Here is a 259,285-nt window from a genome sequence, read left to right as displayed (position 1 = left end):
ACACTTCTTTGTCGGCGTGACAGCCCCTTGCAGACCTTGTCTGCCGCAGCAGCTGACAAAAGCCAGCGACTCATATCCCTGACAACCTCCCTTCCAAATTTTAATCTTCAGGGTTTTCAGGTCATTTTCGTCCCGCAGTGGACTGATCGTTAAGACACGGTTCCCAGCAGATCACCGAAGTCAAGCATCACTGGCTGCGGTCAGTGTGCGGGTGGGTAACCACTTGGATCAGGCTGCGTGGGGACCGAGGGTGAGCGGTATTGGTCCTCGTTAAACTTTGCTACCGTAAAGTGCTCGACTTCGCGCGCAGGTCGTCGGGCTATCGAAGCGGGGGTGCCATCCCCTCCGCAGAGGATCAAAATTGTGATGGCATGTCTTCGGTTCATCCTCCGGGATGTATCCCAGACCGTCGCCAATAGCCCATTGTGCAGCTCTAGTGCGACGTAAATGAACAAATCAATCAATCAATCAATTCAGGTCATTTTCGATGTCGTTGAGGATATTGTACACTAATATAGCAAAATAACATTCAAAACATGGAAAACCCTTTATTTATGTTGTGATGTTCTTAAATTTGTTTAAGGCTCACGACCTGTTAGAATGTATAAATCACAGAAAACTCTTATGAATGGTAAAATTATTAAGAGTACATTTAAACACTAATCATAACAATAAAACTTTTTAGAATATTAAGCTTACTCACCTCGTAAGCATAACATCAGAGGAGGAACTTATCGAAAATGATACTATATCTACGACTATATCTACTGTAGTTTTAATTTGATAGTTCTTTTTCAATCGGACATATTTTTCACCCTTTTATTAAGAAAATTATTATAAAAATAATCTGTTGAACACTTCAAAAATAATATTTATGATAGACTGAATAAAAAATAGGCCTAGACCTGAGCAAAATTTATTTCAATTTACAGCTAAAATCATTTAATATCGTATTTATGAAGTTAATTATTAATTTTCAGTTTAGATTTTAATTTCTCATAGATACTTTCATAGTTAATAACATATATTTTAATTCAGAGCGGTTTTTAATTACTTATACGTTATATTTCACATAATTATTTTATTTCATTTAAATTTAAATGTTTTAATTACATTATAAAGCGTTTTTACAGCATTGAGAGAGCTACCACTAATTTTTAGTGAATACATTATATTCCTAAAAGAACATAGTTTTAATACCGATTTTATATTTTATAACCGTCGTTGAACAGCCGACCCAATTTTTTTGGGTTTACGACTAATGTTCAACTCTGTATCCTTGTAATTTTGAACCAATCCAGAAGACTAGGAAACTCCTGGATCATTACCCCCGGAGGTACGATTTGTTATAAGAACACAGAAGACTTTGTGACCCGACAGATTTAACGCGCACCAGTCACCATTTACTAGTCGGGGAGTCTTTGGCCGGCGGGGGTCGAACCCACGAACTCCTGGACATGGTCCCAGTGCCCTACCAATCAGTCTATTCCAGCCTATTCTATTTGTAAAATCTATTTAATTTAATTTAATAACCATCATTGAACAACCGACCCAATTTTTGGGTTTACGACTACTAATGTTCAACTCCATAGCCTTGTAATTTTGAACCAATCCAGAAGACAAGGGAACTGCTGGATCAAGCATTGGAAGAAATTTTACCTTCGTGGAGGACTTTTTGATGGAACTAACCCGCATTTGCGTTACATGGAGAGGAAGACCACGAGAACCTCCCATAGTTAGCCAGTCTGACGACAAGGGAACTCCAACCCATGATCTGTCTACCACTGAGGATATTTCACGTCAGTATTTGTCTTGCGAAAATAAAGTTGAAAAAAAAAATTTTTTTTTCTTTCTAAAATTACCAAATTAACTTTATTTTCACGAATACCTAAATTTTAGAAAGGACGAAACATATTATTCGCCAGCTTACTTTAATTTCAGAGGATAGTAAAGTTTTATCACTTCTAAGTGGAAATTTTTTTTTCTCTATTAAGTTTGTTAATTAAACTTGACAATAATGTATGTCTAAATTTCAGAAAGAGCGAAACACATCCTTCGTCCTTAAACTAAATTTCAAAAGAAAGTTTTATTTTCAAAAAGTAGCTTCCAAATTGAAATAAATAGTTCTTTTTTTTTCTTTTTTTTTTAGTAACCAATTTATTTTACTTTATTTTCACAAGTGTCGAAAGTCCAGAAGGAGCGAATCAAATTGTTCGCCCTCTCAATTAAAATTCAGAGTAAAATAAAGTTTTCAATTTCGAAAATAACTTCAAGGTTGAATTTTTTTTAAAAAATTATCAGTTTAACTTGATATTATTTTAATGAATGTCTAAGATAATTTTAGAAGAGGCAAAGCACGTTATTTGCTTTCTTACTCTAATTTCAGGGTAAAAAAAAGTTTTCTACTTAAAAAAATCGCTTCAAAGAACAAGAAAAAGCAAGAACAGAAAAAAAAAAAATCTTTTTTACTCTGTTTCTAATTTTAGAAGGAGCAAAACTCATTATCGGCCCTTTAATTAAGTTTCAAAAGAAAATTAAGTTAAGAAATTAAGTTTTTTCTTTAAATAACTTCAAAATTGAAAAAAAAAAGTTTTTATTTTCTAAAATTACCAATTTTACGTGACTTTATTTTAGCGGCGAATGTTTACATTTCAGGAGGGGCAAAACATATCCTTCGCCCCCTCGCTTAAATTTCAGAGTTCGACGGTTCCCTTCGCCCCCCCCCCTACTCGGTTGGCACGCCAGGAAGTGGAGGCTATAGCAGACAAGTATAAACTGAATAATAGCTTTTATTCTCTTTCTAATAATGATTGTCAGCGCATAACTGGGCATGCATTAAGGCAGTGGTAACAGACTAGGGGCGATTGCCCAACAGGACGATTTCTACTTTCAATGGGGCAATGAGCATTAACAAGGAAATTAATTAAAATAATGATAAAAAACCAGCGAATATTGAAATAGAAAATTTATACGAAACCAATCGTTCAGATAAAAAATTATGAATTTGAAAAAATTAAAATTTTTGAACTTTCTCGTCATAATTTGGGTGAAACGAAGATCTGTCTGCCAGATCCCTCCAGAACAATGAAATAGGTTGAATATTTTCTTAAAAGCGAACCTCTGACGAAAATTCATGTTTTAACTGAAACCACAAAGAATTCATTGTTATGACAAATAATAGTTTTCAAATTCAAATTTTAATTATCAACGCATTCAATTAAAGAAACAAATGTATTTCCTTAAAAAAAATTATATATATATATATATATATATATATATATATATATATATATATATATATATATATATATATATATATATATATATATAAAGAAAATAGAGAGAGCAATAAGGACTATAGATGGAGACGATCAACATCTAGAGGGGGCCAAAAAATGCAGGTGTTATTTGGAAAACATCATGGACTAGGATCCACAAGACTGCTAGGAGGGATTTTTGTCATAATGGAAAAATAGAAATGATCGGGCCGGGATAACCTGGTCGGTAGGGAGCTGGACCCATATCCGAGAGCCCCGTTCGAACCCCGCCGGCCGAAGCCTCCCCGTGTAGTAAAGTGACTGATGCACGTTAAATCTGTCGAGTCGCAAAAGTCCTCTATGTTTCCATAACAAATCACTACCTCTGGGGGTACTGGATTGGAGATCGATCGTTCTCTGATTCAGGTCAAAATTACGATCTGTGGATGAATGGATGTATGAATGGGTCCGCCCTATAAATGGGTGCGACGCATGGTGTGGCAGAAGTCGAATTATTGGCCATAGATGGCGCCACTGAAAAACAAGAAACGTACACTCTGCCTTAAATTTGCTCGGTTTCACCAAGCAGGCTTGCCCGCGTGGCAAGTGGCACTAGAACCAATCAACCAAATGCTCTGTGTCGACGTTTCGAACATAGTGTAAACCTTCACGTTCAGGAAAAACTTTTATCAAAAAGTAGTTTTTATCAAATGTTAATAATTTTTATTACTTAAAAATTTGAGCGAAATGGTTAAAATATTTTCTGAAATATCAAATTTTAGAAAAATTCGCATTTTTAAAATTTGATTTCAGAAGAATTATTTTATACATTTCGCTCTGAGAGATTCCAGTCACTCAACTGACTAATATATTCAGACCATATTTCCTTGATTGCAGCTACTCCCTAGATTTGAGTGTCAGGAATCCGAATGCTTCGAAAAAAGTGTTATGTTTATTCAGAGACAACGCGTTTTCTCGTCTAATTTCGTAACTTAAAAAAATTGCTAAGAGTTAATATTATAAGAAAAGACATTTTACTCGGCTTTTCATCACGGAAACTGCGGTTTTTTTAAGAGTATATAGAACCCAATAAAAACTCCAAAATTTAAAAAAGAAAAAAATAGAATAACCAACAACTTTTTTGATCTAAAGATTAGCCCATGGTGCTATCTTAATATTTCGAGCGAATTACAAATAATTTATTAAACGCTGCAGGGGCCATAAAGGATATAAAATCATAAGAAAACATATTTTTCCATGAGCAACATTTCCCAATTTTTTCAGGCTGCGGAACTCTAAATGACAGATGTGACTGAACACCAATTTAATAAACAAAGAAAGACTACCAATAATTTTGAAGTGAAGAATTAATTCTTGTTACCTTTTCAACAGCAATAGTTTTGAAATTAGGTGTTGTGTCAGATGGTTGAATTATCCTGGATGTGTTCTGAATTTGTATTTAGAATAAGTCTAGTATAAACTGAAAATGAATAAAATAAGCAGAATTCCAGAAGAAGAAAAACCAAATAATACAAACATTGAAAGTGGCTATTATAGAAGCACTTTTTTTTAACAGTTAAATTAGTTTTTTTTTTTTTTTTAGTATTAAAAGTTTATTGGAAAATATGAGTGGATTTATTTAAAAAAAAAAAACGAGACTGAAGTGGTAGGATATTACTTAATCAAAAACTTAATTCGCTGTACTGATTGAGGAATCAACATGTTTCACGCGCTCAAAAAGAGCACTCATTTTCAAGACTTGCCAGACCCAAATGATACGAAACAAAGGCTATTTTAATTATAAAACGCGAAGTTGCAGACGTGAAATGGAAAAAATAAAGGTGAGAAACAAAACTAAAAGAATTCCAAAAGTTGAGTTACTTTTTAAAAACTGTTAACTTTTCCAGTGATATTTTGCTTGAATAATTTAGCAGAAATAATCGAAATATTAAATAAATAATGATTAGATATAAATGTAATTGTATGTTTCAAAAATTGTTGCTAATTTAATTGAATTTTCTTTCATGACCGATCCATTTGTAAGGGTTAACGATTTCTAATGTGTAACTCCTTAGCCTTGTAAATTTGAACCCAATCCAGAAGACAAGAGAACTCCTGGATCAAGCATTGGGAAAAATTTGCCTTCATGGAGAACTTTTTGATGGAACAAACCCGAATTTGCGTTACATGAAGAGGAAAATCTCCCTCAGTTAGCCTGACTGCAAGGGGACTCTAACCCATGATCCGTTTACCACTGAGGATAATTTATGCTAGAAAGCCGCATGCGGAATTCGTATCGACCAGCCACTGATGGGATTTGAACCCGGTTCACCTCATTGAAAGGCTTTATCCCCTGACCCATCACGGCACAATTTAATTGAATTGTCTCAACTCTTGGCCATCCGCGGAACACATTTTGGGAACCGGCGTTCTAGAGAAACACGTCCTTTTTACGACGGATTCAAATTATAAGGAATAACCAGACTTTGAAAATACGGTCCAACAATTTTGAGCCACTTACTGTGAATTTTATTTTTCGCATCGAATAAGAACATATTTTTAAAGAATTAAAAAGTAGTTTTAGTTATTCAGTAAATTTAACATTAATTTAAACGTTTTTGTCTTGTGACATAAACAAATTTTTACATTGAAATTTTCACCTAGCGTTTTACATTGCAAGATGATTCTTGCTTTGTTAAAAGCCTTTTCAAATAATTTCAGAAAAATATTTTACTATTTAATTACGTTTGAAATTTTAACCACACCCGAATTGGATTTTTTGTCATATCCTTGTGAGGGAAATGTAATAATTTTATCATTTGCACTGCTTTTAACTCCGATAGTTCAAATATGAATAGTTTTTCAGTGTTAACTTTTTAAATTTTACGCATTGTTTTTTATTGTCTTTTAAATACATCGTTCATTGAAATTCCTAAGATCGCTGGTGGCAGCGTTGTATTAAAAATAAAACAGTGGTAAAGTAAAGAGTTCCCGCAACAGCCCGTAGGATAAGGCTGCACCATTTCGTGACCAATGGCATGATTGTAGCAATGTAGTTAGCACTGTGCACAGACCACCTTTACTTCACACACCAACTGATACCCCATCGATCTGAAGCTGAGTAGGCTTCATACCGCCTCTGGAAATCGAACTCCAGCTCTTCTCAATGACAGCTTATTGCGTTAACCACTGAGCCATCACGACTCAAAACAGTGTTAGGAGAATTTCGATAATTGTCACCGGTTTTAGCCGTTCTAAGCCAACCCACTCTAAATTTAAAAGTCAAAAATCAGAAGACACTCCCGCCAGACCTAACTGCCAACTTTAAAATTACCTCCGAGCTCCAATCGGGGAGCTTTCCATAGTAATAGTAGATACATATAAAATAAGACCGGGATAGCTTGGTATGTAGGGCGCTGGACTTACGTTTATGAAAAGGGAGTTCGAACTCAGCAGGCCGTAGACTTCTGTGTAGTAAATGGTGACTGATGCACGCTAAATCTGATGGGTCACAAAGTCCTCGATGTTCCCATAAAAATCAATACTGGTGGTGCTGAATTGGAGATTTATCGTTCTTAAGTTCAGGTCAAAATTACGATCTGTGGATGAATGTATGAATGAGTCCGTCTTATTAACGAGTATAGCAGATGACAAATTCTTGGCCATAGGTGGCGCCACTGGAAAACAAGAATAATCGCACCCCCTCTGAAGTCGAAAAAGAGCAAATAAACTGATTTTCCTGGATTTTTCCAGTTTTTTCCTATTTCCCCCCAAAAAAATTCTCAATGTTATCTCAATGTTATCAATGTTATATTATTCTCAATGTAAAAATGTTATTTCCCACATGCAAGACCCTCCAGAAAATCGAAAAACACATGAACAAAAATATTATAATTTAAAATAAACAACAAAAAAAGAAAATTTTTTGAAAAAGTGTCCGTCCCTGGGATTCGAACCCAGGACCCCACCCTCCAGCAACGAACTTGCTTGTCTGGTGGCCTACCATCCAGTCCACGGTGATACGCGCAGCCTATCACAGTTTCGCTTCAAAAGCTCTCTCCTCCCATCTTCGCAGTACACCTTTAGGGCCACTGAGACCCCCTAATTGGACTATAAAAATTTGAAAATTAAATCTCGAAATTTGAACCTTACTCGCGCCATTTTATTTTTTTATTCTTTTTTTCTTTGCTAAATTTCACGCACAGAAAACACTCCATGCATGCTAGAATATCCAAAATGTTACAAAAGGAGTCGAAAAAGAGCAAATAAACTGATTTTCCTGGATCTTTCCAGTTTTTCCCATTTTCCAAATAAAAAAAAATTATCTCTTACATGCAAAACCCTCCAGAATATCGAAAAATACATTAAAAAAATTATATAATTTGCTGGCAGAGTTCAGTGCGTTGTGGAAAATGCTTAGCAAGCATAATGAAAAAGTCATCTTTTAACTAATCAGAAATTTTATTAAGCAAGTAAAATCATAACTTAACTTAAACATCATAAAGGAAAACAATCCTCTCCATAACATGAGGTAACGAATTCAATAACATACAGTCATGAAAATGAAACGAAACAAAAAAACTCCAAATCCAATCTTGATTTGTTATATATATACAAAATAACAGTTGCATAATGAGGGTACTTACACACTCAAAATTAATACTATGCAAATTCTGTCTTTAAACTATTTTTAAATGTTCGAACTCTCTCCTTCAGAGGTTTTTCAAACTCGTGATTTCTGACTCTTACTCGATCCTTGTTCATCAAAATTCATAGTCTGACATAATTTAAATTTTTTTTAAAGGTGTCCTTCCCTGGGATTCGAACCCAGGACCCCTCCCTCCAGCAGCGAACTTGCTTGTCTGGTGGCCTACCATCCAGTCCACAGTTTGAACCCCTCCCCCCTAGCTCCAATCGTAGGTCACCAGCACATGGTCTTAGCAGTTGGACCACGCTTATACGGGGTTCGTGCTACTACATAGCTTTAATTACCCTCTCCCGGTTAGCTAAACAAAAGGCGTAAGGGGTCACTGCGACCTCCCTAATCTATCTATAAAAATTTACTTTAGTAGGGTGGTTCGGTTCATAGAGGCCTACTTTCGGCCAGAGTGCTTAACTGTCGTGAAAAATAATATAATTTAAGCAAACTAATTTTCCGGGTTTTTTCTAGTTTTCAAGCATTATTTAAATTTTCCCCGAGCAAAAAAAAAATATTTTTTATACATAGGTATCCTTTAATACATCGAAAAACACGTTAAATAAATAATATAATGTAAAATAAACAAAACAAAAAAAAATTTAAAAATTAACCACAGCCGAGGTTCGAACCCGTCCCTACTCGCTCCAATCGAAAGTCATTAGCACATGATCTTAGCTTAAAAAAGAAAAAAATAATAGTTTTAAGAAAAACAATATTTTATTAAGGTTACTATATTTTATTTAAGTTACAATCGTTAAAAATGAATAGCAAGTAAGAACCAAAATTTATCTAAAGGAAAAGCAGAAGAACTTAAAAAACGACCCAGAACATTATATATCGAAACAGAAGGCGCCCAACATTTGAAGTACATTTTCTCAATAATTTTTTCCTTTCTATTATTAACAAAATTGCAACCGATAATTCTGATTTCGTGATCGCATACTGTTACAGATATGTGTATTACGGTAGCATACATTTTTTTTCAATTCATTACAAATTAAATTGAAGTCAGCATTGCTTATGCTTCATTAAAATGAATAAACGTGATTTATGAACGCGCAGAACAATTATAGAATATTCTTCTTCTTTATAGAATAGTATATATTTCTGTAAGTAAAAATAACAATAAAGAATCATCCGAATTACTTGAAATATTATCATTAGTGTTGATTATTAATAAATTTTTATCGTTTTCATGGCAAGTATTTTTTATATTTGAATGAATAATTTCAACTAGAATTCTGCTATTCTGTTTTTAAGTTACATATTGAAATTCATATTGAGATCTTACAATTATAAAATTTTGTTGTATCGTATGTCATCTAAAAGTAATGAAGGGATCTATTATTATTTCAGAATGAAATTTTCAAAAGAAGAATATTTTATTTGGAATTCTCCGGATTTATAGAGCAAGTAATAGAGTTATGATTTTTATTAGAAATGATTTTTTACTAATTTGATGATAGTTCTCTACATAATGGTTTTCCACATCTGGTTAAGAACTACAAAAAATAAAATAAAAATTAAAAAAAGCAATATGAAAGTTTTTTATTGCAAAATGGGGAATTTTCAGAATCGTTTTTATTTATTTTCTTTTTATCGTAAGCATTCTTTATTTTACGTTTTTCAAGTTTATAATTTATTGATAAAAATTGCTGGACAAAAACTTTTTTGCCAAATTAAATGATATAACATTATGTGTTTCTTTTGCATATTTTACTGTCTGAAGTAATAAAAATCTGAAAAATATGGAATGTAAAATTTAAACAGACTTTTCATATTAGATCATTAAATTTAGTAGAACGATTTCTTAGGGACTAGGAAGATTTTTTACAAATATTTTCCGATGTGTTTTGGAGGTAACTTCCCTAAACAAAAGAGATTCCATTTTGTTTTCGCTTGCATAAAAACGAACATCATTTTTTTTAAAAAATTTCATAAGCCACAATAAAGGAACCTTACCATGCTACAATGAAGAAATCTCCCAGTGCAATTGATGAGCCTGTTATTCTGCTAGCACTTATTCGCCTCAAATAACAATACCCCCTATAGGTCATTGAGTTCGTGAATACTATATTACAATATCTGGTCGGGTTTGAAAATTATAGGTAAATATAAAGGGAAGATATAGGTCATTTCTAAATAAAGTACATGAACAACAATTTCTCTATTTTAACGATATTATACGGGCCTAAAAAAGAAACAAATAATAATTAATATTTTATAAACGTTTAAATATTGTAAAATAAATAAAAAATCACATTTATTTTTATTAGATATAAATTTTAGATATTGACCATCACCGTGGTTCGAACCTCCGATCAAGCACTTCTAGTAACTGCAAACTGATTTTTTTGCACGTTAATTCAATCAATTCAATTTTCAACTCAACTGGTTAGAGGTTCTTCGTACTGTCAGACTGACCTTGCAAGGTTTTCACTATTAAGGACAGGATTAAGGATAATATTAAGAACAACAAAACCTTTCTACGAATCTTCTGTTCAACACAGCTCAGTTCAAAACACAGTTAAAAAATTTTCACTGACCAACGAAAAATTTATGAGAACTATGGGCATAGCCTGAAAGAAGTGTTTAAGGAAACAAAAATGGCTCAAAACGTGCCTTTAAAAAGAGATCTAGCATTTGCTTTTGTTTTTTAAACTTCTCTAAAAATTTGTCTTTTTAAAAGAATAAACTAAAGAATCCACATAAATTCATAAATTAATCGTCCATTTATTTTAATCCTTTTGTTCCGAAATTCCCAAGAGAATACCGAAGTCAAGCATCCTTGACTGCCGTCAAAAGAATGCGTGACCACTTTGATCAGCCAGCTTAGGAACCGAGGGTGCGCGGCTCTCGTTAAACTGTTCCGTAATGTGTCCGCGAGCTGGCTACGAAAATGGATCTCCTCTCCATAGAATTGTGATGACAGGTCTTCGGATCATGTTCACCAGATCGTTGCTAATAACCCATTGTGAACCGTGTTAGCCTTCCAATGAGATGGTTCGAATCCCAGCGATCACAGTGCTGACGTAAAATATCCCCAGTGGTAGATGGATTATGGGTTAGACTTCCCTTGTCGTCAGGCTAACCATGGTCTTCCTCTCCACGTAACGCAAATGCAGGTTATTTTCACAAAAAAACACCCACGAAGGCAAAATTTCTTCCAATACTTGAACCAAGAGTTCCCTTGTCTTCTGGATCGGAATAACTTAGGAATATAGTAAAGTAAATAATCTTATCGGAAAAAGAGTTTTAGTTATAATAGTTAGTAAAAGTAGTAATAGTAATAATAAAAAATCAACAGTTGTTCTAACTTTTCATATAAGAAGTTCAGTGCTATAGCGTAGGTGGAGAATTCGAAAGCGAGTGTAAAATCTCTAAAGTAGCATGAATCGACCACAGTGCTGGCGTGAAATATTTTCAGTGGTGGATAGATCATGAGTTAGAGTCCCTTTTTGCCGTCTGGCTAATCGAGGTAGGTTTCCATGGTTTTCCTCTCCATGTAACGCAAAGTTTGTTCCACCAAAATGTCCTCCACGGAGGCAAAATTTCGCCCTATACTTGATCTAAAATTTCCCCTTTCTTCTGGATGAGTTCAAAATTTTAAGACCACGGAGTTGAATATTTGTAGTCATAAACCAGAAAAATTGGGTCTCAACGAAGGTTGTAAAATAAGCCGTTGTGCTGCTCTAGTGCAACGTTAAAAAAGTGTCTACCTATCGAAATCACTTAGTACATTTTTTTTTCAATTATTCTTTTTTTGTGATTTTAAAAATATTTTTTAAAAGCTAGGCAGTTATTTCTACTAGGTACTTCCGGGTTTAATAAATTGACGTTGTACAAATTTAAATGTTTAAAAACCACTTCATCGCTTAGTGTGCTGAACATGAAAAGATTAGGCCCAACATGGAGATTTGGAGCACGCTCCAAACTGTTCCGACGTTGCTACTCGTAAACAAAAGCTAAATCGGTTTTCATCTTAAGAGGAAGCTATACCACGGGAGAAACTTTTCATTGTAAATTCTCTTCCACCTTCATAAAGGATTTTGAATATAAATTATCGAGAAATTGAGATCAGGAAAAATAGTTTCAAATACTGAAATGAAAATTTCAAAATATCAGAAAATAGAAACTTTGTGAGAGGATAACTTAGGAACACGCTACAGGGAAGTTGCCTTCCAATAATTGATTGCATTTTTATTTTTTCAAAAAGAAATTTTTTAGCAATTAAAATTTTTTGACTAACTTAAGGTGTGCCGGAACTCACGTTTTCTTTGCTTGAATTTACACTGGCTTAAGAAATTAAGAGAATTTGCAGACTTGGTCGATTATCTTTAGAACTACAGGACCGATTTTAAGGAAATGTACTTACTTTGATGCAATACAAAACAAATAACAATTGTTATACACATGCATGATCGTTGGAAGGTATGAAATAGAGGTTGCAGAATAAACAAAGAAAATGGGTTCTTACAGGCGTGATTTCATACTTAGTTTATTATTGTCGTGTGGCAATTTCATACATTCCGACTCCAACGAGTGCACGATCATCATGCATGTGTATTAAAATTATGGAATGTGTTATTTGTTTTGTATTGTATATACATATCAAATCCGTTCAGTAGTTCTAGAGATAATTGTCTGAAAATTCTCTTAATTTCTAACACCAGTGTAGTTAAGGAGGTAGTACTAAACTTGTGAAGAAATGTTACTCCTCTTAAGAGATGTTCTGTTATAAATAAACATTTTTATATAGAATTGAAATGTTCAGAATACAAATTTTTCATTTTAATACAAAATGTTTTTCCAATGCTGAATCGATAATATTTTTTTTCACTTTTCCTTCAAAATAAAAGAGGCAAGATATACCTATAAAGTACACATTAAGAAAATTAAGAATTTGACTAGCGCATTTAAAGAATCACATCACTTTCAGTAGGAACGTTCCATTAATTTATAAAAATTGCGAATTGCAGTTCATTAATTTCTACGCTTTATTTCTAGTTTAATTTTTTGAAGAAAAAAATTAAATTATTGGTAAAATAAACTGTAAAAGAAATAGCAACAGTTAAACGATTAACTTCTCAAAAGTTTAAACAAAATTGGAGCGGGCCCCAATAGCTCTGTGTCACTGAACAGGCCCTTCGCCGGAAACGTTTTATCTGTAATAAACCCAGCAATTCCGACCTCGTAATGATTATACTTAGTGTTTAGTGGATAGATCGCTGGCCTCTCAATGAGGTGCCCCGGGTTCGATCCCAACGATACCTGGTTGATTTGAATTCCGCATCCGTCTCACACTAACCCCACTACTGACTTAAAAATATTTTCAGTGGTAGACGGATCACGAGTTCGAGTCCCCTTTTCATTAGGGCTCACCGAGGAAAGTTTTTCTGGCTTTCCTTTACATGTAACGCAAATGTGGGTTAGTTGCATCAAAATGTCCTCCACGAAAACAAATTTCTTCCAATACTCGATCCAGAAGTTCCCTTGTCTTCTGGATTGGGTTCAAAATTTCAATGAGGTGCCCCGGGTTCGATCCCAACGATACCTGGTTGATTTGACTTCCGCATCCATCTCACACTAACCCCACTACTGACTTAAAAATATTTTCAGTGGTAGACGAATCACGAGTTAGAGTCCCCTTTTCATTAGGCTAACCGAGGAAAGTTTTCCTGGCTTTCCTTTACATGTAACGCAAATGTGGGTTAGTTGCATCAAAATGTCTTCCACGAAAACAAATTTCTTCCAACACTTGATCCAGAAGTTCCCTTGTCTTCTGGATGGGGTTCAAAATTTCAATGAGGTGCCCCGGGTTTTATCCCAACGATACCTGGTTGATTTGAATTCCGCATCCGTCTCACACTAACCCCACTACTGACTTAAAAATATTTTCAGTGGTAGACGGATCACGAGTTCGAGTCCCCTTTTCATTAGGGCTAACCGAGGAAAGTTTTCCTGGCTTTCCTCTACATGTAACGCAAATGTGGGTTAGTTGCATCAAAATGTCCTCCACGAAAACAAATTTCTTCCAACACTTGATATAGAAGTTCCCTTGTCTTCTGGATGGGGTTCAAAATTTCAATGAGGTGCCCCGGGTTTGATCCCAACGATACCTGGTTGATTTGAATTCCGCATCCGTCTCACACTAACCCCACTACTGACTTAAAAATATTTTCAGTGGTAGACGGATCACGAGTTCGAGTCCCCTTTTCATTAGGGCTAACCGAGGAAAGTTTTCCTGGCTTTCCTCTACATGTAACGCAAATGTGGGTTAGTTGCATCAAAATGTCCTCCACGAAAACAAATTTCTTCCAACACTTGATCCAGAAGTTCCCTTGTCTTCTGGATGGGGTTCAAAATTTCAATGAGGTGCCCCGGGTTTTATCCCAACGATACCTGGTTGATTTGAATTCCGCATCCGTCTCACACTAACCCCACTACTGACTTAAAAATATTTTCAGTGGTAGACGGATCACGAGTTCGAGTCCCCTTTTCATTAGGGCTAACCGAGGAAAGTTTTCCTGGCTTTCCTCTACATGTAACGCAAATGTGGGTTAGTTGCATCAAAATGTCCTCCACGAAAACAAATTTCTTCCAACACTTGATATAGAAGTTCCCTTGTCTTCTGGATGGGGTTCAAAATTTCAATGAGGTGCCCCGGGTTTGATCCCAACGATACCTGGTTGATTTGAATTCCGCATCCGTCTCACACTAACCCCACTACTGACTTAAAAATATTTTCAGTGGTAGACGGATCACGAGTTCGAGTCCCCTTTTCATTAGGGCTAACCGAGGAAAGTTTTCCTGGCTTTCCTCTACATGTAACGCAAATGTGGGTTAGTTGCATCAAAATGTCCTCCACGAAAACAAATTTCTTCCAACACTTGATCCAGAAGTTCCCTTGTCTTCTGGATGGGGTTCAAAATTTCAATGAGGTGCCCCGGGTTTGATCCCAACGATACCTGGTTGATTTGAATTCCGCATCCGTCTCACACTAACCCCACTACTGACTTAAAAATATTTTCAGTGGTAGACGGATCACGAGTTCGAGTCCCCTTTTCATTAGGGCTAACCGAGGAAAGTTTTCCTGGCTTTCCTTTACATGTAACGCAAATGTGGGTTAGTTGCATCAAAATGTCCTCCACGAAAACAAATTTCTTCCAATACTTCATCCAGAAGTTCCCTTGTCTTCTGGATGGGGTTCAAAATTTCAATGAGGTGCCCCGGGTTTGATCCCAACGATACCTGGTTGATTTGAATTCCGCATCCGTCTCACACTAACCCCACTACTGACTTAAAAATATTTTCAGTAGTAGACGGATCACGAGTTCGAGTCCCCTTTTCATTAGGGCTAACCGAGGAAAGTTTTCCTGGCTTTCCTTTACATGTAACGCAAATGTGGGTTAGTTGCATCAAAATGTCCTCCACGAAAACAAATTTCTTCCAACACTTGATCCAGAAGTTCCCTTGTCTTCTGGATGGGGTTCAAAATTTCAATGAGGTGCCCCGCGTTTGATCCCAACGATACCTGGTTGATTTGAATTCCGCATCCGTCTCACACTAACCCCACTACTGACTTAAAAATATTTTCAGTGGTAGACGGATCACGAGTTCGAGTCCCCTTTTCATTAGGGCTAACCGAGGAAAGTTTTCCTGACTTTCCTTTACATGTAACGCAAATGTGGGTTAGTTGCATCAAAATGTCCTCCACGAAAACAAATTTCTTCCAATACTTGATCCAGAAGTTCCCTTGTCTTCTGGATGGGGTTCAAAATTTCAACGAGGTGCCCCGGGTTTGATCCCAACGATACTTGGTTGATTTGAATTCCGCATCCGTCTCACACTAACCCCACTACTGACTTAAAAATATTTTCAGTGGTAGACGGATCACGAGTTCGAGTCCCCTTTTCATTAGGGCTAACCGAGGAAAGTTTTCCTGGCTTTCCTTTACATGTAACGTAAATGTGGGTTAGTTGCATCAAAATGTCCTCCACGAAAACAAATTTCTTCCAACACTTGATCCAGAAGTTCCCTTGTCTTCTGGATGGGGTTCAAAATTTCAATGAGGTGCCCCGGGTTTGATCCCAACGATACCTGGTTGATTTGAATTCCGCATCCGTCTCACACTAACCCCACTACTGACTTAAAAATATTTTCAGTGGTAGACGGATCACGAGTTCGAGTCCCCTTTTCATTAGGGCTAACCGAGGAAAGTTTTCCTAGCTTTCCTTTACATGTAACGCAAATGTGGGTTAGTTGCATCAAAATGTCCTCTACGAAAACAAATTTCTTCCAACACTTGATCCAGAAGTTCCCTTGTCTTCTGGATGGGGTTCAAAATTTCAATGAGGTGCCCCGGGTTTGATCCCAACGATACCTGGTTGATTTGAATTCCGCATCCGTCTCACACTAACCCCACTACTGACTTAAAAATATTTTCAGTGGTAGACGGATCACGAGTTAGAGTCCCCTTTTCATTAGGGCTAACCGAGGAAAGTTTTCCTGACTTTCCCTTACATGTAACGCAAATGTGGGTTAGTTGCATCAAAATGTCCTCCACGAAAACAAATTTCTTCCAATACTTGATCCAGAAGTTCCCTTGTCTTCTGGATTGGGTTCAAAATTTCAATGAGGTGCCCCGGGTTTGATCCCAACGATACCTGGTTGATTTGAATTCCGCATCCGTCTCACACTAACCCCACTACTGACTTAAAAATATTTTCAGTGGTAGACGGATCACGAGTTCGAGTCCCCTTTTCATTAGGGCTAACCGAGGAAAGTTTTCCTGGCTTTCCTTTACATGTAACGCAAATGTGGGTTAGTTGCATCAAAATGTCCTCCACGAAAACAAATTTCTTCCAATACTTGATCCAGAAGTTCCCTTGTCTTCTGGATTGGGTTCAAAATTTCAACGAGGTGCCCCGGGATCGATCACAACGTTACCTGGTTGATTTGAATTCCGCATCCGTCTCACACTAACCCCACTACTGACTTAAAAATATTTTCAGTGGTAGACGGATCACGAGTTAGAGTCCCCTTTTCATTAGGGCTAACCGAGGAAAGTTTTCCTGGCTTTCCTTTACATGTAACGCAAATGTGGGTTAGTTGCATCAAAATGTCCTCCACGAAAACAAATTTCTTCCAATACTTGATCCAGAAGTTCCCTTGTCTTCTGGATGGGGTTCAAAATTTCAATGAGGTGCCCCGGGTTTGATCCCAACGATACCTGGTTGATTTGAATTCCGCATCCGTCTCACACTAACCCCACTACTGACTTAAAAATATTTTCAGTGGTAGACGGATCACGAGTTCGAGTCCCCTTTTCATTAGGGCTAACCGAGGAAAGTTTTCCTGACTTTCCTTTACATGTAACGCAAATGTGGGTTAGTTGCATCAAAATGTCCTCCACGAAAACAAATTTCTTCCAATACTTGATCCAGAAGTTCCCTTGTCTTCTGGATGGGGTTCAAAATTTCAATGAGGTGCCCCGGGTTTGATCCCAACGATACCTGGTTGATTTGAATTCCGCATCCGTCTCACACTAACCCCACTACTGACTTAAAAATATTTTCAGTGGTAGACGGATCACGAGTTCGAGTCCCCTTTTCATTAGGGCTAACCGAGGAAAGTTTTCCTGGCTTTCCTTTACATGTAACGCAAATGTGGGTTAGTTGCATCAAAATGTCCTCCACGAAAACAAATTTCTTCCAATACTTGATCCAGAAGTTCCCTTGTCTTCTGGATTGGGTTCAAAATTTCAACGAGGTGCCCCGGGATCGATCACAACGTTACCTGGTTGATTTGAATTCCGCATCCGTCTCACACTAACCCCACTACTGACTTAAAAATATTTTCAGTGGTAGACGGATCACGAGTTAGAGTCCCCTTTTCATTAGGCTAACCGAGGAAAGTTTTCCTGGCTTTCTTTTACATGTAACGCAAATGTGGGTTAGTTGCATCAAAATGTCCTCCACGAAAACAAATTTCTTCCAACACTTGATCCAGAAGTTCCCTTGTCTTCTGGATGGGGTTCAAAATTTCAATGAGGTGCCCCGGGTCTGATCCCAACGATACCTGGTTGATTTGACTTCCGCATCCGTCTCACACTAACCCCACTACTGACTTAAAAATATTTTCAGTGGTAGACGGATCACGAGTTCGAGTCCCCTTTTCATTAGGGCTAACCGAGGAAAGTTTTCCTGACTTTCCTTTACATGTAACGCAAATGTGGGTTAGTTGCATCAAAATGTCCTCCACGAAAACAAATTTCTTCCAATACTTGATCCAGAAGTTCCCTTGTCTTCTGGATGGGGTTCAAAATTTCAATGAGGTGCCCCGGGTTTGATCCCAACGATACCTGGTTGATTTGAATTCCGCATCCGTCTCACACTAACCCCACTACTGACTTAAAAATATTTTCAGTGGTAGACGGATCACGAGTTCGAGTCCCCTTTTCATTAGGGCTAACCGAGGAAAGTTTTCCTGGCTTTCCTTTACATGTAACGCAAATGTGGGTTAGTTGCATCAAAATGTCCTCCACGAAAACAAATTTCTTCCAACACTTGATCCAGAAGTTCCCTTGTCTTCTGGATTGGGTTCAAAATTTCAATGAGGTGCCCCGGGTTTGATCCCAACGATACCTGGTTGATTTGAATTCCGCATCCGTCTCACACTAACCCCACTACTGACTTAAAAATATTTTCAGTGGTAGACGGATCACGAGTTCGAGTCCCCTTTTCATTAGGGCTAACCGAGGAAAGTTTTCCTGACTTTCCTTTACATGTAACGCAAATGTGGGTTAGTTGCATCAAAATGTCCTCCACGAAAACAAATTTCTTCCAATACTTGATCCAGAAGTTCCCTTGTCTTCTGGATTGGGTTCAAAATTTCAATGAGGTGCCCCGGGTTTGATCCCAACGATACCTGGTTGATTTGAATTCCGCATGCGTCTCACACTAACCCCACTACTGACTTAAAAATATTTTCAGTGGTAGACGGATCACGAGTTAGAGTCCCCTTTTCATTAGGGCTAACCGAGGAAAGTTTTCCTGACTTTCCTTTACATGTAACGCAAATGTGGGTTAGTTGCATCAAAATGTCCTCCACGAAAACAAATTTCTTCCAATACTTGATCCAGAAGTTCCCTTGTCTTCTGGATGGGGTTCAAAATTTCAATGAGGTGCCCCGGGTTTGATCCCAACGATACCTGGTTGATTTGAATTCCGCATCCGTCTCACACTAACCCCACTACTGACTTAAAAATATTTTCAGTGGTAGACGGATCACGAGTTAGAGTCCCCTTTTCATTAGGGCTAACCGAGGAAAGTTTTCCTGGCTTTCCTTTACATGTAACGCAAATGTGGGTTAGTTGCATCAAAATGTCCTCCACGAAAACAAATTTCTTCCAATACTTGATCCAGAAGTTCCCTTGTCTTCTGGATTGGGTTCAAAATTTCAATGAGGTGCCCCGGGTTTGATCCCAACGATACCTGGTTGATTTGAATTCCGCATTCGTCTCACACTAACCCCACTACTGACTTAAAAATATTTTCAGTGGTAGACGGATCACGAGTTCGAGTCCCCTTTTCATTAGGGCTAACCGAGGAAAGTTTTCCTGGCTTTCCTTTACATGTAACGCAAATGTGGGTTAGTTGCATCAAAATGTCCTCCACGAAAACAAATTTCTTCCAATACTTGATCCAGAAGTTCCCTTGTCTTCTGGATGGGGTTCAAAATTTCAATGAGGTGCCCCGGGTTTGATCCCAACGATACCTGGTTGATTTGAATTCCGCATCCGTCTCACACTAACCCCACTACTGACTTAAAAATATTTTCAGTGGTAGACGGATCACGAGTTAGAGTCCCCTTTTCATTAGGGCTAACCGAGGAAAGTTTTCCTGGCTTTCCTTTACATGTAACGCAAATGTGGGTTAGTTGCATCAAAATGTCCTCCACGAAAACAAATTTCTTCCAATACTTGATCCAGAAGTTCCCTTGTCTTCTGGATTGGGTTCAAAATTTCAATGAGGTGCCCCGGGTTTGATCCCAACGATACCTGGCTGATTTGAATTCCGCATTCGTCTCACACTAACCCCACTACTGACTTAAAAATATTTTCAGTGGTAGACGGATCACGAGTTCGAGTCCCCTTTTCATTAGGGCTAACCGAGGAAAGTTTTCCTGGCTTTCCTTTACATGTAACGCAAATGTGGGTTAGTTGCATCAAAATGTCCTCCACGAAAACAAATTTCTTCCAATACTTGATCCAGAAGTTCCCTTGTCTTCTGGATGGGGTTCAAAATTTCAATGAGGTGCCCCGGGTTTGATCCCAACGATACCTGGTTGATTTGAATTCCGCATCCGTCTCACACTAACCCCACTACTGACTTAAAAATATTTTCAGTGGTAGACGGATCACGAGTTCGAGTCCCCTTTTCATTAGGGCTAACCGAGGAAAGTTTTCCTGGCTTTCCTTTACATGTAACGCAAATGTGGGTTAGTTGCATCAAAATGTCCTCCACGAAAACAAATTTCTTCCAATACTTGATCCAGAAGTTCCCTTGTCTTCTGGATTGGGTTCAAAATTTCAACGAGGTGCCCCGGGATCGATCACAACGTTACCTGGTTGATTTGAATTCCGCATCCGTCTCACACTAACCCCACTACTGACTTAAAAATATTTTCAGTGGTAGACGGATCACGAGTTAGAGTCCCCTTTTCATTAGGGCTAACCGAGGAAAGTTTTCCTGACTTTCCTTTACATGTAACGCAAATGTGGGTTAGTTGCATCGAAATGTCCTCCACGAAAACAAATTTCTTCCAATACTTGATCCAGAAGTTCCCTTGTCTTCTGGATGGGGTTCAAAATTTCAATGAGGTGCCCCGGGTTTGATCCCAACGATACCTGGTTGATTTGAATTCCGCATCCGTCTCACACTAACCCCACTACTGACTTAAAAATATTTTCAGTGGTAGACGGATCACGAGTTCGAGTCCCCTTTTCATTAGGGCTAACCGAGGAAAGTTTTCCTGGCTTTCCTTTACATGTAACGCTAATGTGAGTTAGTTGCATCAAAATGTCCTCCACGAAAACAAATTTCTTCCAATACTTGATCCAGAAGTTCCCTTGTCTTCTGGATTGGGTTCAAAATTACAAGGCCACGGAGTTGAACATTAGTAGTCGTAAACCCTAAATTGAGTCGGCTGTTCAACGACAGTTATAAAATAAATAAAGAAATGAAGTATACTTAGTGTTTAATACGCGGTGGATAAGGGTATAGAGCATTCACCTACCAGTGAGGTGACCCAGGTTCGAATACCAGTGGTGGCTGCTTGATATAAATTCTGCTCTCGGCTTGCACCAACCACAGTGCTGAGGTAAAAAATATTCCCACTAATAGATGGTTCGCGAGTTGGAATCCTCTTGCCGTCGGGTTTACCATGGGAGGTTTTCGTAGTTTTTTTCGCCATGTGAAGAAATTGAGGATAGGTAGAGTTCCATTAAAAATGCACCAACGAAGGCTAGTTTATCCCAATGCTTGATCCTTGTGTTCCCTTGTCTTTTGGGTTGGGACCAAAATTACGAAATATTACATATTATGTACATAATCATAATATGCTTAGTGTTTAAAAAAGTAATTCCTCTCTTAGTTGTTAAATTTGGGTTGAATATTGATTTTTTTCTTCTATTTTTTTAAACATATTTCTTTGATCTGTGTCCAGAACAAAAAGTTCACTGACTGCAGGCACATTTGAAGCTCAACACCGTAATTTCATATTAAATTAAATTGACAGTTCATTTTCAAGAAAAGCCATTTCTGTCCTGCATATCATTTAAAATACGCAGAACATTTTTCTTCAAACATTTATTAAAATCTTAAAGACTTATAAGTGCTTGTATTTTGTAATTGTTTATTTTTTTTATTAGTGATATTAATTTAAATGATTATGAATTGTGATTAGGAATTTAATTTATTAATGTTTACGAAAAATTTTTATTAATGATTATGAATTATGATGAATTTAAAGTAAATAGGAAAAAAACTCTACTTTAAAGTGGTTATAATCTGGAGAAACTTCACACAAAAACCCAAATGCAGTAAATAACACTTTCAGAAAAAACTAAAATATGCATGAAAGTTTCGAATTTTCAGCGTTTTCTCTAAAAGATTTGTTACGACAGTACTGTTTAAAATCAATGCAAAGAATAGATTTAAAAATATATATATATATGTAAAATGTGTCCGAATTTAGAGTTCTACAAGTTAAGTAAAAAGTAATCGCTTTTTTATCTGATTTCGCCAATTTAAGCATGCAAACATAGCCAACTGGCTGAGATTTGGCTTCGTCATACTTAATCTGGTAACCCTTCAAATTGTTTTAAACATTCGCAATTTTATTTCACTCTGTTTGATAAAACTTTAACTTGAGCTTGCTTTCTGCTATATATTACCCTTGCACTAAACATTTAAGAAATCTTTGATTTCGACTGTTTGATCGATATATTCTTACTGTAAGTACATTTTATCTTAAAGTGCAAATTATTGTATTTTTTTAATGGAATTCTAAAAATTACTTTAACTCTTATTTCTTAAAAATTTTTTTAATGTTGCCTGTTGAAATATTTTTCGAAAAATGCCTTTCATGATTAATATCAATTATATATATGTATGTAAGCCATTTTTTACCTAGCTCTAATTTCAACGAGAGCTTAGTACTGGTAGAACGAGTTTTTCTTTTTTAAGAGTTTTCTTTTGAAGTTTTTCTTTTTTAAGTACAATCAAAAAGTGCTTGCTAGAGTTTGAATTTTAACTCTAAGGTTGACTGCTATCTCTAAGAGATTGTATTGTCTGACATAATAAAAAATTAAGAGGGAGAATATGGCTCTATAGTGTCATTTAGTATCTAAAAGGTGTTATTGCCATATAGAAATAATGAAAAGAAATATATGGCTCTTCAGTGTCGTTCAGTACAGAAATGTTGCATAAATTTAATTCTCATTTTAATTAGTTAGATTAAAGTGTAAAATCAACGTCATTTTATTTTAGTATTCTGTAATTTATGAAACAAATTAAAATATAGTTTTAATAGTTATAAGATTTTTAATTTAGGTCTATACAAAATAAACTTAATTTTAACACGGCAATAAATAAACAAATAAATAAAATCCAAATATAATAAATTCTGCTATTCTGCTGTAGCATGTTTAAAAATATTTATTGTGAAAAATAAAATATGTAATATTATGAATTTTTTTTTTTGTATTCATATGATGGAAACTAATGAAATTAGCTGAATTACAGTTTTGAATTTTGTACGTTCTGAATAGTTATCAGAGAAATATAAACTATTATTGGTGAATTTATTTTATTTTTGAATGGAAAAACCGGAATTTTTCATGTGTCATGAATCTTCAAGTGTCATGAAATTTTATTGTTTGTTTTATTGTTTGAATCTATGTTAATTTTTTCTACTCTTTAAACAATTCTAAGCTAAATAAAAGAAAAACAAAATAGCAAAGAAATCGTATCTTCCACCAATATATTTTAATACTTAATTTTCTCTCCTAATGAAAAAGCTAAAGAAAGCTCAAATCTGAAATTCAGTAAGCAAACAATTTTAATAGTTTTAGACAGGATGATTCTAAAGCAGGGGTGTCAAACTCAAAAGCCAACTTGGGCCAAATAAACGATGCTTAACTTCAGGTGGGCCGCAAAAAAATTCAATGTTCATAGAAACAAATATTTTTATTTTGAATTGTAATAAACATATATGAAGTTAAATTATTGTTTGCGTCCTGATACTTGACATCTCTTCTCTGCTATTATCTTTTCTATTTCGGGAGAAATTTTATTGGCCGAATCTACTTTTAAAATTGACCCAACGTGAGCTTTATTAATACGGTTTCGGACAGGAGATTTATTTCCATTCATAACAGAAAATAATTGCTCTCACTGATAAGTACTTCCAAACTTGGAAATAATGCCATGCGCGAATTTTCGAGTATTTTCAAACCTTGCTGGTAAATATCCATGAAATTTAGGCACACCCACTTCAATGAATTTTGCCTTCAAATTTGAGTCTCACTGAATCTCAATCACTATCATTTGCATATAACTGGGTACTGAGTCTATATTTATTGAGAAAATCGAAGAAAACAAACAAAATTTGTCTTCCAAAGAATTAAAATCTTTAAACCTTGTTTCAAATTCTGTTCTAAGATTTGAAATTTTTTTCTGCGTATTTTTGATACGATGCAGTATCATCTAAACTAGATTTGCTCTTGTTGCACTTTGGGAAGTGCGTTAAATCTTCATTTTTCAGTTGCTTTTCCCAAAGATATAGTTTACATTTGAATGCTTTTTTAATTATGTCAAACATGTTTGTAATGATCTGACCCTTGCCTTGTAACAATAAATTTAAATCGGATAAGTGTTTGGTTATATCAACCATATTTGATCGGAGAACAAGCTTGTATCTTTATTTATAGTTTGTAAAAACTTACATATTTTTTCTTTCAAATCCCAGAATTGATTGAGAACCTTGGAGCTAGATAACCAACTTACCTCGCTATAATAGGATAAACCTGATTATGTACTATCTAATTGATAGTGTGAAACGGACTCCATTTCAGCCAATTCGAATTTTGCATTTTCGAGCGGACAATTTAAAATGATCCGTATAGTTTATAAATAAAGTATATTATAATTTTATATGCTGGTTTCGTTTCTAATTCACACTTCAATTTTATTTTTACTTTGTTTGGGATATATTGACTGGGCCTCAAATATGTTCATCTCGGGCCGCATGCGGCCCGCGTGCAGCGAGTTTGACAACTCTGTTCTAAAGTAATAATGGGTTAGTTGTAATTTAATAAAGAAAAACTGGAACATTAAGTCATATCATACTTGTTTTTTTGGTAAGAAGTTCATATTTTTACTAAGAACATCGAAATATTTCGTGTTATTCAATCCTATCTTAACAAAATTAATTCAAGTGATGAACACGTTTCATAATATTTTTGAAAGTTTTTCAAAATAAAAAATGCTGGTAGCAAAATATGTGTTAGTTTGATTTCAGAAAAGTTCCAATTTTAAGGAATGAATATTTTATTTAATAAGCAATCTTGAATAGCCGACCCAATTATTAGTTTACGACTGTCAATGATAAACTCCGTAGCCATGTAATTTCATAACCAATCCAGAAGACAAGGAAGCTCTTGTATCAAGCATCGGGACTTGGCGATAGAACTAACCCGCATTTGCGTTTCACGAAACGAAATACCACGGAAACCTCTATCTGTTAGCCCGAAGACAATGAAATTCGAACGAATGATCTATTTTTTGACAGCGCTGCGGTAGATTAAAATCAAGAACAGATATCTCACCGAAATTCTTTTATATTTATTATCCAATTCTGAATACCACTTACATTAAAATTTTTTAATGAATATACTTGTTTTTCTTCGGCTTTTGTACATTTTACAACATAGGGATAAAATAAAGGACTTGAAGCTGTTTTGCTTTGATACTCAAAAAGAATTGTGAAAAAAAAATCTTGTAAACTGTTCGCACTTTCAAATTAATATTCAAGTGTATATGTTTCGAATTTTGTACACAGAAACCAAATATATATTTAGAATTTTGTTCAGAGAAACCAAATATATATTTGGAATTTTGTACAGAGATGTGTTGGATGAATTATTTATTCTAAATTTTAATTTCCAATAAGCATGCTAAGTCAGGTTGAAGCAACGTATGCAATAAGTGAGCTCGTTATGTGCAGCAATCGAAGCGAACTACGCAAGCAGTTCTATGAGCTGGCTAGCATTAGCGAGCAGGGCACATAGCATCCTAATATAGCAGTGGTGCCAATCTATTACAACTTAACCGTAGCTGTTACCATTTCATAGTAAAGCTTGCGATTTTACGATTGAATAATAAAAATTACACTTTTTAAGAAATTTCGTATTAATTTGCGTAAAATTAATTTTTTCTTCCTCTTAACTACTAAGAGTTTAAAATTTTGGTGTTCGCAATTAATTCTATGATAATTTATTTTCTACTCCTTAATCAACTCTAGCAGAACAAATAAATAAAAAGCAAATGATTTGATAGAAAAAAGAGTTTTTTAAGGAAGGAAATCTCATCCTTTTTTCTCCCAACAAACTATTAAGAAACTAAAATCTTCTCACCGCATGGAAAAGGAAAAGAACGTAAACTCATATATGAAATGCAGTGGGCAGAAATTTTTAGTGGTTTTAATGCGAAATGGCAAAATAATATGGACTAGTTTGAATTTAACCAAAATCTTGACCATTGATTCCATGAAATCAAATTTTTTCATGTTATACCAAAGTCGAAATTTTTGATGGTTTTCTATTGATGGACTAACATAATTTTGATGGTAACCATCAATAATTTCATCATGAAGCATTTTATTTTTGATGGTGACCAACATAAGTAACCATCACCCCAATTTAAGAATTCGGACTGATTTATGATGGTCCAAAGCAACTTGTTTTGATAGTTCGTTCATGGTGAACTATCAAAAATTTCCATCATAGTTTGTAAGAAATCAAATGTTGGAACGATCATGAACAACCATCAAAACAATATAGGAATGATTTATGTGATACTAATTGTTTCTGCTGAACCAACCAGAAGTCTCATTAAACCATCAGGGAAATGTATTATCTTTTATGGAAATTTTTTTTTTTTTTTTATATATGTAATTAGAAGCCCATGTGTTAATATTCTATACCTATATAGAATTAAATAGTACATACACCTTAAAATTTCGCTAATTTTATCGCTAAATGTATATATTTCTGCCTTATTGTATTACTGATAGATAATTTGGGAAATTGGAACCTCCGTGAGTTTATTTGCGTGTAAATGAAAATAGCTATGAATATTTATTAAGCATAATAATCTAAGTTATAAAATTACATACAGATACTTTGTCCCCTCTTTGAAAGCAAATATTGAAATGGTGTATAAAAAATAATAGGTTTACTTTTAATTTATTATACTACAATATTGTGTTATTTTATTGTTTGTATTTTATTGTATTATTTCAGTTAATTTAAGTTATTGCACGTTTAAATCACTTTTTATGTGACGCAAAACGACGAGCAATTTTTACTTCAGAGATTACAATGTTTTTGTGAGCAGTTTGCTTTTTCGAGCTTTTGTTAATTTGAAAATTTTTCTTTCTCGGGGAAAACTTCAAAAAAAAAAAGTTTTCCTAAAAATGTTTGCAAAATATTTTGGATTTTAGTTATTGTACTTGTTTGAACAAATGCATTTAACATGAAAACAATGGAGTATTTAAAGATCTAACAAAAAAATGTAACTGTAAAAAAAATGTAATAATAGCTTTTAAAAAGTTTCGAAACTTTTAAATTTTTTTACTAGTTTTTCATACATAATTCCATATTTGTTCTCTAAGAGGAAGGGATGACAAAGTTGCGACAAAGTGCTTGAAAACTCATTTTTTAAAAAAGATTTATTCAAAAAAGGAGAACCATCTTTCATTATTTCCTTCCAAGTACAAAATTAGCTGAATTTTAAATTTTGACAAGTTATGATAAAATAACTGGATTCTGGCGTTTCTTTCCTATTTCAGTATCGAAAATCTGGTAATTTCTGCAGAATTGAATTTTTTCCTATTTTTACATTTTTAGGAAAAATTAAAAATTAATCATTGAAAAAGTTCAGTTTTTTCGTATTTATAACAACATGGTCTTACATTGTTACTTGATCGTAGAGACACGGTTCCCAGTAGAACACCGAAGTCAAGCATCACTAGGGTGACCACTTTGATCACAACCTGCACAGGGACAGCAGCGGTATCTGTTCTACCGAAAAATGCTCAACTTCCTGCGTATTCGGGGCTACTAAAGCAGGAGAGCCGTCTGCAGAGTTTTAAAATTGCGATGGCATGTCTTCGGATCAACCTCAGGGATGTTTCCCAGACCGTCGCCAATAGCCCATTGTGCAGCTCTAGTGCGACGTAAATAAAGTGCCTACCTACGACAACGCGATTTTTCAACGCCCACTATGAGTTGAAGAAAATTAAAGTTTGCAAGTCGAATTTTTCTCCCTAGGATTTCCCCTATACGAATGATCTCAATTTTGATTTCTCATTGCACTGACGAAACGTTAACGCATGTGTGGATTTCGTTTCCACTCGTTATGAAATAATTATTCGCTTTTTTAAAATTTTAATTCAGTTCTATTTATTTTCCTTACTATTTGTTATCTTCATTAATATCGGAAGTTTAACTTTCCACACGTAATTTTATCGTTAGGAGAAATTTATTTCTTCGGTTTTATTCTCTTTGAATTCTTATGTCGCAATTCGAATATTTTTGAAATTTGTGAAGTTGAATTGCCATCGCGATTAACAATTCTCATGGTTTAGGACTTTACATGTTTTCCGAATCTTAAATCATATCACCCGATTTACTCACTGCGAATCGCAATTTAATTTCAATACGAAAGTGTGTGTGTGAGTGTGTATATATATATATATATAAATACCCTCTGCCTTAAATTTCGCTTGATTTCCAAAGAAGGCTTGCTGTCCTGACAAGTGGCATTAGAAACAAAAACAATTAATTAAAAAAATATCAAATTTTCTATATCATTTTTCTGCTTCTATTCTTTTTATTCAATGATTGAAATTTTGTTCAAATCTGTGTCAAAAATATAAATTTTATTAATACGGTTTGATATTAATTAAGATAAAATCAACTAATTGTTAACCAGATATTATTTGTTTTCATCATTTCATATTGTATAAAATTTATTGCGTCATATATTAAGTGAATGATCTTAATTAATTTTTTAATTTACTTATGTAGTTTTGACATTTTTAGATTTAAGAATGAAGCGAAGTTTTGATGTAGCCGCCGGGGGCTCAAGTGCTCCATCCGGATCAGCGTCTGCTTCAGGCCCTTCTGGTTCTGGACAGGAGGGTCAGAGTAAGAAAAGGTATGTTACATTAGAAACCTTGTTCTTAGTTTTGAGGGTTCATATAGTCGATTGGGTACTTATAACTACAATATACCAAGGTACTTATACTACAATTATTAATAAATTACGTAGTCAACATTTTTAAGCATCTTAAAATTTTTCAACATCTTATCTATCGTCTTTATCTTAAAATAAATTTGTTAACTACCTGTCTACGATTGTTTTGCAGAGTTATTTTGCCAACTATATAATTAAATTGCAACATTTCTCAATCTTATTCTTTAAGCTACCACGTGCAATATTTTGCCCTTACTGTGCAAATCAATTAATTTAGTACTTTAATTTAGTAAAATTAAAGTAAAATTCCCTTAAACTTTAAAGTAAAATTTCCTTAAACTATTATCAAGTTTTTATTGTAAGAAAAGCTTATTGTCAGCTAGCTGAGAATTAAATCTTGTTAAGAAATTAAAAATATTCTGTTAATCAAAATTGTTTGATTCAGAATAGCTGGCTATTTTTTCTGAAAAATGATGACAAAAAATGAAGATCGGCGTTTTTATTGTTTCGTATTTATTTGAGTGATAAAAAGTAAATGCGTATGGGTGCACAGCAAAAAATATAACATTTTGCTTTGTTTTTTAAATGAACAAAAAATTGCGGTAAATATTATAAAATTTTATCTTGACGTCTATTTGATTCTCGCCCTCTAACTTTTGGAAAGTTGCCCTTTTAAAAAGGATAATATTGAAAAAAGTTTAAAAAGTTGTTAATATTATTTATCAACTTTAGCACAATTAAAAAAAATAGCATCTCAAGAAAATGCTCGATATGCCTTATTTCGTCATCGATTCGAAAACCATGCTATTTTCAAAATCATCATCTCTGAAATTGTTCTTTTTCTTACATTAGGATTTTTCTACTTAAATAACTTATAATAATAGTTTTAACACATGTTTTGAAGAAAATATGAACACAAATCGTGATCTAATATTTCGTAATAAGGAAACAAGAATGTTAATGATTCATTGATAATTGTTTCATTGAACCAGAGTAGTTAATTTTTTTCAAGATAATGTCGATATGATGTAATCGACCTTGCAACTATTTAACTTTTATTCCTTGGATCAAGTGTCATTTCATGCATGTCATTCGACTTAGAAATTTCAAATATAAAAACTACAAGATTGCTAGATCGACTAAATCGACTAAAAAATGCATTTTTCTTTTTTTGCAGATTCTTAAAATATAGTTCTTTTCTTAAAAAATGGCGTTTACATTTTTATTCTATCCAAATTAGAAGTATTTTTAAAAAATTTTTAAAAATAGTAAACAAGGTTTCAAACCGAAACTGCCACGCCCACCCAAACCGAAACTAAACCTTGGATTCTTCTCATTTCCTTGAAAATAAGTATTGATCGATTGATTGCTTCTTTTTACGAAGTTCAAAATTTTGTTGTTTTCTGAAATTTGCTTCTTCTAACTGCAATTTTTTCAGATTATTTTCGCATTAATTTGAACTTTTTGCATTCATATTTATATTATTTATTAACTATTTAGTTATAAATATGCCGCGAAGCGGTCAACGAGTGTTTAAAAAAAGGAAAGCGTTTGGTATTCATTGCAAAACAGCGTGTTCATCTACAAGCATTGAGTTGAATGAATCGGCGTCAAAAATCAAACTGGATAAACATGCAAATGATTATGATTCATTTCTGAAAAATAATAATGCAAATGAAATAATTAATTTAAATTTATTATCTAATTGTTTGAATGATTCTGTGTTATCTCAACTTGCAAAAACAAGAGCATAAAACTTAAGTTTTCCAGGCAAGTTCAAGGACTTGCATCTGAGCATGTCTTTGAATTTTTTAAAATTCTAATAAAAACTTCAAATTGAAAAGTATCTGGTTAAAATGTTAGAAATATTGCATGAAATAATTATAAAAAAATATAAAAAGTAAATAGGTTTTTGTAAAGATGTATCAAAGTAAAGTTATATCTTACTTACATTATTTGAACCGTAACGACTGCCTGTAATGTGTTCATTTAAGACCGGATAATTGAATTTTTTAAAAAAACTAGAAAAGATAGTTTTCAAATACCAGATATATATTATTCAAAACACAGTCTTGTTGATTATTTTTAAAATCTAATATAAATTGATGTCAGGAGTTAAATATTAATACTTTTTTTACTAAATGTTGTTTTTCTCAAAACCATGAATTTTAGCATAAATTGTACCTTTTCTCAAAAACTACTCATCCTAATGTGATTAAATTTTACACACTGTTTCTCCGTGTATATATAAGCATTTTAACCAAGGGAATTTTGACTATATACATTGACTTATATTTTGTGGCTGCATGTGTAGTAAAATTTTCAAACTTTTTATGAAAATCCTGTATGAATGTGGATTTTATTTTTTTTTAAAATAATGAAAGCTCCAAATTGCAAAAGCTCTGTTAAAGTGTGTAGAAGAATGCATATAATGAATAGAAAAAAAAATTATTTAAAAATGTTCAATAGTTTTTTAAAAAAGGTACATCAAAATTGGGTAATTTTAACATTATCGAGATAGGATTTCTTCTGCGTGCACCTACCCCCTTAACTAATAATTAAAAAAGGACAAAAGTTATCTCGTGAGATGAGAGTTGAAAAAGTATTGTAAAAAATTGAAAAAAAAATTGTTTAATTAGGGGCATTTTTGTGGCGTAACTACCACTATAAATATTAAAAACGCCGAATCACTATTATATAAGACATGTTAACTCGATTCTATCTAGAGGTACCTTTTGATAGATGATAATAATCCCCTTATTTTAAATCTAAATGTTCCTTTTTTGTCAGTTTTATAAATTATACTTTTTAATAAACTAATGAAATGAGTGTGTAAATAACAACCATTCTCTTTACTGCAAACCAAGTTTACTTACTACAGTGATTCTCAACCTTTTTTTTTTTGTGGCGGCACACTTTTAACGATTTCGCAATTTGACGGCACACAATGAAGAAAATTAGTTTAAGTTAATTACTTAACTATAATACACTGTGTTAAATAGTTTATGATAATAATTTTGAATGTGAAATAAAATGTGTACTACAAAAGCACGTTTATTAAGGGATTGTTTCTTTCGACTAATTTTTTATTAGTTAATAACAGTTATTTTTCTTGATAGTTATTGATTGTTAGCTTGTTTTTAATAGTTATTAACTGCTGGTTTTTCTTACAATAATTTTTATGATTTTGTGATTTCTTGTTAACTATTACTAATTATTAATTGTTATGTCATTTTTTGTTAGTTATTCTTGGACCAGAGTAGTTATCCTTGGACCAGAGTAGTATATATATATTAGTTAAAGGCTTTTTAAGAATTTTCTATTTTTCTTTTTGCAGGAAGGGGTTAGAAACGCCGGAAAAAGTAAGTTTATAATTTTCATTACTTGTTTTTAACAATAGTTGCTGACTTTTAAATAAAACGGTTGTTAAATTATTAAAATTAAAAGCCATACTAAATGAAATAATCATTTTAATATTATTTTATAAAAATAATTTTCCAAGAAATTATGCTACGAGTTTTATGGAATAAATTCTAAAATAAGTGCAAATCTGAAGGCGGTGATTTATTCTAATTTCCTAAGCAACAAAATTTCAATTAATTTTTTCAAAACATTGTCCAGACTAAAAATAAATGATAAAGATGAATAATAATATAAAAATAAGACATTTTGACCCCTAATTTTTAATAAATGTTGAAATAGTTTTTAACACCTGTTTCAATTTGTGAATGAAATATTAGACAGATTGTATTTTAATAAGTTTCACAATGGAACTCTCACGCAAACTAAATTAAAAAAAATAATGAAATCTATTTAATAAATAATGAAATCTAAAATAACGAATTCTATTTTTTCCTTAATGGGACGATTAGCTGTAACATGTTTGATTATTTTCTTCTTGTAACGAATGCATTGTTTCTAAATAAGTCAGCTGTTTTACAGATATCTCTAAACTTTTTTTTTTAATTGCCAGAATAAAATGAAAAACTTGTACAGTGTTGGGCACCTTCTATATTTGGGAAATAGAATAGTTTAGTCAAAAGTTTTAAGATAATAAAGGGTGTCCCAAAATTAACGCAATGTTTGAATTAAATAGAAAACACTGTTCTAGGCCTTTTGATTGATATGTTTGCATTGAAATCATAAAGTACATAGGATAGTGTTATTTATGGTAACACATCGGGCCTCCACGGCTTTGCTGGCCCATACGCACTCTTTTGTTGAAATTTTTCCTCTCCTTTTGTACAATTGTGGCTGATTTTTGTTGATGCAGTGTTTAATTTCCTCTTGTAATGAATGGGTGGGCTTATTAACCTTTGATTTTAAATAACCCCATAAGAAGTAATCTAATGGAGTTAAATAACACGATTTAAGGGCAAATTCTTATCATCGAAACGAGGGAGTAAGCTACCAGGAAATGTCTCATGCAGTAATTGAATTGTTTCACTGGCTGTATGGCACCGTCTTGAACCCTCCATTTTTACTAACTCTCAGCTGTCAAATTGTTCTTTTTTCAGAGTTGTTAACAGTTTACTGCATAAAAGAAACCGGCAAATTCAAATTTTGCGTTTATCTTGGGACACTCTTTAGTTTACTCCAAGAAATGGAGAAAACTCTAAAAAGAACTTCAGAAATAGTAATGAAACAGAAGCTTTTCTAACTCATGATCCATCTAAAACTGAGGATATTTTACACAAGCACTATGGTCGGTGCAATCCGGATGCGGAATTCGCATAGACCAGCCATCGCTGGGATTCGAACCCAGTTCACCTCTGTGAATGACGAACATACTATCCTCTGAGCCATCACGGCTCAAATTATATGTATATAATCTTGCCGTGAAGAATTTTCTGGGCTTTAGAATGGATAAATAAATTAAATATTTTAAAAGTTATTTATCTTTTTTTCGAAAATATCCAATTTGGTGACCACCTATTAGAGAATTATCAAAATCTCTGCCTTATTCTCAGTTTCTTTTTCAAATTTTAAAGAGCCCAAATAATGCAGCATTGGAGTGAGACTCTAAATATTAAAAAAAATAGACTACTAATGCTCTGCACAAAACTGTGATTTTTCTCCATATTAACGTTTTGAGCCATTGTGAATATAAGCGTAGTCAGCACTAACTGCAGATAGACTAAACTTGACCAAACAGTGATGATTAACAGTTTTAAACTCACGGCAGTTATAAAAATAGCATATTATTAGCAAAAAAGCATAATTTCACATTACGACAGAGCAAATCGAAAAACAGCCTTATCTATGGATAATGTAACAAATGCTAGTTGTACCAGTTTGTTTATTTTTCACTCTTTGATTTTTCTAACAATTTTTTTTTTGTTATTTAAAGGAAACACGTAATCATAATTCTGGGATTCTTTTTAGGTTCGGGAGTATCGAGCAGGTAGAGAACAGTCTCAGGCCATGCGCAACGTCCACGCATGGTATGCTCAAGAGGAACGGAGGAAAGCCCAGCTCTATCAAAAGCGCAAAGATGAGGAGGAACGAAAAAGGAGGAACGAAGAACGCCAGAGAATAATCGAGGAAGCTAGTCTAACAGCCACTAGACTAGCTCATGAGCAGACCATCTTGCTCACAAACCGATTTATAGACCGAATGTCTCAGGGAGCGTCATTCGAAGAAGCGCGAAATCAGCTGGGCAGAGAAATAGACGAGAGGGCTGAGGAACTCAGAAGATCTATACATGATTCCCTAAACATGTCTTTCCCTCCAGCACAGGCAGATATTGTCTCGTCTCCACATTCTTTTCCACCTGGATCTCCTATTCTCCAGCCTACACCACCAACACAGTCAAAAGTCCAGGATTTAGCACAGTCACCTGATCCAGTACCACTCCGTTCCGTTACACCACCACCACAGGCTCCACAGTCACCAGCTCCTGCACTTCCACAGTCACCAGCTCCCTCACTTCCACAGTCACCAACTCCCGCACTTCCACAGTCACCAACTCCCGCACTTCCACAGTCACCAACTCCCGCACTTCCACAGTCACCAACTCCAGCTCAGCCACAGTCACCAACTCCAGCTCAGCCACAGTCACCTGCTCCAGCTCAGCCACAATCACCTGCTCCAGCTCAGCCACAATCACCTGCTCCAGCTCAGCCACAATCACCTGCTCCAGCTCAGCCACAATCACCTGCTCCAGCTCAGCCACAATCACCTGCTCCAGCTCAGCCACAGCCATCTGCTCCAGCTCAGCCACAGCCATCTGCTCCAGCTCAGCCACAGCCATCTGCTCCAGCTCAGCCACAGCCATCTGCTCCAGCTCAGCCACAGCCATCTGCTCCAGCTGTACCACATAGAAGAAGACCAGGAAATCCTGGACGACGGAGTACAAGATTGGCCATGTTGACGGAAGCTAGCTCAGCTTTTCTAAAGGTGGGACCCTACACCGACCGTCTGAGGACCAGGCCTCTCATGCCAAGAAAGTACACTGCTTAAATTCCTCCTTCTCATTTTTCAAGTCTCCAGGATTCTTTAAAAATCACTTTTTATAATCTCTCCTCCTCATCTGAAGTTTTAAAGTGGTGGTGGTAAAAATAAGTTCAGTCTCCAGCATCTTTCATCCTGCATCTTTCATCCTGCATCTTTCATCCTGCATTCTTTCAGTGGAAGGAAAATCTTCTCAATGCACTGTGCATCGTTATCGCCAAGAAGTCAATCTAGAGGCATTGTAGGGTAATTATGTTGCCGACAACTGCTGATACCCACAGTATGTGTTTCAAGACATTGAAGAGCATATAAGGAATTCGAATGATCTGTTTCTTTCATGAATTTTTGTACAGTCTTAATCTGTGTTGCTATCTCTGCGTTACCAGTTCAGCGTCTAACAATCTAGTAAGTTATTATTTTGAATTCTATAAATTCATTTGTCTTATAAAATGTAAACGTTTACATGTGATCTTTGGCATTTAAAAAATTAATAACTAATTTAAAGCTCTTTCCTTTTCATATATATATATATATATATATGTATATGTATATGTATATGTATGTATATGTATATGTATATGTATGTATATATATATATATATATATATATATGTATATGTATATGTATGTATATATATATATATATATATATATATATATATATATATATATATATATATATATATATATATATATATATATATATATATATATATATATATATATATATATATATATATATATATATATATATATATATATATATATATATATATATATATATATATATATATATATATATATATATATATATATATATATATATATATATATATATATATATATATATATATATATATATATATATATATATATATATATATATATATATATATATATATATATATATATATATATATATATATATATATATATATATATATATATATATATATATATATATATATATATATATATATATAAAAACTTAGTTCTTATAGTGGTGATACTTTTTCTAACAAAAAGTGTTTATATAAAAATAGTAAAGATTAATTTAAAAGTCATGATACTACAGTGTATTCTATTTCTTAAGACATTAGTATTTTTAAATATATAGCGTTTTTCACTTTTAATTTAGGAAGACACGGAAAATATAGAATTTTCAGGGAAAATATAATTTAAGAACTTTCCGGAAGATTCTGAATTCTCTTGGGAGTATTAACAGTGTGTTACACAAAGGCGTTTCCACTTATTTAGCATTAAAACTGTATCGGACATATTTCTAATCAAGCATATCTCATAAAAACTCATCTAATACTTCTTTTCGTTATCAATGTAAATGTTGAAAAAATTATTTTAATAATTTTGCGCTTTCAATGTTCTATTAAACAAGCATATTGTTTCTTCAGATTAAATTGATATAACACTAAGATTTTTCAAAAGTTTATTCAGAGCTCTTAAAAGCTTATAATGAGCATTGTATATAGAAAGTTAGGTCTTATATTATGAATTTATATTTTGTATTTAAGAACTATTTAAGTTTTAAGTAATAGATACTTTTATCAAGAAATTTTATGAACTTAGATTTCAAGGAGCATTTCTGTAACTATGCATGAGTTTATAATGCATATATGTAAATTTTGAAATTATTATTAAAATTCAGTATATAATAATTTAAATAAATAATAAATATAATTTCAGTTTTTAAAGTCATTTTTAAATTTTACTCTTTTTAGTTAGTGGTTATTTGTTTTGTGCAATTTTTATTTCTATACTTTTTGTAATCCTTTTCTAGGGGAACTGAAGAAAAAACATTGTGTGGTTGTTAGTTATTTTGTGTCGAAGTGGAGTAAAACCCTGTTACAACAATTCCAAAAGATGATTGCAAATCTTTATATGGTAATTTAACTTTGCTTCTTTTTTCTCATGTTTTTCATAATTTTCGATGCCACATATCTGGAGAAAGGAATATATATTATCTGAAATATATATTCCTTTCTACAGAGTAGAAGATATATATTTTTATATAAAATATATAGATTTTTTATATATTCTTAGGTTAACATCCTGAATCGTTGAAGTTTTTTGTGCCGAAGTAGAGTAAAACCATGTTACAACAATTCCAAAACATGATTGCAAATCTTTATGAGGTAATTTAATTTTGTTTTTTTTTCTCTCATGCTTTTCATAATTTTCTATGCCACATATCTGGAGAAAGGAATATATATTATCTGAAATATATATTCCTTTCTACAGAGTAGAAGATATATATTTTTATATAAAATATATAGATTTTTTATATATTCTTAGGTTAACATCCTGAATCGTTGAAGTTTTTTGTGCCGAAGTAGAGTAAAACCATGTTACAACAATTCCAAAACATGATTGCAAATCTTTATGAGGTAATTTAATTTTGTTTTTTTTCTCTCATGCTTTTCATAATTTATTTTGCCACATATCTGGAGAAAGGAATATATATTATCTGAAATATATATTCCTTTCTACAGAGTAGAAGATATATATTTTTATATAAAATATATAGATTTTTTATATATTCTTAACATCCTGAATCGTTGAAGTTTTTTGTGCCGAAGTAGAGTAAAACCATGTTACAACAATTCCAAAACATGATTGCAAATCTTTATGAGGTAATTTAATTTTGTTTTTTTTTCTCTCATGCTTTTCATAATTTTCTATGCCACATATCTGGAGAAAGGAATATATATTATCTGAAATATATATTCCTTTCTACAGAGTAGAAGATATATATTTTTATATAAAATATATAGATTTTTTATATATTCTTAGGTTAACATCCTGAATCATTGAAGTTTTTTGTGCCGAAGTAGAGTAAAACCATGTTACAACAATTCCAAAACATGATTGCAAATCTTTATGAGGTAATTTAATTTTGTTTTTTTTTCTCTCATGCTTTTCATAATTTTCTATGCCACATATCTGGAGAAAGGAATATATATTATCTGAAATATATATTCCTTTCTACAAAGTAGAAGATATATATTTTTATATAAAATATATAGATTTTTTATATATTCTTAGGTTAACATCCTGAATCGTTGAAGTTTTTTGTGCCGAAGTAGAGTAAAACCATGTTACAACAATTCCAAAACATGATTGCAAATCTTTATGAGGTAATTTAATTTTGTTTTTTTTTCTCTCATGCTTTTCATAATTTTCTATGCCACATATCTGGAGAAAGGAATATATATTATCTGAAATATATATTCCTTTCTACAGAGTAGAAGATATATATTTTTATATAAAATATATAGATTTTTTTATATATTCTTAGGTTAACATCCTGAATCGTTGAAGTGTTTTGTGCCGAAGTAGAGTAAAACCATGTTACAACAATTCCAAAACATGATTGCAAATCTTTATGAGGTAATTTAATTTTGTTTTTTTTCTCTCATGCTTTTCATAATTTATTTTGCCACATATCTGGAGAAAGGAATATATATTATTATCTGAAATATATATTCCCTTCTCCAGAGCAGAAGATATAGATTTTTATATAAAATATATAGATTTTTTACATATTCTTTTATATGGACAAGGAGTTTGATCTGCTTTGGAGCCATGTTACGGGGGCTCCGAAAGAGTTCTAAATTTTTTATTCTCGAAAGTATCCATTTCCTCTTTTATTTAAAAAAAATATTGAGCAGCTGTGGCTGAGGTGATAAGAGTGCTCCGAAATTCAGTAACCGACGTCAACTAATATTTTAATTGTAGAGCTGGATCTTCTTACATCTTTATAAATTCTAATTCAAGATGCTTTTTGTGTCATAATTATATTGGAAATGGAAAACTCACCTTGAATTGAAAAACGTTGCACTTAGTTTTTCATATTTGCTCTCAGTAATTCAAAATACATTTTAAAACACAAACTAAACGACAATAATTTTTTTTAAATATAATAGCACAAAAAGGAAAAGGGAACTCGAGTACATTTATCGAGAGCCACTAATAATCTTTCAAAGAGCCGTATGTGGCTGGCGAGCAGCAGGTTGGCCACCCCTGCCATATTACATAAGATTTCACTTTAACTCTTAATTCATTTTCGACCAAAGTTGCGTGAACACAACATTTCAATCAATATTTTTTTATTAATATGGTTATTGACAAGTGAAATGTTTTGAAAATGTATGATTATTCCTTTTAAAATTTATCATGTGTTTTTACAATGGGTTAAAGTTGCAAGTCGGTAAAAAAAGTAAATAAGTGAAAAAATTTCATAAACACAAGCGTTCAGCTAAATGGCTTACTCATTAATTTGGCGAAAGATGACTACACGCAGCATTTTATTTCTTACATAAAATATAATTTTTCATACATAATATTTTTTTGTCATATTGAAATATAAGCATATTTCAATAAAAATTATACCACATTTTATCAAATTTCTATGCCAGGCCTGAAATGGGTTAAAATAATTTATTTGAATAATATTTCAATTGATTCCTTAGAAAGGAGAAACCAAATGTTTTACTGATATTTTTTTTCAGTATTCAGTATTTCATACAAAAATGCCTAATTAAATCCTTCCTGAATGTGTTTTCTTTGATATCGATTTGCCGCTTCTGGTGCATTACTTTTACACACTTTCAATTTAATTTGACACCTTGCATTATCTGGAATGTTTTTCTTTTTTATCTTATTTAACTCTGTGTTTCATTTTTTCATCTTGGCATTCAATTTTAATCTTAATAAAATATTCTTTTTTTAGAACAAAACTAAACTGGATGCAACCCAAATCAAGACTGTTTCCATAATCCAGTCTTACCATGATATCTTCATGTAGAATCTCACTTATTGAAGCTTTGATGTAGCAACGTCCTTCCAACATTGCTCTGTCGACAACGTTTGATGACCTCAGAACACAGATATGTCATTTTTATTAATTTACAATTAAGTGTTTCTGTGAAAACTTTTTAGTGTAACAAATACTCATGTGTTTTAATTTTTGTTAAAAAAAAAAATATTTGCCTCAAATGAATTTTCTGATTTTTGTCAGGGCTTCCCTTAGTTTTAGTAGCAAGACTGTGAGAAGTACTTTATGAACATGTAAACCAGATCACGTGACTCATAATGTCGACAGCAGTTTAACAGATGACCAAAAGAGTAGAGGGTAAAAAAATGCCCACCATTTATTGCGACCCTCAAAAGGAAAGAATTATATCGAAATTAAAAAAAAAAAAAAAAACAATATTCAAAACTGTAATCGAAACGATATTCAGGCGTATTCAAAACAGTTGAATGTGAGAAATACTAAAAAAAATCTTAGCCAATGATAAAGATTGTTGCAAAAATTAAATTATTTAGAATTTCATAGCTAAGGAAGAAATAATAAAGTTCTAAAGTTAAAAGATTCTATAAATTAAATATGTAAAATATTAGATAATGCAACAGGGCAAATATTTATAGTGAGTGTATTTTAGTGAGAAAGTAAGTGCATTATAGTGAGTATATTTTAGTGAATTGGTTTTCCCTCTGTTATACAATTTAAAAGAAAAATCTCATACTGTGAAGAATTATTATTCTCATTATGTATTAAAAATTCAGTTTTTTTTCCTACAAAAATGAAAGCTAGCCTTCTTCAAGTAGTAGAAAAGATGTAAATGTTTCAAATTAGCGTGTTCAAAGCAGAGGGGACAGTAAAATGAGAATCCAAAGAAAGGAACTAAAAAAAAAAGCCAAAATAAAAAAGCCAAAAAAAAAGAATAAAAAAAAGGAAAGGACACTTTCTTTCAATAAGTGATGCAGCACACAAATATGACTGTAGTAACAAAAAGAGATACCAAAATGTTTAGTTCAAAAATTAATTATTGTTTAAAAACTCATTTAACGTTGGCTGTTGTCGCTGTCAATTTTTTTTCTAGTGTTAGTGTTTCTAGTGTTAATTATACTATATTAAAATAAATTATGTTATGGAATTTTTCTTACGAAGTTTATGAGAGGGAATTAAAGGTCATGTATTCCTTAGTTGAAATCGAATCTTGTATATCAGTGACCAAAAAGTTTTTAATTGTTTTCTGTAGACTTAAAATGATTTAAATATAATTCAATAGACGTCAAAATTTTAAAAATGTTTAGTTGCCTACATAATTTGCAAAACACTTTAATTCAAAAATATCAAATTCCAATTTTCTATGACTCCAAATGAGTCTATCCTGACAAAAAACTTGGAAAGAAATTTAATTGAAAGCATATAATATTTAAAGCTGGCTTTAGGTGTTTCTTAGAAAGTATTTTCTTTTTTAAATTCTGTAAATATTTTTAGGCAAATTTTGGAATCGTTCGAAATATTGACAACCCTCTTCTATATGATGAAAACTTCAAGTTGTTTTCGATTTACAAAAAAAAGGGAAAAATATATGAAAATTTAATGTAAAGAAAAAAAACTTGAATAAAACATAAATAAAAGTATAGAAATTGACATACTGTTTTAGTTCTATAAACAAAAATCTTCCGCAACACCAGAGGATAATAGAAAAATAAAGCAACAAACATGTGCAAAGTTGCTCAACCAATAGGGACAGAGAAACAATTTTGAACAAGATAATAAAAGAAAAGAAAAGTGTGATTAGGTTTGGCTGTGACCCCAGAATGCAATAGATTATATTAAAATAGATTTCCAATCATTGGGAAATGGTGGGATATTAAGAAGGTCATTAGAAAGTTTATTTGAATTTTTTCAAAGATGCAATGATTCCCAGAAATCAAGTTCAGTAGAGGAAGAGTAGTGTTGAATGATTTTTTAGAAGAAGAAAACTAAAATATGCGATTTGAATTCCAACTACGAAGATTGGTTGAGAATTATAATTTTAGATATATATTTCGTGCTATTTAAATCTTAATTTACCAGTGCGTTTAGTTTGCAAAATATATATGCAAGATCACGTTGACACAAAATTTGACAAAACACTCATTCATTAATAATCTTTAAAGCTGGTGAAATTCAGTTTATTTACAGAGCTGAAAACGACTTGAAACTCAAATTTGCTTAAAATCTTAGTAAATTTGGGGACTGGTCAGATAAGGTAAAACAATCTAATTGTTAAAGCTCGATTTACAAAGTTTGGAAGATTGCAAGATCAATTTTTTTATAGATGGAATCAATAATATTAGAAAACCCACGGTCTACAGCTATAGCTTTTAAGGGTACATAGCTTTTTTAGATGCACCTTAAACATGCGAGGCCAATATTGGTTCCAGGGATGTAATGAAAATTTATGAGGTCATAATGAAACTGCAAACAGTTTCTGATAAACAGTAATCAGCTCTTATTTCCTGTTTAAACGTGATTTGTATGGAAGGAATTCATACTACTAAGTACATGATCAATGTCGCGTTTGTCTATCAATGTGGAACAATCGTAGATAAACTTCAATAAATCAGTTTCATAAGAGTCGATTTAGAAGTGGATTTCTCATAGCTAAGTCGTTAATCATTTGATAAAATTTACCATTAAAACTAAAGAGGGATGACTTATAACTTTTTGTGCTTTACTACTAAGAGGTTTATTAATTTATACTAACTCTTTCCAAATAAGCTTGCTCCATTATTTTTTTTTTTTCAAGTTTCTTTACATCGTTTTTTTTTCAATTTTCCTTTCATCGTTTTCTCCCAGGATTTTATTTCATTATTTTTTTAATTTCTTTTCAAATATATTTCTTCCAAGGTTGCGTTTTTCCAAAATTTCATTCGATGTGTTTCCAAAGTTTCATTCAATGTGTTTCCAATGTTTCATTCCATTCAATGTGTTTCCAATGTTTCATTCAATGTGTTTCCAATGTTTCATTCAATGTGTTTCCAATGTTTCATTCAATGTGTTTCCAATGTTTCATTCAATGTGTTTCCAATGTTTCATTCAATGTGTTTCCAATGTTTCATTCAATGTTTTTCCAATGTTTCATTCAATGTGTTTCCAATGTTTCATTCAATGTGTTTCCAATGTTTCATTCAATGTGTTTCCAATGTTTCATTCAATGTGTTTCCAAAGTTTCATTCAATGTGTTTCCAAAGTTTCATTCAATGTGTTTCCAAAGTTTCATTCAATGTGTTTCCAAAGTTTCATTCAATGTGTTTCCAAAGTTTCATTCAATGTGTTTCCAAAGTTTCATTCAATGTGTTTCCAAAGTTTCATTCAATGTGTTTCCAAAGTTTCATTCAATGTGTTTCCAAAGTTTCATTCAATGTGTTTCCAAAGTTTCATTCAATGTGTTTCCAAAGTTTCATTCAATGTGTTTCCAAAGTTTCATTCAATGTGTTTCCAAAGTTTCATTCAATGTGTTTCCAAAGTTTCATTCAATGTGTTTCCAAAGTTTCATTCAATGTGTTTCCAAAGTTTCATTCAATGTGTTTCCAAAGTTTCATTCAATGTGTTTCCAAAGTTTCATTCAATGTGTTTCCAAAGTTTCATTCAATGTGTTTCCAAAGTTTCATTCAATGTGTTTCCAAAGTTTCATTCAATGTGTTTCCAAAGTTTCATTCAATGTGTTTCCAAAGTTTCATTCAATGTGTTTCCAAAGTTTCATTCAATGTGCTTCCAAAGTTTTCTTTGTGTTGTTTTTTTCAAGGGTTTTTTCAATGCTTTTTCGATTTTTTTTCACTTTTTTTATTTTCAAGTTTTGTTTCATTGTGTCTTTTCCTGATTCTTTTTCCTTATTTTTAAAATTTTCTCAATTCTGTTTTTTCAAGTTCTCATTGTGTTATTTCTATTTTTTCTTGTTTTTTTTTAATGTAATTTTTCTATTGTGTTTTTTTAAAAATTATTTTTCCCTTATTTTTGTATTTTTTTTCAAATTATTTTAATTGCAAATTTTATTTAATGATTAAATGCTTAGCTATGGGTAATACTGTCAGTCCCTTAAGTATCCACTACTTTAAAATGAAACTTTTGGATCAATTAAAGTTCCTTCTTAATAGACGCCGGTCGACGATTGTTTCACACTGATAGCCAATAAGGACGTTGATAAGTTCCCCAATATTATGATTTTTATAGATCTTTGCATAGAATTAACATTTAAACAAGAAAATAAGTTGCTTGTCTTGGAAATCTTTATTTTTCGTAATTACAATTTCCTTCATAACATTTTATTCTCTCTATAGAAAAGATTGATGGCTTACCAATTCTTTAATGTAGTGCTTCTAAATTTTGTGCAAATAACTATCGCCATATTGAAAGCCTCTTTACATTAAAGTTAACACTGTAGACCGTGGTTTTCTTTCTAATTTTGTTGATTTATCGAAAGAAAATTACTCTAGCAATTCACCAAGCTCTCTAATTCAAACTTTAACAGTTTGATTGTATTACCGCGAGCAATACCCAAATAGCTGTGATGATGAGAAAACTTGAGTTAAGTTATTTTCTCCCATATTAATATATTTTCCCCAACCTTAAACACCTTATTGTTCATATCTAGGGTATTAAGCAAATTTTGCGTCAATGCAACCTTGTGTACATTGGAGAATTCAAATGTACTAGGATATTAACTGAACATTATCAAAACATTCAATGCTGCACTTAATCTACCGATTTTTATTTTTAGGAATCATTCTGTATGTTGAAAAATTCTTATAAAGTTAAAGCTATTTCCAGTAGCCTACTTTTTTCCCTATGTTTGCAACGATTCTAATTGTAATTTAATATTTTGACTCATAGAGCACCTGCCAAATCCCTTCATCTGCTTATCTCCTTTCATTTATTATCTAATTCAAACTTGTTCATCTGTTCCTATTAGTTAAAAACATGATTAAAGAGGTGTAGGTTTATCTATGTTTGTTTATAAAACAAAAGTACGGGGATTTCAGTACTTTTATTTAAGCTTTATTTAGGGTTTTTTTTCGCAGTAGTTCATACTAATTTTAATCCTACTATTAAATTTTTTTTTTAATTTTTAATTCAAATTTCATCTAAAAATCAAAAAAAGTTAATCATTTTGCACTTATTTTTATCTGAACAGATTGTAATAAACTTCTCTTTATGAATTTAATTTTACGTAGAATTTGATCATTTTCTTTCCAAAAAATATATTGTTTTTCGAAAACAATATTTGCAGCTAACTTTAGAAAATTCCTATGCTAAATAATGTTAAAAAAAATCAAAAATCTTTTGCTGATTCCTTTGAAATGATAGTTGAGGTAAAGGAGGAGGCGAGTATCTGAACAATCTAAAAAAATACTCATTAAATTGTATTATATTGAATTCTATCATTAGTATTGCCGGAGCCTGAAATAATTAATTCAAAATTAATCATTTGAAATTTGCCTAAAAATATTTACAAAATTGAAAAATTTATTAATGTAAAATTGCGTACTTATCTTTTATATTTCAATGTTCAAAATTTCCCTAGTATTGTAAAAATATAAAAGAAAACAATAATAAATCTTGAATGCATTAAACTATAATTGAGTTAGTTATTTTTAAAAATATGTGTTCTTGCATATAACGCCTGCGCTGCAGAAAATAGCGTAAACTGAACAAAGCGTTGAAAATACAATTTTTTTAGTAGCTTCAAAGATCTTCTATTTAAATACTGTCGTTCTAAAATATTCAGATACTTCACTAAATAATCTACGCTTGTAGAATGAAATCAAGATTTTGCAATTTTTTTTCTGGTGCATCACTTATTGAAATAAAGACAGATTCCCAACCTGCTTGCAATTATGAGGTACTGTGTTAGTAAGGTCAAAAGGAAATTTAAAAAAAAAAATTATTTTGTAAATTTGATATGCGATTTTTAGTAATATTATTTAAAATAAGTGTAGGAAACAAATCTCTCAATAAAACTAAAAATCTTTGCAGTTTCTTACTTACCTAAAAGTAATGTTACCTGAGGCGCAATACTAAGTACTGCAGCACCTATTGCTTTGCTGCATGGTTTCTGTTACCCACAATTTAAAAATCAGAAAATTCATAAAGCAGACAAGTTTTATAAATGCCCATTTTGTGTGTCTGCAAATAGTGATCTTATTGTAGTTTATTATATTGAAAATGAGACTAAAACTGAAATGTAACAAAATAAAAAAAAAGGTTGTAGATGCATAAAACAGCATTAGCAGAACTATATTAATTATATAAATAATAAAGAAGCAACAAAATTAATATCAAATCAATAGATATTTTTATTCCAATAACGGGAAACTTGAAAGGTCAGAAAAAAAATCTCAAAAGTTATAGTCTATTATATATTATCTACATTTTTGTGACAACAGTAAAACATGAAAATGGACAGATTAAGCAGAAGTATGCCGAGATGTTTCAAACTAGCGCATCTCCAATCAATGAAATCTAAGCTACATTAAAAGAGCTGGAAATACTCTTCCCATTCCGTCCTGTGACTAAGACTTTGACGAAGTCAAACAACTACAGAGAAGAGGTGTCTGGTAAAACTCTCTAAAGTTGCTACTCCTGTGGTAGTTCTATCAAAGAAGAATAAAGCTGTCAGCCAATTTTCTGCGATTTTAGATTTACTGCCAACAAAGTGAAGTAGTAGCCTCAAGATTTACTAATTCTTGATACTCATCGAGATTTAATCATAAGTCAATTGTGTGTGGTTAAGTCAATTGCATAATAATCCATAAGTCAAGTATATTAATTGCAAGTCCTCCGGTATACTTTCTAAAAGAGATTGTCAGACGAAGTCAAGCAACTACAGATAAGAGATGTCCGGTAGAACTCTCTAAATTTGATACCCCACTGGTAGTTCTACCAAGGAAGCATTCAGATGCCAGGGGCAATTGTATTGCACTAAAAATTGCAATCTCAGATAGTTCCAAGTTGGAAACACTTAATCCAGTGCTCAACAATGAGAAAAATTTCCCCAAATCGCCCATGCTAAATAAATGCTAAAATTGATACTCAACTAATCAAGATGGAATTTGATACTGCTGCCAATACCTTAATTGTATGAGAAACTTGGATAAACTCCAAATTACATTAGTCAAACATTTTTCCCACAACAATTAACCAAAAAGATTACAACCAAGTTTTAATAGGCTCAATGTCTGCCACTAGAGGCGTCTTTGAAATATATCAACGTACGAACTGATAAATATATGCTAAGTAGTTTAAATAAAGACCAAAGCAGTTACGTTATTCAATAAATTTTGGAAAAACAAAAACATAACAAATTCAACAGAAATTAGAATTATAAAAACGAATGTTGAATCTGAATTATTATATGGATCTACGACATGGCACGGCAAGAAAAATAAATTGAAAAAATAAAGTATTTATTATCAACTGTTTAAGAAGAATAGAGTGCATCAAAGTAAAATTTCTCATGCAGAAATATTTAGATAAGAAAAACAAAATCTAATCTGGAAATTAAAAACTGTAAATGAAAACGGATTAATCATATTTCTGCATAACCCTGAAAATTTTTAAAGTAAAATTTTTTTTTTGTTTGGAGCTCTCAGGACTTTGAGAAAGAGGTAGAACTAAAATTACTTTGCACAAGATGATTGCAAGCGGATTGAAAACAATAGGAAAGACATGAAGTAAGATAAGCGATCCAGACACAAATAGAAAGAGATGGAAAGCTGTGATAGAAGATCTATGCTGAAATTTAGAGTGAGATGGAAAGCTGATAGATGGTAGAAAGCACCAATTTAGAGTGAGATGGAAAGATGTGAAGTGGTAGAAAGCTCCAATTTAGACTGTGATTGAAAACTGTAAAGTGGTTAAAAGCCCCAATTAAGAGTGAGATGGAACGCTGAACTGGTAGAAAGCCCAAATCTAGACATGGAAAGCTGTGAAGTGGTAGAAAGCCCCAATTGAGAGTGAGATTGAAAACTGCAAGGTGGTTAAAAGCCCCAATTAAGAGTGAGATGGAATGTTGAACTGGTAGAAAGCCTGAATCTAGACATGGAAAGCTGTGAAGTGGTAGAAAGCCCCAATTGAGAGGGAGATTGAAAACTGCAAGGTGGTTAAAAGCACCAATTAAGAGTGAGACGGAATGTTGAACTGGTAGGAAGCCTGAATCTAGACATGGAAAGCTGTGAAGTGGTAGAAAGCCCCAATTGAGAGTGAGATTGAAAACTGCAAGGTGGTTAAAAGCCCCAATTAAGAGTGAGATGGAATGTTGAACTGGTAGAAAGCCTGAATCTAGACATGGAAAGCTGTGAAGTGGTAGAAAGCCCCAATTGAGAGTGAGATTGAAAACTGCAAGGCGGTTAAAAGCCCCAATTAAGAGTGAGATGGAATGTTGAACTGGTAGAAAGCCTGAATCTAGACATGGAAAGCTGTGAAGTGGTAGAAAGCCACAATTGAGAGTGAAATTGAAAACCGCAAGGTGGTTAAAAGCCCCAATTAAGAGTGATATGGAATGTTGAACTGGTAGAAAGCCTGAATCTAGACATGGAAAGCTGTGAAGTGGAAGAAAGCCCAATTGAGAGTGAGATTGAAAACTGCAAGGCGGTTAAAAGTCCCAATTAAGAGTGAGATGGAACGCTGAACTGGTAGAAAGCCCGAATCTAGACATGGAAAGCTGTGAAGTGGTAGAAAGCCACAATTGAGAGTGAAATTGAAAACCGCAAGGTGGTTAAAAGCCCCAATTAAGAGTGATATGGAATGTTGAACTGGTAGAAAGCCTGAATCTAGACATGGAAAGCTGTGAAGTGGAAGAAAGCCCAATTGAGAGTGAGATTGAAAACTGCAAGGCGGTTAAAAGCCCCAATTAAGAGTGAGATGGAACGCTGAACTGGTAGAAAGCCCGAATCTAGACATGGAAAGCTGTGAAGTGGTAGAAAGCCACAATTGAGAGTGAAATTGAAAACCGCAAGGTGGTTAAAAACCCCAATTAAGAGTGATATGGAATGTTGAACTGGTAGAAAGCCTGAATCAAGACATGGAAAGCTGTGAAGTGGAAGAAAGCCCCAATTGAGAGTGAGATTGAAAACTGCAAGGTGGTTAAAAGCCCCAATTAAGAGTGAGATGGAATGTTGAACTCGTAGAAAGTCTGAATCTAGACATGGAAAGCTCTGAAGTGGTAGAAAGCCCAAATTGAGAGTGAGATTGAAAACTGCAAGGTGGTTAAAAGCCCCAATTAAGAGTGAGATGGAATGTTGGACTGGTAGAAAGCCTGAATCTAGACATGGAAAGCTGTGAAGTGGTAGAAAGCACCAATTTCGAGTGAGATGGAAAGATGTGAAGTGTTAGAAAGCTCCAATTTAGACTGTGATTGAAAACTGTAAGGTGGTTAAAAGCCCCAATTAAAAATGAGATGGAACGCTGAACTGGTAGAAAGCCCGAATCTAGACATGGAAAGCTGTGAAGTGGTAGAAAGCCCCAATGTCGAGTGAGATGTTAAGATGTGAAGTGTTAGAAAGCCACAAGGTGTGTGCTTAAGTCAAGTATATTAATTGCAAGTCTTCCAAAATACTTTCTAAAAAAGACTGTGTCTGACGAAGTCAAGCAACTACAGAGAAGAGGTGTCTGGTAGAACTCTCCATAGTTGCTACTCCGGTGGTAGTTCTACCAAAGAAGAATAAAGCTGTCAGCCAATTTTCGGCAATTTTAGATTTACTGCCAACAAAGTGAACGAATAGTGGTTGAAAGCTCTAATTTGTAGTGAGATGGAAAGCTGTGATAGAAGCCCCTATGCTAAAATTTAGAGTGAGAATGAAAGCTGAAAAAGGATTTTAAAAGATGAAATAAACACTTTGATATCCTAATAATCTTTGTAAAGAAAAACACGATACATTAAAAAATATAGTTGTATATTGATAACAAAGAAGTGCTTGAAACACCATCATTTGAAGAAATTAGGAAATCGATAAAAGCTTAAGGAAGAATTTAAAAGATGGAATTAACAGAAAATTGAAACTCTATAACTTAGCAGATCTTAAGTTAGGAAAAAATGTCCCTCAGAAATGACTGTATGAAGCAACAACAATATTAAGTCTGCATAATAATAAGTTACAAGTCAAGGTGAGACATTCAAAAATTAATTTTAAAAAATTTCTTCAAATTTTTAAAAATTCAATCCTAGTCCTGCCTTATTAACACTTTTCAATAACAATACTTTAAGTTAGGAAAAAGTTTTATGTGTCTACAAACTTGTCAGTAATGCTTTTTAATATGTTAAAAAATGACTACCAAATGTATGTACAAATCGTGCGTCCTTATTTATGCCCGATATAATATGTTTCTTTATTGTTGAAGAAATTTTCAATGTTTGTATATATCTGAAATATTTTTTCTCTTAAGCAAATTTCTGAAATAAGCATTTCTTTTTAATGACTTTAGGTTACAAATTGCTGAACTATCAATATAATTCCTTTACAGTAAGAATTTTCCTTCTGCATAATGTGATAAATCATTACACTTACTATGAGACAAACTTAAGCTTTAATATTTGGTTTTAAAGATGCAGAGAATTTCATTTAATGCTTGAGAATAAGATTTCTTTCATAATACTGGCCGACTTCTTTCATTAAATATTCTAAATATCTTCTCAATGTAATGTAAAAGTAATTTCTTAGAATTAAAGGTGACTGTGCATTTTTTTATAATCCTGGCGTTCTTCCTTTTTAAAACAAATTCTTTGCAATCTAATATGTAAGTCTTTAGTTAGAAATTGTTATCTGAAATGTGGCAATTAAAGATTGCTGTTCTTTAGCAGTACTTCTCCATAAGTATTCTAAATATTTTCTCAATGTAATATAAAAGTAATTCTTTAGACTTAAAGGTGACTGTGCATTTTTTTATAATCCTGGCGTTCTTCCTTTTTAATACAAATTCTTTGCAATCTAATATGTAAGTCTTTAGTTTGAAATTGTTATCTGAAATGTGGCAATTAAAGATTGCTGTTTTTTAACAGTACTTCTCCATAAATATTCTAAATATTTTCTCAATGTAATATAAAAATAATTTTTTAGACTTAAAGGTGACTGTGCATTTTTTTATAATCCTGGCGTTCTTCCTTTTTAATACAAATTCTTTGCAATCTAATATGTAAGTCTTTACTTAGAAATTGTTATCTGAAATGAGGCAATTAAAGATTGCTGTTTTTTAAGAGTACTTCTCCATAAGTATTCTAAATATTTTCTCAATGTAATATAAAAGTAATTCTTTAAACTTAAAGGTGACTGTGCATTTTTTTATAATCCTGGCGTTCTTCCTTTTTAAAACAAATTCTTTGCAATCTAATATGTAAGTCTTTAGCTAGAAATTGTTATCTGAAATGTGGCAATTAAAGATTGCTGTTTTTTAACAGTACTTCTCCATAAATATTCTAAATATTTTCTCAATGTAATATAAAAGTAATTTTTTAGACTTAAAGGTGACTGTGCTTTTTTTTTTATAATCCTGGCGTTCTTCCTTTTTAATACAAATTCTTTGCAATCTAATATGTAAGTCTTTAGTGAGAAATTGTTATCTGAAATGAGGCAATTCAAGATTGCTGTTTTTTAACAGTACTTCTCCATAAATATTCTAAATATTTTCTCAATGTAATATAAAAGTAATTTTTTAGACTTAAAGGTGACTGTGCATTTTTTTATAATCCTGGCGTTCTTCCTTTTTAATACAAATTCTTTGCAATCTAATATGTAAGTCTTTATAATTGTTGAGGTAATTAAAGGTGGCTATAATTTCTTTAGAAATTAGCTATATTTAATATCTAGTAAGTGTTGGTTGATTTCTAATAGTAGTATATCAATTACATTATGAGGGCTTTATTGCTATGGGGCATGTGAAATTTATTCAGGCACTTATATTTTTTAATAACATTTTGCAATGCCAACTTTTCAGTCTAATGTGACTAATGAATGACTAATGAATAAGGGTTAGGTTTTGAGACATATATTTAATCTTCAAATTTGCGTAGAGGCATCGATTTTTTAAAAGCTGGAGACTGATATTTCTTTTTTATAAGACATAAATCTTATCTTTAAATTTCAAAAGAGACTGCCGATTTTTTAAAAGCTGGAGACTGATATTTCTTTTTTATAAGACATAAATCTTATCTTTAAATTTCAAAAGAGACTGTTGATTTTTTAAAAACTGGAGACTGATATTTCTTTTTTATAAGACATAAATCTTATCGTTAAATTTCAAAAGAGACTGTCTATTTTTTAAAAGCTGGAGACTGGTATTTCTTTTTTATAAGACATAAATCTTATCTTTAAATTTCGAAAGAGACTGTTGATTTTTTAAAAGCTGGAGACTGATATTTCTTTTTTATAAGACATAAATCTTATCGTTAAATTTCAAGAGACTGTCGATTTTTTAAAAGCTGGAGACTGATATTTCTTTTTTATAAGACATAAATCTTATCTTTAAATTTCAAAAGAGACTGTTGATTTTTTAAAAGCTGGAGACTGATGTTTCTTTCTTATAAGACATAAATCTATCTTTAAATTTCAAAAGAGACTGTCGATTTTTTAAAAACTGGAGACTGATATTTCTTTTTTATAAGACATAAATCTTATCGTTAAATTTCAAAAGAGACTGTCTATTTTTTAAAAGCTGGAGACTGGTATTTCTTTTTTATAAGACATAAATCTTATCTTTAAATTTCGAAAGAGACTGTTGATTTTTTAAAAGCTGGAGACTGATATTTCTTTTTTATAAGACATAAATCTTATCTTTAAATTTCAAAAGAGACTGTCGATTTTTTAAAAGCTGGAGACTGATATTTCTTTTTTATAAGACATAAATCTTATCTTTAAATTTCAAAAGAGACTGTTGATTTTTTAAAAGCTGGAGACTGATATTTCTTTCTTATAAGACATAAATCTATCTTTAAATTTCAAAAGAGACTGTCGATTTTTTAAAAGCTGGAGACTGATATTTCTTTTTTATAAGACATAAATCTTATCTTTAAATTTCAAAAGAGACTGTTGATTTTTTAAAAGCTGGAGACTGATATTTCTTTCTTATAAGACATAAATCTATCTTTAAATTTCAAAAGAGACTGTCGATTTTTTAAAAGCTGGAGACTGATATTTCTTTTTTATAAGACATAAATCTTATCTTTAAATTTCAAAAGAGACTGTTGATTTTTTAAAAGCTGGAGACTGATGTTTCTTTCTTATAAGACATAAATCTATCTTTAAATTTCAAAAGAGACTGTCGATTTTTTAAAAGCTGGAGACTGATATTTCTTTTTTATAAGACATAAATCTTATCTTTAAATTTCAAAAGAGACTGTTGATTTTTTAAAAGCTGGAGACTGATATTTCTTTTTTATAAGACATAAATCTTATCTTTAAATTTCAAAAGAGACTGTTGATTTTTTAAAAGCTGGAGACTGATATTTCTTTTTATAAGACATAAATCTTATCTTTAAATTTCAAAAGAGACTGTTGATTTTTTAAAAGCTGGAGACTGATGTTTCTTTCTTATAAGACATAAATCTATCTTTAAATTTCAAAAGAGACTGTCGATTTTTTAAAAGCTGGAGACTGATATTTCTTTTTTATAAGACATAAATCTTATCTTTAAATTTCAAAAGAGACTGTTGATTTTTTAAAAGCTGGAGACTGATATTTCTTTTTTATAAGACATAAATCTTATCTTTAAATTTCAAAAGAGACTGTTGATTTTTTAAAAGCTGGAGACTGATATTTCTTTTTATAAGACATAAATCTTATCTTTAAATTTCAAAAGAGACTGTTGATTTTTTAAAAGCTGGAGACTGATATTTCTTTTTTATAAGACATAAATCTTATCTTTAAATTTCAAAAGAGACTGTTGATTTTTTAAAAGCTGGAGACTGATATTTCTTTTTTATAAGACATAAATCTTATCTTTAAATTTCAAAAGAGACTGTCGATTTTTTAAAAGCTGGAGAATCCTTTTTTATTAAATTTTTCAAACTTCCTTTAGGTAATGGGATAAATTATAAAGACTATGAGACATATAAATTTTTTACTTTTTCGTAATCCTAAAAATTCTTTACTACAGCTGACGCTGATCCAATTCTAAAAATCCTCAATGGTACGTTTAGTGCAATATTTTTCTAACTGAGTAAGTTAGTCATTTTTAGATTAAATCATGTTTGGTTGGATGCAATTATGTTACTTGCTTCCATTTTATGGTTGAAAACAAATGTAAGTATTTTTACGTTTAAGTACTTTTAAGTCACTTTAGTTACTTTTGATTATTAGGTAATCAAAATTAACATTATTCAAAATTTACTTCTTGAAAAATTGATACGAAGTAATTTATTATTGTTTAACGAGCATGTTTTTTGTATGCTTTTTGATATTTTTTAAGAAAATGTTTTTATTTGGAAAACGAAAGTTTGTTTAAACAAATTATTTATATATTTTGTGAGCACTTCAGAGAAGCACGTTTGTTATTTTGTTTTAAAAAAGTATTGTTTTTTATTTCTTATTAGTGTTTGGTTTATTTTATGACAACAAAGTGTTATGTTTGTTTAATTTTGACAATTTTTAATATATTTAAGTATTTATTTTGAAAACAGAATTTTGTTCAAATTGTATAGTTATATTTCGTATGTACTCCAAGGAAGTACGTTTGTTGTGTTTTTCTTTCAGTTTAGAAATGTTTTGTATTACTTATTTGGTATATTTTGTTACGACAATAAATTTTTGTCACGTTTACATTGTTTGTTTAATTTTGAGTATCATTGATATTTTTAAGATATTCTTAAGTATAATTTTCAAGTTATTTCATTGAAAAATTTCAACCAGCAACAGATGAACTAAAGTAAAGTCATGGTATAAAAACATTGATGTGCATTTAATGTTTTTATATATTTGGACTCAAACTTTAAAAATTGCATCGCTACCAGCTTATCTGTTATATCCTGAAGTGTTTTCTGAGTTGTAGTAGAATATAGAAATCTAAACTGTGTAGTTTTCATAAATCAGAATTAAAAACTTTTTGTCCAGTACGACGCAATACTGCTTACAAAACTGATAGGGGAAAAAAGCAAACATTTCGTATTCATTACTTCTTTTATTCTTTCAGAAAACTTTTGATATGTAACGCTAAGTTATGTTAATTGATTAAAATGTAAGTTCATTCTTGAAATTTTTTAAAGTAGTACCTATTATCGTGTTTGTTTAAAAGCATGCTCAATTAACAAAGGACTCTAGTAAATTAGCAAGCATTCTGACGGTAAAATACATCATTAAAATTGCTGCTATAACTTGGACTCGTTAAAACTATAGTGTCTAGTGTTAGTAATACGATTCAATTCTAAAATAAACAAGAATATATAGCTAAATTAACATGGGCTCATGGAGTAGTTTCGTTGTTGTCAGAAGAGGATGTTTTCCGTTAAAGAACCTAATACGTTCTTTTTATTACCAAACGAAACTATAAAATCTTATTTACAGGAAATTTCGTTTTTTAGAAAAAAAGCAAGTTTCGCTAATTATCTTTTTATAGGAAACTAGTAACGATAATGGAAAACTATTTTAAGTTAAAGAGGATTAACTCAAAAGTAGCTAGGTTTTACTACACTTGGTTACTAATTCAGTTTTTTTTTTTCATCTTGTAATATGGTGTCATTTTTACAATGCATAAAATTTGTTTACTTTAAATAATGTTTGTATAATTTAAGAGGGAAAAAATCCATATAATATTTTTTTCTAATCAAAGTATAAAATAAATATTGGTATTCTAATATTAATGGCGATATTCTCAATAATTTTAATGAGAATTCTTTAACGGATTTTCCGTAGTTTCGAAAACTATTTTTCCAGCTGTAGCAAAGATAGTGCACTAATATTTTGATGAATAACAATTAAAATTTTCCATCCACATTTATAAATATTTTAAACAGTAAATTAAAGATCGGATAGAGAAATGGTCGTGTTCCAAAGTCCTTATCGTGTTCTTAAAAGAATTCTGTTGGCTGCCTCTGATAAACGTAATTTCCTCAAAACTCAAATGTTGTCTTCTTTCTGTTTTCTTGGTTAATCTGCTTCGTTCTTGTTTTCTTGGTTAAGGCGGCACAGTACTTAATTTTCGATCAAAATTTCGATATTTTTTTTTTTTTTTTTTTTTTGCATTTTTTGAAAGATTGAACATTTTTAAGTATGTGTACAAAATTTCAGAGCGATACTTTGATTTTAAAAGAAGTTATGACATTTTTTAATAGTTGTTGTCACTTCACAGCTGTCAAAGGGGGCGTGGCTCAATGTAAACAAACATTCAATGCATGCGTTTTTAGCAACAAAAATATGCCATAAATTAATTTTGAATTTAGTAGATAAAAGCTGTAAGCTAAAGCAAGTTACTAAGTGATATTTTTCATATTCAGTGTACACATCTAAATGATTATTTTGTTTTTCAGAGTGCTTCTAGCTGGTTATCAACGTTTTTTTACAACAACGCTCTTTTTCAATGCCATATTTGAATACTTTTTTGTTATCGCATCGTTATTTTTTTTGTTAAATAGTTAGTTATATTTTTATTTGTTGCTTTTTGTTTTATATTTTTTAAAATGCCAAAGTATAACACACTTTAATTGTTGACAAATCTTAAGATATTTCTTAATAATTAGATTCTATAAAATTTTCCTTGCTAGTTCATATTTTTTTCTGGATAAAGCTAAGAAGATATTTATGTGAATTGTGTGAATATCTGATTTTATTTTAGTATTATTTTTCAGACACATTAAACTTATTTAAAAATTCAAATTTTCAGTTTTATTACATTTGATTTTAAAACATTGAATTTTTGTCAACAACTGATATCAAGTATAATCTATAAAAATTTGAGTAAATATGTTAAATAGTTTTCTTGCTTGTTATGAAGTAATATAATTTTTTCGACTCTTAATTTTATGGTACTATATTGTATGCAAAAACTACTAAAACTTTGTTATAAATAGACTCTAAGCTTTCAAATTTGTTTTTTGTACTTATAAATATATGGTAAATAATTATTTGCATACAAGTTGTACATGCAATTTCTCTAAATAAATTTTTTTCTTGTTTCAAAACTTTAAATGCCTTTTTCTCAGCTTTCTATTTTGGGGTATTTCAATGCATTCAAAATGCTAAGGCTTTTTTAAAAAATGATTCAGAGCTCTAAAATTTTTTATGAGTGTTTTGAGATATATGTTCTTTAAAAATTTGCATGGAATAAGCTTTGTGATTAAAAGAATTTTTTTAAATGATTCTTAAAGTAAGTTTTCCAGGTTCTAGTGCTCTTGGTTAATTTTCCTGGTTCTGGTGTTCTGCGATTATTTTTTTCTTGTGCTCTAGCATTTTTTTCTTCTTTTTTTTTTTGTTCCAGTGTTGCATTTTCCTGGTTTTTTTCTTTCTTTCGACATTTTCTTGTTTTAGTGTACTGGCATATTCTTCGTTTTCTGACATTTTTATTCTAGGTGCTTTGTTTTCCTTCTTTTCATAGTGTTTGCCTTTTATTTGTAATGTTTTTTTCTCTCCTTTTCATTGTGTTGGTTTTTCGTTTGTTGAGTTAGTTTTGTTTTCCATTTATTCATAAATTTTTTTCGTTTGCTCACCTTGTTTTGTTTTTCGTCTTTTGAAAAGTTTATTTTCGTTTATTCAGAGTGTTTCCTTTTTGTTTATTTAATTTTTTTTTATCGTGGTAAGAATATTTTGTTTTTCGTTTTTAATTATATTTTTCTCTCGGGGGAGCCTGTAACCCCTAGAGAGCGCGTCCCCAAGGTGGCGGATAGGGGAATGCCTCCACTGTCTTTCCAGTGGGTGGTAGAAGGGAAATAAAATACCTTCCGCGGACCAACAGGTAGAAGTCCAACCCCTCTATGACAAGTGCAATAAGGCTGTGCTCCATGCCTTCGGTCCCATTTGACTCGTACTTTGACTTTTCTGCACTTGTCAAACGACAACAACAATTATATTTTTCTTTTTTTTCAATATATTTGTTTTTCTTTTTTCCCCCGTTTTTTTACAGGAGTTTGTATTTTGTCTTTTTAATGTGTTTTTGCCTTCCGTTTTTTCGCGGTTTGTTTTTTGCCTTTTCACTGTGTTTTTTATCTCTCGTGTTTTTATTGGCATGTTTCTTTTTTTGATTATGTTTCTTTGTTGCTAATTTTCTTTACGGTATGTTTTTAATTTTCTTTCGGTTTATTCCATATATTCTTGTTAATTTGTTTTTCGTCTTTACAGTATGTTTATCTTCCACTGTGATGTTTTGTTTTTCGCTTTTTCAACTTGCCGTTTGTTCAGCGTGTTTTATGTTTATTTGATACAGTATATATTTATTTTATTTGTTCTCGGTGCTTTGTTTTATCCTATTCATTCTGGTTTTTTTTCCTGCTCTTTTATTTATTTTTTTCGTTTTTTAATGGGCTTTGCTATTTTACTTATGTTTTTTTTCGCTCGTTTTGGATTCTTTGTCATTGTGTTTGTCTTCTATTAGTTTCTAGTGTTAAGTTTTTCGTTTGTTCATTGTTTTTTCTTTTTTCTTCTCATTGCTTTGTTTTCCGTCTTGTATTATTTATTCAGTTTTTCATTTTTTGCTTTCAGTTTTTTTTTTCATTCTGGTTTGGTTTTCTTTGAAAGGTGTTCAAGGTTATGTCTGTTTTCCGTTTGCTCATGCTATTTTTTTCGTTCTTTCTTGTTTCTAAAGTTTGTGGTGCTTTGTTTTTTATTTTTTTGTTACCTCCTATTTGTTCCTTGAATTTTTTCAATTTTTTAATATGTTCGTTTCCGTTTTTCTCTACATTTTTCTCGTATTTTCATTCTTTTTTTCTGATGGTTTTTCTTTTTTATTATAGTTATTTTCAGTATTCTTATTATGTTTGTTTTTTGTTTGTTCACAATACTTTTTTCCGTCTTTTTATTGTTTTCCATTTATTTATTCACTTTTTTACAGTGCTTGAGTAGTTTTCTTTTCTTTTTTTTTTCGTTATTTCTCTCCTTTTCTCACATTATTACAATGTTTTGTGAATTTTTTTTCTTTTTTTCGTTTGATCACTGCGCTTTATTTTTCGACTTTTTATCTTATTTTTGGTTATTGTTCGTAGTTTTTTTTTATTTCGCCTGATCAGTGCATTTGTTTTTCATTTGCTTATTGCGCTTTCTTTTAATTTGATCTTTGTGTTTTCTCATGTTTAATTTTATCTTTTTTTTATCTTTATTTCCTAAATCTTTTTATTGTGTTTTTTTTTAATATCTTTGTTGAGCTTGTTTTGCATTGCTAAATTTATTCTAATTTTCTCTGAATTGTTTATTTTGTTTTTCTTCAATCTCTCTCTCTCTCTCTGTATACACACACACGCACACATATATATATATACAGGCAGTCAGTCAGACATATACAGATAGATAGCTCCAACAACTTATTTTGATGTCCTAATCAAGGTCTTCAAAGTAATTCTATTTGTTATTAAAATATCGGCTTTTCTACTAGTGCTAAATATATTTCAAATGAAACTCAAATGCTGAAGGGTTGTGGAATAAGCACTAAATATACTAATATAAAGTATATTTTATATATTTGGTAATTATTAAAACCTCACCAATACTAAAATGTTTTAATACTGCAGAAACCCGTTCCCTTGAAAGGGGAGAAAATTGCTATAAATTATGACTCATAAGTGTGATCCTCACACCAAGTGATGCAGTTTATTCTAATGGAATAAAACACATGTTTTGTTTAATATAATAACGTAGAGTCAACAAGAAGGGCAAATATTTGAGATAAGTGAATGATAAAAGATAATTTAAGTTAATTTGTATTAATTGGAGATTTTAGTGGAGAAACCAAGTAAGTGACATTTTCAGAGGGGCTATAATCGTAAATCTATTACTATTAAGCTATTATTATATGCTCACCCTGTTTATAATTATATATTAGTCCTCTAAAATAAGTTTGTGATATTTCTTTTCTTAAATAGAAAGTTTCTAGAAAATTTGATTGTTGGCTTAGGATGCAGATTAGGAGTTCATTATTACTAATAGACAAATAAAATCGGATTAGACTGTTGCCCTAATCGTAAAGCCCACCACTCCTCCTGAAACTATCTTCCCCTAAAAACTTACTTCCCCCCCTTGATCACATTAAATCAATCTAAACTGATTCTTGAAAGAATTAATTATAAGAATGATTTAATGGTTTTCAGTTAGTTTGGCGAAAATGCTAAAAAAACATAGTTTTATGTAAGTCACACAGTTTTATGTAGTATAAAAATATGGAAAAGTCAAATGTACATAAAAACAGAAAAGATTGTCAGCTATTTTTCACAATTTAAAGATTTTATTATGCTTTTATAATTTTTTCTGCGTCACTAGCCAATTTATAAAGTTTTTTGATAAATTGAGTTATGACAGAGTTGAATGAACTTCCTGGGTGGCGCATGAAATTATATAGTTTTTAATTGAGTTATGACAGAGTTGAGACACAACGTCAAGTTTAATTAAGCTAAAATTCTGAAATTTTCTTTGAGAAAAATGAAGAGTTGTGAATAAGGTAAAGAAAATTTTCGCAGACGAAATATAATTTACTCAATCGAAAAACAAATATACAACTTCGAAGAGTTTGTCCTAAGTGTAGTTTTTTTTCTCTAATGAATAATTCATTTACTACTTTATTTACAAGATTCTTAGTAACTGCCGATTGGCAATCATAGATGAGCAGTCTACGTATGTTATTAGTCTATGAAAGAACTCTTCTGTATGTGTAGCTAACTTTGCTTGTTCCGTTTTGTGCCATACATGAAACAGAAGGTAAAATTTTAAGTGAATATGGATAATGAAATTTTTTTAGCTTATTCTGAGTTCATGGTTCAAAAAAAGAGAGAGAAATAATAGAATGCCCAGTAGCAAAGCTGATTACATCTAAAAGATTCAAATTTACACATAAAATTTACGTCGGTAGTCATACGTCTACTTTTTACTTTTTAAAAAATGCTGTGCAATGTTTACTTTTTAACGATTTCATTTTTGATTTTCATAAAAAGATTTTTTTTCAGGGAAACTAATCAATATTTTAGATTTCTTTTAGTTCATAGAAGTCGTTGTTCTCTTGAGTTCTCTGATTTGATTCGTATGGATGAATGACTTTTTTGTATGCTTACACACAGATGAAGAGAGGAGGAAATATTTAAAAAATTCAGCATCGTACTTCAGGTAATCTTAAAAATTAATTCTAAATATTAAAAGTTTTGTGATTCATAATGTTTTGAAACCTATTTCTGTAAATGCTGTTCATAACTAAAGTGATTTTTTTGTTTCGGTGAGTAAAATCCCGGAATTAAGTACTCTTGGGGTGAACTCTGGATGAAGTGAAATACAATGCGTAAAGATCTCTATGAATAACTTTTGATCTAATGATCAGATTTTTACGTACTATGATTCAATCTTAATGATTCAAGAGCCAAAATTTAAAATGTGCTTATTGCAGACGATAGTTTTAGTTACGAACGTACTTTTAGTTACATTTAGCACCTACTTTTAGTTATAAACGTATGAGAAACTTACTCTCTCTTGAGAAATATGCTTTTGTTCCCCTGCAAATTGGGATTCCTGACTCTCAAAATTTGGAAGAGGGGTTGTTGGAATCTAGGAAATAGTACCCTAAATCATAAGAGAGCGTTCGGAAGTTAGGTTTTAGTCAGAAGAGCGGTTTAAATCATATCGGATCAGAAGAGCGATACTTGGGTTTCTTTAACGTTAAATTTGCTTTTTAAGCTACTTGAAAAATTTTTGCACTCAATTACAAAATGCGATTATCGAAAGATAATTTCATGTGAAAAAAATTTAATAATTAGATATCATTTTTAATTGATTTATTTTATAATAGTCGAAAAATTTTGAACAATGAGGTACACAAATGTTTGCCTCATTTTTAATAAAGTAATTCAAAGGGAAAAAAATACAAAATTTGAAATTTTAAATATACGATTTTTTACGCTCACTGTGTGTACAAATTCGTATTTTGTAAGCGCATCACAATTTTTCGGATTCTCTATCTTCAAATAAAACAAAAGAATTAAAACCGTTGTTTCAACTCAAGCAAAATTGCTGCTGATGATGATGATTACATAGCTGCTAACTTGTTACGGTCATCGGAAAAGATTTTAAACAGTGATACTATAATAAAACTTAAATTTCACTACTTCGCCAGCACTTTGTGTCACTGAGGGTTTCCCAATTGTTTTTACCTAAATAGTCGATTTTTCTTTAGCTGTGGTTTTTTAAATAAATTGCATAAACTGTGAGCTAAATGTTAAAAAAATGACTAAATGTTAATCCCTTATCAATCATTAATTAATTTATTAATTTTGATTTTATAATTAACTATTTTGAAAATAAAGAAAGTTAAGAATAAACTTTCCTTACTTTTTGAATCTTAACCGTTTGAGTCCCGTATTGAAAAAACGCTGTCGAAGAATCCTAAACAGCTCTCTATATGAGTACGAAAAGGTTTATTTTACATCGCTGAATCTCGATAGCGTTTCTTGTATTTGTTAGGTAACTCGGCTTTTTCTCATCTTTCTGTCACATTTATTGCAGTTTGCAAGGCGATCAGACGTATTCTAGCGTTTGTTAATTATTGTGTGTTTCAAAAAGGTAGTTGTAGTCCCAAAAAGGTAGTTGTAATCCATGTGATCATATTATTGACGACTACAAAGACTACATTGTTCCTGCAAAAGACAACACATTCTCAGTACTTCAAAGGATAGTGATAACAATGAAATTAAAAAAATTATTTTGCAACGTATTATGCTTCGAATTGGGCCAATAAAATGAGTACCAAGCATGCTTAGGAAAAAAAACACAGGGGGTTTTGCTTTCGGCTGACCACCTAACCGGAACATCTGCACCCCAGAGCCCAAAATCAGGAAAACTGAGATGGGCACAGTATTACCCTCTATGGGCTGTCGCACCACTGAATTTAGTTTAGTATTTACATTAAAAGGAGCTGTGTGATGAACATGCTACAGTAAATCTGAGCGCAAGACTTCAACAATCTGTAACGCACCGTCAGTTGTCCACAATGTTCGAAATGTACTGGGTTTTCTCGACGTGAAATCTCAGCTGCGCTTGGCAAAACGTGCTGCTTGGGACTTAAACTGTAAAATATTTTCACTTCGGGAATTTTTTTCTTAGTTTCTATATATATTTTTTATATGAAGTCGAGTAATGGTTTTCATTGCTATAATCGTTAGCATGATGACAGTATTATTTGACATTGCTCGAATCATCAAAGTATACCATAATTAATAAATTTCCTCCCTCATTTATCACTTTCTAAGGGCCGCAAAAATGTATTAACCCAGTACCTATATTAGGGTACCTTGGTAACTATATTAAACACCTTATACTTGGTTAGTATTAAAACAGAACCTATAACCATAATACCTGTAGTAACTGATACCGAAACATCGACGTCAATAATATGCAGGGTACTCCTGATATTTCTAGTAAATTTTTTAACCTTGCTTGCTCTGATATTTATAATTTTGTCCTGCCATTCCTGATTTTTGCATGTTCAGAAAAATCCTTTATTTCCAAGAATACAAATCCAAAATACTTTAATTTTAGTTAATGAAGCTAGTAAAAATAGCTAGGTAAGTAATTTAAACTTAGCCGTCTATTAATTTTATATACAGTATACTTGAGATATCTCGAAGACCTTGTTATGTCAAAAAAATATTTTTCCCATTACATATCCGCCTAATGTTAGTTTGAATTCCTATGTCGAAAGGTTTTTTCTCAAAACCTTGCTTTGTTCAATTTTTTTCGAAATCGAAAAAATTTTTTTTTTGCAAAAATCGCAATGTAAGTCAATTCTTTTCTATTTAATGCTTAAATTGTTCTCGTCTTACTTTTAAAAAAAAAATTATTGTTATATCTAGATTTATAGTCAACTATCATTAGATGCATATTCATACTTGCCAACTCTTCCAGTTATTTAATGTGGTGGCAAAATTTATAGTCACATTTTATTCCTCATTAAATAAATACAATTTAAAATAATTTTGACTACCGATGTATGCATGTAATTTAAACACCTATGATATAGGCTTGAAAGTTCTCTGATAGATTTTTTAATTGTCTGTTACATTGTTACGAAACACCGACATTCAATTTCATTAACCCTACCACTAGGAAAACACCTTTCCGAAAAGCGTAAAAGTTTCAGATATGCATTTTTAGTATTCGATATTCTTATGCTTCCTGATTCTACTTTTTAGAGTAATATTTTGGAAATATTTTTTTTTATAGTTTTTATAGCATATTTAGTTGTGAACTTGGTATCTCGAAAATTCGCGATATCTAAATTTTTTTTGAGATATTAACTTTGAGATATCGAGAGTATACTGTATATGGGTCGGCCACTGAATGTAGATTTCTACACTCAGTGTCCGTACCGTTGTTATGTCCGAAATATTTGTTATATTCGATTTGATATTGATTTATTTGTTGATATTATTATATTTATTCGATATTTCAATATCTGCTGAGGGTAGATTAGGAGAAACGTGAGTGTTTGGAGTACCAGTTAAATGCATACTGGGCAGTGGCACTTTATCTTAGAAAAACAGTGCTATAGGGCATACCGGGCAAATGTATACCTGGCACTGAACCTTAGAAAAACAGTGCTATAGGGCATACCGGGCAAATGTATACCTGGCACTGAACCTTAGAAAAACATCAGTGTAGGGTATACCGGGCACTTAATTAGACATGGTATATATTTCGGACTTTTACCAAAGCGAGATTGTCAACATTCACCGGTGGAAGTCACCAATTTCGATCATTCACAGTAACATATGCACAAAAAACAAACTATTTTGTTTTAAAAAAGAAAAAAATATGAGTAACTATATTAATACATAGAACCCAATCATTCAATCGCTCATTATGAATCCAGTTTAATTTTCTTCATTTTTCCTTCCTAGATTCTGAAGAAAAAAAAACTTCTAAGAAGCTTAAAACCTCCAGTAAGTGCTTGCTTGACATTCATGAATGTAATCAGATTCAAGTAAGTGAATAGTTAGAGGTAAGTTTTGATTAATTTAAAAAAAAATTTTACGTGACCATCACAAAATGGTTGTGCATTTTTCTGCGTTAAAAGGTAAGTTCGTGCTGGTAATGTATTTATTTATCTTAAGTTTTGTATAATTAAATGGTCATTTATTAATTTAATGAAATTAATTCGGGTTCTATTTTATTGCCGGCGTGAGGGGACCGACGCGTCGGTTCTCGCATTTTTATTCAGGTGCACCTCTCTCTGCATGCGCTCGAGAATTGCAAGCTCTTAAATTACGTGCGACGAATTTCGTGTCTTTCGTTTTCCATATTGTATCTACGCATTCTATATTATTCTAACTTTTTCATCCTGTTTTCTCTTACTTCATTTTCCTATTTTATTCTCTTTTTTTTAATTTTTTTTTTATTTCTCCGAATGACTAGCAACGAATTTCATTGGTACCATATCATTGTATTTGCGTTTTCCAATTTTATGTTTTGTTTCAAATGTTAATACATATCGGTGTGTTTTCTTTCCCTCCTTGTTTATAAGTGAATCTTTATGTTTTTCGTATTCAGTATTTTTTTTTTCCAGATTTTTTTTTCCGAATTTTTAAAGACTTCTATTTATTTTTTTTTCTTTCAATTTTCGTTTTTAATTTCGCCAGCTCTTAACGCATTATTTTTTTATGTGCTTTCCAATTTTATGCATTGTGTTTCTGCTTTTCGAATGCTTTGCCTATGTATGTGTCTTTATATATGTTTTTTTTTTATTTGCAACGTTTGTTCTGTTTTAGTTTTTATCGCTTCTATTTCAATTTCCAATGTACCTTCCTTTTTTTTCAATTGTTCGTTCTGTTTTTATCTCAAATATGTGTTGATTTTTTACTTCAAATGTGTTTCTTTTTTAATGAATGTTTTGTTCCCAATAAGTGTTTTGTTCCTATTCATTTTTTTTTTCATTAAGTGCTTTGTTTTTTCAAGTGGTACTATTTCTGTAACTTTTAAAGATGTTTTACGATTGTTAATATTTTCTTAAAATTCAAATCCGCTCATGTTTTATTTTAAATTTCTTTTAGTTTATATGTGAATCGGTTTTTCCCCGTATTCCGTATTTTTCACTTTTGAGTAATTTCCAAATTTTTGTATTCTGTTTATTTTTTATTTTTCCCGCTGCTTGTTTATTTATTTCTACAGTTTCTTTCTCAGTGTTTCTTAATGTTTTTTCCAGTTTTATTCATTGTGGTTCAGCTTTCCACTTGATTTTTTAATGTTTTGTCCTATTCTCCTGTGTTTGGGCTATTTTAAGTTTGCTCTGTTTTAATTTCCTATGTTTATTCTTCTTAAATTTCCAATGTCCATTCTTCATTGTGCGTTCTGTTTTTATTTTAATTGTTCGACCTCAAATTTTTATTCAAATGTTCTTTTTTTTTTTCTTTCTTTTTTTTTTAAAAACTTCAAACGAGTTTTTCTTATTAGTTTTTGTTTCCAGAGAGTATTTCGTACTTCCAATTGTTGTGTTAATTTAATAATTTATTTCGTTTTTTTCTAGTAAGTGTTTTTTTTTTCGAGTGATGTACCATTTTTGACATTTTTTAATGTTTTTGTTTATTATAGTGTTTTTTCAATTTGTTATTTTATTTATTTATTTTACAATATTTTTCCAATATTTTTTCTGTTTAAATTTCAAAGTGAGTACTGTCTTTATCTCTATTGTGCATTCTTTTTTTTACTTAATAAATTTTGTTGTTTTTCTTTTCAGTTATATTTTTGTTCCCAGTGGGGTTTTTTTGCTTATATGTTTTTTCAAATAGCGCACTATTTCTTTTTTTCATGTTTTCCTGCAGTTTTTTTTTCAGGATGTTTTTCGATAGATTTGATCAAATCCACTAATGCTCTATTTTCCCTATTCCCTTTTTTTTGTAATTTTCCTCTTACTTTATATGTAAATGGTTTTTTTTCCCCCAGAATTCCGTATTTTTCGCTTTTTAGTTTTGTGAGTGATTTTAAAATCTTTGTAGTCTTTTCCATTTTTCCCGTTTTTTGTTTTAGATTTCTTCTGTTTTTCATTATTCTTAATATGATTTTCACTTTTATTCATTGATTCATTGTGCTTTAGCTTTCCTCTTTTCTTTTAGTGCCTTGTTTTATTCATATGTATGTGCTTTTTTTTTTTTTTTTAAATTTTCGATGTGCTTTCTGTTTTTACGTCAATTGTGCTTTCCTTTTTTGTTTTCATTGTACATTTTGTTTTTATCTTAAATGTGCATGATTTTTTTTAACTTCAAATGTGTATGTGTTTTTTTTTCTCAGTGAGTATTTTGTTTTTCCAATTGCTTTTATTTTTTCCAACATTTTTCTTTTTTCAAGTAGTCAACTATTTCTTAAATTTTTTCAAAGTTTTACTGTAGTTTTTCAGAACGTGTTTTGATTGTTTTTCATTCAATTTACGTTGATCAAATCCACTCATGTTTTATTTTCCCTATTTCGTTTTTCCCTCTTAGTTTCCATGTGAATAATTTTTTTCCAGAATTACGCTTTTTTTCTCTTCAATTATTTGAGTATGGTTTAAATTTTTATATTCAGTGTTTTTTAATTTTAGATTTTGATTTCTCCATTTTTTTTTCAATGTTTTTCCAGTTTTATTCGTTGTTTTCTAGTTTCTAATGCGTGTTTGTTCCATTTTCCTAATGTTCGTTGCTTCATTATTTATTATTTTTTTGTTGTTGAATTTTTTCCTTTTTTTCTTTGGTTTTTTCAGGAGGTTTTTCAATTGGTAACACTTTGGTACAAATAAAGTTGAGGAAATCCTCTTCGTCTTATTGCCTTATTTCGTTTGTCGTACCTTCCCTCTTTATTTATATATGAATCTTTGTTTTCCATTTGCAGTTTTTAATAGTCATTTCAAGTTTTTGTATTAATTTCCTCTTGTTTCACTTCTTAAGTTTTATTTTGAATTTCTCTAGTTTCTTTCTCTATGTTTAGTAAACATTTTCCAATTTTATTTATCGTGCTTCAGCTTTTCACTTTTTTTCGAATGTTTTTCTTATTGCTATTTATGTGCTGTTTATTTTTTTAATGTGAAATTGTTTTAATTTGCTTTTTTCCCTCAGTGTGTATTCTGTATCTTTACTTTTTCAATAAACTTTTTACCTCCATTGTTTTCTTTTTTTGATGTTAGTTTTTTTCCAGTTTGTGTGTTTTTTTTTCTTTTGCTGTTCTTTTTTTATTTGTCGCTTTTTCCCCCGAATAGGTCCTTTGCTTTCTCAAGTGTTATACTATTTCTTTTTCATGTTTTCAGTGCTTTTATTTGTAGTTTTTTTCAGGTTATTTTTCGATCGGTAATATTTTTTAGTTCTGAAGTTGATCAAACTCATGTTTAATTTTCCATATTTCGTTTTTCCTTTCATGGCGAAAAATATTTTCCCTGAGTTCCTAATTTTTTCAATTTAGTTTTTTTTTCCTTCTAAATTTTGTTTTTGATTTTTCCAATTTTTTCACAATGTTTTCAAGCTTCGTTCATTCTGTTCCAGCTTTTAAGAATTGTTTTTTTATTAATATGTATATTCTCCTTATTTTTAATGCTTGTGCTATTTTTTATGTATAATGTTTTTAAATATGTTTTGTTTTTATTTTCAATATCTGCTGTGTTCTTATTTCCAATTGTTGTGCTGTTTTCAATTCCAATATTTTTTTTGTCTTAATTTCTGAAATATTCTGTATTTGCTTCTAATGTGCTTTTATTTGTATTGTTAATTGAAAATGTATGATTTTTTTCAGTTGATGTACCGTTTTCCCTACTATGATTTCTCATCCCTTTCTTCTGCGATGTGTGCGCTAGTTTTTCTGATTGGTAACATTTCCGTTCAAGTGTACCCGATCAAATCCATTCATGTCCATCGCCCTACTTCGTTTTCAGTATCTTCCTGATTTTATAAAGTTTGAACTTCATCTTTCGCATTCGTTTTTCTGTTGTTTTTTTTTAATATTTAGTCCAAGTATTTCCGATTTTATCCTTCTGTCATGCCTTCTAGTTTTTTGTAAATTTTTGTTTTCTTGTTAATAATTGTATTTTTTTTGCCGGCCAGGTGACCGAGCGGTTAGCGTGCGTGACTGCGAAGCCGTGGGCTGCGGATTCGAATCCCGCTCTGAGCATGGATGTTTCTCTCTCTCTTTGTGCTGTCCTCTGTTGTGTGTGTGAATGGGGCCCACCCTATAAACGGGTTTGTGGCAGTGTGGCGTGGGCAAATGTTGCTCGCCTCCGTGACTTTGGTTCACAGGTGCCCACTGGGTAACGCGAAATGAGCAACAATTCTGGCATAGTATAGGCAAAGATTCAAATTCAGTGCCTGCCATTGGAAAAAAATTTTTTTTTTAATTTTATATTATTAATTTAAATAATTATATTTCGTATCATGATTTAATTCATGTATTTTAATATAGATATTTTAATTTATATAATTATATTTTATGTTATTAATTTAATTTTTTATAATTTTTTTGTTAGATTTCTTTAAATTTTTTTTCTTCCTAAGTTTATTTTTTCTGATTTTTATCTGTTTTGTTTTATAACCTTTTTTTTTAGCTCTTTTCATCAAAAGTTCGGGTAAGTTCAGTGATTTTTTTGCAGTCATTTTTATTATGACGTGTTTCAGTTGTTACCAATGTCTTTAAATATTTCCAATTTTAGTTTTTTTTTCTATGACCTGTACAATTTTTGATACAAACCATGTCTCTAATTTATCATAAACCAATGTAATTTAACTTTATAGGATATATTTTTGCTGAATACTCAGACAGACAGGGAAGAATCTGACAAAACTGCTGGAACCTTCCAGAATGATTTTCTTTAGACCTTACAACGCAAGAAAAGGATTTTCGAATATTGCCATTCTATTTGTAAGTAAAATTTAATTTTTTAATCTATTTTATCGACTATTTAAAATCTTGCTATTAATTAACTAAATAGCCATTGAACGGGCTGTGCCCCCACACACTTTCATACTCTCTCTGTCTAAAATACTTGCTTCATTTGAATACTTTTATGCTGATATTGATGATTACATTTGAAATTTTTTCTAAAATTTCAGAATGTTACGCTATCAATCAACAAAAATTACTTGCCAAACATTCTCTCCTTAAAAGACCCAAGTCAAAAATTTTTATGGTTTTCCAGCAAAATATTGATGGTAGACAACATAAGTAACCATCACCTCAATATAGGAATTCGGACTGATTTATGAGGCCGTCAGACTAACCGTGGAAGGATTTAGTGGTTTTTCTCTCTATGTAACGCAAATATGTGTTACTGCTTCCATCAAAAAAATGCTCCACGAAGGTTAATTTCTTCCAATACTTGATCGGAGTTCCCTCGTTTTCAGGATTGGAATCAGAATTACAAGAATACGGAGTTGAACATTAGTAATCGTAACCCCCCCCCCCCAAAAAAAAGCTTCTTTTTTTTTGAATCAGTGTTCAACGATGGCTATGAAAAAATAAATACAAGAACTACATTATCTAGATTGCGTTTTTGTTTCTAATAAAGTTATATTTGTGTTAAAAAAAATTTAAAAAAATATATACTTTTTTAACTGAACATGTAATATTTTTTATTCTAATATTATGGGTGATATTCTCACATTTTGTTGGTGGCGAACGGAAAAATTATTTCCTTCTTCACATTTTGTAAATAATCATCGCAATAAAAAAACTGAAATCCATAGTGGTAATTGCCGTAGAAAAGATCAAAGACGAAATCACACAAATCAGACTACTCAAATGCATGTTTCGTTTCCAGATTAGGTTGTAATAAATAATATTGTATAAAAAGTATCAGGTTTAAAAACTATGGGGAAATCAATAGCAATAACTGCTAAAAATTAGATGGAATCAGTGCTTTGAAAAGTAAATACTCAAATGCATGATTCTAATACTTTTATTGTTTGAAATAATCGGGATATTTAAAAACCATGTGAAAGACTATATCAATAACTGTCAAAAATTCAATCGAAACATTGCATCAATTTAAGATACTATCGGCCTAAATTGAATGCGCACAAAATTTCTTATCTAAATGCATGATTCAAATATTATGTTTAAGTTTCTGCAGAAAATAAAAGTAAATTTTTTTGTTCTTAAAAAGAAAAATCTTTCTGCAAGAACTCTGTAACAATCTGCGACAATGTCGCTGCGATTCTGCCACAGGGGATCAGTTATTGTTATAGATTTATATTTAGTTCTTAAAAATCATTATTGGAAAGAAGTAACTTGTTTTTTCCCAAAGTATGTAGGCCCTCGATATATCAATATGTATCTCTACAACAATATATTAATTTAGTCCCCAAAATATTGTTGTTACGAGGTTTTACTGTGTTAAATAAATGAATAAACTTTGAATTTTTACATTTGTTTGGATTTAGTGAGGATGACCTGAGAAAGAAAAAGATAAAGACTGCTTCAAATAATAAATTTTTCAATGAGTAGTTTTATTTCATATATATTTGTTTTACTTATTGACTTCAACAACTTAGTACTAAAGGTAGCTTGTTTAAAGAATAAATCATGGTTTAAAAGTTTTTAAAATATAATAATTTGAAATCACAAACCAAAAGAATTATTCTTATTTATTTCATTTAAGATCAGATTAGAAATAAAATTGGGGAGTTTATATATATGTTTATTTTTTAAAGTTTCAACTTAATTATGTAATCCTTTGGAGTTTAATTTCTACAATTTGTTTTCTAGATAACTACTAAATATTCTATTTCTATTTAGTTTTTGTCCAAATCAAATCTAATTTGGCTAAATGAATTTGATATTCAGCTAAAAGTAAGCGTGTGCGTCTGCATCTTTTTGTTGTTTCGGTGAAATTCAGAATTTCATTCGGCAAATTTAAATTCCTCTAGGGTCTAAAGTGTATGTTCCTGGTACCCTTATTTAATGACACCCACCTGTTCCAAATTTCAATAGTGTCGATTAAAATCAGAATTATTACTTCATAAATGGGCTTGCTGCTCACCTCCATAGACTCGAGATCTTTCCCGATCCAAACAGTGTCGTGCACGGGGAGGACTCCCCAACCAAATGCTTTGGTGAGATTCTTGCACTCTCTTATGCAACTCTTCTCCCTTTTGTGAGATATTCTCAATTACAGGTTTCATTTTCCACCCTGGGAAATCGAACCTTAAAATCTCTCGATCTATGATGGCTATTATAATCAAAAAAAGAGTTCTTTGTCAGAAACTAGTTATTTTGTCATGATCATGCAAAGTCTTTGAAAATTATTTTGCATTTTGTTAATACATATGGTGCTTGAAATATTTTTAGTGCTTAAAAAGTCTTTAAAAGGTGCTTATTTTTTGTTGAAAGAATTGGCTACTCACCCTGAAAAAAATTATGTCAAATACCAATCTTGTATGGTATATAAATTTTTATAGATTTTTAGCACTCAAAAGTTTTAGGATTTTTCACTTAGTGTCACAGTTACCCCTGCTTAGTACATTAATTACCAAAAATTTTGGTGAATACTTAATATTGAATAATGGATTTTATACTTGTGTTGTTTCAAGTTTATCTACTTATGAAAAAATTACAATGAAAAATAATTTCAGTGGAATTTAAAGAATTTTTAAATTACTAAGCTTTTATTTTCAGCAAAGGATAAGAATTTGAAAACGTTTTGCCTTTCATTTTTGCTTGTGCAAAAATTCTATGCTGTTTTTTATAATTATCAAAACTATTTCATCATTTAAACTTTAGATTTTATATAATGCTAACAATGTCTCGATGAATATTTTTGGATTATTTTTTATCAAGACATGTAAAAACATGACAATGTAAAAACAATGACAATGTAAAAACATAAAAGTTTGTAAATTTTCAAATTCTTGTTTTTTTTTTATTATATTATAGCAGTAACATATAAATTGTTAGAGACTGTTTTTCAAATAAATTTTTATTTTATGAGAATAACTATGATTTTAACAACTTTAATTTTCATTGTTATGTGTTAACTTATTTAGTAGGCAATAATAAACAAAACATTTTTAAAAAACATTGCACTTACAAAATGGAACCTCACCATTTGGAAACACACTGTAGACTGGCTAATTTTGACAATTAGATAGAAATGTTGTCTAAATATCACCAATACAGTCATATATCATTAAGAAAATTACATCAAACTCATTTTTAAGCTATTCTGGTTTGAAAATAATTGTTAGTTTAAACTGTTTCAGATTTGAACGAACTTGCTAATGTCTAATTATTTGCTTTTTAATGTATGAATAATTTAGAAGATTAGTATTTAGTTTTAATATTTTTCAAATGTGAGTTTTGAAAATCAAAAGGAAAACTAAAACAAAATATATCTATTAGCTTTTATTATTAATATAATGACTTGCATTTTTTGTGTATGTTATGTTCAAACTTGTATTTGTTCCCCCCCCTCCCTCTAAGTAATAGAGGAATATCAAATTCTAGCTATATAGTATATTATTTATAGTCTGTTATATCCCTGTGTTATATTAGCATCAGTATCAATTCAATGAAAATATCGATGTTTTCTAAAAAAAAAAATTTATAGAAAGTAACGTTTTTTTAAATTCACAATTGTACTAAAAATTAAACCGATCTGTAATAAACAGGGTTTGAAAAATCCCAGCCTGTAATCCCGAAAAATCCCGTTAGTAATGGGTTTTTATTCATGAGATTTTTTATATAATTTCAATTTGTATTTATTTTTAACATATCACATTACAATGTTAACCAAATGATACAGAACTGTAAACGAATGCAAACCCGTTTCATCCGAGTGAAAACAATACAGATGCATAGTATCACCTAATTATTATAAATTTACATAGAATCTTATAGTGCATCTAATAATATAGCCAGGGACTATTTTATATTCTATTATTAAATTAGTTTGTTTGCCATGAAGTAGTGTGAATAAGCCTCTTTTTTCTTTTATACTTTTGAAACATATGATTTATTTTTATAACTAGACAAAGTTTGCTATTGTTCCTCGTGGATTTATTTTGCACATGGAATTTTTTTTTATCTTTAAAAAGTTATCGACAGTAAAATTTTCAATTTCAAAATTTAGATTTTACCATTAAATGCTATGAAAGTATATATCCTTCTGTGTGTGATCTATTAAAATAAATTAAGTTATTCTTTGCATGTTTCTAGAATAGATTAAAAAAAGACTATAGAGAAAAAAACAAAAACATTTTTCTCTTTATTCTTAATTTTTCTTTTTTCTTTCCAATGTAAGTCTAAATTGCCAAGCACTGAAACATAACTGGAAAGAATGGTAACGACATCAACCTAAAATTGTTTTGTTTATTCCACTCATTTTTTTAAGAAATATTAAATTAATACTTCTACAGTTCATATTATAACATAATAAGTGTTATAAGATTAATATCATGTATTTAAATGACAAAATACTTTGATAAAAAGACACCCATCTCTCTTCAAATTTATTCCTTAAAACTTTAAGAGAAATGAAATTACTCTGTAAAATCTATTGGATTATAAGAAAAAAACCTTTCAATTTTTAACTACATTTATTGAAATATTTGATATTATTCAAAATTTTCCTTTAAAGTTTCTTTCATATTATTGTTATGTATGACTTAGAATTATTGTTTTGTGATTAATGTTATTGTTGTAATAATATATTTATCAGTAGTTAATACCTGATACGGTGCACTGTTGTATCACTGTTGATCATTTATTGTTAATCTTAATTATGCATAATTTAAATTTCTTAAAGTATTAATGTTAAAAGTTACAGCTGGGAAAAGTTTTCTTGTATAGTTAATGATTACATTTATTAGAAATGATTATTTTTTTTTTAATATTATGATAATTTTTACATAATAAAATTAACTTAAATGATAATATGTTTGTTTGATATTAAAGCATGGATCTCTTTAGAGTATTTAAAAAATGTAGGCATTATATTAGTTTATTAAAACTGTAGCATGTAATAAGTTGTTGAATATACTGGTATGTTGTTATTTGTTTTAATTACTTTTTGTAATACTTTTTTTTATAATAAAATTTAATGTTAATTTAATCTAAAGTGAATTTTTTTCTCTCAAATATAAAATTATGCTAAAGCTAATTAAAGTTATTTCATGTATTATATTTAGCTAAAAACAAATAATGAACTGAAATATCCGCAACTTTCATATTTTTTTCCCAGAAATTATGGCTTTTAATGTTACTGAGATTTTTGTAAAGTAAAATGTTTCAGTTGTTTAAGTTAGTAGTAGAAAACAATTACGGTGTAACTTACAGTAAGGCAATTTTTTTATAAAAAGTTTAACTTAGTTTATTTGAAAAGTGGGTCAACTAATTAAACTTCTTTTTGCAACTAAGTTTTATTGTGCTTATTTATTAAATATTGAGTACAGATTTAGAAATAGGAGGTAAAAATAGAAAATCACCTCAAAAAAGATAAATAATGTACATTCATATTAGTATAATTTTCAATTTAATTTAAAATTTGCATTATCATTCAATATTTAACATAAAAATAAAGAACATTCTTTATTATAAAAATTAATTTTTCTACTTATGCATTACATTTGGATGGTTTGTTCAGTGTCTAATGTCAAAACATATCTAAATTATTTTAAAAAGCTTAAATTGTATGAAGCAGTGAGACATAAATGCATAAATTACATGTAAAAAAGATCTAAATCTCTTTTTTTTTAATTCAAACTGTGTTCTTGTTTTAGTAATTTCTAATAATCAGGTTTTTTTTATACATCATTTACTTTATATGAGTGATGCTTGATAAAAATTTATAAGAAACAATTTTTTTTTAAATTTAATTTTAATTGAAATGTAAGAAGCAAGTTAAAACCATTTTTTAAATAAGCTTCATAGCTTGTTATAAAGATTGTATCAATGCTAAGAGCAAGTATATGTATATTATAAATAATTTAGCATACTAATTTTATTATAATATACATGTGCTTTACAGAAATAATATTCTAAAAAAGTAAAAGTTATTTTCTAGCTAAGGCCAGACGGCATTGGAACTGTGACTGCTAAAGAGAAAGATATTTTTGCCAATATTGAGGAGCATTTAAGAATACTTCTGGAAAACCAAATTACTCATTTTGGATAATTATACTATTCTTTTCTTTATAATTTAGACTAAATTAGCTTATTATTCAAAATCCACTTGCTAATTTGTTTTCTTAAGTTTTGGTTATCCTCTTAGAGGTTGTCTCTTTTTTTGCTCTAGACTTAGTTAATAGCAAACTTGTTTGTTGTTTAAAGTATTGTTTAAATCTTTTTATTTCATAATTTAGTGTGTGTAAGAGGGGTGATTGTATTCAGGGGATATCCCGGATTTTCGGTACTATCTTTAAGGATCTTAAAATTAGGAGCAGGGTATGTAATTTTTCTGGGAATATCACATAATTCCGCCTTTCTCAATATAATTGGCTCTCTGACTTTCACTAATCAAAAACTTATAATCAGACAAAATTTTCACAGTCTTTTGGTTCAGAGGATTTTTGCCATTTTGAATATAACTGCCCTGGAAATTTTAGAGGTCCAACATTGAGATTCTTGCAAGAACTAAGATTTTTCGTTAGTTAGCATTAAGATGTGATATTCATCATTGATAGGTAATTATAAATCTTATTTTTAAAGAAAATTATGTTAAATGTGGAACATGCTGGGTATATAAAATGCTATCTCAATAGCGATTTTTTGCACATAAAATTGTCATTGTTTTTCACATTGGATAGAAGATATGCTTGTTGATCTTCTAATAGAGTGCTTTGAGAAAAATATTAGTTTTCATATTTTGCCTTGTTATTTTCTGAAACTGATTAAAAAAAAAAGGAAATTCTTAACATAGTAGAGCATCTTCCAATGGTTTTACCGACTTTGAATTATGATGTAAATATAGTTATGTACCATTCATTTGTCTTTTGAATCAAAATACACTTTGCTATATAACATATGTTTTTCTATCTTTTGGCCAATTAACTTTTTTTCTTCCTGTTTAGGTTTTGCTTCCCTTTTGGTCGACCAGAAGGTGCGATTAAAGCTACGCTTTCTTTGTTGGAGAGGGTATGTTAATTTTTTTTAATTCTTATATAGTATTCTTATCTTAATTTGAAATATATATATTACTTATATATACATATTTCTCGGAAAATGCTTATATTGAAAATGAAAGCAAAACCTACTTTTGTTGCTTTAAAAATAGATTTCACTTTTTTTTCTTATCGAAAAATAGAATGTTTTGCTTATAAAAATTGAACATCAAAACTTCAATGGCACTATTTGTAGATTTACTTCTTTTTCTTCACTGGCCCTGGGTGGGCCCTGGTCTTCTCCAAGCATCTCTTTTGATGATTGTTTTCCAGATTTTTGCCTTAAAAGTACTTATGCATCTCATCGGTAATCTGTCTTAAAATAGAGTACTTTTGGAGTTAGCCAGAAATCCTTTTTTAAAGCACCAATCTTTTTTCGTGCTGGTCTGGCAACCTGCTTATTTAAATCTCTAATATTTGGAAAATTTTACTGCATGTTGCTATAGATCTTGTTTTCTATCAGGCTGTCTATAGATCTTATAAAGTTATAGATTATATTTATATAGATATATATCTGTTTTAAAGTTATAGATATATAACTTTAGGTGGAGAAACTGTTGTAAGTTTCTCCATCACTATGTATTCGTTACGTAATTTCAAAACATGTAAAAAATGTCAGTTTGGCAAAAATGCCTTGCTTTCAAGTTATTATATTTCATAAAAATTTTATTTAAAAAAAAAACAAATCCTGCTTTAGTTCACTATGATTGGAAAAACATTTTGCAAAGGCTTCAACTTTTATAAGCTATGTATGATGTAATATTAAATTCAATACTTAAACCACTTTGAACAACAAAACAAAGAAAGTCACCTGATAAATAAATTTTCTGTTCTGAAAAAGGTTTCCTTAACTGCTTTTCAAGCACATTTTTTTTAATAATCTTATGCCTTCCTTACTCTTACTTTTTATGATTCTAAGTTATATATAGGCAATTTAGTTACGTTGGGCTTAGTATATTTTTTTGAATATTTATATCAGCTACATAATTCATCAAAAAGTAAGCTAAATCTCTAAATGTAAGCGATATAATTGCTTGATTCTCTTTGATCATCCTTTGTTGCATTATGCATTAAATTTAGGACTGCTTAAATTTTTTTGTCCTTCTTACTCCTATCAATCCTAGTTGCGTTTAAAATCATTCGAAATTAACCTCTCCTTGGAAGATATTTCCATAATTTCTAAAAATAATTGTTTAAAATATGTATTTGAGATCGCACTTTAAATTTGTTGGAAAAGTATTTCCTGTTGCGAGAGAGGAAAAGTACTTACTTTCATTCAATTTGTTTTATCACTGAAGTATTATGCAGCATTAAAAAAGCTTAATTTCTGACTTTGTTTCCAGGGCAAAAAAAAAAAGAAACTAGTGTCCTACACGTTCCTTAAAAGTGCTTTTAAACTGCTTACCTTTATTTTGAAAAATAAAGACCCTTAAAAGTACTTAATTTTGGTGCAAGGTTTCAAAAAGTCCTTAATTTTTCACCATCACTATACTTGATAGGAACAATTTTTCAATTCAATTTTTAAAACAAAGAGTCGTTCTTTTATCAACTAGAATTAGACCATGCACGGAGGGTAGAACATTTTAGAAAGACAAGAACAGATGTGTATGAGGGAGCAACTGGCAAGGAGAACTTCTCCTTTCTTTTATATATTGGTCCATTAGTATATGCATTAATATATGTAGATTTATAGATGGCTCTTTTTAATTCAGATCTTACTATTCACGAATAATATAAAAAAAGGAAGAAAAAACTTGTCCTCTTTTTTCCCCCAGTTAGATTGAATTTCAGCACCTTATTTGCAATTTTAATGTTGTATGATTATAACCTCAATTTTCCTCCTTAACTCTTTCATTCCGGTAGGGTCTGAGATTTTGAGTTCCCCTGTTACGGCAGTTTTCAGAAGGAAGGTATTTCACTTGAACTCGACCACGGTTCCCACCCAGTGAGATAAGTAAAAGGGGTGTAAATGATTCTCCTTTCTCTTCATTGAAACTCAGTCAAGTGGGGGGAAAATGCATGCAGCAACAAATTGTTGGATAAGTTTAAAACACCCCATTTACCAAAACGTTAGTTCAGCACTTTTTTGGCGACGAATAACTAGAAATGTAAAAGTTTCCTTCCTTCTTTTTTTGTTTTCTTTTTACATCTTTTCTATTGTTTTTTTTTTACTCGATTTTTTTCCACAAAATCATGAAATGTAAAAAGTTTAGATAAAAATTGCTCTTCAATAAATTTTTTATTACATTGCATTATTTCAAATAATTCTTGAATAATTAATTTAGCATTAGATAATATGTATACCATACCTCACAAATTTCTCTGTTTTACCACTTCCGACATCGAATCTCGAGACTTCTTTACTCAAATTTTATTTAACTTAAAAATAATTTGAATAATCTATTATTTTTTATTAAATGGAGATTTTTATTAAATAGTTTTTTAACAGTATACTGCATTAAATTTTTCAGAATCTTAAAGATTAAATTATAAAATTTTGCTCAATCTTAAAGATTAAAGTTTAAAGATTAATATTTTGCAGAATCTGAACGATTTAGCTATCTTAGTTTTATAAATGACGATACCCATGGCTCGAAATGATCAGTTGAACAGTCCCTAAAAAATACTAGATTTTATTTTTTAACCATTTGACGAAGATGAGACACCGGTGTTCCTTTTATATATACTTTTTCTTGCACTCAAATTACCATCTATAACTTATTTCAGTACTTTTTAATTGTAAAAAACAGTATGATAGTTTCTAAAAAACTCTGTTAGATTATCAGAATTATATTTATACTAAAATATGAAATATGAATATAATAATTTGAACAAAAATTTTATTTTCATACATGTAAAAAAGTTATCCGAAATTGATTTTCAAAATTAAAGAAATTGTAAAAATTGAAAATTAAAGAAAATTGTTTCTTTTAGATCAAAATAAGTGTGTGTGAAAATAAAGGCAAACTTTAAAAAAATATATATATAATGTTTGGAAGTGATCTGTGTTTGGAAGATTTTATCTAACTCAGAAAGAGATACGGGTGTTTCATGCTCTATTTCATAACCATAAATTATTAAAATGCTAAATATAATATTTTTCACTTATTTTCAACCAAATTGTCTTAGTGTAAACACATTTTATACTATTTGAGTAATACTTTTTGATCCCCATAATTAGATTCAGAGAGAGTAATAGAAAGGCATAATAGTTAAAGGTATAAGTTTCAATCTTTCTCTTTACTGATCTATGAAGGCCATATATTCCAAATTATCTTTTCCTTTCTGACAACAATATTTTGAAAAATATTTATTTTCATTCTGAGGAATCACCTGTGTATTGAATTTTTCATAGAAATCAATAGTTATATGAAATAATATGCATATTCTAAGTGGACCTCTTAAGTCAAAAATATTATTTCTTTTCATTAAATAGAATCATCACTCAAAATTATTAAATTTTGAGTGATAATATTTAGCGCAGCATTTTATTGCAGAGCTCATCTTATATTGTTCAATAAATTAGTAATAAAACTGAATGATATCAAGACCTGCGTTTTCATCTTTAAGAACTAAGCCTTTACATAATGTGCTCGCTATCTTGTAGGCAAGAACATTCGGATAGTGTCATCGGCTTCATTAACTTTAAATTAAATTATAACAAAAACTATTCCCGCATCTGGTGGCCACAAGTTATCACATTTTATTTGTGTGTATTATTATAGATATATGGTTAGTTTATGATTGAAGAATCAGAAAGATGGATTAGTCTGTTTAGTATCTTTTTCTTTTCAGTGAAAAGAAATCTGTGAAAAAATAGAATACTATCATCTTAGCTAATTTGTATATAATTATCAGGCATAATTTACTTTTAACGGTATAAGTGTAATAAGCAATTTGTTGACATTAATATTTGATAATGGAGAATTTCAAAGTTGTTAGAATTCCTTAAATTCATTTTTTAATGAAAATAAAAGAATTTTCTTTTGTAGTTTGAAAGTATATTATTTTGTCTAAGTTTAAAAATACAAGTCTAGTTACAGATTCTTTTTTTTTCTCCCAATAACCACTTTTGACGTCGAATCGGAATTTGTTTGCGTAAACGTTCAACAATAAATTAAAGAATGTGGTTAGTTCTTCATGGTTAAATGAAGCCCAACTGTTATTTTTCTAAGAAAATGTTTCTTGCTGGTTGCAATCCTTTTCAGCAAAAATGGCCAAAGTAAAATAAATTTTAGCTTTTACTATCTTATGTCAAGAAGTGTTTTGTATAGTATATTATTATATTCTCATTACGCAGCAGGTATTCGTCTTACACGCCTCAACACAGTACCCTTTCCAACCGGCTCAATCATTCACAACACACATCGGGAGTTCTTTCCCTTTTGTATAGCGATTGACACCACTATATTCTTCGATCAAGGTGTGCTGGCCTCCTTCTCCGAAAAAAAATAAATAAATGAAATGGAAACTGTATGTGAATCCTTCTTGCTTGTATATTTTTAGAAACATTTCGCCCTAGATAATTTTTAAAAAAAATAATTGCTGTCGTAATTTTACAAATGTTATTAATTTATCTATTTAATTATCTTTTTCTTATTTATTTCTTACGTTAGAATGCTTTAATAAGTCACATAGGTGCTAAGCATTGTTTATTGTTGCAAAAACAAAAGTTTATATAAAAAAGAACTAAAGTAATTCAGTTGTTTTTAAATTTTCTCTATAGAAAAAAAGTATAAACGATAAAGAAATAAATACAATTAAAGATACTATCTGATTAATTTTAATATTTTGGAAGGCTTTTTCTAAATTTTAAAAGTATTTTTTATTACACTCAGTTTTTTAAAAAATTAAATAAATGAATAAAGTAAACAGCACATTGGAGCAGGAAGCGGGAAGGTGATAATATCCATTCCGTTATATTAACATTTTAAATAAAACCTGTTGATACTTGAGTTTTTTTAAAAGTAAAATGTTTCATTTATGTTCTTTTTTTCAATATTAACGTGAATAATTTTAATAAATAGAAATAGTAGTATGTTGCATGGTTAATAGCATTAAAATAACTTAAATCTTGAAAGAAAATAATAATAATAAATAAACACACTGAATAATTTTTTTTAAAATTTAATTAATGAGGTAAAAACATTTCTAATTTCTTAAAACAAAATAAGAAGAGATACATGCAATGTCAGAAAAATCAGTGCAAGATTAAATTTGCTACAACCGCAAAGAAACATCAAGTTAAGCCATATTTTCTATTCAACTCTAGCCAAAGTATTGTGCGATTCAAAATTTGATTGACGCAAAATGAAATTCATTTATACGTTGCAAAAAAAAATTAAAATTTTTTTATAGAAATATATCACTTTTTAGTCTTAGACTTACTTTGAATAATTATTGCTAAATTATTTGAAACGTGTACCATTGTTTTTTTTCGCAATAAAATTTAAAGCATAATATTTACTTCACTGATAATTTGAATATAAATTATTATATTATACTCGATATGATTGTTTTAATGCAGACATGTTTGTATATAATAATATTTTTTTTTTTATATTTTGCTATATTGGAGACAATAGTTACAGACAGAAATCATACGTTTTGGGGCGGAAAAAAAATAAGGCACAAATCGTTAGTCTAGAAAACTTCTAGAAGTTTTTATTTTATACTTTGGTTGATTCCAGGCGAAAATCGTTTAATATTTGAACGCGTAGTTAGTGATTCTAATCAATGACATAGCAAGGTTTTTGATTTTCATTCACAGATAGGTAGCGTCTTAGGTACAAATTGTGGATTTTTATTAGATAGCTCAGTTCTTGTAAGTATTGCGGCAAAACTTTTCGTGAACATTGCATACAAATTCAAGAAAATTCAGTTGGGAGCAAAAAATAATACACTGAACTCAGCAACCACCAAAAAATAAAATTATTGGTAGAACAAACTGGAGGATATTTGGGGAAATGATAAAGCGTCTATTGGTGATGAAGGAAAATGCCCAAATATCATTTTAATTACTCACAAAAGGTAGATAAGGACAGAATAAGATAGATAGAGGAAGCTACGAATAAGAAAGGGATGAAAAGGTTTCTTTCCTAGTTTTTCAGGAATACGAACTTATAGAATGCATGGTGTCATAAAATTATCCCCGCTCGTTCTTCCAAGCTAACAGTAAATACTTTTATACGTCGTCTAGAACAATCAAACTTTCAAAATATAATTTAAGCATTACAAAGAGGTTATTCAAAAGAAAATAAAAGGATAATTATGACTGACTAGGACTAAAGTCTTTTTCAAATTGTATTCAAATGATTAATTTATTGACAAAATTTGAAATTTATTAAAATTGCTAAAATCGAAACAGAACAAAAAACTTAGGTAACTGTTTCCAATTGCGTTATTAGAAAAAAAAGAAAATTTAAAAAGGAGAAAAAAAAGCTGAAAAGACAGCAAAACAACTATTGTTTTCTTTTTAAGAATTTTCTTTAAGAAAAAAAAAAGATTTGATTACATAAAATATGATAGAGTTTTCTTATGTCTACCAATATTAATCATCAGATTTTGAATAAATTGTTTTGAATTAATTTCAATTGAATGGTACCATTGAAATAAATTTATTTTATGAATATGCTTACATTTATTTAATGGTTGATTTTGTGAAATGATTTAAAATTTAAATATCACTATACAATATAATTTCTTACATCATTGAAATCTTTAAAATTTTAAATTATAATTTCTGCGCAATTAGATTTTTTTGAACAAGTATTTTAAATTCCTTAAAAGTTCTGTTTTCAAAATCTTTATTAAATATTCTAAATATTGTTAAATCTGTTTTAAGATTGGCTGCCAGCAAAAAAAAAAAAAAAAAAAAAAAATGCCCACAATATTTAAAATCTTTTAATTTTTAAGTATTAGTTTTTATACATTAAATTTCATTATTTCTAATAAAAATCACATTTCTTATTTTGAAAAAAAAAAAATTTAAGAAGAGAGAAAAATAACTAAGTAGAGGAAGTTTATTTCTTATAATTTTCTGTTTCTACTTTGCATTAGTAACAATATATGTCTCTGCTTAATTATTTACTTACTTAATTATATTTTTTTTTATGTGTGGATAAAAATTTTTTCTATTTTTTTTCTTAAATCTATGGGAAACACCCTAAACTAGGGTACGTAGTCGATCAGAGAAGGTATATATGAAATTGAAAATGCTTGAAAAATTTGCACTTAATAAATTGAAGTATATATTATTTCCCCCTAATTAAAACAATTAAAATTTAATTAACTCATGTTATTGTTTAAAGAGAGAGAGACTAACAGTTGAATTATTAGACATTATTTACTAAAAGAAACTAATTAAATACAATAGAAAAAGTGTAATAGAAAAAAGACTAGATATCTTTAATTTTATCACCATAGAAAAACCAACAGTACTTAGTTAATATTATATTTATAAATCTGATGAAAATTGCACGACCTTTTGGTGTGACAATGTTTGAATATGAATTTCTCTAACTTTTTTCCCTCCAATATCAGTTTTATCTATATCTTTTTCTTAAGGTGTTCCGTGTTTTTTCCTTATTTTTTACGATGATCGCTAATCTCTCTCTCCCAGAAAAAAAAAATATAGTATAATTTTTTCTTGAATTTAAAAAAAAAACAACAGAAAATGAACTGGTTGAATTTTGTGTATTTTTCTTTGGTGACGTTTACTGTGTGCAATACCTTACAATGCCTTTCCGCAGCTATTGTAATTCCACGAGTAACAATGAAGAAGGAATAGACAAGTATTGAAAGAATTTCTGCCTCTGGTAACTGTGGGTTAGTAGGATAGTTTAGATGCCCTGTGGTGAAGAGGAGTCAAAAAGCTTTGTGAAATTTCTCTATGTAAAGCAAATAGTGGACAACCGTATTGTGTAAATCATTACTCAGAATACTTACAAACATTAGTCTTTCCCTTGCCGCGAAAAAAAAAAAGAGAAGAAATATTCCTAAGGGAGTACTACCACAGTAATGTAAATTTGAAATAGAACACTGAATGATTTTTATGAAAAAAAAAAATGATTACGCATAATTAAGAAAAAGAAAAAAAAAAGAAAATATTTATTATTTAAAGTTAGTAAAATATTAACACTAATCATTAGCATTTTGAATAACATTAAAACGAATTGATATCAATGAGGTTGAGAATCAATGAGAAATTAAAGTAGTATTTTGATCGATAAAAACTTGATTTTTGTATGACAAATGAAAGGCTTTCAAACATTTTCGAAAATTTGTTAGGTCGTCTATTTCTAAACATTTTCTGAACAAAAATAAACGAAAAAGATATTGAAAAAAGTAGAAATACTGAAAATTCTTTAGAATAAATTCGTATCTTGAATACATTCGTACATTGAAATAAATTTGTAGACATTAATGTATTGTACTTTCAATATTTTTATGCACCATAAAATATTAAAAGATAATGTCTAAGTTTCTTTATTCGCGATCAATATCGAGTAACATAACGACGCATATCATAATGAAAAATATAAGTTTTAATGTTGTTATACATTTTTAAATTTAAAAAAGTAACTAAAACAAGAAATCAGTCCTTTTTCAATTTCAATCCTCTTTTTTTTTTCATTTATCGATTTATGCGGCGTATTATTATTTAACAATAAAGCATTGATCTTTATCATTCGAAGACTATTTGAAAGTTTTATGTAAGTGTTCCTGAGGTTTCCTTGTGTACCTGCTCAAAAGCACATTAATTCGTATATGTACATATAAAACACTACATTTCCTCTGTGTACTAGATATATTGTTTTGAAAAAAAATTCCGCGAAAAACTATGTAATTAAAATTTGATTCCACTTTTTAATAAGAAAAATTAAGTATAAGGTAATTGCTCAAGCATCATAACCTCCAAAGACTTGAGAATAAGAATTGTATTAGGTAATTAAGTTGAAATATCAAACAAATTTCTGTATGCGCTAATTACAAAACGCTTTTTTTTTCTATTACAAAAGTGTTTTTTTTTCCTTCTTTCTTTTATTTATTCATTTTTATTTATTCATTTTTTTTAACCACGGATGTATTTTAACAAGTGTAAAATAAATGTTAATCAATGTTTGACAGAATTAATTGAACAACTTTCTTATTCCTATGAATAGCGAATATTTAATGTGGTTAGAGTGAAGTACAGTTTCGTCAGTTTAGGCTATTTTGTCAGTAAACTCGACATGGAAATCCAATATGGCAACAGTTTATTTTACGTTTCAGTTAAAAGAAAAAATTTTAAATTCATATATACTTATATTTATCACGATTTTAACAAGTCAAATTGCCACAAATGAACATAGCCGTTGATTAAATGGTTCTTTTTTTTTTTGCTTCAAAAATAAAATTTCATAATGTGATATGAAAAAAATTATAATTTCGTTTTGAAATTTATAGTGTTAATGCAAAGAAAAATTATTAAACCAAAGAAATTAATATATGTTCCATAATTATTCGAAGTTTGCTTAACGGTTGCACTATGACAAACTCTTGTGGCTAAGAGAAGAGAATTATTAAAGTATAGCAGCTCTTAGGAATTCCCGCGAAGAATAAAAAAACGCTATGTTTTAGTTTTAATTGTAATTTGACACAATTATAAATTCTTATTGATTAAATAATTGTAAATACTTTAACATCAATTCTGAAAAACATTTATTTATTTATTTATTTTTTATAAAAAAGGGCTGTGAAGCATTTCGTTATAGCACAGGATACGTCCATTTGTTGATTTAAAACAGTGTCTTTCCGTGAAGTTTGCATTAGAAGATAAAATTTGGTGTTTGGCACTTTCTCTAAGAGCCATGCCTGCAATTTTTAAAGTTAAGAATAGCAACCTTAGGAGAAAACTTTTCAACAATGCATAGGGAGGGAACTAATTGATGTTAACTGACAATCCTATTTTCTCCCCTCCCCCAATGAACCCCAACAACCGCGAAGCTACCTTCCGCACCTTATTCACCTGGAGAGTCACGAAACAACACCTATCCGGAGTTTGCATGTAGATGTTTTTTCGTGACGCTTCGGAAATAAAGGGTTAATGTGTGACAGACTCAGAAAATGAGAAATAGAGGAATGATATTTCACTGGACAATGGACTATATTAATAATTTTTTTAGCCCTAACATATTTAAGACTTTAATTGTGTTTAATTTCTCTTATCTTTATTTTTTAGTGCTGGTATTCTCTTAAGTTATCCTGGAAAACGCAAGATTCCTCTTGAATATGTCATTGTTAAGGTAAAGTTATTTCATACAATAGCTTTAATTAATGTATTTGAGATAAAGAATCCTAAGAAGCGGTTGCGGAAATATTTATTTGATAATGTAAAAATTTTAGTTTTTCTCATTCATGTCTTGTGAGTCTTTAGAATTTGTGCATATATTTCAGTGCTTGATACATGACGACTTTTTCCCTCTTTATAATTTGGAAAGTAAAATAAAGTTTTAACATTTTTAAGTAATATTGCTGTGCTTAAAGGTTTTTTTTTTTTAATAAAAAATTTGCTTTGGTTTATACATTTTAAATATCTGTTAGAATAGGGGTGCACAACCTTTTTAAGTGAAGGGCCACTTGCACAGCAGGTTGGCTAACGAAGGGCCGCACATGTATTAATAACAAATGAAGTAATGTTTATTTAAACATTAGCGTTCTATTTTTTTATCAATAAACTTAGTAATATAAATAACTTAGTAGTGTTCCATTATTAGAATTCATTCAAAACTTAAAAAAAACTTGCTATTTTTATCATATGAACAATAGATTTATCAAAATAAATAAACATTGAAGAAAAGAAATATTTTTTTTATCATATCATGCAATACGAAAACTCATTTTAGAATTAAATTCTAATAAATAAAAAAACTCCAATGCCCACAGAATGAAAGTAGGAAAACGTTTAGTCGTAATTAAGTAATATAAATTCAAATTAAATATTTTAATTGAAGAAAATTTATAGGTTTTAAATAAAAGCTTAAAATAAGAACAAAACTGCGATAGTTCAAAATAAAATTCAATGTTTGTTTTGTAATGTACTTTATTATTTTATTTTATTAATTATTATATTTTTTATATCGTAAACATTTTCCTTTTTTTTTATCGAAAAAGATCACTTAAGCAACAAAAAATTGAAATCTAAACTACTAACAGTGAGCAGTTTAAAAATTTATGTTTTCTGCCATTTTATGAATTTCTCAAGTTGCAATAACATTGCATTTAATTTAGGAAGGGATGTAACGAGTATTTGGCCCTTCTGGGAAATATTCAGTTGGTTGAATGATCAGTCAAATATTCGGCAGAATATTTTTTAGAAATGTATTTTTCTAAGTTTTTTTATTTTTGAATTTTTAGAGATATTACTTTTTTTTTAAAAAAAAATTATAATCAGGCAATACAATTTTGTCATTTTTTCGATACTTGAGAATTGAGAACGATTTTTTCCCATTTTTTGCTGTTTTTATTATAACCCAGCATTTTAACAGAATGTTTCATACTATTAATTTATTATCACTCTTTCCATGTACTGTAATATAAATAACCAGTAACATAGAAAAGTGTGATTTTTAGTATTAAAGTTTTGTTTCAGGAACTAAGAAAAATTTATTTTTTCTGTTTTCCTTTTTTCAGGCATTTTTATTATGACTCAGCATTTTTTTTAAAAATAAAGTTACAAATAAATTTTTTTTTTATCAATTTTTTTTCTTCTAAAATTATGGCAATGAGAAAAATTGAAACTGAGATTTTCGGCATAAGATTTTCATTTAAAAAAATTAAGAACCTTTTTTTTTATCTTTTTATTTTCTTTAAATAAAAATAAAACTTTTTTTAGACCTTTTCATTTTAACACAGTAATTTTTAATAGCATTTCTGTTGACTTAATTATTTTTTCTTCGCTTTTTCTGGTAATTGAAAAACTGAGATGTTCTTCTTTAAAAAATTTTTTCAAAAATTAAGATTGATTTTTATGTTCTCTATTTCGCTTTTCGACATTTTCAAAACCATTCTTGATTGGTCTTTTTATTTAGAGTTAATTTATGAATGCGTTTTTCCAGGAAATATTATTCTGAGCATTGAAATTTTAGTTTCAGTGTTGCTATGCTGCTAAAAGATCTTGCTATTTGGCCCCAAGTATACGTCAGTACGTTTATTCGATTTTTTTTCTTCTTTTTTTGCCGAATATTTGGTTTTTGATCAACTCACAATTCATTACCACATTCAAACAAATCATATTCGTTGCGGAAATAAAAACGAAGGAAAAATAACTAGGACTTACGATAAAACTGTACCGAAATATCGTATCAAAAAGTGATTATTTAATTGCGCGATTAACAATCACGTGTCGTAATAACATCACGTGTCGAAATAACGGGATCGTCAAAATCATGTGGAAAAGTATAGGAATAATTGGGAAAAAATATATTTATGCTGAACTCAGCATGAATAAAGCGTGTCAAATGCATGATTTAAAATTTGCATGTCATAATAGAATAATTGGAATTTTTTATAATACGTGGGAACGCATAGGAAAAACTGCCGAGAAAAATTGTTGAAAAAAAAGAAAATTGCAAAAAAAAGATAAAAAATCACTTAGATTTAAGATGAAATCGTCACAAATAAAGTGCGCAATAAGTGATTACTTAAATTTGCGATCTGAAATTCGCGTCGTAATAAAAATTCGGGATTTTCGAAATCACATAGAAAAGCGGAAATAACTGTTTAAAGAAATCATTTATATTTACGATGAAATCGACTTAAAGAAAGCATGTTAAACTTACATTTACTAAGGAATCTGTTAAAATTGATTGTGTCAAAACGTGATGACTTAAAAGTGCGATTAAAAATTGCCATTTTTTAAATTTTTTTATTGTGTTTAGAAGCTTTTGGGGGCCACACTTCAGTAATCGAAGGGCCACGTTTTGCCCACGGGCCGCAGGTTGTGCACCCCTATGTTAGAAGAAAAAATAACTTTTTACCTCAGATTATTTTCCCCTTTAAAATAATTTTATTTATTCTTTTATTTTTCTACTAGAGTAGAAATATTCCTAAAAGTTTTATAATAAAATTTAAATAAAGTGTATTTTTATGCCGCGATGCTAACTGGACATATTTTAGAGAAAAATTCTCAGATCTATCTTCCACCCTTTGTGGGAAGGAGAACAATATTCAACTTTATAGGCAACAAGTAACACAAGTTATGGCCCCTGATATCTGACCCTGGGGGGTGGGAAAGTGGAATATAGGAACTAGCTGTTTTTGAAAATCATTGTGAAGAAGGAAAAAAATTAAGATTGCTGTCCATACACTTTTACTCTTCCTAATCATAAGTTTTCACATTTGTGTTATTCATCCATAAACATTGAATATTATTACACTAATAATTTAACTTAAAATGTGTGATGGGTATTATTAACCAACTGACCACCATTCTGCATATAAGTATTTCAACCTGCAGTTTTCTCCTCAAATCAGTTGTTCCATGTTAAGGTAATTAGAGAAAAACATTCCTATTTAACTGAACTGGGATTTTGTTTTATCCAGCCGACATTTCCCTCTTAACAGACTGGATAGTTGGGAGTAATTGCTAAGATTACTGGACTTGGTTTTAAAAAGCTTGGAAGTTAACCTCACTGAGATCTTGGATTTAGAAATTCTTAGATCTTTTTAGCTGATGGATCTTGAGCAAAAGGAAGATCACTGACCTTGAGGTTGGGTGACAAGGAAAAAAAAACTTTGAAAAGTTAAAATTGGAGTTGTCACTGCTGAGGAAAGATGTTAAAGGAAGTGTGAGGTTAAGCAAATGTGTTAGATTTTCTGTGTTTTTAGAAATAATTAAATTTCACTTTTTTTCGAAATAAATGATTGAATTTTACTTTTTTTAGAAATAAATCGTTGGATTTCGCTTCAACATTATTAAAATGTGTCACATTTTTCTTCTTCTCTTAAATATCCATCAAAGGAGAACAAAATTTCTCTCTGATGTCATTTTAAAGAAAAAATACCTTTTTTTTTGTTTAATCTCCCTACGTTAATTTAAATCTTGATTGATAATTAGTTCGTAAACACTATGAAAATAATAACTTCTGATTTTTTAATAAAATATGCGTTTTAATAAAGAGGTTTCCTCTCTTAATGTTAAAATTTCATAACATTTCTATGCATTTTTGGTTGTTTTCTAAGCGAAAACCAGAGTTTTTCCATTTAATAGTTTAGGCAACCATTTAATATCTATTTATAGTTATTAAGTTTGCAATATAATTTCCTAAAATATTTTAAAGTGGGAGAATAATAAATCAATTTATTATTTATTTATTTTTTATTCTTTGTTTTAATTTCAGGTTCTATATGGGGAAATTCTCAAATTACCTGTTTTAAACTATCGTTAGGTTCGCTTTTTCTTGAACTATGAAAACTGCAACCCAGTACAATGCCTCGAGTTGTATCCTTTTCAAGTTGCTTTCTTTCAATTTTTAGGGTTTTATTTTAATTGGCAAGCATGCAATTATGTAGTGTTATAAGCTAAAATAATTAAAACACATCATCTTCCCTCTCTGTTATTCAGTTTATTATGTTTTACATTAACCGAAATTTAAATATTTATTGTTAAGAATTTACAGAGCAACCGAAATTATTATCAACAATAAAATATATATTTGATTTACTTTCTGATGACGTTTGATTTACTTTCTGATGATATTTAATTTATTTTTGAATTTCATTTTAAGTTACATGAGGGTAGTTTTGTTGGAATTAAAGTGTAATTTTTGGAGAAGTTACCAAGTCGATATAAGATATTATTTCTTTTTTAACTCCCTGGACTGCAATATCAGGTTTATGATTCATAAATGAATTGCAGGAATTATATGTCACTTTTATGTGTTAAAGATTGACACATGAATTATTAACTTTCCAAATGAATTAAAATTAATTTCTGAATTTACTAAAATTGTTTGTGAAAGCACATGTCTGACTCCAAATTGTATATATTAATAATTTAATAATAAATTACTTTTGTCAGAAGTATTTATTTATTCAGTTTAATATTTATATTTTTTTATGAAACTGATTACTGTTTTTTTTCCACTTTTCTTTTTTTAAGCATAACTGTTCCTGACTTTGTAATAGCTATTACCAATCAGTATTTTAATAATGTAGATAATAAAAAAGAAGCAATATTTAATATTTGTTTGTAACTAAAAAAATTATAGAAGTTTTTTTTTAATCTATCTCTGTACCTTAATATTATTTTGACTTTGTACTGTAGGTCTATTATTTTAGACCCTTGTATGAATCATAAATTTTCTTAGCTTTTACATAGCTAGCAGTGGAATTAATTTATTTAGGAGCAGTGGAATTAATTTATGAAAGATTAGATACAATGATCATTGATTGTATAAATAGGTCAGTTTATTATTTTTTAAGAGCATTCAGAATTTTTTAAATAATTTTTAGCCAACATTTTTTTATTCAAGTGTATTTTAATTAATTACAACTAAAATTTTGACTATGATAGTTTATAATATTTTTAGCTAGATAAATGTAAGCACCTAGTCTACAACATTAACAGTTCTTGGAGCTTTATCTTTTAACAGCTATGATAAGAATGCCCACATAATTTAGTATCTAGTTGGATAATGGGAAAATTTAGATTTTGTTTTGTTAGAATAAGGTTTTGTTTGGTTATAATAAATTAATGAATAAATAATATTTATTGCAATTAAATGTCTACTATTTCAGATTTTCTAGTTGGTTTGCTTATCATTTAAGCAATTTTCAGTTTTGTTGGAATTGGGGTGACTGGAATGACTGTATTAGTATGAACCTTTTGCATCCAAAACCTGTGATTGTTTGAGAAACCCTGCATAAAGCTTTAAGGTAAATGAATTCAAATATTCAATTTAAATACATATTCAAGATAATGTTAACTGATTCTATTTGCGTCAAAATCATTCCTGCAAAATTGTTTTAAATTAATTGCTTAGTTATCTGTATGGAAACAAGATAATTATCTTTTAAATTATCTGAAAGTAGCAAAATTCATAACAAACTGCAAAAAATATTTAAAAGTAATTTTTTTGTATTTTTGTTTTTTTAAATTCAATAAACTATTTCCTATTCTATTAAATAAATGTTTGTAACATTCAATACAATTGTACAAAATCCTTTTGTAAAATGTACTAAAATTCTTTACAATTAGTGGATTAGTTATCAAATCATTAGTGAATTATGAACCAAATTATAACAAATTACACAGACTTTGGTTCTAGATTAATAAAAAAATATTTTATGAAATTAGGAAAAAAAATTAATTTATTCATAACTGATTAATTCTTGCAATATAGTTCCAAACACCTTTTATTTATTTTTTTCAAAACAATAGTTTGTGCAATGTTTAAATTTTTTTTTAATATGATGCCTCACATTCTTCATATTTAGTTAGCAATATTCAAGCAGTTTAAATCATGTTAATTATATAGCAGCATGTATGCTTCTTTCTTTCTTCGTGTATGCTTCTCCCCTAGACTTTCTTATTATCAAAGAGTGGCTGACTTAGTGAAAGAAGATTTTTCTAATCTTGTTCCTTTGATTATATGTTCCTATTATTTATGACTTGTTCCTATTATTTATTTAATCATGTTTTATGTGAGTTATAAAAAAAAGGTCTTTTATTTATATGGCATTTTTTTTTTCAAAATTGTTGGTTTAACTGTCAAACTATTGTTTATGTGTTTAAATTGTTAATTTTATTTATGGTAAGCTGCAAGATATTAACATAAGTCTGTTCAACCAGTGAACATTTTAAAGGTTACTTTGGAAGTGCAGTTTGCTCCAGTGTACTTCATTGTGTCCACCCACCATTATTAAACTCAATATTTGTATTTGATCAATCAATAAAACATTTTGACCTTTATTATGCTGTGTATTGTAATTTTTAATTACATCAGACAGAAGATATCAAATTATGAATTTCTGAATTTAATAGGCTGACTGTAAGTCATATTTGACAACTTTTCCAGATTTTGTGTATAATTTTATTTTTACATAGTGGTTACTTAATTTATGCGTTTTTTTATTTAATTTATAGATTTATTAATTTGTATATGCTAAATATTGTTAGACATGAAAAATATAAACAATTAACATAATTAAATTCCTCATACATGTAAGTGTTTAATAGTTATTAAATTGTTAAACATCCGGTAAAAAAATATTTCTATCTGACATTGTAATTCAAATGTCATTTCTTTACCATTTTGAAAAACTCTCAGAAAAAGTAAAAGTTGCCAAGTGTGCCATAAGTTGGACAAGCTTGTATTAAAAAAGAATTAATCTTCGGTGGCTCATAATGTTTGTTTCTTTATAATTTTTAATAATATTTTAATATGCATAAATAAGGAATAACTAAAACACTATTTTTTATTTCTGATTAATTTTATTGGGGAAAAAAAGTAGGAAAAAAACATTTGTCAAGTTTCACCAATTCTAATATATATATATATTTGCATATAAAATTAGTGAGTCAGAATCAGGAGGAAAAAAATTTTAAAAAAATAGTAATTATAAAAATATTTGTAATGGGAAATTTGACTGAGTAATTTTTCATGATGCACATTGTGTTACTATAGGCAACGGCTATACAAAGAAAAAAAAATAAAGAATACTAGAAGGATTTTTTTATATCGAACTGTGTGTACAGCTTAAGAAATTAGGTATATTTCTAAAAGTATTAAATCCATAATTTTGTTTTAAAAATTAATGAATAAAAAGAATCCTAAATCCAGAAGAAACTCATAATAATTAGGTTTTGTGTCATTTACATCACATATCTATAAAAGAGTATACTAATCTCTATATATAACAATGATATAATTTAGATTGTGAAGTAAACTGAAATGATTTGTTATATTTTTATCTTTTATGAAATCATCCAAAGTCTATAGTATATCAGTTAATATTTTGCATTTTTGACTCGTTTTCATGAAAAAATTTCCATTTTATTTGTTTAATTACTAAAAAACTTAGGACAAGACTTTTGTAACTTCGTAACTTCCATTTTAGTTTAAAAAGGATACTCTGAGTAATTTAAGTAGTAACTTTAAATTATTTTTAATAATTTTTTACTGCATTTCTTTTAAAATAAATTTTTCTTCCTAAAGCTGGTATATTTGCAATTAGACATTATGAATTTTGCTTTTTAAAAATTACATATTTATTAGTTTTAGCGTTTGGTTTACAAATATTTCCTTTGCTATATTGTATATTTGCTGAACAAAATGTGTAAATAAAACTGAATTTTTATTTTATTTGTAGAGCTTATATATGGGAGATACTTCATTTAACAATATGTAAAATGATTTGTTATGATGAGACTAATTAAGAAAAACAAGTAAATGATGCTAAAAAGAAACTGCAGAAGGTAATTAGCCGTTTAAAAGATTTGATCCATTTGCATCTAGGTTAAATCTTTTTTGTATATGTTATTATTTTGTTTCTATGTTTTATTATCACCCATCAAAGGCAAGTCTTTAATTTTCAATGTATGTGTTTGTTTAGTCAATGATGTGGAATAAGTTGGAGAATTGCTAAAAAAATTCTGTGAATTCTCTGAAATTTTATTTAATTGTATAAAAATCCAAAAAATTCCCAAACTTTAGTGACACTATTCTAAATATCCTTTTATCTCTATAAATAAAAATGTTCTAAATCTAAAAATATATGAGATTAAAAAGAAGTTTTGTTACAGATGTGTTAAATGTGTTTGTCAATTAAAAATAAGTTGTTAAATAAATAGACAATGTAAACTTTTTCTTGACTTCACATGTGATCTATGTTTAAATCTGTCTCTAAAATTAAAAATCAATATATTACCACTTCTTTGATAGCATATTTCAAATCATTAATTAGAATTAAAATTTAAAATTGGTGAGTTTTCTTCCTTCATTTAAAGGGAATTCATGTTCATTGTGTGATAGCGACAAAAGAAATAAGAGTTTTAAAAAAAAAATATGAATTTTTTTGCATTAAAAAAATTATTAAGTACAAGTCTTTTTATTTTATTTTTTTGGAAAGTACAAAAATGTTTAACGCATGTTTTTGAAGTGCTTAACACATGTTTTGATGTTTTAATGGACATTGAATTCTTTTTGTTGAATTGAATGTTTTTTTCGGGAGGAAAAACATTCTGTTGTACAAATGTTTTTTTCGTAGAAACATTTGAATTGAATGTTTCTACGTTGGTTGAATCCAATGTAGCTGATTTTATTGTTTTACCGATCTAGTTAAACAAAAAAATTTCAACTAATTGCTGATGTAATGTATTGTTATTTATCTGCTGTTGTTACAGAAGGGCTCCTATGTGTTTGCAGGCAGTGTGTCCCCTGATGAAGTACTGTTTTGCAAGCACACATTTTTATTTTATTTGCAAGGATTTTATATATGTCTTATTTCTAAGCACACCGGACAAAAAATTAGTCACCTTAAGAAAAATCCTGAAAAACATCATTTAATAATGTGTAACACCACCTCTGGATTTGATAACCGCCAGGATTCGGTTAGGAAGTGAGTTCACTAGATTTTGCAGGTACAGTAGAGAACCGATTATCCGGAACGATCGGGACTATCGCTATTCCGGATAACTGATTTTTCCGGTTTTCTGAATCGCTACGAAAAGCCGTTTTTTTAGTGTTAAACCCAACTAAAAAAAAAAATATTTGGAAATAATCTTAAAAATAAGAAAAAACGATGAGGTAATACACTAATGATTATTTCTGAAATGATGGTAAGGTAAACATCTTTCAAAAAAGAAAGAAAAATCCTAAATCTTAGGAGGTAAAAAAATTTTTTGTTTTAAAAATTGCGGGAAAATTTATCGAATTTCGTTCCGGTTTTTTGGTTTTCCGGTTTTCTGATTTCCGGATAACGGGTTCTGTACTGTATGTCGAATCCAGTTTAAGCCATTCGCTGAGGATTTGATCTTGAGCAAATCCACCAAATTGCAAGGATGTTGATTTCGGCGTTTTACCCATTTTTCCAACATGTCCCTCAAATTTTCAATCGGGTTCAAGTCAGGTGATTTTACAAGGCAGTCGAGATGTAATTGAGTGCCTGAGTGTTCATAAGACCAGTGACATATTCATCCAGCCCGATGAACTTTGCTGTTGTCATCTTGAAAAACAGCTCATTTTTCAAAAACTTATTCAATTGTAGGAAATTTTCTAAAATGTACAAAAACTAGGAGATTTTTTATTGTACCAGGAGAAAATGGCAAAATCCAGTAGTGGCTACTGGTAAATACAGGAGAATTGGCAACTACGTGTATCATATCTTACTGAAACTTAAAATTTTAGTGATGTTGAATACTAAAATGGTAGCAGCTACTTTAACAACCAAGTACTTTAAAAGGCCATTTTTGGTGTTTCACTATTTCAGGAATTATTTCGGATTCTTTGGGTAGCAAAACGCTTAAGTAGAATATCGTAGTACTTTACTAAACAACAGAGAAGAGAGGAAGGAAGGAGGGTCAAGATATGAAACAGGTCTTCTTCCCAGATGGCGTACTCGAGCGTTGCGATCGCAAATCAGCACGTACTGTGTTGTCAGGTACCGATAACCGTTCACCCCCAAATGACGTTGTAAAATCCCCTAAAATTTTTTTTAAAAAAACCAAAATTTTTAACTTAAAGTATAAGTATTAAAGAATAGTACAAAAGTTAAATAATGTATAGAAAACGTTGCTTTAATACTTTTTAATATTTCATTATCGACAAATTAATCTTTTTTACATTTCAATCGTCACATTATTTTTAATTTCTATTAAAATATTTAAGATATTTTTTTCAATACTTTTTGACTCGCACATTTTTTCATAAATATTTTACTATCAACGATATAGTCTTTTTAATATTTTAATTCTAACATTATACTTAAATTTCTGATAAAATATCCAACATATTTTCGTCAATACTTTCTGATTTGTACATGTTTTCGTTGTTAAACATTTTTAACATAGAAGAAGTAGGTACAAAATTTTGACAACTATTAGAAAGTTCATATCGAAAGCGCAAAGTAGCATCAGCTGTAGTTATAGACATTTTATTTCTCAATTTGTCTTTAATAATATTTAATAAGGAGAAACATCTCTCCACAGCTGCATTTGAAAACGAAATACATAATAAAGCTAAAACAAGAGTCAAAATATGTTTTAAATTTCCACAAGAATTTTTAATTTCTCTGATTTTTACCCATAAAGATTCTGTACAATCACAATTCAAATCATCTACATTCGAGAGTAAATTCCATCGACATCAATACAAATTGATGAAAATTAAGCAACAATATTTGCCTTAACAAATTTACGTGTTGAATCCGGTGAAAACTTTTTTATAGACTAATGTTTCGAAATTATTCTGTTCTGCATTTATCTTCGCTCAATTTAACAACAAAATTTATGCATCTTTCTTTAACATTTCGGAATCAATATTTACTGTAAGAGAATTTAAGTCGTAGCCAAAATTCAATAATTATCAGCACATCATTTCAAAATTGTTTTGAAATGAAGTGCTGATAATTAGAAAAAATTATGAACAATTGTACTATTAATTAACCTTTAAACTGCTTTTCGTGTTCATAATCATTCTTGTACTTTTGTAGGCACTTCTTTTCTTTAACCAACATCATTTTTAAACCATGTGCACATTAAAAATTTTAAATAATTTGAATTCAAATTCACCAAACGTACAGGTTGATCGAGCTAAGTAATAACTTACTACATTCAACAAAGGAGTTTTAAAATTAAATCTTTTTGTTTTGGTTTAACATATTGATTTTCATATTACCATCTCACACATTCAGTTATAAAAATTGATATTCGAACGTAACCAAAATGAAGCTAGTAAAATTCACAAATAACCCTGAAAAAAACCCTAAAAACAAATTCCCCTAAAATACCCACTGAAGATAAAAAAAAAAAATCCCCCTAAATATAGGAGGAAAACCCCTAATCTGGCAATACTGTGTGTAGTCGTCGTAAGTATGTACGTATCCCACAAATGAATATTTTGTTTCAAAAATATTTTTTAGTTAAAGCTTTGTGATAGAAACGTATAGGATCTAAAAATATTGCAATTCGGAGTATTCATGGGTCTCACTCCTCAGTCTTGGGAAAATAATCAGTGATCTAAATTTGGTCCGCCAATTGAAATCTATATTTAAATTAATTAGTCGAAAACTTTCTTTTTCCTTATTTTTCTTTAAAAAATGTAACTCTTATTTTCTGCTAAAAATAAATAAAATTACTCTTTTTCATAATTATTGCTGTATTATCCTTCTGATGTTTGGAAATGCTCGGAAAAGTTACATTAAGATTGTTTTTTTTAATGAAATTTATTCACTCTAAGAAAAGAAATTAATTAATAGTTAGCTAAGATAAGAAATTAATGTGAAATAGAAGTAGAGATGGCGGTGATTATTGTAAAAAGATATAGTAAGCTAATTGTTAGATTTGTTTTGTTTGCTGTAAAAATAGACTAATATAATGAAGAAAAATAAATATTTTTTGTAAGAAAAAATAAACAAGTCATTGATATAATGTAAGGATCATTTTCTGAAAAGGAACATTTTGCTGTCAGTGAGCTATTAATTTCTGAAAATCCTGCTAAACAAAACTAGACCGAGAGATTTAGTCAAGAAAGTTCAGTGTGAAATTTTTTTTTTTGGAGTGAGTGGTACCCCTTAAGTACTATAATTAAAAAAATTTGCTTATGTAAGAATGTTGAGTTTCAAACATTTATTAAATAGCTCTTAAAAAGGTCTTTTACTCATAGAAGAGCTTTATAAGAACTCAAAAGTGCTAGAAGATATTACAATGTAATTTGCCAATATTTTGAAGATAATCCATGTGCAGGTTACTACAGGCATTTATTGTAAGTGTCTAATTAATATTTAAGAAATATGTTTAAGTTTATTAGTAAAGTTTATTTAATATTAAAGTTTGTATTTAAGAAATTAATTCATACTTTTTCATGGTTTAGGAAAACTTTTTAATCACAATATGAAATAAATGTAAAAAAAATTCAATATGCAACAAAAAATGATCACTTTTTAATCTATGTTTTGCAACATTTATATTCTTTGCTAATTTAAGCATAGTTCAAATATAGCTTTTAATCTGTTTACATGCAAAATTAGTAAGGGAAGTTAGTGTGGAAATTGTGCTAGATTAGACATCTTGAATAACTTTTTTTTATTTATTGGTCAAATTTTTTCTGTGAGGTATCATAGTTGGTAACATTACTGTACAGTGCATAACAAAATAAAAAATAAATAAAAACGGAGCACCCTGAGTAATTTCTGATCTTCACATTCTATGACCCAGTCTTAATGGTTAGAGAGGGTGACCTTAAATAAATTAATTAATTAGTGCACTCGATATTTTAAGTTACAGTTATAAAACTCATTTATCCAAAAATAATTCCATTCAGAAAATAGCTTCTTGTAAATGTTTATTTTTATTATTTTTAATAAAAGTCAGATAGATTTTGAATTGTAAACTATGCAATTTTTACATTACTTTAACGGATGTAATTTTACATGGCAAATTACAAAATTTGAGCGAAATTGGTCGAATAGTTAGGTTAAAAAAGCGACCTTTGTAAAAGTCAATTTCTCAGAAACTATAAGATGATTTTTAGCATTCCCGTCAAAAATATTTATGATCAAATTAAGTTTCAACTAAATTATGATCTTAACATCTAAAACACTATAAGCCATTCAACCAACAACATTGTCTGCCGTCAAATTGGTAAGTCCGTTGTAGGAACTCATTAAACGTAAAAAGCAATGCGTGTTCAACCAATGTTTAAGTTAATGTTCTGCCTAACTAAAACATTGTACTGTTATTTTTAAAATTCCTGCTTGTACTTCAAAAGAATGTACATTTTTTCGATCACATATCTATCATGCACCCTAAAAGAATCTAGAGAATTTTTCCCTACATCGACTTTCAGTAGGTAAAAAAATGCGGGCCGTAACTTGTTTTATGCTCAGCATTTAAATACCAAATATAAGATATTATTTATTCCTTTTTTATTCTGTTTTTTCTCAATTCAAATATTTCGACTTTTAATAAACCCATTAATTTAAAACTTGGTAATTGGTTAAAGCATGGCATGCTACTTAAATTCATTCTAGCACTTGGTAAATATTTTATTTTATTAACTTTTTTATAACAAAGTATATTTTCTTTCAGAAAAATCCAAAAACTTATATTTTTAATGTAAAAAATACTTAGTTTTTCAATTTTTATGCGCTTGTATGGTTGTAAAAAAACACTTTTGATTGTCTGTAAAGAGTTATTTCAAATAATTTTCATGATTTTATTTTCAATATTCCGAAGCATTGTGTTTTTTTACATAAACCTTAAATCTAAAGAAAATTAAATTACAAAAGTTCTTTGCGATACATCACGAAAAATATTTGCTTTTAAACTATGTCTTTGCTTTTGTTAAACTATGGTGGAAAATACAGAATCCGAAGTTCAATTTTAAATACGTTATAGAAATTTTTTTTTGAAAAGTTGCAAATTGATGCTTTTTTCATGAAATCAAAAACCTTACAACTTAATATTAAAATTAGCATTCACTGTTATCTATGACGTAAAAAGTTATTGCACATTAGTTTATTTTCATCTTGTAAAAATTTATTACGACTTGCAAACTTGTTAGTCAAACATTTCGGTAAATCAAATTTCCTTCCTGCTAACAACAGAGCTCTTTAATTCAGTCTACAATCTATAAATGTATGTGTTTTATATCGAAATATAATAAAAGAAAATTTGTTCCAAATAGTTTAAATAGGAAAACCTTCGAGTTTTTTACGGTTAATTTTACTTTTTTGCTTCCAAATCTCCAGAACTATTTAAACAAATCCGAAAGCATTAGTACAGAAAGAAAAGATATCATTTCTTTGAAAGTAATTTAGAATAATAACTGGAACATTTTTAACTTATAAGAAAAGCAAATTCTTGCATTGTAATTTGTACAAGATTATTCGTTCCTTAGTCAAATCCTTTTTTTAAAAATTCCGAACAAAAACTTAATAAATTATCAATAACGCTTGAAATTTTAACCACATTCAAATTCGACATCCACATTAATTTGTGGGGAAAACTTTATTTCTGCACCTGCGCTATTTAAATCTACTATTTCAAATAGTAATAGCTAGTTAAGTTTTTAACATTTGTTTTTTATTTTCAAAATTTCACACTTTATTATCATTTATAAACTTAGTTTTTTTAATTATCTAAACACAGATACCCCAGAGTTGTATAGTGTTTGAGAATTACGAAAGTTTTCGCAAATTTTTATTTGAAATGATAAATTTTAACTATCACGGAATGTTAAGTTTTATTCTTATATTTAAGAGAAATTTAAAAGAGGGCCGTTCACATGTTACGTAAACATGTTTCCCGCTATTTTGATGTACCCTCTCAGCAAAGAACGATAATTAAGGACAATTTTTCGTGCTTACATAAGAAATCTCATCTTTTTTTCTGCTGTGACTTTGACTGTAATAGTGTAATTTTAGAAATAAATTCAAATAAATTATAAAATAGCTTGAAATAAAGCTAAAAATACATTTTAGTTTATTTTGTAAATTTTTAAGTTAAATATTCTTTAAGGGCTTTTTTGTGATTTTTTTACTTTAGTCAAATGTCTTGATCTCTAAGATTTAATAAAGATATTTTTTTTCTACTTCTTTCCCTAAATTTAACTTTAATTACAAATATGAAATTTTCTAATTTTTTCTGCCTTTTCTGTTACATTTTTTGCAATAAAAAAATTTGAGAATAGAGAATTATGGTGTCTTGCGCATGTATTTCTGCCCCCTTGTAAGTAACAATAAGCAAATCAGATACTTTGGTATTATTTTAACGGCTACAAATCAAATATTTAGTTAGCTTTTTATAAACAATGCAATGTCTTCGTAAATAGATCGTGTATAATCGAATCCGCAAGAAATTGTGCTCGTGACAAATTTTGAAAAATACAAATTGTAGCCGGGATGAATTGTGCTCGCGACGACCTGTTCCCCCTCTGAATTGTACCGCGAAAAATTGAGCATGACAAGTTAGCGTAGAATTAAAAAAAGAATAAAATAAAAAAAAGCAGGAGCTAAAACAAGTTATAATTATTGACTAAAATATCACAAATTTGAACTTTCAAATCGTCCTTTGAAATTAACTTCCTAATTTAAAAGCTTTCTTTTGTTCCTCCGGTAAAACATGTGTGGTCTAAACAACCTTTGGCTAATTTTTGGCCTAGAATTCAAAAATTCAACTTTACATTCAAGCGTTTGCCCATTGAAGGAAATTATTTGAGAACTTTAGCACAACAAACATTTTCGTAGTCTGCTTATCCACCAAAAATAAGTAATAGCATAAGCATGTTTAACAAATTTCTAACTAAAAAACCATAAGTGTAAATTTTGTATATAACATAAAGCTTATTATAGAAATCCTTATCTCCTTTAAAAACTGTTGGAAAAAGAAAACGTCAACAATGAATTATGGCAAAATTATTAAGATGACAACCAGGAAAGTTAATTTTGTTAACAAACCAATAGTAGTAAATGGCTATCCGACCCTCAAAAATCGGTTTTTGCTATAAACTTGCTTTACCTGAGTTTCGATTATAAAAAAAAGTTTACATTTTGCTAGCTTGTAATAACGTAGGACAACAAATTGTTATCTCACATTTGAGTGCCAAACGCCTTTATTAATCCATTCTTAAAAGATAGTTGTAGCTAGAGTGTGATTTTCTTAGAACTCTGAAAATATATTATCCTAGGAATTTAGTCTCAAACTTTAAGCTAAGCGAAGGAAATCGTTAGCCTACCAAACAGTCTTAAGTAACACGTCAATGAAGAAATAAAGCAAAAATTAGCTTTACCTTTTGACGCAGATGGGATAGCAGTGTCCCTTTTTATGTTTTTTTTTAGATGTTCTAATTATAATAAAAAACATATTCTGGTATTTTTTAATTATGATAACAGTTCAATAGCTTCTAAAAGACTGTCAAATTATAGGACGGTTTTCATATATTTATACTAAAATATAAAATTTAAAAAAAAGTAGTATACATTTTTTTTCCCACTTATATTCAAAAATTCATCCAATGATTTTGTAAATTACCGAAATATCAATGCTGAATTACTGTTTCTCTAAATAACTGCAAAGAAGTGCAAGTTGAAAACATTATTATATGAAAGTGAGTCTATATTTGTCAAGGGACATGCCCCATTCCATAACCATAAATTATTAAATTTCTGAATATAATATTTTTTTACTTATTTTGACCTAAATTAATACAAAATAATGAAAAAATATGAAAATATGTTTAATATAAATCCTGCCTCCTAAATTTATGCTAATTTATGTGTTTGGAACTACAAAGTTTGAATTTTGAACTCAGACCTTTCCAATTAGAAGTTAAACTATAATCATTCCAAGAACTTTGGAAAGCAAACGATAAGATCCCTTAGGTAAAAACAATATTTGATTCACGAAAGCTTGAACAAATCGGGAGGAAAACAAATTTTTTTTTTTTAGTGAAATTCGAAAGAATAGCGTTAAAAATAAATAATTTGCAATATAAAGAAACTTCACAGCGCACTCGAAATTTTGTCCAAGCAAATAAAAATAGTTACGACCACAAGCGTTTCATTCTATTTTTGACCAAATATCAACCCATAGTAGGTCATAAGTAGTCTCCAAATTTTAACTCAAGTTTTAATAGCAAAACTGAAAGAAGAAAAGTAAAAGGTTTAGATAAAACACCACCAAATTTTTTTCTATTTAATCGGCTTTTACTTTTCGATACACAAATACATTAAATCATATTTAGAAAATTGTTTCTAAATAATTAGTATTGTATGCCTCAATTTCAGTAAGAAGTTGTTTTCGCGCATTTGTATGACTGATAAGTCTTTTAAAAGTCAAATAAAAGATTCAATTTTAACTTTAAACACGCCAATTCCCATGCCCGCGTTGCTGATATATGTTTTAGATAAATATTAAGCTTAAAAAAATTAAATATGGACAATATTAAATATTTTCAGTAGCAGGGAAGGTGGGTAAAGATTCATATTTCTCGCCACTAATATGTTAGGGAACTGGATTCGAATCACAGAGATGGCAGGTCGATACGAATTCAGCACCCAGCTTGCACCGACTAAAGTGCTGACGTAAAATATCCTCAGTAGTAGACGGATCATAGGTTAGAGTCCCCTTGCCGTCAGGCTAACTATGGGAGGTTTTCGTGGTTTTCCTCTCCATGTAACGCAAATGCGGATTAGCACCATCAAAAAGTCCTCCACGAAGGTACATTTCTCCCAATACTTCAACCAGGGGCTCACTCGCTTTCTAGATTGAGTTCAAACTTACAAGGTTAAGGGTCAGTCATATTGGTCTTTAAATAATTACAGATATATATTACGGTTTATATTACAATAAGTTCATATTACAGTTACGGTTTAGATTAATACAGTTTATATTACAGTATTATTTTAGTAAAGTCTGGATTTTAATGACATCTGCATTTTAGACACTTTTGCTGCTTTAGGGGCATTTTTTTTAAGTAGAACTACTTACTCATTTTTACAACTTTCACTCCTTTTAGCTCCTGTAGTTCTAGCTGAAAATAACTTAGCTCTTTAGTTTATTTACAGCTGGTACAGGAGTGCATTTTCTTTTTTAAAAAAAAGTTAGTTTCTGAATTCGATTTGACAGTGTATCAAAGTAGTTTACCTTTCTTATTTTGAATTAGAGAAAATTGCATATATTCTCTTAATATAAATGTTTTAATACAATTGCATCCTATATGGAATTTCAGGAAAGATATGTTTCAGATTTAAATCTTGTATAATTTACAAGGGACATTTTTTTTCAAATCAGTTGCATTCTTTGCTATTTTCAAAGGTATCTTTTGCCATTTTTTTTTAGATTTCTTGGATCTTCAAAATCTGGGCTCTACAAATGAGCAATAGGAAACTAACACAGATTCCTAGACTGATAAAAAAACGAAAACAATTTTCAATCCACAATCTCCTTATTGCGAAGACTCCCAATATTCTGAAGATTTAGAATCCAAATATGCAAAACCAGGGTTGCCACAGGCTACTAAAATGCGACTATTTGCTACTATTTTCGGCCTTAGGCGACTATGGCGACTTTTTTTGCGTGAAAAGGCTAAAAAAGCAACTATTTTCAGGAATAGGCGACTATTGGGAGACTTTTTTACTCTTAGCGAAGTTCTTTTTATACTTATACTTATTTTTCGTAGACCTACTGTTACTTTGCGATTACTGCATAATCGCTGTTATCTTAAACTTTCGTTCTGAACTCAATAGATCAATGAAAATAAAATATAAATTAAAAAAGTTTCTTCATTGGTTTTTTTCAATTATTTTTTATTTTAACCGATACAATTTAATAGGGGTGTTTTGTATTTAATTTTGTTATAAAAAGTTAGTTTTTTTCAAGTTTATTTAATGTAGGTAAGTATAATAATTTGATTATTTTTAAACCAATAAATGTTCAGTTGTTTTTATTTGTAAAGAAATTAATATAATAATAAGCTTTTTAATAATTTAACATTAGTACTTAAAGTATTTTTTTTTAAATTTTATTAAAATTCTTTCAATACTTGTTTGTTTTATAATTTGTTAGATATAGTCAGTGTCATTTTTAAAGAAATAAATCTTTAGTCAATTTTATTTTCAAAAACGAAAATAATAATAAATAAGTAAAAATATTTTTACATTTATTCAGTACAGAATTTGACCATTAGTTAATACTATTTTATATTATTTTAAATAATTAAATAAGAGATGGTCTAATGATGTTTCAAAAACATGGGTTTTTTTTCTCCACTTTTTTTAATGCATGTATGTAAAATATTTTGTTACTGTATTATTATTTTTAAACCAATAAATCTTAAATCATTTTTAATTTAAGAAGAATGAAATAAATCTTGGGTTTGCTTTTATTTTTGACTTCTTTATTATTTTAATTGAAAAAATTAAGCAATGATATTGATATTATAGTAGAATATGTTTAGAATTAATATTTTCTTTTGTAATAGATTTATTCCTTTTTATTTATTTTTGATTGATTTCCCATAGGTAATTTCTGAACATATGCTAAATCGCGATGTCTAACGGACGATGTATCACGATTTAAAATTTCTGACATCAACCAGTCCTTATCATAGGATTTGGCAATTAAGCTACAATTTTAATTATTTGGCTACTGTTTTTTATAAATTTTTGCTCCTATTGAGGCAACTATTTTCATGCTTGAGGATACTAAAAGCAACTATTTTTGTTCATTATTTACTGTGGCAACCCTGCATACTGGATATATGATACATCAAATAGATTGTCTCAATGATTCATTTGATTAATCATAACTTTTTACCTTCTTCTACATTTTAAATAATTTTTGCATACTGATTATAGCTTATGTAATTAATGGTGTCATGTAATTTCAGATGTTTCTACTTATGTTATGACTGTGCATGGTATGAAAGCTGAAAAATATAGGGACTATTCTCAATTAGATTTCATAACAACAAAAGCTACATTTAAGAAATTTATGACATCTGTAACTGCAGATATTAAAAAGAAATTACCCAATTTTTTTTGAGAATTCCATAATATTAGGTGAGTTACATTGTTACTATATTCTGTATGAAATGTTAAATTTTAATTTTAATGAGATTTCTTGTGATTAAATAACCATAACTATATATTTCTCTTCCATTATAATTTATGATGAATTTACTTAATAAATTTAAAAAAAAAAAACAATTTTGTAATAAAAGTGTTTAATGATTAATTTTAATGGGGGTAATTTTAATGATTTGAGTGAATTAAATGTTTTAGCTTTTAATATTTTAATATGCTCTAACTATTAGTGAAATTACTGATGCAAATTTCAGAAATTTTTATAAATTTCTTATCTAAAAACTAATTTGAAATTAATCTCCAATTTTATTATATTAACAGTTATAAAGGTTAAAATGATTTTGGTAACTGTGCGTTCTGTAATATTTGAATGTTTATTAATATTAATTAAGACTATTTTAAGCAATCTATTATATTTCCCAGTTTTCATCTGTTATAATATTTCACATTTTTTCTTTCTTTTCGAAAAATATAGTTTGGTTCACAATTTGATGGAAGTAACATTTATACTGTATATGAATCGAAGCATTGCTTTATCTGAAAATTCATTAAATGAGAAGGACATTTATGACTTGCTGATTTCATTAGAGATAAAATAAAACATTCCACGAAAGAATGGAAGGATGTTTCTCTTACAATCAAGAATGCAGATATTATTTACTTGCTAAATTTGTTACGAAATTATTATGGCATAATATTTTAGCAATATTATTATGAGTATGCATTCTGGGGTAAAAGCTGTAATTTATAGCATAAAAAAGTACCCATTACAAAGGCTACTAATGAATTGTTATATATTTTTACTCTAGTTTGCTTAGTCTTTATTTTGTGTTAAAATTATGGCACAAATTTTTTTAGTTAAATATATTTAGTTTCTCTTATAGTTTAGTTAAAACAACTATGAGTGTCTTTGTCTCTAAATACATTTTTGCATCTTATTAAATATTTCTGTTGTATACAGGTTGTTTTTTAATGACATTATTATTGTTATTTTTTTTTTCATTTTATTTATCTGTTTTTATTTTGTATCCTTTAATTTAAAATTAGTTTGTGAGTTTTAAGTTTTACTTATAAAACCAAAAACCTGTTGCAATTGATAGATTTTTATGAATAAACTATTTTTTACTACTTGAAAATTGACGGTTATTGATAGTAATTAAAAATTACTGTTTGTGTGTAGAAATAAAGTCCACCTAATTGACTGAATAAAGGATTGAGAAAATCCATATTGGGTGATTAATTCTTACCCAACATTCTCAATTTTTAAAATCTAAGATCTGTTAACTAATACAAAAAATAGCAGAATCTTCCCTTGCTCTCATTATATTCACTACTTCTATTTCAAAAGTTGCAAAATGAAAAACATGAAATATGATTTTGAATTGAAAATTTCATAAATTTTCCTTTAATAACTTTATTTTAATAATAACATTTAAAGATATTATTTTATTTTTGTTTTGAACTTTGATCTATTATTATTATTAGACATTGATTCATAATAAAATTTTTTAATCTTCTATGATATTTAATAATTATCTCTATAATATCAAAACTAGACAACTACATTATAATTTACAATTTAATGTTAAGCTTTATTTTTTATTTTTTGTATCAATATAAATTCTCAATTTTTTTAAGTTCATCATTTAGAAATATAGTTTCAAAATTGCATGAGAACAATTTTTTCCAAATAAACTTTTTTAGTATTTTGTCACTACCGTATTTTTTGCTATTTTGCCAGTATATTATTCTTTTTTAAACTCTTTGATAAATTCTGATCCAATGCACCTCCTTTTATTTTATTATATATATATTTTTTTGTGTCAGTTATTTCTTTGACATTGTTGCGAGCTCAACTTTTTTCATTTAACTTTTGTGAAAATGCTATTTTTAAAATTATTGAGTATAAACATTTTTAAGAAAAAAAGTATTTTCAGTATTTCATCACTAGCGTATTTTTTTGCTATTTTGCCAGTACGCTATTTTTTTTTTAAAACTCTTCGATAAATTCTGATCCAAAGCACCTCCTTTTATTTTATTACATTTTTTTGTGTCAGTTATTTCTTTGACATTTTTGCAAGCTCAACTTTTTTCCTTTACCTTTTGTGAAAATGCTATTTTAAAGTTATTGAGTATAAACATTTAAAAAAACAAACAACACTGTTTCTTAGCTTCTATTTTAATTTTTTTTTTAAATTTTTAGAACTTGCTTTTTTGAAAGAAAAGAAAAAAAACCTATCGTAATTATTTTTTTTAGAAATGAGTTTAATATCTAGAAATAAAGAAGGTATTGTTGGTTGTTTTTGTTTAGGAAAATAAGCTTACATTAGTGAATGGAATGCATTTAATATTAAATTTCTGTCAATATAAAGTATACTTTTTTATAGCTGTTACATTTATAAATTTCATTTCTATTATTGTTTTTTTAAAGGTTTTTCTGTATTTGAATTTCAGATTTTTGTTTTCAAGAAAATGTTATGAGTGCCGAGACAGGTTATGGGGAGGTTTTGAAATGGAAAGGAACCGTTCAAACCAAGCATGCAGTGTCTGAGCCATTATGTTTGAATGGTATTATGCATTTAAAAGTCATGTATAGATTAATGGTTATATGTTCAATTATATTCCTACAATGTACAAGAAATGTACTTTTAATTTTAATCCAAATATAATATCTTCAAATATTTTAAGTAATATATAAAAACTTTATATTTGAAATAAATATATGTGTTATGAACAAAAGTAAAATTTTGAAATTTTCATGCCACTTTGTAAAAATAAAATAGTATCTTTTTTTTTCAGTGTGAAGCATTATTTATTTTTATATTAATTAAATTTCATTGTTTTTTTGTTTAATACAATTACATAAAGAAGTACTTCAATATATTTCTGTTATAGGTTGGAAACTGCAAACTCGCGTGTGCAGGCCTAGCCTCACGATAGGAGCTGATTGGTTACCTTTCCATTATTCCACCTGCACAAAATTTCAACATTCAATTAAAGGTAATTTAATAATTATGTTTTTCCCCCTATGTATAATGTTATTTAGAGTTGCAGTTAAAACTACTTGATGTGGGTGTAAATTGGTCTATGCAGTCTTTTATCTTCTTTGTAATAACTTTACATATTGAGCAAAAATCTGTTTTTAATTACTTTTTATTATTATTTGAATTTATGCTTGTTGAAAATAATTTCTCTTATTATATTTTTTAAAATTTCAATATGTTATTTTTGTTTTACATAATGTAATGAGAAGTGATTAAATAGCCTTGAGTATATGTAGCCATAAAGAGGGAAGGTTAAATACTGTAGCACAAAATCGATTTACAATTTTTATTAAAATTTATTTCCTCTAGATGAAATGTTCATTACATGAGTCAATCCCATTTAAATCAATAAGTCTTTATTAAAATTTACAGTCTTTAATATTCAACCTCTCAATAGATTAGCTAGACTGAGATAAACTCAAGTCCCACAGATCAGACGCATAGAAGCTATCTTTCCTTTTTTTCCCTCTTCATTTTTTAGTACCATTTAATCAGCTTACTTTTTAATGCAGTTTACCCTTGGCTCAGTATCACCAATGTTGACTCTTGTTTCCTCAAAGTTTTATTTTTAAATAGGGTTAAAATTAAAAATATTGAAATATTTATTTTAGTTTATAATTTTACTTTCCCTGTTTCTTTTTACTTATATTTACTCACAGTATTAACTTACTTACTAAACTTACTTAGTTAATCTTACTAAATAGCAAATCATCATTAAGAATAGTGCTCTTTCATAAATGGAGTCATAGCTTAAATGAACTTAAGTATTAAAACTCACTAAATTTGATTTTTATGTTAGACATAAACTCTTCATAAAAATCAAATAGAATTTTGCTGTTAAATCAAAGTTTTCATAAATCCTGTCATCAGAATTTATTTTTGATAGCTATTTGATTTGATAAAAAACACCACCATATCAGACTAAAAATTCGAAAATAAACTGATGAAATTATATTTTTCCCTTTCCATTTTACTTTTTAATATCTGTGTCCAACTTAATGTTTTAGTAGTCTGTTTTACTCTTTTTAATTGTACTATAGTAGTTTGATGCAATCTATTTAAAATTTTAATTTTTTGGATCTTGAAATCAGTTGTTCTGGTGATTTTAAAACTTCAAATCAAGGACTGTGTTATAAATTGTATCATAGTTTACAATCTTGGGATGAAGCTTTGGAAACCTGTAGTAATGTTTCAAGTTATTTAATTGATTTTAATACCTTCCTAGAGATTGCTTCAGCATCTTCATTAGGTACATTTTTTGTTGTTTTGCTTACTACAATTGGAAAATTTAATAAAAGAAAAATCATATTGGATACATTCAGAATATACTTAATTTTTTAGGTTTATGTGCATAGCAATAATTTTTGCTAAGTTTTAAATAAGTTGGTTTTAATAGGAAAAATTTTGCCTCATAAGCAGTTTTTGATTCTTTCATGTATTCTGCAGGTTTACTAAAATATTATTTATGGTTTTTTTTCCATTAAATATTTTAATTATTGTATTCAAACATATTGTCTTTTAATAGTTTCCTCCCTTTTATTTGTTTTTTAATGCAATGTTTTCTCTTTTTTTTGATAACATAAACATATTGTATTTTTGAATGTTCTACTTAATAATGTAATTTGAATTCTGGAAAGTCCTTTTTTATTTTTATGATATTTCTACAGCAGCAGATTTTAGTACTTTAAAGATCTTGTTTTCATATTGTTCTACTAATTATACCTTGTTTGCCATTTCATTTTAATATTTTATTGATTTTATATTATTTTTTTAAAAATAAAATTGTATATTTGCAAACAAGATAGTCTTATTTTAATTAAGTTATTTGGTTCTGTTAATTATTTTTAGTCAATTTATTTAGGTTCTATGATTTAGTAAATCTTTAAAATATTTATCTATCTTTTCTAATACCTTTTACTGTTGGTGTTTTAGAATCATTTCAATATTGGCTTCCTGTAAAAATTTATCCTAACGAAACTTTATTTGTGGGTATGAATTCTGAAAATAAATGGTAACTCTTATTTTTTTCACTTTTTTGTTGCTTTTCATAAAATTTTATGTTGTGAATGTTCAAATAATAATACTTTGAAATATTTTTATTAAAGTATTTTGTAGTTAAAATAAAATTTTTTGTAAAATTAGCTTCAGAACTTTTTATATGGGGTATGAAGTACTTCAAAACTAATTTTGCTGTAGAGTGATTTTAAGATTTTAGACTTCTTTAAAGGGATCTGGAATAATAAAGATGACTTTGTGTCTCACAGATTTCTTATCCCTTTTTCTACTTTTTTAAATCTTATATTTCCCATTTATATAATGCTATTGTAGTCATTGAAAATTTATAAAATTTCAATGAATAATTTGATCTTAAGTTTCTTTGTTACTAGTTTACTACTAGTTTTTGTTATTGATGAACTAGTTTTTTTTAAAAATTCTTATGAATCATTTTAAATAATTTTAATTGTTCTAATTAGTTGTCTTTACTTCTATTTTTTAGTTTTAATTATGAAATATTGTTATTTATTTATATGTTGTTGCTTATTGCTTAATTTAGATTTTCCCAACATTTTTTAACTAAGAACTTTTAAATTTGTTCTAATAAACGAGCTAAGTCCGTTAAATAAGAAATAATTATTAATTTTCTTGTTCCTTTCTTTAATTAATGTATTCAACTATTTTGATTTATTTTGTAATTATATTATGGATTGATTAATAAATTACTTAACAATTTGCAATTGATATTAAAGAACAATTTGCAATTGGTTTTTATTATTATTAGGTAAAAAAAACAATGAAAATGTCCACTTTGTGACTTTTGCAGCTTAGGAAACATAGCTGAACTGTACAAGTCACTAGAACTTAAACTTTTAAAAATGTGCTTTTTTTTTAATTCAATTTTGTTACATCTTAATATTCTGTTACATTTTAACATCAAAAAGTGTGACAAAATTAACACTTTTATTCATATACGAATCATATATTTCAGTTAAATTTTTAAAATATTATAAATTTGTTACTAAATTATTGTTCCACTCCAGGTTACATTTTTCTGCTGCTTTAATTTAATACTTTTTTGTTATTGTAATAAAAAAATCACAAATATCAGTGTTGAGTTAGTTTTAACTTTAACAAAGTTAATACTTTAAATCTATTAATTTTTGTCAAGAAATTGGGAATTTTAATTATTATATGCTATATGAAAATTTATTATTCTGTTTGCATATTAAATAACTGTTAATTAGCTATTTCTTCAGATTATTTTCTGACATTTTTTTTCTGAAATTTATCCAGGATTCATGAAAACAATGTGACATCTTCTCTGAAGGATGTAATAGTTTGTGCTATGGCCAAAGTAGTAAATAAAGTGATTCAATATGATTTGGTTTCCTGTGATGTAAAAATGCCATTTATTTGTATTCATCATCCTTTGAAAATATTAGAAGGTAATTATTTATTTAAAGTACAGTAAATTTTGTACTATTATGAAGTTTTGGTTTTCTTGTTTTTTTATTATATATATTATTATATTAAAGAATCTAAAGAGTCTTTGTATCAAGTAATGACTGTGTCTATTTAGTGCTACTAAGTATTTAAAAAATATATAATTTATTGTTTGAATTATTTTGAAGTTAAAATTTTTTACAGCTTTCATGTTTACGAAACTGGGGCATAAGATTGCTGGCAAAGAATCATGTTATCATATAGAATCAGCAAAGAAAACTTGAGCAGAAGCAAATGAAAGTTGTTCAAGTTCACCTTTTAATACAAGTCTGTTACAAAGCATATATAGTTGGCACAAGTATTCTTTTTTCAAGATCCTCTTGCAAGCTACGCCAGTAAATAAAGGTATCCTACTACACATTTATTATTAATAATTTTATAATTAATACATATTTTACATGCTAGAAATCTCCAATTATCTAAACTTCAGTTATCTGCATTGTTCCTTTATGGAAAATAAAGAAATTTAAATTGATAGGTACTTTTAAAATTGAATGTTTAAGCAAATAATTTATAACTTTCTTTTAAATAAGGAGAAAATTCTCAGCAAAATGCGTAACACTATTATGAAAATACAGAAAAATTGTTGGTGTGGCCATTAAATTGTTTTTATGTAATTGTGTACCAGTATTATAATAATAGTAATAGATTTTAGAGTATGTTGTCTACTGTCCACTTTTATTTAAATGCCATGGGACATGCCTTTGTTGTACACCTCTCTGCAAAACACTACTTATTATTATATTACCTCAAACTCTTCATAAATTATATTTACTATTACTTATAAATATTACAAATTTATTTCATATATTTTAACAGTTTCCTCTTGGTGGATGATTGAAGTAAAGAATTTTAACTAAACTGTTATAATTACTTGAATAAATTGAGTGTAATAAATGGGGTCTGTTTCTCACTATACAATCAGTAGCTATAAATAGAATTCTTTTAAAAAAGAACTATTAGTTATAAATGGTAATCATCATTAGCATCTCATAGAATACGTCTTTTAAATTTTAACTTTAAGTTCTAACCTATTTAAAAATTATTGTTTTTAAGTATAGTAAATCAAAAGGTTATATGTAAAATTATTATTTTTTTGTGCAAGCTAGTCAAAAATAAATAAAAATAAGGAATGAATTAGAATTTTCTTTTTTTTTTAATGAAAACTTTTTTAATCTATTGCTCAAGGCCTATCAGATTAGACATTTATGAACGTAATTGGTATTAAATTTTGACTGAAATTTCGAACATTACTATTTTACTAATTGTTTAAATATTTATGAAAGCAAAATGCTCTGATTATTTTCATAATAGAGATATTATTTTAAAATTCTTGAAAATTTTTATTTTTTAAGTTCATGTGTATAAGTTGGTATGAGTTTATTTGAGACCTATATTTTATTTTAGGTCCTACGCATGCTTATATTGAAGATCGAACACTGCCTTTGCATTTTTCTACCAATTTTGAAGAATCAATATCAAAATTTGATTTCCGTTGTGTTCCTAGTGGCTGGTTTCTGTCAAATAGTATTTTTTGGTACAAAGATGGTGATTATTTATCACCTGGCTTTAATACTAGTCGATTAACTTTATTTGTTGAATCTCACTCAGATTTAGAGCACATACTTTCATACCAAGGCTATTATTGGTGTTCTGTTGATCAATTATTTCCTTTAAAAAGAATTTATTCTCCAAAAGTACTGTACAGAATGCCAGGTATGTATATTGTTTTTGGTGATAAATATCACAATTTTCATGTAGTAAAATATTTTTATTCATTGTGCTGCTATGTAGCAGATCTTGTAAAATACCTATCTGAAAACAATACTAAGTAAGCAGCTTGATGTAAATATCTCGCCTTATGATAAAGTATTGTTTATCACTGTATTGTCTCAACCCCTTCACATTTTCTTCATTAAATATATTTTATATGCTTTTCTTTATTTGGGGTTTGTGCGAATAAAGTTTTATATTTTTTATCTTTGAATAAATTTAGTAAGAACAGTTATTATATGCTTCTTTTAATGTCACTAATATTGAATTTTTATGAAAAATGAAAATTAAAAAAAAAAAATCTTTCAAAATTTTTTTGTTGAAATTTTATTTGGTATAATATAAAATTACATAAAGCTTTATGCATTGAAGAGTAATACTAAAGATGCATTCATTTTGGTTTAGGATGAAGCCTGCTATCTCCTTTTTTTTCAATCTGTTTTAAATATATAGGCATAACAGATGTCAGTCTTTATTATTGTATTTGAAATTTTTTTTTTAAAAAAAAAAGGAAAAGATGATTTTCTTGGTTTTATTCTAACAAGACAAGTTTAGAAATTTCCATTTGACAAATTTGATGATTAAAATTTTATTTCAATTGTAACAAAAAATATGTTTAACTATATATTGGTCAATCAGTTTAATGACCAAGTGGATATTTTTTTTTTTTGCTTTTTTACAATTTGTTCTTTATGCGAAAAAGTTTTATCATTTCTCGTATGCATTATAAAGTTAGATTAAGGTACAATTTTTAATATATGATTAAAAAATTATTAAAAGTTTGTTTTGTAAAAAATATTTTAATTCAATAGGCTGACAGAGGCAAATTTTTTAGAGATTAATCTGTTTTAAAATTTTAATACTTTCATTATTTGAGTAATTATACATTCTTGTACCTAATTAAAAATTGAAATCAAGAGTTTTAAAAGTATACCTATTTCATTTTGTTATGTTTTTTAATTCAATATTCAAGGGAAATTATAATTTTTAGCTTCAGTTCCAGCTAGCACATCATTTAACATTAAAGTAATATTTTTTATTTCAGTATCAAATTTTGTTGCCTCAACATTAGTAATTTCATTATAATTTAGTTTCAGTTTAACTTTGAAAGAATATGATTAAAAAATGTTAACTGTTTTAAAGCTGAATTTTTTTTTTTTTTTTTTTTTTTTTGTGCAATATAGTTTTTGCTTTTTTTTAGCAAACAAAATTTTAAGAATGCCTTTTCAAAACACTTTAATTAAAGAAAAATTGAAATTATTTTGATTATTTCCATCAAATGCTATATTTTATTTTATACTCAAAAAAATGAAGGATTAATAATAAGATTTAAAAATAATTGCTTATTTTTTGAAGCATAATCTATGCAGAATTAATTTTTATATTAGGTATAATTTAGCATAATCTAACAAATTTTTATACTCGTTAGTTTGTAAGCAATAGGTTTAAAATTTCTTTGTATTAATAGGTGTCTAACTTTTTATTTTTTTAAGAATTTACTTTTTATCATTGTAGTCAAAATATTAAGTTAAATTTAATAGTTCATTCAAAATAAGATGAAAAATTGTTTCAATTATGAGCAATCGACAAAACTTTTCATTTTCTAAAAGCTTAAATTTTTCTTCTTCTCCTGTCATTTTCGGAATTTTTTCTATGCTTAAATGATTTAGGAATGTGTATTGATATAAAATAAACAAAAATCAATTTTAAAAATATAACTAGCAAAGTATTAGCCACACATTACAATTGATAAAATGTAAGTGATTTATTCAGATTTAATAACTTTTCACTTTTTTATAATTAAACAATTCATGCAATTAATATATTTTTTACTTTTACTGATTTGAAATTGCAATTTACTGATTTGCATGTTTAAAATGATTATGCTTCAATTTAGAGCTAACAGTATTTAGTATTACATGAATGAAACCATAATATTTTCAGGTGTCCATACTTTTATTTTGGCTCTTTATATGGATAAGGATCTACAGCATCATTCTTGTTTTAAAGTTAGGACAGAAACACAACTTCCGCCTGATTTTTTGCAGTTTTTTAAAGATGAACTTCCAGAAAGCTTTTTGCATGCCCAAATAAGAAGCAAGTCCTGTGATAAGTACGTGCTAAATTAATATGTTCTGAGAAATAAAATAAAATACATTTAAGTGTAATTTGAAGTGATGCTCTATGTTGCATAATATTGCCCTAAGGGAGGTTAAATTCATATGATGGAATAGTTTTCAAATGAAGTTTAAAATTGAGTTTTCAGATGAACTTTTGGTCCGATGAACAATTAATATTATCTATGCAAATGCAGTTTCTGTGTTTCTTTTTATTTTGGGTATTTCCACAGAGGATGGTTCTTTTGTATGGTACTAAAACAGCTTTCTTTTTTTCAACTGTATTGATATGAGCTTTTTGTGTTGTATTTAATTTATTTAAGTTTCATAATACTCATAAATTTCTAAAATAAATGTTTTTTTTTTCAAAAGCTTTTATTCTGAAATGTTAAAGTAAACATAAACTATACATTATAATTTTTCTAATAAATATGTTAAAATTAACATTAATAGATCAGACAAAACTTACAAACAATTGCTGTAAAAACAATTTTATTACCTAAAGTATTTCTTATCTCATTCAAAAATAAGGAAGATAGTTTGTAAATGATTCTGAAAGTTTTAATTTTAAAATATATTGTATTCTTTTTTTCCTTCAAAGTGTTATTATTCATGTATTTATTTGTAAAGCAAATTAAGACCCATGACCTTGTTTTGAGAGGGAGTAATTATTTTATGTCAATGGTTTGTATGCTGAGCCAAAATGGCTCAGGGGATAGAGCCTTCGCCTTCCAATGAGGTGAACCAAGTTCGAATCCCACCGATGGCTGATCGATACAAATATGCATCCGGCTTACACCAACCACAGTGCTGACGTGAAATATCCTCAGTGGTAGACGAATCATGTGTTAGAATCCCTTTGCCATCAGGCTGACCGTGGGAGGTTCTTCTGGTCTTCCTCTTCATGTAACGCAAATGAAGGTTAGTTCCATCAAAAAGTCCTCCATGAAGGCAAAATTTCTGCCAATACTTGATCCAAAGCCAAGACTTATCTAGTTTTACCCTTCTTTGTGTATCCAAAATCTTAGTCACTAAAAACATTTTATTACAATATTTAAGAAATATTTCTATAAAAAACTATTTTCAATTCTTAATGTATCTTAATAATCTTGATTAATTGTGCTACTCATTTTACTGTATATAATAGTGTGAAAACAATATTGTCTGCATTAAAGAATTTTTTTTATAATGAGATACTAAAAAAGTCTGCTGTGATCATGATAAATTTTCTGCAAACAGTGTTTGCATGTTTATGTGTATTATGCAGGTTTGCTGTCATCTTGTAAAATCTTTTCTAAAGACGTTACAAATTTGTAGCTCTGCGAGCTTTAATGGAATGAAGGTGGTTTTTCTTTATAAGTAGCTTTTTTTAATAAATATTTTATTTTAATTTCTAATAATAAATATTTTACGTATTTTCTTCATTAATTGGTTTCATTTACAGTATAATTCTTCAATATATTTTTTTCAATATCATTTCATATCTTGATTTTAAAGTTGTTTTTCTATATAATGATCTTACTAATTCTCTTATTTTATAATGAACGATTGTTTTCAATACAAAAAATTATTTTTTGATAAGTAATAATTTAATTATCAGTTAGTTACCTAGTACATCATAAAACTTGTACCTTTTTATGACTTAGTTTTGAATTGCAGTCACAAAAATTTTAATTTTTATTCAATTAGTTTTCTTTATCTTTCCTTTAATTTTCATGAAACTAATATTTTTCTTTTTTTGTTATAGATGCATTGGTTAAATTATTTTCTTACTATGTTACCGTTTTTAATGTGTGGCATATTGAGTATGCTGTATGATTTTAATTTTTTATATTTGTTCTTACATCTATATTTCAATGGCACAGTGAAAAATGAAAATATTATGTTAAGAAATATTCAAACTTCGTTTTATTTACACAGAACAGCTATCATTGCTTATCTGAAAAAACATTTCAACACAAACAGTTTTCTTTTAAGAAGCACAGGTGTGTTCCTATTTGTCTGTTATCTTGAAATGTATCATATATGAACTTATTTTTGAATAACTTATTAACTTATACTGATTGTTTTTATAATTGTTATTTGTAAAATTGCTTATATTGCTCATATTATTAAGCTTATAATGTTATAAATCTCTTAAATAGTTGTAAGTAAGATTTTGTAAATAATTTAATGAAATATAGTTTTGTTTATTATTAAAATATTTTTTTATGTGCTTCCCTTATGTTTTCTAAGAAGAAAAGTGATCAGAAATTCTTCAAAGTTGGGTTCAAAATTAAAAGGCTATGGAGTAGAATACTTATAATCTCAAATCTAATACAGAGAGAGGAAAACCTGGAAAATACAGGGAACAGAGAATTTCTCTTTACAAACTGGGAAAATACAGGGAATTTTTGTCTTTTAACAGTGATGATTACTCAAAGCGCAATCTATGGAATGATATTTGAGCTATACTAAACTATTTCATTTACTATAGCATTATTTGTTTTTAGTATGTTCCTTATTTCTTTAAGTTTTTTCTAGCAATTAAAACTATATTCAGCTCAATATAAGTACAGTGATTGTATGTTTCCTCATAATATATTGCAATTTGTTTGCTGAATTGTATCTTATCAAAATCAAATATTGCTTTATACTTAAGATTAAAGAAATTTCAAAGTACTAATTTTAAATGGATTGTAAGACAATACTACCATTTTTTTACAAAAATGATGCTCAGAAATATACAGCTACAGAAGCACTTGTTACAATTATATGTTTGTATTAAACCTCTTGTTAGAATTTTTTTTTTAAATAAAATTGAAAATAATTTCCAAAATTTTATTAATTTAATTTTATGAGCATTAATTTGATAAAACCTAACAATTGATAACACTAAAAAAAGTTATTGATTTTTTGTTGTTGTTTTTATCTTGTTAAATTTTACTTTTTGGGTTATAATTCAAAATTTTACTAATTTATAAAAATTTTTTAAATTTTTTTTTGAAACTTCAACATTAGAATGTTTTCTAAAACCCACATTTTAATATTTTATTTTTATTTCCAGTAAGATGTTCTGAAGAACAGACTCTTGTAAGTGAAATGGTTTTTACCTGGCCTACCACACCCTTAAAACAATTTGCAGTGTCTAAGGAAATGTGCACAACAGGTAACTTCTTATTTAGGTATTTTTCAGATATTAACTACTTTCAACTCGTATTTTTGTTTTGATATTTTATATTTCTTAGTTTTTATGGATTATTATTTGTTATACCTTTAATCTTTTTAAGATTATAATTGAAAATATGCGTGGTTGAAATTAAAGCTTATTATGTTGGTTTATAAGTAAGGTTGAACTCCGACCCACCCCAGGGGGGTATACGGAGATAAAAGTAAAATTATTACAATAAAATTTCTCTAAAAACTAAAGTTACAGTAAAATTTCGCCAAATGACAGTGGTGGTGATCAGTTAAAAGTGGATTAACAATAAAGTTTGACAATTAAAAACATGTGTTAAAGGCAATGAAACCCAATAGCGCCGGTGTAAATGTCGAGAATTAAATGATTATAATAATAAGGAAACAAGAGATAAAAAAATCTCAAAACTAAAATCAATGAAAGCTAAAAGTCCAAATAGTAAATGTCTAAAAGTAAAAGTCTGACTAGAAGTCTATGAAGTCTAAAATCAAAAGTAGATAAAAATTCAAAATGTAAGGCTAAAAGTTGATTAGTAAAAATTAACGATGACATGCTCTATTGTTGGTTCATGACTGGGGCCAGTTGATCTGGGGCTAGAATGTCCTCGAGATTTTGTTTAATAATTTGAGTCACAATTTTCCTGCAGGTCAATATAGCGAAGAATTGATGCTCCTCTTCGCAATTATTCATGTGGGTTCCACGAAGTGCCCGGAATCTTGGACAGTGCTTAAGTAGATGATCAATGTCCTGTCTCACTCCACAGTAAATGCATGAAGCTGATTTTTTGAAATATGTTGGTTTATAAACATCTTTGTAATTAAACAAAGTTTAAAAACTTAGTTTAAAAAAAATTTTTTGGACTGTAACAAAAAAAATAAACTGTTGTAAACGTAATCTGAACATATGTTTTTGGTATGTGGAAGAAGCTGCCTTTGAAATTATAAATAATGTTGGGTTAAAATATTTTATTTCTGGCTTAAGATAAAATATTTCACTATCTTAAAAACATTTTTAATTTGTTTTAAACACTTGAATGAGTGAAAAAGTTTATTTTTATCAGTATAAAACTGCGTTTCCTTACATAAAATGCAATAAAAATGGCTTAAATTGCAAAGTAACTATTTTCTATTATGCTAATATTTTTGTTTTAATTGCTTAAATTAAGTTATAAAAATGTTTGCAATAAATTTTTTATTAAAGAAAATGCAATTATTCATCAGTTTAATTTATACTTTATGAAATAATTTTTTTTATTTAATATATTTTACAATAAAATATTTCAATACTGATAATACAGAACAGAATAAATGCTGATAAAAATCTAGCATTTGTTTACGTCTTATTGAGTGTTTAAATTTATTTTGAAATTGTAATTTAAGTGAAACATTTTTTCCAATATAAGTTTTAACATAATGTTTTGCGCAACCTACTTATCTCAAGTAATGTTACATTCCAAGGGAAAAAAAGAAAAGTGACGGGAATTTGTTTTTTAAATATTGCTTTAGAATTATTAAGTAAAAATTTTTAAATTTTTTTATTTTAATTTTTTATAATCTTTATTAATCCATTTTACAATAGAAGAAGGTATTCCTCTCAAAAGACAATGCATGGGAGACTATGCTGTTGGAGCATTTTGGGCTCCAGTTAAAGGAAACTGTGTTCCAGTTCATTCAGATATCACCATACATTTACATAGATTAGCATCAGTGAGTATTTATTTAATGAATTCTTTTTGAAGTTACCATTTTTTCCCTTATTGAGTAATAAGCTCATGTTACGTTTTTTATTACTGATTGACACATTAAGTTTTAAGCATCACTGATATTTTTTAAATAATTTTGACACAGATGCTTGTAATACATGTAATGTCTAAAAAAATAAAAATTAAAATTCATCACTATTTAAAAATTATCTTTGATGATTTCAAATATAAAAGGCAGATTAATTGGAGTCCAATAATATAAAGGCTTCATGCTTTGTTAATTTTTATTGAGCTGTTCTATCAGCCTTAAACCTTTATTTTGTCTCTTTCTTAATTTATTGAAAAATTTTAGTGTTTGTATAAAATGATAATTTAAACACATTTATACTATTTTGTTTATATTTTTGATATTTTTTATGATAGACTCGTGTCAAGCTTTTTGCTTGAGTTCTTTTGGGATCTTGGGGTATTAATAGCATTATATTTTAAATATGTCTGAAGTATTTAATTTAAACCAAATTTTAATTTAGTTTGCAATTCTTTCAGTCTTCTCATAATAAAAAAAGTCTTGGTTTGGCATAAGAGATATTTTCAATGATCACCAATACTTGAGTTAAAGTATGAGCTTTGACTTTACAGTGCATCATGCATGAAACATTCAACATTTTTGAGTTTAATTTTCATTTTAAATTTAATTTTATCAACTATTACTAGCTAGCAATCGATTTACCAAAGAAATAATTGTTAGGAACTTATTATTCATTAAGCATTTATAATGTTTGGCATTATTTACAAAGGGAATCTCTTGCATAATTCCGCATTCTTAAAATTAAGCATTTGTGAAAGTTTCGTACTCTAAAACTTTCTCATATTTTAATAATGTTACTACAGTTAATAAATTATTTTTTATGTGGTAAAATAATTTAGATAACTCTGTTTATTGTTATTGTAAAGAAATATAAATAAGAAATTTTTTTAAACCTTCATTCCTTATTATAAATACATTTTGCTTTACATTTTTCAAGAATAATATCACAGAAGAGAATATTTTGAATTCATCAATTAGTTTCCTGCAATTGACAACCAATCTTAATAGTTTGAATTCTGCTGATATCCACTATGCTTCTCAAATTCTGAAAAATATGGCTGATGTTTCTTCAATTGCTATAGAGATAATACATTTAAAAACAAAATTATTTTACATAGTTACACCATAAAATATGATAATTTATTTTCTCATTTAATATCTGTATTTCGCATTACTCATTCCAATCTTTCTGCACCTGTTATACACTTGGTTAGAAGGGGAAAATAAAAGAAAACCACTGAAAAGGAAGACACGAAAATGTGTTAGTTCATGTGGGACAAGTTAAGAAATGTGCCATGCCACAATCTTGACAGCACTCTACGGTCTTACAACATCATTCCACTTTTTAAAACCAGTAATTGTTCACATAAAAGACTGGAAGAAATTGATTTAGAGAAATCTATATCTATCAATCTTGCAACCACACTTTCTAAAGTATAATCTTTCACTCACAAACTTAAGTTTTAGTGCATACATTACCCCTTTCCAAATCTTTATTTAAATAATGTAGTCTCTCGACAACTATTTTAATTATTTTCAAATAATAGTATTTTTTTTATTAGGTTTCAAGTAGTAGTACTTTTTTATTAGGTACATCAAAGGCTTAGTTAAAACTAGGGCTAATGGTGGGATGTATTTTTAAAAGGTGAGGGTGAAAATTTGTTTATGACTTGAATGTCCAGCCATGACCGTTTTCCATATAGAAGCTTTTTGTGGATCGCGCACTGATATTGTTGAGAGATTTTGATGGAAAACCATTCAGAAATTTTTTTTTTGTAAGTTGAAAGTTTTCATATTCAAAAACATATTTTAAAGAGTTAACTGGAACACACAGAAATTACAGAATGCATGCATGAAATGAAAGTGCATTTGTATTTTCATTTCATGCAATAGAATGAATGTGTAATTAGCACACTATTAGCAAGCTTTTTCTCAAAACAGAATTTTGCAGAACAGAACTTATTGCCTTATTCATTTGATTTAACGAGGAAAATGTAAGAAACTTCATTGGATGATGAATAACAAAGGTAGTTCTTAACAAAAGAGAACATATTTCAGTTCTACAAGACAAATAAAATGATTTTGCTATTTAAATCATCATTTGCTCTTATCTATCTGGGTTAATGGCTGATATGAGTGAGAAAATATTTTTTCCATGTTTTTATTGCAACTTTTGGTAGAAACTTTAAATAATGAAATTTTTTTTACCTAACTTTTGTTGATTTTCAACCCTTAATTTATATTTTCAACCCTTAATGTATCAAGTATAGTTGTTCTACTTTCACTTTGCCCCAATTATTAATCATTACGGGACACTGTATATAATTTAAAACCTGATGTGTAACATACACTGCATCAATGGTATATGTGCCGCTTAAGTTTTAAGAAAATTGGATAGAAATTGAAAGATTTATTAATCCCAATGTTTGAGTAAAGTTTTGCTAATTAACCATAGATGCATTTAGTTTATTACAATTCCTTCGTTTTAATTATTTTAAATATAAATTAAAACTTGTAGAATAATGAAAAAGTAGATGCATCGATTTCTATTTAGTATGCAAAATATACTTTGGATATATATATATACAATGAAACCTCACATTACGGAAACTGCTACAAAATGGATGTCTCTCATTACGGACATATTTTTAATTTCCCATGAATCGTCAATAAATAAACCATTATGTACCTTCTCCACAAGACGGACACTTCCCTTAACCAGACGCGGACAGTCGTTTATGATCCGAAGCAATATTTTTTATTCCTTTAAACTTAACATCAATTTTCTAAAATTTAAAAAAAGAAAAAAAAAAAAACATTCTGTTTCGAATTTCAAGGGGGAAAATGAAGCTTTCCACCATTTTTAAAGCATGTACATTTTTTTGCTTTATTCATTACTAAATATATTGTTAATCTAATTCACTACTAAAATATAAATCCTGTCACTTTCCTTAATCTTTTCAAAGAAAAGACATTAAAACAAAATTGCTCATATGAAATATTTCAGACAACAGCATCTTTTTATCTTTTCATCTGGACAACGCAGGTTATAAGACCCCACAAGCTGAAGTGATGCTTCAAATTCCTCTTCCCCACAGAAAATTTCTTTCTTCTTCTGATCAATTTGACACCTGTTGGGTTAAGAAAAAGAAAACAAACAATCTTGTCGTTGAGGTGTTCATAAAAATCAAAAATATATTCAGATATTTGAAAGATGATCAATTGTGAATATAACTCCATAGGGCCTCATGACTTTCAAGTATGCATTCTTTTTTCTTTTTTTTTGGTGCATCGCGATTGGTTTACCTTTAAGGAGGTATTACAATGTATCCTATCAAGCAGAAATGCCACAGGAGACTAAATTGCGACTATCTGCAACTATTTTCGGCCTGAGGCGAATATGACAAATTTTTTGCCTGAAAAGGCTAACAAAAAGCAACTATTATCAGGAAAAGGAGTCTATTTGGAGACTTTTCTGTACTCTTAGCTTAGTTTTTTTTAGCATGAATTGGGTTGACAGCCTGCGGCCCGCAGGAGCTTCTAAACACAATGAATTTTTTTTTTCCTAAAAAAGAAGTAAAATATGTTGAAAATTTTGAATTGCAAATTTGAGTCTTCACTTTTTAATCCACTCAATTTGCTCAGATTCCGTCGTGAGTCTCGTTTGTTTCTCGATCGCCTGTTCAACAGTTATTGCTACGGGAAAAAAGTATGCGTTTTTTAATGTAAAAGTATTTTTTTTAATGAATTCTAGAAATTAAAAATATTTAATTTTCTGCAAAAAAAAATTTTTTTATATAAAAATTTATTGCTAGAACACTAACGTTTATATAAAAATTATGATATTTGACGCATAACTTGATTAAACGGATCATGGTTTATGAACAATTAAGTCATTTAATAAAAATTTTTAGTCATATTATTGGAAAATTTGTGTTTTTATTTAGGCAACTATTTTCATAGTTTTCGGCAACTATTTTCATGCTTTAGGCTACTATAAGCAACTATTTTGTTCATTTTTTCTGTGGCAACCCTGCAGATATAGACATATACTCCGCTTCTGTAGTGCTCGTTGCCACTGTTGGTTGTCGTTTGCTACACCAGGAAACGGCTCCCCCTCCAATTGTAAACGCATATCCAGTTGTTGACCTACGGTCACCAATCCCATTATAGTATCCCATTATTTCACTACCATAGTCTTTTGAATAATTTAATGTAGTATCAGTGGTACCTCTAAGGTACTGGAAAATTCTTTTGACACTCTTCCAGTGTGTTTGCGATGGGTTGCAGCAAAATTGGCATACAGTGTTCACTGCATGTGCAATGTCTGGACGAGTAGCTTGGGCTGCATAAAGCAGGCTACCAACCGCTGCTTGAAAAGGAATAGTCGACTTACGTTCCTTTAAATCATCATTTTTAAGTTCAACCTTTGTCAAGACTTGATTTGGATCAAGTGGTGTGACAACTGGATGCGACTCATGCATGCTATATTTTTTAAGCATTCGCTCAATGTACTGGGTTTGATTTAGGTTAATGGACCCTTCTGATCTATTACGCTCTATTTTAATACCTAAACAATAATTGGCTTCACCTAAATCTTTCATTTCAAATTTTTCACTTAGTTGCTTCTTCACTAAATTTTTAAGTCTTACTGAGTTGCTAAAAATTAATAAATCATCGACGTAGATAGCTACAATTATAAGTTCTTTACTCTCATTAAGTTTAATATACACACGACTATCAAAAGAACTTTGCCTAAATCCCATTTCAACTAAGCCTTCCTCTAATGTCAGATACCAAAGCCTGCCACTTTGCTTTAAGCCATCTAGAGCTTTATTAAGTTTAAGAACTTTCCCATTTAAATTTTGTTCGTAATATTCACTAAACCCATCTGGAATTTTCATGTATATTTCTTCATTTAGTGTCCCTTGAACAAAAGCCATAACAACATCCATTTCATCGATTTCCCAATCATAAATAGCTGCATAAGCCAACAAAACTCTTAATGTTACATAACGAACTAAAGAGTATAAGAATATAATCTATCGCTTACACCTGTTCCACTAGCTACTAAATTATCCCCCTTATGAACAAAACATCTTTCCCCTGTAAAGGTAGTAACCATCCCAAAAGTACAAGTACCATACCCAAAAGTTTAAATACTTAATAGTTAGCAGTTAGTTTTGGAACATGCAATACATTATTAAAAGTTACTTTTGCTTTCTCCCCATTTCTAGATAAAAGAAAACTAACACTCCCTTCCCCCTCAACTTCTATAACAGAGCTGCCTGTTTTAATTTGACTAATACTTGCAGTTTGATAATCTGTTATCAATTCTTTATATGGGGTCATATGGAACGAAGCACAAGAATCCATGTACCAAACATTAGGATTTGGATTAGAATTTGCAACATAGATACCTGCTACATAAGCTTCTTCCTTCATAGGAGTCTTACTAGATGTAGGCTTCACATTACCCTTTTTGTTAAATTTATCATACCCACCTTTCTGGCGTGGGGGTCTTTGACAATCTATACTTTTATGCCCAAACAAATTACATTTGAAGCATTTCCCCCTAAACTTATTCCTGCCTTTAAATTTCTCATTAACGAAAGCTTGATCTAAATTCGCATCAGAATTAGGTTTATCATCCTCAGCCATTAATCTAGTTTTAACGTTATCAACAGTTATCTCTTCCTCACAATTTTTCAAATCCATAATAAGGGGTTCAAATCTATCAGGTAAGTTAGCTAAAATTATTCCAGCTATTAATTCCTCATCTGCTTTAACTCTTGTTGATTTTAATTGCTGATATGCTGAAATTACTTTATGAAGGTAGTCACACATGTCTTTACAATCTGTGTACTTAGTGTTAACCAATTCTTTAATTACCGACACTTTTCTAGTTATTCCTTTATCATCATAAGTTTTTGATAATAATTCCCAGGCTTCTTTGCCACTAGATAAGTCCCTCAAATCATTAAAAATTGTTTCACTAACCCCTTTAACTATGTATGACAAAGCTTTGGTATCTAAAGCTGCATCTTCCTTTTTCCCTTCAACATAATCGCATGAATCTCTTTTAATTAAGTGCATTTTCATGGCAAACTTCCAATCAGCATAATTTGCCCTCCCAGTTAATTTTTTATGGCTAAAAGAACCTTCTCCCCCTGGCATGATTATTTTTCTTTGTAAACTTTAAATTAAACTATCGAAAAATATAACTATAAAATAATAAATTTTCTATTAAAACATAGTTAAATTAAATTAGTTACAAAGTTTAAAAAAGAAAAACAACTACATTTATTTAAGTGTTAAGCATTTAAGCCTAACCATGTGTTAACACATGTTAACGCTACCATAATTTATCTATCTTTAATTCTAAAATTTATCAAAGAATTTAGAAATAAATATATTAAACTTAATAAATGTTAGCTATAAATTTCTTGGACCATCCTGGACCCATAACCTAAAGACTTAACCCAATAATTAAGCATGAAGTCACATGAAATAAAGCCACATACCTGGGTGAAGGCTGAAACTGGACTAAATATTTTATTATAGAAAAGAGGTTATATTAAAGACAACACTGCTGCCATCTATGTCAGCATTTGTGATGTCATCTATTTACAACAATATAAACTAATTCTTTCAACAATATGTATGACTTTTTGGTTTTAATTTGTTTATGGCAAATTTTTAATTGTTCAATGATTTCATTTCATTGGGTCCCTGAAGTTTCTGAAAATTTTCTTAATAGATAACAGATAAATATTCAGATTATTAATCGGTGAAATTGTCTGCATTTATAAATTTTGGTTGCTTAATGTTTGCAACTTTATCTATTTTTAAAAAAATTAACTTTATAAAAGCAGGGTGGCCACCCACCTGGAAAACCTGGAATTAACAGGGAATTTTTTATACTGGAAAAAACCTGGAAAAATCAGGGAATTTTTAATAAAAGCTGGATTTTTTTTCATAATTTAAATTTCTTTACCATCCGTTATATCCACTTTATTCAGATTTAAAAATCGTCAAGCAGTCAAAATATCATTAACTTTGCAATACTCCATTAAAATTCTCTCCACTATTACCCCGCTAAGCTAGAATGCCATATAAAACTCTCCCATGTTGCTAAATGAATGGAGAAATCTTTAACCTCTTTGGAAATTATGGGACTAAGCAGTTAAGGAAAGTCAAAAATTGTGGGGGAGGTGGAAGAAGGGGTTAGTATATTTGCTTCTGTTCATAAAAAGAGGATTTTTCTGTTTTTTATCTTCTAATCTGTGGGTTAAATTCATTTACTGTTTAAGTTTGTTCTGATGCTTTGGAGGTATTTTTTTTCTTTTAACAAAACGTTTCAGTATTTTTAACTTTATAAAATTCTTAAAAAAAAAATTGGTTATAATTTGATGATAGATTTTATCTTAGTCTTTTTCTGAAAGCTTTTGTACTTCCATCCAATGAATTATTTTTTCTCTGCAAAGCCAACCAATCACTCATTTTCTTGAATCGCTAACAGTAAAATCGTTACAATTATTGCATTGATGCTAATTTTCTAGATTTCATTTTAACCATTTATAATATATTTTATTCTTAAAAAAAGATTATTTTATGAATTTCTAATTTAAAATTCAAATTGTGTATTAATCACAATGTCAAAAGTTTGTAAATGTTTTGCTTACATTCCAGAAATACTTCCGAAACTGTTTCTCCTTTTACCCTAAAAACAAAGGAATGCATGGCAAACATGTTAAATGATGTATAAACTTAGAATATAAAAAAAATAATTATATTTGTTCATTAGGAAGAAGGGAAACGAAACTTTGTTTTTTTTTGTTCTGCACTGTACTGGTACAGGTTTCAATTTGGGATGACCAAAATTTTAAATTTAATATTAAGTAAAGAAGGGATCATTTCCAAGGTAAAAAACTTAGGATTTCAAAATAATGATTTATAAATATCAGTTTTCAATAAGTTATAGGCTGTTAAATGAAAGGTTACATCATTTCAAATTTTTAACCATAAGTGAATCTCTTACAAAGTACAGTTTGTTTGTTTATTTTTAATTTATGCAAATAATAGAAAATGGAAAAAATAATTATCAAAGTGAACTATAACAAAACAGGTTATCTTGCACAAATGTGTATAAACATTTCACATTTTGATTTTTAAAAAAATTACTACGTAAAATTTACATGCGACACCAAAATACATAATTAATTGTATTGAGTCACTCTATTTAACATAATTAAATTATTTTTCTGTTTAAAAAGCAAGATTTTGATAATAAATATTTTTATTGTATATTAATAATTAATTATATTTACGTCGGACACCACTGCCTTTCTTTTTATTACATTTGTTTTTATTTATTTCCATCTCTTATTTCGCTTTTTCTTTATAAAATTAAGTGAAATCTGAATAGAAACCATCTTAAATATTCCTTTAGGTAAATTTACAATAACATATTTCTCTTCTGTAATCTACTAAAATTTGTTTAACTGTGCTGTACTTTAAATTATTTATATTATAACTTAAAATTGATCAATGAAGTTTTTATATATTTTTTTATTTTCAATTTTTTATTTGATCTACTTAACTCAGTTTTAATTTTTTGAGAAGCAATTTATCTTTATTCAGAACATTTTATATTAATCATTTTGCTTAACACCTGAAAAATGTATGTATTTACAGAAAAAAATTTCAGAACATTATGTAGATATTTACTTTTTGTTTATTTATTTTTTATTTTATTTATTATTATTATTCTTTTTTTAGTGTAGGAAAAAATTCTTTTTTGAAAGAAATAATAAACCTACTTGCTTAGCAAATTACACATAAGTAAATGGGATAAAATTGTTAGCAGTTATTGGGTCTGTAATTAACAAATGAAACTAGAGAAGGGGTATTAAAAAGAGATTAAAATTTGTTCTAGAATTGATAAAAAATTTTTTTTTCATAAGTTGGGCACATCTCTTGTACTGCAACCGGAGACTTATACTCTTGTTCACCGCTAGCTATGCCACTAAATACAAGTAAAAGTAATATTAGTTGATATTGTATGCTTTGAAATATGAAATAGAATAGATTGTAAGAGCTGTACAAAATTATTATTTAATTTTATGCTGGCAATAAATAAAACTATTAAATTATCATTTTTTCTATGCAGTCTTTTTTTCCCAGAAAAAGTTGTTATAGGCTAATAATACAGTAAAAAAAATTTTTTTTTTTCTTTTAATGTACAGAGACCTTTTTTTTTTCAATAGATTTGTTTTTAAATTTTATATTAAAATAATGAAACTTTTCGGTATTCTTTTTCATATTACTAAAAAAAAAATAGCAACAGCTTTCTTTATTCCAAGGTTTTTGAAACTATTCAATTTAGGAAATATGCTTATATATGAATTTTATTTACATTGTTGTTAATATATGTAGCACAGTTGAAATTAAAATGTTTGATTTTTCAACTAACTTTTACAAGAAGGAAAATATTATAAAACCCATTGATCCATTCATTACAACAGGAAATATTAGACATTTTAAATTTAAAGTAGATATTTAATTGAAAAATAATGTTTATAGTATTAAGATTAAATGATTTTCAGTCATTATAATATCATTAACTAAAATTTATATCCATCTGGAAAACTTTGTCTGACACTGAAGCAAAAAATTTCAACTTAATTATATATCATATTTTACAAGTTAAGAACTGCATAGAATTTTTTATGGAAGTGTCAGCTTCAAAATTCAGTCATGTTTACATTTAAATTATAAACAAATTCATAAAGTTCAGACAATTATCTATCAATTAAATAAGTAATTGTTTATTGCTTTTGTGCGATTTACATCCGACCCTCACAATTTAATCCATTTAATTTGAACTTATTGTAATCAGTTTGTTTAAAATAAATTGTTTTTCGATTGGTTATGATGTAATAATATTTAATATAAAAATTTGATGATTATAACTTATGTTTCATAAGATGGTTTTTCTAAAAAATTCATGTTAATTTTTCATGTCTGACACCATGGAATTGCCCATTTTTAAGAAGAAAAACAATTAAATAATCTAAACAAAAAAACGTGGGGTTAGATTGGAATTTTTAAATATTCTAATTTCTAATAAGAAAAAAAATTTAAAGAATTTTGTCTAGTGTTTTTCTATAGAATATGCTACAAGAAATTTCACAACTTTGCATCTGTGATTACTGAATATCTCTTAAAATTATAGGACTAATTCAAAGCAAACAACATTATTTAAACATTTTACTTAAGATATTGGTTTAAAGAAAAATATCAATGAATTTTATAAAGAGCACTGTTAGGATAAAATACATTATAAAATGGCTCTATATTGAAATGTAAATAAATGTAAAAATTTACTGATGTGTAATCACCAGGAGTTATTTTCCTTTGCTTAATTAAAATATATTAAACAGTACTTATGCAAGGGCTTTTTGGGTAACTCAGTATTTTTTTTCTATTCGGAACATTTTGCACAAAAACTATTTAACACTGAAAAAATTTTTTTATTCATTAAAAATATATTCTCCTAGTTAAACATATTATTCTCCACATCTATTTAATATGATATATTAAAAACAGCAGTTTAAATAATATTGACGCTCTTCTTGTACCTACCTATATTTTAAGAAGAAAAAAAACACAATGACCTGGAAATTTTAAGATTTTTACTGGAAAACCTGGAAAAATCAGGAAAATTTGAAATCTGATTTGAGTGGTCACCCTAGTTTTCTTACAATAAGTTAACTTTTGAAAGCAAATATCAAACTTGTAATTTCTCAAACATTTATTCTGACCTTAACTTATTTTGGTATTTGAGTTAACAAAACCTTTTGTTGAAGTAATTATGAATTAAAATAAGTTAATGCTTAGTTTCTTGTCATTTCTAGGTCAAAAGTAAGCTAATAATACTTGATTTGACAGCACCTTTTGTTTTTAAGTTGGAAGGCGATTTTCCTTAATTACGATGATTAACGATGATTTTCCTTGAGCTAACGTATTATTACAATGACCTAACGTTTGAAAAAGTTAAAATCTGTCGTTTTTTAGTCATAAATTTGATGGAACTTTTCTGGTCGTAAAATTTTTTTTGGCTTGTGAACTATCGAAAAAAAATGATATTGTCATCGTAACATGATTTCAATCTTACGATTCTAAATTTAGTGAGCTATCATTTGGGAGAAAAATTTAATTTTCATGGTGAAAAAGTCATAAATTCTCTAAAATAAAATTCAGCCCAACAGAGTTGGATATTTGGCTTGTTATATGACTTGTTAAAAGTAAAAAATTTGTTTCTTCAATTTGCTCTATCTTGGAATCTAAATATTTTTGGAATCATCAAGGACAGAATTTTGTCAGCAACTTGCCGTAATAATGAATTTCTTATAACATGCCGAACTTGTTGAATCAAACTTGTACTGTACTTAACACTTTATGTACCACTTAATTAAAAAATTATCAAAAGAGTGAAAAACTTTTTTGTCCCATTAAATATAGTCTGTTTTACACATAGACAAATATTATTTTTTTTTAAAAATTGAATGTTAACTTCTAATTTTTCTTAAAATTCTTAATATGGATTTTACAAGTCATTGTAAAATTTAAGTCAAACATTTAATACTTTGTTTCTTAACTAGTTAAAAATATTAATGAATCAACAAGAAAATATGAAAGACTTGCTTACAAAATTGACCTCGATAAAAAGCTGAGAATTGAGGAATGAAATTGAGAAATAATAAAATGGCTTCGTAGAACAAATGACCAACATATAAATAGTTAGATTGATGTTAAACTTCAAATAATCGTGTGTTGGCAATCAATAATAATAAACGTAAAGTCATATTACATGGACAAGCAAGTTAAAATGGGATATTTTGTTCTGTTTCAATGCTTTATGGAAATATTATTAGTTTAAATTAAAAGTCCGATTGGTACATGAAGGGTTATACAGTGGCGAAAATTTATAAATGTAATTTTTCGAATGATTTGAATTGATATGATCATAACTTCATTGAAATCTTATTACTTTTTATTTTTGAGTTTTACGGATCAAATTCTTGTCTTTATGATGAAGATGACATATAATTGGCAGGTTTTTTGTGATACACCATAGTTCTGGTAATAATGTGATTTGCTAATTCTTTTGTGATAAATGAGGGGGGGGGGAGACTATAAGCAATGCTAACTTACAACATTGTAATAGGCTACTTCAGGAAAAATTCATACTTGAAGTATCTAAGGCATAAGTTGCAATTTCTAAGTAAAAGTTGAGTAAAACTAGTTTTGGTGGTATAATTAACAAGTTGACTAACGAAAACAAATTATGGGCCAGAGGATTTCTTACGATGAGATTAAAATTCGAACTTTCTAATCATAAAGAAAACTAAACGTTGCTTTTTCCGCAACTCTTTGGTAGGTAAAATAGCATATACTTGGGCTAACAATTTTATACAAAGAGCAAACGTCCGCTCTCAAAATTCAAACTTGTCTCTAGTTAAAACACTTTACTTAAGATAATTACATATGACATATGTGTAGAGATAGAAGTGTGAATAATGTTTTGGAAGAATTTTTTTTTTATATTGTGATACTCAATGTTTACAAATTTATTTTTTCTGTAACTTGCGATTGGTCCTGTAGAAGTCTTAAGCTTCCACGGTCAGAATCTTAATTGCTAAAGATTGGTAGCGAAGTTCAAACTTTTTCCTACGTCATCAAAGCGCCAATTTTTTTTTTTTTTTTTTTAGTTGCTTTCCTTACGAAAATTTTGGGCGAACTACTTGCAATAATTCGCTAACGTTTTGCAGCAAATTTCAAACTTGTGGTTGCGATGACAAATTTAACTTGAAGTAAATTTTGCTTAAATTTTTTGATTTTTTTTTTTTTTGCTGAGTGAAATAGGACAAAAATAGTAAGAAATTGTTATCAGCCAGTAGCATTTTTTATAGGGGCCACTTTTTCAAAAATTAGAAATTTAAAAGGATTAAAAAAGCAATCCATATTATTTATGTAATGCATTTCTCAAAATATTAAACACACTACACGATTCATCTCTTAAGTGCTTAAAAAAAGTTCTGTACCTTTTAAGTAATATTATTTAAAATGTAAGCATAGTATGAATAACGTTTTTATCTTATAAAATTTAGGGTTTAATCTTTTAAACCAGTATTGCTAGATAAAATTTGCGTTAGTTTCGAATCGTAATGTTTATTAGATACTAAACAAAACTTATATTATTGGGATTAATATAATAATACTGGGATAAATACTGATCTAGTGTAAAATAAAATTGTTCAGTGTTTCATTATTCAAAAATGGAAAAATTATTAAAAAAATTATACAGAAAAAGAAAACTGAAAAAATAAACTGCTGTTTGTAGAAAATGCAACACCATGAAAGAATCATCAGAATCAAATGAAATTTAATGCAGAGACGACTTGTACTGATACAAATAAATGATGAAATTTTCAAAACAAAAGAAACAAATTAAGCGTCCGAAATCAGTATTTGGTGCAGCCACCACGCGCTGCAATAAGTGCTGCTATACGACGTGGCATGGAGTCAAACAGATGTTGAATATCTGCTTGAGGAAGAGAATTCCATATCGCTTGTATGCGCAACCAAAGTTCGTCTTTGGAAACTGCAGGACGCGGATCACGAGTGAGACGCCGACCAACCATATCCCACACGTGCTCAATAGGCGACATATCCGGCGAATAAGCAGGCCAAGGAAGAAGTTGCATGCGTTGTGCTGAACAGAAGTCTCTAACAGTCCGCGCAACATGTGGGCGTGCATTATCCTGCTGAAAGATAGCTCCAGGGATGCCTTGAAGGAAAGGAACGACTTCGGGCTGTAGCACTTCACGGACGTATCTGTTGCTATTGAGATTACCCTCAATTCGTATCAAATTGGATCGTCCATGATACGAAATCGCACCCCAGACCATAACTCCGGGTGTTCGACCACTATGTCGTTCAATAATACACTCAGGAAGGCAGCGTTGACCGGCATAACGTCTAACACGAACACGGCCATCATGGGTCCACAAATTGAAGCGTGATTCATCTGAAAAGACAACTTGGTGCCAATCAGCTCGCCAGTCTCTGTGCTCAAGAGCCCACTGCCGACGCAGCCGTCGATGATCCGCCGTGAGGGGAATCCTGTATAATGGCACCCTTGCACGCAATCCACGGCGCAGCAGACGACGACGAATTGACGAAGCCGACAATTGTACACCTGTAGCAGTAGACCAATGTGCTGCCAGCTGCCTGGAGGAAGCTGTGCGATCATTCACCGCCATGCGGAGCAGGTGTCGATCATCGTGCTCTGACGTCACCTTCTGTCGTCCAGTGCCTGTTTTTCGAGTTGTTCGGTTCTCGTCGGTCCACTGCTTCCAAACTCGCATCACTGTGGAACTGTTCCGCTGCATACGAGCTGCTATTGCGCGATAGGAAAATCCTCCTTCTCGAAGGCCGATTATCCTCCCTCGTTCAAACTCCGTAAGTTGCTTGAATTTCTTATTCTTCCGTCGTGGAGGCATACTCAGGTCTCACTAAACGTTTGCCACTAACAAATAATCATAGACTATTTTCAACGTCCCGCTACAGCACTTTATTTATACGCTTTCAGCATCAATTCAGAGGGCGCTGCGCGCGCCACGCACGCGCGATGGCTCTGAAACTTTATTAATTTGCATAATATCCTATAACTGACATTTGCTGCGAATTTCATTTGATTCTGATGATTCCTTCATGGTGTTGCATTTTCTACAAACAGCAGTTTAGTTCCTTATTAATAAAAAAAATTAAAAGCCGAAAATTTTAGAAAAAAGCGACGATAGAAAAAGTCTATAAAAATACACCAAAAAATGCGCCTGGATAAAATCGCCGTCAAGAACAATAATTTAGAATTTAATTCTAATAAAAAATTGTTTTTAATTCTCAAAAGAAACCTTATACTCTGTAAATCTCAGTTTTTCGCATTGCAGTGAGTGGAGAAGATAAAAAAAAATATTTTATTCGTCATTAAAATCTTATTTAGTAATCTTGTAACATCCAAGAACAAAAGAACTCTTCGGAGACCTGGATTGGTAGAGCGTTGAGACCATGTTTAAGTGACCGTGAGTTTGATTCCTGCCGGCGAGGACTCCCCGTTTAATAAATGTTGACTGGTGCACGTAAACACTGTTGGGTCACAAAATCCTCCATGTTCCCATAACAAAGCAAACTTCTAGGGGAACTGAATTGGAGATAGATCATTCTCCGGTTCAGGTCAAAATTATGATTTGTGGATGGATGGATGAGAGGGTTTATCCTTTAAAAAGGCTGCGACGTGTATGAGTCTGAAGTCGCATTCTAGGCTATAGATGGTGCCACTAAAAAACAGGAAACGCACCGTCTGCTTTAAAATTCGCTTGATTTCCCAAAGCAGGCTTGCTGGTATAGGCACATGACAGCAAAGACACAAGAATGCGTGGAATGAAAGTTTCGGTGAAAGTTCGTGGTCATATTTCTTGCGTAATACGAGAAGTCGAAATCACTGATTTTGGAGCACATGGTGCAATTTTGGCGGGAAAAGTAGCGCCAGTGGCGAATGGCACACAATTGTTTAATATTTACATATTTAGTCACCCTGTTTTCCTGTGTCGACTGATCCCTATACTTAGAGGGCCATCTTTGGTTAAAAGAGGTATGGGAAAGAATTGGGGCCTCATTGTAATAAAATTTTTATTCGAACAAATAAATTATAGTAACCACATATTCAGTCGTTAATTAATTATTATTTTAAAAGGCTGATATTTTATTTATATCTTATTGATTACTTTGCATTTTATCGGACAGGATGTTCTCTTTATGATGCAATAATTTTCCGTGCACAAATAATAATGCTGAAAACTTCGTGGCGTGACTACCACTACAATTATTAATGTCCCCTTCACTAGTATATAAGACAAGTTAACTCGATTTTATCTTGAGGTTTCTTATAAAAGATGACGGTTGACATTGTCAGTAACATATTTCTCACATTGGAAACCTTCGGACGTGAACTGGTCACGCCTCTATGGACAGTAACATCCACTTCGAATTGAATTGACTTGCTCTTTGTGATTGTGATATTGTTCTCCTCACGCTGTTGTTAAACGGTCTCGATCACACACAACGGGGGTCTGTACACACTGCTAATGTAAATACAGAAGCAACAGCTCGCACAACAGGGATCTTAATACAGCTCGCACTGCTCAAAGTCCTGTGGTCTTAATAAAGCTCTCCCAACCTCTCGCAAAAACAGCAAGGGATCATATAGTGATATCCATTAATTGGATTTTATCACAGATAAAATTCTTGTGGGGGTAATGGAGAAAAACTACCACTACATTTTTTTCAATTCCAATTCAGAACTCTGCTGCCGTGTAATTGAAAAAAAGAAGTGCTTTACGATAGATTCCGAGAAAAGAGACTTGACAACTTTTTTCTTTCTATTGCTAATGCTATGAACGCTAAAATACAGGGTCAGTACCGTTTTTACAAACTGCTTAAAGGTGCTTATTTTTAATTTCCGTTTTTCAAAAGCCCTGAAAGGTTTTTTTTTTCTCATTGCCTGTTTTTTTTTTCATAGATAGTTCAATAGATTTTTCTTAACCGCGTTGACTTTCGCCTCGAATTATACAGAAAGACATGATTCTATTAAAGTTACAATTCATTTAACCCCAGTCTTTTTCGGCGTACCGTCAGTCCGTAGCTTATGTAAACGTCAATCGTTTCACATGTTTGATGAAATACTTGCGGGTCCGCATGTGCGTGTACTGAGCTGGATTCAGTGGGGAAGATTTGTGCCCTCTCATGTGCAACTCTGCTGCATTTTGGTAGAGATTCTCAATTTCAGACTTCATTTTCCGCCTTCTGAAATCGAACTGAAAAATCTCTCGAATTTTCACTAATTTCGGGAACCAACTAAGCATAGTTAAAAAAAAATCTCTCTAATAGCGATAGAAAATTTTATTTCTCTTCTTAATCTCATCGTTGGTCACGTGCTATCATCTTCGTCACTGCCAAACTAAATGTCTTCTCGAGATATTCTATCTTTAGATCAGTACAATAATCTTTGAACTTGACTTGGGGTTCATTCACTAATTACGTATTTTTATTAGGTCCCCCGAGTAGTCAAGAATTCCAAGGCTTCATCACCTCAAAATTTGCATCTCCCTTTTATTCATTAAATTTATGAGTTAGGTAAATTGAGAATTTCAAGCATAATATTTTTACTTCAGGGACCGTCCACCAATTGCATAAATTTTTTGCAAACTTTTATTGTACTTTATTCCCTTTTTTTTTTTTTTGCTTATTACTTTTTTGTAAATTATTATATTATTACTTTTAAAATTGTCACTTCTAAGTTGTTTTATGATATAACTATATAATATTTAGAGCCAAGGTATGAAAGAAGCATTAAGTGTGGGGCTCATATGTTTTAAATGCTGCAAAAATCTTATGTTTAGTTATGTAAAAAGAAATCAGATTTTCCCTTCCAAAAAACTGTAATTCATATCTTAATGATTTTATTTAAAAGCAGTTGAAATAAAAAAATAAATTTTCTCAAATATGTTAAATATTAAGAATGTAGGGTAAAAATGTTTAGCTTCAATACTCATTGTGTTTAAATTTCAAAATTATTATTATTTTTTTTTTAACATTTTATTAAAGAAATTTAAATTCTGCACCAAGTAACAAAGAATAATAAAAGTTTTTAGAAGCCATTCACTAATTTACTTTTGTAATATGAATTTTTTTTTAGTTTGCTTAATTTTTTAGATATCTGTGCAAATTCGGTATGATTAATAATATTAATCTTGGTAATATTTTGTGGAATATGTTTTTATAAATAACTTTTATTTTAATCTAAAAATTTATATATTGTCGTGCTTTCAAAATATTTATCTAATTAAATTTTGAAAGAAAACATTTTTTTACAATGTTTAAATCACAAAGAAGATAGTTTTAATTAAATTTAGAACTTTCTTCCCTGTTATCCCTTTGAAAGTTTTTCCTCAAAATTGTAAGTTTTTCAATGTTTTTATTTTATTTTTTAATTTTATTCATAACTTTAAATTAATGAATTATTAGAAAACTGATTAAAAAAAAGAAATGTATTTTTAAAATGAGACTATATTTACTTATTACTTTGCAATTTTTACTTAACGCTTTTGTAACCGTATGTTCGTGGTCCAAGTGGTCACCCACCCTCACACTGACCGCAGCCAGTGATGAGCAGCCACTTCGGTGATCTGCTGGGAACCGTGTTTTAACGATCAGTCCACAAATTTTAATAATAATTAGAAAGTAATGGGGTAGACAATAGTATACAATAAATGTAGAATTCAAGAAGTAGAAATAACCGCTTAAAATTCGTAACACTGTTACTAATCCATACGCAAAGAGATATCTAGAAAATTAAATAATTTTAAGATACACTATTAAGATTGATTTTATTAATTTGAGATGTAGCTCTATTATGGACATTTATATAAGTCTCAGGCATAATCTAGTTCAAAATGATAAGGAAGAGCAAGAATTATTTGATCATGAAGACCCAGAAAATATGAGTAAATATCATGGGGCCGACCTTGCCCTCTCTTATATGCTCGTTCAACTTAGTTTTTCTTCATATTATCAAATCCTTTCATTAGTATTAGATTTTTCCGTGTAAAATTTCGTAATCATATCTGACGCCCCAAAACTATTAAGGTCCCCCGCAAGGTACTCTCATTTCCCCCCTCTTATTTTGTCTTTACATTAATGATATCCCCCGGCCCCGGGTTTCAAATTTCGTGTTACTGCATTTTACCCATTCAAGGGAATTATCCAAAATCATAAAGGATCTCCAAAATTACTTAGACGATTTGATGCTTTGGCTCGTTGATTGGAAAATCAAAATTAATGCCTCTAAACCTGTCGCTGTCATTTTTAAAAGGAAAAAAAAAGAAGAAGAATTAGTTCTTTTTCCTCTCCCCTAACCGTCTTTAACGAACCCAATCCCTGGGACAAAAATGCTAAATATTCAGGAATCACTCTTGATTCCAGTTTACATTTAACAGAGAGTTACGAAAACTCTTGAAAAAGCAAAGGCTGCTCAAGGTGAAATTAGTTGCTATATAAATAGTAAAAGTTAACTCAAATCGAAACTATTATCCTATACCTCCATCATTAGACCCATCCTTACTTACTAATCCCCATTCCTAGGCAAATCGTATGAGAATCCAGACACTCAAAAATAAAACTCTTAGAATTATTACTAAAGCCTCTTGGTTCGCATTAGGAATGAAGTTATTCACTTCGACCTCAACATTCCAACCATTTTTTTTCTTCCATTTGCCAAAAAAATAATTAAAAAATTACCCCAAATGAAACTAGGCCCTCTTCAGCCAAAAGGTCAAGGGCGATTTTAAATTTAATAGATGATACAATCCCAATTAAAAGAAAGCGCACTTCTTAAATTTTTCTGAAATATTATCTTCTTTTTAAGAGCAGAGAAACAATTTTCTTAAATCTGGTTGCCTAGCAACGGCGCACATAAACAAACTTCCTCCTCCACCCACCATCCAATTCTCTTCGCTGTTCGCTTGCACACGGCACTCCGCTGAAAGGATAAAGATAGAAATTTTTTCGACACCCCCCCCTCGATTCCCTGACCAATTTTAAGTTCAAACGTTTTTTTTTTTTTGCTTTGTGACTTATAATCTCTTTTCTAGCTGTATTTGCTTAGGCATCTTGCTTTTAATGATCTTATCGAATGGGTGTTTTTAATTTTAAAACTTAAATTTTAATTTTTAGCATCGTTATTCTATTTTTAACTTTTACTTCAATATAATAACTAAGTCATTAAAAATCTTTGATTTCTGGGAAATGGTTTCCTGTTTTAACTAATCCTATCAATTATTTAAATATTGCTAAATATTTTTATGCATTTAAAAATTAATTTAACTTCAATGCAATTTTGTCCTAAGTACTTTAATTATTATGTAAATTTTAATTCAGCTTAAATAGGAGGTTCTGTATCCATACAAGACCCTCCGTATTTTTTTGTTCAAGTTCAATTGTAGGGGAAATTTTACATTAAGCTGGGCTTCCATACGATACTCTAGTGTCCATGCAAAGCTATTGATTCTTGTTTCTGCTCTTTTTTGAGATGTTCATTTAATAGTTCGCTGTACGCTTTTATCTTACCCCGTATAAACCTTGAATTCCAAAAAAACTGAAAAGTCACAGAAAACAAGTAAGCTAAAAGCTTAAAAATATTTTCGTGCAATCTTTCGTAACTGATTTTAAACCAATAATTTATTTTTACCATTTTTGAAGTATCTTAAATATTTATTCAGTAACAAAGTAAACAAGGAATTTACTCTGGTAAAAATTATTAATACAAAAGATTATAAAACTGAAATAATTCATTAAGACAGTGCTCAACATTCAAGGACCTTGTTCTGTTTATTTATAATACTTAATTTTGTTAATCTGAAATGTACTAATGTTTATAAACATTATTATTTCCCAAAATTCCGATTGCGATTTTTTAATTGAAATATTATCTTTATGTCTTTGTTTTGTAACTTGTATATAAAGATATTAAGTTTTCAATGTTCTATCTCGACTTTAAAACCTCTCTAGTTCGTTTTCCTTCTGGGGTTCATGTGAGAACAACAGTTCTTTTGTCTCCAGTCATTATTTGTAATCTATCAGCTGACCTGATGGTTAGTTATTAATTAAACTACCCTTCTATATTTCGAATTTTCTGTCGTTGCATGTGGTTAAGTGAAATCATTGGTTCTTAATAATCATGTTTTTTGTAAAAAAAAAAAAATAAATAAAAAAAAGAAGAAGAAAAATCCTGTTAACTGTCAATTTTTCAAAGATATAAAAGTCAATAAAAAAAACTAAAATTATATTATTTTTCTTTTTTTTCCTTTTGAAAAGACAGCTAGTTTTTTAAAGTGGCCATTAAAAATTTCTCCCATTTTCACCAGATATTAACGTAATTTTGTTAACTGAAATACATTAATAATTTAAAAGTAAATGTTCATTAACCGTTTTATTCTTTTCTAGTGAAAGTCCATAAAATTTTAATAAATACCTACTTGTGAAAAATACAAACAAACAGTTATATACATCTTAAAAATGTTCTAACTTTAAATTTCCATAAGCTTTTAGTGTATCAATAATAGTTAGTGTACCTCTGCAAGCGTATAAATAATTATTTTAAGTAAAATCACATTTATTTTATAGGAACCTGAAACAATAGTTGAATCTGTTGCTTTTGTTACTCATCATTATGAGCAACAGGATGATATGGCAAGAGCTTTGGAACGAAGGATCATAAACAAATCAACCTGTGTGCATACAAGATGATTCAACCAAGCAAGTTACCATGTCTGACTACAATTCTGTCTTCACTGTTTCATCTGGTAAGTAAAATTTTTGCTGATAATAAGTGTAATACGAGGGTTGTTTTTTTTTCAACCTCCGATGGGCTGTAAAGAAAAGACCGGTCAATATAAAAAAAAGATTTTATCACCAAAACTTATGTACAATACAGCTTATTTCTCTACATAATCACCTTGACGATTAAAGCATTTGTCATATCTGTGAACAAGCTTTGCAATACCCTCTTCATAAAATGTAGCCGCCAATGATTGAAAGTGAGTTGTGACGGTTTCTTTGAGCTCCACGTCAGTTTGGAAGCGCTTCCCTCCAAGCCACTGCTTCAGTTCAGGGAAAAGATGGTAATCACTCGGTGCTAGGTCGGGACTGTATGGTGGGTGTTCGAAAATGTCCCATTGAAATTGCTGAAGGAGTCGTTGGGTTACACGAGCGCTGTGGGGACGGGCATTGTCCTGTATCAGAACAATTCCAGAAGTCAGATTGCCTCTTCGTTTGTTTTGAATAGCTCTCCGTAAGCGTCGCAAAGTTTCACAATATGAATCTGCATTAATTGTTGCTCCAGGCTGCATAAACTCCACAAGCAACACACCTTTTTGGTCCCAAAAAACAGTTTGCCATAATCTTACGGCTGTTGAAGGTTCGTTTGAATTTTGTGGGTCTCGTTGGAGAGTTTGTGTGCATCCATTGTTGTGATTGTCGTTTCGTTTCGGGAGTGTCAAATTGAACCCATGTCTCATCACCTGTCACAATGGATTTCAAAAAATCTTCTCCATCAGTATTGTAACGGTCAAGAAAATCCAAAGCTGCACCCATTCGGCGAGTTTTGTGGTTGTCAGTCAACATCCTTGGGACCCAGCGAGCGCAAACTTTTCTGTAGTGCAACCGTTCAGTAACGATAGAGTACAGGGCAGATCTTGAAACACCTGGAAATTTCATCGATAATTCACTTATGGTGAACCTTCGAGTTTCCCTCACCGCTTTGTCAACGCGCTGAACAATGTCGTCTGTGGCGACAGACTTGCGTCCTTGACCGCCTTCGTCATGAATATCAATTCGGCCATCTTTAAATTTTCGGCACCATTCACGAACAATGCCATCACTCATAAAGGTGTCTCCATACACTCGACTCATTCTTCGATGAATTTCCGCTGCACTGTTCCCTTCTGCCTGCAAGAAACGGATAACAGCTCGCAATTCACAGTTGGCGGGAGAATCAATAGCAACAGCCATGTTTATGTGACTGCAACTCAACTGGAAATGACCTGTTGGAATCGACATTACAGAGCGTTTGAGCGGGGAAGATGCGCAGTCGCCTACTGCGCACACCAATCACCTGCTGCATTCCTAGCCATCATACTGTGCGATCGGAGGTTGAAAAAAAAACAACCCTCGTACTTTTAACTTATTGTATTGATCTATATACAATTAAAGCATTTTAATTTTAGTGGAAAACATTTATAAATAAGAATTTTTCAAAGTACTTTTTTTTTTCAAGAAATAAAAATATTTTTTCTTCATTAAGAAGGATATATATTGTCCTAAATTCTTATGAATCAAGAAAGTGTACAAAGTTATTTTAATTGACAATCACATTTCTTTTATTTATGTTTCTTAATGGTCCAAAAAAATCAGTTATCAGTTTTATTGCTAATTCAATAGGATATATATTTCTTTAAAATTTTACAAAATTATATACATTTAAGATACAATTTAGTTTTTCTTACATTGCAAATAGTTAATTCATTACTAACTTTGAAGAAAAATTCAATTAACTGTACATATAAATTATTGAAATCTCAATTTTTTAGTTTCTTTATTTGAGAGTGGTTATGGTTTAATAGCCCTTAAATTCTGATTATAATTCCTAATATTTGTGACTTTGAAAGTAACACCTGAAGGTGGAGAGATTTGCCTGAAATATATTTTTTAAACGCAAAAGTTTATTTAGGTATCAAGTAATTTTTTTAAAGAATTGATCATACAAATCTGTTTCGGAATATGAATAATACACAATTCTTTATTTAATCCATATTCAGTTGTGAATTGTTGACATCTTTCTGAATAATAAATGTCCAGTGTGTTAAATTAGCTGTCAATTTTTTTTAAATTTCTACATCTCTAATACTAATACATTAATAGAAAAATAGCTTAATATAAGTATGATTTTCAAAGGGGTGTATTTTATATACTGGCATTAATGTTTTAATATTTCTGTATACTAAGTTTAAACAAGATCATGAAGTTTGTACCCCAACGGAACAAAACTGCTCTTAGGGGGGGAGGCTTTTTTTCTCATTTAAAATCGTATGTTTAAATTAATGAGTAACTGTAAGCAAGGACTTATATGTTTTACTATGAAAATAACATTAATAGTTTTTTCTATTTAGTATTGTCATATAATAACTAAATGCTTAACTTAAGTGTGATTAGGACATAAAAAAGTGAAATTGCTTACAACAAAAGCATTGAAATAAATGATAATTAATTGAAATTAATTTTATTTGAATAATATCTTTCACTCCTAATTGGTATAGAATAAAATATAAGTATAGAATAATGCTTAATAAAGCTTATCTTTCTTAATTTTTTGTTTTATGACTAAATTTAAACGTGGAATTTATAGTTTTAGTTTTATCTTTTATAATAAATTTACAAATTCAATATAAATGAACAAAACCTGTTTAAAAACTTAGTTTCAATGAGTTTTTATAAATTTTAATTTTATTCCCTGTGATAATTAAGGATTTCTTCTATTTTATCCAGTTTATCCCATTGCATTCTGAATGTACAAAAATAGTGTCTTATCACTGTTAGGATCCAAGGCATGTCATTTATAAAAGTTTAATCCTATTCTAAATTTATAAATTTCAGAAATGTTTCCAGCAAATTTAAAAGGAAATCATCAGGCAGGACTTTTAGCTTTCTACTTTACACTGTAGCATATAAATCAGTATACGACAAAATACATCCTAGTACATTAACATGTTAATTTTATTCATTCAGTTTTTAAAATTACTTACTAATAATTATTTTTTCTACTATGAGACAACATAAATATTAACTGAAGGCAAGTAAACAACTATATTGACATTAGCATGACTCTGACTTTTTTATTTCATTAAAATGAAATGCATTCAATGACCATACTCTTATGAATGGACACAGAGGAACAAAATTACATTAATTTTTATTTGGTATAAAATAACATAATTTATAAGTATTTGAAATATTTGATATATATGAAGTTGTTTAAAAAAAATTTAAATATTTGGACAAGATTTATTACTTGAAATATTTAATTTACAATAATATTAAATATTTGAAATATTTAATTTACAATAGTAGTTAAAAGCATTTACATTAAAAACTATTTACATAATTGAAAAATAACTTCCAATATTCCCTTTCTTGTATGTTTCAAAATTTATCATAACTTCTGAAATTAAAAAAAAAAAATCAATTAATAAAGAATAGCGTCAAGTGCTTACAGTATAAATTTTTAAATCCTTTGTCATTTATTAATTTTTGTAACATACTAGACCAGCCAGTTGTAACTAAGGTGCTGATTTTCAGTTTTGCTGCGTAAATGTTTCATTTACTACCTTTTACTACCATATATTACCTTTTATATTTTTAACATCTCATTATGTAAACACTTTTTAAATGGTATAGTTACATATTGATCAATTATCCCTTGTTAAAAGTTTAAAATTATGCTATCATTAATTTTACTTAGTATTAAATTCTTCTAGCCTTTTTCTTATTACAGGAATAATAAAAGTACAATCAGTATTGTTGCAAGTAGGGTGTCAGCATTTTAAAATGCATATTTATCAACTAGCTATAAGTTAATAAAATTTCAATCCATATCTGTTAAATACGATACTGCAGATAAGATACTGTAAAATTTTTATTTCAAAATTAGTTCCGTATAAGTTATATTTTCTTACATTATTTAGATTTTGTAATTTTTTCAAGAACATAAATATTTAATAAACATAGAATGAATATTCATCAACTAGCTTAAATAATTAAGTAATTTCAAGCGAGATCTGTATATTGTAAAATTTCTATTTCAAAATTAGTTACTTATAAGTTGTATTTTCCTACATTATTTAGGTTTTATATTTTCTTTCCTAACACAGCAATTAAAATGCATAGTTGGTTACTAAATTTTCTGCACATAAAATAGTCTTAACTTCTTTTTTAAGTGTATTTTTTCAATCGTCTCCTTCCTGTTTTTTAACAAAAACTCCTGTATTTTACGACTATCTCCTGTTTACCCATATATTCAGTAAGTTTCTGTGTATTTGTTGAAGAAATTTTTACAAAAAATATTTTTCAATAAAATATCTGTTGATGGCAAAAATAAAATTAAAAAATCTTTAATTTATATATTTTTGCTTATTATTTAAAAATATAAGCAAAAGGATTAATAAGCAAAAAAAAAAAAATCTTCTTTAGATTAAGATTTATTTACATATTTTTTACTTAGCATAATGTAAGTGTTTATATTATTTCCAATTTTGAATTTCTCTTTTTGACTTACATGATTATGCATGATGTATCAAAACTTTACTAGTAGTCTAAAAAATGTCACTAGTTCTCAGTTATTTTGTTTCTCCAATGTTGACAGGTATGAGAATGCATTTATTTGTTGGTCTTCTTTATATTTATTTATTAATAATATAAGTCATAATCTAGTCAACTTATATTTCTGTTATTTAGCCTCTTTGCACTTTTGAGCTGGTCAATAATTAAAATTTTTGATGCACAAAACACATTGTAAAGTACAAATAATATTATAATGTGTTGTGTATGAGTCAAATATCTTAAATCTCATCACCATCAAAACAGAAAGGGGGAGGGAGACAAGACAGTTTTCTGAAATGCGTAGCTTTAATGTTTTTATTGTGAATAAAAACATTATTCAGTGCTAATATGCCAGAATTGAGGGTTACTCAATAATATGTTATCTCAGTAATAACGACCTCACTTTTGTATTTTACTTTTAATTAAGAATCACAATTAGGAACATAGCAGTTAGGACGATTAGATATAGAAATTTAATAAAACAATGTTAATGTTAGTTTTTACAGTGCTAAGTATAAAACTGAAAGTTCTCTGGAAACATCATGCTTATTTTGCTGCTAACGACCATTGGTAGTCTTAACAGCAATAAGTTTATGTATATATTTCTTACTATGTTTATTTATTTATTCAAAATATTTTTAGGGACGTATAATGTAATGAAAATTTAAATTTTCCTTTATTTAAATACTATTACTTATTTAAATAATATTCTTTATGAAATTTTAGCATAGTGTTTTTAAAAAATGCCTGAAGGTGCTTATTTTTGATTTATGTTTTTTAAAAGCTCTTAAAGGTGCTTTTTCTATTCGGAATTTAAAAAAAGTGTTTAATTCTATCTTTTAGAAAGAGATTTTTTCTTTGCCGTGTCAATTGGGGTTTTAAATTACAAAAAAAGCATTATCTTCACAATTTTCTCTGCCATATTTATCAGAAACTAGTAATTTTTTCATGTTTGTGTTTTTAAAATATTGAATTTTATTAATTTTTTGTTTATAAATTAAGAACTTTAAGCAATAGAAAAACATTATTTTTATTATTGGACAGATCCTAATTATTATTTTTTTTATAGTGACTAAAAATATTTTTGAGTGCTTGAAAAGTACTGAAAAGATGTTTATTTTTTGTTGAAAAATCTGGTTATGCACTCTAAAATAGAATATTGTTTATGCAGGTTGATGAAATCAAAGCTTTTTATGCTGGGCATGTGTTGGGTTCAAAAGTAGGATCACAATCAGTAGTCTACACAGTAAGTATTTTTTTTTCTCAATTATTATCATTGCAAATAATTTATTAGAATATTGTTTCATATATTTATTTTGATTGAGCTTTTGTGTTTTTGAAGTAGGAGAAAAGCTAGGTTTTAAGTATTATTATTTTATTATTACAATCATTTTTGGAAGGTCTGTAATAAATTTAATTTATTCACATTAATTTGCATTTCTGCAACACAATACTTACCCATACTTGTCAGATGTATTTCAGTTTCTTTTTTATACAGTAAAACCTACTAAGTTTGTTATGTTATGTTATGTTGAAAAATATTTTTTGATTGCTTAGAAAGTACTTAAAAGCTGCTTATTTTTTGTTGAGATATTTGGCTAAGCACTCTGTTTACTTATAGCTGTATAATATGTGTTCAAAATTTTTTTCGTATATTTAACGCATTAATTAAAACACATTTTACTTTTAGCGGTATTACTATTTCTGTGATTCTCATTTGCATTTGCTTTTTTAAACAGTTTCAGTTTGAATATTGTGAAAAATTCTGTTTAACAAAGATTCAATTTTTTTTATTCTTTCTAAACTTTTCTTTAATTTGAATCAGGTAGAAAAGCCTATTTGACAAGGAATCGATTTTAGCAGTCAAATTTTTGTTTGTGTCTAACTCTTTTTTAATTTAAATGGTTTAGAAAAGCCTAATTTAAAAGGAATTGGTTGCAATTGATGTAAAGATAAGATACCTAGTGATGTAAAGATAAGATACACTTTGAGTCACAATCACCTGTGTCTCTGGTGTAGAAAAAATAAGAGAATCTTTTGCAGTTTTTTGAAATACAGTTTTATCCAAGGAGTATCTCGAGGATTAAAACTTTTCTAAGAAGACAACAAAAGCAGTTTTTAATTATTAACGGAATGGTAAATAGTTTCAGTAGCTTGGAAATTCTTTTTGCTGATTAATTTCTATTCACTGCAGATTTATTTCTCATGCGTCATTTCATTGCAATTGTAATACCTTTCTGTTCCAATGGTTCTAATCCCTTTTGCATGTCTTCTTAAGAAAGCTGTTATAAAACTTTTAAATAGTCTTACATTTACTGGGTTTTGGAGATAGTTTTATTCTTGCTCAAGAATTATGAGTTTTGTTTATTACTTGAAAAAAATGTTATTAAGTTTCTTTTTGATGTTAAACAAATCATGTTTTATTTCTCGATTAGAATGAGACTGGGCTTGCCTCCCCATATTAAATTTTTAGTAATACTTACATGTTTTTTGAACTTTAACATGTCAAATTAACTTCAATCTGGAACTAAGACCTTTATTATTACAGTTAAAGCTGTTTTATTTCAAACCTCTATATCTCAAAATTTCTAAAATTCCTCACATTTACTATTTAAATTCAATGTATTTTCCATGTCTATCTCGAAATGTTTTCTTTCAAAATCTCTGTTTCTCGATTTCTAATAATCAAGCACAAATGCTCAAACAAATGCTTTTGAGAAACTGAAAACAATGTTTTAAAAAAATTTGGCTATTAGTTAAAAAACAAACATTTAAAAAAAAATTAAATAAAAGAGTTTAGTAATGTTTGGACGCTTTTTAATAATTTAACATTAGTACTTTAAGTATTTTTTTTTTAAATTTTATTAAAATTCTTTCAATACTTGTTTGTTTTATAATTTGTTAGATAGTCAGTGTCATTTTTAAAGAAATAAATCTTTAGTCAATTTTATTTTCAAAAACGAAAATAATAATAAATAAGTAAAAATATTTTGACATTTATTCAGTACAGAATTTGACCATTAGTTAATACTACTTTATATTATTTTAAATAATTGAATAAGAGAGGGTCTAATGATGTTTCAAAAGCATGTTTTTTTTTCCAACAAATAATTTTAAAAAAATAATTTTTTTCTGAAGTGAACATTTTTTTAGTTTGTTTTCTACTTTCGTTTTTTTTTTTTTTTTAAATTTTAATGCACATATGTAAAATATTTTGTTGCAGTATTATTATTTTTAAACCAATAAATCTTAAATCATTTTTTATTTAAGAAAAATGAAATAAATCTTGGGTTTGCTTTTACTTTGACTTCTTTATTATTTTAATTGAAAAATTAAGCAATGATATTGATATTATGGTAGAATATGTTTAGAATTAATATTTTCTTTGGTAATAGATTTATTTATTTATTTATTTTTTTTATTGATTTCCCATAGGTAATTTCTGAACCTATGCTAAATCGCGATGTCTAACGAACGATGTATAACGATTTAAAATTTCTGACATAAACCAGTCCTTATCATAGTATTTTACAATTTTAATTATTTGGCTACTATTTTTGATAAATTTTTGCTCCTGTTCAGGCAACTATTTTTATAGTTTTAGGCAACTATTTTCATGCTTGAGGATACTAAAAGCAACTATTTTTGTTCATTTTTTACTGTGGCAACCCTGTTTATGGCTAGTTTGTCCCAATGCTTGATCTAGGGGTTCCTTTGTCTTCTGGGTTGGTTTCAAAATTGCAAGGCTACGCAGTTTAGCAGTGATAGTTATTCAGTGGGCTGTTCAACGCCGGTTATAATAACAATAATAATAATAAAAAAAACTTGTAAAAGTGATCTTAAGGTTGTGCTTAAATGAAAAGCTGAATAATGATTATACAATTCCAGATTTGTTTATGAAAACAATTAAATTTAGTTTAATTTAGTTTGTCTTATGAAATATAAAAGTGAGACTAAGATTTGCTAATAAAATAATAGAAACATAGTCATACCAAAATAATAATAACAAATTGCCTAATTTAATCTAATTTCCAGCTTTATTTTAACAAGTTTAAATCATAAAAATTACTATGATTTATCTTAGGTGATGAAAGAAAGTATTCATCCAATAAAATTTTTTATAAAATTTAGCATATATGTATGGTAATAGTTACCTGTTTTTTTTTTTTATGGCTAAAAGTTAAAAGGTATCAAATGTATACTTACATAATATTATAGTGAAACCAAACATAAATTCAAACTAAATACTTATTGTAATAACAGGGCTGCCAACTGCTACGCATTTTGCAAGATATCATAATGAGTGGTAGAAAAACTAAAGCTTTCAGACTTTTCATAATTTTGATAGCATTTTAAAAGAGTTACCATGGAAGATTTGGAACAAAGTGGCATTTCATATCAGCTTTTTAAATATTAACATGTGTGGATAATAACTTTATGCAAAACAAAGAATTATACCTTAACTACCAGGATATGAAAATTTCCCATAAAGCGTAGAAAGTTGGCAACCCTGTACTTAAAGTTATTTTAGGTTATCTGACCACAAGGGTTTCCTTAAACCTTCATTTAGTATTTTCTCTCTCTAAAGTTTCTAACAAGGATAATTTAAAATTATTAAATTGATTTTTGTATAATTTAAATTGATTTTTATTTTTCAGCCATATTATCCTACTGCTTGGGAATTCATTCAAAATGGTTTTGTTATGGCTGTAATTGTTCTTATAGCCACTTTCCTGCAAAGCACATTATCAAATAATTTTAACCACTTAGCAATAGCAGAAGGAACACACTTAGCTTTGCAGGTGAAATACTTTGTTACTCTTTTTTAAACATTTTTACTACTCTTATGTTATTATAGGCAGTTGTACATTCATAAATGTTAACAATAATTTTCAAAATTTTATACCCTATGAGACGTACTACCTTATTATTACTTTAGAATTCCTAAATTGAATGTTGCGTTAGAAGCTAAACCTTATTATCAGAATATTTACTTTCAATAATTCTTTTAAATTTTCGATTTAAAAGTTATTTGCAAGAAATTTATATTTAATTAAGATATTTCCCTTATTAATATAGAAATTTAAAAGACATTTTAACTTCATTCTTTAAAATGCAAAGCAAATAATAATTATAAAAATGATGCAGTTTTTGGACATAACACTGCACATGACATTTCAAGTATCAAGATTGTAAAGAAATAAATAATAAAAAAAGTTAATAGTTTCTATTGCTTTGTTTGAAAGTTCCCTTGATAAGCAAATTTAAAAGCAAGCGTTTGACTGATCTTATGGGTGACATGAGCAGGACTTAATTTGCTTTAAAGGTCCTGTTTATACCTCATCCGGTATTTACGTGATAACTTGTCAGGGGACGCAATAGTTACAATGCGTTTCATAAACAGAGAATTAGCATACATCTGTCTGCAATGTTAGTCACAAGTTGGCAGTCTACATATATTTATTTTAGTGATTTTAATAGTTAAGATTAAGTATTTAGTTGTTAGCATCATTGTGATGTAAATTAGATCACCAAATAAATATGAGTGACCAGTACTCATACGTGTTTTCTTTCACTTAACTGATTCACTTACTTGCATCATGTTTTTACTCTGCATTACTGCTCAACAGTGATCTGATAGTGTGATGTTTGATTAGCATCACTGCTAACTGATATGCTTTTATTGACAATAGTTGCTATCAAGTAAGCCTGCAAAGTATGGAGATGCCACATTATGCAAGGAAATCTATCCATTGCATGTTTATTATTGTTTGTGAGTAGCAACCTATAGTTTGTCTATGGTAAGAACTCCCCCCACCACAAAGTCTGAGGCTGTCTGTTGCTATAGAAACAGGAATAGCGCACTTTAGGGGTGTAGCTTCTCTTCACTCTAGAGCTAATGCGATAGACCGGAGAAAACAATTCCCTTTCGCTCGCCAACCAGAGCCAAAACCTGTCCTAAACAATTGACACCTCACCCCTTACTTGAAATAATTATATCTCATTACAATAGTCAGTGCCGTGGGTCCAGGCGAATGGCTTGGGGAGCTCTTACTTTAGACAAAGTGTACAATTGTTTGTGAGTGATGCAAAGTTTGCTGTCGAACTACTATCTGAATGAATATATGAACCTGTAAATAAGGTTTTTTGTTTCTCTTACTATCTCTTGTGCAATCGTGTATGGACCAAACGCAAGGCATTTCATAGTCTTTAGGTTTTTTTTAAATGATGTAACCGAGTTGTAACAATTTTTCATCAACATTCTTCTCAATTATGTTCTTTAATTATATTCTCTTCTGGTTAAGCAATTCAATTACTTATAGATATTATTCGAAACAGGTTAATTATTTTTCCTAAAAAAAGCTTATTATTTTTTCTCAAATACTAAATTTTTTTTTTCATAATCTTTTTCTAAATTATGTTCTGCTGGTATACATTATATTTTAATTTTTATATAATTTACGAAGTGATTATTTAGCACTTCTACATTTTTAATTCATTATTTTAGTGTGTACTGTTAGCTATAGCTTTTAAGCAAATTTGGATTTTACTAATTTCTTTCTCATTCTTTTAGTGTCTTGTTTATAAAAAAAGCATTAAAGACAAATTCTGCTACAGGCTTAGATACTGGAGCTCTAGTCAATCATATGTCTGTTGATGCTGTTTTCCATGGGCCATTATATATGGGCTGTACCTTTAAAGGTATGTAACTGTAAAGCTATAGCTCTCTTTTTTTTTAAATTTTAATTCAAGAGTATTTTTATATTATTTTCTTGCAAACTTATTTTTTGCTATTAAAAATATATTTGAATTACTTTGTTTATTAATACTTATTATTAATACTTTGTTTATTTTAATTATCTTTCTTGAAGAAAAAAATAGTTATTAGTATTATAAAAATGTTTTACAACCTTGTGTATAATGTCACCTTTATTTATAATGTCACCTTTATTTATGTGCCTTTTTTAAGTACATAAGTTGAACCTTTAAATACTTTATTATACTTTATTGTTATTATACTTTATTGTTATACTTTTATTGTTTCCGACAAACTATGATGTTTAACAGAACTTATAGCTGAGTGGCAGCCATTAGGAAAGAAGAAAAAAAAACAATGATTTTGAACAAATGTTTTTGATTTTAAAACTTATATTTCGATGAATATTAAACAATGTTTTTTCTTCTTCTTTTATCTGATAAACTGGATTTTTGTTGTAATTTATTTAGAAAAATCTAGAATTGTCACCATTAAAATTTTTAATAAATTCATTTGAGGTTTAATGTTTTTTTTAATACAATTTTTTTTTAACAATTATGTACTCTGTGTAATTTCAATTAATAATCTGTGGTAAAACCTAAAATTTACCTGTTCTAAAAATTGAAAAGCAGAATTTTTTTTTCCAGGTTGTTCTTCTTTTGGTTCTTCTCTACCTCCAACTTGGTTACAATGCATTGATTGGCGCTGCCACTGTAATTTTTTTAGTTCCTATACAGTATTATATCTGTACATTATTATCTTGGATTCAAAGTAAAGCTTTGGTGAGTGAGTATCTGCTTATAATGTTAATACGCCTTTTTTTAACCTCAGAAACTATTCAACCAATTTAGCTCAAATATTCGAATTTATCACTGTAAATTGTGTAATTTAAAAGTATACAAAACATTTTACATCTTACAATTTAGAATGTTTTTGATTATTATTAAATTTAAGAATAAAAAATATTGCTTTTACTAAAAATAATTTTTCTATTTAACTGTATATGGATAAAAAATTTTATTCATGGCTACAAAGATATTTTTATACTTTATATTGCAATTATTAACAACAATCAATAAAGATATAGACAAAAGTCTTTAAGCCAAAACTATTCTATTTAGGAAAAGGTAGTTGATGTTGTAATGATAAGAATTCACACACTTTTCATCTGTTATGCTTTCAATGCTTTTCATTACATCATTGATTTTTAAAAAAAACATGAATTGTTCAGATGTTGCGATTCATAATTTCTGTTTCTGTGAGTAATGTGTAATTAAAGGACTGGTCACAAAGAGCTCATGCTTGTCTTGTTATGGGAGCTATAGTAAATTCTCAGTGGTGTGTAGAAACCTTAGCAAAACTCAGAAAAGTGATCAAATCTAAACATTCCGATATACAATCTTGTGATCACCATGCTGCTTGACAATACTAGACCTGCCATGCCATTAAAGGAATTTCTGCAAAAATTCAAATGAGAAGGTACATTGGTTTCAAAGGGAATCATGGTGTGCATGTACAGTTGATATAAATAGTTTGCTATGGTTTTTTATGAGCGTGGAACTGTACAACTATTGTCACAATGGCAAAAGTGCCGAAACACTATAACAAATATTGACAATACTTTTGAGTTTCGATAGATGAATTGCATGAAATAGCCACTGTAATCAAATTACTATGAAAAATAAAAGGTAGCTGGTAAAAATGAAAAGTGATCGAATCTGAACATTTAAATAAGCACTGACCATTCACAGTTAATGAAATAAAGGAATTTCTGCAAGAAATTTAAATGAGCAGTCTTGGGCCAATGATCTTAAAAGTGCCCAAATCTGTCCCTATGTGACTTCAAAATTTTTCATGCATTCAAATAAGTTTTGTGGTGACATAGATCTCAAAAGGAGTCAAGGTGTGCATGTGCAACTGACCTAAACAGTAGTCGACAATTATTTTTATGAGCATGGAATTGTGGGTTTATTGTCATAAAGGCAAATAGGCCTAATCATATAAAAGTAAATGGCGGGATTGCTAAAAAGCTTTTTTTTCTTTTTCCAATCAACTTTTATTCAAAAAAGCTGGTTTATACATACTTTTTAATATTTTATTTTTCAAAATTATTGTACATGTATTTATCTTTCTTTTATTAATGACTATGCTGTAAAATCTGATTAATGTACATAATGATATTAATTTTGCTTTCTTTTAAAGGTATTTATTCCGTAAATATGTAAAATGTAATTAATGTTAATGAAATTTCTGTTCTATGTTAGCATCGAAACTCAACATTTTTGTCTTAAAATGTTCTAAACCTATTTCTTTCATGTTTTAATTCTTCCTAACTGTGCTTAAAATTGATTTAGAATATTTATTTTTTTAAATTGTAAAAATGCTCTATTAGAAAGATAGACTATTAGTAATTTATTATAGTTAATTTTGTATTGTTCATATATTTATGCTGCATTAAATAAGTTGATTTTTAATTGTAGTTTTAAGTAGTTTAAAATTATTCTTTTAAGGCTTCCATGGTTAAAGCTGTTGCTGCAAACTATTTGAAAGTGCAAAGTTGCTGCTCCAAATCGGTCATAACACACAATTACACTAATTTAATTAATCAAAAAAAATTTATATTGTTACAGTTTTTGAAAAATACAAGTGCTTATAAAAGCTGGCTTTTTAGATTTTAGCCAGCTTTTTTTAGGCAATTTAAGCGAAGAAAAATCAGATCCACTTTTTTTGGCTTGGCTAAAATCTAGAATCTCTAAATAAAAGGCTGCTGACTCAGCATTAATTGACTTTACCTAATAATTGAGCCACTTCTAGCTCAGTGTTTGAAGGCACTGAGCTTTTATTGTAAAGGACTGGGGTTCATTTTCTATTGACAGATTGAAGCTCACCAAATTGAGATCAATGGGTATCCGTCTGCTTGAGAAGATACTGACCACATTATTACAATGATGTTGTTGATCACAAAATTGTTAAACCTCAACTTTCATGGCCCTCTGACCCACAATGGGTTGTTGTAGGAAAAATTATTTTCAAAATAATTTCTTGGTTAAAAAATACTATTACAGATTGATTAGTGAGAAAAAAAAACAGCTTCAAGTTAGTATTGCTTTTATAAAAAACTACGGACCAACTAAAACTTTATTTTTTAGCAATTTAAGAAAAGAAATTGATTATTAATTTATTGTTTCTGAAGTTTATTATGATTCCAACTTTTTTTTCTAAATGCTGTGTATTAACTTAATTACTTGCAGTTTAAGTGTTTTAATTTTTCTTCCTTTCTCTTACAGTTTTCATCTGGATAACTTCTATTATTCTGTACCTTTTTCTTACTTCTTCTCTCTCTTGGTATTTTCTTTTTTCTATTTTGTGTGAATATCAATGTGTGTGTGATAACTTTTAAAAATCAGTTAAAATTTGCAATTCTTGTTTTTTTATTGTCATTATGTAATTTTTACTCCTTTGACTTTTTCTTGATTGGGAAAAAATTTGAAAATATTTCTTTCTTTCCTGATTTCTAAAATTAGATAGAATAGATATTTTTTCAATAAGTGTTGAAATAGTTTTTTATTCGCTTTGTAATTAAAATGTTATTAAATTTTTAATTATTTGTATTTTATTTAAATAGAATATATTTTTACAAAGCACTAAATAAGGATTTCCTGGAGATTAAGATTCTTTTCCTCTTAGAATACTGTCTAACTTTGACCCTTTTTTAAATTAAAATTTTTTTCTTCCTTTTCTATAAGAGTTTTTTTTTTTTTTTTTTTGTGATTATTCAATGATTAATAAATGTAAGCTTCAAATCGTAACAAATTTGAATAATAAGATGGTAGACAACCAATCTAAAAAATTCCGGCGAGAAGTTATTACAATTATTATTAAAAAATTTTCAGAATTGATGTGTCAAGGATGAGTTAGATAAGTCAAGGTTATAAATTTAGCATTTGCATTAGAAAGAACTCTATGAAAGCCTGCACTCTCTTTCAGGTTTCGAAATTTACGTTATTGGTCAAGTGGTCCTGTACCTCCGAAATTCAACTCAGACTTCCAAAAAATATTCAGTGGTCCCCTGAACTAGCAAGTAATGTAAAAGAATAGAAAGTTGTCTTGATCTCAAAAACATATATCATCATAACTGAGTTTAAAAAAAAATTATTTTTCAACTAAACCAATATTTTGTTATTTTTCAACTAAACTGAACCAACTTTTTAAAAATAAAATCTACTCAAGTCCTGTATAGGGACCAGTGAAAATGTTTATGGACCAGCAATATTTATTAATTATATTCCTGAGGACTAGTCTCTACATTGTCTTAATTTTTACCCTTGTATCTCTGTTGAAATTTTTTAAATTTTATTTTGAAAATTGTTTGTAATAGGCTTATAAATATTGTATTAGTTTTTAAAAATTAACATATTATATTTGACTCTCTAGCTAAATATTTTAAAAAGAACTATTAACTACTGTAGAATAGGTTTAAATGAATAATTATGTATATATTTTTAAAAGTTTGTTCTGTATTTATTCTTGAAAGGATGTTTCTGATGAGAGATTGAAAAGAACTACTGAACTACTTCAAGGAATCAAGCTGTTTAAGTTATATGGCTGGGAAACAGTTTATGCTCATTTGGTGCAAAAAATTCGAAATAAGGAACTTAAAATTTTAAGAAGTGATGCAGTTTGTGTGGCATTTAATAGTGAGTATAACAAGTTATTGTTTGCTTGTCAAGGTCACTTCTAAACTACTTATGTTTTGAAATTTTAGTTAACTTACATGGTTGAACCTCGTTTTAAGTTAATGAATGAAAGTTAACAACTAAAATGAGAAGAAGAAAAATTGTTAAATGGAAATTATTTTAGCGAAATTTTCCTTTTAAAATTTAGGAATTCTACTTTTGAAAATTTTTATGTAAATAAATATCGAAGATATTTTATAAGTTATAATGTAATAATTTGAATTTATTCTTTGCAAAATGAATCAAATAAACTTTTCAATTCAGCTTTTAGAGTTATTGACTACCAATTATTTATTTCTCAAAATGATAACACGAATTATTGATTCCTAAACAAAAGGATAAATGAAAACTTGGGTCAGTCTATTGTTGAATCATATTATAATTTTTTTTTCTTCTGAAGGCAGCATGATTTTTATTTAGGTAATAGCAGGTTTTAACGCATCATGCTATTATGTTGTGCGAATACTGGAAACTTGTTAAGTACCTATCTGGAAACTATGCTAAAAAACAGTTTGATGTAAATATGTAATCTTTTAAAAAAGTGTTTATTATTACTATATTGCCCCTAAGCATTTTGAATGCATTTTAAATTAAAAATATTTCTCCCATATTTTTACCTTTTATGCCTGCTTTGAGATTTCCAAACAATTTAGATTTCTTCATTTTCCCCCCCAAAATTATACCAATTTTAAATGGCTTATAGTTTGCTGTAAATAATTGTGTATAACTTTTTTATCTGCTGTTTTTAAAAGCTTGTTTTTAAAGTCACACTGAATTTTTTATTTGTAATATGTTTAAAAATATTTCACAATTTTTAACTGGTCTTCTTCATGTGATACTCTTTAAATCTCTTTATCTTCTTAAAAAGAATATCTATAATAAATTTTATTGTAATAAGAAGACATTTTTTATAAGCCTATTTTTTTGGGATTCAAATAATATATTGACATTTACTTAATTAATGCTTTTTTGATGAGCTTATCTTACTTTTAATTTTTAATATTTTGAATATTAAAAAAAATTACTGATATTTATACTAAAAAAATAATTCTAAGTTGCTGATTTTTATAACTGAATGTATGGTGGTGTAAGTAGTAGAAGTTGTATTAGATTAAGAGATTTATAAAAAAGTGCATATTAAGCAATTTTAAAACATTTTATTTTAATGTGATATTCTAGAAAATATTGTGTGTTATTGGATTTAATCAGCAACATGGAACTCTTGGAGTCTGTTCGAAATTTCTTCAACTTTTGAGACGTTTATAAATTTAAAGTTAACGGTCGTTTGATGGTTCGGGTGTCATTATTATTTTTTTTAATAATAATTCTGTTATCTATCAGAAAAACAAACTACAAAAGAAAATGTCAAAATCATATTGAATAATAAAATGCAATTCAAAATTTTTACAAACTTAAGTAACATTCCTACTAAATGTTGTTTGATTGTTCTACTTGAATGTGCCAATCAAATTCTCAATTTTTAAATATATATTTTATACAAATTTTTATTTTGATGAAAAAGTGACAAAAAATATTGTCCCTGCAGTGTATTTTGTATTAGAATGAAAAGTTTGTTTTAAAAAAAATTTTAATTCTACACCTTATCATTTATTTAAAACAAAACCTGAAAAAAAGAATATTTCCAATCTTTTCATAAAATGAAACTGATTAAAATTTTCAATTTATTTTCGAACGTCAATCTCAAAAAAGTTTCAAGCAGGCTCGAAAAGCTCTGTGACAAAGAAGTATTGCTTTGGGGTGTAGAAGTTGCATGAAATAAATAATTTAATTAAATCTATCGATTTAGTAATGGTAGAAAGTTTACTTATTTTGATATAAGCTGGCCAGGTGACTAAAAGATCAGCGTGCCTGACTGCAAACCCAATGGTTGCAGATTCAAATCCTGCTCAGGACATGGAAGTTTCTCTCTGTGTTTTGTCCTCTGTTGTATGATGTGTAAATGTGGCCCACTCTTACAGGGTTGTCACTCCACAAGGAGAACCTGGAAAATACAGGGAATTTAAAAATCACCTAAAATAACAGGGATGCAAGGAATTTTGATTTTTTCTTAACGAACTGGAGAATTTTTTACTTATTTTTGTCTTTTAAAAATTGGTGACCACTCAAAACGTAATCTATGGGATATTTAACCATTATATTTACTATAGCATTATTTAAGTATGTTCAGCTGTTTTTCCAGCAATTAAAACTAATAAATGTAGTTAGCCCAATATAGCTCACGCAAGAGTACAGTAATCGTGGTTTCCTCTTAATATATTGTATATAATATGTACAGGGAATTTTTTTCTCCAGATTTGAGTGGCAACCCTGTAAGCAGCATCCTCTGTCTTAGGTTCACAGGTGCCCACTGGGTAACTTTAAATCAGCGACAGTTTTGGCATCTTTCAAAGCGAAGAACAAGAGTTCAGTATCTGATGTTGAAAAAACAAATACAAAAAAACTTTTTCTGTTATCCAAGCATATTTTTAATAGAATTTTTTTGCTCATGTAAACTTTTGAAGGTTTTTTTCTTTAATTTTATATTAATTCTCTTTCTTTTAATAAAAACAATTTCAAAAGTTATTTTTTAACATAAATTTTCTTCATTTCAGCTTTCATCACTCAAACATCATCAATAATTGTGACACTAGTGGTATGCTATATATTAAATCATTAGTTTTATAGTTTCTTTTTAAAATCAAATTCCACCACATTTAATTTTTTAAAATTTAATAAATATATTTTAACAAAATTTCTTTTTATGTTAGGCATTCTCATTATATTCGAAAATTGAGGGAAGTCCACTCATGCCTGCTGATGTTTTCACAGGTCTAGCGCTATTCAATCAACTTATTGTGCCACTCTACATCATACCTTTTGTCATCCCAATGGTTATCAATGCTGTGGTAAGTCTTATTTTTCTGAAATATTTCATAATTAATTTTTTATCTATTTTAAAGAAGATCAAAAAGTTTGTCAAACAATAAATTCTATTGGTATTTGTGAAATTTTGAAGATATTACCAGTATTTTTAGTATATATTTTTATTTTATTACCAGTATTTGTCGTTTCTTAATTAATAAATGCATGTTTATTATACACTTTTTTTTTCTTTAAGCAGTGCATATTATCACTGCTTAAGAAAAATATTTTTAGTATACATTTTTAATTTATTACCAATATTTGTCTTTTCTTAATTAATAAATGCATGTTTTTTATACACTTTTTTTTCTTTAAGCAATGCATATTATCACAGCTTAAGAAAAAAAGTATTTTTAGTATATGTTTTTATTTTATTGCCAATATTTAACTTTTCTTGATTAATAAATGCATGTTTTTAATACTTTTTTTCTTCAAGCAGTGCATATTATCCTATCTGTCTTTAACTTGAAAATTCTTAATTATATAAAAGTACTTGTCAGTGAATCATTTTTTTATGTATGTATAAAATATTAAATGAATCTATTTAATTCATTCGGAAATACTTTCTTTAGGGGGATAAATCTTTAGGTTAGCTTGGATCAAAAATTTCCAAAGTACACCATTGATATTTCCCCCTCTCTTTTTTTCTTCATCGGACTTAATTTATAGCATAACTGTTTTTTTTTTTTTACTTTGATTAGTAATGCTCAATAAGGCTTCAGGAAGATTTTCGTATCAATACCTGAGCCAAAAAATTTCTGAATTTCGGCAGCAACCAGTCTTGTCATGTGAAACGTTAGAAGGAAAATCACAGAAGAGAGCCGACTCAAAGGGTATAACTTAATGGCGCTAGGCAAACCGTAGCATATAAACATATATTAAATTCTGGCACGCCTTTTGCTGCCTCAACACTTTTTTGTGCCCCTTAACCAAGATAATTGGTGCAGACATTTATCATTACTTAAATATCCCCAAGGCTCAAGTGTTCTGGATAAACCATATAAGTTTTTTCATATGTTTTATCCATATAAAAAAACTAAAATTTTTAAAGTGAAAATTATCTTTGTTGTGAAAATTTATAACTTTTGAGATAAATCTAAAATAATCAACCCACTCTATTTCATTGGTTAATTTTTTCCCCCTTTGTTTGTAGGTGAGTACAAGACGTACTCTACAATTTCTAGTTCTTCCTGAGGTTGATTTAACACTTCCATGGAGAGATCACTCAGAAGAACCAGATGCAAAAGTTGAATTTGTCCCAGATAGTGGCAGTGTTCTGGCAAGTTTATATGCTTAACTTTTTTTTTTGTGCAAGTCAGTTTTTTTTTTTAACAAATCTGTCCAGTCTAACTAATTTTCATAGAACCAATTCAATATTTTAAAAGACATTAGTTTTTAATTTCCTTTTATTGTGTTCAGGATAATATTTATGCTGCTTTAATGAACTTATTAAAATGCTCTAATGAAAAGACTAGAAGTTAAAAAAAAGTATATTTTACTGAGTGCAATAAACTATGAATATTAATGAAGCTGAATATTTATAGTACTTCAGAACACTTGCATTTGTTACACAAGGTGAGGAGTGAGTCATCTTTCTCACCATTTTTTCAGATTTAGCCAATAACAAAACGCTATTGTATGAAACTTGCTGTTAACTATCATTCATTAATTTATTATTGAATAACACATCTTTCAATCTCTGTTGGCCTTAAAAACCTATTATTCAGAAAATTGATTTTCGAGACTCGTAGAAATCCGAACAATTCTGAATATGTGACATTCCATTGTATATATTAGAGTGGGTCAAAAAAGTCAGAGTTTTAAGTCTTTTGGCAGTAGTGCAGGAAAAGCTATCAAATACCATCATTTGATGTATGACAAAAGTTTGTAACTCTGAATTAATATATTCTGCTTTTGACCAAAGTTTGTAAAAATTTGTCCGCATAATTTTTAAAGTTATAAAAAAAAATAATTTATTTTGTTGGTCAGTTAGTGGTAGCATTTAAAATTTATCATTTCTAAACGAAAATATCTTTAAAAAATTTTGGAATTATAACTAAATATCTTCTCCTTTTTATTTGCTTCAATATTTAAATAGCACTATTTATGTAGCAAAATTGAATCTCTTAAATTAATATCTTCTGTTACCTCAATGGACCATTCAGGTGGCAGAAGATGTATCATAGTTTTAAATTTTTATACAGATATTCTCATTTAAAAGTGGCAACATTTAGATGCTACCTCAAATCAATTACCTAAAATATGTGGTTTTTATAATTTTAACCATTTTTTTATAAAATTTTTACAAATTTTGATCTATTGTGATGGCAAATGGTATTCCAGAATTACAAGATTTTGTATACTTTTTATCTATGGTTGTCAACTACTTATTAGTACTATCACCAAGATGCTTTCACCTACCCTGATAGTGTGGCCAAATTATTATGACAGTTTTTATGCCAAATGAGCTATTGCGTTCCAGTGATACCTGCTTTCTTGGTCTTGGGTATGTGTAGCATCTGATAATGCCTTAGTGCCTGTTGTAACATTATAAACTTTATATTATTTTGTTTTTAGATATATGAAAAAATTTAATTTATCTGTAGCAATCAATGTTTCCTTGATCTAAAGCTTGCATAGCATCTTATGGTGCCAACTGAACACTATATGCTATCAAGATATCCGATATAACTTTTTAATTCGTCACTTTCCTATGTCCTTTAAGATTTCATACATTTGCTTTTTTTCTGTTGGTCATGGATTGTAATGCAATTTTTGATTTATTCTGCCGGTGTACCTTACCTCCGCTAAACGTTTCTTGCAACATTTTGAGACATTTCTTATGTGTATGTATATATACATATACGCATATATATACTAAAATGTCAAACAGGCTGCTGTACTTCAGTAAGAACGCACCATTAGTTTATTTCCTTCATCCTCTTCTATTTTCAAATTTTGTAATCTGGCAAACATTTTAAATTATTTTTGAAAAATACCTGTAAATGTGAGTACATTTGAATTCACATAACATTTTGAGTTTTATTCTGTATTTTCTTGAATTTTTATTATCTATTGTTTTGTTTTGCTTTTTTTTTATTTTGCTTTTTTTTTCTTAATAGGTTCTATTTTCGTTTCAATTTTTTTGGTGCTCCTCACACTACTGTATTGATATCTTTTGCTTTGGCTACATTAATGCAATATTTGAAAGCACTATTTTTTCAGATGGAATCGTGCGAGCTGATGACGAGATTATATCCCTTCCTAATTTTTTTAACTGTAAAATTTTTTTAAATTTATGATTTTTTTTTAAAAAATTTAATTTTTTTTCTGTTGAGAAACATTTATATCTTTTTCCTTGTTTACTCTTTATTTTTATTTTATTTTGTGAATTCTATGTACTTGCAGCTTATGCACAGTAAGACAAAGAAAACTTATTATTTTTCTTAATTTTTTTCATTAATCTCTTTTCTTTTATCCTTTTTGTCTTTATTATGCTATATATATATATATATATATATATATATATATATATATATATATATATATATATGCACACATCTATTTATGTTCTTTTGGTATGTAAGAAATTTAGTAATTATGTTACATATAAGGATATAAATATAATTTCAGTTGCAAGTGAAAGAGAATTCATTTGAAAGTAAAGGATACCTGTCAGAAGAAGGAGTGTTCCTCCCTGAATTCTATAATTATCCCCCTCTTGAAGAGAATAACTCTCCTTTCAATTAAATATTTTACTCATGATTTGATACATTACAGTGTTCCAACTTTAAGAGACGTACAGATTCCTGCTGGTAATTATTATTATACTCTGTTCTTATATTACTTTGCTACTATTTTTAAAATTATTGAAACTGAGGTTAAATATTAAAAAAATAATTATTGCTACATGTACTCAAATGTTTATATATTTAATTTAAAGTATGTATGAATTGAGTAGTAAATTTTTTGGACCGGTTAAAAGTTTGTTTGATTCTATTGGAGAAGGAGCATATGTAGACAATTTTAATAATTTTGTTAATTATTAGTCTAAATTTTTCTGCAATTTTTAGCAAATTCAAGATTAAAACTTTATATTTTCATATATAATTTTCAGATCAAACACACTTGATTGTTAGGTATTAGGTAAATTTTAAAACAAGTCTATGGTAGAAAAGTAGATTTTTCTTATTTTTTCCAATTGCTGTTTTAGATTAATTTTATTCATTGTTTTAAAAACTTGGAAAAATTATCTTATGGTTGGTTATGCTTATTACAGATTTTAATATTTGCATTTCTTTAAATGACCAATTATTGGCTTAATGACTAAATTTGACTAGTATGGACGCAAAGTTGTTGGGCTATAGTGGAAATAAAGAAAAGAGTGTTGGTTAAATATTAACACATCATATGTTTAGGGATTTTATTTATTAAATTAGTTTCATACTGTAAAAAAAAAATTTTTAGAAATTTATTCTTCGTTTCTAGCTTTTATTAAATTCGATTTAATTTTGAACAATAAAAATTTTAAACAATAAGCTTGTTCTCCAATAATTTTAGATTTTTTTTTAATAAAAATGATAAACAAATGAATTATTATTAAAAATGATAACCAAATGATAAAAATGATTTTTTAAATAGCAACTTAACTCTAGAAAGTCTGAACATTGCTAGAAAGACAACCTAGTTTACCTCAATAAACTGATCCAAAATTTCAAATTATACTCATAATTAATTTAATAAAAACTATTATAATGCTTGATCAAAAAAATTCTATGGTCTTTTATTGTATTTGGTTATCAAAAATATTTGACTAAATGGAACATCGACTTTTCAATAATATTTAAATATTAGTATCTCAGATAATTTAGTTTCCTTTTCTCTTTAAATAGTTATCATGCATCTATTGAAATAATTTTGTTTTTTAATGAAATTGGGGTACCTTATGCTTACTGAAGAGTATCTTATACCCAAACCTACCTACCTGGGGTTATAGGATACCTACCAAAATACCAAAGGGCCCACTCTGGCCCCTTCTATCATTCTAGATATAAGGTTCTATAAGTGCCTTATAATGAATAATTAAATAAGCACTTAAATTGGATCAAATTATGAAAGTCATAAATTTTCAACATTTTCAGTAGGTTACTGTTTTAATTGCTGAGCACCAAAAAAACAAGAGAGACCAAATTAACCCCATCCGTCATTTTAGTGTCAAGATAACATGAAAAATGTAATAACTAACTGTATCTTCCAATATAAAACTCTTTTTTGCTGATTTATCTTAATATAAAATTCAAGTTTTTATGATTAAAAGTTGTTATATAGGATTAAAATTCAGTTGGAACTTTTTTACACAAACATAGAAAAGTAATGTAAATTTACTTCTGAAATAAATTAACTAGAATGCATTGTGTTATTGCTTAATAAAAGTTATGTTATTTGTTATTAGCATTTTAAAAAGTAAGTTCATTATCAAAATGGTTAATTTCTTTCTTATAATTTCTTCTTAAATTTGACTAAATTTCTGCTTTATGAAAAAAGCTGAAATTTGATTAAATCTCTGCTTTATGAAAAAAAGCATGAAATGATATGTTTATTGTGGGATATAGTTCATAATGTAAATTGTTTATTTTAGGTAGGTTAACTATTGTTGTTGGACCCATAGGCAGTGGAAAATCATCCCTTTTATCTGCAATTATTGGAGAACTTCACCAGATAAGTGGATCAGTTAACTGGAACAGGTTTGCTTACTGTTTGTTAATGATATTTCTCAATGTTAATAATAATTTCTACAGCTCAATAAATGGTGCTTTGTGCAGTAATGTAAAACCATTAATTGTAATCAGTGTCTTCTATGGCACTATACGTGAACATCTTCCATATTTTGCTATTAAATATATTATGTTAAAGGCATTTGTAATGATTTAATCAGTATTTTACACTGTTTATTAATGAAGTTGATCATTTTTAAATAACACACAAATACTGCACATAAACAGGGATGCCATTCTTTTATTTCTATTATGACGAACCTTCTTCAGATTCAAAACACAAAATGGGAAAAAGAAAATGGCCAGATGCAAATATTATACTTCAAAAAGAAAGGGGGAAAAAAAGGATTGACTTACAGGGTTTTTGACCTTGAAGAAGTTGCTTCATTATATTAGCCAGCCAATTATATGTCTGTCTATTGGACACTATTTGTACTTTTGCACTTTATTGTGACTTAACATTTATATGCAGCTCAAGTTGATCTTTCTTAAATTTGATAATGTTGTTTGGATTTTATTATTAAATTTACTTAAGCATAATTACTATTTATTAATTATAAGTTTTAAACTTAACTAATAATGTATCTAATAAAAGTATCTTATAATGTATTTAAGTGTTTACTCAATTCCAATGAATAAAGAAATTATAATTTAATGTTTTTATCTAGTTTTATGTTAATAACTAGTCCAAGTTATTTTTTTCTTCTATGAATAAATAAAAAAATTATACATGTGTCCTTCTTTTTCTTTTTTTTTAAAGATGGTTTTATACGTGTAAGGTAGGATGAAAAATATAATTTAAAATTTTCTTGTGACTATAATAAGCATCAGAGTGCCATCTTATCAAATTTTGCTTCCATTTTTTTAATCATTTCTTAAAGCTTTGTATTTTAATAATCTCACCACAGTAGTGGTATTTTTCTGATATAAAAGGTCAACATTGTAATGTATTTTTAAATAATTCAATATTAATATATAATTGTAAATCATAGCTTTATGTGTGAAATATTTTTAATAATAACAGTAATTTTAATTATAATAAAGACTGTACTTTCAATATATTATTTGTTCACAAGGTCTTGATGCAAAGAATATGTTCCTCTTCCTAAATTTCATTATGTTTTTCACTTGTGTGACCTAAGACAATAAGAAAAAAGCTTATCAAATTTGCATCACTAATTTTAAATAAATCTAATTACAAAATCTAAGTAATAAATCTAATTATAAATCTAAATAATCATAAAATAAATCTAATTATTTTTTTTATGAAAAAGATTTGCTTAACCCTCCAAGCATTATGCATCTGAACGAAGCTTTGTTCTGGTATGCTGCATTTCAGTTAAATTACTTGGGATGTAACAGATTTGCTATGCAGGAAAGCAACTACTTTAAAGGATGTGAAAATCTTGATCAACTGCTCAACGACTTTTGAAATTTTAAATATTTGAAAAATAAATTATCAATCTAAAAATGAATGTAAGAGAATTGCTTTATATTGAAAAATGTTAATTGTAGCTTTAAGAAAGATAGTTTCTGAATTATAAACTGATTTTTGAAATATAAAATTTGCCTTTTTTTATGGTATCTATCTTTTACAGCTCTCCTCTCATTGCTTATGTACCACAAAAACCATGGCTTGTTAATGCAACACTCAAAGAAAATATTTTGTTTGGTCAGCCATATGATGGGCGAAGGTTAGTGCATTATATTTTATGTGAAAATAAACTCTTATTTGTCCATATATATATAAACAGTCTACTACTTCACATTGTACTAGCTATACAACATACCTGCCAACTCTTCCGGATTTTCCGGAAGATTTTATTTTCATATTTAAAGTGGTAGTAATTATATACTATTTTTTCTTTCATAATCTTAATTTTTAAATGATATTGATCACCACTATTCTTACAAAAATTAAGCACATATATTAATATGCGTTACTATCATGATTGTCAACTTAAATTTCTCAAATACAACGTATTTGTTTGCTTAAAATCGAAGTTTTAATTCCATTTTAATACCACTGGGAAAAATGATAATGGAAGGGATTAAAAGTTGGCAGGTATGATACAATGTGAATAAAACACAAGTAATGCCACAAAAATAGACATTCTTTCATTTTAGTTGTGTAATCAAGATGTCAGATTATGTAAGGCTAATTAGATTAAAGTGGATTTAATCAGGGTCTGATTATAGCCTAGGCCCAATAGACATGGGCCTAGGGCCCACAATTTCTGAGGGGCCACAAAAATTAGTAAAACGTCTAATGTAATGTGGGCTAGCTATGTGTTTGTTTAAGTATTAAATAAAAAATAATTTCAGCTTACAATAAAAAAAAATTCAGCTAATCAGTGACTTTCAGCGAAAATCGCTGATTTCAATTGTTTGTGGTCACCAAACTATTTTTATTTTGACATAACATGTTTTGTTGTTTTATATTTTGCTTGAATTTATAGATACATAAACTTTATCTTTGAAAAACAATCTTCAATTGTCTGCTTTCAAAATTTTTTAGAATGTTTCTCTTAAATCATGCAGTTCAATAGATTTTTTTGCATTATTAGGACTACTCTTCAGTAATTTAATTTCAAAATATTTTGTAAGGGGCCCAGAGAATTTGGTGGGCCTTGGGCCTGAATTGGTCTTGATCGGTCCCTGGATTTAATATTCTGATTTTTTAAGTTTATGTTTCATGCTCTTAAATCGCACTGTAAGGTTGTGTTTTGTTTGTACAAATTATGCTAAACGTGACTGACAAAAAATTTAGTAAGTACCCTAGTTATTAAAATCAGCTGGAGGATCTTTCAGATGATGAAATTTGATTTGTTAACAGGGAAGAGAACTGTTTTTTTTTTTTAAACTGAAATTTATTCAAAATTTTAACAATTTGGGGACTTTTCTGTGATATTAAGTTAAAACAATTTAACAAAGTTTATATATATATATATATATATATATATATATATATATATATATATATATATATATATATATATATATATATATATATAAACTTTTATTCCGTTTCAACATCAACCCAGGTAAGAAATTTTAAATATTTTTGCCCATTAGATAGTTTATCATAAAGCAACTTATAAATTCATGCATTTCAAAATCAGATATCTGTGATGTAATGGTACATCACTTCATTTTAACCTTTAAATAAGTTGCTTACCATAAATGACAATTAAAAAGTACAATTTCCTGATGTTCAACTGCTCATCAGTTACATTGATCATTCTGTTGATTCTTTTGTAATTTTTTTTCTCCTTTTTATGTGTTTACTGTGAGTGTATGACTTTCAATGTTCAACTCCATACCATTGGAACTTTGAATACAATCCAGAAGACAAGGGACTTCTAGATCAAACTAGCCTTTGTGGAGAACTTTTTATTGGAACTAACAACCCTCATTTACGTTAGATGGAGGGAAAAAAATCTAAGAATCCCACAGTTAGCCTGATGGCAAAGAGATTCTAACCCATGATCCGTCTACCGCTGAGGATATTTTATGTCAGTACTGTGATCGGTTCGAGCCGGATGCAGCATTCTTTTCAACCAACTATCGCTGAGATTCCCTGTTAACCTCATTGGGAGGAAAGACCTCTATCCCTTGAGCCACCGTTCCGCTACAATTTACATTGTAAATTTTAAGATCTAATTAAACTATATTGACATGTCATGACAAGCCAGTGATCATGTGGCATATTGACAGTGCTGATTCTTTCTTGCTTCTTGCAGTGCTGACTGATTATTTTTGGCTGATGACTTGGTTTTGAGGTTTCCTTTCAATCAATTAATAAAAAGAATGTGTAAAACTTTCAAAATATTTTCTTCTAACTTTGACTTGTTTCCTTTATAATCCGGTTGTATTTTATATGATTTTTAAACAGGTACCACCAAGTGATCCAAGCTTGTGCTTTGCAACCTGACATAGATTTATTGCCTGCTAGAGACATGACTTAAATCGGTGAAAGGGGCCTGAATCTCAGCGGGGGACAGAAACAAAGAATTGCTCTTGCTAGAGCTTTTTATTCTCCTGCACGACTTGTTTTGCTAGTAAGTATGTCAGCTTAATCATAAAGGAATCTATTCAACTTACATAACTAAATTAGTAAGAGAAGTTATTTATAGACAACTTAATATTTCTTTAATACCTTTCTATTTATTAAAAGCATGGTATTGAAAGAAATACTTCATATATATATATATATATGTATATATATATATATATATATATATATATATATATATATATATATATATATATATATATATATATAAAACTTCAACTTTACATCCACACTGAAAGCGAAATTGATTTTATTTTTACTGAATCCTCATTTGAAATTTTAATTAATCCTAAGCCACATTCTTTAATTTACAGAACGGTTTTAAAATGTTAGCATATTTGTTTGATTAGAGAAATTTATAGTTAAAGATTTAACATGGTGTGAAAGCCTGTAAAATATTTTATAACTTTCAATATATCATTTTCTTTGTTTTCTTTAAAGTTTATTTTAAAATATTACACTTCTCTGTCATCTATTGAAGTTAGGACGATAGCTTTACCTTAATGAATGAATGGTGATCATTGACATTGAATGATGGTAGGCATTCTATATTTTTTTAAGACTTAAAATTAAAAAAAAATTTTTTATAAAAGATCAAGAAAGACTGGTAAAAATATTAAATAATCAATATTTACAAGCTTAAAATTTTAAAAATATAGACTGATGTTTCAAAAAATTTATTTTATTTGTTTTATTTATATATATATTTATCTTGTCTGTATTAATAAGCAAAGAAATTTTAATTTTCAATTGTACTTATTTTTTTAATGAAAGCTTAATTCCCAATTTCCTAATTTATAGAAAGTGTATTGTATTTTTCAGTTACTTAAAATTAGTCAGTCTTTATATGTTATGGTATTATACAGTCATTGTATGATACAGGGCTGCTGTGTTCGCTAACAGTGATCCGGAAGTTTCCGGAGATCGAAGGTCCAGACGTTTCAAAAAATCATTGATCACAGAAGTTTCCAGAAATCAAATTTTCAAAAGTGGAACTTAAAAACACAATTTATTTTGTTTGTAAGGGAGAGCCAGATACATTTTTTATCAGTAAAAAGTTATAATCATAAACTCAAGAAAGTAAGACATATTTGTAAATTTTAATTACTTCTCCTAGAAAAACCTAATTGAAATTTTTTTCAATTGAAATTTTTCTTTTTTAAACTCGGGAAATTTTCCGGAATTTTGACTTGGGCTCACAATCACCCCTGATGATGTAAAAACTGCCAAATATTCAATTGTTAATCACAAACCAACTTAAAATTTAAAAAAAGCTAGACTGTTATTTAGAAGTTTAAACTGATTTTTTTTTTTTTCGTTCAGTGCTTTTCTCTTTTTTTTAAAGAATTTTTACTTTAAATTGCTGCGCCAAATATTTTAACATTATTAGATTCCTACTCATTTGGTTTCAATTTTAATAAAAACTTAATACCTATTTTTTTTTATAGAATTTATGTTGATATAACTTCAGAATGAAATACTTTTCAAATAATACTTAAGTCACAATCTATGAATGATGAAAACTATTTAATATTATATTGTGCATCATCTACTAGTTAAATTTCAGATAAAATTTAAACCGCTGCACACTGTATATCGAAATTATTATTTTAATATTCATTTTTAGTAATATTTAAGAATCAGGAATTCTTTTCTTTTTTCATATTTACTTCTGCTAGTTTTTCTTATTTCCATAAAACTTTCTTGAGATTAAAATTGACTTGTGATTAAAACTTCAACGAACAAATCAGTTATAAATTTGGTATGCAATTATAGGTACTGTTAATGGAATCCTGCACAATAAAGAAACAAGGTACCCCCAAAGAAATGGAAAGCCTTTTGCAGGATGTCAATTTTAATATGAAGAAACCCAAAAAGGCATATATGAGTGATAATAGTCAAGCTGAAGGTATATCAAAGGAAAAACATAAGCTTGTTTGTCTAATATCCAGGCAACAACTCTACAGAATAGTGTCTACTCAGGTAATGTTCTTTTGGATTGATTAATGGGATACCTGCAAGTAACGTTGTGTGGGTATATCGACCCTAATCGGTTTTTGAAACGTGGCATTTGTTTTTTTCCGCAACTGTTCTCTCCATTATATTTCGAGTAAGCCAAGCCTGTCAAGTATCAATTCTCCTATGTGACGCATTCTATATTCTTTCACAAAGATTTCAATTCTTTTACTATATATTTCTTACTTAACACAGACAGGCATAAAGCCATGTAGAACATAAACAAACTATTTATGCATTGTAGTTGCCATGTACATCGAATTAAAATATCACTGTTACAATATAATGCATTAACAAATAATAATTATAAGTTAATGAATTATATTTTACCAAATTTGATGTGCAATATGGCATTGTATTTAACTAACATTCTAACTTATGTAGATAAGCTTTAGTTAAGCATAATGAAATATGCAAAAAAGAAATGGTTTTTTGGTAAAGCAGTAATTAATATTTTTAAACATTCCAAAACAATTTCATGGTTTTATTTGGATATTATCTGGAAGTATTAAGTATTTTAGAGCTTCTATAAATTAAAAATTAATATGCAACTTATTTGTTTTTATGTTTGGGTTTAAATCAGTTTTATCAAAGAGGTGCACAACCTGGGGTTCTCAATTAGGCAATGGAGCATCTCCTTTGCAACTAAAAATAAATTGAAAACCTGTGTAACTAATATGAAAAATTTAAAACTGTTTTTCACACTATTTTAATAAATTGAGAAGAAAACAATGAAATATAAGGTTAAAATGTGTATTAAATCTTTTGACACCACAATAATTTTTTTTTAACTTTCTGTAATTGAAACAAGTATATAATTGAAACAAGTATAAAACAAATTTAACTCAAAGATTTAGATTTATTTAAAAATTAAGAAAGTAGTTGTGTACAGGAAAATAAATGTTTTGAAATTTTTCCTCGGTGAACAAAAAAGTTAAAAAGCATGTATGTTATGCATCTCTATTTTAAAATTTACATTACTAATATCCCAAACTCTTAAATTTCATTATATTTTAAGTTTATTCATGCAACTTTTGTGTAATAAAACTTGCAATTTTTAAATTAATGAAAAAGAATGAAGTTATGATTCTGAATGAAATTTTTTTTAGTTTTTTTACCTTATTATCTATTCTTATTATCCAACTATTCTCTTTTTTGGGGGGGGGGGGATAGGGGGTTTTGCATTCTTTTAACTTTTTCACCATGTGCATTGTCTGATTTTTTTCCCTTTTATGCTGTCTGAAAAATGTATTATATGCCAAGATTGGTTTTTCGCACCTTAATAACTACGCCATACTAATTATTTTAGACTCCTTTAAATAACCGAAAAGTTTTTAAATATGTATATATTTCAGGATATTAAGCCAAGAGCCAGAATGGTTTCACTTAGTCGGCAAATGTCTCACAATCCTTCCAGTCCCTTGCCTTGCCACGATTGGGGTGACCATGATGATCCTCTTCTGATCCAGACAATCCTGATACTGGTCACAAGCTCCTGAATCGCATGAAGTCTGTCGAGAGTTTGAGGTCTAGGTCGAGTGCAAGCTCTGCAAGTGTAGTTAGAAGGTCGTGGAAGTGCCCTCCATCAAGGTTGAATTCCAGGATATCAACTAGAACTGATGATCTCATTGAAGAAGAAGAGGAGGAAGATAATACTGAAGGTATGTGGTTTAGATTAATACGTGTAATGGAGATTTCTAAAATAATTATATTGTTTTATTGTTTAAAGATGTAACTAGCATTTTTTTTAAATGTACTTTAGTGTGAAGCATCTTTGTATATTATTTCATTGCTTGAAAAGTGCTTAAAAGGTGCTTATTTTTGTTGAATAATTTGGCTACGCACCCTGACTTTCATTTAATTTTGTCTTTTATTTATTAGCAAATGTATACTTGTCTAAATGTAATGTTGAAATTATTTATTGATAATAGAATTTTATCATTTTTTTAAAGTGGATAAAATTACCAATGTGAGCAAGTGCAGTTACCCGATGGAAAACTCATTAAAGAGGAAGAAAGAGAGAGAGGCAAAATTTCAAAGAAAGTTTATCTTATGTATATGAATGCATATACTCTACCTTTGGCATTGTTTGTGATATTTCTCAGTATAGCTACCCAAGCCATGAAAATAGGCACTGATTTTTGGCTGTCTGCTTGGTCTGAATCTTCTACTTACAAAGAGGATGAAATAGATCTGGAGGAAGCAAAAAGCATGGGAGAATCTCAGGTACAAATTAGTGATAAAAGTTTCTAAAAGAAAAATAATAATAAATTTGACTTTAGAAAATAATTATTTTATATAATATTTTTTTTATTTGGTAGTTTTATGATAATTTTTTCAAGACGATTGTCATTATAATTTTTTTTTTATAAATCAATTTCTGAAGAAAAAGATTTTTCTATCAATCTAATTCAGGCATAAAAGAATCTCAGGTACAAATCAGTGAAGAAGTTACTATAAAAAAATCTCTTTCACTGCCAAAATTCGTACTTTTTATCATTACATTTTGTCAATGTTAATTTTTCTTTTAATTTGTTTATTTTGTGGTAATTTTTTAGGCAATTATCACTTTTAAAATTTTTTTTATAACAATTAAAAATATATGTATTCTGGATCAAGGTACTTCAGGCATGTAAGAATTTTGATCTAATACTTTTGTTTGAATAAAAAATATCAATGGTACCTACCTTAATCTGTTAATAAACCATTTTTTTTATATGTATAAAATCAAATTCATGTAAGATAATTCAAATAAATGTTAGAAGAAAAAATATAAAGCAAAAAGAAAAATTTCTAATTACAACCAATTACTATTAAAGCTAAAAAACGAGAATAATAATTAAAATTATCTCAAAACCATCATCTAAGAGAATTTTCATTTATTAATTATATTTGAGAGAAAAGACCAATGGAAACTACTGTAGTGTGTTCATAAACAGTATTTTATAATAAAAATTACTTTGTGTAAAATTGTTTCATTTAAATTTAAAATATATATGTATATATAGATATAGAACGAATAACATTTTCAAACTGGGATCAATTACTATTGAGATGAAGAGAAAAAGTTAAAATCTTTTTATTTAAGGATTGAGCTTACTAGACAAAACTGATCTTTGATGATTCTATTTTCTGCTTTGCTCTTTCTAACCTGAGTAATAATTGAGATAAAACCTATGAAGTATTATTATCTGAAAATAAGTAATCTCTAAAAATATATTTTACTTCTAGTCAGTAATCTTAAAAGCTTTTTCTCTGAAATAGTGTAGCAGGAATTATAATTAATTTGTTATTGAATGATGAGATGAAATGATAAAGCATAATAAATTATCTATTAACATGTGTTTGATATTTTGACCAATAATAAATATTTTTTTATAAATGTTTTACATAAATGATTCTCAAACTGTACACCGCGTGAGGTTAGAAGAGTGCATGGAGCTCCATGGAAGAGTGGTGACTTTAAATTGCTTTACTAGTAGTTTGTTGTTAATTTAAAAAAAAGTTTCAAGGTAGAGTTGAAAGAGTTTTAAATAATGTAATATATTATATAAGTATCCTCCCCTAAGTAAAAGAAAAGCTATGAGTGTTCTATGCAAAACTGGGTTTTCAGCATTTGCTATTCTTCTCGTTCGAGAATTAAAAAAATCGAGAAAAAAAACGAAATCTTGTTTATTTTGCGGTTTGAAGAACTGCTATGAGCAGCATTGTAATTTCGCTTTATTTATATTTTATCTTATATTTATAAATTATAATGAATACCTCATATTAATTCAAATTAGAGAAGAATGAATTCTAAAAATGAGTTGTATTAACTATGTTTGTATTTTTCAATCTTGCACACAAGAATCTAATTAAAATTATACAGCAGATAATTTGCTTGGAAAAGTTTAGAAATCCCTTGGTTAGTACATCTCATTCACGATTCTCTTTCTTTTTTCAAAAAAAAAAAATCTTTATCTTAAAAATTATTGTAGATACTTGCTCATAAGTCAAATTCTTTGAACACGTTCAATGAACTGAACTCAGCCTTAAATTTGCTCGGTTTCACCAAGCAGGCTCGACCGTGTGGCAAGTGGCATTAGAAACAACAACAGAAAACTATTAACCATTTTGTATTGATAGTACAATAATAATTAGAATATTGTGTTATCGAATTATTTTATATTTTTCTTCATTCTTTTAATGACTTAACATTAATGATTTGTAGTTTTGGCCAGAATTTTTCGAGCTCAAACCACTGCGCTCCCTATTTCAGAAAACTTTAAAGCATTTTAAGTTATAATGGAGCAGTGGAAAGGAGCGCAATATGCTTATGAAGTAAAGGCATTTTACAAAAACTGCCTCGGTTACGGTGGAGATGCTGCAATAGATAATAGTTGCAGAAGACTTGTCATATGTGTTACCAAAGGATGCTGAGCATTTTTATTTCTGAAAAATAAAGATTTTCCCTTTAGTTTTCAAGTTTGAAAATATTTTTTTTTTATGTTTACTGCGTAATTTTGAGTTATTAAAGCTGATCATTCACTCTTAATGGCATTTTTAAAATACCTGATTTTCTGTCACATCTTTTAGTTTGTACCACGAGTGAGTTTTTTAAATATGTTAATGATAATACCATGGGAGAAGGAAAATTTCTGGCACAAACTTCTCAGAAAACTTAATACCAGCAATTTTTGTAGGTTCACTTAAATCTTATAACGAATAATTTAGTTGGTATTTAGGTAGTAAAATGTAAGTATTCGCTATTGAATCATAAAATTTTATTTTGAGCTTGATTATTTACTTCTTTTTTCAGGCAACAAAGCAAATTTTTTCAAAATATCCCATTGAATTCAATTCACAGACTTTCGTATTATGACATTACGATTTTCCTCGAAGTGATTCTTCATTCGTAAATTTTACATTTTTTTTTAAAAAAAGAAGAAGAAGAAAAGTAGACGTACTTATCGATTTAGAAACAATTCGCTTCGAGCCCCAGAAATTTTGCCTTCGGACATTTTGCCTCTAATGAAAATGAATACCTTTTAACCCACTGACGGCTTAGCAAATGGGCAAAATTGGAAGAATGCTTCTCCCTATTCCCCTATGAAACTGCATGGAAAAACCGGTTTTGCTACGTGGAGAAAACTGCAGGTTAAAATACGGCTTTTTAAGTGCAGAGTCGTCAATGGGTTAAAAAAAAAAAACATTTAAACATAGCCACAAAAATTTAAATTTCAGAGGTTGAAAAGTTCGACGGCAATTAGTTACGAGAATGTTTTAAAATCATTTTTGAAAAATATCAGTAATAACATTACAATTAATTAATTATTTGCATTTTATTTTGCATTTTGTTGAACTTGTTTTATTTTGTGTTTTTTGCTTGATTTTTTTTTTTTTAGTTTCAAATCGGTTTCTTTTTTTTTTTTTTTTTTTTTTGGTGCTTCTCACACTATTGTTTTGATAAATTTTGCTATGGCTGTATTAATACAATATTAGAAAGCACTTTTTCGCGAATATAATCGTATCGTATGAGCTGACAACAAGATTATATCTCTTCGTTGTTGTGTTTTCTGCCTTTATTTTAAATTTTAATTATTCCTTCATTTTTTTTAAATTGTTGTCCCTGTTTTCTTAGTAATTTTGTCACACACACAACTTTTCCATATTTTTCGAAACAATTATACTGATAAATTTTTTTTTGGAAATATATAAATGTATGTGCATTGATAAAACTCCAATTTCAGAACTTAAAAAGACGAAAAGAAAAAAATACATAAAGAAAACAATATCTAACGTGAACTCGATATTTTTCCTGTATCTTCAGATTCGTAGCATTCGTTTTTCTTCTTAGAATCAGAGAAACCGAATGAAATATCATCAAGCAAAAACAGACACAGCAACAAAAAAATATTTTTTTTTTTTCCTCAAAAAGAGTAATGTGAAAATGCGGGTTCCGAAACAGTTTTTGGGTTGAGTGATTTTCAAGAAAAGCTCATCAGGGCTACGTTATAGAGGGGCGAATGGCTACTAATTATTTTAGAAGTTAACTGCATTTGACATTTTTTCCCGCCATTTTGTCTTGTGAGGTTTTCTGCTAGAAAATCAGAATGGCAGGCTGTTATTACTGCAACTTTTCATTAGCTAAAGTGGCAAAGAACTTAAAGTTTTCTTAATAGTTCTGCCTTGATTACTTTATGTCTTTATTGAGACTGTATCACTGCAAAAAAAAATAATAAAAAAATAAAAATGATACTTTTGATTGTTCTAAAAGGATATTGGGAATCCGAATTTATCGATGTATTGCAGTTAATCCTGCTACTGAAATAATTTAGAATACTCAATATAACAGTAACTTATAAATGCCTCGCCATTAATTGGCATTTCATATTTCCTAACCTATTAATATTGCTTAACTCTTAAATTAAAATTTAATCTTCAAGTCCCTTTAATTTTTTTATCCATAATATGTTGGCGTTTAAAATTATCCGTTGCGAATCCAAAGGATATTGTGAAACCGAATTTATGGCAGCGTTTTGCAGTTAGTCCTGCTACTGACATAATTTAGAATACTCAATATAACAGTAAGTTATAAATGCCTCGCCATTAATAGGCATTTCACATTTCCTAACCTATTAATATTGCTTAACTCTTAAATTAAAATTTAATCTTCTAATCCCTTTAATTTTTTTATCCATAATATGTTGGCGTTTAAAATTATCCGTTGCGAATCCAAAGGATATTGTGAAACCGAATTTATGGCAGCGTTTTGCAGTTAATCCTGCTACTGACATAATTTAGAATACTCAATATAACAGTAAGTTATAAATGCCTCGCCATTAATAGGCATTTCACATTTCCTAACCTATTAATATTGCTTAACTCTTAAATTAAAATTTAACCTTCTAATCCCTTTAATTTTTTTATCCATTGTATTTTGGCGTTTAAAATTATCCGTTGCGAATCCAAAGGATATTGTGAAACCGAATTTATGGTAGTGTTTTGCAGTCAGTCCTGTTACTGAAACAATTTAGAATAGTCAATATAACAGTAACTTATAAATGTCTTGTCATTAATAGGCATTTCATATTTCCTAACCTATTAATATTGTTTAACACTCAAATTAGAATTTAATTTTGTAATCCCTTTTATTTTTTAAACATAAATGTTGGCGTTCATAATTATCCGTTGCGATTCCGAATTATATTGTGAATCCAAATTTATCGCAATATTTTGTGGTTAATCCTGCTACTGATATAATTTAGAACAGTTAATGTAACAGTAACTTATAAATGTCTTCCCATTAATAGGCATTTCATACCTACTAGCCTATTAACACTTAAATTATAATTTTATCTTCTAATCCTCTTTTTTTTAATCATAATATATTGGCGCTCAAGATTATCCGTTATTTTTTTTTCCCTTCTCTAAAACATTTTAATTTGAATATCATTTTACGCCTTGACACGATTTTTGATTAATAGCCAAATAATAGATATTTCCTTTTGATTTGTGAGAACTGTTTTACCCACACATTTTAATGCAGTTTTAATCTGAAAAGCTATGGTAGGAAGCAAGTCAGTTTTTTTAAACGATTAATTCTTTAAAAAAATTTAAAAAATGCATTAGAGTAAAATTGGCCAACATCCGCATTTCATATTTTTTATCTATCACCTTTTATAGTAAATTAAATTATTCGAAAAATTAAAATTGAGTTTCGCTGTTTTCGAAACGTTATCCGCGTTAAAACAGCAAACCTTTACTATTGGATATTCATCATAATCTGAGAGACAATAATTCTTTTTGACAATCTTCAGAGTTCGCCTTACCACGAACGAAACGTTTCGTCACAAGTTTTCTTTCATCTCTATAACTAATTTAAAATTTAGAAAAAGCATAGAACTAATTCAAAATTTAGAAAAGCGTATAGAAAAAGTGAGTTTAGTCAGACCTAGAGCAAACCATTAAGTTTCTAATACTGAAAAGAAGTTTTTAAATTATCAAAATGAAATTAAATTATGAGAAGATAAACTTAGAATTACGCAATGGAGAAGTTCCAATAATTTGTTTGCTTTTTGATATTTTTAATTTTTTTTCTTCTTTTATCAACAATTGACATTTCATGGCTTACTCTAAGTTTGCTTGAACTCCCTTTTTTTTTCTTTTAAATTTTAAACTTGTAATGGAGATGAAAGAGAATTTGCAATGAAAAATTTCTCCCTTAGATTGGTGTCCTCTTAAGCGCGAAATGCCTGATGAAAAAACGAATGTAATTTTAACAAAACCGATAAATGTTAACTTTTTTAACAAATAGACATTTTTTTAATGAAATTTACTGAATTTGTACCTTAACTCTTATTAAGTTAAATCAATGTTTTGCAAATCATTTACCTATTACAAGACTTTCAAAAAATGTTTATCGGGAGAAGTAAAACAGGCTATGAAAACAGGCTATTCCCTTAAACTGGAATTTGAAAAGTGGTCATGCTTGGAACAATCCTTTTAGGTCTCTTTCGATAAACATGGGTCTCTCGACCTCAAATGTACTTTAGTGACTTCTTATTTATTTATTTTTTTAGACTTATTTTAGAACATCGTTTTGATTTTCTAAATTAAATTACATAGTGTCATTCAACTTAAACATGATTTATAGAAATTTAAGCATAACTACACGAAAACCATTATGGATATTGCACATGAATAAATCATAAACGTTCCTTCACTAAACGAATTTTATTACGTATAATAAATCTTGCAAGAACAGTTTTTTGTGTTCTTTGGTGATTAAAAAGAGGACATCAATTAACGAACACAAACTTATAACATCAACATCATTATCAACTCGAATATTTTATATTCAACAGTTTAATCTTACACCTCTAACATTGTCAATACATGGTGTTCCGCTATGAGCACCCGTAATGTGTATTTTTTAAATCCTTTTAAAAATATCAAGTAAAAAAATAGTGCATTTCATAAAAAGATCACAAAATAATATTTAAGAGAGAAAAATCAAAAACATTTTTAATCACTGACCAATTGCATGTGTCGTCAACAAAAGCAAAGAAGGGATTAAAATCATCTCAAATCAGTTTATTTGATGATGAAGTTTAAAGACGGTTTTTCGAGAAAAGTGAATGCCTTCAAGTCTCACTAAACAAATAATCAGGCTTTTGATTGTTTTGAACATGCCTGTGATCTTTCCTGGCTCAATAATGATTGGTCAGAGTTTGAAAGCGTTCTTGTTTTTGTTTTCTTCACTTACAGTATTAATTTATGCCTCCCATCTAATGTACATTTTTTTTTAAATATTTTCTTATAAAACTACTGAAAATGTATATTAAGGGCAGACATAACGGAACACCCTGTATTTACTAAGAATATAACTCTAAGCTTACTATACTTACGAATGAATTCGCATATTGAAATTTTTTATTACCATTAAAAATTATTATCTAGTTTTAAGCACTTTTCCAAACATTCATACATGGTTGCAAGAAATATAAAATGCTTAATTAATCTAATTTCAACTTTCGATTTTTAAAATGGGGCAGAATCTTTGTAATATTGGTGTGAAAAAGAATATATATGAAATATTTTAACAACAAAACGATTGAAAAGAAACATATGTAAAGCTAAATTGTTTGCGTCAATGAAAGCTGATTCTAAGTAAAAACGAATTTTAAGCATCGACTGGAACTGTTTTTCCACAGCTTGGCCCATTTTTCGATGCGTAATAATTTTCGGGGAGGACCGCTTTTCCATTTTGTTGACTTGTCAAAACTTTAAATAATCTTCGAAATTCCACAGATGGTAATCCAGTCGTAATTTTTTTGAAAAACGGGAATAAAACATTCTTTATAGATGTTAATATGGACTGAATAATATGGACTTAATATAGGACTTAGGATTAAGGTTAATATGGACAGATGTTAATATGACTTTCGATGACTGAAGTTTGTGTTCCTAACAATAATAATAAAGCTCCAAAAATTATAAATAAGTGTGTATTAAAAAAAAATAATAATGAATGCTTTTATTTATTTTTCAGAGTGAACAACTGGGCTTTGAGGTTTGGAAAGTCCATAGGTGGCAGTATACAAGCAACATGTTTACAAAAAATTACTAATGTAAGTGAAAACATTATTGCATGTTTAATACGAAACTTTTATTCTTGAATAATTTATTCAATTACAGTTTTAAATTTGGTATTTGAAATTTTATTGATTGCTTATAAAATTTAAGAAAAATAAAACAAGTTTCTAAATTGTTCTAATTTTTTATCTCTGACACAATTTTTCCTGAACTCTCTCATTTCCCACTCTTCAGTATCTTTGTATCTGATAAATAAAATTTCTTCAAATGTTTGATAATAGCGCGAGTATGACGATCGTCCGTTGTTGAGTACTAAGTCATAATTTAGCACATAGTAGTAGTACTTTATTTGCGTCGCATTAGAGTTGCACCAGTGGACCTCTGGCGACGGTCTCAGAAGCATCCCTGAGGATAATCCGAAGACTTGCCATCACAATTTTAATCCTCAGCTGAGAGATGATCCGATGAACTTGCCCAGATGATCAGCGCATGAAGGATCGATACTACGCACACTCGGTACCTTCGCAGGTTGATCAAAGAGGTCACCCATCCGCTCACTGATCACTGTCAATAATGCTTTCGCTGACTTAATTTAAGGTTTAATAATTTCGTTTGCAAAATAAACCTAAAGTAAGTAAGCAGTTTTCTTGGCATTAGAAACATTACTTTGAAAACCTGAAGGTTTTTATTACTTCATTTTTGACAATGATTCGAAAACTATATATTAAGAGTGGTGGTTACCAAGCACCTTGTTTGTACAATAATGTTAAAATGGGCAATTTTTATATCGCTTTTTTTCAGGCTATAAGAATTAACGGGATTTCACACAAATTTTTAGATCGATAAGCGAAACCATTAAACTCTGTTTTATTACATTATTCTTCACTATTTGAATTTTAATAATGATTTTATCTTCCTTCGTCTTGAATGTCATTCATTTATTAAGACTACGTTCAATAAAAATCTTTAATTCAGAAAGCAATTGTGCTTTTGTAGGCTCAATCAACCTTGTATCATTCATAACTCACATTTTGTAAGTGATTTTTGATGGGTTTGAACGTAGTGTCTTTAAAAAAAAATCCTATGAATATCCGGAGTTAAAACAAAAATTTTAAAAAAAAGGAATGAAAAAAGTTCAAGTGTTAGCAATTTTTATGAGATACAGATTTAATGATCCCTCTCTTTCGGTATTAAAATCCTATTATCTTTTTGCTCCCTAATGGACTTAATTTTAAAACAAAAAATATATAAAAAAATAAAACCTTCACAGTCACTTCTAGCTGAGTTTATTAATAACTTTGGATCCATTTTACAGGGATGTGATTCTTCCGCGGATCCGCTGATTTCCGCTTTTTTCAGATTTTTCCAAATATTCCGCTCTTTTTTCATAAATTTCCGCGCGGAAAAAATTTTTGTGCAGTAAATGATATTTTGTTGAAAATTTTTTTCTTCTTTTGTTGAAAATCAATTCCCGTTCACGCAATTTAAAAATTCAATATCGCGATTTGTATTTAAGCGTTTTTAAAACCCAATATCGCGATTTGTATTTAAACGTTTTTAAAACCCAATATCGCGATTTGTATTTAAACGTTTTAAAACCCAATATCGCGATTTGTATTTAAGCGTTTTTAAAACCCAATATCGCGATTTGTATTTAAACGTTTTTAAAACCCAATATCGCGATTTGTATTTAAACGTTTTTAAAACCCAATATCGCGATTTGTATTTAAGCGTTTTTAAAACCCAATATCGCGATTTGTATTTAAACGTTTTTAAAACCCAATATCGCGATTTGTAGTTTTTAAAACCCAATATCGCGATTTGTATTTAAGCGTTTTTAAAACCCAATATCGCGATTCATATTCCCGCTAGTTTAAAATCCGATGTCGCGATTCGTATTCATATATATTTTTAAATTTCAATATTGCGATTCGTTATCATGCGGTTGTAATATCAAACACCGATATTCGAATTTATACGCGGTTTAAACATTACTCGTTGCGGTAAGTATTCACGGACTCTAAAAATTATGCATCGTGATTCTTATTTACGCGATTTGTATTTTCGTGCTTTTAAAATCCAATATCGTGATTCCTATTCACGTGATTTTAAAATTCAATATCGTGATTCTTATTCACGCTATTTTAAAATTGAACATCGCGATTCTTATTCACGCGATTTTAAAATCAAACATCGCGATTCTTATTCAAGCGATTTTAAAATCCAACATCGCGATTCTATTTCAAGCGATTTTAAAATCCAACATCGCGATTCTTAATCTAAGGCCTTTAAAAATTGTGTGAGAATTGAACTTTCTCGTCCTATCAACACTGATGATCAGAAGTCTGCAAAACGCAGTCTACAGATCAGTCATGTTAATAAAAGACCATCGGAAAAGCAAAGAACTGATAAGAAAGTCCATAAAGGTCCTTTGACCATTAAAGAAATGTTTTTTAAAATGATGTGATACATAAAATCGTGCTTATGCATAATTACTCAAAGTTATCTAAATTATTAAAAAAAATTATTTTAATCAAGATTTTATTTAAAAACATAATTACCATTTATTTATATTTATTTGAATAGATAATAATGTAATCATTATCAGATTGGCTTTTGAATTCATATCATTTTTTTTTCTTTTGCACGTTTAATGCTGCAGTTATAAAGTTCCTCTTTTTTGTGTTTTTGTCAATCACATCCCTTCTACATATTTTGGGATAGAAGATGGTGGTCCTTCTTTAATAAGCGAGAAAAAAAATTATTTTTCATCGTTTCTATTTTCTATACAGTTATTTTAAAAGTTATCTTCGTAAAGCACTATTAGAATTTTTTTCTAAATTCAGAGCTCAGTTATTTTTCAATCAGTTTTTTCTTTTTCAATCATTTTTTTTTTAAAGTTTTTTTACAGTGACTCTCTCATTTTTTCAAAAAACATTCGATCAATTTTTCTTAATAGCACTGGAAATTCTTTGATCAAATATATTTTTTATGAGAAAATAGGGTACATAAAATAGATCTATAATTTTTCTTTTATATTTAGTACAATATATTTCGAAATTGCCTTCCTATAGGTTTTACGATTATTTCAAATCGACAATGAATTTCCTTACATCCTTTAAAGATGCACCATAGCTAATTTGCAAAGTATGCTAAACACTTTGTTCCATAAAAACTGATTTCAACTATATTTGACATGCTCATTTCATCATCAATATAGCTAGTCACACAGCCCAGTGTAGGCTAGTAACTTTTTTTAAGTTATCTGCCACAACGGCGTTTCTTTCTTTTCTTTCTTTTTTTTAATGCTTATGGGTTAGTTCCAATTATGGATAAATATTAAAATTGTTTTCTTTATAATTCTCAACTAAAAGACTTAATGTTGTTTATATATACGTAGTTTAAAATAATATAAACATTCATGTACCATACTATTTTTTTAACAAAAATTCGACCATTATAAATTAAATAATAAATTCTTATAAAAATGTTGTTTTACATAGAACTTTCTTAAGATCAACTAGTTTTATAATTGTATGCAACTAAATTTTCATTCGCTGAAATACAATAGATTAAAATAATTTCAATATTTAGTCGATTATCTTACGAATTATTGAACTGATGTTAATAAAATTGGATATGAACTTAGGTTAATGTAATGCAATAAAATATCTATTCAATAGTTGTAATCTACAAGCATAATTGTGTAAAACACTGGCTTGAATCGAAAGGTATGAATTATTTATTGCAGAATCGAACAAGGGAAAAAAATATGTGAAGATACGATATGACTCACTCTTAGAGATAGAAATTGTTTAACATTGCAACTCCAAAAATGTAAATAAGCAGTATAGAACTTTCTATAAAAATTGGTCACCACAATTGTAAATATAATTATAATTATTGTTATAAGCTTTGAAATTTTCAGGCCCTAAATAGTTGTCGGAGAGGAAATGTGAGTTTAATTTCCTCCTTTGGAAAGTCCTAGGCATGTGCTCCATAGGTTTGAGGTCTGGAGATCTGACTGAACAATTCATCCAGTGAATGTTTCTTGCTTAATTTTAAGAGAATCGTAGACCAGATGAACTCTGTAAGGATTCGTATCGTCTTCTATTAGAATAAACACTCTCTGCTGCACTCTCGAAAAGTAAACAAAAGGATTCAAAACCTAATCCCAACTCTAAAGTTCACTATTTCGTGATCAGCGGGAGTTCAACGTAATGCCTTCCCTGATTACTTTCTCGGATATTACTTGGCAGATAGCGAGTTCCTGGTTTAAATTCTTCATTCTTTAAGAGATATGTTGGAATCCGATAGCTGCTTTAAAAAAATTTAGAAATCAATCATCAACTTAGCGGAGGTTTCGTGATCTAGGCTGACATCATGTAAATGGCCCACTTGAATTCAACCGAGGCACTTTTATTCATGTAGGTTATATGAATGAGGTCTTAAAGCTCTTGGAATTTGCAACTTTCCTCCGACCGTCATTCACAGCTTGAAAACAGTGTTGATGAACTATTGGGCTCAAGTACTACAGATTCTTCAACCATTTTAATTCTACTATGAAATCACTTTATTAGCCTGTACAATAAGGACCATATCCCCCCTATTAATCAATTTCTTGTTTAATTATGTAAGCATTATTCCATATCTTATGACTTATAGTGAATGTAGCTTAACTACCACTACAAACATTAAATACCAATTCACTAGTATATAAGACATGTTAACTTGATTCCACCAGAGGTACCTTTTGATAGATGAAGGTTGACAGAGTCTTAAGATTAAATCCCTTCAATGGTGACCCAGACGTGATAAAAACATGCCAATATCGATGGTTGATTTTATAGTGGTAATTACGCCACAAACGTTGCACGCAATCATGATTGTGTATTATAACTGTTATATCATTCTTTTGTATTATTATAACCTATGCCAAATTTCATTAAAATTTGTCAAGTCTGCCAATTTTATTAAAACTTATCTGGAAGATGGTATGTGAACAAATTTGAAAATTGGATGTAACGTGCTCCATGGGTCAGCATGCATGGTGCGAAACACAAGTGACATCGCTAGCAGATATCCTACTAAATCTGATTCAACATGATAATAAAAACATGCCCACAAGGTGCTACGTTAACACGCCATGCACAACCACGTAATTAGATATAATCATAATCATGTGATTAGTTACAAGTACTCAACATCGGTGTAACTCCAGACATTTACACAAAAAGTGAAATTAACAATTCTGTGTCCCAAACTTTTGACCCCTCTCCTGAGTATTAACTATTGAAGTCATATTTGCTACACTGCAATTACCCCTCCACATATTTTAAGGAACAAAGAGTTTATCAAAAAGACGTTACGATAATTTCAATATTTCTCTTTCTTTTATGCAGCATAAAAACCTTTTCTTTTCTTGGAATAACTCCAAAAACCATTCAAATGGTCCCAAAATTAACAATATGTATGAATTCGGCACCACAAAATACCACCATTTCCTTTAAGGGTTTCTTTTTACAATTATATAATAATCCATATAAAAATGGATTTAAAATATCAATCATTTTCATCACTACTTTATTTAAAAACATAACAGAATAATCATTTAATTCGGTGAAAATTAAAAATCAGGATTATATACAAAAGTATTATAATTATTAGTAAATGAACAATTAAATACAATCTGTAGATTTAATGTTACTTCCGCCAATAAACAAAATTTACTATAAAAACTCCAACATATGTGTTTCAAAAAGAGGAAGAAAACTTTCAACCACTTCATGTCAATTTATTAATCTGCCTCCAGCTAATATTTTCCATTTACTTCAAATAATGTCGAATGCTGCACACTAATTAAAATGGTAAACTCAATTAGGCAAATTCGCTCATTTTCTAAATTGGCATTAATTTTTTTGCAATTATGAAGTAAGTTATTCACTCTTAAGTTTTCTTTTTTTTTCTTCTTTATTTTTACTGTATCAACAACACTCGTTAAATTTAATTTTGCTGTTTTTTAAACCAGTTGAAGCATTTTGCTACTACATCCAATCTAATTATTTTCTTTTCATTATCAAGATTTAAAAATTTGGTATTTGAAAATTGAGATTGGTTGTTGTTAAATTTTTTTTTTAAAAATTCCTCTTAAAAAATTTTCGTTTGCTTTTTATTTCGTATTACATTATATACATTTTTAATTTATATTTTGTTATAAACATTTTTATTTCATATTACATATTATATTGATATTCTAGAAAGTTTTATTACTGAGATTAGTCAGTAAAGCAATTTATATTGTAAACAGTAAAAGTCAATAACAATACAAAAAGCATTTTTTTTATAAGCTTAGACATGAAAATAAATCGGAAATAATAACCACCACTTAAATAATGCTGCTACTCAATGTGAATTATCTAATAGTATTTGTAACCAAACTTATTTAAATAATGGCATTATTGCTAATGATTTGATTCGACTTCAGAATGAATATTCGTACACTGTGATACCGTTGCAGTCTAGAACCGGTGGAATGAGTATCGGGACGGCTCTGTGGTTACCCAAGCGCTACCTTTGCTTTGCAACTTGGTGAACCAACAATAAAATAAATCTAAAATAGCACAGAAGTAGGCAACCGGAAAATTTCCATCATCAATACTTACTCAAAATAAACATTTGTATAAATTTGTATTAGAAATCTGTTTTTATTTGTTCTCATTTGAATTGCTTCAGATCGATCAAACTTTGAAATTGCTTCAGATAGATATAGTATGAGCAAAAGTAATGGTACTTACTAAGGATAATACTAAGAGCATTTATGAAAATGTTCTGATAAAAAAAAAAAAAAAAACATTATAAGACTGTGTTCTAGTGGTCCTTCTAATTTTTTATTTTTGCGTCAATGCTAAATAATTAACGTTAACTTAAGTTATAAATTTGACATAAGATGTATTTTTGAAGATGCATTCATTTTTTATAGTTACGATTAAGAATTTCCATAGTTGAAAGTTATAAAAGAAAATATATTCTATGAAATCTGCACATTTTTTTCTGTTGGGACATTCAAAGTTTGACTCCAATGATATTAACTGTACTCTTCACCTGGAAAACATATTCTTAATTAGTTGTGCCTTATGCTAACCAAGACGTTTTCTGCATAAGTTTTAATCTTTCTTAAATATTTACCTATACCAGAAAAAAAATATTTTCAACCCTATTTATTAAACATCAAGAATATTTTAAATCATGAAGACATGAATTTATGTTACATTTAGGGGATTCTGTAATCTATGTCTTAACTATTTTTTTTTTAAAATCGTTTTAAAAAAAGTATAAGTTAATATTTAATCTTAGAAAGATATAATAATCTTATGAATCACTGTTTAGGAAAACCAAACAAAAACATCAAAACCTGCTTGCAGGAGAAAGCTGTGAAACTTAAAGCAATTACCAGAAAATGTTTTCATCTAGTAATCAAACTGTTTTATATGTTCTTCCTTATGAGTGATTTATCAAATTTTGATAATATTTTTTTTTCTTTGCTTAAATATAAACTTGAGACCCATAATGTATATGCATTTACTTACTTTTGATTAAGATTCCAAAAGTATATACTGGAGGCTGTGCTTATTTAGTGTCTCTAATAATTACTAAATCCTTAAAAAGTTAAATAAAGCAAAATTATTCAAATATATTTCTGTGGTGCTGTTCTTTTCCATTGAATGCCAAAGGGAATTTATTTAAAACAACAACTAATTATTAAGATTGTTAAATTTTACAATACATCCCTTTTTGTGTTATTTAAATATTCATTCTCTCAGAAATTTAATGACTTAAGTGCTGATGCTACAAAGTGATTGAAGAAATGCGAGTGGACGTTCAGAACGTCTTATCTTAGAAAAAACTAGCAGTAACTATTCAATATATTTTATAGCACTCCTTTCCTTTATTACCAAAGCTATATTTGACTACAAACGGGACGGAACTTATGTCGGATTTTTATCATCATATTTTATGCTCTTAATGGAAAAAAGTTTAGAAGAATACTTAATTACTTACCTTTTATTAGTTTACATGGATTTCCTTTTTTATTAAAAGAGAAAATTGGAAAAAGTATAATTTTTGAAATTTATTTCTATTCCAAAAAATTAAATAATCATTCATTTCTATACCTACATCATCATAACTAGACAGCGGATTATATGCACTAAAAAACGGACAAAATATGCACTAAAAAACTTGAATAAATGCTCTCAAAACTAGAAATATGCATTTAAAATAGAAATTAAAAGTTCAACTTATTTAAATACTTCTACCAACAAGTTTTCCAACAAACACAGCTAAAACATTTTTTTGTTAAAAGGAAGAAAATCAAAATATTTCTTACTTGAATCTACACATTTCTGAAGAAAAAGCCTAAAACTGAAGTATAATAAATGAGAGAAGAAAAATCATCGCATTTTCGGGAAAGATTTTATTAAACTGAATAATTTTTGTTGCAATACGCAACTAAGTGTTTTTCCAAATTTTCAATGGTGAATTGATGTCGTCGGTCATCTAAGATCATTTTGAAAGTAAAAAATGACCTCTCCACGTCAGCCGATGTTATTGGACAAAACTTGTACAATTCCAGTGCTATTCAGTGCTTGTACAAAAATTTCCAGTTCTGCTGCAGATTTGACCATATACTGAGCGGCATCACTGACAAAAATCAAAGCATCTTCAGAACCATCTCTATCAGGCCATAATAATCTGATAGAATCATTGACAAACCATGCAATGGTTGAATGATTGACTTTATTAAGGGCTTTGCTTGCTAGAAGATGTGGTCGAGTAGGAATATTATCCATTTTTCCACAAATAAAATGAGCAATATAGCGATCGCACTTATCTGTCGTCTCATCGACTTCAATCCATATAGGGCCATCTCCAATATCTCGTCGAATATCATCTAGTTCTTCATTATATGGGTCATTCTAACAAAAACAGTCATTTTCATGTCCCCAGTTTATTTTATGTTTGTTTTACAGCTTACGAAAAAAAATTCGGGGAAAGTGTCCTTCAGAATGCAAGCTAACAAAAGAATAAAAATAAAATTATCAGTTTTTATTTTTTATTTATTTTAGGTAATTAAAATATACCAATATGTCATTCCCTCACTTGCCCCCACTGCTGATTTAAAAAAAGAAAAAAATTGTTTCTGAAATAAAATTTTTTTTTTTACAAATTCGTGTTTTTTATTTCAGAATACTGAAATATAGAATTCAGAAAATCAATTTTAAATTTAATTTCTGATAAAAATATTAACACAGCACTATTTTAAACTTTGTCCCCAGTGTTTCGCGCCATTCCCTCACAACAATGTTCTTATGACTTGCAATCTTCTTAGAATAAAAATATTTTAATAAAAACTTCAGAAGTTAACAACTGGCATCATAGAACAAAATTGCAGTATGTTTCCATCTTCAACTCAAAGAAGCTTTGCTGTGGAATAAATTTGAATGAATCAAACCAGGTAAAATTTTTTACATTTGTCATTCCCTCATGTCATTTTTTAGAGTAAAATAAAATACAACTTCATCGAGAAAGTGGATAATTATATGTTGCTTTCTTGTATGAATATAATTGTATGTGATTGACTTCAGAAATTAATTAGGCCTAACTGTTATTTTTAAATTTTATTGAATTCGTCATTCCCTCACTAGTGTATAAAGTGAGGGAATGACGCTAAAGTGAGGGAATGATTCAAGATGAGTATATTATTAATTTTTTTTTTTTGTTCAATCGTGCCAGCCAATTTTATTTCCCAAACCTGTAAAAACTATTAAATATATAAGACTAAATTATAATAAATATTAGATATACTTAGTATGTTATCATTTTCAAACTTTAGGTAGATGTAACTTAGATGAAAACATATATTAAAATAAAATATCATTCCCTCACTATTAGTGTCATTCCCTCACTTTTTAAATAGTGAAAATAATTAATTTACTTATTAATTAATTTGAAAAATAAATTAAAAAAGTAATAAATTAATTTATTAAATTAATTAATTTATTTATTAAATTAATTAATTAATTATTAGTTATTATAAATTAATTACAAATTAATAATTTAAAAAATTAATTAATTTAAATATTAAGTATAATTTATAGGATATATACTTTCTTTATAATGCCATTACATATTTCTACTAATATAAAAAGTTTCAGGGCTCGTTAAAGCTCAGTTATATCGGTTAATCGGGAATGATCTAATTGGTACAATATTTTTTTAAAAACTGTCTTAAATTTGGATTATTTAACTTTTTTAAAGGAATATTGCTGCTTACTAAGGCTTTGCATAAATCACTAGAAAAATCACTTTCCTTTTTAGCTGCTTGAACAGGAATAGTTAATAAACTTTGAACAAATCCTTTTGTATTCTGCTTTTTCTTCACGGAGTGAGCATTAGTCTTTATATGTTGATCGATTTGGTACTTTTTTTTCACAGGAAATGTGTTTTTGACAAATCGCACAAAATACTATTTCCCCATCGGTCGTAAAGTCCTTCCCATAGTCCGAAATCCATGTCTTCATTAAATTTGATTTAGTCGACTTAATTTTTGGCATATTATAAAATTCAGCAGTCAAAAATCACGTTCGAAGCTTCACTAACTACGTATTCAACTGATGGATGTCGAAACTGTCTATCTATCGGATGGACTATCGAAATATGTTAGAATAGCAGCTCTCTCCAAAAATGTATTCACTCCACCCTTTAACTAATCAATCACAGGAAAGGGAGGTCATTTTCTACCTACCACAGAAGCCTTATTTTTCCCACACAGATTGACAATTATTTATTCCAGGAAAAGACATCCCTTCATAGAATATCTGGCCATCCCTTTCTGAGGTTTCTATGACGAATATCTGTTTTGGTGGGCCCTTTGTACCCCCTTCCCGACACACACCTCATTTCTACATCTTTTTCATGTGATTGCAATCACCCCCAGCAACATCAATCCAGCTGATCCTTTCAGATGGTAAAGAATGACAAAACAAAATTTAAAGCGTTCCTTATGCTAACATAAAAAGAATAATGATATGGTTTTAGGAGGGAAAAGCCATAAAATGCTGAAAATATGCAGTTATAATAGCAAATATACCTTTTTATGCATTTATATGCACAAATGGCAAAAAGTGCTAAAATATGCAATTGCATATGCACGTATGCAATTGCATATTATCCGCTGTCTAATCATAACTTTTGAAGCAAACCTACTTATGTCTGAAAAATTGGTTTTGACCTTACATGAGTGGGATTGTTATGTTATGGAAATCTGTGTTTGCAAATAGCAAGTTAATATAAATCTGGCTTCATTTGTAAAAAATAAAAATAAATTATTTGGGAACAGTGAACTAGTGAAATACTTAAAGAATGTGTGCATGTTAATGCAATTGAAGGGAACATATTTTACTCTATGAATTCTCATAGTACTTCAGTGTTATGTACTTCATTGTTGTCTTTAATCCTTTTCTGAATTTCATCAAGTTGTTGACATTTAAAAAGTTGATAACAGTCAAAAGATCTGATGTTATGTTCTTTCTTGTAAGTTCAATTTAGTTTTCTAAACCATCATAAATATAGGTGAAAATTAAGTTCTCTAGCAAAGTTCATGACACCCGGTGGCTGAGTGGTAGCGCTTTGCGCTCCCGCGCCACAGGTCCTGGGTTCGATCCTCAGTCCGGGCAACTCAGTTGACTCAGCCTTACATCCCTTCAGTGGGTCGATAAATGAGTACCAAGCATGCTTGGGAACTAAAAACTGGGGGTTCCGTGTTTGGCTGACAACCTGACCGGAACATCTGCTCCTGCACCCCAGAGCCCAAAGTCAAGAAAGCTGAGGTAGTCCTTGGCCCTCTATGGGCTGTCGCTCTACTGAGATTAGCAAAGTTTATTGCCTGAAATGGTGACTGCATTTCAAACATTGCTAGTAGTCACTCTATTCGGAAGAAACAAATGACTAGTTAACTACAAAAAAAAAATTTTTAGTTTTTCTGACCACTGATTTTGTTTTATTTATACAGTGGTGGCCAAAAGTGTGGACACTTTTTGAAAGTTTCATGTTTTTTAACTTTTTGTGCTTGTAGAATATATTAATTTTCACTTAAATACAAACGTTTATATATCAAATTGAAGGTAATTTAATGTAGAATTTAATAATAAATACAGTATTGCAATACCTGTATTACAAAAAAGGTTATGCAACAAATAGTCAGATCTATCTTAGATTTGCATTTTTTTTAAAGTGATACTTACACAATCAATACTTAGTAGGATAACCCTCATTTTTTAAGACAGCTTCACAGCGTTTTTTCATCGAGTGAACGAGTGTTTGGAGTTCATCTTTCGTAATCACATGGTGCCAAGAATCAATTATAGATTCAATAAGTTGTCTTTTATTGGATGGGCGTTTTTTTCGTACAAGAATTTTCAAACGTCGCCACAAATTTTCAATTTTATTGAGATCAGAGCTGTTTTCGGGCCATGATAATATATCTATGCCTTTATTTTGAAAGCATGCTTTGCATACTTTTGCTGTGTGGCATGGAGCTGAATCCTGCTGAAAAATAAATGGTGCGTTGTTGGGGAAGAGATCCCTGTTTGAAGGTATCAATTTTGGTTTCAGGGCAGTTTCGATGTATTTTTTGGCATTCAGGATGCCATCAATCACTTGAATTTGGCCCACACCATCTGCAGACATACATGCCCAAATCATGACATTTGTTGGATTTTTTGTAGTTGCTTCAATGCAATCATGATGAAGCGCTTAACCTACTCTACGTCACACGTATTTTCTACCATCACTTCCAGAGAGCGATATTTTACTCTCATTACTCCAGATTACTTGCTTCCATTGATTTTCTGACCATTTAATGTGTTCTTTTGCCGACTTAACTCGTTTTTTGCGTTGCTTTTGACTTAAATATGGTTTTTTCCTTGGAATTCTAGCTTGTAGTCCAAATCCTGATATCCTTCTTTTTATTGTTCTTGAACTTACTGCTATACCAGCTACATTCATTTCACATCTAATGGCATCTGATGACATTTTTCTATCTGGAAGGCATAGCCATTTAATTTTTTTATCGGTAGTAGCACTTGTGCATTTTTTTCGGCCTGTTATGGCAGCCTGAATGCCAAGAAATACATCGAAACTGTCCTGAAACCAAAATTGATACCTTCCATCAGGGATCTCTTCCCCTACAACGCACCATTTATTTTTCAGCAGGATTCAGCTCCATGCCACACAGCAAAAGTATGCAAAGCATGCTTTCAAAATAAAGGCATAGATATATTACCATGGCCGGGAAACAGCCCTGATCTCAATCCAATTGAAAATTTGTGTAGACGTTCGAAAATTTTTGTACGAAAAAAACGTCCATCCAATAAAAGACAACTTATTGAAGCTATTATTGATTCTTGGCACCATGTGATTACGAAAGATGAACTCCAAACACTCGTTCACTCGATAAAAAGACGATGTGAAGCTGTCTTAAAAAATAAGGGTTATCCTACTAAGTATTGATTGTGTAAGTATCACTTTAAAAAAATGCAAATCTAAAATAGATCTGACTATTTGTTGCATAACTTTTTTTGTAATACAGATATTGCAATACTGTATTTATTATTGAATTCTACATTAAATTACCTTCAATTTGATATATAAACGTTTGCATTTAAGTGAAAATTAATATATTCTACAAGCACACAAAGTTGAAAAACATGAAACTTTCAAAAAGTGTCCACACTTTTGGCCACCACTGTATATGTTTACAGTTTACAGAATTACAATTATTTTTCACTTGTATTTAATATGTACTTAGATCATTAAGAATAAATTTGTGTAAAATTTGGAGTATTTTACTTTCTTATGAAAATTTAACACTTTAAAGGAAAAGTAAGCTATTATAATACTATCAATCCTGAAAAGATATTATGTCCTTTATTTTAGTTACATGAAAAAGAAAGTTCTATTTATATTAAATTAGTACAATATTAAATTGACTATTTCAAATAGCTTAGACGATAATATAAAAGTTTTATAAAATATTTACAAGTTTGTAATTTTCTAATATAATATTTATTATTGCTGTAGTTCATTCAACTTTAGATCATTCAAGTTAGTAATAGTTACATTTTTCATTATTGTTCCATGATTATTTCGAATGTTTATTAGGCTTCTTTCTTGTTTCTTGTTTTAAACTTAAGCACATTATTATAAATTCATTGAAAAACTTATAAAAAAAAAACATGTTAAGAAGTTAATGTTCACTAACTTTAAATAAAATAAAAACTGATTATAAAGTTTAAATGTTAATTTTCAGCTGACTTATCATTATTTTATCTCCTATATACTTTTAAATGACCAATTTAAATTTATTAAAAAATTTTAAACTCCCTTTTATGGCATTTTAAGCATTAAAACTGCTAAGTATTTTTTTTTTAATCATTTTAAAAGCTTTTAGAGAAATTAGAATGATTTTACTTTAAAAAAAATATTTAATTGAAATTAAAAAAGTATTTTCTGAATCTTAAAAACTTCTTTTTAAAAAAGGAAATGATGATTTTCTCAAGTTTATTTCCCCAGTCACTTTGGTTTTAGATTCTTGGATTAGGCTTCTTTGTATCTTGTTTCAAACTTAAGCACATTATTATAAATTCTTTGAAAACTTTATGAAAAAAAAACATGTTAAGAAGTTAGTTAAATAAAATAAAATAAAATAAATGTTAATTTTCAGCTGACTTACCATTATTTTATCTCCTATATACTTTTAAAAGACCAATTTAAATTTATTAAAAAATTTTAAACTCCCTTTTATGGCATTTTAAGCATTAAAACTGCTAAGTATTTTTTTTTTTATCATTTTAAAAGCTTTTAGAGAAATTAGAATGATTTTACTTTAAAAAAAATATTTAATTGAAATTAAAAAAGTATTTTCTGAATCTTAAAAACTTCTTTTTAAAAAAGGAAATGATGATTTTCTCAAGTTTATTTCCCCAGTCACTTTGGTTTTAGATTCTTGGATTAGGCTTCTTTGTATCTTGTTTCAAACTTAAGCACATTATTATAAATTCTTTGAAAACTTTATGAAAAAAAAACATGTTAAGAAGTTAGTTAAATAAAATAAAATAAATGTTAATTTTCAGCTGACTTACCATTATTTTATCTCCTATATACTTTTAAAAGACCAATTTAAATTTATTAAAAAATTTTAAACTCCCTTTTATGGCATTTTAAGCATTAAAACTGCTAAGTATTTTTTTTTTATCATTTTAAAAGCTTTTAGAAAAATTAGAATGATTTTACATTAGAAAAATATATATATTTAATTGAAAAAAAAAAAAAAAATAAGCTGAGTGGGCTAATATTTTTATCTTGAAAGGATTTAAAGATTAGATCGGAAATGCCTAAAGGCATTGGTAGAAAATTGATGGTACTTTTTATATTAAAGTCCTTGTGTCTTTATTATGTAATTAAAATATCGGTTATAAGGAGCTTAATTTTTATACCATGCACATTTGGAACAAAAATGTTAAATAAAAAATATTTCTTGCATTGTCATATGTATGTATTATGATGCTTATGGATATTTTAATAGATAAATCTTTATTTGTGCTTCCTGAAATGAAAAAGCTTCTTTGTTTTATTTTAAAACATTTATTGTATGTTTCTTAAATGTTTCTATCTCTTTTTATTTTCATTAATATTATTTAAGCATTGTTATTCTACATTTAAAAAAAGTGTTGCTTTATTTAACATTAAATTCAATTTAAAGATGTTATTTATCAAGCATATATCTCTTTTAACAAACTTTTATTTCGACTTAGGAATGTCTCTGTTTTGCAGTAAAAAAAATATATCCCTCCTATCTTTTATCGGCCTTTGCAAAGCTTGTTCTCTAAATGTTTTGAGATTTACAAGTTAATTTTTAGCAGCTGATTTACATGTTTGAGGGAATTTTGAGTTAAGATTTTTTTTTTTTTTTAATTTGACTTTATCTACCTGATATTTTTACTTTATTTTCCTGTTAACATATGTGATTAGTTTGATAAAATTTAAGAAGAAAAAAAGAAATCAAATTCGAGAGCTAAACACAGCATTTATGAAGGGTTCAAATGTTGTTTTTCCACACATTCTGTTTAATGATGCTTTCTTAAGTTTGTTAAATAAAAAACAAACCATATACAATAAAATAAATTTTTGTCATTTCAGCATGAATATTATAATGCTCGAATGGAAGAGAAAGAGGTTGAAGTAGAAAATAATGAAATTGATTCTAATGATGTAGTAACTAAAAGAAAGCCCAAAAAGAGTATTAGAGATCTAGATATGAAACCGCACAGAAGTTTTGCTAATTCTCCTGTAAATTTTAAACATAGCTCTGTTCATGTACCTACAAATGTTTATGATAAAGGTAATATAAACATTCCGCATTTTTTAACTGAAGTTTTTTAAATAAATGTTGTTGTTTTTCCTACACATAATATTGTAGTCATCTCTACTTCATTTTACATGTAACTAATTATAAATAAAAAACATGTAACTTATATTAAAGAAGTAAAAATCATTAATAATAATTTTTATTTCTTAGATATAAACAGATTTTACTGCCTGTCCACCATTGGAAGACTATTTATTTTCAAACAACTTTTGTGACTGGAATGTCATTTTGCTAAACTATCCTCATTGGCACAAAGCTTTCTTCCAGCTTATTATCATTTCTTTTATCTTCCTTTGGTTTTAGTTTTTACTAAGGATGTAATTAACGGATATGGGAGAATTTCGATCCTTTTGCGTAATATTCGGTTGGCATTGCCAAATATTCGGCAAAGTATTATCTAGAAATTTATTTCTCAATAAATGGTTTGTTTCTTTTTGGAAGAGGAAGGTTAATTTGAATAGATTTAATAAAGAATTATCTGAAATCGAATTTTTTACTAAACATTATTTAAAGATATTTTTACACATATTTGTAAGTTCAAATTAAGTTAATTAGTTAGTAAATGTTCTGAAAGACATATGGAAAAACGAAATGTGAAGAATCGCAACTAGATTACTTTATACTGAACCATGAGCTTTGTAATGCAGATTTTTTTTTTTTATTTATTTATTTGTTTACATTCAGGGAAATCAGTTTTGCTGTGTTTTAAAAATTTTGTGTCTTAAAAATTGAAAACTTTTTCTTAATTTTTCATTTTTGTCTTTTTTTTCTGTATTAACTATAGCAGAGCATTTTAACAGTGCATTTCCAATAGACTTAATTCTTTTATTGTCACTTTTTTCCTGTACAATAAGACAGATAACCAATGACATGGAAAACTATTATTCTCAACGTTAAAGTTATATTTCAGAATTAAGAAGAAAAAACATTTCTGCTTCTCTTTTGCTAACTTTCATTTTTATCGTCGTTTTTATTATTACAGCATTTTTTAAAGAGCATCTCTAATGAACGTTATTCTTTTATGGTCACTTTTTTGTAAAAAAGTTGAATCGAGATTTTTAGTATTAAATCTTTCATTCAAAAATTAGAAAAATTTTTGTTTTGACTTCTATCTAGCTTTTTCAAAAATATTTTTGTTTTTATTATGGCACGACAATTAAGAGTATTTCTATTAGTCTTTTAAACTTCATTTTTTCTTGAAAATAAGGTAATTGGAAAACTGAGATGCTTAGCTTTAAAATTTTCTTTCAAAAAGTCATCGATTTTTCTTTGAGAAATCATCGAATTTTATTTTTTCGGTTTCGCTTTTTTCTATAACCTTTTTTTATATGGGCGTTTTTATGATACTGGTGCTTTTTTAAAAACGTTTCTGATACAGTTTTTTTCTCTTTCAATGTGTTACAGATAATTTTTTCTGGAAAATATTATTTTTAGCATTAAAATTTTGTTTTAAAAATGAAGACAATATTTTTTTTCTATTTTTTTTTCAACTTTGCAATTTTAGTTTTTTTAATAGCTGTTAGATAGTTTTTTTTATCTTAAATGTTTTTAATTATTTTAATATCTAATTATCTTTATTATCTTAAGCATTTTTATTGAAGTTTTTTTTCCTTTACCCCATACTAATAATACGGCTAAATATTTTATTTTATAACCGTCGTTGAACAGCCGACCCAATTTAATGGGTTTACGACTACTAATGTTCAACTCTGTAGCCTTGTAATTTTGAACCAATCCAGAAGACAAGGAAACTCCTGGATCAGTACCCCCAGAGGTATTGATTTGTTATGGGAACATGGAGAACTTTGAGACTCGACAGATTTAACGTGCATCAGTCACCATTTACTACACGGGTACAAACTTATTTATGTATAAAAACTATCATTTATTAATAATTTTAAAAAAAGGTTACTATTTGGGCGTCGAATATTCGGTATTTGGCCAATATTTTTGCCCGAGCATTTAGTATTCTGCCAAATCACTATTCATTACATCCTTAGTTTTTACATAATCACTACTTTAATTAAATGACTTTAATTAAACGTCTTTTGACTTTCAATTAGCTTATTCTTGTTATAGTAAAGACTGTTGTCATATTGTATTTATTTACCAATTGAACTTACTCAAAAAATTTTGCTACCAATTGTAATGGTATGTTACTGGTACTTTTGAATTTAAAATCATTTAAACTAAGCTACCTGTGCTCTACTATAATTTAACTTTCAATAATCTTCAAATGGTGGTAGAGAGATTACTTTTGTCGTAATTCGTTACTTACTTGAAAACTTCTACCTCCAATTAAAGTGGTACTTTATTGGTATTTATAAATTAAAAAATAAAAAACTTTTAAACTTCCTTTAAAATTATTTATTCATACCATGATTTAACTTTCATCTGTCTTCTTGGGTACAACGGGCTGTATATTTCTGCCTTATTTTCTTTATACCCTAATTAAATTTTCACAAAATCTTTTTCTACTAATTTACTACCTAAGGAATAAAAAATTATAACCAAGTTTTTATCAAAACCTGATTAACTTAAGAAACATTTTTGTCCTATGACTCTATAATAAATAGTAAATGTAAAAAAATACTTTATTATTTCTTTTGTTATAATCTGCAAATTTCCACTTTCACTTAGTTATCTTCAAATGGTTGGATTTGAATAGCCATAAATATTAAAATGTTACTTCTTGATTAGTTTGTAATTTTTATTTTATTAAACAAAATTATCTCTTTTTTTTTAAGCTGTGTCTTTTTCAATTTATTTGATTTTTGAAGAATGTTTTAACTATTTTTAAAGCTTCGCAAAAGCTCCTTCTTTTGGAATTTTTTATTTATCTATTTTATTCATAGTAGTTAGAACTATTTTTTTTTTTTAGTGGATATTTTTTTTACATTGCTATTTTCATATTTAGATCCCAAGGTTCTCAACTCCATAAATGGTCAGAATATCTCACTCCTGCATTTCGAAATAATCTTGCCGTTGATCCATTCCTTAATTTGCAATATTTTGGGAGTAATACTGGTTTTTTATGCACATTTCCTGGTAAGGAAAAATTTATGGTCATTTTTTTTAATAAATAAGACTTATTCTTGTTGGGGGGGAAAATATGTAATGTTAACTTTTAGCCAGTTAGGTTTCTGAAAATATGATTTAAAACCTAGCAATAAACTTAGACTTTAAAATAACTATTGTGTGTAAAGCAAAACAATTCCCTTCTCTTATTGGTATTAATTTTTTTTTCATATGTGTGTGTATATGTGATTAAAAAGTAAATTTCCCCTAAAATTGTCCCTAAATATTTTACTACTATCATATTATATTGATTTTGCATTAAAAAATAGCTGCAATTAGCTATTGTTGATTAGATAAATGCTGAAACTGCAACTGTCATCAATTCAGAAGACCATGACAAATTATTTTGTTGGATACTTTTTTTTAAGTGCAGAAGCATTTAACTATAGTTATAATTGATGTATTCCTAGTTTAAAAATGGAAATAGTAAACTTGTAAAATTGACCATATTAGTCTCTGATAACTTATATCTAATAATGTCACTTCATGTTTTTTAAATTATCTAATTTTTTTGTGTTTCTTTTATACAAATTATTTTAAATTAATTATACTCAAATGTAATTAATAAGTGCTTTATATTAGTTAACTAGCTTTTGAGTAATACTGTTTTAATTTATCTTTATTTCAGATCCAATCTCTGCAATATAAAAAATTTAAAAAAATCATAAATTTTTCCATTTTGTTAGGCAATTAATTATTGTTACTATTTTTAAGCTATCTTCAGTTTCAAAATTTTTTCTTCATTTTTACAGCCACTACTTGGGTGAAAGAAGGCAGGGAAAAGCCAGACATTTATGATTGCCGAACTCGCTCTTGGTGAGCTTTAAAATTTTGATGAGAAATCTAAATATGTATTTTTACAGGGTTCCCAGAGGTCTTAATTTTAATAAGTGGTGACAAAAATTAAATAATGTCACTTAATAATGGTGTTACTTTATTTAATTATTCTCATAGCATCATTATAAGTTATTTTACATTTCCCATGTTTCAACCTTTAGTATTATGCTTCATGGATGGGACATAGTCATCATTCCTTCCATGAAGCATATTAGTATAGCACTATATATGAATATTAATATAGGGCAATACCATCCTTTATATCTTTGCAGTCTTCAGATGTATAAAACTTTAACCTAGTTTAATAAAATCAAGCAGTTCTACTAATATTTACTAACCTTTAGAAATGTAATTTTTTTTAAAAAAAAGAATTAAAACATGGCTTTTACAGTTTTTACATATCGTAACGTCTGGTTTTTGTTTTGTTTTTTTTTAAACTTATGAAAGATACTATAGATTGTAGTAAATATAAATGATACTAAGAATTGATTTAACAAAAATTACTCAAACTGCTTTTTTTTCTAAACTGAGCTGTATGGTTTTAAAATCCTCAAATCTGATATTTGTATATCGTGAAATTACCCTATTGCAACTAACTATAAGAGAAATGCATTAGTTCGTGAAAAAAATGAAAAGGTTTACAAAACTGTAGATTGTAATAAGGTATTCGTCGACCACAATTTTCTATTTTTTTCATGAAACTGATATATATATGTATAATTGGAAGAAACCTAATATTTCAAGTATAACTATTTAGATTGCAGATCAAAATGTGTAAAATTTAGGAAGTTTTCCTCAAATGCATTAGCAATTCCTCATATGCAACACACATGCAAATGTATCTTACAGGGAGTGCCAACTTAAATTTTTCAGTTTTAGTTTGCAACCGACTTAATATCAGTTTGATTCACATTTAACGTATGTTATCTGTCTTTGTTTTAAAGATTAAGTTTCTTTACCTTCATGCAGATATCTATTGCTTTTCGCTATTTAAAAGTAAATAACTTTAAATAAGTAAGATAGTGTTAATTAAAAATATTTTGTGCATTTATATAAATGTGTGTATATATATAAATTTTGTTTGTGAATCAGCCTCTCACACTGCCTTTTTTTATGCTATTGTATTGATATATTTTGTTTTTGTTATATTAATGTAATATTAGAAAGCACTAGGTTTGCAGCTATAATTGTTTGAGCTTATTGCTAGATTATATCTTTTTATTGTTAAATTTAAATTTACTTTTTTAATTTTCAATAATTTTTACTTTTTTTAATTTACAATAGTTTTTTCTTTTTTTCCTTAAAATTCTCCCTTTTTTTGTTTGTTTCCTTGTTCTCTTTGTGTTTTTAACCTACATTATGGGTTCTATGTACTTGCAGCTTATTCACAGTTAATAAAATCTTAATTTTTCTTTCAAACTTTCTCTTTTCTTTTATTTGTCTCTTATGTATATATATATATATTCAAGTTAACTGTATCCTCTGTTTTCTGATATATTTACTTTGTATTTTCAGGTATGTAAAAGCTGCAGTCTCAGCAAAAGACATAGTTATACTTGTTGATAGTAGTGGATCTATGACAGGAATTAGAAAAGAAATAGCAAGGAATGTTGTGGCTGATATTCTTTTAACATTAACAGAAGATGGTTTTGTCACTATTCTTGGTGTAAGACAACTTTGTATATTAATTAGAATTATTAAAAAGTTTATTTCTAGATTTCATTTAATCTTTGTTAATAACTTTTAATCCAAAAATGTACTAATGATAAGTAATGGATCATCTAGAATAATTACTGTGACTAAAAATATATAAAGATTCCAAAAATGCTTTATAAGTTTTTGCTCATTTGTCTAAATTTATTTTTATCATTTTCTGCGATATTTGAAGCATTTATTCTATTATCATAAATGTCTATTATGCTTTAAAAAATAAGTGCTTGTTACTTATATTGTCAATTTTAAACTTGTCTACTATTTTCTGTTATTGCTATCGGTTCATAAATTTATCTTTATTGTTTAAATTATTTTCATTATGCAAACTAGAAAATTAAGAAAAATAAGAATTGTTCCTAAAGTTTTGATTATAATGAATGATAACTATGTTCATCCCTTGTTTTCGGACGAAGTCACTCCTGTTGTTCCTTGCTTTGAAAATGCTTTGGTCCAAGCAAATGAAGAAAATATACGAGTATGAGAGTTAAATTATTTACATGAAATTTATTTGTATATTTCAATTATAAATCTGTCTATTTTTTTTAATGAATAATGTTTCGAAACTGTTTGTATGTTTTTTAACTGTTCACATTTTATGTATTTATCATTTCATTAGTCAATTTTTTAGCACGTCAAAAAAAAGTTTTTTGCTTTAGCAGAAGTTCTTATAAATTTCTGTTTCATGAAAGATATTTGGATCTATCTTTCATTAAAATTCAATGTATAATGTAATTTTTATTCCACAGCTTATTCATTTATCTGATTTAACTTATTTCAAATCTTTATACACAATTAAATAAATAAAATGCGGTGTTTGATATATGAATTTAAAATCAAAATTTCAAACCAAATATTCAGAGAGCATTTCTAACTAAAACACCACTATATTCTCTACTTTTTTTCTCTATTTAACATATTTTCTATTGTACAATTCAATCAGTTGTATAATTTAGCATATTGTTACCTTATATTTATAAATTATCCTATTTTAACTAAAACTATCCTGTCTATGAAGATAGTCTTAGCTGTCTGTGTAAGATAAGATAGTAGTAATTTGCTGTTAATTAATTGGATGGCTGGGACTTCTCAACTAAACTACAATTCACATCTCAATCTTAGTTGAATATTTTTTGGGATTGTGATTGCTTTGAAATTCTTGATCATTTGAGTGCTCAACTGTTCAATTTCTTCATTTAAAAATGTTATGAAGAAGAATTTTTTTTAATTAAATTCATAACAATAAGCCATGTGTCACTTTTTTGAAGAACAAAAATTTAGTCTTAAATTTTTCTTTCAAATTGGTTTTCTCTTAATGCATGTTATGTCATGAAGTTAAACAATATTTATGTATTTATTTTTTGTGATACATACCATAATTTTAAATATCATACTTTTTAGAAATTTATGAAGCATATGAAAAAAATGGAGACAGCAAATATAGCAAATTTTACATTGAGCTTGATAACAGCCTTTGAAGTTCTCCAAAAAGTAAGTTTCATATGTTTTAAAATTAAATAATATTATCATTTGCTTGCTGAAATTATCATTGAAACTAATATTTTGTGCAGTGATTGATTTGTAATTTTTTTCCCTCTGAAAACAGATATAAACATGAAATATCTGTTTTCAATGGTTGTGAATCTATCAATTCTATAATGAATAAGTGATAAAATATTTCAATTTTATAATACTGTGATATAATAAGTGATATTTTTCCTGAAATTTTTAGCATATTTTCTGTGTGTTTTCTTCTGATCAGAACAATAAATATGTAACTCATATTACTTTTACAAAAACCTCTAAAAAGTTTGATGGAAATTTATGAAAATTGATATTTTAAAAATTAGTGTATCTTTTAGCCTCAATAGTATTATTTCATTCTCTGTTTTATCTTTTTTGTCCATTTAATTCTCCTTGTTTTAACCTAACAGCCTAACATTCTCCGTTCACAAATATATATGACTAAAATTTCATCTATCCCTTTTAACTGTCAATTCTAAACTCCAATCAACATAAGACATAGTTTAATTCCTATCAAACTAGTTTCTCACTGCTAGAAATCGTGAAATTAATGCCATGCAAAATAGTGTATCATGAGAAACTTTATTCTCAAATTTTCACGGTGATAAAAAGTTGTCCCTGTGGTTTTTAATTTATCAACAAAAAAATTTTTTATCTCTAAAAATATTACTTATATAATCTATTATATATAATTCTCTTACGTGGCTCCCAAATTTTGGCTGTATTTCTTTTCCGCTGGTTGCAACGTTTGCTTTATTTTGTTTACGTTTTGAAAACACCAAAGCATTCTGCCTTTTAATGATGTGTTTCTGATCTAATATATATAATTCTCTTACGTGGCTCCCAAATTTTGGCTGAAGTACTTTGTACAACTAAATAAATTTCTTTTCACAACGCTTAAATATTTACTTTATTTTCTTCATATATCTATTTTCTTCATAATTCTGTTAGGTTAAAAAACATTTCGCTAAAAAAATAACGAATTCTAAAAGAAATAAAAATAAACAAGTTAAAAAATAAAAATGCTGTTGCCAGCCATAGAATTTTTTGAAAGTTAACTTAGCAACATAAATCAAAATGACATAGAAGCACAACTAGATCAAAATTATGATACCTGAGCGCTTGACGTAACAAATCCTTCAATTCTATAAGTGTTGTATCGCCAAATGCCCAAATTAACAATTGTGTTTTTAAAGAAATTCTATAAAGTTTTAAATAAACAACCTACTTCTACAACTGCTTCTTGAAGAACTTGGCTCATTGATTAAAAATATTGTTTTAATTTTGCAATACTAACTTTACTTCTACTTTCATTATTGCTATGACCCTCTTTCATTACATTTTACAACCTCATGCTAAATTTGAGGACTTTAAGTTGTTTTGTGGTTGAATACTGACGTTTAGAAATGTACATAAAAAAGTAATATTTAAAGGTTAAGAGTTGCCTCAGAAAAATTTGAATTGTTGACATTGAATTTAACAATGGAAGCAATCGTTTTTGTTAAAAATTGAATTGTATTGTTGACATCAAAACTAAAAATATTGTGTTTCAACTTAACAATACTACCTTAATTTATACTTTAGAATTGAATTGTTAGAAATGACTTAAACAAAAAGTTTTATTTTTACTGACAAATACTATATTATAATTTTAACTTTTTCTATGACTATACTCATTTTCTTATTCTTTTCTTTGTTTTTTATACATTTTATATTTTTGTGATAAAATAAAAAACTTATAGTTGTTCTGCTTCTGAACACTGATGAAAACACAAAATGATGGGCTTCATCAACAATCAAAAATATCTACATTTATTTCACAAATTCCATATTAATAGGGTGGCGCCCTTCAGAGAATTAAAAATACAAAATTATCTTCATCAAAGCCGATGCTTTACATCCGGCGTTCAGTGGCAGACTACTATTTCATATTGTTTTACAACACATGGCTTTAGCCCTCTGGTGGGAAAGACTTTGAAACAAAACTTACAACAGTTACTTTTCTCAACAACTGAAATTTAGAATAGTGTGATTAAGAAAAATATGTGAACTGCTTGGATTTTTAAAATAATATTGAAATGTACAGGTTTAGAACTTTCTACAGTGAAAAGTTTTCGAAACTTCAGTATTAAAAAAAGTATGCAAAAGCTAGACGTTAAGAACGTATCCAATGAGCGAGCATTGGATTGCGAAGCAATCCGAAATGAACTACGAAAGCAGTTCCGGGGGTTGGCGAGCGCCAGCGAGCAGGGGGCGAAGCCTCCTAGTCATAAATATAAGACAAATTTTAGTCATCTAATTTAAAAATAATAATAATAAGTCATTTATGAAATGCAATGTTTAAGTTTCTTGGAATTGTTATGAAAACCTCAATCTAACAATTATAGTTTTCAAATATATTCCAAATTTTAAATATATTTTATTCATCGATATTTTGTTCTGACATTTTCACTCTAAACTTTGTTTTTGAACTTATATACATATTTGAGCTTAAAAACTAAAATGTGTTGTATATTTAGATTTCTTAAACATTAAAAGTTTTTTTTTTTTTAAAGAATAAACTTAAGACTCATTCCACAATAACTAAATGTTTTTGAATTTGACTAAAAAAAATCTTGTGAATATGTGAGCATAGAGATCAGTATTTAAAATTTAGAATTTCAAAAAAAGTTTTGAAATTTTTTTTTTTATACTATACTTGGAAAATTTTACAGTTGAGAGAAGATTTTATTCGAAGCTGACTAAAATGCCTAGATGGTGTTTAAAACAATCAATTCGGAAGTTGTTTTAGTATATTGCGTACTATTGTTTCTGATGAAATGACCATGCTATTAGGAAAAATGGTAGTTTGTGGAATTTGGAGGAATTGGATTTGAAATATACAAAAATATCAAGAATCTGTTTATTAGACATCTTTTTTTAATGATATAATTTAATCATTTAGAAAATAATATTCTATATTTTGTTTTTTTACAAACCACATAATTACAGAAATTTGAGTGTTTTCAAAATATTTAACATGTTTTTCCCCAAAGCTGTGAAATCTGCAATCAAATAATATAGAAAATAATTAATAAGTTAGCGAAACCTGTTTACTTTCTCCAAATGTTTCCTTGTGTTAAGGATCTGTTCTACCAAAACAACTTAATTGTAACCGTCTGTTTACAAGCTTTCTCTTTACCTAAATTTAATCCACTGTAACACCTCAACTCCAGTGATCCATAAGGCACTACTAAGAAATCTAATCATGTATGTTACATAATATATTAAATTTCAGCACTAAAAAACTTATTATAGTCGCCTTGACAACAAAAGAATAGGAGCAACCATATTTAGAAATTTAACTTAATTGATATGTTCATGTTGTGAAGAGAAGTGTATTTACTGAGTGTTTGGACTGTTTTTGTGTGGAAAAGAAAAATATGTTTATTGTTTTGTACGTATAATGTGAGAGGCCATAGTAAGATTAGATATTAATCATTAGCAGCCTTGCATTAACAGAGTGGATTTGGATGTTGTAAATAATGGTATTATGGCTTTGAATTTGTTTTGTGCGAATTTTATGATTATTGAATAATTGCTAGCAACTTCACATGTATCATGATATCTAATTTACTTTACATTACAAAAAATTTGACTCCAGGAATGCACTATTTTTTTAATGTATTTTTGCATCAACTTTGGTATTGTTAACAGGAACGGATATTTTATCATCATCAAAATATTTTTGTTTTTCAATTGTTTTCAATCAAAATTAAAAATAAATTTTACTTTATTGTTGCAGTACAATCGATCTGGATTGGGTACTCAATGTAATCAAGCCATTATGATAATTACCGATGGAGCTCCTAATACATTTGAAGACATATTTAGGAGTTACAATTACCCAAATTTACCTGTAAGTTTTCTTGTCATTATAAGACAGCAGTTATCATCTTAAATATAATTTTTTTTTTATAATTTTATTAAATGGAAGCAATCTTGCTTAATTTTTCTACTAATTTATAGGTCAGAGTATTTACATACCTAATTGGTAAGGAAGTTACTGAATCACATGAAGTAAATTGGATGGCCTGTGCAAATAAAGGTTTGTCTTCTTTTTTTTTATAAATTTTTTTTTTGAACTATGTTAGTACTTGGTTTTATCCAACCTAGTCAAATAACATCAGGTTTGCATTGAAATTATGCTTGATTATAGTATTAAATTTTTACACAATCACCTTGTACACTGCTAAGCAAAAAACTTGAAAATTGAGGAACATAAGTAATTATGAATTTCATATGTTTGTAACTTTTATTAAATTATGTGTAACTGACCTAACAGAAATCATAAATAAAACTTTAATCCTACTTCTCTGCATTGGTACAAGCTTCATGTGTCCATTATTTACATTTGGGACTCTGTATCTAACCTTCCTATGATTTTAACTTGGTCTAGCATGTAACTTATAGCCTTTTGTACTACTTGATTTTGTCCAACTGACTAAATCTCAGTTTTATTCTACAGTGCCATTTAACAGAAAGGGAGAGTTATATTATTTTAAACTTGATGCGAAATCTGCTTAAATAATTGCTAAAAAAAAGGCATTATCAGATGATTTTACTGAAAATAAATCTTTAAAGAACAAAAAACTACAAAGTAATATTGATGATGTAAAAATTAAAACTTTTATGATAAATATTTCGAATAATTACTATTGACAGAGAAATAGTCTGCACTCTCTTTCATTCATCTCTGAATAAAATGATGAATACCTACTTCTAATTTCATGTCATATCTGATAAATGTCAGCAGTAATTTAATCAAAACTGACTGCTCCCTATTTTATTCCTCTTCCCAATTTTGCCCATCTCTCCTATATACAAAAAATTAGTGATCACGGAGATATTCATTCTCGTAGAAATAATTATTTTCTGAATTTTGAAATAAGTAGCATTAAGAGAACACTGAAATATAATGCAAGTTGTTTTATAGTAATCAATAAATAAAAACTGGAGAACAAATTTTATTTTTTGTCAAAACTAGACTCAGAAAACTTAAGAAATTTAATTGTCACATTGTGTGCTGTCAGATTTTTATTCCTCCTCCTTTTAGTGATTCAAATACCTGTCTAGATATCAATGTTGTTGAAATTTCCATTGCCTATTATGATATTTTGACTGTGGCTTCATTTTGTAATTTATAATAGAATCAATGCAAATGTCTAGTTGCTTTAGTACAAAAATTTTTTTACTCTGGATTGGTTTTAATATAAACATGGCTTTGTGATTATTTAACTTAAATCCAAATTTTCTGAACAAAAATTCATTTTTTTTTTCAGTTTTTCATTTTATTCATTATGTATGTGTATGATTTTTAGTCTTCCACTCTCAAGGGCCGTAATATATTTTACTGTTTTCCAGGTTTTTATACACACATGGCTACACTTTCTGAGGTTCGGGATAAAGTTTAGATCTGTGTATATTTTTTATGCAAACTTTTTTAGTCTTTAGATTATTTGGTTCAATGGTCATTTTTTTACTAAAAAATGTATCACTGGTTGTCCTATATTTGTATTGCATAAAATATTTGTGAAAGCATTATTGTAGTTATTGTGTTGCATTATTGCATTATTGTACCTTGCATTATTGTAATCTATGACAAAAGTTTTCTACCATTGGAATGACAAGGTTTATGTCCCTCATAAAAAACCTGAGAAACTCAGGGGGTATAAATTTGCTTTTTAAAACCTGCAGGAGATAGAAACTGGTTACAAAAACCAGCAAAAATTGAAAATTCAGGAAAGTTTGTAAACAACTTTTTTCAATGAAAAGTAACAATTTTGTATTAAACCTCCTTTTCACAAAATTTGTAATTTTATAACACAAATTCTTCACTTCTATTGACATAACAATTTTAGGTTTTGAAAATATCTTTTATTTTAATTTAATAAAAAAAATATTAACTGTATTATTTAAATTAGTTTTTTAAAGATGCAATATTACTTTAAGAAGGAATTTGATTTATTTTTTGAATTAAAAATAAAAGTTTTTAATTTTTTGTGATTAGGAGCTTCTTTGGAGGTGATTAGGGCTTATTCAAATATTATGAAACCATGTTTTAGACTAACCCTCCCCCTTGTCAAATAACAGTTTATTGTTTAAGGATTACTTATGAAAAATCTGGTTTTACATGCATGAGAAAAATATGTGAGAAAATAAGTATTTTTATTATTTGTGCAATATAGTACATGAATCATGCTTAAAAAAATTACTTATTTGGGTGTGATTAATTGGAACTCGCTAAAAACATAAAATTTTCTCATATGCACCAATTCATAGTCTTTGATTCTAAACCGGAATAAAATTTAAAACAAATGTGCGTGAGATGAGGTGAATATTTTTGATAAGAATTTAATGGTTAATATTTCTTAAAATTAAGACTGCAATGTAATCTCTTTTTTTATTATATTCTACAATTTTGTTAAAAATCATGTAATGATTTTTGAAAGACTCATAAAAGCTTTTTTTTGTCACTCGTATCTTTTTCTGTTATCAACATTTGAAATGTATAAATCTTTTTAAAAATATTTTACCAAAATTTTGGGACAAATTTTGTCGGGTATCAATTTAATGAATTTCTATTCTTACTGTTTCAGAAATATGTGCCAGTTATGAGCAGGCCTGTTGTTTTGTCTGGTACATGACCATTTGTATGGACATCTGTCTATGCAGATGTGCCGGTGAGTTGTTAATTTAATCCTTTTTAGTATTTAAATCTAAATTTTTTACGTACATGTCTGTTTCTATAACGCAGATGTTTTTATCAATATATTTAATATGAACTATAATTAATAATTGAATAAATGTTTCTTAATGTCTCATATTTTGGGAATATCCAATGAATGTCCTCTATATATTGTAATACAAATATAATTTAAGAAGTTTTACTTCACTATCTTTTATTATTATTATTATTAAATTAATAATTTTTTATTTAAAGTTCATAAGTTAAATATTTCCACAAGCGTTTGACATATTTTTACATTTTTCTGCTATAAAAATTTATTAAAATAATAGTATTTGAGCATGTATCGGAACATCGTTTTTAAGTAATAAGCAATAAACTCAGCTATATCATTTTAGCCGCAATTTTTATACCACTTCAGCTATACTATTTTAAAACTTGCATGTTTTTTGGATTTCTTTTAAAGCTTTAAGGATCTTAAAAATCATTTTTAAACCTAAATTATTTTATGCATAATGCTTCATGATTAATACTTTTACACTATGCACTAATCTATTTTTTCATTGTTAATTTTGATGAAATTTTATTTGAGTTCTTATTACTATTATTATAAATTAGAGCCAATCTAATTTTCAAAAATAGTACTTGGTATAATTTCTTATATTTACTGCTTTTAAACAAAATTCAGGCAACTGACCTCAACCTAGCAGAATGGAAAGATAGAGAATTTGAACAAATTCGTATCAAGCTAAATCAAATGCGAATTCAGCAGTGGCATTCTGCCCAAGAAGATGAAGATTATGCTGATCCTGATAGTACACCTGAGCCCGAACACGAAACAAAAGAGATTAGGGTTTGTGTTTTGTTCTAAAGTTAATGACCCTATGTTTTGCTTGATTCCCAATTCAAATCCTGACGTTTGTTGTTTCTAGTAAATTACTGAACAAGCAAATGACTCCAAATTCCATGAATCCATACCCTGTAATTTCAAAGTTTGCCTTAACATTCACTGATTCACTTTAGGGTCTTGAAGAAAACCTTTAATCTGATTTAGACTGATGAATTAATTTTAAAAAATTAACTATAGCGAAGGAAATTGTGTTTTTTAATAAAAATTATGAAAAACAAAATTAGTTTTGAACTTATCTTATTATTTTAACTTTCTTTGATTTTTTTATAACAAGCAATGAAAATTGTGTGTAAAACTAAAATGTGGAATGATGCTTTTTTTTCTTTCTTTTTTGCATTATTATAATGGAAGATGTCTTTTGTATTACTTGAAATATTAATGGATAACTCTTTAACAGTGTGCATTTGTTATATTTCTCTGCATGCTGCATTCTGGAATTTTACATTATCTCATGAAACATTCTGCATGTGCTATTTATGTATTAGATTCCTCGTAGTAGGTTCAAGAAAAAACAGGTGTGTACCCTATTATGTTCTAATTGTAATTTATACTATGTGTAATTATTCTATTTTTACCCTTAAAACCTTTTTAAAAATTTTGTTCCATTATTTGACTTGTATTTTTCCTGAATTTTTAAATGAAATATATCTGTAATATGATTCTGTCTTTAAAAAATGTAGTTATGATTTATTTATATGTATGTTACTGGAAATATATAAAGCATCGACATAATGTAGGATGCCTAGTGTTTTGAGGCAAAGTAAGAAACATGAAAATTATTATTACAGGGAAACCTTGGTTAAGCAGACACTCTTGAGACTTAAAAAATTGTCTGTTAATGAGAGTTGCCCATTTACAGGAAGGTACACTAGCAACGAAGGCTAAGGCCATTAATTGTTTGGAATAATTGATGGCATTAATTGGATTTGAGATAAAATAATTAAATTATCTATAATAACTATTCACATTGATATTTATTTAAACTTAACATAATTATAACAACAACAAAAAAATAGCATTCAATATAGGGGTGCACAACCTTTTTCAGTGAAGGGCCACATGCACAGCAGATTGACCAATGAAGGGCCGCATGCCAAAGTGTTTAGATTATTAGATGATATGTTACATATTGAAAGCAATTGTTGGTGGTGATTGTTATATAAACATCATTGTTTATATAACACTAAATTCTTTTTGTCGCTTAACCTTGTAATCTCTTTGCAGAAAATACAATACTTTAAAACGTTTAAAATTAGAAAATGCAAAACTGATTACTTAAGAAAGAAAACAGAATTCGAAAATCAGAATCAATTTATCAGAAAAAATTTAGATAAATTGAAATAATTTAAAAACTATGGAAAAATTGAAATTTTTTTTATCACATTACAAAATACAAAAGTCCATTTAAACATAGATTTTAACGTTAAATTTTTTCTTCATAGAATTAAATTTCAAATAAATAAATATTCTAGTTATTAATATAAATTCAAGTTAAATACTTGATTTAAAGAAAGTTTATAGGGTTAAAAATGATTAAAACAAAACCCCTTAAGTGGAAAATAAGATTTAGCATTTATTAGGGAATGTACTTTAACTTTCAGACATTTTTATTTTAAATTATAAGAGGCTGAGAGAGGGAAGAAAAAGAAAGAAAGAAAACACATTAAATTTTAAGGAACTATATTCCTTAATAATAAAAAACTATTAAGATACTTGTTTACAACTTTTTATGACGAATATATTTTTAACATGACACTTACTATTTACAATCAATAAAATTTACATTACTTTACGAAACTTATCTTTTTTTATACAGTTAAAATTTAATGATATTCAAATCATTTCCCAGCATATAATCATAAATGATATAAAATGCTACCAGAAGGTAGAAAATGGTTTAAAAAATTTCTTAATGGTTATACTGTAATTTGCAAAATTTTTGAATATTGTGATAATTTTATCTACTTGATCATGTGATATTTTTTGAGCCATTAAATGAAAATGTAATGATTGTATTTAAAGACTACTCTGTAATTTTGAACAGGCCAAATTCATTCTGGAAAACAGTCTTTCGACAGAAGCTGTTGTTGTGGGTAGTATTAAACTTAGAGCAAATAACATCATCAGTTTTGGAATTTGTCCTAGATGGTGTTCTTCCTTTCTGGGTTTTTAAATCGCGGAAATACAAATATCGATGTGTTATTTTTTAATTGCTTGAATACGAATTGCTATGCGTTATTTTTTAATTGCTTGAATACGAATTGCCATGTGTGAGTTTTAAATTGCTTAAATAAAAAACTCGTTGCTTGTTTTTCAAATCGCGTGAATACGAATCTTGTGGCTTTTAAATTGCGAAAGGACTACTCACAACACTTGATTTTTAAAATGCATGAATATGAATCGCGATATATGGTTTTTAAAACGCGTGCATATGAATTGCGAGAAAAGTAGCAACGGATGATATTTTAAACGCCAGAACACGAATCGCGATATGTGATTTTAAATAATGTAAATACGAAACGCGATGGATTATTTTTAAATCTCGTTAATGTTAATACGAAATGCGATGGGCAATTTTCAGATAGCGTAAATACAAATTACGATGTATGACTTTTAAATTACAAGTCACAACAAAAAGAATAGGTTCGATGTGTGTTGTTAAACTTGCACGTGTTCATGGGACTAAAGAATTATGCAGTGTTTTGAATTATTTTTTTTGCAAAACGGACCGCGTTTAATATAAACACATCTCGTTTTTTTTTCCTGGGAAGGTGCTGATTTGGCTAAGATACGTAATTACTTTTTAAGTTACGAAAAAAAATTAAAACTGAATCGAATTTAAACTTTCTATCGAGATAATCGAGATAACTTTCAAAAATCGCTATTTCAGAAACTACTTGAAAATGGGCAGCAATAACTACCGAAAAGTCATTGGAATCGGCACATACGAAAGGCGTCAAAAGTGGTAATTAAAATTCGTAAATCGTAATAATGATGTATTAAAAATATTGGGATTTTTAAAACTATGCTGAAATCCGTAGCGTTAACCATCGAAAAACTACATTGATTGAGATTGGGTGCGTCAAAAACTTAAAAGTGTAAATTTAAATTACCGAATTTTTTTTATTATTTTTCAAAAACAAATATTTAATTTTTTTTTCATTCTGTTCAGATTGCGGCCGCGGGCCGCACATGGAGGGTTGGCGGGCCGCAGGTTGAGCACCCCTAATTTAATATATACCTTTGTTTTATATTTATCTAATTGAAAATAAAGATGTGAAGTTTTTTTAAGCTGCTGCATATCACTATTTCTTCGTGATACAGTTTTAAATCATTTAGCATTTTTGTATCGATTTCATCAGTTTTGGATAGATAAAAATAGATATATACCCTCTAACATCTCTCCACCACTTGATAGAAAGCATTGCAATACCTCTTTAAAGGTAAACCATTCTATATCTCTTTGAAGATAAAACGTTCTATAGAATACTTGTACATGCCAGAGAATGCCTGAATATTATGTAAAACAATGTTTAATCATTTCATTCTTTGTGGGGCAATTCTAGGTATTATGTAAAATACCGAATTTCATACATTGCTAGTAGCGTGTACAGTAGAACCTCGATTGCTCGTTTCCCGTAGAACAATTCATTACAATGTATAGATACGGGAAAGTGGCGAATGCAGGCCAACAAAAATATTAAATAATGACCTGAAAACACATAAAAAGTTGTAAAGAAATAATAGACTGGAAAATCAATAAATTTAAAATAAGTATTAAAATTTTAATTGAAATTTACTTGCTGCAAAAATATTTAAGATGCAAAGGAAAGAAGAATAACTGATTTATATATTTATTTAAAATATTTGGAACTATTTCATTGAAAACAACACTCCTCTAACAACAACTAACTTTTGACATTTTCGACAGATTGTTCTTCATCTTCTGTATTTCCGTGTGGCTATGGAAAATCTCTCATTATTTTGAAAGCGTTTCGCAAATGTTGGCAGTGGTTGTGGTTCCATTTCATTCTCATCAGTATCACTTTGCACTTTTTCAGCTTCTGCAATCATTTTTCAAGCTGACAACTCCACAGATGTCACCATTTTTATGAAATGAATTCATAAACATCAAGCGTGATTATTGAGGCGTTTTTCCCAAACTGTAACAAATCCTTATCTTCTTCTCCATCGGTATCATCAGAAATTACTTCCTTTTTTTTCTTATTGATATTTTTTTTAGTGTAAAATTTCTGAAAAACAGATGTGGGAATCTGCCTGTTTCATAACAAAAACTGATATTATTAACATTATAAGAATAGCATTTGGGATAAAACTGTTCAAACAAGACAATACATGGGGGAACATTGGATTGAGGTTCTACTGTGTCATATTTTATTTTTAAGAGTTTTCAATGTGATTGACAAAGCTCTTAGACAGGAAATTATAATATTACAAAATTATTATAAAAATGATTAATTTTTGAAATCAAAAACATCAATGTCATGTTTATTATTTCTTAAAATAATATGCTAAATATATTAAAATTCCAAACATCATTAAAGCTTGCGCTATACTTTTTTTAACTTTGTACGTAACTATTGAGTTTGTAGCAATTAGTCTAAAGTACTGCAATGGTGTATTTTGCTCATCATCCGAATTATTAAATTACTGCAAAAAAATCTGAAAATAAACACCTGTTTTAATGAATTCCATACAATTTGATGTATTTAGTCATCTAGGCTCTTTGTTTATAATGTCTTTTTTTTACATTCTGAGTTTTTTTCTTAATTTTAATTCTCATTTTGTAGAATGCATAGCCTTGGATAGAATGTAGTATAAGAAAGCGAAAGTAGATAACATCAAACTAAAACAAATGAAAAAAGAATCTTTTGTTTAACATGCCATGCATATCACAGCATGAATTTTTGTTAATAATCAGCTGCTTTAATAAGGATTTTATTTTATTATTATTGCATTATCTAAGTCTTTTATTGTATTTATTTATTTTTGCATACCATGAATCTTCCACGAAATTTGATTCTTTTTTTCCTGCAACAAATTTCAAACCCTAGCCTGCACATAGCATTTTAATACATTTTATTTAGAAAATAAAATTAGTTAATTATTATTTAGAGCATCTAAAGACAAGAATGCAAAAAGACAAGTGGTTCAATGAATGTTTGCTTTAACAACGTTTTGGTGTTAATAATTGTTGGTTTTTTTGCAAAAATCTTTATTTAACAAATCGAAAAGTAGTGCCATTAATCTCTGTAATAAAAAAGCTAGGTTATTTTTATGTAAATAAGTTTATAATTCTAATAAAGTGTTGCTCTTTTCAGCCTCTTCAATTAATGACTACAGTTGCCACTCCAGTATTTGATAAACGAAATGTAAGTATACTGGCCTAACGTTGCAAACTGTGAAACTTGCAGCAAATTTCCCTTCTTTATTCTTGTAAGAGTTTTTTTTATTATTTATTTATTTTTCTGTGAGTTGAAATAAACTTTCTCTTAGATCAAGTCTGCTAGTTTATTGGGAGTGGCTGGTACTGATGTTCCTATCAGGGAAATTACTAAATTAACAAGAGCTTATAAGGTATCTTTCATATTCTCTCTATATACATTAGTATAATTATTTGTGTCAAAAAAATCAAATCAGCTTTAAACTTGATTTTCTTTTTACAGTATAGTAAATTAAATATAAATAATTTTTTAACATTGTTTAAATCAGTATGTTTTTAAAGTATGTACTGATTTTTAATAATTCATTTTTTCCTAATTTTTTTTTTACCAAAAGTTTTCAAGTTTAGCTATTGAACCTGAAAAACACTATTGCTTTGAATTGTTGCCCTTATATAGTTTCATTTATTGCGTTTTTATTTTATTTATGCTTTTTTTTTTTTAATTCAACATTTTTCAGCCAAGAAGCTATTTTTTCACATAGAAACAGTTTTTCGTATAAAAATTACAATGAATTACTAAGAATCAAAATTTATTAAAAGTGTATAGGGTTCTCATTTTCTGATAAAACTTGATTCAAGTTTTAAAGGCTAGCATTAGTTTTGCATGAAAAAAAAATTTTGAAGGAAAAAAAAGGTCAATATCACCATGATACTAATTGCAACTGATTCTGAACTCTGCATTTTTTTTCATTCAGAATGTCTTTTATATCGATCACTCAGTGCGATAATATTTAATGCGCTGAAGCAAATTTTGACCAATCGCAGAATTGGTTCTGTTCATATAACTTTTTTCTATTTATTTTTTAATTTTGATAATCATGGCAGTAAGATTGCATTTTTCTTCTTATGTGGAATTTTTAGTACTTGATATTAAGTGAGGGTTTTTTTTTCTTAGAAGATTAAGGAAAATATTAGCGTATGGAAAACGGCTGTTATTAATAATTGCTGTTTATTATTTTTGACAATCAAATCTTCTTAATTATATTTTTTTAAGAGAATTTATTTTAGAGCATTAAAATATTCACTATGTGTTTAAGAAATTTTTATGCATTAATGGAAGAATATACTTAATCAAGTTATTCACTTCTGCAATATTTACTATTTGCTTTGCAAGTTCTGTCCTGTACACCACTTCACTGTTTATTTTCTGATTTCACAATGCAGAACAAACTACAAGTCATTATGTGACTTTCTTTTTCTATTTCTAACTGTCATAGGGTCAATAAAGTCACCTTACAGTTTTTACAATGTATACTATTCAAAACTGTACATTTGAAAAGAAGTTGAAACTATCTTAGAAATCCAATTATCAGCAAAATTAAATTTTTTGAATGAATCTTCTACAAAAAAAAATTTTAATCTACTTTGTATGCTTGAAATTATTTTTGTGGTAGATAATGTTGAGTGTGTGACTCATTCTACTTCTACTACATGTTTGAAATTTGATGTCTTTAACTATTCTGTAAATTTAAGGAAAAAAAATATCTGTATTTTCCTGTTTGACTTTAAATAAAGTTTCAAATTTTAAAAACATAATAATTTGCTTGCCATAAAAACACACACACATCCCCTTATTAACTAAAACAGTTTTACTAATATCTTAAGATTTATATTTAAATTTATCTTAATTTTACTTTTGCAAAGTAACATATGAAATTATTTTTATTACATTTATTTAAGAAATTGTAGGGGCAAGAACTAAGTTTCAAACCTATGTTGAACATTTTTACGTTGCTTTTTTTAGACACTTGTTATTTATAATTTCATATGGCGGTTGCAGTGTGTGTTGTATTTCATGTATTGTTAAAAGTTTGTATTATGTGCATAAAAATATTTTTTCTTTTTTTTTAGATTGGAGTCAATGCTTATTCATTTGCAATTACAAATAATGAGCATGTACTTTTTCATCCAGAGCTTAGACCATTGGTAACTTTTTTTCAATGCTACTTAATATCACTTGTTTATTAAAATGTTTTGAACTAATATCAGCACTTATTTCTTAAATTAAATTCATTTCCTATAACTTTTCCCAAATTTTAATGTAATTTCTTTTGTCTCATTGAATAATTTCTTCTATTACTTTAAAAGAAAATGTTGCACAGAATTTTTCATTCATATCATAAACAACTCGAATCATTTCTCAATCATAAATTTATTGATTTCAAATTTTGTAAATATAGCACTTTTCAACATCCTTCAAATTACTATTCTCTCCTTTCTTTGTTCTTTATTATTTTACGCATTAAGCAAACTGTGTATTTCCTCCTCATATTAGGCACTGTAATAATTATTATATTATAGGCACTAATCTAAATAGGAATGAGAGTTAAAATTTTTGAAGGAGAAAAAAACTTTTGTCTCTTATAGATTAGCTTTATATTTCCTATTTATTGTTTTTATGATTTATTTTCCGACCAATTTTTACTTTTTTTGAGATTTGACGATATAGATTTGAACTTGCATATATGTTATCTATATTAATTCCTTTAGTAGTCTTTTTTTTTTTTAAATTCTGGAATTAGATATGCTCATAATAAAACATATGATATACGGTAGCAAAATAAGAAAATGGAACGCTTTAATAACTTTTGATCTGAGTTTCGTGTACTACAACATGCCTGCCAAGTCTCCTGTTTTTTTAAAGAAGGCTCCTGTATTTTATGACTATCTCCTTTTTACCCGTATAGTTTTCCATATCCAAGTTTCTTCATATATGTTGAAGAAATTTTTTTTTGTTGAAAAAATGGCGATAAAATATCCGCTGATGTCAAAAATACTTCTTAGTCCTCAACAGATGGTGCTATTGCCAGTAATGCAGTATGTTGAGTGTTAATAGTTTAAGTAATTATAAATCATGATTTAAAAAGATCTTCTTTAGATTAAGATTTATTTACTTATTTTTTACTTCGTTAAATGTAAGTGCTTATATTATTTCCAATTTTGACTTACATGATTATGCTTGATGTATCAAAACTTTACTTGTAGCCTAAAAAAATGTCACTAGTAAAATCTCCGTTATTTTATTTCTCCAATGTTGGCAGGTATGCTACAATGCAATCTTAATGATTTGAGGAACTAACTTTAAATACGCTGAAATGCTTGTCAATTTCCTTAAAATTTAAATCAAACACACAAAAATATACTTTCTTTGATTAAACCATAACTTTTTACAGCTCATTAGAACTCTTAGCACTCAAAATATGGGGAAAGCTGAAATCTTGAAAAATGGTTTCAATGATTAAGAAAGAAGTGTGGTTTAGAATTTGGTCCCTTAATATTAATTTGACGTTTTGAATATTTCACTATATCTCTGGAACTAATTAAGAAGTCGAAAACATTTTACACACATACACGTCGAGCTCTCGTTTATCCAAAGTAAAATCTACGTAAAACAAAATAATTAAGCGTCCATTGTACGAGAAGCATCTTAATAACCATTATTTTAGCAGTTTTGAAGAAAAAAAATAAAGTAAAATACATTGCAATGCAATATGTAGATTTTATTGCAGTGCATTATGTTTACTGTATTTCAGATAGTACTTTGTATAAAAATAATTTTACTAAAGAAAGTAATATAAACAATTTTTTTCTAATGAAGTAATTGAGAAATTAATTGCCTTAAAAATGTAATTGGTTCATTAGTACAGTTTTAGTATGCCAAGACCTTAATAATTTTTTTTAATTGAAGCATTGGATTGAAATGCAATCTTTTGTACTATTCTGGGATGATATGAAATATTTTCTTATAGTTTCAAGAGTTACTTAAGCCAGGATACAGAAATGTCGACCTAACAGAAGTTGAATTAGTTGACACAAATTCGGGTTTGTATGTAAGTTATTCTTTCCTATTTTTTGTTCTCTGTGTTAATATCCTTGAAAATTTCAATCTTATTAACATAGCCAACTCATATGATTATTTTTTGTCAAAACAAAGTTATAGTTTTAAGTAGCTTTATATAAATTACTCCCTCTGTTTTGAAATACATCAGTAGTCTTTCTCTTTTTTTTTTTTCTTTTTTTTTGACAGTCTTAGTTTAATTGCTTAAATTTGCCGCAGTGTTTTGTCTTGTATTATTAAACTCCATATTCAGTCTGATCTTCTTTGTTAAAATTATTTTCTGGTTTGCAACTTTAATTTGACTTGTATTTAGGAATTTGTAAAAACTCATAAAAATTTCAGAGTGAAGACGCAATAATGCTGTGAGTTATTGGAAAAATTTAAGAAAATTTGATACTAGCCAATGTATTTTCAACCATAGCCATTTTTTTAAACCCGTTTATGTTTTTTCAAAAAATGAAAATTTTAAGCAATTTAAAAAAGGTGACATTGTTATTAATAATTTAAGTCATTTCCCAAAATATGGGAAACGCTGCAGTGTTCATATCTAAAATGAAGAAAAAATTTAAAAAATAAGGCTGCAATAAAGTAATTTTTAGAATATAAAAAATATTCAGAATAATTCTATGTTTGTTAAAAAGAAATAATAACCTGCTTGCTAATGCACGCGGGTGCATTTTGGACGAAAAAGTGCCGATTCGGTTGCAGCTGATAGGCAACTTTTTATTCACCATTTGTTGTATTTAGTCGCCTTGTATCCAGTGCTGGCCCTTAATTGTGACTTATATTTCTGTACATTTTTAACTTGTGTAATTCTGTAAAAATTAATGAAAAAGGACAAAACTTTTTATTTTCATGTTACATCTAAAGTTATTCTTCACTATCAAACTTGCTATTTTGAAATATTGACTTGAAACTCACCACTACTCCTTCATTAAAGACTTTTTGTTTGAAAATCTTGTTTTGCATTGCTTGTAGAAGAAATGGGAGACTTTAATCCATTATTCAACTAATACTGGTAGTATTTTTCCTCAATAATCTAGCTGCTGAGAGTTAGGTGCTGTATACACATCGATTCTCTTTATTAGATGGTGTGTGTATATTTAATAATATGTAGTTTAATATATAATTTAATAAATGGTATATTTATCTCTGGAAACAGTTTCCGTTTACTATAAATTGTGTCAGAAAACTGTGTGCTCAAACTGCTATAACTTTAAAAAAAACTCATTATCGAATATTTTAGTAATGGCATTATTTTTACCAAGGGTGTACAACAGTGCATACATGTTCTGGAAAATTCCCTGACTGATCTGGTAATTTAAACTTATAAAATTTAGCAGAGGTTGGAAATTCTATTTCCATGAACATAATAAAACACTTTTATATGAGAATGTGTGTAATTATGGACATAGCATCAAAATTATTACATTTCCTATAAACCCTGAATATTTTAATTTACTACATTTTGTTTACATGGAATTTTCATTGAAGTAATCTAATCCTTATGATAGATTTGACAGTTATTAATTTGTAATGCTTGCAAATGTATTGCTTTTTGTATGTGTTCATAATCAATTGTTTATTTTTCTTTTTAACTGCAACTTGTATTTTTTATGTCTGTTCCAAGGAATTTGAAGATCAGTTGCTAATAGTAAGTATGAAATTTTATTTTATTTTAAAATTACTTTTAAAACTGGTTTCCGTTACTAATGAACTTTTTATGTTGTTGAAGATAAGAAAAAACATGGTAGACAGAAGAATAGGTTGGGGGGAAATGTCTGTAAAAATTCCAATTGAAGGCTTTGTAAGTAGTTCTCCTTAATTAATTGTCAATAAAATTTGAAATTTTTTATGACATCAAGTAACCAGAGAAGTTTTGCAACTTTTTTTTTATGTCACTCAATTTTTTTTAGTGTTGTATTCACTTAGTTTCGACATTTTCCCCAGTTTTTGTTGGTGTGCTCAAATTGTTTCCTCAGAAAAATGGAACTTATTTAATTTCAGAGAATCCCTTTTTGTTAGTTACCCTTTTCCTTTTAACAATGACTTAAGACTGGAAGGAATTTGAGATACCCTTGTGTAGTATTTCACCTTGATGTTTTATGCAGCAATGTTATGTTTTATAAAGCAATAGAAATTAAAATAATACTTTTAAAATGTTTAAATGGCCTTAGATCAGTATGCGTAAAGAGACATACAAAACTACTCCTGTGCAAAACTATTAGATGCCCAATCCTTATCTATACATCTGAAACTTAGACTCTCCCGAAGAAAGAAGCTTATGTTAACCATCTGTGGAAAAAAAAACATCTTGCAAACCATTTTTGGCAAAGTCAAAGAGGGCACTTTCTACAGAAATTTTCATAATTTATGAGGACATAGATATAATAAAATTTGAACAATGAGATTTGTTGGGCACATTTGTTAAGATGCAACTAGTCCAACTCCTAAGATATTCTTACACAAACCAGTTGTTAGTAAAGCTAGAGGACATCCAAAACTTGAATGACTCAATCATTGGGATTTTAAAATAATCAGCATTTTGAACTAGTAAGATCTGGTGACAAGAAAAATGACACGGAGAAATCTTCTAGAGAAGACTATGTCCCACCCTGGGCTGTCGTGCCAATGATGATGATGTCAATAACTAAAACTTCTTATGGGGAAAATGTAGCCAGTCCAAGTGTATTGAAATTAGCTCAACTCAAACTAGTGAGCTCAAACTCACTTTTTGAGAGTAATCCCAAAATCTTTTGATTTGAGCAAAAGATTTGATAAGTAAAAACGCTGAGAATTTCTTAAAACCTATTTATAAGGCCAATATTTACTGACATATAGAATACATTATTTAAAATTAAATATTTTCAGGCCATGATATTAAACATTTCTAAATTCTTAATGCTCTTTGCATATATTTTATACCAAATAACTTAACTAAACAGATTCTTGTATGTTTTTTTTTTTTTTTGAGGGTAGAAAAAAAATATATTTAAATTTTATAGGAAGTTCTCCATTAGTTTCTGAAAACTTTTTTGTTTTGTTATAATGCTGGTATCAGGGTTTGGTTGAGCCCGTCTCGTCTGTAATGCATGCAAGTAATGTTATTTACAATTCGCCTCATCTAAACGAAACTAAAGTTTTCTAGTTGCTTAGCAATTTCTAAGAAACTGTTTACATTTTATTCTGTTACAGATTTACTTGCTGGAGAAAAAAAATTAAAGTAAATTACAATTTTTTGTGAACATGAATTTTTTTATTAAAATATTATTCATAACCATATTTAATTATTAAAAAAAATTTATAAAGATAATAATGATAACAAATAATGTATTATTTTTCCCAATTGATTTCAAAAATTAAATTTTTGCATTCTTTTAATTTGTGATAATGAAGTGATCTAATATGATCTTAGAATTATCTTGCTATTTAGCAATCGATTAAGATTTTAATATAATTCATTTTTATGAATTTTTCTTACCTTTATTACTACTTTTATTTATTATACAAATAATTTTGCTGTTTCCTTGGGTTTTTTACTTTGTTACTTATTTTAATGTTCTTTTTTTTTTATCTGGAGCAGAAAAGAATTGTTACTCGGAATAATTCTTACTACTGTGGACCTATTGATGACACTCCTTTTTCGTAAGTGTTTGAGTCTTCCTTCATATTGTCTCCAGAAATAGTTATTGTCTAGTTTCTATGTTGTTATGTTTCTCATATTTTATTAATATTGTTTATTTTCCTTTAAACTGTTCTATAGTAAAGTTAGCATGCTTCCCTTTATGATATTTTCTTCAAAAAGTATTTTATTGTAATTATGATTATAGTATAAGAAATAGTGTAGAATGGCGAAGCGATTCTCCTGGGTAGAGAGCTGGAGCCAGATCACTCCTAAGCTTTATTTTCCTTGGAGCTGTAGCCCTAAATTTCCCCCATTGTGCTAATGCTATCACAGCACCCCCACCCACCCCGTTTCAACCTTCTGGCCACTGCCTAATTTTCTTAAATTACTTTTCCCATTGTGCCTAGTACCTACCATTTAACTGTAAAGGTAAACCTTAACAAGCTCAAATACCTGGATCGACGCATATTCCATTGTCGATCGTGCTCGAAGTAAGATTTAGCTTAGACTTAAATTTATGCAGCCTAATTCATTTAGATAAGTTAATCACTTTTACATATAATAAGAAATAGATTTATTATAGAGCGTGCGTAGAGGGGAGCAGATGCTTCATCTGAGGTTCCCTCTGTCACGATGGAATTTGTGAACATTCCAGTGTCTCTTCCAAAATAATGATAAAAATTGAGAGAATTGTTTTTAAATAAAGTATTGAACGAATCTATTCTCCTTCATCTCCACACATGCAGGGATCTCAACATGGAAGTGGGAATTGACCACTGGTCGATCCTAGTGTGATGTTTTTTATGATGCGGCCCCCTGTCTTGGGATTTTATAGCCAACAGTGGCTTCCTTGCTACTGCTCCTTTTTGTTAGAATCAAAGCCGTGACAGCTCTATCATACTCATGCATCAATGTTTCAGAAATTTCATCGTGTCCTACAAACATTCAAGAGGCCTGCTGCATTGTAACTACATTGTCTGTTACCCAAGTTGTGGTAGAAAAGTTATTCTTGTAATTTAATGATTTAAGATCAGTTCTAAATGAAAGTTTATTAGATTCAATTTTTTTCTTAAGAATAAACAACTATCTGAACTGGGAAATATATTAAATTTATATTTTAAGTGTGAGCTGATGATTACGTTATTTTTTATTTATTTGCTTATTTTGTTTCTCTTTGTAATAAAAGTTTCAAATCTGAAATTAAAAATCACATATAAATATATATTAAAATTGTTGGAGCCTTAGCGAAGCCAAAGCATTAAAAACTTTTCTCTTATGAGTCCCTTTCCTAGCGATTGATGAGTGTTAGAAAACAGGAGGCAGAGTCTTTTACTATATCTGATGCCCCTATATCTATACTAAGAGTTCCATTCAATGATCACTTCACAATTTTTTTACTCATTTACTGTAATGAAAAGTTTTATTACATTCAATTTCAGAATATCTCTAGACTTTGTAAGGTCTTAGGCACAACATTTAGCAAGTCCTGAAGTGTTCTCTTTCTCTTCTGTCCCTAAGAAAATAAATCATTTAGGACCCAAGATTTTTGCCAATATTATCAAAATAAATATGGATATTTTTCTTTTTCAAATTCCAGTCCTTAAAACTAACAGCATTTTATTGTAACATTTATCATACATTTTATCGTAGCATAACATTTTATCAACTTTTATTCTTCAAATTTCATCATTCTCTCTCATAGAAGTATGAAATTTTGTCTACAAGGGTTTGTTCAAATAATTATGTAAAGATATAGAAATAAAAATTTTCTAATTCTATAATTTTAACTGAGAGTTAAAGCTTAACTTCCTGGAATATGCAGGATAGATGTTTATTCCTGATATTTGAGCACCCAAAAATTTTGATTTTCTACATTACTTTATTTCTGGAAAAAAAGAAAAAAAAACATTATTGGTATTAGCAATTGTGAAAGTTAATAACAAAATGCTAGTTGTCCATGAAAGTTATTTAAAATAAATATGAAAAATTCTATTGCCGAATGGAAAAAACAAAGTAGAAAAATTTGTTTTGAATTCTTAACTTCTATTTTGTTACCATCTGTTTCTTTCATGCTGAAGTTTTCTATATTACTGTTATTACTTATCAAAGTGTTATTTTATTGTATCTTATAGATTCTTTGCCTGAACCTTATGGCCATTATAGAGTAATCGGAAAAGTTGAAGTGAAAAGATTGTAAGTGTTACTTTTTGTCACCAAAATTATATTTTATTATGTAATTTTTCAATTTTTGAAAGCATTTAGATTTTAGGGATAAAAACATTTTGATTATAAAATATTTAGATATTAATTCAATTTTAGAATGTGTTTTAGGATTCTATTTAAACATAAACCCATATGCATATAAGAAGCAAAAATCGAGACATAGTTTATAAGCATTTAGGTAATTTGCTGCTGTTAATAAATTTCATGTTTGCTGTGATGAATGTGATTTTCTGTCCATGCACTAAGAGCAGTATTTATGGTATTGATAGAAACAGCTTTATACTTTAACCTTTTTATTATTTTTGTGCTACTTTTAGTTATGGAAAAACATATGTATATTTATAATGACCAATGCATCAGCAATTTTTACATACAGGATATTACTTCAAATTTATGTATCTATCTCTGTTGAATTAGGATCAAAATTATAAAATATTAGCATAATTGAAAAAATTTAAAACTCGCGCAACATGAGCTTCCTTGGATAAAAAGTATGATTAACATAAATAATTCATTTTTTGATTAGTTGTTCTCTCTCAAAAGCTAAAACTTAATATTTAATATTCTATTATACTTAGCATGACCTAATAAGATTTCATTTGTTATTTGCTGAATACCTATTAGATTGTCACAATAATTTCCTTTTTTAATAGTTCACTATCTGTTATTTTCTACTTTTGACATTTGTTTTCTATTTAAACTCTTCCTCGTATTATCAACAAACAATGTATTTTCATTAATTTGTTATTTTTTAACTATTTTATGAGGATTATGAGTTCAAATTTCTTTAATGTGCACAATCTTGCTGATAGAAAACCTTTTTCGACTTGCATGCAGAAGAAAGAAAGTTATAATTGATCATAGAGATTAATCATTTGTCTAAATAATGTTTGGAGAGTTACTATTATTTTAACACATTGACTAGTTTAAACTAGCTTTCCATAAGTAAAGAAAAGGTGCTAAATTTTTTATACCCCTTTTCTTCATGTTTTATATTTATTTATGTTTAGAAAATCAAAACTAATGTAAAATTCTTCTACTTTTTTATGTCTTCATAATTTAACTTTTTTTAACTAAAATTTTCATTTCAAATCATTTTCGTATTTTTATTTTTAATTTGTTTGACCGTTCGCATAAATTATTTTCTTTGTTTTAGGGAGGGACTATTTTCGTAAAGATAACTGGCGAGTCCTTCCTGATTGGTAAATATCGAGATTCAAACTAAAATTAGCATGCTAATACTATTTATTCATTTATTTTTATTTTTAATACTTTCTCTCTGTTTATTAAGTCATTGTGAATAAACTTACCAAAGGCATGAATCCCTTAAAATTTTTAGAAATATTTTTTGAAATTCTTCATGCATTGATAATGAATGCATTATCTCTGCCCATGAATCTTTTTTAAGGATACAAAAATATTTTTAATTTTAGTCATATACTATATCTTTGTTTATAAATTTGTGCATTTTGAAGAAAAATTCAATTGATAATTAGATGTTCTTAATTTCTTTGAAAATTACAATAGACTGAGCTCTAACTATTCCATTTTTATTCGTGTTTTATTGAACAATTTTCATTTTTAATAATGTTTTAATTCAATAGTTTTAACCAATCAACTTTTAGGCTAAAGTGTTTTAGTTAAATTTAAAAAACTAAAAGGGTGATAGGTAGCTAATGCACAGCTCTATACTTTGCAAAAGTTTTTATTAATTAACAAGGGGTTTGCATACCCTGCTCACCATTGCTCTTCAACCCATGCAGGGCCTGTGCTAAGGATTTGCCACCTCGCCAAATGCGATAAAATCGTGAATTTGATGAATTAAATTGTGTTTTGCCAAATTATTTTTCCACTGGAAAGAAAAATTTATATTTAACTCGATCCTCAAAATGAATTTTTCTAAGCAAATCAATATTTTTATTCAATTGCGGTAATTTTTGGGAATGCGCAACATAACCAATTAGAATTGGGTCCAAATAATATAAGCTTATAACAAATTATCGTAAAATAATTTTCTGTGAGGAAAAAAAAATGAATCATGAAAATTTAAGATTTGCATTTGGCAAAGACTTTGAAAAATTGGCTATTTACTGTTATTTACTGTTCTTTTGATGCAATCTAAAATATTAAATATATAACCCATTCTTCCAAATTTGAGCAATTCTGTTACTTTGCATAAATTGATACTGCAACATTAAATCTATATAATTTAGAATTCATAAGTGCACTACATTTTAGAGGATAACATGAACTAAGGAAAAATCCCAAGCAAATGATTATATCAATAATCATATTTTTACTATCAGCTATTTTTCCTTCTTGCCTAAAATTGGGAATATGAAAAAACAAAGTTTTAATTTAGTCTTTTATCTCAAAGTTGAAGACAAGCAAAAACATAAGTGATAGCTTTGCTGATATATCGAGTTTTTCTTTTATTTTGTATCAACTCTTAGTTACTGATGTGAATAATAATTATGTCCTATTAAAATAACTCTCCTTTTAGTTGTTACTTTTAATAATATGCATTTTAATGATTATTTTATCATTATATCATTTTTATTAATATTTGTATTCCTTGCTTTTAGAAGTTGAGATTTTTTAATTAATTATACTTATTATTATTCACATAATTATAGATGATAAATTATCTGAAATAGTTAGTATTTATCATCTTGTTTTGAAAATTACATTTTGGGTATCTAGGTCATTGGCACATATCAACTGTCTATTAATGTTCAGCAAGAGTGTAAAAAATTTCATTATCTTTTTTATTGGGAATTGTTAGGGTGCCACTAGTATTATTAAGAATTAATTACCTTCTTGCTTTTATAATTGTGAACATACATTGTTTATATGACAAACTTTATTATATTTTGATTAGCTTTAAATGTGATTGGAAAGAAGCAGCAAAATGCTCTGATATATTGAGATTAGAGTGGTCTCATGCGGTTTATACTTATGTTCATGCTTTAATTCTCTTTATGATGGTAGAAGAAGAAAATACAGAATTACAAGGTACTATTTCAGAAATGATGGAGTAAGATTTATTTTAGTAATGATTATAGAAATGCTTGTCTTTATCTGTAAATGTAATCTATTTAGAATTCTTGCATCTTACATAGTTTCTTAAATATCTTTATATAATAAATGAATAATATTTTTAAATTTCTTTGAAACTACTTAATCTTTGTTTTTTTAAGGAATTAAAAAATTACAAAAAATTTTCTAACTATACAAACGTAATTAAAAATGTTAAAATGATTAAAATGTTAAAATGATTAAAAATGTTTTCTGATTATAGAAACAGGTTCTTAGGACACTCTTAATGACATAAGTAATTTAGAGAAGCATGATTCTGATGATCTTTTTTTTATTTAAAAAAACAATTTTTGTTCTCAAATATTGCTTGTTAAAATTTCAAATAATGACTTAACGCATTTTAAAAATTTAAACTGAAAGAAACATTAAAATATTTTTAGAATTCAATTCTTTTCTGTTTGTTTTTTATGTTCATAAATTACCAGGGTGATATGCCTTCCAATTATACCTTTGTAGCTGTGTTATAAATAAAAGAAGTTTGAGGAAAAGTAAATTACAACTATTGTGTATATTTTATGTACTTGCAATGTTGTTTATTTCGTCACACCCTTACTAGTTCATCATTGATTATGTGGTCCTCAACAATTTATAATTGAGAGTAAAATTTAAAAACACTATTATTTAAGTTGGTTAGGGCTATTGTTTAACAACTGAAATATGTATTATGAAGCAATTATTTAGGCAGTTACAAAAATAATTGCTTTTGTTAATTGCCATTCTAAATTTCCATTAAAGGTCTAGCTTATAAAACAAGTCTGTATTTAAATATCATTGCGGAAAACTTTTTAATGATCATAAGTTTTTAAAGTAATATAATTTTATCTCATTTTGGAACTTTAGCTCTTTTTTTCTGCAACGTAGCATTTAAATTATTACTCTTGAATTTTAAAAATATTAAGCAGTTTATTTTATGTGCTGTTTTAGGAAAGTTCCAAGCTTAAAACAACGATTAGCTGGTAAATCTATACCTTTAGAAAAGTATGTAGTATGAAAATCTGTCAAGTTTGTGTTCCAGAACGGTCGTCTGATTGTTCCAGCATTGGTAAGTTTAATGACTTAAAACATTTTTTTAATTGGTAAATCCAAAACCAATGTCTGATACACATGATGATATTAATATCTGATACACCTGATATTTGTATTTATAATTTAATAATAAATCAAAATAATTAATAAAAAATAAATAATTGTAAGTAATTATTTGTATATACAAGAAGTAGTGTGAACTATTTCTCTTGTTATTTCTACTTCATTTTTTGAAAAAAGAAAACTATTGAAAGAAATTAAACTTTAGTTTTTATATTAAGTTTTTGAAAATAAACGAATATAATCTTTGACACAGTTTTTTTAATTATTTTTTCCAAATATCATTTAACCATATTCTTTTGTTATAAACTCTTTATTTCTTTATATTGGCTTTTAAATTACGAGTCAAAAATATTCAATGAGTCTGTTTGTATTCAGTTTCAGTATTTTTTAATATATATTCTTCATGTGATGTCAATTTATATAAAAAAGTAACAATTATCTTACGTTTATTTTTAGATTTTATTTTAATTATACCATATTTGATAAATTTAATGTTTTTGTTAAAATCAAATTGAAATATCAAAATTTAAATTTGTTAGTTATTAATTGTAACTGTAATTGTTAAGATTTCATTGAATTAGATTTAGATAAAGCTTTTTTTATTTAGTGAAAGCTTATTTATTATTACTTTAGTTATAATATAATTTTTTATTTTAATATTTGGTACCTTTCAAAAAATAGCAAATTATTTTCTTTTTAAAAAGGAAATTGATTGTTTAAGAAAAAAGTGAAAATTAAATATTTTAAAATTAAATGTAGTATAATGAATTTCTTTGAAAGTATATTTGCCTAAGTTAAAATAATTTTCTGTTTACAAACATTATTTTTAAACTTTTAAGTTTAGCCTAATTAAACTTTAATTATTTTTTGTTACATTCTTGAAATATCAAACAATTTTAAAAAGTTTACATTTTATAAGTTCTATAAGTTTTATAAGTTTATCTTTATTCTCTACTATCATTATTTAAATTAAGATTTTTGATATCAATTTTTTTAAATAAATTGATTATTTACTTATGAGCTCATTGTTGTTAAAAAATTTGTAAATTGAATATTTTACACACATTCTTTCTTTTAAACTAAGTTCTTTATCTAAATGCTGTAAATATTTTCAAATTTCGTTTAATAGCAAGTTTTTATTTCTAAACATAAATAAATATTAAAAGTAATATTTATTGCATTTCTAAATTTTTAGTATATCATGAGTTTTGTTAGTATATCATAGGTATCACAAGTTTTTCATATCATCTTTGAATTATATCGCTTATTTTTTTTTTAAAGAAAAGAATCTGTGCTCTTAAGCTTTGTAACTAGTTTTTTCTTTTAAATTTTTATTACCTACTGCTTGTTAGTTTCTAAAATTGTTTTCATAATTTGTTTTTCAATGAGAAGTTTCATATTCTGTATTTTGTGAATTTGGTGCTTATTTATGCATGAAGAAGATGATGTTTTGGCTAAAGTTTTCAGTTTTTCACCTGCCTAATTTTATACCCAACTACAATTTTTGTGTTGATGACTTTTTTAACAAAATATAATTATAATTTAAATGTAAGAATAATTTTTAAAGATAAGTTTTAATTAAGGAAATATTTACTTCAAACTTCAGTGATTTTAAAACAATATTTAAATTGCAATTTTTATTCTAGTCATATGATTCATTTTTTATGATTGGCCATGAGAAACATAAAGAAAATATCGGATGTTGCAACTTTAAAAAATTGAAGGAGAAGAAATTTATGTTAGGAAATTTGTTAATAAAGACTTTTTAAACTATGATCTAAATTAGCTTTCAAATTTATTTTTGATGTATCTAGAGAAAAAATTCTATACTTTGAAGGGAAATTTATTTCAAAAAACAGTAATTATTTTGACACATCAGCTCACTGAGTTCACTTCATTGCTCACTGAGATCTGTATTATTTATTAGAATGAATTCATGAATTAAGTATAAATAATTACCCTATTTTTATTCAATATATGATTTAAAACTATCCATTTTTTTGTTGTAAATGTTTTACACAATGAATGTAAGTGTTTAGTATTATTTTAGTAATAAATGAGAAAACAAGATAACAAAGAGTATTATGAAAATATTTCTAAATTTAATATACTTCTATTTTTTTATGAGATAATGGCAAAGTTGTTATTTCCAAAAAAAATTTCATTTACGTAAAAAAAAACTTTTGGGGGGAATTTTTTCAGAAAAAAAAACATTATTTGACTAAATTTTTTAAATGCTTTATGTGTATTTTTAATAGGTTATTTGTCTTAATTAAGGACAATTGCTTCTTACCTAATCTTTCCCCCGGTGGATCAATATAATTTTTGAGCTATTTTTTGTTAAATTAAATTTGATTTTTTTTTGTGCAGAATTTGTTTTTAATATTGTAATTTTTTTTATTTAAAAATGTTTAACAAAAATCTGCATTACACACAAAAAGAAATCTTATGGGTAACTAATGTGTCTAGAGCTGCCATTTTTACTAAATATTCAAATTGCATTTTTAATTTCTAGAATGCAATTGTTATATATATATATATATATTGCTGATCAAATGTGTTAAACTGTTTTATTCAGTACACTATAAATTATTTTAACATTTATTCATAACATTATAATTTTTTAGCTTGTAATATCTCATTAAAGCTATATATTGTTTCTTTTAGGAATTGGTGTATAATTGGAATAGTTTTCCAATGATAGCAAAATCTCGCGAACTTACAGAAAATATTCTTTGTAAAATCAACTCTATATTTTCTAGTCTTGGAGATGCCAAAGGTATGTTTTTCTTAAAGATAAATTCATTGCAATTTTGAATGTAAACAGTAAGGGCTAATAATGTATGGGTAGAATCCTTTTTATTTATCTACTATTATTTTTTTAATATATTTGACTTATTTAATTAGATTTTTAAAATTCATTTTAAAGTTGATTATTGGGAATTTTTGTTCTTATCAGGCATGTGTTTCTTCTGTTAATTTGCAGAATTCCGCGAATCGCAAGATTATTGATTCACGGACTTTCGTAAATCAATAATTTATATTTCAACAAAATTTTCTCGGAATTTCTCCAATAAAAAATTTTAATTTCACCACTTACACAAAATCTCGTTAACATGAAATTTATACCTCATTTACAAGCACCCTCTTTTTTTCTTTTTGAGTACTTAATGAGATCCAAAAGAACTTTTTTTCAGCAGATTTGCTTGAATTTTTATGCTTTATATCTGTAATAACTAACTCTTATCTTGTATCTGTCATAACTTCGGAGGCGAATAGAAAACCATAGAATAGAAAAATAGAACCACGGAGGCGAATAGAAAAATATTTAAGTTAATGATCTTCAAAGTAATTTTGAAATAGTTAACATTTAAATTACTGTTCTCTAGAAAAAAAATTGTGTTTTTTTTCATTCCTTTTAAACTTTATTTTTGAATGAGTAATAAATTTCGATTTGTAATAAAGGAATTATTTAATCAATATTATATATTTGCTCTCGTTTTTTATTTAGCTACAATTAGATTGAATTTTTTGTATGATAACTGTAAATGGAGATTTCAACCCGCTGGATATCATTTTAATTCCTGATTTCGATGGGTTTTTTTTTCTTTCGCAGTTACTGCAACTGATTTTCTCATGGTTTTTAAAATATCCAATATTATTATGACCCTCAAAATTCAATTTATGTATTTATTATTATCGTTTGTTTTTCGAGGATACTACTGTTTTTTTCAATTGAGATTTTTACAGTTTTTGCTACTTGATATCGTCATGATTTTTTAAATCGTGATATTTTCATACAATATTATTAAGAAGCGAGAAATTCTAATCACATATTTATTTGTGTAATTGATTTTTCGCAGACTTGATTTACGTTTTTTTTTGCAGTCATTGCTGTTGATTTTCACATAATATCTTGAAATACAGATATTACTATGATACAGAAAATTCAAATTGCGCAACTGAATATTAATAATCTGATACGATAAATCTATTGTTTTTCTATGAATTTTTCAGCAGTTGCCAGTGCTAAATTTTGAATATTTTTAAAATCTCAATATTTTTAGTACAGTATTATTAATTATAATATGTGAATCTTGAAACATATATTTGATTAATTTCTTTTTGACCTGCTCGATTTGTGTGATTTTGTAGTAAATACTTGAGGTTTTTATCATTAATCTTTTTTCAGTTTTTGCTATAGATTTTACAAACTTTGATGTCTTTTTTTTCTTCTTTTTTTTAAAGCCACACTTAGTTAAGTAAAGGGGGAATCTGTTTGCTTTAATGTTTCTTTTGTCTGTAAGTCTTTTATTTATTGTTTATATACAAAAAGAAGAAAAAATTAAGCGCTAAAAAAAATGAAGAAAATTCAGATAATTTCTTCTTTTAGGAATCATTTGTCTATCTTATAAATAAATAAAGATACCATAACATTTATCATGTCTGAGTTTAATACTTTGGTTCCTCAGTGAAAAATACAGTATTATTATCAAGTACTAATTTCCATTCTTTGGAGTCTGGTGTGGGGCTCATTTTTTTTAAAGTTCTTATTTCTTAAAATCCTTCTTCATGCATTCTTTTTAATTTCTTAAAACATTTTTTCTCCTTGATTCTTATTTTTATTAATTTTTTAAGTACTGAAATTGTTTTATTCTTTTTAATTTTCAAAAATATTTATGTGTAGTCTATTGTACTGTCACTTAGTTTTTGTGCATCGATCATTTTGTCACACTAAGCATATATTTTGCATTCGCTCTCATAACTCAGCCTGATTGTGATAAAAAATAGTTTTTAAACTTAAATCAAAAAGGTTGAATTACAAAGTGAAATTTTCCCTAAGAAATAATATATATATATATATATATATATATATATATATATATATATATATATATATATATATATATATATATATATATATATATATATATATATGTATATATATATATGTATATAAAATAACAGGGCTACATCCCTGTTATCCTTGTTGTATTTTTTTTTTAATAATGCAGTCATAAGCCATAATAAGTTATCAAAAGGTTTATTTAAAGGTAGGCTGGTGGCTATAACATTTCACATCCACTCTCCACAAGGGAGGGGGTTGACAAAACTCCGGATGGTTCAGGCAGATGTTTATTGAAACACGTTATTCAGCAAGAGACATGCGAAAACCATTGGTCTCATATTAAATACTTACAGATTTTTGATGTAATTAGATTCCATTCGTACATACCTTGTAACTCTACGCATTGTGAAAAATCAATTAATGCTTCCTAACATGGAAGTAAAAGAGGGACAAGACTCTAAAAATAACTCCTCCTTTGAAATATAAATCTAATTATGATTCAATGGTGTGTTTTCAGCCTTGAATTCCCAGAATAAAATATATATATATATAAAGCACTAGTTTTATCAGAGTTGAAAACTTGTTGCATCTTGAATCATTGTGTAACACTTCGCTGGCAAAATCAGTTTTAGATAAAATTTATTTAAAACTTCATCTTGTAAAATACTCATAAATCAAGTTTCTTGTAAAGTTTCAAAATTAATGACATTACACTTTTTTAAAATGTTCTTACTTAACCAATTCAGTGAATTTTGTGTGTTTTTAGTTATTGTCTCTAATTTTTTTTCATAATTATATTTATCTAGGTATAGAGGGCACACCACTTGATGTTTAATATTATTACTCAGAGGTGTATACTAATTTCGTCGAGTCAGCGGTACTAATTTGGGTCGCATCAATCAAGTTGAAGATTGTTTCCGTTGAGTCATTTCTTGGTACGATTTTAAACGACTCTATTTTAAAATAATTTGAATGAAGTAATTAGCTTTATTTGCTATTGTGTGTATTTTTTATTTTCAAAAGCAAGATCATAGAATGACTCATCTTATTTCATTTGCGCTTTTATAAATAGCTTACATTCTTTTTTGTAGGCTTCCCTATTGCATAGGACCTCTTCATTAAAATGTAAGATTCGGAAGTCCCATTTGCTATTTGATGCATGCAATGTTATTTTATTGCCCATTCTGTCAGAAAAATGACCTAGAATTTGAAATATTAACTAAGGAAAAAATGAAGGTGATAGAATTAGATGCTTTGCTACTGTTCTTAAGAAACTAGGTAATTTTTTAGTTTTATAATTAGTTGCACATAATTGAACAAAAGTTCTGATAATATTAAAAGACAACAGAAGGAAATGTTTTCTAAATGACCACCATATGTAGCAAAACCTGCTCAAGTTTAAGGACATTAATTTAGACACTCTTGCAAATTCAGGTGGAACAATGGTGTTTGTAACCATAGATTCCATCTGTTGACAATCTTAGTATCTAATTTTGAAATTTAACAAGAAAAATTTTTTAGTTTCTTAATCAAAACACGGTAAATTGTATATTTAAATATACAATTTACTGAAATGAACTTTCCATAATAGCATTTGAAATTAAATGTTTTCATTCCTCAAAGAAGTATTTAAAGAGAAGTATTTTATCTATTTTTTAAATTACAGAAAAAAATTTATCTACCTGGCAAGAATTATTAACAATTAAATTTTTAGAACCGTTATTTTATGCACGTTACCTCACTATACTATAATTTAAATGCTCTGTTTAAGTCAGCAAGAGTCCTTATATTGAGTGTTGGCTGTTTGGGTTAAATAAGAACTCGGATTAAAATACTGTATAAAACTACTTAAGTATTATAGTCTTTAGTTAACATGCATGTAATTTACCTCTGAAAACTAGAGTGATTTACAAATTAACAAATAAAAATAAAAGCACAAACACACTTCAATAATATAATCTAGAAACAATGTACAGATGCTTATTTCTATAACTTGGCTAAAAACTAAATCTGTAGATCATACTGCAAAATTTTAAAAACTTTAACACAAGTTGATCAATTTCTAACAATAACAATTTCTGCAATAACAATTTAATTAAAATTTAATTTAATTACATCCATTTCACAGGCTTGTGTTATTAAACCATATTTTTGTTAATATTGGTGTGATGCTTTAGTTATTGTTTGAAGATTTATTTTTTCTCCTTTAAGGTTAACATTGTTCTTGTATCAGAAAGTTAGTTGCTTATATTAATTTTTTAAAAAGTTAGTTATTTCTGCCATCAGTCTGTAAATGTGTCTGTTCTAAAAGATCAGAATAAAGAATTAAGTTTGTAAGTTGTGAGGTATAAGAGCAGTCTAAAAGAAATATGGGTTTTCTTGTTTAATGTTCTATTTAAATTTTACTTGATGATGTAGTAAACTCTCTTTAGCTTAATTCATAACACAAATATTTATCATATTTTTAGATAAACTTCAGTTACAGAGTTTGGACATAGTTATCCAGTTGCACATTTTATTACTAGCAGTTTAGATGCAGAAACCATTAAGTATTTCTTTCTTTTAAATCTAAAATTCCAAACCTAAATTGTAATTGTATAATGACTAATAATAAAGTTACAGCTGATCCATTCAATACGATTTTTGAAAAGGTTCCACATTTGCTATGTAAATGGCACATTCACAGGACCTGGCAAAGACAATTATCAGCTAAGGTTAAAGATGTATATTTACAAAATGAACTATACACAGACTTATTATCTCTTACAAAAGCGAAATCTTTTATCATTTTTAAATAAACTTTAGTTATTTATACTAAAGCACAAAATTGTTGCTCTGCTGTTTACCTCTTATTTTGTACAAAATTATTGTTCACCACAGTTCTGCAACTAGTTTCTACCGTAGGCAGTGCACCCGCCGATCAAGCAGTTGGCCGTGAGCTCATTTATGTCATATGCAAAGAAAATAAATTTTAAAAAATCTGTGCTGTGACTAACTATTAAATGTTGTGATGTAATATCCTGTGATTGTCTTGTTCTTTAAATGCTGTTATTGATGTCTAAACTCTGATGGATTCTGCAATAGAAATATTAAATAAGATTAATCAGACACTACCCCTCTCTTTCAGACGTAAGTAACCTGACTAAATTAGAGACTTGCAAAAGAATTGAAATTAAAGAATAGAGCAACCTGTCATAACAATAATTTATTTTATTCCTTTGCCAAATTCTTAGTTCTTAATGTCACAAAAAAGTTTAATCGGTTCAGTTGTTTTGGAATCAAAGAAAATTTGGATGCTTTAGAGAAATGAGATTCACTAAAAATTTTAAACCGATTTCGTTTTTGAATAGTTAAAAAAGTCGTTTGATTTTTATGTATTGATAAAACTTAATAGTTGAAAAAGTTCGGTGTCTAATATTTCCAACTTACTATCAATTTGATCAGAACATAGCAATTTTTAAATATGGATATCCTTCTTGTTCAATTAACTCAACAATTCATTTTAAGCAGTTGGTACCTATAATGTATATAAATTTCTCCCCTACAACGTCATCTATAAAGCAAAATAAATAAACCTATAGATAAGGGTAAAACAAAAACATAAGAGTAAATTTTTTTTGAGAATCATGAAATAAAGAAAAATGGGAGTTCATAATTATGATTTCAAAGTTTACCCTCATCCTGCACTCAGGGGTGGAAGATCAAGTTTGTTATCTTTGACTGCTTATTTAAAATATTGCTTAAATCGTGTTGAAATGAATTTTACTTGTGTGATTATTATTTAAAACAATCCCTTTTACAGACAAAACGCATTTGCTTTTATATGCTTTATGAAGTTCTTTTGTTTTATTTATAACTGTTATTTGCTATCAATTATTTTTATTATTTACTAAAGCATGTGTAGCTACTTGTAATATTCAAAGCAATGTAGCTTTGATAATAATATTTTTAATAAATTATTTTAAATGTTTGGTGAATTCTTTTACTAATTCTTAAATATATTTTAATTTCAGCTGTTGTTGATTTCTTTTAAATTGTAATGTCACATTCTTCAAGACATGACTGCAAAACGAGATCCTGGAAGAAAATGATACAGAAATGACCTGGAGGAACATGATAAGTTTAATTGGAAGGTGTATTATCCCATTTTTGGTTCGACTATGGTCAAAGAAAATATGAAAATGCTTTAGAAAATTTATCATGTTTTGCTACTGCAAGATGGGAGGTTGCTGTGACCTTTCATACAGTTTCACTCTTGGCCATTCGTCATATTTATGAAAATTTATTTTCTGATATTTTATTTAAACGTGCCTTTGTTTAAATTTTTAATTTTTTTGTAGAAATTAAATTGTGAAACTCTAAGGATTGGTGAGTAATGAATAGAAGGGGGCATAGCCTTTAATGTAGTTAAAATAAACTATGAAAAAAATATATATATAGGCATAAAAATTGGAGTATTAAATAAAACTTAGAGAAAAGAGTGAGAAGATCGATGGAAAAGAACTGCTTTAGAATTTTCAAGGACTAGCTAGCTAGAGTAGAACCCTCTTCTGATTTTAAAAGAAAACATTAAGAACTTAGCAGCGATAGAAATTACTCGTCCATTAAATTTGTGGGAGACTTACAAAATTCCTTCGCTGCCATGAGGAGAAAAAGGTGGTGACTAAGTTATGCTGTGAATTATCATTAATTTTAAACTAATCATTTTTCTACATCTGTTTATATGCTGGTTTTATTTTATTTATTGACTTGGAAAAATTAGGCGTAAAGTCACGTTTACTATATCTGTATTTATTTTATTATTCTCCACTTCAATTACTTCATTATTGACCATAACAATCTTATGAATTGTAAAAATATTAACAACAAAATGTCTTTTTTTCCATGTAAGGTGATAATTTACTTAGTCATTTATAATTCAGTCAAATACATTTCATTTTCATTTGCCAATTAGTAGTATAAATTGTCTTACCATATTAAGTAATGCTTTATCATTCTGTATTTATGCTCATTTAAATTTTGAAATTGAATAAAAGTATTAGAACAAAAGATAAAATTTATATTTAGCTTATTGGTTTTGTTTAACTATTTTTTCATTATTTTATTTCAATAGCAACTTTTTCTTGTCACACAATATATTTAATTTTTTATATATTAATTATTATTGTTCAATTAATTATTAAATATTTTCTTCAAACTTCAATCTCTGTTTTATGCATTCTGTTAAATTTATTTTAAATAAATCTTAGTTCTGGAACTAGGTTATTATTATTTTACAGATATAAACTTTTATTTTTCTTCAATAATGTATTTTTTCATGGCATGCATATAAGTAACTAAAGTATACCTTTTACTAAATAAGCAAGAAAGGTTTAAGCAATTAAAGTATATCTTTTCCTACGTTTAAGGCTCTTGATTTTAATTTTTGAAAGAAAAATTTTCTACCCAGAGAATATTGTTTTTATTTATTTATATTTTAAAAAAGCATATTTTTTTATGAGAGATGCTTAAATTCTTTTTTTCTTAAAAATTTTTTTGTAAAATATTCTATAGTGAGAGAATTTTTAATCATGAGTGATATTAAGAAATTTTAGAAATTTAGCTTTTTATTTATTTATTTGAGACATTTTTAATTTTTTGTGTAGCTTAGTTGTTTTTTTTAAGAAGATTTTATTAGTTAACTTTAATTCTTTAAGTAAACAAGTTCTCGAATATTTTAATATTTGTTTGATTTTACGCCTTCTTTTAATGGAGTGAAAGTTTTAATTCTAAATTTTTCCTTAAATTGAGTGGTTTTGTTCCTTTTTTTTTTAAGAGTGTATGTTTTTTTTATAACAAGACTTCATTTATTTTTAGCAAAAATTATATGGAGCACAGTGAAAGAGTGTCCGGCAACCTAATTCCATACATTTCCCTATGGAAAGGCACTGCCACGCGTGTTTTGGAAACAAGGATTGGGACCCTTGACTAATCTTTCACAATCAAGTTTATTCTAGTTTGATTTTCCATAAGAAAATTAATTCAATTTTATGTTAGAGAATGTGAATTATTTATTTTTTGTAAATATTACTTTTATTTCACAAACCTACTTAACTAGCAATAAAATATTTATTTTCTAAGATCATATTTTAAGTTTCGTGCATTTTAAATTTGTTTTCTTTGTAACCTATTCAGTGTTTTCACAACAGCGCGAGAATCTCGCATATTTTTTTATATTCTCGCATTAAAAAATGATTACCGCGAGAAATTTGCGCATTCTATAAACCAATTTCAAAATTCTCAAATTTCTCGCATTTTGAAAAAAAATTCTCATTTGCGCCATTTAGAATAAAATCCGTTTTACTTTTCTTCCTGGATCTTTTATTATTTTCAACATCTGCCCCATTATCTAGCTTCCCTATTTACCAGTATTGTTCAGAACCTTTAAGAACAACAGAACACCATCCTTCGGAACCAAGGAACCTCTTTCAGAACGCATTTCTCTGCAACCACGTGTTTACTGTAGGTAAGGTTTCTTCATGTAAGACGTTCAAATTTTTTGCTCGTTAATATAAGATGGACAAATACTTTGTAAAGCCAATATCTTCTACTCCGAAACGGACAAATGAAAATGAAACAAATGTGGGTAGAAACGATCAAAACGAAACAAATACGCATTTGAGCAACCTAATGAGAATAGCTGATGAAAAAGTCGATGTAGAACATTTTCCATATGATGATGCAGCAAAAATATTCAATGCTTTAAAAATTAGAAGATGTTAAAAATGCATTATAATTAAAGAAATGATTTTTTTTTCTAGTCTCCTTGTGTGTGTTTTTTTTTTTTTTTTAATTTTTGAAATCTCACTTAACTTTTTGAAATCTCACCCTGTTTTTGAGAAAGGGTGAGAAATTCTCACCCATTTTTTTTCTGAAATGAAAACACTAATTCCTGATTCCTCTTTTTTTATTTTAGCCATACTTTTACATAAATGAAATTAACTAATAAGGAATTTTGCATACTTCGCCCTATTTTATTTGAGTGATTCTATATATTCTTAAACCCTGTATTATATGTTTATTGACGATTGTAAGTTACTCAAAATTTTCACAAGAACCAACTTTCAAAATGTGTAATTCTGCAGTATCATGCCATGACATGATATATCATTAAATTTCCACCATTATTCAAATGTATCACAACTTATGTTAGGATTGGCTTTTCACCAGAAAATTAATTCTTGAAAGCATTGATAGCTGAATTAAAGATATAAAAACTAATTTACTTTCATTTTATGATTTAAAATTTATTGTGAATATATAATGTTAAAAATCATGATAAAATGAGAAAAACTAAAACAAAACTTGACATGTAATAAATTTTTTGCACCATAAGAAATATTCAAGGACAACGATTGACAGAACACGAAGTTCAATTGAGAGTATTGACATGTAGTACACATATAAAAGAAGTATTTAAATAATTTCTGAAATTAAGCTGTACTCCACGCTACGCAATTTTTTTTCTCATTTTAAAATGAGCTGAAAATTTGTGATTCGTTTATTTTGTTCAGCTTACTTAGTATGTTGCCTAATGTATCTCTTATCTTTCATGAAATAAATACTTATAAATAGCAAAACACTATTTGGGCTTTATTTTTTTAAACTGTGTCTTTTGCCGAGAAAAAAATATTTAACATTTCTATGAATGAATGTTGCTGCTTATATATAATGTGATATTTTCAACATTACTGCTTTGTAATAATGTTTATTATGCTTTTTAATAACGAGTAGTGAAACTTCTCTGAAGGTGTCGGAAGTTTAATAATTTGTGGGTATTTTTCTTATATATGTAATTGTATGTCTGCATGCTTATAACACGTTTCTGATAATTGAAAATGTTCTCTTTAAATGTATACTTTTGTGTTAAATGTCCCTCTTTCACTCTGTTACTCAAGTTGATTCGAGGTAATGTATTCAATCCTTTTTAGATTTACAATTTAAAGAGCTGTAATTTTAGTTATATACTTAGCCATCGATTGAAATTTTCACAAGGTATCTTGAGTGCAATACTAATTTGAAGCAACTTGTTCTCTTCTAGCTTTTGCCTGGATTATGTAAGAAATTATTCTTTAAATATTTAATATAATTTGTTTTTAATTAAAAAAAATTATTAGTATTCACATTGCCGTTTGTTCTACTGATGATTTACATTTGTCCCGGAGAATAATCTCACAGCATTGTCTGCTTAAAGCTTTTCTGTGAGATATGTTTACCAGGACTTCATGTTTCTACTATGATTTATGCAGCTTCTCATTCGCTTTGAAGAATATCTCTGTGCCATAACAAGTCAAAATTTAGTCATTAATTTTGTTATATGTATTATATATAAGTAAATATTTTAAATTCATAAAAAATAATTAAGCTCTTCATTATTTGGCATAGTTGTCAGATATTAATACAATTTATGTCTTAGATTAGATTTTGACCCACTGCAGAACCTTAAGGTAACACGATTTTAATTTTTTTATCAAGAAAAATGCTTCTATTTTACAGCTGAATAAGCAGACAAGACTTTTAGCTGCTCCTTTTCTCAGGATGTTGCCACTAGTAGCTGTCATAAACCTTATGTGATTGCACCATCATAGAGTCAAGCTGTCTACCAATACTCTTTGTCTATTGTATAAGAACGAAAAAAAATAGACATGCTTTATTTATTTATTTTTTTTTTTTTTGTGTGTCCTATTTTGTACTTTTTGCATATATGCTGTACTCTTACTTACCACTAAAAAATAAATAAAAAGGTAAAAATAAAAATTATCAAAAGAAAATGTATCTCATTTATTTATCATTTCTTGAAGATTAAGGGAAAGCTGCTATTTTATAGAATATCTATCCAAGGTACTTAGTTCACTTTATATACAAGCTTACTACTATTTCACTGCAGCTGTTTCAGTTTAAATAAATTTCAATTTAGAATTTAATGCTACTGTATTTAATTTAAAACTTCTTAAATTTAGAAAATATGTCCAATAGTACGTTAGTAGAAGTCATTTGATTGAAACACTGATAAGTATTGAACAATAGAACACTTGACTTGAAGAAAAGCCACAGTTTTGGGAAACTAACTTTTCTTGAAGAACACAACGATTTTGTGTCACTTTGATGATTGTTCTCTCTCTAAAAATTAAATATTGTGCCCTCTTTCCCTGCCTAAGACCTGTTTTTATCCTTCCTCTCGGCAACGACGTTAGATATATATAAAAGAATGCATCAACGTGACACATCAAAAAAAAAGCAAGATACTAAAAGAAAGAGCCAGAACAGATTTAAAAAGACATATTGTTACCTCAAAAGGCATAATATAAAATTTATCATTTAATTCAGTCAATTGAGCATAAAAATATTATACAATTGTATAAACTTAAAATACAATATTCTGTTAATCTTTAAAGACATTCTAATTTATAAAATTTGAAACACAAGAAAGATTTTTTTTTTAAAGTAGCTGACTCAATTTTAACTGTTAGTCTTTAAGATGACTTTGTATGAATGATGTGTTACACATTCCAAAGATTATTATTCCAGAAATATTATTTCAATGCCCACCACTTTTGGCAACATATGGCACGTGACAGGCACTATTGTTTATTTCTGTTTTGTGGGTCCCATTAAGGTGGATCAACGTCACCCTTAAAAGGACAGATAGATTACACCTATGCACTAAGCGGGATTCGAACCCAGAACCTTCCTGGTACAAGACCAATTACAGCGTGGTCAACACTTTAAAAAGCATAAAACACCATATTTGAATTAATTTATTAACACAGAAACTGTTTTACACGAAGAATAACACAGAAACTATTCTACACGAACAGTTTCTGTGTTAATAAATTCGATTAAAAACGCAGTGTGTTAATGAAATCGATTAAAAACACAATAAAATTGGACATATATCCAAATTTTAGTACAGTATTTATTTCAAATCAATGCTTGAAATAGGTTAGGATGAGTGATTTTGAACCAATATGAAATTTAAACATAAAATGCCAATTCTCTACATGTAATTACATTCTTCTCAACAAAAATTACAAATTCAATAGTATACAAATCTTACTTTCTGTCTTAAATTAATTGTAATAAAAAAAAAGTTGTGTTACCTGCCATAGTAGGCAAAAAAGAAACGAAACTTGATTTGCAGAATTTTTAAAAACAATGTACAAAAACAGCTCCTTTTTTTAAATCAACTTTTATTGAGTACACACTTAAGTACATTAATATTGATAAAAGTGATCCAGAAATTAAGCACTTAATGTACTTTTTATTCACATTTAAAATATAATTGATTTATTCTAAGAAGAAAGAATACAGTTTTCCACTTTATTAAAAAAAACAAAGCACTATTAATTCAGGTTACGAAGTAGCAGTAAAGCATAAGCAAATAATTCATATAATGAGCATTAAACATTTCAACTCTATTTAAGTTGATTTGAAATGAGGTCCAGAATCTTCAAAGACAGTATTTGGCGCTTTTAATCAAGTAGTAAAGGAATAGAGTATAAATGCCCTTTTAACACAAAAAAGACAGTCTTACAGTAACAATATTTTATGAAATAAGACACAAAAATGCACTTTCTCTGAGTAAACCAACTTTTTTTTTTTAGTGATGTAGATGTCTGACCCCCAAAATATTGGGGGCAGCCGGAACTATGGAAATATGGTTCCAATAGTTTGGACAGAAGAGAATTCCAAAATTTGGATCTCTTCATGTTAATTTCTTTTTTTATTTGTAAACTTTTTAAACGAATTGATTTTTGTTCACAGTTGTAAAATTCGTTTATTTAAATTTAATTCCACTCAAAATATATCTTTTAGCAAATGATCATTGGTTTTTTATTTAATATAAGTTTTAAAATTTTTGAATTGTATAGATAATTTTTTTACATCATTTTAAAGAATGCAATTTTAAATAGCAAAATCGGTCAATTAGTGAAAAGTTAAATTTTGAAAAAAATTTCTACCCTGCAGTTCAATTATTCGACTATTATTAAATAAAATAATTAGTATTTACTATAAGTTATATTTTGCATGGAATTTTCTTTTGGATAAACGATCTTTATAACTGAGAGCAAAAATTTTTCAATTTCTCTTTATAAGTTTTCGAGATATGGTGAAATATACACAAAGTAAAATTAACATTAATTATTCTAAACTTTGGACAGCTCTCTTGACGAAACTATTGGGACATTACCTCCCAGAACTACAACGTACTGCTGTGCTAGTTTTGGAGCTCCGTCTTTCGATAGCGCTATGCATACTCTCCAGAAAAACTTTAGTTATATAGCAGATAAATGAGAACGTTAAAGTGTAAGCTCGATCACATTTTCATTATTTTTTCATTTTGTACACGAAACTAGCGTTAAGGTAATATATTAAACTTTTTTAAATGAAAATCTATAATCCAAATAGCAGAGCCGTTTTGGGGGCCCTCGGCCTGTCTTCATTAGGAGGCTCTTTATGAGTAATTTCAAAGAAAAACTTTAACTTTTGAATAATTTTAAGAAAGTAAAACATTTATACATTATTATAAAATCTTTAATTACATCATTTTCATCAAAAGTTTAAGATAGCAATACTTTTTACGCGTTTTGAGAGGTGAAGCCTTCTATCACATTGCTAAAATCATTTTCCAGCACATCATAATTCATGCTCATGATAACTCATTCTTTCTTAAGTCATTTTTTATCAAATTTAGTATGGAGAATGAGCGTGCGCCACAGCATCTAGTTATCATGAATGACAATTGTCCAATGTCACGCTTGAAAAACATGTGAAAAACGTCAATGTAAAGAAAAGTGTCTTCGAGATTGTTGTTTTTTACTATTTTATGCATCTCTTCAAAATTTATCTAATTTATTCTACTAGGCCAAATCATGCTTGAAATGTTTTAAATGTAGCTCTAACTCCTTTTCGTTTATAATACTGGCTTAAAATGTTCAAAATTTATAACGGTGAAGCGTTAGTTCCTTGGACTTTATTTTTTATTCTATTATGCGATCTTTCACTAAGAAAGACACTTGATTTTAAACACAGAACACATTTCGCATGCTAAACTATTGTGAAAATATTGTAAAAGAAGTTTAAAAAAAATAATATAATAAAAATAAACTAATTTTCCGGGATTTTTCGAGTTTTTAGGCATTATTTGAAATTTTCCGAACAAAAAAAAATTATTTTTATGTATAGGATTCTTTAATATATCGAAAAACACATTAAATAAATAATATAATGTAAAAAAAAACAAAAGAAAAAAATTTTAAAAATTGACCTTAGCCGGGATTCGAACCTGCACCCCCTCGCTTAAGGCGTAAGTCACTAGCACGCGGTCTTAGCCGTTGTACCACATTTATACGGAAATCAGGCTACTACATAGCTTCAAGTACCCTCTCCCGGTTAGCTAAAAAAAATACTTGAGGGACCCTTGTGACCCCCCTATAAGGTCTATAAAATTTTTTCTCGGTATGGTGGTTTGGCTCATAGAAGCCAACTTTCCGCCCGAGTTTAAAAATTATAGCTTATATATTAAAGGGAGTTAGACGGACTAGAAATTTGAGCCTTTTCCCCGCCATTTTATTTTGTTTTATTATTTATTCCTTTATGCGTTCTTTCTCCAAGAAAGACGCTTGATTTAAAACATAGAGCATTTTTCGGATGCTAAACTTTCGTGAAAATATTGTAAAAGGAGTAAAAAAAATAATAATAAAAATAAACTAATTTTCCCGGAATTTTCGAGTTTTTAAGCTGTATTTGAAATTTCTCGAAAAAAAAAATTTTTTTTTGCATGTAGGATCCTTTAATGTCTCGAAAAACTCATTAAATAAATAATATAATGTAAAAAAAAAACAAAAGAAAAAAATATAAAAAATTTTAAAAATTGACCTCAGCCGGGGTTCGAACCTGCACCCCCTCGCTTAAGGCGTAAGTCTCTGCGGTCTTAGTCTTTGTACCACATTTATACGGAAATCAGGCTACTACAAAGCTTCAAGTACCCTCTCCCGGTTCGCTAAAAAAAATACTTGAGGGGCCTTTGTGGCCCCCCTACATGGTCTGTAAAAATTTTTCTCAATAGGATGGTTAGGCTCATAGAAGACAACTTTCCGCCCGAGTTTGAAAATTATAGCTTAATAATAAAGGAAGTCAGACGGACTTGAAATTTGAACCTTTTTCCCGCCATTATATTTTATTTTTTACTCCATTATGCGTTCTTTCACCTAGAAAGACACTTGATTTCAAGCACAGAAAACATTTCGCAAGCTAAACCATCGTGAAAATATTGTAAACGAAGTTAAAAAAAATAATATAAAAAAAATAAACTAATTTTCCGGGAATTTACAGGGATGCTAAAAAAAAAAAAAAAAAAAAAAAACACGCACAGATTTTTTACAGAAATGACTCAGCTTACTAAGTTTTTTCAGGGTTTAATTGGTATTTTTTAAAGTGAATTGTTTGTTTTTTTAATTTTATTATTTATTTCCTTAGAGTAAGTCTTGCCACATTAATAAATATCATTAATTAATTAATAATTAAGTTATGAGAATTATCAACTGTTAAACTTGGCAAGAAAAATGGTTCGTCAATCTACAGCCTCTGTAATGCAACTACGGATTTAAAATGTTGCATGCTAAATGAAGTATTTTTATCTGTGAACTTAGCAAAATTTTTGTTTCTAAATTCCAGTTTTTGAAAGTTATTATTCATTTAAGTGCTTTTTCATGAACTTTTCCAGTCTCTTAGCTTTATATATTGACTATTTATCCATTGTAATAGAAAATTAATTTTTATATTGTGGTATCTTAATCTTAACCTGTGGTATCTTAATTTAATTGTAAAGTTCGTACTTAAGTAATTGTCAACCAAAAGTAGGGAGGGAAAAAAAAGACAGAGAGAAAATACATGTTGCCAGACATAAATCATATAATTTATACTGAAACTGATAACAATAAAAAAACTTAATAAAGAACAATAGAACTCGCTCTCTATATGATGTGACTCACCAACAAATAAAATTACATATCTTGTGTTCTTTCTTAATGAGCCATGTTTCATAATGTGTTTCCCTTAGGCTAAATGTATTCCTCACTACGCAGGGTGCATAGCCAGATTTTTCAACAAAAAAAAGTACCTTTTAAGTACTTCTTGCACTCAAAAAAATAACTTTAAGCACTTTCAAAAAATAAAATCATAATTAGGATCTGTGCAATAATAAAAAAAAATTTCTATCGTTTAAAGTTCTTGATTTATAAACATAAAATAAATAAAATTCAAAAACATTCTCAAAACCTTTACATAATCATGATAAATTAACTAGTTTCTGATAAATATTGCATCGAAAATTATGAAAATCATGCATCTTTTGTTATTTAGAATGATAATCGATACGACAAAGAAAAAATCTTTTTTCAAAAGATAGAAAATTAAGCACCTTTAAAAATGTAAAACAAAAATAAGCACCTTTAAGCACTTTTTAAAAAAGTTACCTATCCTGCTACAGATGATTTTTTTCCAAATCATTGGTAATCGTCTATTTCATAATGATCAACATGATAACAAAATGTTCTCACATAAATCTACAATAGTTATACATTTTAAAAACAAGATATTCTGTATGTTTGTGGAAAATACTGAAATTTAAGGTTTAAAAAAAAAATCATGGTGTATAGCCAGATTTTTCCACAAAAAATAAGCACCTTTTACGCACTCAAAAAAGATTTTTACTCACTTTTCAAAAAAAAAATCATAATCAGGATCAGTAATAAAAAAAATTTTTATGGCTTAAAGTTATAAACATAAAATTAATAAAATTCAAGAAAATTTTCAAAAACTTTACATAATCATGGTAAAATAACTAGTTTCTGATAAATATTGCAGAGAAAATTGTGAAAATCATGCATTTTTTGTAATTTAAAATGACACTCAATATGGCAAGAATAAATCTCTTTTAAAAAGATAGAAAATTAAGCACTTTTTACAAAACCCGAATAAAAAAAGCGCTTTTAAAGGCTTTTAAAAGACATAAATAAAAAATAAGCACCATCTATCTTATTTAAATATAAAAGAATTAAAAAGTGAGAAAATAACATTATTAAAAAGTTTTATAACTTCAAAAACTACAAACTTTATATAAAATATAGTAAACTTACTCTTCAATTGACAGGGTGCGTAGCCAAATCTTTGAATCAAAAATAAGCACTTTTTAAAAACTTTTCAAGCACTTTACAAAGATTCTCAAGCACTCAAAAAATTCACATTCAATCAACGATATTATTGAAACAGTTGTAGCGTTAAAAAAAAACCCAAAAAGAAACGGGCGTAAATCGAAACAATCAGTACTTTCCCACATCACCGAGTGAATTCAACTTGACTCAGAACAAAAGTACCCTTACCCCCTACATCAAAAAAAGTGTTAGAAGTAAAATGAAATAAACAAGAGCAAAATTAAAATAAATTAAAAAGAAAAACATTTCATAAGGATCTGATATTCTCTATCCGAATTGGAGCACTCGGGTTTCGGTCTCAAGTGTGCGCACACGCGCAAGTCATAACGTGGGTACGACATGAAGTCAGTGTGAATGATTATGTAGCAAACTCCCCATTTTTCGTGAAATGCATGGGATCCACCAGATATCACTGAAGGGGGAAAAAAATTATTCGGAAAAAAATCACTTTTTAAAAACGCCAGCTGAAAAAAGCACCTTTAAAAGCTTTTAATAACGAAATCCCCAAAAAAGCACCTTTAAGTACTTTTTACAAACGCTACGCACCCTGATTGAAGCTTAAAAAAATCAAACAAAATGTAGAGAAATGAGAAGAAAAAAAAAAGAACTTCCCCAAAAGAAAATAGTAAAATAGAAAAAAAAGAAGATAAAGTGATTCATGATATTAAGCAGAGGATAAATATTAAACAGTTTATTGATATGTGCAGTTATTAAGTTCCATTTATGGTGAACTAACTATACCAACTTCCAAAGAATTTCTAAAAATCAAAATAGTTATAATGGCAATCAAAGTTTTTGATTACTACTTATTAAACACTTATATAAGTACAGGTACTTAGAGCAGATCAACAAGATAATCCCAAAGTATCAAAAAAAGTTAATATACAGTCTAGCCATCACAATTCCTGCATACTCGTGCTTTGGCTGGTTAAGAAGAGATATGATTTGCACTTTTGCGGATTGACGGAGTAACATTATCTCTTTGATTCTCGCTCAGTCAAAATAGTTTTACTCCTGTTTCCACAGCAGCAGACGATTTCAGTTGCATAGAATTCTTGTGATGGCAAGACAGTTTTTTTTTTGTAGATATAGTTACCAAACATGCTCAATAGCAAATGCTGTTTTAAGATACACTTCATCATCGTCCTCTTCACTGATTACAAACAACTCAACTAATGGTAGAGCAACACTAGAACATTTTTTAACTTCTTGCTGAATCCACTGTATCTGGTTGAGGTCAGCTCCGATTACTGATTTCACCAGCCTCTAACTTTTCCCACACTCACAACCTAAACATAAATTAACAATAGTTTAACTATTTATTTTAACCAACATAATAAATATGAAATGTACCAAATAAACTTCAAAAAATCTTTAATTTCATCAAAACTATTAATACCGGTTGGAAAAAATACAATTTTTTCTAAGTTAAATACAACTGTACAACTTTTTTATTTTTAAAAAAAGAAAATACAGTGATTAAAATAACCCACTTTGTAATTTTCTATGCAATTTTAATATTTGTAGTCATAAATTGATTTTCGAATAATAGAAAAAGGTTGTTATTAAAATTTTGATAATGATCAATCCTCTGAATTTTTATCACAGAATACAAATGTCGAGTAAAAAAGAGTTTCTCAAATAAATTGTTACCGTACAAATAGTCTACTCAAATCTGAAATTTGCATATTGTGAGGACATTGTACTAATTAAAAATTAAATGGAAATGTCTATCAGATTGATAAAAAAACAATATGGATCTACAACAGAATTAATTGAACAATTGAAAAATTATTCAAATTTAAAACTCACTTTCACAATTTCAAAATCATTGATAGTAAATGTGATATCATTTATAAATGGACCACACTATTAATTACTAATAATAAATAAAATTACACAAATCTCCTAATAAAATTAAGATATTTGCAAAAAAATCAAAATCATACAGGGTTCACAATAAAAAGGAATAAAAGTAAACTTTTCAAGACATTTTATAAGATTTTTAGATTACAACAGCAAGAACTGAATAGAAATGTGTCAAAAATATGAATATTTCTATAGCCTGACTATCTTTAAGATAAAAAATGCAGGTATTTTTTAAATAAAAAATAAACACTTTTTAACTCTTGATAGCACTATTTTACCCAAATGCAATGTTAACTCTGGTCATTTTAAGCATAGCTGTTTAGGGTTAAAAACCTTGAAAACAATATTATAAACTTATACTTTATAATAGAAATGAGCTCTTATACTTTCAGTTCCCAGTACTACCGGTTTCCACAGAAGCGCTCATAGTTTTAATGCCTATTGCAGAAAAAGAGGCATGCTTTACAATCTAAAAACTGTTTACTTTTACCAAAAAAAAACTAAAAAAAACATCATAATAATAAAAAAAAATTGCAAGTTGCAGATCAGAGTTGTCTTCATCTGAAATAATTTATAAATTCAAAAGATGAAGGAAA

General features: G+C 28.4%; 2 protein-coding genes, 2 long non-coding RNA genes and 2 pseudogenes across 8 annotated transcripts; all 6 read left to right on the top strand.

Moving 5' to 3' along the window:
- Window positions 1-22,348: 22,348 nt before the first annotated feature.
- Window positions 22,349-37,855, top strand: LOC147803242 (uncharacterized). The gene is made up of 7 exons (XM_087150633.1): window positions 22,349-22,474; window positions 28,847-28,961; window positions 32,338-32,362; window positions 34,386-35,858; window positions 37,249-37,352; window positions 37,512-37,603; window positions 37,764-37,855. Exons 2-4 carry the CDS (start codon window positions 28,855-28,857, stop codon window positions 35,460-35,462), a joined length of 1,209 nt encoding a protein of 402 aa, XP_087006759.1. The 5' UTR covers window positions 22,349-22,474; window positions 28,847-28,854; the 3' UTR covers window positions 35,463-35,858; window positions 37,249-37,352; window positions 37,512-37,603; window positions 37,764-37,855.
- A 904-nt stretch (window positions 37,856-38,759) lies between these two features.
- LOC147803241 (uncharacterized) lies at window positions 38,760-40,712 on the top strand. Its single transcript, XR_015428937.1, has 2 exons — window positions 38,760-38,858; window positions 40,201-40,712. It is a non-coding gene; the product is annotated as an uncharacterized LOC147803241 (long non-coding RNA).
- A 15,840-nt stretch (window positions 40,713-56,552) lies between these two features.
- On the top strand, window positions 56,553-122,799 carry LOC147803240 (uncharacterized). 3 transcript variants are annotated; one of them, XM_087150630.1, is made up of 18 exons: window positions 56,574-61,523; window positions 65,303-70,271; window positions 77,417-77,480; window positions 87,729-87,792; window positions 91,888-91,988; window positions 92,868-92,950; window positions 93,287-93,424; window positions 95,861-95,966; window positions 108,097-108,268; window positions 110,747-110,860; window positions 111,188-111,292; window positions 113,269-113,347; window positions 114,628-114,779; window positions 114,982-115,182; window positions 116,245-116,553; window positions 118,555-118,723; window positions 121,774-121,875; window positions 122,552-122,799. In XM_087150630.1, exons 10-14 carry the CDS (start codon window positions 110,770-110,772, stop codon window positions 115,059-115,061), a joined length of 507 nt encoding a protein of 168 aa, XP_087006756.1. In that variant the 5' UTR covers window positions 56,574-61,523; window positions 65,303-70,271; window positions 77,417-77,480; window positions 87,729-87,792; window positions 91,888-91,988; window positions 92,868-92,950; window positions 93,287-93,424; window positions 95,861-95,966; window positions 108,097-108,268; window positions 110,747-110,769; the 3' UTR covers window positions 115,062-115,182; window positions 116,245-116,553; window positions 118,555-118,723; window positions 121,774-121,875; window positions 122,552-122,799. The 3 variants fall into 3 exon arrangements, with proteins under 3 accessions (XP_087006758.1, XP_087006757.1, XP_087006756.1); XM_087150632.1 differs by lacking the exon at window positions 92,868-92,950 and having other exon boundaries at window positions 56,553-61,523; window positions 93,317-93,424; XM_087150631.1 differs by lacking the exon at window positions 77,417-77,480 and having other exon boundaries at window positions 56,573-61,523.
- Window positions 122,800-123,492: 693 nt separating this feature from the next.
- LOC147803239 (ATP-binding cassette sub-family C member 8-like) lies at window positions 123,493-186,284 on the top strand (annotated as a pseudogene). Its single transcript, XR_015428865.1, has 18 exons — window positions 123,493-123,611; window positions 145,002-145,180; window positions 150,922-150,996; window positions 154,409-154,552; window positions 156,325-156,452; window positions 157,155-157,289; window positions 161,042-161,204; window positions 163,856-163,896; window positions 164,012-164,149; window positions 165,319-165,444; window positions 167,799-167,980; window positions 169,804-169,909; window positions 171,538-171,633; window positions 173,835-174,000; window positions 175,791-175,997; window positions 177,386-177,691; window positions 177,983-178,256; window positions 186,064-186,284. The product of XR_015428865.1 is annotated as an ATP-binding cassette sub-family C member 8-like (transcript).
- Window positions 178,152-235,530, top strand: LOC147803238 (voltage-dependent calcium channel subunit alpha-2/delta-3-like; annotated as a pseudogene). Its single transcript, XR_015428864.1, has 23 exons — window positions 178,152-178,256; window positions 195,496-195,621; window positions 202,365-202,566; window positions 205,511-205,641; window positions 206,424-206,487; window positions 208,024-208,173; window positions 208,621-208,696; window positions 209,620-209,709; window positions 213,527-213,640; window positions 213,751-213,829; window positions 215,146-215,201; window positions 216,381-216,464; window positions 217,158-217,322; window positions 222,722-222,772; window positions 222,897-222,977; window positions 224,695-224,769; window positions 226,593-226,673; window positions 228,312-228,335; window positions 228,417-228,488; window positions 230,265-230,326; window positions 232,439-232,499; window positions 233,686-233,731; window positions 235,411-235,530. The product of XR_015428864.1 is annotated as a voltage-dependent calcium channel subunit alpha-2/delta-3-like (transcript).
- Window positions 235,531-242,507: 6,977 nt separating this feature from the next.
- On the top strand, window positions 242,508-245,623 carry LOC147803237 (uncharacterized). The gene is made up of 2 exons (XR_015428936.1): window positions 242,508-242,844; window positions 245,580-245,623. It is a non-coding gene; the product is annotated as an uncharacterized LOC147803237 (long non-coding RNA).
- Window positions 245,624-259,285: the final 13,662 nt, after the last annotated feature.

This window comes from Parasteatoda tepidariorum, chromosome 9, assembly GCF_982258835.1.
Source record: "Parasteatoda tepidariorum strain Cologne lab strain chromosome 9, Ptep-v5.0, whole genome shotgun sequence".
Classification (NCBI taxonomy): Eukaryota; Metazoa; Arthropoda; class Arachnida; order Araneae; family Theridiidae; genus Parasteatoda; species Parasteatoda tepidariorum.
This window is presented reverse-complemented; position numbering and strand designations above follow the sequence as displayed.

What these genes read in the sequence shown, in the direction of transcription:
- LOC147803242 (XM_087150633.1), top strand. Translation starts at nt 28,855, where the DNA reads ATGAAGCGAAGTTTTGATGTAGCCGCCGGGGGCTCAAGTGCTCCATCC. An exon ending in GAGGGTCAGAGTAAGAAAAG is followed by an intron (nt 28,962 to 32,337) that starts GTATGTTACATT and finishes TTCTTTTTGCAG; the next exon opens with GAAGGGGTTAGAAACGCCGG. An exon ending in GGTTAGAAACGCCGGAAAAA is followed by an intron (nt 32,363 to 34,385) that starts GTAAGTTTATAA and finishes GATTCTTTTTAG; the next exon opens with GTTCGGGAGTATCGAGCAGG.
- LOC147803240 (XM_087150632.1), top strand. Translation starts at nt 110,770, where the DNA reads ATGAGTGCCGAGACAGGTTATGGGGAGGTTTTGAAATGGAAAGGAACC. An exon ending in TGAGCCATTATGTTTGAATG is followed by an intron (nt 110,861 to 111,187) that starts GTATTATGCATT and finishes TTTCTGTTATAG; the next exon opens with GTTGGAAACTGCAAACTCGC. An exon ending in ATGAATTCTGAAAATAAATG is followed by an intron (nt 113,348 to 114,627) that starts GTAACTCTTATT and finishes AAATTTATCCAG; the next exon opens with GATTCATGAAAACAATGTGA.